The 288,358-nt window shown below is 42.8% G+C and overlaps 5 protein-coding genes across 8 annotated transcripts; 2 read left to right on the top strand and 3 right to left on the bottom strand.

The window, feature by feature from the left end:
• Positions 1-43,561: 43,561 nt before the first annotated feature.
• On the top strand, positions 43,562-50,593 carry SPP1 (secreted phosphoprotein 1). Its single transcript, XM_077814377.1, has 7 exons — positions 43,562-43,668; positions 45,024-45,090; positions 45,196-45,246; positions 47,810-47,914; positions 48,324-48,368; positions 49,067-49,336; positions 50,165-50,593. The coding sequence occupies exons 2-7, from the start codon at positions 45,037-45,039 to the stop codon at positions 50,591-50,593; spliced, it is 954 nt and encodes a 317-aa protein (XP_077670503.1). The 5' UTR covers positions 43,562-43,668; positions 45,024-45,036.
• Positions 50,594-55,395: 4,802 nt separating this feature from the next.
• On the top strand, positions 55,396-99,057 carry PKD2 (polycystin 2, transient receptor potential cation channel). Of its 2 annotated transcripts, XM_077815015.1 has the most exons (16): positions 55,783-55,846; positions 60,393-60,480; positions 64,542-64,652; positions 72,660-72,793; positions 74,811-75,061; positions 75,800-76,024; positions 77,293-77,521; positions 79,437-79,607; positions 82,886-83,067; positions 83,878-83,998; positions 87,295-87,393; positions 90,844-90,965; positions 92,333-92,450; positions 92,689-92,852; positions 94,894-95,041; positions 95,547-99,057. In XM_077815015.1, the coding sequence occupies exons 3-16, from the start codon at positions 64,562-64,564 to the stop codon at positions 95,784-95,786; spliced, it is 2,295 nt and encodes a 764-aa protein (XP_077671141.1). In that variant the 5' UTR covers positions 55,783-55,846; positions 60,393-60,480; positions 64,542-64,561; the 3' UTR covers positions 95,787-99,057. The 2 variants fall into 2 exon arrangements, with proteins under 2 accessions (XP_077671140.1, XP_077671141.1); XM_077815014.1 differs by lacking the exon at positions 60,393-60,480 and having other exon boundaries at positions 55,396-55,846.
• A 714-nt stretch (positions 99,058-99,771) lies between these two features.
• On the bottom strand, positions 99,772-151,154 carry ABCG2 (ATP binding cassette subfamily G member 2 (JR blood group)). 2 transcript variants are annotated; one of them, XM_077814378.1, is made up of 15 exons: positions 150,821-151,154; positions 149,682-149,741; positions 148,978-149,092; positions 144,012-144,164; positions 142,784-142,941; positions 136,994-137,145; positions 128,232-128,348; positions 126,735-126,967; positions 110,160-110,242; positions 109,501-109,590; positions 105,934-106,058; positions 104,593-104,747; positions 103,051-103,140; positions 100,827-100,924; positions 99,772-99,919 (listed from the first exon to the last, which is right to left on the bottom strand). In XM_077814378.1, exons 1-15 carry the CDS (start codon positions 151,027-151,029, stop codon positions 99,772-99,774), a joined length of 1,986 nt encoding a protein of 661 aa, XP_077670504.1. In that variant the 5' UTR covers positions 151,030-151,154. The 2 variants fall into 2 exon arrangements, with proteins under 2 accessions (XP_077670504.1, XP_077670505.1); XM_077814379.1 differs by lacking the exon at positions 150,821-151,154 and having other exon boundaries at positions 126,735-126,979.
• Positions 151,155-157,530: 6,376 nt separating this feature from the next.
• LOC144263914 (broad substrate specificity ATP-binding cassette transporter ABCG2-like) lies at positions 157,531-201,380 on the bottom strand. Of its 2 annotated transcripts, XM_077815016.1 has the most exons (16): positions 201,034-201,380; positions 182,564-182,781; positions 178,145-178,204; positions 177,442-177,556; positions 173,541-173,693; positions 172,886-173,043; positions 172,466-172,617; positions 171,545-171,649; positions 169,908-170,155; positions 167,508-167,590; positions 165,746-165,835; positions 164,882-165,006; positions 163,021-163,175; positions 161,871-161,960; positions 160,598-160,692; positions 157,531-159,211 (listed from the first exon to the last, which is right to left on the bottom strand). In XM_077815016.1, the coding sequence occupies exons 2-16, from the start codon at positions 182,761-182,763 to the stop codon at positions 159,061-159,063; spliced, it is 1,980 nt and encodes a 659-aa protein (XP_077671142.1). In that variant the 5' UTR covers positions 182,764-182,781; positions 201,034-201,380; the 3' UTR covers positions 157,531-159,060. The 2 variants fall into 2 exon arrangements, 1 of the variants encoding a protein (XP_077671142.1); XR_013345875.1 differs by lacking the exon at positions 163,021-163,175 and having other exon boundaries at positions 159,074-159,211.
• A 33,436-nt stretch (positions 201,381-234,816) lies between these two features.
• Positions 234,817-247,603, bottom strand: PPM1K (protein phosphatase, Mg2+/Mn2+ dependent 1K). The gene is made up of 6 exons (XM_077814380.1): positions 247,164-247,603; positions 246,076-246,176; positions 237,537-237,702; positions 236,853-236,997; positions 235,568-235,702; positions 234,817-234,948 (listed from the first exon to the last, which is right to left on the bottom strand). Exons 1-6 carry the CDS (start codon positions 247,601-247,603, stop codon positions 234,817-234,819), a joined length of 1,119 nt encoding a protein of 372 aa, XP_077670506.1.
• Positions 247,604-288,358: the final 40,755 nt, after the last annotated feature.

Raw genomic sequence — 288,358 nt, forward strand, 5'->3', positions numbered from 1 at the left:
ACAAGTGAGGCAAAGGAATGCTGTTTTCCTCGTTCGTTACAGGTGGAGAAAGCATCTTGCCCAAGGTCACACAGGAAGTCTGTGGCAAAGCCAGGAATTGGAACTAATCTCCTGAATTTCAGTCTGGTCCATTTGCCACAAGATCATCCCAAACTTTTTCTACCAGCCCAGTCACAATGCAGTGGAATATGACACCTTCATTTCTATGTTCTTTCTCCGAATTCATTTGGAATAGGTTATTACAATATAAATACAACTTAATCTCTACACTGTTTTTTCTACGAGTCTTTGAAACTCTTCATGAACATTAATTCTCACAACATTCTGATGAGGTAAGTATTACACCATTTTTCCCCTGGGCAAACTGAAGCACAGAAAGATTAAGTGACTTGTCTAAATTCACATAGCAATCCAGTGGTTGAGTCAGGAAGGGGACCCAGTTGTCCCGACACAAAAGTTCATACTCAAACCACTAGGTAGCATTACCAGCTAATACTTCCCCCCATTCAGTCAAAAATAACTCCCAGAGTGACCTTTTGGGCTCTGAGAACAGACTGTGCAAAGATCCCTGGCAGAACTACCAAATCATAGATGAATGTGAAGTAACAACGATTCAAAGCCAACACCTTAATTGATTAATTTTGTCTTTTTCCTTTCTGATTTCACGTTGTTGTCCAGCAGCTTGCAATTTTGTCAAACTATTGATAATTTCAAATAATTTCTTAAATATGAGTGTCACAAAAATGCCCATTGAATGTTTGTGAGCAGTTTGCTGCAAATATTCTATATTTGAGAGATGTTAGACAGTTTTCAATAGACACAGTCACACAGTGTTGTTTCTGTTCCCTGATTGGACAAGCATAACTCTTACAATCAAATTTATGGTGCAAATTCTCCTATTTTGAGTTCAAAGCCCTCTTTCCATGAATACTGGCTAACAGTCACTTAAAAGTCAAAATGTATTAAAAGGAGAGATGGAGCTGACTTAGCTTTGATTTTTCCAAGCTCAAGCAAAGATACAGTGCATGCCTTTTAATAGTAAGGCAATAAAACCAGCATCTTTCCAGCCAGTTATGGGTCTCTGTACCTGTTTTCAGGATGCTTAAGAATTGCTCAAGGAGAAGAGCCCATTTGGTTGGTTTGTTGCAGTCAGACAGAGGAGCTGCGCTCACACAGTTTCCACAGGAAGGGCCAAAGAAATTTGATTCTCCACAATTTATTTTAAAATAAAATTATGCCTTTTAAGATCCTTGGTTGGAATTTTAAGCTTATTTCTTTTTTCAGCAGGACAACCGAACAAATGCATTAATGGTGTGGGGGTGGAAACTAGTGGAAACCAACACTGCCTCTTTCCACTTTAACACCAGCACACTGAATGAAATATATGGGGAAATCTTTTTTGTCGCATGGAAATATCCCTAAATGGGCTGTTGCAGCCCTACTAATTCAGGCTGTCATCTCATCCCCAGTCATCAACTAAACAGGGTTGTGCCAGGTCAGTACTCTGAGGTGAGGTGACCTGGAAAGCAAATACAAAGTATCCACAGGAAGTGGTACTGGGGATTCATTAGGTGGCTCTCTGAGTCTACAGAAACAATGATCCAGCGTGGTGTTGGGAAGGCAACGTGTCACTGAAGGCGATGCAAAACAAGGTCATGACCGTATCTAGTGGTTAAAAACTCCTTTGCACTTTTCAGGAGAGTGGAGGTGTTATGCCACTGTCTGGCCAAATTCCATCAGGGTATTGGTAACTGCATTCTGCCCACTTAAACATTCAACTCCCTCTTCACTTTCAGCTGAACAAGTTTTTCTGTAAATGGTTCCTCTGTATTGTTAAACAGTCACCACCCTTTCCCCCAGCCAGGGGTTAGAGCACTAGGTAAAATGAATTCCTATGGCATATAGACTTTGTAAGTCAGTCAGTAAGGTGTGACGGCAAAGTATCCCTTATTATCCTTCTGGCTGAAAGTTGCTATGTTATTTGTAGTGCCCCCAGAACTCCAGTCTATGTCAAACCAGGGGAAAAAATATTAGTTAAAGAATGAGCAAACTTGAGAAAGATTTAACCATACAGTATATGCCAGTCACCCAGTATTTAATGTTACTATCTAGTAACCACTGCTTTCTGTCCAATTTTGAGATATCCTCCGAGAAGGACTTTACTGCAGTCTACTCTCTCTTTCTTAACTTGGGCCTCTGTCCTACAAACTTGAAATGAATACAACTACTCACCTGGCTAAAGTGAGGCACACTACCACTAGTCCACATATCCATCGCTATTGTGTTGACCCTTCCAAAGGCAGTATTTCCTCAAATGGACTGAATGGCTGATTCCAGGTTTGGAAGTGCCAGATTGGGACTTGATCCAACATGCGTGGGACACTCCAATTGACTAAGCTCAAATCCTCGCAGCACTATGACAACGATGGAGGCTCTCAGTACCAGTGGCAGTGAACTTCTGTAAAATTCCTAAACAAAACAGTGTTGCAAAAAGGTGCAGTTGCAACTGTGTTTAAGTGGAGTCCAGCTAACACCCGAACCCACAAGCTATACCTTTAAAAACCAAAACAAAAAAACACCCAAGTTTAGAATATTTGGAAGTGTCATAATAATAATGTCATTCTCCCCCCTCCTGATTTACATCATCCACCCACATTTAAGTTTGCCCCCTAAAATTTGCAGAAGTTTGTTCAAAAGATCAAAACAACAAATTACTAAGAGTCGGTTGGGAATGGATCCCTTGAATAGGAAATGAGATTTCATAATCTCCTAATAATTTGTAATTTTGACGTTTGCACATATTCTTGCAAGTTTCAGAGGGTTAACTTAAGGTTGGGTGGATGTTGTAATATTTTTGGGGGGTGGGATCAGAGGGACTCAGCTGAACACACTCTCAGCCTTATTATTAACTGAGTTTTTTGTTTACTAATTTCCATGTTTTTTGACAGAATGCAAAATGTTTGTCAGGTTGATATATAAGGTTTGCAGGAGAGGATCCCTGCTCCCACATATCTTCTTATGTCCACCAAGTCAAGGCTTCTCTTCTGCAGACTTCAGGAAGTTCATAGAAAGTATGTGTGGTGGAGAAAATTATACATGGGAAAGATGGGGGGGAGGAAAAAAAGGAGGGGGGAGCGCTTTTATCCATACAGAAAACTTTAAGGACTTGAAATGTTTTATTGTATCTAGAAAATCTATATCTAGAATGTTGTTAACATGGATTTCAAACTGCCTTTCCCAGTCCCCCTGTATGCCCCAGCTGGTGGTCCCCTCCATCTAATCTCAATCTAGAGAATATGGGTTTAGAGGTCTACATGTTACAAGGCATATCTGTCCAGCAGTTCACTAGAGAAGTAACTAAAATCAGTAATGGAATTAATTTTCCTGCATTCTCTCTTTTTTTTTTGGTCTCAGAGAGGGGTCTTCTGTGGACCATCTCAGGTGTTCCTCCTGAAGCTCTTTCCAGGTGGAGGAGGTAGCCACCTGGTGTCTTTCTGGAGATTTGAGGGAGATGATAGATGGAACCCAGCGCAGAAACAGATGGCAGGCCATTGGGCTTAAGACACTGAAATACATGGTAAGTGGGAGATCTGTGGGTCAAGGGGTGCTGAGGAGGAAGAGGAAGATTGAGCCAGGTGCTACGAACAGTATCAGCAGATGTTTGACAACATTTCTGAACTTGGGCTGGTGTCCAGGCATATTAGGGAACCTGAAACTCATCCCAATTGCATGTGGATTCTGGGTTTGATGCAAAGGATTTGCACAACCTTAGTGCCAACCTACGTAAACCAAAGCCATAAAACAGGTTTGTCCAGACCCCTGCCAACTGAAACCACTGAATTCTGTGGCTCTCTAGCTGATTGTTTCCAGGCTTCCCAGTGACAAAGGCTGAACTTTTATCCTGGTTTGTGTTTAGCTGCTGCCATTGTTCAGATGACTTAACTGCTCATAGTTTCACTCCCACCTACGTCCTTTCCTCACATACCTGTACAAAAATTAAAAGTGAACAGCCTGCTGCTATTTTTGTGTTGTGCTTAATCATTACATCAAACCCACGCTAGAAAGGATGGGGGGAAAAGAAAGGCTTAATTATGAGCAACGCAATCAGAAGATCACGGGAACCTGCCAGAAAAGAATTGATGAGGCAGTAACAGTCACTAGTCAGCGGTGCGTCAGCAAGCAGCAGTCGGGATGTCTGGACTGCACAGATCTTTTGAAAGGCTATTCAGGACTGGATTTAAGGATAAAAGTCTATTGGGCAGGAGGCTAATGCTTAGCAAGGGCCTGGGTATTGCGAGCTGGAGAACTGGAGTGAGGGGAACAGCAGAAGGAAAATGAGGTTGACAGATAGCGTTCAAAGGAACTGGATCCAGTAAAGGAGTGTCACCCCTCCATAGCCACAAGCTGGGAAAAGTTTTCGATTTTGTTTTCCTGGAAACAGCAAAACCACAATGAAATCAGATTCAAAACACAGACTAAAGTAAGCATTCTGTACAGGGAAACAGCAGTCATTTAAAGTCTCCCTGTGGTTACTCCTTTCCCCATCCAAGACCTTGATGAGTCTCTTCTTCATTCTTTTATGTTGTCTGAGTTTTCCCTCTGGCTAATTATCACTGATTTTCAATCCCCTTTTAAAACGTTTTTTCTCTTTCTTTCTCTCCCCTTCTCTGATTCAGCTTCTTCCCTACTTACTTTTACTTTCATTTTTTTCTCTCCCTCCCACCTTCCTACCAACCCTCATTCTAAGTTTTCCCTCGTCCCCCTTTCTGCAGTACTCCCTCTCCCTGCTTCTTTCTCCTCACCCTTGGTCCTCTCTGCTGTCCATTTCATCCATGATGGTGCTCTTCACTCCTGTTTCCCTAACTGCATATTTGTACTCCCTTCCATTTTTCTCCTTCATTTCTCTGCCCCATTTTGCTGGCTCTGTGGCTTTGCATCCTGTGTGGCTGCCCCGCTTGCCCTGTCCTAGTTACGATCCTGTTCACATCCATGCACCCTATTAGTCCTTTCCTCCCTTTTCCCCTCCCACTGGCCATCTCCCCCATGGTCTCTTTCTGCCCCACCCACCTTCACTCAGAGAAATGGGGGCTAATGTTTTGCTAATATATTACAGAAAAGAACAGCAGATTATTACTTAGAGTTTGTAGAAAGCTTGGGGATCATTTAATGAAAGATGTTTAATAAACATCAGTTGTCACTAGTAAGCAGCAATCTTCTCTTCTTTCTATATTTATTTATATCAGGCTCTCCCTACATTTATGGGATTGGGGATCCGCTTTTTAAAACAGAAACAAACCAAAAGAGAGGAAGGATGATGTTGTGACTCCGACCCTGGGCTGGGACTCAGGAGACGGGGGTTCAATACGTGGCTCTGCCACAGACTGTGATTTTGAGCAAGTTATTTAATCTCTATTTGCCTCATTTCCAACCATAAAATGCGGTGATAGAACTTTTCTCCCACCTTTTGTCTGTCTCGTCTATTTAGACTGTAAGATCTCCAGGGCAGGGCCCATCTCCTGCTCAGCAGACGTACAACATCTAGCACAGCGATAGGCAACCTATGGCACGCGAGCTGATTTTCAGCGGCACTCACACTGCCCGGGTCCTGGCCACCGGTCCGGGGGGCTCTGCATTTTAATTTAATTTTAAATGAAGTTTCTTAAACATGTTAAAAAGCTGATTTACTTTACATGCAACAATAGTTTAGTTATGTATTATAGACCTATAGAAAGAGACCTTCTAAAAATGTTAAAAAGTGGCACGTGAAACCTTAAATTAGAGTGAATAAATGAAGACTTGGCACATCACTTCTGAAAGGTTGCCGACCTCTGATCTAGCAAAATAGGGCTCTCCTCAGATGGGGCATCTAGGTGATACTGCAATACAAATAACAAATAATGACAAAATAAAGAGTGAGAGCAGAAACACGTCAGAGAGCTTACTGGGCTGGCAGTTCATTGCTCTCAGAGTTCTCCGAACTAGGAGGACTCATTCATACTGCAGGAACAAAGGCATTTTAAGGGATCAGTCTCATATGGATCATATTTGCATTTTCTATTTACAGTATTTAAGCAATCCAAAATTTCATGGACTAAGTGTCCCTTTTTTGGTGCTGCTCCTCTCCAGGCAGTGACTATAAGACAATATTGAATCACAGTCCTCTTCACTTGCACTTAAAATTGATTGCTAAGTAAATTACATTCTTGTTAGTTATAACTTCAAGAAAAAGCTATAACTTCCTTACACGTGAGTTAAAAGCTGCAGGATGCAGGTCAGTCCTAAGAGGAAAAGAAAGAAAAATTTGCTTGCTGTTTCAGCCTCCAAACATAAACAACTGGAGTGGCTATTTCTCAGCTGAATTCTGAATTAGCATTTCAGGGTCCTACATCTCCATGTAACGTTTGTTCAAATACTACACTGGTAGGGAACAGCTTGGATGTCTAAGCATCAGGTGAATGTAGGCTTTATAGAACCCACAGTTCTAATCCCAGCAGGATCCACCTAACCAGTCTCATTTCCATGGTAGATAAGTCAAGATCTATCTTTCTTACCCTACAGTCTTTCAAATTAGGTTTTAAAAACCAAGGGTCTATTCTTTTTTCTATTAACTTTAATGAGACCTTACTAATTTTTGTCAGACATGGTGTTGGCTCTAATGTCCAGGGAGTTCCTTCCCCACACGGTTATAGAAGGTTCTGTGCACTAGTGGTCCATCCGGGTACACTTTCCTCCCAGGAGGTGGTTGTATGATTCCAATCCATACACGCTTTGCTAAATGTTCCAGGCAGACAGGCACTGTAAAAGTACAGCATTAGTACTGGTCTGAATTCTGAGGGGCTTATTTAGCTAAACTCTTTCTATTGTCCTTAATAGAAGCTTGCCTGAATAAGAACGCAGTGAATACCCTGAGATTTGGTCCATTTTATTACAAGAGGTACTTAGAGCTGGCCCACTACACTCCAATACCACGCATAGTACTGTACATAGCAGTAAATCAACATCTTTTAAAAATGCCCTGTACAATATTTGCTATATGTTAGGAGCTGCCTGAGCAGCTGTCTTGATGTAATTTATTCCTGGTATAACTAATGAATTCAGTGCAGTTATATCAGGGATACATTTGGCCAGGGGCATCAAGTTCAAATAGTTAGGAATGAAAAACATTAACAGATCTGCTAAAAAACAAACTAAAGGAAAGAAGCTGAAACAATTAATCACCCCCACATGAAGGGAAACCATTGCAATGGAAGAGACATTCTGCAGCTATCACATGAGCAGCTGATTATGTAGTCATCTCTTTCTTTAGACTCACTGGATCAACTGATCATAGATCAGTCTGAGATAACGTAGGTTTAAATCTATCAGCAAAGAATGTTAAAATTGAAAGTGGGCAAATTTCAGATAAGAAAGAGAAACGGAAAGATAAATCAAAATCTCCGTGCAACAACCTAAGCTAATTCTCTCCCCTCTGCTCTTTCTGGAAATGATTAAATTGTACAGGAAAAGCAAGATAACAGGCAAAGCTTCCTGGAGGATAAAGAGACACCTGAGCTTTGCCAGCTATTCCTGGTGCCGATGAGGGTTTCAATAACCAATGACAGTGTGATAATCCTTGTGTGTCTAACTACTTTATGTTAGCAGCACCCACTTCAGTACAGGCTTCTATAACCTTCAGGACTGCTCCTCTCATAAATTTAATCCGTGAACAAAGGGTGCTCTGGTACTTCCTACTGGGTGAGTAGAAAGAGAATGAAGCCTTTGAAAGAAAATGGCAATGGAGAGATCATGATGGACAAGTCTGTGCACTGAGGTAGTGTCTGGGTTTTAAGTAAAGTGCTTACAACCAGCATTTGGATTCTTCTAGTATTGCACATCAGGAGGAGTGTAGGAAAACCCAAAGGCATTCCAAAGGAGCATCTCTAAGTGAGGCTGAAAATATCACACATTAGCCAGAATACTGAAAACCTCAGACCTGAAAAACTGGGCAACAGGCTCAACCATATACTATTAAACAGTGGAGTCACTGAATATTGTTGCAAGACTATTACACTTTGGAACTGTAACCCTGGTCATGGGATTGTGACCAGGAAACAAAGTTTCTTGCCAGCACTCCTATGTATCAGCCCTTTATTACAAACTATACAACTCCATTCTGACCCCTGTCTGAGCTAGCAGAGATCAGCTGTGTGGTGGGACCAGTGCACTTGATGGATGTAGAAGGCAAGATGGGAATGGGTGCTGTGACTTCTCTAATGGTGCCTGCCAGCCAGTCCTACACTAACTCCATGGGAGTGGCTCATTTTTAAACTTTTCTCCTGTTAAGAGACAGTAGATTTGATAGTTCCATAATGTCAGCCACAGAATGCTTAGGAGGTGGGGATCAGCCTGAGACACTAAAAGAGGAGCAACCATTCATTCTTGCTTGGAGTTGGGCTCCATTTATAGAAAATGGGTGGAGAGAACACAGCAGTGAATTGGGGACCGCCAGCTGGACTCAGTGAGTCCCCGTCTGTAGTTACATAATGACTGATACAAATGGGGCAGGAAACTAAAACGTCATCATTTGAGAACAGCCACCCTGGTGCTAAATGGAGATACTTGTGTAACTACAGTTTGACATGTTCTGATGTTTCCTATACAGGGGAACATTCTGAAGGGTGCACATGTCACCGCTCACTGCTGTAGCATTTTCAGACTTCTTTGGTTTTGAAACCAGACAACTTTTTTTCCTCCCCCAACTCTATGGGTCATTAGAAAAACATGTGAAAGGAAAGCCAAGGCAGTCACTATTTTACCACATACACAGAAGCCCCACCTCAATGGAATCTGATCTGTTTACTTGAATCCAGGCAGAGGGTTTTAAGCTAATTCACCTATCCCAGCAAACACGCCCACTTTGATTTGCCAACAAGTCTGTCTACTGGATACAGAGGCTGGAGTGTGGGGGGAGGAGGTGTGAAGGAAGCATAAGGACATAACACAAGAGCAGCCATCATGATTGCTTTAGGACTGCAAGCTCTCCAGCATTTCTTCTTCGGTGTTTGTGTAGTGCCTAGCATAACAGGGCCCCAATCCAGACTGGAGCCTTTGGTAACATATATGCCAGACTGTATACCCTTACTCACATTCAGTAGTGATTTCGTCCAAAAGTGAGTAATTACTTAGGGTGAAAGCCATTATTCAGGGTGAGTAATGGTATTGCTATCTGGCTGGAAATGATTAATAACAATGAATTACTGTGGTGGATGGATCCAGTGTGACAAATCCCACAGGCCAGTGTGCCAAAGCTAATATTTTCTGATCTGAAGTTTAATTAATTCTCACACATATTGTAATGGGGATCTACCAAACTGAAAGGATGAGATAGTCTTTACTTTCATATTTTAGCAAATAAATGGTTACAAATCTTCAGTACTGAATCCTCCATGTGGATAGAAATTCAGTACCTCATGAGCACTGAATGGTGTAGCTGCCCACCTTACGCGTGTATCGTATTTTCATTGTAATAGTTTATATCTGGTAATCACTCTCATGTGACAACAGTGAAGAATCACAGAAAAGGTCACTTTCTTCTAAAAGTGAGCTAGGAACTTTAATAGAGTAAGGAAAACAGTATTATCTGTGAGATTAAAAATAATAATTAATAATAATATATTTGAGTTCATTTTTATTTGCCATTTGCTTTTTGAGCCTATAGGACACATTGTGGTCATATTTGTGCACTTCTTTTTATAACCAAAAGGGAGGGCAGAGACTTACTTTTAGAAAAAAATGAAAACTGAGATTCTCAGTCAGATGGCTCCAGGAACAGGGGTATCAAGTAAAACACCAGATATTGAGAGTTGACAATACTGTACCCATAAACTATCCTTTTCCTTTGATACACTGTAGAACTCCTGCCTTAAACCTTTCTCAGCTCCCTCTTGTCTGGATTCCTACTACAGAAGTAAAGAAACACTATCCTCACTGATATCCCTACATCTAAGCTCTGGCAACTTTCCTTATTACAGCTCTGCCTTCTCTCACTCTTGACTGTGACTTTCCCATGCTTCCTCCTACATCTGTAAAGTTCCCCCATTTCCATTGTGCCAAGAAAACTCACTCTGTCTTCATAATTCCCTTCTTTCAGCTAGACATTCCACACATACCACCTACCCCTGCTCTCATGGCAAGTCCCCTGTCCGTACCCAAGCAGAACTGAAGTCAATGAAAGTTTGGTCCAAGTAAGAATGGAGTATGTTCTGCAGGATTTGGCCTCTTATTTAGCCCCTATACTCCTAAATTTTAACTCATATTAACAATGAAAATTATAAATACAAAAATACAACACACATTTGGAGCTAATAAGATGCCTGCTAAACAAACCACTTCACGCAATATTTCTGATCCATCCCATCCTCCTCTTATGATTGATTCAGACTAGAAGCTCCTCAAGGTTGTGCCTTTATCTGTAAGATGCTATGCACAACTATGGTTTGGAGAAATACATTTATTTGCCCTGCTCTTTCCTTTTCAGTGGCTGACAGCTATCTCCATTAGACATCTTCCCACACTCACCTGCCTAACTCCACTGTTCTGAAACACATACGGTACTCATTCAAAGGAGGCAGGAGACAGCACAACTGGAAAGTAGAAGTCAGCTGTTCATTGTCAGTTTCCTTATCCTCATTGGTGGTCTCGGGACTGGGAAGGGTACATAAATTGTAGAGCCATTCCCCAGAGGTCTCAACAGAGATCAGTATGGAAGGTTGCAGAGTATCTTCCTGTGCTGCCTCACACTCATATACAGACTTTCACCTGCTTTCACAAACAGCAAGTTCACCTATGACATTGTAGCAAAATCTGTCACTAGATAAGGTTAGATTGCAACAGATTTGGTATCAAATGCCACAGCCTCACTTGTCAACTTATCGTAAACGCCAGTGCATTTGGGGAATGTAAGTGAAAGCTTTCAAGTATGCATTTATGCCCCTCACCTCCCCATGCGAAAAAGAGATACAGGTCTTGTCTACGTGGCACCTTAGTCCTCATTGGCTGCTGAGTAAATTCTATTAAGCACCAGCGTGTTGCACACTAACTAGCCCATGCAGACCCTGCTGGGATGCACTAAAAGTTCCCTAGTGTGCATTAATATAGTCCTGTTTCAAACAGGACTGCATTAACACTCATTAGGAAACTTTTAGTACATGCCAGCAGGGTCCACGTGGGCCATTTAGTGTGCAACACACTGGTGCTCATTAACACTTTCTCCACAGCCGGTGCGGAGTAGGCACTGCGTAGAGTGAACCCTCAACAACAAAGCTGGTTAACAATTTCTCTCTGGTGCCCATAAAGGCCTTAATAAAAGGGTTTCATATAAAAGTGTCCCCAATATTTCTAGTGAGGGAACAGCTATAAAAGTCATCTATAGAAATGCCACAGAAAAAAGGTCAAGGTGAGTGAGGTGATATCTTTTATTGGACGAACTTCTGTTGGTGAGAGAGACAAGCTTCTAAGCTACACAGAGCTCTTCTTCAGGTTTGGGAAAGGTACTCAGAGTGTCACAGCTAAACACAAGCTGGATCAGATTGTTCAGTGTAAGTAGTTAGCACGTATTCTAAGGGAGAATTCAAGGTGAAATGGCCCGTTAACACCCCTGTTGTCATACAACAACAGGAAACGGGGCGGGGGGGGGCCTTAGGGGGTTACAGATTGTTGTAATAAGCCATAAATCCAGTGCCTTTATTAAGACCATGATTTTTAGTGTCTAGCTAAGTTATGAATTTAAGCTCCCAGGCTCATCTTTTGAAAGTGTTGTGTGGGTTTCCTTTGAGGATGAGGACTGACAGGTCAGATATAGAGTGATCACTCTGTGAAAAGTGTTCACCCACAAGTGATACGGTGTTTTTGTCTTGTATGATTTTCATGTGTGAGTTCATTCGAGAGCGCAGTGATTGCTTGGTTGCACCCACGTTGTCGTTACTGGGGATTTAGTGCACTGGGTGAGGCATGTGTAGGACCCCTGGATCTTGAAATGTGTGTTGTGGGGGGGTGTTGATCATTGTATCAGTGGAGATACGTCTGCAGGTTTTGCATCTGATGTTCTGGCAGAGTCTGGTGCAGCTTTGAGTTGGTGTGTCCTGGTCTGAGGGAAGCTTGCTTTGTCTCCCTCATCAGCAGAAGTTGATCCAAGAAACAGATATTACCCCACCCACGTTGTCTCTCTAATATCCTGGGACTGACACAACTACAACTATACTACATCAAAAAGAGGAACATTCTTCTGTTCAGGGTGCAGGCAATTCTCTCCATAGACATTCTGTTGCTACAGAGTGTAACTGAACAGTTGGGTAGAAATGCAAGTGTCATCTCCAGATCAAACTTGATAACCCTCTTCACTATTTTGAAGACAGTTGTGAGCTCTCAAAGTGTGTTCCAGGGAGAAACTTCCTTAACCTTTCTTAAAATCATGGATTCTTGTGGCACTGTCTTAGCCACACTAAAAGCTGCACATTCACTAGGCCAAAAATATCCTTTGTATGATAGGGACACTTGTATTTTACATAATATCACAACAAATATTCTATGGATAACAATGTCTAACCTTTTGATTTAAATTATTCCAGGCTTATCGGGTCACAGGAACATCAATAGTCCAGCATCCAGTCTCCCTATTGAGAATTTCAAGGAATTTCCGTGGCTCCCACGTCATTTTTCTGAACAGTTAACAAGTTAATGTTTGTAAAGCATTTGGAAGATGAAAAGAGCAATAAAGTGTCAAGTCACTGTCCTGCTTCAGACCCTGATCCTGACTGTCTGCTGTATACAGAAAGCTCTTCCAAGTCAATGGAATTCTGCACATGGAGGGTTTTCAAAATATGGCCTATAGTAATCAAAGTCAAATCCTGCTTTCCTTACTCATATAAGACTTCCATTGCTCAGAGCAGGAGTTTTGCCTAAGAAAGTGGAACTGGTCAGTGTGTATTGCATATCCCATTCTGTGTCTATCCACAGAGGATGAAATTCCATTACAGCTTTCTGCTTGGCAGCTTGGCTCTTTAGCTCAACTATAGTGTCTCATGCTTTTAGAAAGACCCCAGTTCAATCCATCATGTTGGCCAAACTGGCAGATGCAACACAAGAACTGCAAGATTTGTCACTTAGGGACAGATCCAATGCTCTTTGATATCAATGGCAGCCCTTCATTGGGCCCTATCCATATTTATCAGAGAGGAATATACCAAACACAGCAATAAAAGCATATCCTTCAAGGGGAAAAAAGTAGTTTCTATCTCAGGTATATATATTCTGTTTCTGTAATGTGTTTCCTATAGAAAATGTTTCTCATGTGATAGCTTTCTTTGGCTAGATAGAGTATCTCCATGGAGATTTTCTCCTATAAAGACTCTCTAGCATTTTAGAGATGCTTAGGCTGCATCTTGCTCCCACAACAGGAGCACTCTCAGGTCATTCATAAGGGACCACCACTATTGCATCCTAAATGAAAAAAGCAGAGCAATGCTGAATATTCATTAGTACTTCGGTCCCCTCTATCTTCTCAGACTAACTGCACTTTGAGCCTGAGCCTGAAAGCTGGTGACTGCTCTCAACTTTCAGTGATATCAACAGGAGCCGATGGCACTCAGCAGCCCGCAGGATGAGGTCCTTGTCACTTTCTGTTTCCCAGAGCACTGTACAAAATCCCAGATAGACACAGCTGTTTACAAGGCACACACTGTGCCAAGCCTGCCTGTAAACACAGACGCCACTATTTAGAGCCGATTGCTTCACTCAGCTGTATTTCCTGTGTAGTCAGACTGGCATCATCACGTGTCCACAAACAAAGCAATTTACTCTTTTCGATCTGTCTGCAAAGTAGATTTTGTAGAATTCTATTGAGGGTGTAGGAGGAAGGAGGCAGTTAATTTTTCACTTCCTCTTACTGCAATAAAGAGCTAACTGTTACCACTTAATGCACTAAGTAAGAGACTTTGTGCTATCACTTTTAATTAGCCATACATCACCCTACAGTATTTTTAATTCAAAGGGCAAATCCTGTTAATCAGCATAGTTCCACTAAAATCAATGGTAGAATATAATCTACACCAGACAAGGAGCAAGGTCAAAGTGCCCCAGAGCGAGTTTCCCAGGGGACCGGCCAGAGTTAAACTGTAAACAATTGCAGCAAAATATTTTTAAAAGATCAACCTAACAAAAAGATCTGAGCAATGACTCTGTTCTTTCAGTATACAAAGAATGAAATTCCACAGCTAAGGAGCAGAGAAATGTATTCCCTTCAGCCACTCGATCACCTTCTCCAGGGATATGGGTGGCAAACTCAGCTCCCACCCACTCACGAGATGGGCCCAACCTACAAAAGTCAGACCTGGATCTGGAATTTGAGAGCAGTTTGATTCAGAGTTTAACTTTGGTCCATTACAGAAATACAGGCCATTTGTGAAATTCAGAATCCAAACTGGATCTGAAGTTTCACCCAGAACATTTGGGAATGTTCCAATATGGAATTTTTGTTCAGACCCATCCCTAGGAAATGATACAATGGGCCACGACTATTGACATATGAAAGATCTTAACATGAACGTTTTGGGGAAAGGAGGAATATGGCTATGCCTGAAGCCTTCACTGAAGTGTATTAAGGATGATGGACCATTTGGTATATACATGGAGTGTATGGAGAGGTGAGCTGGAGAGGTGATCCATATTTAGATTAGATTTAGACTGATTCCAGGCTTTCACTTTGAATTAAGTCTGGCGCTGGGATTCAGGTTCACTGTACCTGAAGGTGCTGAAATCTCACGATACCACTGAAGTTGCTCTGCTGTGTCCGTTGCCAAAGAAAGGACTCAGCTCTCCATCGTACTAAGGCTTCACAGAATATGGTTTTCATTTTTTATAATTTTGATGGATTCTACCAATGTTTATTTGTAATCATTGTTTTAGATTTTTATCTATTTAAATTTTCACCGTTGCAGGAAATTATGGGAGGTGTCACACAATAATTAATATCAGTAGCCCAGAGATTCAAAAAGTTAACGCTTTTGTTAAAACACAAATTGTCAACATCACATGTAAAATATACAAAGCAAATATCCTTAAATCAAACTCTCATAAGTTCTCAAGCAGCATTTTTCTTACTTTGCCTACCTGTAAATTTCTACGGTTATCAATTGGAAAGATTTTTTTCTGTTTGTGTTTGGACAGTGAAATCAACGTTTACTTTCATTTAATCAATAAAAACGGAATTCTTCCAAGCCTAACTGCAGCAAAGGCAACCTCATTTAAGCATCCCTAAACTGAAAGTCTGGCGAGAGCAGCTGTTTTTGCAAGATTTTGGCCACATTTTTATAGGAACTGGGAAAAAGCCCCAATTCATCTTTACATCTGACCTAGAACCAAAACCAGTGTCAGATCCAGGGATTCAAATCCAAAAAAAAAGGCTCCCCTAAACTGGAATTCTAAGCATTCAGGTGTGAGATATTGGTTCTTGTCCATGCTGAGTTTCTGTACATAGGGGATGCCACTTGTGCATTGTCTAGCAGTGCAAGAGGGACAGAAGGCTGCCAAATCTGTCCAGCTAAGAACTTGCCTGACCTGGAGGTGTGGCACTGACATCCCCTGCTCTGGCCACCTCCATCACCACCCTAGGTATGGGGAGTGCCAAGGAAGTTGCTGCTGGACCGTCCCATGCTCCAGCTGATGTACACCCCTTGGGGACTATTGCCAGCAAAAGGAGGTTACAGCAGTCTGGAAGCTGCTCTGACTTACATTGGGGCCAGTGCAGATGTACCCTGAAAATCATGGAGCTGTAAACAGCATTCTGACAGCTCCCCCGAGCCCAACTTACACTCTGCCCAGCAGAAACTCAGTGGAAACGCCGCTGGGAATCTGGGCTATAGTTCTTAGAACAAGCAAAAGCCACCTAACTAGTATGTGAAGAGAGATGATGAACAAAGAATAAAATGATCTCACAAATCCAATAGAGCCAAATCATACAGTGACTTCCTAGGCCTTCATAGCTCCCTAATTGTTTACTAGAAGTTGATAAAACTTGTTTCAGGTAGAATTAGGGATTAATCACACCCTGTAGACGTCTAGCTGGAGAATGTGGTACCAGCTGCAATAGCTGGAGGGTAATGCCTGGAACGCTCTCAAACAAACAAAGAACTGCAGTGTGCAGAGAGTGGTATTGCGACAGGCTGAAAGAGAATGAGGCTCCCAAATTCAGTCTTTGAGGTCTTTAAGCTTAAGGCAGTTTATTTACAAAGCATGCAGAAGTGCAAGATGCAAACACCGGTGAGCAATATTTTATGGTGACACACACACAGCAGTAATATACAGACTATTTTATCGCTATTTATATGTGGTTAGTCTGGACCTTGCAGGACTGGAGACACTCTAGCAGGCCACCCAGGGATCTGACCAGTTCAGGGCTTCTGATACCCTGCTGGCTGCTTTCCCATTCCCTCCTGTCCAGCTAATTTCTTACCTCACTCAGTCTCAAGGACTAGCATGGTTTAATAGCCCACAGCACCATTCATAAACAGGTTTCTCTCTCTAACGTAGACTTCTGGCCTGCTTTCAGAAGTCATTATACATTTACAGTGGACGGTTTAAAAACACAGACAGCATCAGGTACCGTTCTGGCAGCAAGTAATTCAATAAAATTCAGGCAACCAATAGCTTATAAACAGCCACCACCCTAGGCCAGTCCTAGACTCTGGTTACATTCATAAAACAAAATTGTGTGTGTGTGTATACGTGCACTCACAAACACACACAAAGTTCTCTTAAATTTTACGTCAGCAAGATGCACCATTAATATGACTCAACAGCAATTACATCTGACAACAGGACAACTCAGCAATATATCCTTATGGGGCTAGACTCTATCAAACTGCTAATGACAGAGAAAAGAAAGTTCCCAGGGCCCAATTCTCCCCTCTCAGGATAGGAGCAATAACATACCAGATCCCAAGGACCTTATTCTGGGCCATATTCTGTTTGGCCTTTTAGTGGGCGTGCAATGAGGAAAAGTGCAAGAAGATCCCTCTCCCTTGAGCAGCTTATGTAGGGACCAGGCAGAATTGCCACTCTGGCACTTCACACCAGCCAATTGAACTGGCCATCTGTGCAACAGGGAATATGCTGAATCTCTGAATGGTGTGCAGTAGTAAATATACACCTTCTGTGTGCCTAGGAGCTCCAGTAGCTATTTTGCCTCCCCGTAGGGCAATGTGGCTCTGCCCCAGCCCTTGCTGTGGGCTATGCCTAAATGGGGCAATTCTAGCCCTCATGTTACCACAGCAACCTTCCCCTGATCTGCCTCAGTCAATGACAAACAGAGCAAGCCCTCCAGGATGCTGTATAGAACTCAGCCTCTAAGGTCCATGGTTTTAGGAAGGAAGTGACTTATGTGCTTGTGATTTGATTTTCCTTCTACGTTTCCTGTTAGGAAGACAGCAGGCAAGCATGGTGACAGTCATGAAATCTGCCTGCCACACCAGGCTCAGCCCAGCACTGCCTAGGGTTTGTTTTACAGTGGGATGATCAAGTTTTTCATAGGCAGAAGGCCAGTTCTGAGGGCATTTAGTGCTCACACAGCGACTGTGTTCAGAAATGCAAGTGTATATCTGTTCATAAAAGGAGCAGTCTTATTCCTTACTACCCATCACGGCAGAAGAAGGCTAGACACATATTCTAGTTCCTTCAAACTGTGTTACAGAGACTAATACTGCCCTAAATTTTACACATAATGATCAGATCTCCATGAAAACACATATCTTATCAAGCTGCACCTTGTAAAAGCACTGTATTCATCCTGATATCCGTTCACTAATATAATAAGGATCACCTAATTAGGGGACAAACACTTAAAAGTCATGGGGAGGAGAAAGATTTTTAGAAATGATTATGAGATTCAGGAGCATATTGACTTTCAGTGTTTGACTTTCAATGGAACTTGTGCTCCTAAATCCCTCAGACTTTTGAAAATCTCCGCCTTAAGCCAGTCCAACTTGCATAATGCATTATAAGCCAAAGTATTCTTGTTCATCTTCGTTCTTTTCTCTTTTCTGCAATAATCTTGCCTTTGTATTGTGTAGGTACCTGTGGATTTGCCATTTGATGAAGGCCACTGATGAGCTATCTGAGTAAGTCTTTTCTCCACAAAAAAGGGGAAAGATGATTACTGGGTTTTTTATTTTAACATTACTAGAGTGTATAATATCATTATGCTTACCAGTGGGGTATTGTCCTTTTCATTGTTTTAATCTGTACAGAGGTTTTTCTGTGATGGTATGAGCTCACCACACTAGCCCTGGAAGAGCTGAATTAGGCCTGCTGAATTAGGGCCTAATCAGCTAATTAGGCTACAAACTGGGAGCTTTAGGCTGGAGGCAGTTAATTACAGAGAAGCTCACCTGTGAGGGACAGGCAGGGCTTCTACAAAAGCCAGAAGGCTAGGAACAGAAGGAGTAGTAGGGAGAAGTATGCAGCTACTTCCTGGGAGGTGTGTCTGAGGGGCTGCAGAGATAAGCTGTCAAAAGTTTCCTCTTTTGGGAGGAGGGATTGAAGAGACTGGAAAACCCAGAGGAGTGGGGAAGGCCAGGAGGTATGGAAGTGGCTTAGGAAATAGACCTTGACTACTGTGTAGAGGGTCCCTGAGCTGGAAACTGGAGTAGAGCGTGGGCCTGGCTTCCCCTGCTAGCCCCTGTGGGAGTGGCACCTGAGGCAGTGAGTGGAAAGACTGCCTAGGACTGTTGAAGGAAAAGGGGGAAGGATCACTGAGTGACCTGGAGAGCTGAGTCATGAAGAGGCTGTTGTGGTTTCTGGAGTGAGAGAGGGGCTGCAGATTGGAGAGAGATGGAGTGATGGCACGCAACTGCAGAAATGAGTGTTGACCTGATGAGTTAATTTATTCTGGAGTGGCCAGGAGGAGGTGCTAGACTGGTGGTGAGTGAATTCCCCTGTCACATTTCCCCACATGCTACAATGTGCATTGTATTGCTGAAAGAAGTTGTTGTTTGCTAATGGTAGCATGCATGAGGCACTTTCCAGACCTTCAGGTAAGGGTGGCCAATGCATCAAGGGTATCAGTGTCTGTCCAGGGATGGATAGAGAGGCAGGTTAGTACACAGGTCATGGAGAGAAAACTCAAAGGGATTTTTTTTTAATGGAACTCAAGAATCTTGATAGGTAGCACTACAGAAATAGGCTTTAAGAGGGGCTTAAAAGATCGAGAGGGTAGGACCCTTTCAGATGAGTTCAGGGAGATTGAAACATGCATGAAAGAAGGCACCAAGTGCTGGTTTGAGGGATTGAAAAATGGGCATCTAAGGGTGAGATTGTTGGTTTTAAAAAGGGGAAAGAGGCTTACAGCCTTGCATTCCATGTTGAAGATATAGAAGCTAATACATAAAAAGAAACGTGAATCTCTGGAAATGGTATCTCTGAAGATCAGAGGTCTAGATCTATATACATGGCTTTGAATGGCAAAAGCTTCCCATTTCCCAATGACTGCACAGATCTCTTTGCATAACCCTCAAACAGAATTGGCTGACTGCCTCCATCGTGTCAGGTGCCCCAGTATTCTGGGTAGCCCAGTGGGAAGTTATTATTGCCATATTCCTTTTTCTTCCTTGTTTCTGTGCATTTCACTTGAGTAGTCATGAAAGGTGAAACATTCTAGCATTGTTTCATGCCCTCATAAAAGAGGGGACATCCTCCTGTTAAGCCAATATCATCACATAGACTGTAAGCTCTTTGGAGCAGAAACGGTCTATTTGTTTGTGTGTACAGTGCCTAGCACAACAAAGCTTCTAGGTGCTACCACAATATAAACAAAATGTATGAATTTCAACTATGCCTGTCCCTGGAAAGTGAATTTCTAGATATGGTCTGATCTTGGGGGCTAACCTTCACTCTCTCTGGGGTATTTACATATCACCAGTCACTGTGGGAGCCCAGCTTACGTGATTTTAAAGGTGTTAAACTATATCCCGCACAAGGGGCCAAGTGTTATGTGAAACCATTCTAGCTAACTTGCTTTGAAAAGGCTTCTTTTTACCTAACACTCTTCTTCACCACTTCTGGGGGTGGGGGGGGAACCCTTGATGAACTCCAGGTCTGACAACCCTCTCCCTGCGACCTCTAACATGCCTGTGACCTCTTGCGGTCTCTTACCCTTTCTCTCCACAGGCTCATGAATCTCCCTCCCTGCCCTCTGCATTTATTACTACTATTTTTACTATTTATTACTATTTGTATTGCTGTAGCACCTAGGACCTCTGTCATAGGTCGTGCCCCCATTGTGCCAGGCACTGTACAAATATAGAAAGACAGTCCCTGCTCCAAAGAGCTTATCCTACATACACACACCCCACTGTTGATGCATTATGATAAGAGGAGTTCTATTCAGTGTTCATGTTTTCTGGGGTTTCCGTGTCAGAGACCAGCCAGTGTGTTCTGCACACCTCTGATAAGAGAGCTAATGAGCAAGAAAGATCTGAATGGGTAAGCCAGCCCCAGAACACAACACAGATGATAGAAATTTGCAAGACCCTGGGAGGGGATTTTTTTTTAAATAGAGGGAGGTGACAGGTGGGGAAGACTACCTTCATGGAGAAGGAAGGGATATTCAAACATTTGTGGGGAGCTCTCGAGGTGGGCAGAAGGTGTAGAGAAAGGAGGGCTTTGGGGGAGAAACCAAGAAAAGGATGCTTAGCCAAACAACGCTTGAGGGGAAAGTGGAGATCAGTTTGAGGACGAGTCTGAGGTTCGGGCCTGTTGTTCCAAACTGTTTCACTCACCCACAGTATAGCACAATTGAAAAGAGTGATTATATATCTTCTTGCTGTTACTTAAAGAATGCTTTGTAGGTAGACGGGAAGGGAGAGGTTGGCTGACTGACAGGAAGTCATGTACATCTCCTGTCCCTACTGGTGCCTACACAGGTTTAAAAGATGTCTTGCTATCTTCCTGCTGCTACTGGCCTGCATTCAACACACTTCCTGCTAAAGTTTGAAAGGTTGCCCAGCCACACTTGGGTCTGACATAAAAACATATGACACAAACACAGGAAGAGTTGGGCAGGCTTCCATGGTGAGAGGAGAGAGTGCATAACAACAACAGAAAATGTCTTCCCATGGTGCTACAAATTCCCTGGGAAAACTAGGCTCCCAGCTGAGGAGTGTCTCAAAGGGACTCTCTGTGAATCCACCTGTCAGAGTCCCCAGGTGATGCTCTGGAACTGCTCCCTATGAAGCCAGTCAGGACTCCGGTGAAGTCTCCTCTCTGTGAGCAGACTGTCTTCAGGACAAGAAGCTCACACAGCTTCCTGGAACTGACCTTGGAGCGTTCAGCATCCTCTGCCCCTCCATGCGCTTCCCACAGTGAGTCCGCCCAGGGGGGGTCCTGGGGAGCCAGAGGGTCCTGCACTCCAACTTCGCAGTCAGATGTGACTCTTAACCAGCCAGTAAAACAGAGGTTTATTAGATGACAGGAACACAGTCTAAAACAGAGCTTGTAGGTACAGAGAACATGACCCCTCACCCGGGTCCCTTTTGGGGGGCAGTGAGCCAGACAACCACATTTGCACTTCACGCCACATCCCCAGCCAGCTCCCAACTGGCTTACCCTCCAGCCCCTCCTCCTCTGAGCTTTGTCCCTTTCCTGGGCCAGGAGTCACCTGATTCCTTTGTTCTCAACACCTTTAGCTATCACCTTGCAGGGGGGAAAGGCCCAGGCCATCAGTTGCCAGGAGACCGTGTTGGCCATTTATGTACACAGGCCCTTTGCTCTGCAACAATTACACCCCCTTCTCTCACCACCTAGAGTCCTAAGAAATGCATAGGGGAAACTAAGGCACCCCTACAGTATTCAGAGGAAACATTTAAGAACAGTCCCACTCCTTCACACCAACATGTATAGATTGAGTAGAAAAAAACCAAACATGGGGACTCCCATAAGCAAATTCCTCTCAGCTTTATGACAGGGCTACTTATGCAGCCACCCGGTGTATGTGATGTTAGGAACATACTGCCGTCTCTGCTGAATGAAAGCCAGAAGTGAAATAAAAGCCAGCTAACCTGACCTAAAGAAATAAACAATATCAGTAGTGTCCTTCCTTAAAACTGCAGCTGCTTAGAAAGATTTGTAACCAAAATGAGATTGGACATATGATTTGTTGGCATACTGAAGTCAGTGGAGCCATGAATACTAACTCTAGCTGAGTATCTGCCCTATAGTATCATTCTTGTCCCATTATTGGCATATTCGAAGAACGCTGAGAAATAATTCAGATATTAAAATAACCAGATAAACCATTTTCTATCTGCCTTGATTAGCTCTGGCTCCATTATATGCAAGACTACAATGGAACTACACCTCTCACTAAAATGACTCGTGCAGTAATTTGTTTTTGATTTTTTGTTTTTTTTCAGGATCAGATTCTTAGGTCCCAATCTTGCAAACACACATTTACTTCCATGTGAATAGCCCATTGGCTTTAATGGGAAAATGCAGTGGCTTAAGTTATGCATCTGCTTACACGCTTTGTTCGTGTGGGGGCTAAGTGTGAAAACTTCTTGGGAAAATAGGATCAATTTCAAATATGTAAGGGAATGGGAAAATGTTCCCATTTTGAGTCCTCCAAATTTCATTGCAAATATCTTGGCCACCTACCTTTTAGTTTTTGCAAACTCTTACTGTGATGATTTTTCCTAAAATCTGATTCATTTCTATGTTTGCCCAACACTAATACTTTGGGGGTTTGTCTACCTCTGCATGAGAAACCTCATATTTCTCAGTGGGTAATGTTTTTCTACAACTTTTTGCAATTACTCAAGATCAAAGTTTGGGTTACCCAGTTCATGTCAACTCAGGGATCACAGCACAATATGTGCCTGTGGTGGTGTCTGTTTAATCTTCCTGAAACAACGTTTATAGACGGAGGGGAAACAAGTTTCTTCCAATGAGCAAACTGTCATTATAGGTTACGGCGGCCCTTCCCAGACTGTTGACTAAAACAGGAAGTAAAAGAGACATTTACTTTTTTTCTTAACAAATCTAACTTTACAACTTATGTTGAAATGCATAAACCATAACCCAAAATAACTTCATTCTTATGCTTCAATTTACTTTCACAATTATACCTCATAACAGGAAGAAAACTGTTAATTACATTTTACTAAAGAAACACACGTCTTATTGTGCTTTCCTAAATGTTGTGTAAAGGAAAAAATAAAGATTCCTACTGCTGTTTATAAGATCATAGGATATTCATTTTCATCGGGGAGCCCAATCTTGCCATCTATACTCCAATGAAGAGTCCTTGCACGCTTGGGTAGACCCAATATTTAGTAGCAATCTAAATGCATGAGTAAAGGCTCAAAGGTTTGGGGTGTCAGGTACCACCCCTGTATAGAGTTACTCACATGAGCAACGTTAGGCCCAGGTATAAAAAGTGTTTCCAGGACTGATGCCTCAGATACCAATCCTGTGAGTTACTCCCTGAAAGCAGACTCCTATAATTGTGCAAAGCACACCTGACTTCAGCAGGGCTCTGCATGATGATGGGGTCCACCCATGTGGAGTTACTTTTGCAACTAGACTCTTAATTTGTGTGTATATATGGTGCTATGTGAATTACATTCATGGCTGACCAACACATAGAGGGTCTTTTCTTTTCATTCTAATTCTTTTTTTACTAGAGGGATTCTGGACATTTATCCTCTCGATTCATGGAAAGAAAGAAAAATCTGAAGAGAATAACACACTGCATTCAAATTTCTAATGTATAATCCTGTTGCGTCAGCACAGATACAGACTTGATGATTTAACAGGTCTTTTCCAGCTCTAATTTTTATTCTGGTTTTTAAAAAAGAGGCAAAGAAAAAAGTTCTTTGTGGAACTCAGAATTCAGCCAGGGCAGTGGGGGATGGAGGAGAAACACATTTCCTAGAAAGCCATTGGTGGCAGCAGCAATAAGCCAAATATTGCTAAAGATCTATGGCTCAAGTGTGCTGATAGCATGTAAGAAGGGGCAGAGCACAGCTGCACCACACTAGAGGGAATGCTAGAGGCATTGTGCTTCTGAATCCAGATGTTTCCTGCAACATCTCAGTAGAGCTGATTGGCCATCAGAAAATACTTACTTGATAGAATTGAAATAGCCCTTGGGAATGTGTTGATTCCATCAAAACTTTACCAAGTTTTCAGTCAGACCAGGCACCTCTGGCTCCCCAGACATATATCCTTGGGCTGCCTGCTCCCTGGAGAGCTGGGCTGCATGCGGGGGAGGCAGCTCCTTGAGAAGCCAGTTCCTCAGTGCCCTGGGTTGCTGGATTTTCCCTAAACAGACTGGTCTCTGGGGAATGAGGTAGCATGGAGAGACAGCTGCTAGTTCCCTGACACCCTGAGGGTCTCATGGCTTGGAACAAGCCACAAATTCCACTTTAGGAGATCTGAAATATTCCATTTTGGAACTTTTCCTCTCCCAAAAAAACCACCAAGATTTTTCATAATACTTGAAATTGCATTTTTCAGCCTGTTCTACTCCTCAGTGAGTGAGGCAATGGACAAAACCCTATACTCCTTTAAAGGGTGAAGCCAGTTTCCTGGAGGAATGACCTGTTAGCTCCACAGGCCAGAAGAAGGGAGGGAGTCACAGAGTGGCGTACTGTCTGACACACACCCCACCCTTTGTGAGCAGGAGTCAGAGTAAAAGAAGACCATGGAAGCAGGGGAACGTTTCTCCTTCCTTTCCCTCTCCTGGCTTCTGGGCGCTCGCCTCCTCCTGCCTCTTTCACTGCCTAGAGAATTGAGGACTTAAATTCTCCAGCCTGCTGAAGTGGGAGCGACAGGAAAAGCTGGTACCTGGCTGGGGAATTTATTGGGGGTCCTAGCCTTCCTATCTGCAAGTGGAGTAGCACTGGGACCTGATGGGAAAAGAATTGTCCAAGCTGGAAGTCCTCTATCTGTCCCCTTTGCCTTCCTGTGGAAGAATGTTGCACCTTTTGATAGCAGTTGTGAATTTTGTCCTGTGTGCCACATGGCGGGGGGTTTTTTTGTTTTGTTTTTAATCACCCTGGGAGGTAAGGAATATCTCACTCCTGGAATAGTGAAGGTCCAGAGGGAGAAACAAACACCATAATCTGCTACCTCTTACTCACTTTGAATAGGACATTTCTCCATGGCTTGTCCCCGTTAGGCCAGATTCTGAATTCAGTGGAGTTACTCCAGCTTTACGCCACTGAGATAACTGAGATCAAAATCTGACCAATTGATTTCAGTGAGCCAGAATATGCCACCCTTACTCATGCTGAATAGGAACTTACTCCATAATTGTCTCCGCTATTGGCAAAATAATGGAAAAGCTTATACAGAATTTGATTATTAAAGGATGGGAATATAATTAATGTGAATCAACATGGTTTTATTGAAAATAGCTCTTGTCAAACTCAGCTGATTTCATTTTTGATGAGATTGTGTGATTGATAAAGGTAACTGCATAGTTGTAATATGCTTATACTTTTGTAAGGAGTTTGACTTAGTACCAAACAACATAAAAAAAATTAACACCATATTGTATCAATAAAGCGTATCTTAAATTAAGAACTAGCTAAGTGACGGATCTCAAGAAGCAGTTATCAATGGGGAATCCTCAGCAAATGGCCGTGTGTGTTGCGGCACTCCACAGAGGCAGTATTACAGCCCAGGCTAGTCAATATTTTTATCAATAATGTGAACAAAGAATGCAGGCCACACCTGCTGAATGGGGCACGGTATCTGGAAAGAAGACCCCCCGAAAAAGATTTAGAGATCATAGTGGACAAACAACTTCACTTGAACTGCTAGTGTTGCTGTCGGCAGGGAGGGTAATAACGTGATCTTTGGACGTATAAACGGGAGTAGTGGGTAAGAAGAGGGAGGTGATCTTACCTCTGTGTGTGGCATTGGTGAGACCCATACTGGAGTACTGCATTTGATTCTGGTGTCGACATTTTAAAAAGAATGTTGAGAGGATGCAGAAGAGAGTCACCAAAATACTTGATGGGTTGGAAAATATCTTCTAGTAAAAGATTTAAGAAGCTGATTCAGCTCCTCAAAAAGATCAAGAGGTGATTTGATTGCAGTGTATAATTTACCTTCACAGGAAGAAAATACCAGGTATTATAGGTCACCTTTAAGTAATGGAGAAAGGCATAACAAGAACCAATGGCTGGAAGCCAGACCACTTCCAGTTAGAGATAAAGCACTCCTTTTTTAGAAAGGAGACTGATTAGCCATGGACACAGACTACCAAGGGAAGTGGTAGATTCTGTCTCTTTAAACCTTCAAATCAATACTCGGTGCCTTTGTGGAAGATGTGTTTTGGCCAAATACAAGTAATTGGGCTTAATATAGGGAGTAATGGCATGAAATTCTATGCCCTGTGATAGACAGCATGTCAGATTAGATGATCTCTTATGGCCTTTAAAATTGATGACTATATGAAAGCACTATTTAAAAAGCAGCATATAGTGTGTGTGTGTGTGAGTCCTGCTAGCTCAGCATGAGCTAATGCACTAAAAATAGCAGTGTGGACATTGTGGCAGAACAGACTACCCCCCCCTCTCCCCCCCCCCCCGTGCTCAGGCCCAGGAGTCAGGTGGGCTTGTACTTGGAAGGCTAGCCTGAGCTGCTGCCTGGGCCACGCTATCCCCATTGCTATTTTTAGTGAGCTAGCTTGAGCAGAATTAGTGTGTGTCTGTCCAGGCTGGGAGGCACCATTTCCCACCTGCAGTTTAGACAGACCCTGTGCTTCAGCATCTACAGACAGTACTACCAGTTTCTCTCTGACCCAAACTATCGCTCTTTGTGTTGTTTCCAAGACACTTGGCCTAATTTTCCTCCTCCTTGGATCAGTGTAAATTGGGAATAACTCCACTGAGGTCAATAGTTACTGTGATATAAAACTAGTGTTCCTGGGAGCCGGGGCACAACCAGAATTTTTATAAGGGGGAAGGGGCCCAAGTTATCTGCCAAGTAGCAGGTGTTTCCATTTGGTGGGAGCCTGCTTTATGCACGCATTGTGTTCCAAAGGTGCACACCTGCATGGGGTTCCCTACCTATTGCATTGCCATGCAGCACAAGTGTGTCCTCACTAGACAGCCTGGAATGGACCCGGAAGAGGTGGAGGAGGCAGCTTGAGAAGTTGCTGGCCCAGGGTTCTGCAAAGTATGGAGTTTGGGTGCAGTGTATGGCCAAAGGATGGGCCTGTCCCCCCCAGCCACCACTTTGCTATGCCCCTGCAGCAGAGGAGAATCAAACTGCTGTCTCTCAGCCCCACTGCAAACAAATTAAAAGTACTGGCCTTCATGGCAAAAAAAAATCCCTGCACGCTAATCACAGGGTCTGAGAAGTAACAATCAATTCGGGGGAATCCACTGAGTGAATCCACTGAGGCTTGTTAAATGACAAATATTGAGTGACTTCAATTGCTCTGTATAGCTGTGAACATACATGCCTAAGCATTGCTTTTACATCTAAGGACATCTCAGGTAGGCTGTAAGTATTTTATCTATTAAGTTAACTTCTAAATAGAATACATACACACACACACACACACACACACACACACATATATATATATATATATAAAAATTCAGACATATCTATCACTGTTTGTACTGAGATCCATTTGACCTCCATATTATAAAACCAACACTGCTTTGTTTTATATCTAATTTTATATTTATGATCAAGCAATAAATTTATTCTACCCCAAAAAAAAAATCCTTGCAGTTTAAGTTTGACTTGCAGCTGTTTTAAATGAAAAATATTGGCCTCCCAAAAATGACTCGGCTGCACAGAGTTAGAGCATGTGAAGAACAAAAGTCCCGACCCACCAGCGGCTTACCCTGATGGGCCAGGAGCCAAAGTTTGCCAACCCCTGAAATATAGCGTCAGCTTATGAAAGCGTCATACAGTTTTTACTATTTTTACCTATCCATCTTGGAGTTGGCTTATAAACAAACAGGCTAATAAATGAGTATATATGGTAATTCATTTGGAATAATTCATCCAACCCTTTCCGCTTATGACATGAGTATACTGCCACTAATGCACTCTTCTGTCTCATTCCTGTATCCACCTAGGAATAGGTAAGGTGACCAGATGTCCTGATTTTATAGGGACAATCCCAATTTTGTGGTGGTCTTCTTATATAGGCTCCTATTTCCTCCCCCCCCCCCCCGCGGGATTTTTCACATTTGCTGTCTGGTCACCCTAGGAACAGGCCATTGGTAAGGCACTGCAATAATATCTCCGCCTAAAAAGGTTTTGGACAACATGGATAAAATATGCAATCAGAAAATTTCAATCAACTTGTGACGTAAAAAAAAGAAGAGTGTGGATTATGAGACCGCTGGGTCGTGAGTGATCCCTCAAACTCTTATCCTCTGTGTAATTTTACAGTATCGTCTCACTGTTTCCAACACCTCTGTAATTTTTGCAGTAGGTTCTACATAGCTGGTTACGTTATATTATGTTCCAACCTTTCATGTACAGTAGGGCACACATGTATTGTCACTAGGGCTGAGTGAATCAGTTTGGGTGAAAGAAGAAACAGCCTGAAACTTCACCAAAAACTCTCTAGGAGGCTATATGTTCAGCTGCTATAAGTCAGCATAGCTTCATTTTCTTCAATGGAGCTAAACCAATGTATGCTAAGACCCTCTTCTGAAGTTTGGAAAAAGTATGGTGAACTTTAGACTGGATGCTGCTCCTATTAGAGTCAGTGGGACCTGTCATTTCCACAGGGCTCTGCACTCCCACTTCTGGTCCCAGTTGGAGCTGGAAGTGCTAAAATACTACAAGAAAGGTCTATTTGACTTGGCCAAAACCTGGGGGTGCTTGTAAGAAAGGCCCTTCTAAGGAGATTCCCAGCCCATGACACAGTCTGGGCCCCCAACTTTTTGACCAAGGAATTTCCAGCAGTCTTTGCGTATGTGAGCAAATGGCAGGGTGCTTCGTTTCACTTGCAGGTTCTACGCAAGCAACTGGGCTCTCTGCAGGTGAACAAACTACCCCACAACAAAGCTGCAATGCAGACACTCCCCCAGCCCACCATCAGTGCCCCCTGCCTATAGGAGGCCAGGGCCGAGACCATCATCCCCACAGTGTGAAAGGGGAGGACAGACCCTACCTGCAAAGCTAGTGGGGCCAGAGAGCAAATACAGGGTGTAGGGTTCGCACTTGGGAGCATGTCAGAGTTTGAATGCTGCCCTTCTTCAGCTCCATCATATAGGAGGAACAGTCTTCTGACCTGAAGAAGAGCGCTGTGAGGCTCAAAAGCTTGTCTCACCAATAGAAGTTGGTCCAATAAAAGATACAACTGGGCCTTATGCCTCTACTATTCAGCAAGGTATCGGGGGTGGGATGCTGAGTTGATGATCCATCTTTTTCCCTTTTATAACCTGTCTATTATGGTGGTATTTTAAGACTAGCTCCCCTCTCTCTGGATTCTTATTGTTCTGCTGGCTGAGATAGGACCAACACAGCTCTAACGACAAAAACTCTTACTGCTCTGCATTGTCTAACCAATTGTTTAGATGCCAATTAGGTCGTCTTTTTATTTTTGGTTCAACAGAACAAGTTTCTCCCTTTTAGGAAAGAGGTCACTTCCCAAAACTGCCTGTCACCATCCCTAGTCACATTTTTCCAGGGGTGAAGAGAAGTCATTTGACTTCAGTGTGCTAAATAAGATTCTATGAACAGCCAGCAGCACTGACTTCATGACTCCCAGTGATCTGTTCCCAGATACTGAATACTTCCCAATACATGGCTGCCTCTCTTAGTTTGCTTTAGAGCCTGGTGACTCGAGATGTTCCTTTCCTCTCCTTAATGTCTGTCTACTAATCGTTTTCCTTCTGTGTACATGTGCCAACCACAGTTTGCCATTTGCTCTGCCAAATTTATATTTACATGCTCAACCGATAATCTTTCTGTAGAGCTAGCATGAAATTACATGCAAAATGTTCTCCTTAAATCTGGATGCTATTATCTTAGAATTTTACATCCCAAAACAAACTCTCTTCTAAGATTTCCCCCTGTGAAGAGTAGTTGTGAGGAAGGTGGGGCCTCCATAGCAATGTAGTGCACGCATGTAGAGCTGGTTGAAATATTTCCAGCTGAATAGTTTTGTGGGGGAAGTGCTGATTTGATGGAATTAATGCATTTTTGTGGGAATGCATTTGATTGTCTAAACTTTCAACAGAAACTAAGCAAGCTGTGGGAGGCATGTTTCCTACCAGTCCACCCAGCTCCCCAAGAACCCAGGCTCCCTGCTTGGTGGGTTGCCCAGCTCCCTGAAGGACCCTAAAAACGGCCATACTGGGTCACACCAATGGTCCACCCAGCCCAGTATCCTGCCTGCTGATGGGGGCCAGTGTGGTGCCAGATGGTTCGGGGAAATGAACTGAACAGGGCAATGATTGATTGACAGGCTGTCTGGTTCCTACCCCTACTCCCCAGCTGCCTGCCTGGTAGACTGCTGGGCTCCTGGCTACCTGGGCTTCCCATCTTACCTGCTGCCTAGTTCCCAACACCTGGGTAACTGGACAGCCCAGGCAATGAGACCTTTTTCAATGCTTCCAAAATGAAATATTTCAGCATTCTAGTCCTGTGAAAAATTTTCACTCTTCATCCCAGTTTGAGGCACTTTTTTTAACTTCAGGATTTGTCATGGAACAAAAAATCCATTTCCTGGCCAGCTCTACTGCGAATCTCATTTTGGCTTAACGTACATTGGTTTCAGTTAACACCTAGTTCCTGGGACGTGTGTACTGGGCAAAATATTACCAATAAAATACCTTCAGGCCATGTCTGTATTTCTACTTCCAGCCCTGACCTAAAAAAAGAAATGCATGCAAATTTTAAAAAAATGTAAAAAGTTAACTAAAAACTTTCCCTAAATCTCAGTACAAAACATAGTCAGATATGAGTTTGGGACAGTTCTCACTGTATCTACTCTGGTTATCCTACCTGACTTAAAATCTACAGAGCCAAAATATGGTCATGCACACTTCCACCAATACATCAACTCTGTCTTGTTTTAATACTGGAGCTGAAGAAACAACAAGCTTCAGTACTGAAGCTTAATCCTGCAGTACCTCTCACCGGGTCTTTTTCAATCCAAAATAATCCCTTTACCACTAAGCTTTTTTTAAAAAAAATTAGAGAATCTGCTTGTGAGTCAGGGGGATGGGATGGGGTGAAATCAAGGACTCATTCAATGAGTTCTAGTTCCACCACAAAATCAGACCAAGATACTCCCTCCCAATTCTGGCCTAGCTCTTGAATCTTCCTCCCCCAACCCTACAAGTGGCTTTTTTCTTTATTCCCTCTCTGCCCCCTCACCATGAACCTCCTTCCCCCACACATGAACACACACATCCCGTAATGGATTATTGGTGTTTTTCTGACTCACTGCTACATCAGTTCACCTCAGACAACACTAGGCTGGGATCTGGAGCTAGGCAAAACCTGAAACCACACAACAGTCACTTGGTTACTGGGTTTGTAACCAGACTTGGAACTTAGACTGGGCTAATTGGAAAGACCACAAACCATTCAAACAAGCCTGAACCTATCACAATGCCCCTACCTTAATCCACCCCAGGAGCTTGTAGAGATAGTGGAAAGGTCAGAAAGGATGGCAGACAAAGGGTCTCCTGTACAGATAACCACACATATGTGGCCTAGGGTTCAAGGGATTAATTACATAACACTGGGCAATTTTCCAGATTCCCAGCTCCAACTGTTACCAGGGAAGTGGACATTTAAAAAGATTTGAAAAAGTCTGCCTCAGGGGATTTGTGGCCCCATCTTGCAGACTAACTCTTCCCCACACTCAGTGTGTGCTCATTCCCCAATCCAAGGGCCTAACTGCAGCACGTGTAGATGTGTCCGAGCTACTTTATCATAGCTAGTTTGGGTACTGATGAAGTGAAGCTGCACCACGGCGGACTTCGGTGTGGACTAGCTAGATTGGACAATCTTGAGTTTGTCACTGAGCTCTGAAGTTGCCATATAGCACAGGGGTATCAACGTAGGGTATGTCTACACTTGCAGTGGTGTGTAGAGTACAGATGTTGCATGTCCAGCTAACCTGGGTATAAAGAGCAGTGAAGCACAGCTCCCAAGGGTGTATAGCCTAAGTGAGCTCTCTACATGCCCGAGCAGCACCCGACTGCAGTGTCCTGGTGCCTCCCGCCCTTGCTGGAACCATTCCCGGCAGCAAGCAGCTACACGTGTAGTAGCTGTGCTCTACACCCTGCCCAAGTGTAGGCCTGCAGGTTAGATGAGATGACCCTTGTGGTCTGTGCTTCTACAGCCTTAGCGGAATGTCTGCGATGTGCTAAAGGAGGGTGGATACAAATGTCTCTCACCCTCTGCCTCGAAAAGGGTCAAATGCACAGGTGTACCTGGCACACTGTGTGGGCTTGCTCACCCTTGACTTCTTGTATCATAGCTCTGGAATTTAAAAATAAACACAGAGCAGCACCCTGCTTTCAGCTACTCTAGTTGTAGTTGATTGAAAAGGATCATTTCATTAATCAACAGCTTCAGAACATGGGCCATCCTCAATGTGCTCTCAGTGGCTTTACATCAGTGTAACCAAGAACAGAAGTTGGCCCCTAGTCCTTCGCTTACACCTGCTCTTTGCCATGCTCTCCTGTTACCTTTTCTCCCTCCTGTTTTCCTGGCTGTGTGAGGGCTGGAGGTTTCCTTCATGCTGTGGCAGCAGTGATGAGTACAGATGAGGTGGGCACACTGTAGCCCCAGATAGTCATTTCCATCGTGCTCTGCTAACAAGTTTCCCGCAGTCGGTGAAACAGACATCTTGTGACTTTCCAGTTTCACAAGACCAAGAAAAAACCCCTTTCCTCCCTTCCACTTCTGCAGCTGCAAAAAATTCCATTATTCCCCATTTTGTGCTTGGTGGAAAGAGAAAATGTCATTATAAGGACCGAAAAGAGAAAAATAAATGAATTCAAGAAAGTGTGTGTGGGGAGGGGGGGATACCATTTTTATGTATTTCTCCCCAGCCCGAAAAAAACAACTCAAAGTAAAGTCCCAGCACTTTCAACCAGCTTCAGTTTTCTTTGGAATTAGGGCCACTTCTGGCAAGATGCTAAGTGTCCTCAAATCCCATTGACTTCATTTAACAAGAGATTCTCCAAAGCACCTAAAGGATTGAGGAGCTCAGGTCCCATTGCCTTTCCTTAATTCTGGAGCATTAGATCTGCAGTGGTGCTGAGGCTTTGGGATTAATCAGAAGGGTAGTTTCGAAGCTCACCTCAGTGGGCGCTGGTGGCACTCAGCACCTTGCTGGAACTGCTCAGTATGCTGCAGGATTACACCCTTTATTTGGCTCTCAAACACTTGACCCGAATGGTATCCAATACCGAGAGAGTCCCTAACAGCATACTCAATTGCCCCACTGGGAACGTGGAATTTCCTGTAGGTAACAGGGACATGTTTTCTATTCTAGTTCATATATAATACTAGTGCAAACTAGAACCAGATTCCAAATTCATGTATAAAGTCAATACGTTTAAACTTGGCACCCAAATCCATAGCTGGATGCCTAAATGAAAACTGCCTGATTTTCAGACTAACTTCAGTCATCCAGGTTTGAACATTTGTGCCTATTTTTGTTTTTGATGGGAACAAAAAACTGCACCCAGGGCAAACAAATATATGTAGATGTTTTTCAGTTATTTTAAAGCTTATATTAGATACTGAAATATATGGTGACTTACTTTTCACACCAGTGATTGAAGTGACTTGAAAATAACCTGACATTTCTGAGTCAAATTCATCTCTGAGCTGTTACTCCATAGATGGCAGTATTAAATATGTCAACGGGGAATAAGAATTGGAGAAATATCTTGCATGGACTTTTGTAGCTGACATTAAATGTCAAAGGACAATAGTTTAGCAGGATTAAATTTCAGTAAACCACAGACATCTTGATTCTATATCTGCCAGTGACAGAGCCAGCCTTTGGGCCCTACAAAACCCAGGACCTACTTTTAGTTCACAGCACCTCCGGTTTGTGGAGCTAGAAATGTACAAGAGAAAATCTCAGCTCTCAAATTCTGAAAAGTTTCCAAACCTTTTCTCTTAAAAAGAAGTTTGAAAATGTAAACTGATCTTCAGGTTTGGAAGGAGCAAGCAGCTTGGCTCAGTTTCTGTAGTCGGGGCAGGGATGTGCAGACACTTCTAATGCAAAACAACTCAGTTAAATTTGGAAAAAGAAAAGGAGAACGTGTGGCACCTTAGAGACTAACAAATTTATTTGAGCATAAGATTTCGTGAGCTACAGCTCACTTCATCAGATGCATTCAGTAGAAAATACAGTGGGGAGACTTATATACACAGAGAACATGAAACAATGGGTGTTACCATGCATACTGTAATGAGAGTGATCAGGTAAGGTGAGCTATTACCAGCAAGGGGGGTGGGGTGGACCTTTTGTAGTGATAATTAAGCTGGGCCATTTCCAGTACTTGACAAGAACGTCTGAGGAACAGTGGGGGGTAGGGGAGGAGGGGGGAGAATAAACATGGAGAAATAGTTTTACTTTGTGTAATGACCCATCCACTCCCAGTCTCTATTCAAGCCTAAGTTAATTGTATCCATTTTGCAAATTAATTCCAATTCAGCAGTCTCTCGTTGGAGTCTGTTTTTGAAGTTTTTTTTGTTGAAGGATTGCTACTTTTAAGTCTGTAATCGAGTGACCAAAGAGATTGAAGTGTTCTCCGACTGGTTTTTGAATGTTATAATTCTTGACGTCTGATTTGTTTCCATTTATTCCTTTATGTAGAGACTGTCCGGTTTGGCCAGTGTACATGGCAGAGGGGCATTGCTGGCACATGATGGCATATATCACATTGGTAGATGTGCAGGTGAATGAGCCTTTTATAGTGTGGCTGATGTGATTAGGCTCTATGATGGTGTCCCCTGAATAGATATGTGGACACACTTGGCAACGGGTTTTGTCTCTGTCTGAGGGGTTGGAGCAAATGCGGTTGTATCGTAGAGCTTGGCTGTAGACAATGGATCATGTGGTGTGGTCTGGAGGCATGTAGGTAGGCATAGCGGTCAGTAGGTTTCCGGTATAGGGTGGTGTTTATGTGACAACAAACACCTAAAAGATCTCTATCAAGCGTTCTTACAACTACAATACCCACCTGCTGAAGTGAAGAAACAGATTGACAGAGCCAGAAGACACGCGGAAGTCACCTACTACAGGACAGGCCCAACAAAGAAAATAACAGAACGCCACTAGCCGTCACCTTCAGCCCCAACCTCTCCAACGCATCATCAAAGATCTACAACCTATCCTGAAGGACGACCTATCACTCTCACAGATCTTGGGAGATAGGCCAGTCCTTCTTTACAGACAGCCCCCCAACCTAAAGCACATACTCACCTGAACCACACAACAGAACCACTAACCCAGGAACCTATCCTTGCAACAAAGCCCGTTGCCAACTGCCCTCGCACTGTTCCTCACACATTCTTGTCAACTGCTGGAAATGGCCCACCTTGATTATCAGTACAAAAGGCTTTTTCGCCCCGCTTTCCTGCTGGTAATAGCTCACCTTACCTGGTCACTCTCATTACAGTGTGTATGGTAACACCCATTGTTTCATGATCTCTGTGTGTGTATAAGTCTCCCCACTGTATTTTCCACTGCATGCATCCAATGAACTGAGCTGTAGCTCACGAAAGCTTACGCTCAAATAAATTTGTTAGCCTCTAAGGTGCCACAAGTCCTCCTTTTTCTTTTTGCGGATACAGACTAACACAGCTGCTACTCTGAAACCAGTTAAATTTGGGTTGTCTCCCAAATAATCATCTCCTAAGATCTTTGGGCAGCGTCTGTGCATAGTGCTGTAACCAGCAGACCTTCCCAAAAATGCAAAGGCAGGCTCTGGAAAATGTATTGCAATCAGTCTCATTCACTGAATAAGTGTGAAACAAAACCTGCCGTGTGCACAGGTTGTTTAGCCTGACACACAGTCATGCTTCGAATGGTGGAGGGAGTGACTGGGAAACTAACAGACACCCATATTGTTATGGAACTGCCTCTAAATCCACACCATATTTTCCTTTTGAGGAAACCAGCTTCTTCCTGATCTTTTTTTTTTTTCTCTTTATTTAATGCTTTTAAGGTTACTCAGGAAACAAATATTTAGACTTTGTGCAAAGCATTTGCATGGAACCTTGAACACCCCTTTGATCTTAGCCTGAGTTAGGGATTCAGGAAGTACAGTGAATGGGGATGGAGGATGTTCACGCAGCTACAAAATTTGAGAACCCTTTCCCTTAATTTTTGGCTGCTTCTCTGAACTGAACCCTTGGAACCTTTTGATGATTGCTTCTTACTAGTAAGAATAGAGCAGCATGATGGATCATGCAAGTGAGAGAGTCCATGATCCTAGGTGGCTTGTAAATAAAAACAGGATATTAACACCACCACAAATGACTCCAAAGATAGTATAAAGTCCACTTGAATTGAACATTTAGGATTAGCCATAACTTGGTGGTGGTTATTTTGCATTAATAAAGGTCATTCTGATGCCTGAGAGTGAGACAGCCTTGTAACCAGGGCCAGCCCTAGATCAAACGGCACACCAGGAGAGGAGCATCTTCGGTGCCCTCCCTCTATTTGTTTAACTTTTGAATACCTTATTTTTTTATTGCATGTGTAGCCAATTTCATGACTTTGATGCATGGTTTGCAGGTGTGATTTATCCCTGTTATATAAGATGATAAATTTGCACGATAGGATCTGTAGTTATTCATGCTAACAACAAAAACACCCCCTCTCCCCCAAGCCCAGCACCCCAGATGCTTGCCTGGCTTGCTGGTCCCTAAATCTGGCCCTGCTTGTAGCATCATTATGAGCTCTTGAGACATTTGGGAGACCATTGTATTAATCCAGCCTGCAGGTAACCAGGTACATACAGAGCAAGTACCAAGCAGTCTGAAGGAAAAGATAGAAGAATGACCTAGGTATAAATTAGGTGAAATAATAATTTTCTTGTCCATAGTATCCCTTCGTCTATTTGTTCCTATGCTAGAAGGGGTAGCTTTGATTGAGCTAGTGCCTAGTGCCAGGGCAGCGGGAGGGGCTAGCTGCCCCAAGTGTGTACCTAGGGCCCTGCCACCACCTGTGCGGCTGCAGCTATGCTTCTATTCTTAGTGTATGAGCTCGATCAAAACCAGAATGGGTATGAGTACCCTAGCTGGAGAATACACCTCCAGCTCCAGTGCAGGCATGCCCATAGGCTACAAACGCTTTTGGACAAGGATTGGTTTTTGCTTTATGTTTGTGCAGCACCCAGCATTATAGGGCCCAATCCTGACGGAGGCCTTTGGGTGCTATCCAGGGTTGCCAACCCTCCAGTATTGTCCTGGAGTCTCCAGGAATTAAGACTAGTCTTGAATTGAAGATTGATGTCATGAAAGGAAACCTCCAGGAATACATCCAACCAAAATTGGCAACCCTGGTGCTACCATCATATAAATATTGATTTCTAATAGTCTATTGCACAGATAGTAAAGGGTCTTTGTAATGCTAGCAATATGGGCCTTAGTTCTCATTTACACTAAGGCCCCTTCTGCTCTGGCAGTATAGAAGGACCTTAAACAAGATGTAAATTATATGGTGTAAAGGGACTTTAGTGTAAATGTGCATCAGGTTCATGCTTCTACCATGACAGTCACCATGAGAGTCAAAATAACACCCAAATTCTGGATCATGAGACTTATTGACATGTTGCATATAAAGAAAGAAGAACTTCTGGGGCCAACATTAGGTACCTAAAGTTAAGCACCCTATTTAGGTGCCTGCATATGCGGTTGTGCGTTTAACTTTGTGCACCTACATTAGAAAATTCTGACCTTTGAATGTAATAAGCTTTTGTGTTTTCAGACACAAGGATCACTGGTGCAGTTTCTTTTCCAAAGTGTTCTGCAGACAATTTTTCCCTCTCCACCATGGATGTAATTAAACTAAGTGGAAAGAGTGCCCTTCAGGAAATGGAAGCAGTTGTTACAGTATAGCGAGACATATATTGTTGGTGCAAAGGTAAAAATGTGAACTGTAACTATGAACATGTCTCCTGCTCTGGGGCTTTTGTAAGCTAGGAAATTCAGGGGTATTTGGGCTAAATTAAATTAAATTAAGGCTAAAAAGTCCATTTTATGAGGCACTTTTCAGCAACATTTCGTGCCAAGAAGCAGTGCAAAAATGTTTTGGCTTTTGGTTGTTTTTCATATAAACCGCTATTTACTACTGAGCCTGCTTTTATTTGGGAAGTTCTGACTGCAAAGATGTTATTTACAGGAGCACTGCTAAGTGGTTTTTTTTTTTAATAGTTTTTCATTTGTGTTCTTAGAAACATGGAGATAACATGTCTGCCCTTCCCAGTTTTGTCCTTTTTCCACCTGGAAGACATTGATCCCTACCCCTCCCACCTCCTCTTTATTATGGGGCACAAGCCAACAGAGCTTCACATTGTTTTTATTCTGTTGTTATCTTGTCTACCATCAAGTGAAGATGTCACCAATGAAGTCAGTGCGGTGTCTGGCATGTGGCTTTGCTAGTTAAATTTAGCACCCTCTGGTAGCTGGGTGATTTCCCCCAGGCAGTAGCACAACTGGGATCATGAAGTAACAATGGCTGTAGTTTTACTTTTTGGTTAACAGAGCTTTAATTTTAAAATTATTAGATGGCATCGTAGAAATTAAAGGGTATGCCATATACAATCAGACTGCTGGTCCATCTGATGTGGTGTCTTGTCTCTTTCAGTTGCCAGTAGCTGATGCTTCAGAGGAAAACAAACCACATGGCACTTACAAACGAATGCAATACTTTACAAAGGACAGAAGAATCACTCCTGAGCCTCCTAGGGGATGAACTTGCACCTGGGAGCAAGAAGAACTGATTTCTATTATCTTTATCTCAGATGGCTAGTTTATAATAGTTTATAGTGTGGAAAATTTGGAGCTGTCCCCCTAAACTAACAACCGGAAACTTTCACTACAAGTGATACCTTTTACTGACATCGTAAGAACATTAGGGGTGTGATCTTGTAGTCCTGATACAAGCAAATTCCCCCTGAGTTAATGGGAGTTGGCCTGTGTGAGGACTATCGGATAGTAAAGGTGTCCAGAGTGAGTCTGGAGATGTGCTGTGTGTTTATGTGATGGAAGTACAGTGAAACCTACACCAAAAAATCATCATGAGGCAATCTCCTACCATCAGAGACCACTGCAAAGTGACCCCAAACCTAGTGAATAAGTTCTGCTCCAGCTTTATTAGGAGATGACTTCCACTAAACAACCACATGTGGTCGCTTCTAGGAATAGTCATTTCAGAGAGGCTTCAATGTACATATAAACCACCCCAAGGAGTGATGGGCTCAAGATGAAAAGTTCAGCTCAAGATCTAGATCTAAACCTACCCAGAGTCTGGGTGTATTTGGCTCTCAGGTTTTGGTTCAGGCTCACGTCTAGTTTAATGGTATATAAAAAAGAATGACATTGATACTAACACCGATTACTACTCCAATCCATGGTCAGAGCATCTGCACAATACAGTATCAGACAAGCCACCTACAACAGCTAAGACAAAGTTCTGATGGGAAATACTCCATCGAAAGAAGGAAGTCATGCTACGGCAGGAGAGAGGAAGATGCGGGGGTGGGGGAGGAGACGGATAATGGCCACATGTATAGGCAGATTGGAATTTTCTACAGAGGTCAGAGGAACTATTGTCAGCTCCTGTCGCTATACTGAAGACCTAGCCCATGATTTTAGAAAAAGATAGCAGGTTGCATTTTGAAGCATTAGTAGTGGATTTCTACAATGAAAAATAACCATGTTTTAATAGTCTAACACCACATTCCTGATGTTATCCAAAATGGAACTAAGTGTTGTTAAAAGATCATGTGTCAAGACAAGTGAATAGCAGATCTTGCCTGCATGCAATGAATTACATCCCTACACAATTGCATTTTGCATAGTCCCAGTTTCTTTGTGGAATGTCCACCCTATGCAGATTCCAGAGAGCTATTTATGTTGCCCCGTGTATACCCTCTCATGCTCTCCAGATTTAAGCATTTTAAAATGGTAAATAAAAATAGCACACTGATCCTTCCGTTCCATTCTATCAGCCAGTTTGCTTCGGCTTTCGGTAAGCACCCACTTACTACACAGCACCATCCGTAGGAGGGAGATCTTTACTATTACTGTACGATGTTTCTTGCTGGTGGGTAACCACAACTGACAGACATGAGACAAGTGCTAAATTTACATCAGCTGATGTTGCATGAAAATATATAGCAGTTTACTGACAGTCACTTTACGTCCTGTCCCTGAATTATAGCAAAACATCACTGTCGATCCTTAGCTCTTATGAAATCAATACTTCTATAACCCCGAGCACTGCATAAACAACAGAAACAGGCAGCCTGGTCAGCCGTCACAGCAGTGTTCAGAAGCACTGCCCTCTGGTGGTAGTTTGGATATATAACCTGCTTACTATGAATACCCTATGTGGGGGGGAGAAGGGGTCATAGGGTTAACCCTTGGAAGACAGGGTTCTAACAAATACCCCAGAAATCATTACCTATAAGTAACCAAATCGTCATTTATGCAAACGGGTGGTTACTTAATAAACTGTAGTGTGAATAAAGTTGTAAAGTGTCTGAGCTTCACCAAATAATTTATGCTGTTGTGCTTGTGAAATTCATAGGTTCCAAGGCCAGAAGGGACACTGTGATGATCTGTTCTGACCTCCCATATAGCACAGGCCAGAGAACTTCCCCAGAATCATTCCTAGAGCAGATATTTCAGAGAAATAAATAAAATCATTCATAATCACCCAAATAACAATGCGTTTAGCAGGTTTAAAAGTTAGTTCGTGTGCTTAGAGATATTGGAGCAATTTGCATAATAAGGTGGTACCCCTTAGGCCAAAGATTGGCTCTCACAAAGGGGAAAACGTATGTTTTGAAGGACAAAACATCATGATTTATTTTTTCTATGCAACGTAGTATTCATTTCTCCAGTGCTTGATTAATGGATGAGCTAGAAAATGTGGGTTTCACTGAGCTCAGTATGGAAGGCAGCATACTAGTGGTTAAAACAGGATTACACATTGATTTGCTCTGCATTATGTGCAAGTCACTTAATCTCTCTGTGCCTCAGTTTCTCGCTCTGTTCAAATAGAGGTAATACTTGCCTAGAGAGTTTTGATATTCTTGGACTAAAGGTGCTATGCTATTTAAGGGCTTGACCCACTAAAGGTCCAATGAAGTCAATGGGAGTATTTCTGTTGACCACAGTGGTCTTTGGATCAGTCCCTAAGTGCAAAGAAATATTAATTATTATGTATAAATACTTAGTTTTTCCAGCATCACTATAATTAATATTCAGGCCAAAACTTTCAAAAATTAGTATCTAAAGTTCGACTCCTAAATCCATATTTAAGTACCTAAATAACTGGGCTGGTTTTCAAAAGTCCTAAATCACCGGGAGACACAAAGTGATCAGCATATTTGAAAACCAGGCCCCTCAGAGCCTAACTTTAGGCTCCTATTTTTGAAAATCTCGGACTAAACAATATAGTTCCCTTTACTTCTTTTTTACGTGTAATCCTTCATTTATATTTTTAGGTACTTATACTAAAGAGTTCATGAATGTACAGAATTGAAAACATTAGTAATAAACTACAGCAACTTGACTTCAAAAGTGGAGATTCTTACAAAGCGTTTAAATGATTCATTCTAGACATATAGGTTCAGAGTTTGATTATACACTTTTAGAACTATTACTCAGGTAACACTTAGGTCACGCTTATAATGCATCTTTCCTCCATGGATATCAAAGCACTTTACAAACAAGAATTAATTTTCACAACATCCTTGTGAATTAGGAATCTACAGCAATATTTCAAAGGTCCATATATTGCTATCAGCAGCAGCCGTATGCATAAATTCGGTGTGGGATTTTCAAAAGCTCTTTGCATTGATCTAACGTTTTTCCTACTAAGATCAATGATTAGAGTTAGGCTAGTGCTGAGTATTTTTGAAAATCCCTCCCTGATGTTCAAACTGTGCTTTGCACAGTATTTCTAATCATCCGGCAGAAGAGTTCATTGTCCCCAGTCTACTGTACATGGGCTAACTAGATTAGAATAATGGGTGCCTGTGAAATTCCTATTAACTAGAAGTGCTGGGTAACAGACAAAAGATGATACCTTGTCACAATCGATGTTCTAGTATGCACCTATGTTTAATTAAGCAATCTGGCTTTGTCTGAGATCAGAGAGAAAGAGAAAGATGCCCTTTTCCCAACAGGTTAGAAATTAGAATGCTGTTTTGCTTTCTAAAATACTACTTGGACTTTTCTTTCTGTGTCAAATTAAAGTTAGTTATTGTGTTGAGGAAATCAAGGTGGGTGCTTAGTGATTCTTCAACACCCAACAAATTAAGCCTGGTCTGTCTAGGGCAATACATTTAAGGAAGGCTTTGCTGGAATAGTATTGAGACCATCAACTGGCTTGTACCACTTCACTCTTTTACAACTATGGAGTTTCAATCCACGCTGTCCCTCACTTCCAAAGGCCACCACTACTATAGTTCACTCTTGAGCAGTGGGTGCCTTTAGTCCTAAACACGTCCAAGAATCTGACTGCACCTGCTTTAAAACTTAACTACATCAAAGTACTCTGGGGTGTATTTGGCACCAAAGGTACCCAATGTAAATGATTGAATTGACATCAGGAAACATCCCTGAAGGCAGAAATGAAACTGGGAAGGAGCCAGAGGAGTGGCTAGAAGAGAACAGGGAGAAATATGGGAGATAAGGCAAAATCTTGTTTTTACCTAGGGCTCCAGTGACTCTATGGCCAACCCTGCTTTCTGGAAGCAGAACACCGACTGGGAGATTTGCATAAAAATCAACATCCTAATCATTTATATGCAAAAGCTAGTGAGCCTGTTCTGCTCCCAGTGCCCAATGTGCAATCCCATTGAAACCAACAGGGTAACACACACACATCACTGAGAGCAGAAGTTGACCCATTCTTTTTTAAGGGTAGTTTTTTATCCTCCGTGACACATTAACTAAGAGCTTTTCTCTCCCAAGCTTGGAAGGAGGAATGAAAGACTTCTGGACAGCTGTTGATTCTACCTTAAACAAAAGTAGAACACGTATGTGCCCTGAAGTCCTCCTACGTGATACTGAATGCTGTGTATTCTAACTGTACTGAACTAAATGATATTGAACATAAGTAACATTTTAACCATGGAGTAGCTTTGTTTGCTTTGAAAGCCACAAAACCAAAGAGGAAGTGTAGGAGAATGTGGGCAGGACAGTGGCAAGAAACCTCATGACCTCATCCTTTCCGCCTCCAGGGGATTGGCTGGCTGATGTCTGGAACAGCATTTAAATTCCAGAAGGCTGCAGATGTCAAGCAGTAGAAGAGGAGAGAAAGGGAAGTCTGAATCCTTTCAGAGCAAATTGGCTTGAGCTGCTGCACAGTGAAAGCTAACAACAACCCTGTTAGATTCTACCCTTCTGATCCAGAGACCACGAAAGGTAAATGCACATTTCATTACCTACCATTTGGTGCTGCATTAAGTTTTTATTCACATGAACCTCAGGCAGTAGAATTTTGAATAGTCTAGTTTTTAGTTCAACTTTAAAAACATTCTAGTTCCTCTGCTGAAGGGTGAACCGTCAGAGCCGTAAAGTTGTCTTAAAGAGGGCTGCAGCACACTTTGTTAAATTATGATTTTAGATCTGTTCGTACATTTAGGGATGGAGGAAAGAGGTGGTTTAAATTCCTGCCACTGAGTCAAGTGCTGGAAATTTGAAGCTGCCATTTGAAAACAAAAGAGTGTACTGACAAAATGTAATCATTGTCGTGTCACATGCCACTTCTTCTGGCAGACTTGCAGGGCTTTGAATGAGCGCCCTGGATGGGATATTTTACTTTTCTTTTGTAACAATTGAAATTTCATTACTTCTATACAGTATCTGTTTAATGCATTGTTTAGAACATAAGAACAGTCATAAGTGGTTCAGACCAATGGTCCATCTAGCTCAGTATACTGTCTTCTGACAGTGGCAGGTACCAGATGCTTCAGAGGGATGAACAAAACAGGACAATTTATTGAGCTATCCACCTGCCGTTGTCCAGTCCCACCTTCTCGCAGTGAGAGATTTAGGGACACCTAATGTATTCTTTACTTAAAACCAAATATCTCTGCCTCAAACTTCCGATTCTCATAGACTCTGCATGGGCTTTTTTGTTTTGGTTTCGTGTTCTGTTTTGTTTTTTTAATTTGTCCTTCAATACCTAATCAGATACATGGCCTCTTGGGTTCAAGTTTATGGAAAGACTTGATCTACCAAAAAGCAGCTTTTGTTCATATGAATTGATTTTTGTATTCATTTTATTGCAACTTTAATTCAAATTCTGTTCTGAAAACTAGATCTATACTAACTGTAAGGGGGACAAAAAATAATTTATCTTGCTTTCTCTGTTTGTATGAAACTAAATCTGTCCTTTATTAGCATTTTTCTTTTATTCCTAATGCTTTTCCCTCATTAGCTCAAATCACCAGATTGCAGGACTACATTTTGTGAGGAACTGAACGTCGTCAGCTCCTAGCTTAGCACTTTGAAGTGTCAGGTTTTAAATTCTTTACACCCCTTCTGGTGTGGGATTATTGAGATTCTGCTCCCCTCCTCTGATTCGCTGCAGAACGGGGCAGAGGGTGTAGAGACAGAGAGAGACACAGAGAGAGAGAGAGGTTGGCATGGAGAGTTTGAATCCTCAGTGGAAATTTCAGCTGAGCACAGTGAAACACAAGGAGAGAATCAAAAAGCCTATAGAATGTTTGCAATTTTTTCATATTATCAGCTCACAGTGACAATATCTTTTCCAGGTATAATATCACAATGAAGATTGCAGTGTTTTGTTTGTGCCTCATCAGCATTGCCTTTGCATTACCAGTAAGTATATCAGACATGTAACAACAAGAAAAAAGTTGTATATTTCCTTCAAATATTAATAGTGAATGTATACTGAAAATTTCTTTCCTCTCTTCTCCCCGCAAGGTGAGTAAATCAAAGCGTCATGCCATCTCAGAGAGCTCTGAAGAAAACCATGTAAGCTTCTTTTACAATTCATCTTCTCTATCATTCACTTACTACTTATTTAATCATCACCACGTCAGCTATGTTAAATTGTACTTTCTGATTCATTGTAACTATAGCTGTTCACAAAACTTTATCTAACTTGAATTTTATGGCCAGATTCTCATCTAGTGTAAATCAGTATAGCTTCATTGACTTCTGTGGAACTGTGCCAATTTACACCATCTGGGTATCTGGCCTAATACCTTTAAAAGACGTGCCCTTGCGTATCTTTATAGATCCATTTGTTTAATCACAAACTTTTAAACTCAAGCTTTTTTTTTTTTTAAAGGAGTTACAGTATGGCATAGTCTTGATGATTCACACCAATCACTGTGAGCCAGATTCTGATACTTTTATTCATCTTGAGTAGCACATTACTCCATGAATGGACCCACTAATTTCAATGGGACTGTTCTTCGGGTATGGTACTACTCAAGGTCAATAAGGGTATCAGAATCTGGTGCTGTAAGCTCACCCCCAAATCTCACAAGTTACCGTAGAAGTGGAACTAATGAGATTTAAAAATCAAGGACACCTCATTATAACACAAACATGTTTTGATACGTTTCACTTGTATATTTATATGCACTACTCCACAGGATGCTATTAAATGTATTGCAGAATATTTTGGAAAAGTCACAATATATTTAAGGATGAGTTTCATATTCAAAAATAGATAGATCTGCATTAAATGCATGGACAGAACACTCTGATAAATGTATAGAAGAGCCCACTATCCAAAGGCCTGATCCTGTGAAGTACTCCACCTCCTCAGCTCGAATGGATTCGAAGGTGCTCAGCACCTGACAGGAGGTGCTCTGCACAACGTAGGATAGTGTCAAAGGAAAGGTTAATTTATGGTGTATTTGGATGTGTGTGCCTGCATGTATTTGTCAAATAGTTCTAAATCACATACTGCTGATTTAATAAGCACACACCACACTTTGCCCTTATACTCTGTGCCGCCCCAGTGAAGTCACTGAGACGCGACCAGATATGTTAGTCAAGAGAGAGTTGGGCTCCGACAGGCCAGAAAATGACTAGCCACAGCAGAAGTGTTCAAAGAGGGGAGGAAGCCAGGGCAATCACAGTCCTTGCATAGTAAGGGCTCCCTCCTACTGCATCTGAAGCATTGGCCACCCCAAATGAGCACAGAGTGGTAATGAGGAAGTGGGGACATAATTTCTCTCCCTCCATGCAGCTCCGCAGGTGCCCAATGGGGAGTATGTGGCACCCCTTATGTGGTGTGGCAGAAAGCATGCTCACCCTGCACCCTGGATCCCTGAGCTCCAGCCTGAGCCCAAACGCAGTGAAACAGCCCTTCAGCTCATTCCCTGTGAGCCCTGGCACAGGCCAGCTGTAGGTTTTTCTTTGCTGTGTAGACATACCCTGAAGGAGATTGTGCCTCCTAATGATCACACTGGGACATTGCCACTCCACACAGCTCCTTTCTTAGAGCTATATCAGTCAATGACATTCTCGTTTCTTACCTTGAGAGAGAAACCCTGTTTGGGCAAGGGACTCTTCTGTTTTTTTCTTTAGAAAATAAATGACATAATTGGTCCAGGTGCCAGTTAATGCTTAACCCTTGTGCCTCACATACAATGATTGCCTAGTAACCACAGGTAATCAGGTCACACACCAATACAGGCTCAGACCAATGACTGCAATAGTGATAGCATGCCTGCAGGGTTGCAATGAGTAAGCTAATAAAGGCACTGGACCTGATTCTCCTCTCATTTACATTGGTTTTACACTGCTGTAATGACATTGACTTCAATGGAGTTACTTTGATTTATAAAAAGAAGAGGAGGACTTGTGGCACCTTAGAGACTAACCAATTTATTTGAGCACAAGCTTTCGTGAGCTACAGCTCACTTCATCGGATGCATAAAGTGGAAAGTATGCATCCGATGAAGTGAACTGTAGCTCACGAAAGCTTGTGCTCAAATAAATTGGTTAGTCTCTAAGGTGCCACAAGTACTCCTCTTCTTTTTGCGAATACAAACTAACACGGCTGCTACTCTGAAACTTTGATTTATGTCAGTGTAAATGAGAGGAGAATTAAGTCCCTTATTTGATTATATGTATTTTATGTAGAGAGTGGTGCAACCCACAACATTTGGATCCAAATCCAAACTTCCCCAAAACTAGGAGGTGTTTGGTTCTGCGGGTGGAGGAGGAGAGAGTGTTCTGACTATTACTGACACAGGAACCAGCTGCAAAATTCTGATCTGAACCTTCACAAGGCTCAGGAATGTTTACCTCCAGGAGTTTGGTACACACCTCTAATATTATGTCCTTTCACATCTAAATGTATATTTGGATTGTGGACTTCTTCTGCACTTTATTCCCATCTTAGTAAATGATTAAAAACAAATGAGCTCCAAAGGGAGCAGGAATTTCACATGCCATATCTGTGTGAAAATGAGTTCCTCTGATTAAAGCAGATTCACCATTTGCGTTCTCCTCAAGTCATATGCTCCTATATGCTTCATCTTGAATTGTGACCTTGGTTCTTATTATTTTCCAGGATTCCAGGAGCCATCATTCTCACAGACATCACCACCAGCAGGTGCACACACAATCACGTATGAGACCAGCACAAACACAAGAACTTCTGGTGCCACCTCAGCAGGTATCTAAAGCCACACTATACAGCTACCTGCAGAAATGGTTAGAAGAGAAATTTATAGAAACCCTGCTTTGGTAGGAAAATTTTGTACAGTAAGAAAGGTAGCATATAAGACCCTTACTGATAGCCACAATGGTAACTAATGCAAGCATGGAGCTTCTATCATCTCCCAGAATAACAGACCTAGAAGAAGGTTAAAATTAGAGCAGGTGGAATTTTTCTAATTTCCTACAAAAATGTGTCACAATTCTTGTTGTTGCCATTTTTAGACCAGCTGGTCAAAATTTCTCAAAGTCGAAAAAATCTGAATTGTTTCCACAATTTTTGTGGGAAACTTGTCATAATTTTTTTTTACCAGCTTTATTAGGTATGTTTCTCCACATTTACATGTACTTTTCATATTCTTTTTCAGAGCCATTTTTCTTCAGAAGAAAGTGTTGAGGACACAGAGCAGCAGGTAAGTTTTCATTGACACCTCAAGCCTTATTGTATACAGCACAGCAGCAACCCTATCACAATATCTATTTTTTCTAACAACAGCCTCCTCCAAACTAGTTCTTCAGACATCTGTTTCTAAGTTAAACAGAACTCCTGGCAGGATCGATGAAACATAAAGCAAGCAGGTTTCTAAAATTTGCACAGCAGCTTACAGAACCTGAGGCTCTAGTCTCCTGCTGCAAAATGTAATTAGCTTCCACTGAAGGGTTGGGAGAATGGGATCTGAATAACAAATTATATTGAAGAAATCAGCATAGTAGATCCCCAAACAATCTACATAGTGTTAAACCAGAGGGATCCACAAGTGCGTATTTGATGGACGTCAGCCTCTAAACAAATTCTGCATCTGTAGTGAAACCATTTATGACAAAACCTCAATTAATGAACAAACCTACTCAAACATACATAAACCTGAAGGACAAATCTTAGGACAAATCATAGTCTCTTTGCTCAAGGAATGTGTCTCACCATGGGAGTAGCCTGGAGCTGCTACCACATTTACCATGCCATGGTAGGATCTTATCTGCCTGCCTCAGCTTTAGAATGTACAACAGTGTCATATACTTTGAGGGAGCCGCAAAGAGACACTGTAATAACCTCACATCTATAACAACGCAATTGCATGCTGCACTATTAAATTGTTTCTATGCTTTTCAGAGCCTTCCCAAACGAGCAAGTGTAAGTAACGAAGATGATGGTGATCATGATGATAATGATTCCAATGACACTGATGAATCAGATGAGGATATTGTCACCTATTTTCCCACTGAAGCCCCAGTAACTACGCCTTTAACTCCTGCCGTCCCCACAAGAGGAGATAATTCAGGCAGAGGAGACAGTGTGGCCTATAGAATGAGGGCAAAAGCAAAGCTGGTAGACGTATACCATAAGGAGAAGTCTAGCAAGCTCTACAAAGCTTCAGGAAAGGTAAATACCATTTGGCAATGGTTCCTGGGTTACCATAAATGGAGGATGATGTTCAAAACGGAAATTTCTTTGTGGGCATTAGCTGTGGAGGGGATTGACAAGTCACAGGCAAAATTAGAGGGGTGTATTTCCACTTGTTATGGATACATAACTCATTAAAGTTAATAAGTATTATATTCCTATATGCACTGAGACAGAAAAATAGTCCCACTGTTCCAGGTGGCCAGCAGCCACATAGTATAATCATGTGTGAGACCTGAGGCCAGTACTGAACTGATGTTTCGTATAGTACTATAAAACATTTGTTATAGCTCTGTAAATGTACTCGGTGCTTTGAAGAGCATGGATAACCTCGGGGGCGGTGGAACCAGGAGGGTAAGTGCCCTCGCACTGGAAATATTGTGGGAGCTTGACCACTGCCTAAACTTGTGCACATCTTGTGAGTGGGTGTGTGGGAGGGTGCAGTGGTGAAAGCAGGAGGAAGAAGGGCTGGAATCAGGATGGGGAGCAGGAAATGGGAGGGGTGGAATGTGCCCAAGAGCAGGTAGGAACCCCCAGGACCCTCCTTCCCAGCCTGGAGCAGGCTGCCCTCAGCCAAGTCTCAGTACCTCCCCTTGCTCCCCCTCTGATCTCATGCCCTCCGTCCAATAACCTATAGGTTTTGAAGATCACCTGTTAGTCTCTAAGGTGCCACAGGTACTCCTTTTCCTTTTTTTAACTCAAAAGGCATGCCCTGTTTCAGTGAAGTATTGCAGTGTTCAGTGATTCATTGGCTCCTCATAATCTAGGATGCCTGTTCATTATGCTTTACCTTTATGTTTGGCACAGTTCATCGTACATGATGTCACAGAGGAGGATGACAGCACACCAGATGCAGAAAGCCAGCAGGTGGATTCCTCCAAAGCCCCGTGTGCTGCATGCCGCTTTCCAGGGAAATTTGACATGAGCGTGGAACTGGATGGCAGAAGTAACTTTCAGGACAGCAATGAAGTCAACAGGAGGTCACATGATAAGAGCATGGAAAATGACAGCCAACAGCAGCTTGACAGTGTGGAAGCAGACAGCGACAACAGCAAACCTGATGTCACAGAAGACAGTCACATGAGCAATGAAAGCACAGAACAGCAGCAGGCCCAAACTGAGGACCTGCAGCAGGTTGATGTTGTTGCTGAAGTCAATGACAGCCGTCAAACTGCTGAGAGCACTGAAGACACTCAAGACCATAGCAGCATTGAAGACAATGAAGTCATTCTTTAAAACAGAAAAAAAAATCTTTTTTTTTTTTTTAGTTAAGAGGAAACATTCATTTCAAGAATTGTTTGCAAATGTAAACACATTGTGATTTTGATCTCTAGCTGTAGCAGTGGTTAGTGGCAACTTTATTAACCAGGCAAACTCAAGTATGTTGTATTAGCTCTCCTTTCCATTACAGAAATGTAAGCCCTTCTACTGCGTATTTTACTGTGCTTCTGTTATGTGATTCTGTTATGTGTTTGTGATTCTGTTATGAAGAGAAATATAGAGAAGCAAGAGAAATATAGTTTTACACACAGAGCGAATGTTACCTGTTATGATACTGTACTTTAATGGTTTTAGAATTCCAGTGTATATTTTGTTGTATTTTGTGAGTTCAATAAAACTACAAAACCCTGTACTTAGTGTCAATGTAATTATTGGAGACTACACATCATACTGATCTCACCAATTCTTGCTCAGAAAAAATGAGCTATTTGTTTTGATGAACATTACCACTTTAATTTCCTAAAATATGAACGATATTTAGTCACAAAAGTTTTAGGAGTATACAAATGCATTCAAAATTAACAGGGACTTCTTCCATTATCACAAAGAGTTATCCTTACTTTAACAACAAATTGTTCTTTTAAAAAAATGGAATCTTATCATCACTATTTATTTACACTCACATTGGCTGCTAATGTCACGACTTCAGATTTATCCCGTCCCCACAATACACACACAAATTGACTGCAAAATAATTTAACTGTACCCTCAAAATATTATTTAACATATTGTTAAAATTAAATACCATGCTGCCCACTATGGGCCCAGTTCTGCTCCCAAAGAATGCACTATCAAAAACTTTCATCTGCTTCAGTGGGAGCACAATCAAGCTCTTTCCTTCTGTCTATCCCTTCTATACTTAAACTACCATTTCTGCTTTTTTGGTCTTGCATGCTAAACTGCGGCATTTCAGTTGCCAAAGTAGTGAGTTACTCCAGTTTTAATCCTACACAAGTCAGTGATTGGTGCTTTATGTGGCAGTCTCCACCTCCCGATAGAAATCCAAAAAGGAGTTTGTCATGTGTAACGTTACCTAGTAACACAAACAAACAAACGTGTTCCCCCAAAGATTTTCTCAAACTGTCCCTATTTATACAAGGACTTTGTAAAATTCACATTTTGGATCCACATACTAATATTCTCCTTTTGTATTCAGCAGCCACTAAACAACAATCCGACATATTTTTGCTTCGTAACAATGGATAAACCAGGACAGAATATGAAAGACAGTAGAGATTTTTGGATCTAAAAACTCTCCATGAAGCTGCAATAAATTTTCACTTTAGTGAGTCTGTAAATGATTTCAAAAGGGGCCTTGTTTTTGTTTTGCATTTCACATTTTAAACTTAAAAGTCTGACAAGTATTTGAATTTTTTAACTAAATCAGTAGCTTGCAAGTATTACTTCTAGTGGCATGATTCTAAAGCTAAAAAATGTTAATTTCTCTTATGTGCATGTCTTGCCAATAGCAATACAGTGAAAATTACTTCTGTGTTGAATCTCAGTTTTGAAAAAAGTACAGAATGAGTAAATTTAATCCAATTATGGAGTACATTTAATCAACTGCTAAAAGAATTTGTGTCCATACGGAATATTTACTCTGTGACAAGAAAATGACATTCTAAAACATTTAAATCATAGTCTAGGGCAGAGGTCACCAACTGGTTGATCACGATCAACTGGTCGATCCTGGTTGATCGACTGGTTGAGCCTCTGCCAGTTGATCGTGATCTCCGGCCGCTAAAAGTCCAGCGGTGCAATGGGGCTAAGGCAGGGTCCCTGCCTGCCCTGGCCACATGTTGCTCCCAGAAGCCCTTCTGCCCCAGCCCGGAGCTCCCTCCTGAACCCAAACTCCCTCCTAGAGCCAACACCCTATACCCCAACACTCTGCTCCAGCCCGGAGCCCCCACCTGCACTCAAACTCCCTCTCACAGCTTGACCCCCCTCCTGAACCCCTGCCCCAGACTCAGCCTGGAGCCCCCTCCCACACTCTGAACGCCTAGGCCCCAGCCCAGAGCCCTCATCCCCACCCCCCCGCCCCAGCCTGGTGAAAGTGAGTGAGAGTGGGGGACAGTGAGTGATGGAAGGAGGGGAGGAATGGAATGAGCAGGGCGGGGCCTTGGAGAAGGGGTGGGGCCTCAGGGAAGGGACAGAGTAGATCCTGGCTTGCACTTAAATTCAAAAAGTGATCCTGTGCGTAAAAAGGTTGGAGACCACTGGTCTAGAGAAACAAAGACTAAAATGAAAACAACAAATGAAGAATGGCGGAGAAGGGGGAAAAAACCTTATAATAAAAGGCAAAAGCATAGGAACTATGCTCACAAAAATGTTTGTTTTTACTATAAAGACCTGTAATTAAATAAACCTGCTGGCTCATTCCTAGATCTTTTTCCCCCCTTGCTCTCTGCTGAGCTGGGGGGAAAGCAGTGGAGACTGTAGAACACTGTATTGCCCTGTCCAGTCGCCAGTGTGCAGAAAAAAGGAAATAATATTCTCAGATCAAAGGGGATTATTATGCTTGGGACAAAGCCACAGGCTTCCTGAGAGCCAGAACAGCAACCTGACTGGGCTGCGGGAGAGACAGCTGGGCAACAAGTGGCAAAGAGGCAGGTAGAGCTCTTGCTCTTGGCAGGTAGCTAATATCAGCCAGCAGTAGGCAGTAGCACAGCAGTATTGCCACCCCCACAGGTCAGACCCAAAAATATCATGAGATTTTTTTTTCTAAGAAAATAGTAGGCTGTGTTTTTAGTCAGTCTTTTGATTTTTAACGCCCCCTCCCCAGCCGCAATCTGTGTGACAGTTAACGTAGCCCAATATAATTGAATAAGGTGATTTTGGCATTTGCTGCAGGAGGCCAAGGCAATACTGGGACGTTGCACAGGGTTTACAAGGACACTCTGCTATCTTCATGATCTTAGCCTGGATGGCCTTCATAACCCTAAGGGCTGGGTGGGTTAGGGAGTCGTTTACTAGTGTGGCCTAGGATATTTGTACCTTTTGACTCCAGCAGCCCAACTAAAAGAGTCCTCAGTTACACAAAGTGTGATAGTGTTTATGGGAACTTACTGAGAGGTAGATCCCGTAGAATTTAGGGCTCAGCGTGCTTACAGCGCTTGCCTCCACACAGGTGGTACACGTAGAATGCGGCGGCTGTGTAACACCACTCACAGCAACAATGGTGTCAGTTACAGATTAACTATTCCCTAACTTGGCTCATTTCTTGTAGGCATCACCATAGAAATTAGTTGTGAAGAGAGATTTGTTTAGCAAGGGTGTTCCATGCACAGGGCCTTGCCAAATTCCCGGTCCATTTTGGTCAATTTCACGGTCATAGGATTTTAAAAATTGTAAATTTCATAATTTCAGCTATTTAAATCTGAAATTTCACAGTACTGTAATTGTAGGGGTCCTGACCCAAAAAAGTAGGGGTGGCATGTTATGGTGCTGCCTTCAGAAGTGGTTGCCTGGCCCACAGCCGCTGCCCTCCAGCCACCCAACTCTGAAGTCAGCATAGAAGTATGGGTGGCAATACCATGACCCCCCTGCAACTCCCTTTTGAGTCAGAACCCGTAATTTGAGAAACGCTGGTCTCCCCTATGAAATCTATACAAGCACAGAAAAGACCAGATTTCATGGGTGGAGACCAGATTTCACAGTCCATGATGCATTTTTCACGGTTGTGAATTTGGTAGGGCCCTGTCCATGCCTAAGGGCAGCATGGAAAAAAAATGCAAAGACAGTTGTGGAAGAAGAGGGGACACGCACACACAGACTAAAGCTTTGGTGGGGTGGAGGAAGTGAGTGAAATAGCCAGTTCAATTTGGGGTATATGCCAATGAATAAGCACACTAACCTTTCCCCAAACCCTCAGGCTGGCCCTGTGTATGTGATCCTAATGACCAGGAGTCCGTCTGCACCTTTGAACTGTGGTAAAGAATTGTATTGTCGGCTCACCCCAAATGCTAAGAGTGGCTTTGGGTGGAGTGCTCACAGAAATACTGTCAGACAAAGCAAATCATCATCTTGATTTATTATTAGCGACTGACAGAAGATCTACAGTACAGGGTCACTGAAAGGCAGGGACCCTGCGCTGGCCAGGGATGATTTTTGGTGTGTGTAGGTTTCTTGTATGTGTGTGTTTGGGGTCGATGAATGTGTCTGTGTGCGCGTGCATTGCACGGGGGTGCACACAGGGGCTGGATGGATGCGGGTGCAGGAGAGGTTAGGAGGATGCGAGGGTAAAAAGATAGATGGGGGGCACGTGGCTGTGGAGGGAGGATGTCGGGGTGTAACGGGGTGTATGGGAATGGGTCAGGGCTGGCCGGGGGAAGGGAGGAGGCGGTGGATGGCCAGCGGTGGGTGTGTGGGGCTGCGCGCTGGCTCCGCAGCTGCGGTTCCGCCTGGGTTTGAGGCGGGAGGGATCTTTCTCTCTCCCCCCTGCGCCCACCCGGGGCCGCGAAGAATGGTGGGCGGGGGGCTCTGGGGGCCGGTCGGGGTGGGGTTCGCGGGTGGGGGCGGGGGGCTGTCCGGGTCCGGGGCGGGTGCGGGGGGCGGGGCTCGCGGGTGGGGGCGGGGGGCTGTCTGGGTCCGGGGCGGGGGCGGGGGGCGGGGCTCGCGGGCGGGGGCGGGGGGCTGTCCGGGCCCGGGGAGGGGGGGCGGGGCTCGCGGGTGGGGGCGGGTTCTGGGGGGGCCCAGGGCTGCAGGTCTGCGCGCGGTCTCGCCCCGCCCCGCGGCGTCTGGGCGGCTGCAGCGGGCTGATGGCGGGGACCGGAGGCGCCAGGGCCGCGCTCTCCTCCCCGGGCGGCGGGGGACCGCTGGGGCTGGAGCGGATTCAGGGACCCGCGGGCGGGCCCTACTCGCCGCCGCCCTCCTCCTGCTCGCGGCAGGCCTGGAGTCGGGACAACCCGGGCTTCGAGCCGGAGGAGGCGGCGGCGGCGGCGGGGCCGGTGCTGCGGATGGAGATGGACGTGGAGTGGGGCAGCCGCGGGGCCGCCTCCTCCCCCTCCCCCGGCGCCAGCAGCGCCCGGGGCCCGGCCGGGGAGCCTGACAGCGGCCGGCGGCGGCGCCGGCGGGGGGAACGCGGCGTGGGGGCGGCTCCGTGTCCCAGCCCCGCCGGGGGGGACCCGCTGGCCCCGCACCTGCCCCTGGATGGGGCCCCTCTGCCCCGTCGAACCGCCTGGGCCAAGCGGCTGGCGCGCCGCCTGCGAGGTAGGAGCCAGCCCCGCTCTACGACCGACCACCCCGCCCCGGGTCCTGCCCCCCCCCGTGTTCTGCCCCCCCCCGCCCCATGGGCTGAGACCCCCCCCCAGCTTCCCTCACATTCAGTCCCTGGAGTCCTCTCACCTAGTCACACCCTCCCCCGGCTTTCAGCCCTTACCCCTTGTGTTCGCCATTTGGACCTAGTACTCCATTCCCGCAAGCGCTCTGGCTCTTGCCTCTTTTAGATCCTTTCACCCCCACGTTGGCTACCCTCCCCCCCCCACACACACATCTGTTCACAACCTCGGCCCCTTGTTTTAAACTGCCCCAAGCTCTTTGCCTTTCTTGCTTGTGCTGCTTCTCCCAGGGTGTCAGTTGCAGGGGATGCTTTGTAGGGAAGAGAGCACACTGAGAAAAGGTAGGTCAGGCTGCATCCTGAATGTGCAACCCTGTGTGTGACCTTTTCTGGAGGCACAGGGCCCTCGAGCATGACACCAAATCTCTGAGTGACCTTGGGCCAAGTCTTTTCATCTTTCTGCCACAGGCTCCCTCTCTATGTAATCAGATTGATGGGTACTTCCCACACAGAGGTGATGTTGGGATTAATTACCTTTTTGTACAGTGCTTTGAAGTGCTGCCTAGCTTCCAAGTGTTGTCATTAGCTGCCAAAGTAAAAAGCTTACATACATCATCTATTTTGTTGCAGTAGTCTCGGTGGCCCACTGTAGTCCTATTGCTAAGCAAAATTAACATTGCAGATTTCAGAGTAGCAGCCGATGAAGTGAGCTGTAGCTCAGGAAAGCTTATGCTCAAATAAATTGGTTAGTCTCTAAGGTGCCACGTTTCAGAGTAACAGCCGTGTTAGTCTGTATTCACAAAAAGAAAAGGAGTACTTGTGGCACCTTAGAGACTAACCACTTTAAATAGTCTGTGTGGTATGTAGATTGTAATGGATTTTTTACGACGAGTACTCCCTTTTTTTTTTTGACATTGCAGAGTAGCTCACTGGGGGTAGGAAGTCAGCTGGGGTTCAGTTTTGTGGGGAGAAGTCATGGGCAAAAGCCCCACAGTGTTTTTCTGTTTTGTTTTTTATAGTTGCATAACATCAATATTCATAAAAATTAAAAGGCTTCTGTATTTTAGACTGAGGATTTTTCTTCATTTCAAAGAAAATCTTTGTAACTGTAAAAGTGAATGGTGAATGGAGTGAACCACTTTTTCCATAAAGTTTGCAACTAGATAGATAATCTGAACTGGTGCAAGCTGGCAAATATTAGGTGACACAAAGTGAACAGATCTATCAAACTACATTCAGTTTCAGGCCTGAGGTTTGCAAATCGGACAGTTGCTTGTCCTTTTATTAATGACATCCCCCAAAAATTTTTTATATAAAAATATTCTGTGAATTGAGCCATCTCATGTCAAAACAAAATGCCCTGTATTTATTTGGATGTGAAAGTCAAAAGTGCACTGTTTCAGGTATGCAGCATGCATGCTCTGCATCAATTTTTGTGAAAGATTGCACAATGAAATAAGTTCCTGTTTTGTGGTGTGAGATTGAAAAGTGGACAGTAGTGATTGATTATAGTATATAAAAATAATTATTGTTGTTTGATGGATTTATGGCCTTTAGCATTGTTCCTTGAATGTTATATGTGTGTATAGCTAGTGCTTGGAAAAGGAGCTGGCTTGACAGATGTAGAAAGTGAAGTCCTTTTTTTTTTTTTTTTTAGCCAAGAAACAGGTACAGTCTAGGCAACTGTAATAAGTTTCCCATATTCCCCTTCTGATATACTTTGCCATGTTTGTCTACATTTAAAAAATAGTCTGAACATGACTGCAAGTACTTGAATTAGATGGCACAATACTGACCATGACTTTGTGATGATCACAGTGTTGTTATCTAATTTAATACTATTGGATCAATTGTGGTTTGTGAAACAGTATTGAAAACAATCATGACTACGCTAATATGATCAGTGCTAGCATTAGAACAGTTTTCAATACTGGTTTGTGGAACCTGTTGATAAAGATGATTGACTGTACAAAACACCACTTTTAGCAGCAGTTAATCTTTTAGTGTAGATCCAGCTTTTGTCCCCAACTAGCTGAAAAAGACATTTTATTCCTCTGCTAGTCCTCTGAACTATCCAGTTACCTTAATATAATTTTTTAATGATTGGCCACTCCATGCTGGGGTAGGAAGACATTGCCTGCTGTACAGTTCAAACTTTGTCAGTGTATGCCCTCAGGAAATCTGTTTTTTAAAATATGCAATGATCCTACTGTACTACAGTTGAACTGGTTTTAGAACAAGTGGGAATATTTTTTTGGACAAGTCCTTCCACTGGCTTGTAGCACAGGGAGCTGGGCCTGAAGTGGAATTAGCATCTGAGAGGAAGACATTGCCAGGAGAATAAATTGCAAGGTATGGTTCTGTCAGTCAGGGAGATCAGTCTAACACAAATTTCTCAGGCAAAATAAGCAATTTGGAAGGTGGTGCACATCGGTCATTGAAAATTACCTTTTTTTGTGGTGCAGGCCCATGTTGAATCACCAGATCCTCTTGGTATGATGTTCTAGCATGCAGTCTATTGGTGACTGATTTAGTTCTCTTTATGCTATTGGGTGGGATGTCACTAGTAAAGTGCATGCTTTGTGGAAACTGGTGGGCCTACATTTTATGGTTTTGTAAGATAAGAAAATAAAATTTTAAATTACTAATGTCCTCTAGTTGCTTGGGGCATTCTGCATATTCAGATATATTTTACTTAAATGTATGGGTCCCTTTTGGAAGAAAAATAGCTTGGTTTTGTTTGACTAATATTCGGCTTGTATATGCTAGATGCTTAGCGCCCTCAACTCCCACTGACTTCAGCCCAGTATTTAAATGGTGTGAATCACATGTAAGTATAGCTAAAGTTACTACAGAAGCCTCTCTTCAGTTTCTGAGTGAAGAAAAGATGTTATTACTATACACTATAAATTCTCAGAGTTTAGAGATAGCACTTATTTTTGCAAGCAGTTACGGACAGATAGTGTCCTTTCCTAGCACATCTATAACAACAATCTTCTCTAAAGAGGATAGTGGATATAGGGTAAGTAATGAAAGAGAGAGGTTCCAAGTCTGAAATGTTAAGGTACAGATTGAAGGATGCTTACTACAGATAAACTGAACACCTTTATATCAAGGCCTAGTGAAATTCACTGTAGCATAACTTAAGGAACTATTCAATCTAGAATTGGAAACACTTTCACTTATTTTTGATGTTTCATGGAGAACAGGGATGTCACTGAAGAATGGAAAATATGGTACTTACAAAATCTTTTAACACACGATATGTTTAAATATGGAGTCAGTTATGCAGCAAAAGCCTGAACAGTATGTTTTAAGTGTTGGAACAGGCAAACCAGATAATTAGATTGAGAAGATTCTCTGCAGTAACTGGTGCATTGTTAGAGTAAATAAATTGGTAACTGGAAGCACAGAAGGTGATAAGTAGGGCCCTACCAAATTCACGGCCATGAAAAACGCATCATGGGCTGTAAAATCTGGTGGCCCACCCTCACCCTATGAAATCTGGTCTTTTGTGTTCTTTTATCCAATACTATACAAATATCATGGTGAAGACCAGCATTTCTCAAATTGGGGGTTCTGACCCAAAAGGAAGTTGCAGGAGGGTCACAAGGTTATTTTAGGGGGCCATGGAATTGCCACCCTTACTTCTGTGTTGACTTCAGAGCTGGGTGGTTGGAGAGCGAAGGCTGTTGGCTAGGCGCCCAGCTCTGAAGGCAGTGCCCTGCCAGCAGCAGTACAGAAGTAGGGGTGGCAATACCTTGTACCCCCATTCCCAACTCCTTTATGGGTCAGGACCCCTACAGTTACAACACCATGAAAATTCAGATTTAAAAAGCTGAAATCACGAAATTGACCAAAGTGGACCGTGAATTTGGTAGGGCCCTAATGATAAGTAGTAGTCATAATGGGTTAAGAACATAATGGCCATGCTGGCTCAAACCAATGATTTGTCTAGGCCAGGGGTTCTCAAACTTCATTGCACCCCGACCCCCTTCTGACCAAAAAAAAAATTACTACATGACCCTGGGTAGGGTGGCAGAAACCCGAGCCTGGGGCAGGGGAGGATGTAGGGGGGAAAAGCTGAAGCCCAAAGGCTTCAGTCCCAAGCGGGAAGCCTGAAGCCTGAGCCCCGCCACCCAGGGCTGAACCTGAGTCAAAACAAAGTATTTTGAATTTATCCTGATCTTTGTATTACAAACCACCACATGATCTTTGCATGATGGCAATTGTCTGTTACAGAGAGGGCCAATACTGAGTAAGGAGATATTTTGCTGGTTAGGACTGAGGTATATTTGTAGAGCCAGGTTGGGAAGATCACAATCTTCCTCTTCTGTGCTAGACCTGGCTTCAGTCATTGCTGTTTTTCTGTTGCTTTCATGAATACTAAATGCATCTACCTAGCATTTTCCTTTAATGTTTTTCTTATTTGAATTTCACATTCTTAATCTTTTTTTTTTTTTTTTTTTTTTAAACAAGGAGGCTGCTACATTTAACACTTATTGGGTCACAGTAGTCATGAAGTTGATGCTTCACTAAGCAATGTGAACTTCAGGACATGTATAAGGTTCTTCTTTTATGTTTGTTTTTGGGAGGAGGTGATGCTTGAGATGGGCAAATTTAGGGAGGGTGAGGTTTTATGTTTCTGATTTGCTGTATAGCTCAACTGTTTGCTGCTATATATTATAAGCTTGCTTTTGGCTTGTTTTTGTTTTTTTAATTGTTTTAAAACATCTTAAGGGCACTTACAGCTTTGGAGGTACCTTTTTGTTTATAAATCCAAATATATACAAGCTATTTAAAAATGAAAGGAAATGTAGCAAAACCTGTGTGGCTCAAACAAATTAAATGTATTCTGTGGACAGATTTTTACTATGAGATGAAGTTTACTTTGTTTTGTAGTTCCCTCTAATCACTACAGTGTGACACCTCATCTGAATTTGTGTAATCTAAGGATATGCCTTTCAGGCAATAAAAGAGAGAGGGAAAGAGAAATGTTAGTTTATGGATTTGATAAACATTTGATAAAGCGAATGGTAGGTCACTTCAGCATGGATCAAAAGTTCATGAATAACTTTATATGTCAGAAATGGGATGCTGAAAATGGTAAATTATAGCTAGAATTGAGATAATTTTGATGGTTCAGTGATGATTCCAATCAAATCTTTACATTAAAATGACTCCTTGAACCTGCAGTATTCTTGATTATCTAGACTAATGTTTCTCAACCTGGGGGTAGTTGAGGGACAAGTTTGGGGGGAGTCGCAAGCAGGGCCAGCGTTAGGGGGTAGGAAGCAGGCCAATTGCCTGCGGCCCTGCAAAATTAACTTACATGTTTCAGCCCTGCGCTTAAGGTAGGGACGGGAGTTGCAATTTTTTCTAGTGCGAGGGGGTCACAATTTTTTTTGTAAGTCCAAAGTGGGTCGCCAGCACAAAAAGTTTGAGAAACACTGATTTAAACTAATATACTAGTAAAATGGTAAAGTGGCTACATCAGTCCTAACATTTCAGGCCGAAAAAGAAATATAATGGCCAATAGAATCTGGATTTACTTTATTGGTAAGCCTACTCCGTGAACTTCTGAGCTGGATTTTTCAAAGCTGTAATTTTCCGCTCCATGCTGATTTACAATAATTCTCTAATATGACAGAATTTCAGTTAGCAAATATTTTGCTTGCTACATTTCTTATTGGTGACTAATGTACTGACAACTAGTACTTAGCATTCTTGGGCGTTTTATATGGTAAACTGCAACAGCACTTATCTGTAAATTTTTCAGCCTTGGCTTTGAAGAACAAAGTAAAAAACAAAACCAAAAACCTAGTTTCCTTATGGTAGAACTAATTCCACCCTTTTATTAATGTATATTAATGAAGGGTTGTTAAAGACTGAAAACTGAGAGGAAAGCTTATGCTAAAGTTATTACTCCCTGTGCTGGCTTTGTGGCTAAGTACTGTCTTGAATTGGTGTGCTTTAATGGTTTCTAAAAATATTTGCTCTGTTAATGCTTTTGGAATGAACCTTAGCATTGCGTGCAGTTGGAAGATTGTAGCTTTTATCGTCTTTCTCTTTGTTGGGTGAAGCTCCCATTCAACAGCTGGATCTTTCAGACTTTATTCTTTGCAACAGCTGGGATTACATTTTTGCTTCATAGTCCAGTTTACATTTGTTTTAATTTTCCATTGTTGCTGTTAAATTTGACTCCAAATTACTGTGATATCTTGAACATAAATTTTTTTTCCTCAGAGATTTTCAGATAATTTTATTTACATCCACTAGTGATCTAAAGGGAATTTTTAAGGCTGGTTACTTAAAATACCTGAAAACTGAGAGTGATGACAGTTTGGCTTTGCAGGAATAAATTGAGTTGTTTTTTTCCCCCATCTTTTTCTCTCTGTCCTCCTTTACACTTAGGTCATATTGGCTTGCTTTTAGGTTAAACAACAGTTGGCTGGAGGTAACAATTCTGAATTGAACATCAACAGCTGGTCCAAGCTTCTCTCTGTTCCTTATTGCATTCCTGTTGTTATTATGATTGCTAATGCATTCTGTCCTGATAACATTCAACAATTGACCTTTTGGTGACACTTTTTTTTAAAGTTTCCTTTATTTTCTGATCCCCTTTGGGACAGTATAGCAAGGCTGAGGGCTTGTCTACACTGGCAATTTACAGCGCTGCAACTTTCTCACTCAGAGGTGTGAAAAAACACCCCCCTGAGCGCAGCAAGTTTCAGCGCTGTAAAGCGCCAGTGTAGACAATGCACCAGCGCTGGGAGCCGCGCCCCTTGTGGAGGTGGGTTTTTTAGAATGCTGGGGGAGCTCTCTAAAAGAGCGACCACCCAAGCCATGTTAAAGCGCTGCCGAGTTGCCAGTGTAGACTAGCTCTCAGTTAGGGGCTCTTGCATGGAATGTTGAAGCTTCTCAAGCAAGCTATGTCATAAACCCAATATTGGACTTCGATTCTTCAGCTAGTAAAATGCCCAGATTCCCACGGAAACTATAGATATAGAGAAGATTTTTGGCTCTGGAAAAGTGGAACGACAGGGTGTAAAACATTAATGGATGTCCTGACTACAGTTCCTTCTTGCACTGAAAAATAAGAAATGTAGAAAGCCTTATTAAAGCCTCTACTGCAGTGTTCCCCAAACTTTTTTCTTCACACGCCCCCTTACACCGGCTTTCCAGTTTCTCTACATCCTTTCTATATAGCGGTGACCAAAATTGGACACAGTACAGTAACTCCCCACTTAACGTCCTCTCACTTAACATTGTTTTGATCTTGTGTCCCTGCTCCATTACAAAACATGCTCGTTTAAAGTTGTGCAATGCTTCACTAGAACGTCTTTTGGCCGCCTGCTTTGTCCAAGGCTGGCAGCCCCCCTATCAGCTCCCCTACGCCTCCCCTCCCCCAGTGTCTCCTGCCCGCTGGCAGACCCCGCAGATCAGCGCCTTCCCCCTGCTCCCCTGCCTCCAGTTGGTTTGCCACGTTCAGGAGGCTGGGAGAAGTGGGGAGGAGCAAGGACGCAGCACACAGGCTCCCCCTCCCTCCCCTGCCTCCTAAAGGCTGCAAACCAGCTGTTTGCCGCACGCAGGAGGCAGGGGAAGGAGGGGGGAGGCACTGATCCACAGGGTCCACTGGCGGGTGGGAGGTGGTGGTGGGGGGCAGGCAGGGGAGCTGATGGGGGGCTGCCAGCCTGTTTAATACCTGAATTAAATTGCTTGTTTAACATTGTTTAAAATGTATATGATGCCTTTTGTCTGGCAAAAAAAAAAAAATTCCCTGGAACCTAACCCCCCCATTTACATTAATTCTGATGGGGAAATTGGATTCGCTTCACATCGTTTCGCTTAAAGTCGCATTTTTCAGGAACATAACAACGTTAAGTGAGGAGTTACTGTACTCCAGCTGAGGCCTCATCAGTGCCGAGTAGAGCGGTATTATCGCCTCCCATGACTTGCATGCTATATTTCTGTTAATGCAGCCCAAAACTGCATTTGGGTTTTTTTGCAACATTGCATTGTTGACTCATGTTGAGTTTGTGATCCACCACAACTCCCAGATTCTTCTCAGCAGTGCTGCTGCCAAGCCAGTTATCCCCCATTTTCTATTTGTGCATTTGACTTTTCTTCCCTAAGTGTAGCACGTTACATTTGTCTTTGTTGAATTTTATTTTGTTGTCTATAGTCCAGTTCTCCAATTTGTCAAGATCCCTTTGAATTTTAGTTCTATCCTTCAAAAGTGTTTGCAACCCCCCTAGCTTTGTGTTATCTGCACATTTGATCAGTATGCTCTCTATTCCAATATCCAGGTCATTAATAAAGATGTTAAATTACACTGGTATCCAGAACAGATCCCAGTGGAACCCCACTTGACACCTCCTTCCAATCTGACATCATTCCATTAATAGTTACTCTTTGTTTGCCCTTGTTTAACCAATTATGTATCCACTTATGTACATACTGAACCCGCATTTCTCCAGTTTAAAATCTTATAGAAGAATATGCAGCAAAAATTGTGTCATGGTTTGTGTCACGACAAAACTGAGGCACACTCTGCCTCAGTTATATCAGTAATGTGGCTAATATGTGATGCCTTACATGCATTTATGTAAATATTTCTCTTTAAAGGTCTGTGGGGTACAAGATTGATGGAAGAAAACACTAGCAGAGAGAGATACCTGAAAAGTGTTTTACGAGAACTAATCACATATGTGATTTTCCTTGTGGTCTTGTGTGTCTGTAAGTACCATTTTCCATTAATTTTCAGATTTCTGTACTAATTGTCTGTGCTGTGTGACCCAAGAGTAAACAATGAGGGTTTTTACCCCAGGATGGTAGGACTGTCGTCTCGTGATTAGGCCATGAGGCTGGTATTTAGGATACTTGGGTTCTGTTTCTAATTCTGCCATTGGCTTCTTGTGTGAGCTTGGAAAAAATCATTTAAACTGTTTGCTTCAATTTTCCCACCTTCAAAGTAGAATAATACCTTCTGTTTAAAAAGTGGGGACTTTGGTAATAGTTATGATTCCTGTGTGTGCCTCAGTTTCCCCCTTTTTGTATTGCTACATGGAATGTAAAGGGTTAAAAAGCTGCTCTTGAGACAGAGCAGGAGACATGGGGTGTTGGGTCATGTAACTGGGCTGTCATGAATGCGTCCTTAAAGGACTGACTGAAACTGACCCATGTCAATGGAGGCTCCAGAAAGACAATGGGAACCCCAAGGACTGAATAGTTGCTACCTATCCACAGGAAACTCTGTTGGGCAGAACATGTGAACTCAGCCTGCATCTGCAGAAGGACAACTATGGACCAAAAGGTGACAGGAGGTTAGGGTAGGAGCAGGCTTTGGGAGAGAAACAGCAGCTCTCATCTGGGACTGAGACAGGGATAGAAGCAGACAGCAGCATGGTTCACAGGACCCCTGGTTTGGCCAGTATGGATTATGTCTTAACCATTGCTTCTCTGTGCTAACGAAGGACTTCTCACTGCTATATTTCAGTTGATTAATAAATCCTACCCTGTTTTGAAAAGGCTGGCTGATGTCACTGCAAATACTTGCTGAGGTGTATTGATCCCTGAAGAGGGCAAAAAGTCTCTGAACAGGAGTCCGTCTCATGGTGTGAAATAGGAGTTCTGGAGGCTCAGGGCAGGTCTACACTATACAATTACTTTGGTATAACTACATCGCTCAGGGATGTGAAACATCCACACCCTCGAGTGATGTCGTTATACTAACCTGAGCACCAGTGTCAGTTCCCACCGACATAACTACCGCATCTTGTGGAGATGGATTAACTGTGCTGATGGGTGACCGCTCTCCTCCTTCCCACAGTGTCTTCATTAAAGCGCTACAGTGGCGCAGCTGCATCAGTACAGCTGTGCCAATGTTCTGCCGATGCAGCATTTTAAATGTTGACCTTCCCTCAGTCCTAAAGGCGTTGAGGCCATGTGGCCTACCCTTCTGGACGAATTGTTACCCCTTTCAGGTTCTGGCATGCTGAAAGGGGTCCTCCAAGGGACTGTTTAAAAGCTGGTGCATGGCACAAATTCTGTGTATTTGATGCCATCGAATAGTGAAAGGCATGAGCTATTGATCACAGTCAAAAATTAAGGTTCAGAAAGTGTCTGAAAAGGTATGATTTTTATCAACTAAGTCAAAACCAGGTATCCTTAAGCAAAAAAGTTTCTGTAGTGGTTGAAAGACTAGCGGTGGTAGCCTCTTAAACATTTTTTGACTCTCTACATGTGCACATAACATTGAGGGTCCTAAACAGGCTTGCAGCCTCATGTATGCTAATACACAGAAGTAGATCTTGGGTAAAGTGTGTGGTACTAAACATTGGCATGAGATAGTGAGTAGATGCTTGAACCACAGAAATGGCTTTAATTTTGTTACTATTTATTATTTGTGGTCGCATCCAAAGAGCCCAGTCAGGATTGGCGGCCCCATTGTGCGTACAAATGCATAAAACAACGTTGTCCCTGAGGAGAAGAATTTACAGTCTTGCCTACCAACTCCCAACTACCGGGGAGTGAGGTTTGCAAACTCCAACCCCTTCTCCTTTAAGGGGGAATTATTAGGGGGCTGAGAGATCCCCTGTTGCTAGGACCAATTACTTTGAGTTGTAATGCTGTTGTAAAATAATTGAAGATGTGACTATAATTGCTTGGTAGGGTCCTACCTACCAAACATGTCTGGCACACTCAATAAAATTATTGGTTTCAGAGTAGCATCCGTGTTAGTCTGTATTCGCAAAAAGAAAAGGAGTACTTGTGGCACCTTAGAGACTATCAAATTTATTTGAGCATGAGCTTTTGTGAGCTACAGAATGCATCCGATGAAGTGAGCTGTAGCTCGCGAAAGCTTATGCTCAAATAAATTTGTTAGTCTCTAAGGTGCCACAAGTACTCCTTTCCTTTTTAATAAAATTATTGTGCATTTTACCTATAACCAAAGCAGCCAGAACCATGCAGACACAATTAAAAATATTGCTACTACAGTAGTCTTGAATTAAGCCTTTGGGTAACTTAGATGTAGTGTGAAGATGTTTGAAGATCCCCAGCTGACTGTGTGTCAGGTTGCTGAATGGTGTTGGAGCACTGACTCTATGGGAAGCTTGGCAAAGGTCCTACACAGCAGCGTACAAATTTCTGGCCTGCTTTTCTCAACCTGAGGTATAATGGACCTCGTTAACAGCCCCAGCCTCAATCTGATTTCCTTTCCTTTGGAGCTTGAGGCCCTTGGCCATTGTTATTTTAGCTTTTTTTTTTAAATTCAATAATTGTCAAAGCAACATGCTGTTATATACTGTATAAGAATGAATAAGCTTGTGTAGAATAAAATTTGACTTCACAATAGGTCATTGTAAAGTGATTTCAACACAAACATTAGGAATTACTATATCTTTGTGGCTGTCTTATCTTTACTTTTACATAAAAAGGTAAAGAAATCCAAAGAGGCAGATACTGGAATTTCTAATACATGATGGACAAAGTGGGTGAGATAATGTTTTTTATTGGGGCAGCTTCCATTGGTGAGAGAGGCAAGCTTTTGAACTTACAAAAAGCTGTTCTTCAGGTCCTCTTCAGTTCTGTGAAAACTTCTTTCTCACCAATAGAAGTTAGTGCAGTAAACGATATTACTCCACCCAGCTTGTCTCTCTTTTTTGGAACCAACATGGTGTCACAGTTACCACAGGTCCGGTGCTTTCGCACGGCTCTGTAACAGTCCCTGGGAGGAACCTTTTAGAGTGTTAACCCTCCTTTGATTTACACTCTCCAACTGGGGTAAGCCCCTTGGCTTCAGTGCCTCCTAGGACTGCCCTTCTGAGTGTTCAGTATGTCTGCCTCGCTCTTTAAGCTCCCCTCAGTGAATCCACTTGAACTGGACCCTGGGGCAGACTTGCACAACCAAAGGGAGACATGCAACCCCGACCTCTTTAGTCTAGAGTGACTCTCAGACAGCACTGTAAAATGGAAGGATTTGTTAAATTTCTGGAACACAGCGTAGGCAGTTCTTCAGTTAGCACAGAGAGTGGAAAAGTTGCAGCCAAGTCCAACTGGGTCTGACTAGAGCCCAGGGCCCTCTTCCAGCCCCCAGTCCACAAGTACCCCTACTTCCAGCAGATCACACCTAACTAATCCAACCTGCTCTTCCTCAGTCCTTTGTTCTTCTTCCCAGGCAGACATCATCACCTGACCATCCACCTTAGCTCTTTGTTCTCCAGCTGGTCCGAGCTGTCTGGCTTCCTGCAGAGGGAGTGGACAGCAGTCCATGTTCATTATTTGCTAGACACCCAGATGTCCATGTCAGTGTCTTCTGGGTTCTCTATGGGCATGGGGCCCAGGCAGCTAGGCGACAGTCACACCGGGATCGCTGCAAATAGTAATCACTCTTTCCCCACCACCTGGTTAAACATGCAGCATCCAAAGTACTATGAGAAATTCCCTCTTCATCACACATGGCTATAACAACACTGCACATAATATCACACACACACACACACACACACACTCTCTGTCTCTCTGTCTGTCTCTCTCTCTCTCTCTGCCTTGTAGTGGTTATCCCTTGAGGGAAGACTGAGTACCTTTTTTTGTGTGTGTGCAATGTAGGATATTTTAGAACCATATACATAATATATACTGGGAGGTCTTCTACATTAGTTTGTGCTGTTAACATATTGTGCTTTTACAATGGAAGCATCAGAAGTAAAGACATTCCTTTATCTAAACACTGAAAGAGTTAAAGATTTTTCTTTTTAACTTGTAACAAAAGTATTCTAGGTTTTTATTAATACACCATGATCTAGTTTGTAGAATAAACATAAGTACAGATTCCTCTTATTGAGGCAAAATAACTTTTTTAAGGATTTTCACACTTTCCTGCCACATACTTAGGCAGCTGACCAAGATTGTGGGAAATAAAATAAGTATGGTATTACATAGTGCTTGGAATTATTAGAGGTCTGAATATTTTTTTTTAAATAAAACCTCTCCAAAATAATCTTTTTAGAGTTTCATTTGTAATACTGTAACGCACAAAGTAACTCAATCAAATATAGGATGTGCAATGGCTAAAACAGATACTTAAGTTTTCATATGGTCTAGTGGTTCAAACATAATGTAGGGAAACGGGGGGTCCTTATTCTGCTCCAGACTTCAGCCTTGCAAAACAATCATGAAAATTTACCAACCTAAACATAAAATCTATTCATCAACTTTCCTCGTGGTGGTGGTAGTGATAAAACAAATCTTTTACTTGCCTCGTAAAACAATTACTTGCTGCTGGTTAATATAATTCTGGAAAGCTGTCTTATTTTTTTATGCTCTTTATTTTTAGCACTGGCAATAAATCCACAATTTAATATTTTCAGTGCCTCAAAATGCCAATGAATTTTAAACTAAAATATAAAGTTGTAGCTTTGAGAGCAAGTATGATTTCTTTATCTACTCTGATATTTTCCTTAAATTTTTTGTACCATTAGTACCATACCATTAGTATGTCAGGTGAAATAGTGTAACCGGGGTACCAGCATTTGTGTTATTGTGTCATCTAACCCTACTCAGAACTAGTCTAGATGGTACAGTGGTAAAAAGCCCAGTGGACTGTCAATACTAGCACACTAGCACCAGTGGAAATGCAACAGTAAGAGATTATTAAAGAGAAGAAAGGGGGGGGGGGGAAGCAGTAGCTAGGGTATACAAGAAGGCCTTGATGTAGATCTACAGTTTATTCCCCTGCAGAGTTTTAGCACTGCTAGAAGATACAAATGTTAACACCCGTCAGCTGAATAACTTGATGCAAATTCACATTAAATGGTCTGCAGGCAAAAATATTTTACTAGAAATGTTTCATGCACAATTTTCCTTTCAAATTATTTTTTTTTATGAGGGAGAAGGGAACTACGGTATTCTGAAAATTAGTATAGCCCTTTGTTTCAGTTAAAAAGGCATTTTAAACATATTTGTCTTTTATTTTTCAAGCAGTTTGCTCTTGAGTTTTCACAGTTCAGTATGTCCTGCGGTGGTTATTTGGCATAATTTGGATAGTCATTTTTCAGTACAAGAAAAGACAGAATTTCGTATGTACTAGTATTTTTAAATTAATAAATTGACTGAAGGTCAGTGTACTGCATTAGCAATTCATACACTCACCATACAACATAGAAGAAAAGCTTGAAGACATAGTTCTTGTTTCAGAGTAACAGCCGTGTTAGTCTGTATTCGCAAAAAGAAAAGGAGGACTTGTGGCACCTTAGAGACTAACCAATTTATTTGAGCATAAGTTTTCGTGAGCTACAGCTCACTTCATCGGATGCATACTGTGGAAACTGCAGAAGACATTATATACACAGAGACCATGAAACAATACCTCCTCCCACCCCACTCTCCTGCTGGTAATAGCCCATCCAAAGTGACCACTCTCTTTACAATGTGTATGATAATCAAGGTGGACCATTTCCAGCACAAATCCAGGTTTTCTCACCTCCACACCCCCCTCCCCTTCTTTTTCCAAAAGTTTGTGTGTGTGGTTTTTGGGAAAAAAAAAAAAAAGTGGGGGGGGGGGGTGAGAGAACCTGGATTTGTGCTGGAAATGGTCCACCTTGATTATCATACACATTGTAAAGAGAGTGGTCACTTTAGATAAGCTATTACCAGCAGGAGAGTAGGGTGGGAGGAGGTATTGTTTCATGGTCTCTGTGTATATAATGTCTTCTGCAGTTTCCACAGTATGCATCTGATGAAGTGAGCTGTAGCTCACGAAAGCTTATGCTCAAATAAATTGGATAGTTCTTTTTCTTTATCGAAAGAAAATAAATATCAGTCTTATTTACAGGGGAGTTTAACTTTCCTTAACTCTGTTTATACTATATAATAGTCAAAGGACTCTGTCACCACAACAAGATTAAAAATTGGTATATAGCTTGGACCTAATTCCATCCCTCAAAGTGGGCTGTGGTATTGGACTTTTCAGGGTTTTAACAGTGTCCCTGGAACCAGTTTAGGTACTGTCCACCCAGCGACTTTAACTGTGCTATAACTGGATCTCCCAATGTTATGCTTACAGCTGTAGTGTAGATGCAGTCTTTAAGTTGGGGGCCTAATTCTCTGTTGTGTCAGTCTTTTCTGGTGGCTGTGCCCTGTCCACTCCAACTAGAAAGATGCTATTATTCTATAAGAGAGGGGCCAAATCCTACCTTTCCTGATATGCCCTGCTATTAGATATTCTGTCCCTTTCCTCTGCCTTCTCCTCATTTGAGCTTTTCTGGGGTTTTTTGGCCTTCCTTGCCTCACCCTTCCACCTGCCTCATCCCTCCAGAATGGCATCTATGCTGCTGCTTGTGCACATGGCCCAGTTTTAAAGGAGTGAGGAGAAGCAACTTAGGCCCTGATACAGTCTTAGGCCCTGATGCAGCAGTGCATTTAAGTGTGCTTAATTTTGTGTATGAGTAATCGTGTCCCTATGCAGCTAAGCACATAATTGCATGAGTAAGCATGTGCTCAAGTGCTTTGCTGAATAGGGATGGGATTACTTAAATGCTTAAATACATGGTTGAATCAGGAATTTGGTCATTTTCAATGTCCGTTCCTAATGGTGCATAGGGGAAGCAGTATGTCTACGAGCAGCCAACGCTATCCTCTGTGAATAGTCTACAGTGTTAGAGAACGCTGCATCTCCTGCTATGTGTAGCATCTCCAGTATGCTTGTAGAAGTAGAGGATAAAACTGACTCAGGTCACATTGGTATCACTTGGCTAGTGGAGAAATGCGATGGGCAGGAGCCACAGCACAGGCACAGCCTTACTACTGGGAAACTTCAGATGTTCGAAGGTGGTGGAACACCGCTCCTGCCGTCGCTTAAGACGTTGGGTGGTCTTTTTCACCTGCTCTGTGCTAGACTAGTAGCAGAATCTGACTGAGCTACCATATCCAGCATTGGAAGGATTAGTCTGGTTCAAAGGGTATTATTCTGGGTCTGATTTAGAGAATCCTATGCCACTTCTATCCCTGTTGTGGGCTGCTCTAACTTCTGACTGGGGATTGGCACAGCACTCAGTGACCCCATGATCAAAGAAACCAAAGTCATCTTTCCATCCCTCTATAACTTGTGCTGTATGGTTCTCAGCCAAGGACTTGGCCCAATAGGAGCAAAACGTAAATCTGTATTCAGGGTTTTCTAATTAAAAGATCTTTTAAAGTTACTGCACATATCCTGTTTCTTACCAATTATTATTTTAAAAGTTTAAGTACCTGTAATTATAAATAATTAACTAAAGAAAGTGGAATTGGAACATTGAATATTTGAAAGCTGATTGACACTTCTATTCTGTATTCCTTTTACACTAAGGGTAGGTCTACACTGCAGTTAGCCACCAGCTGGCTTGGGTTGCAGACAGCTCTGGGACCCTCCCACCTCTCAGGGTCCTAAAGTCCAGGCTCCAACCTTAGCCCCAATGTCTACATCTCAGATAAACAGCCCCTTAGCCCAAGCCCCATGAGCCCAATTCAGCTGGCACAGCCAGCCACGTGTTTTTAATTGCTGCGTAAACATAGCATAAATGCTGCGTAAACATAGCATAATGGTGATTATTGGGGGCTTGGTGATAGGGAAAAGCTTGCCTTACATTTTATCCTATTAAAAAATGTTAACATTTCTGTGTAAAATACAATCAGATGTTTTTGAAATAAGCTTTTAAAACTTGGTTCCCTCTTTCTCTCCTCCCTACCAAAAAATGTCTCCTGCAGTGACTTATGGGATGGTGAGTTCCAGTATGTACTATTACACTAGGGTAATGTCACAGCTCTTCCTGGAAACACCTTTATCGAAAATGGAGAAAACCAATTTCAAAACCTTATCCACCATGGAGGACTTCTGGAAGGTGAAGGGAAAAAAATGTATCTTATTGTCACTGTAAATTTGTTATTTTTCCCCCTCTGGACTCTCAACCATCTGTAAATATCTTTTAAATTCTCCATCATAATCAACAAATGCTCTTAGGTCTGGTCTACACTTTTGCCGATACAGTAATGTTGCCTGGGAATGTAAATTTTTTTTTTTAACTACATTTTTATTCTGGCAAAAGCTCTAGTGTAGACACAGTTATACTGGCAATTAAGTTCTTGGCCACTGTAGTTTATTTTGTTCAGCAAACTGGAATAAGCTATATAAGCAAAAACATTCTTTTGTCACTATAAGCTGCATTTTGCACTAGGAGGGTTTGCCGGTATACTAAACCGGCAAATCTTTGTAGTGTAGACAAGGCCAGAGTTACTAAATGCAATTCATTACAAGTGCTGAATTTAGGAATCTAGATGTCACAATGGATTAACACTTGTTAGATACACTTTTAGAACCTGGATTTAAATCTTAGCTCACAGGAGAGAATATATTTGGTTCTGATATACTAATACAGTTACTTATCAGGCCTGGACATTACTGACCTAACTAGATGACACACCTGTCGAGTTGCTGAGGTGTGTTACATCAAGTGGTGTTGTTAGGAGTCCTGTTGATTTCATTGGTACTGTAGAACCTCAAGAGTTATGAACGGATGGGTCAACCACACACCTCATTTGGAACCAGAAGTACACAATCAGGCAGCAGCAGAGACAAAAAAGGAAAAAAAGCAAATACAGTACAGTACTGTTAGATGTAAGCGCTAAAAAGAGTTTTTAAAAAAAGATTTGACAAGATAAGGAAATTGTTTCTGTGCTTATTTCATTTAAATTAAGATGTTAAAAGCATTTTTCTTCTGCATAGTAAAGTTCCAAAGCTGTATTAAGTCAATTTTCAACTGTAAACTTTTGAAAGAACAACCAGAACGTTTTGTTCAGAATTACAAACAGCCTCCATTCCCACGATGTTTGTAACTCTGAGGTTCTCCTGTACTACTTGCGTTTCAAGCTAACTATATGCATCATTGTTTGCGGCATTTGGGCCTTTGTTTGCTGATCATTGACCTTTCACTCCTTATGAGCCATTATCAGTCCTGGTCCTGCGATGTGCCGGTTGCAGTATTCTTCCATTGTGCAGGGTGTTGCTGTAGCAGTCTGCCCAAGCACAACACAGTGCAAGAATGAGTACATGGTGTTGCTATGACTATTCAGGAGCAGTTAATGTACTAAAAATAATTAGAATGTTTTCAGTATACCAAAATTATTTTTTATTCCTCCCATCTCCCAGAAAACACACTCGTCTATAGACTGAGTAGAAAATTTTAAGATGACTTTTGCATTTCAGCTCCAAGTCCCATTGACTTTTAAAGACACTTAGGGTCCTAAGTGCCAAAGTCAATTTTGAAAAAAGACAAGCTCCTATGTCATTTCGGCACTTCTGAAATTTTTACCTATTTTAGCCTACTAATAATTTTTCATAAGTCAATTTGATATATTTTAAGGTTCATATTTCTTATTTTTGTAACTCAAGCAGCCACATAGATTTTTCTATCAATCATACAAAACAGGGCTTTAATAACTCTCAACTGCAAAGAGCATAAATGCGAGCAGAGAAGAGAGCTGCATGTAGCTGAATTCATGGTAGCTTTAGTGAGAATGTTTTCCCTAATGCTGACATGGCCACAGAGGATCTCTCCATTTCTAAAAACTCAGAATCCATCATTCTTTCTCTCTCTAATCCTTTGCCCAGTGGACGTAGCATAGTTATCATACTTCTGATCATGGTGGGTTGGGGAAATTCCCTTGGAACCCATCAACACTTAGTTGTCCAGAGGAGTTTTTGCTAAGTAACTTTATGTAGCAAGAACTTTTTTTGTTAATCGACAAAAACTAACAATTACAATATTGAACACATCCTTGGCAGGAGTGGAGGTGTATAAAAATACTCAGTGTTGGCTCTGAAAGAATTTTAGGGATGCTAAATTCATTCTTCTTCTGCAGTTCACAGAAGGCCCTTTGCTGGATGGGCTGTACTGGGAGATGTGGTACAACAATAAAACCATGGCAGAAAACAAAAGTTTCATTTATTATGAGAATCTGCTTTTGGGGGTGCCTCGTGTTCGGCAGCTGAAAGTGAGAAATGGGACATGCTCGATACCTGAGGACTTAAAAGATGAAATTAAAGAGTGCTATGACGTTTATTCTGTTGCTAATGAAGATACTGCTCCTTTTGGGCTCCGAAATGGAACAGCGTATGTATTTCTCTCTCATCCACATAGCCAAGTGTGCGTTCTGCAATTCTGTGGGTGTTTTAAGCTGATTCTCCATTGATATCTGGTACCTACCAAAAGCAACATCTTAATTATTGCGTGTTCTGCATGTAAACTCTTCCTTTACAGTTAAATCTAAAACAGTTGTCAACTCTAAATTAGTTTCTTCCACCTGTATGAAATCAGTCTATTAGTTCTGTTCTTGGCCTTGCTGGTTTAGATACATCCAAGTCTGCCACCAACGGGTATGTCCATTGCCTAGAAATGCAATGTGATCTAAGCATCACAGTTGAAGCCAGAAGTCTCAACTTCTAATTCTGGATTTTACTGCTTGCTCACTGAGTGTCTTTGGTTAAATTGTCTTCCCCATGCACAAAGTGGAAATACTACTTATCTCCCTCACAGTGGTGTTGTAAAGTATTATATGCTGCTTTTTGTTTCACTAAGAGAATACAACTCCCTGTGCCAATTGAGAGTATTCTGTTGTCAAGACATAGTTAATTTACTGTGACTTGTCATTATCTATCTTTACTATTAATTTTGTCTCTTAATATCAAGAGACCCTCTAGTACATCTTTCCAGGTTACAGATACCACATCTTATTAATATCTCTTGTAAATTATTGCAATTGGGTTTTTTTTGTGTGATCAAACTAGTGTATATGCTGTTACACATGAAAAGAGTGAGTAATGTATTCTTTCTCTTGCTGTCTTAAACCAGTTGGACTTACACCAATGAACAAGATTTGAATGGGAGCAGCCACTGGGGGTTGATTGCCTCATACAGTGGGGCTGGTTATTATCAAGATCTGTCACGAAGCAGAGAGGAGACAGCCACACAGATTGCTAACCTTAAGAAATACTTGTGGCTGGATAGAGGGACAAGAGCAGCCTTTATTGATTTCTCTGTGTACAATGCGAACATCAATCTATTCTGTATTGTCAGGTATTTATAAAACTTTGGATAGCATTTATGTTCTCTCAAATGACATTGCACAAACAGTAGATATGGGATTTGCTTTATTTTGTATCATGGGAATTGATCAATGTGCACTGAATCTTACTATGTAGTGAAGTGAGAGCCTCTTGGAACTTTTCAGCAAGAGGAAGAGTTATTTGTATTGCTAATGATTTCCACCCCAAATTTGGATAGCCCTTGGAGTTAGTTGGTTAGCATCTACGGCCCTCAAGGAGTCACTAGAGAAGACACCTGAGTATCCTGTCCAGCATGTCCACAGAGCCTAGCCACCTTTCTCTTGTGTATTACTTCCTTCTAATTGACAATTTTGAAATGAGTCCAGTTTTTTTAAGGTGTTTTTTCCCCCAGGTAATTCCTGTTTGAGAAGAAAGTATGAATTTCTTATTGTGTTCAGAATTTGTCCGCTATCACTACCAAATATAGGAAGACTTGGTACATTTGAAAAAGATTAGCTGAAGGCAGTTGAGCCTGGGTCAGATTATGAGAACATCTTTTTGATGTTGAGGATTTATCCTAAATGAGTTAAGGAACCATGTAGCTACGTGGAATGGGAAGTTTATATTCTGAAAGATGCACTACATAACTATGTTTTGTAAAAATCAGGATTCTTCTGTGACTTTAAAAAATTCCAATATTTGTTTTAAATTATATTTCTAAATGCAGTTACCGAAACGATCTGAAATCAGTGACACTGTTCCAAAGGACAGTGCTGCGTCTTAAAATCACACACACAAAAAATCCTTACATATATTATTAACAGCACCTACAATTATGAAACGGCCAACATTTTTTTAAATTGCTGGTTGACGACTTTTTAGTCTGAAAAGTGAAACTAGACAGACAAACTTCAAATCCTGGTACTCAGGTTGCAGACAGTAGGGACCAAAGTTTAAAGTGTAAGTGCAACAGAAGATGTCTGTGTGCAGATTAGGGATTTGTATACATACAGTCTTGCTTTATATGATGGCTTGTGTGTGTCACCTGAGTGCAAAATTGTGCACATACTTTAAAATTTTGTCCATACAGGAATTTCTAAGTCAAACAACTCCCATCCTTGTTAAAAATTTTAGAGCTAAAATTTTTAATAATTAAAACTCATGAAAATGTTTTTCTACTACTCTTAGATTTTTGTAAAATTTCCTGCTGACAAATTTTAAAAGTCTAAGCTTATGTTGAAGTAATTTTCAGAGTCTGTGTCTAAAACATAGTATTTTTGTTTTCTTTTTAAAATGCAGGTTATTAGTGGAGTTTCCAGCAACAGGCGGCCTCATTACATCTTGGCAGTTTCAGCCAGTGAAGCTTATCCATTACATTTCTAGTTTTGATTTCTTCCTGGCAGCCTGTGAAATGGCCTTTTGTCTCTTCACCCTTTATTATATTGTAGAAGAAATCTTGGAAATTCGCATCCATAAACTGCATTACTTCAGGAGTCTCTGGAATTGTCTTGATATCCTTATCATTGTGGTGGGTAATGGCTTATGGATATGAATCTTTGATATTCTAGTATTGCTTTCTTTGAAGAGTTTTCCTGGAAGTGTTCAGTGCATTCAGCACTAGTGGCATGGGTATAGGGCACAAATGTGTGCTGAAGGGGACAGTAACCACATTCTAATTACATGACTTCAGTGAGATTACTCATGGCAGAAGGTACTATTCAGTGGGAGAAAGGGTATCACGATTTAGATTATGTATATTTTGCTGAATTTCCTTGATTCTCCTATTCAGTGGCATCTTTAGGAGAGGATCTGAAAGGATTCTACTGTGTACACAGGGATTTTTAGCATTTCTCAGGTTTTTAATCTCCTTCCCTCTGTACAAAGCTATTTTGAAATAATTTTCTTCCAATGATTCTTGAAGCTGCGGGGACAGCCATGAGGAGAGGAAACTATAACAATTTCTGCTTTATCGTGGCTCTCCCATACTTCCACATCTCAAATACCAGCAAATGCAATGATTTTGAGTGGCATTCCGGTGACGACGTTCTCTGCTTTAAAGCCAACACTTTTGGGAATTTTGAGAGCGTGGGTGGGTATTTGCAAAGTAATACTAACAAATCTTAGTATTTTTATTCAGATATTTAGCCAGCTAATAACAAGTTTTGAATGACATTGCTTATGACTCGCCAACCAGACCCAAGTGCCAGAGAGTGTAGTTGATTGCACTGCACAGCCTGCACCAGCATGTTTTCCATATAGTACAAGTCAAGTTTGGCTTCCTGATAAAGTAGACCGAATGTTCTCTTTGTACGGAGTGAAAAATTTACCTTTGAACTTCAGGCTCCTGTGTAATCCATGATGTAGACCCCTGTGGTGGGGTTTTGCCAACTTTGCTTTATACAAATACATTTACTAATAATGTAACGATTGAAATATACATGGTACCAGGAGCCAGCAGCTTCTACATTTTTATTCTAGACTCTGATTAGTGTTCTCTAGCCTTGGGCAAGTCACTTTAACATCTCTGCCTTAATATTCCTATCTGTAACATGGGGAATACCACCTCCCTATTGGGAATTTGTGACTGAAGAGTTTGAATTATCACTTGAACTATATGCCTCTACGGCATTAAGTGGGGAAAAATGAGAAATTTCATTGCTATAGTCAGAATGTACCACATATTTAAATCGGGTTGTCAAACTAATTCAGAGGAGAGGGCTGAGTTCTGTGTGTAATTATGGTCCATGAGCCAGGGTACAAATTCAGGACGATATACTCCCCACAATGCACAGTGCCGTGTTCACTGATGTCATTAAAAGATTTTGGTGATGATCAAGGGTGGAAGTTGACCATTGTGGTAGTAGCTAAACATGTAGTTACTGTTTGTTCTGTGCATTATTGGCCCTTCATCACTCAGTGAGAAAAGTTGCTCGCTCTTTAGGCCATCATTATTCCTGCCCTTAATTTCTCTTCCTCTTCTTTCTCTCCCTGGTCTTTGTGAATCTCCTCTCTTTTCTTCTCTTTTCTCTTCTCTGCATTTCCTTCCCTTCAGCAACTCCCATTTTCCAGACCCCGTGGGGTTCACTCCTGAAACCGTTGTCCAGTCCATCCGCTAAAATGATCAATACAGGGAGAGTGTAGTTGATCTGAGTCATTGTTTCAGGCTGTCTGCAGCTTCAGGCAGACATTAGTGCATTGATTTAAATTATGCTCGTGTTTAGAAAGTATTCAGCACACATGAGGGCTAGAAACTTTATTGTGGTCTGCATGACATTCAGAATCAAAGCTTTCATTTAAGATAAACATCTTGTGGGCTAGATCTAGTCTGTAGGCACTGATTGCCACACCAGCCTTTTCCTTTTTTGGTTTAAATCTATTTATGTAGTGGCGTTTAAAACCTATTCAGTCAAGTGTTTCTTATTGTGTATTTCTTTTCTACTCAGCTATCCGTAGCAGCTATAGGAATTAACATATATAGAAGGTCAACAGTGGACATGTTACTGAAGAAGCAGCTGGAAGATCAAAACGCTTTCCCCAATTTTGAACCTTTGGCATATTGGCAAATACAATTCAACAACATTGCTGCCGTCACTGTGTTTTTTGTCTGGATTAAGGTAAATCATAATACTTCAGATTGGAATGAAGCTTTTTAACACATATGCTAATGTAACTGCAAGAAATATCTTTGATTTGTTTCTGCACCTTGGAAACAACCAACTACATTCCAAGCTTGCTCACATTTCTGCTGAGGCTAACCATGGAAAATTTCAGACCAAAAACGTGTAAGTGAAACTATGTGCGAGTGAAAACAGGGTTATCTTGAAACCTAATTTTAGAAAAAAAGAATCAGTAATAGTGCTAATGCTAATAGTGCTCATAGTAAATTGTGTGAAAAAATCAGTCTAGTCTTGTCGTTCCTTGACCCAGTGACAAGTCACTAGCCCTAATTAGTTCCTGTTCTCTCCCAGCCTGATGCAGCTGTTGACATGTCATCAATTGACTCGTATACAAAAGTCCTATAATGTTAAGACGTGGATAGTTTCTAAAACACATGGATTCCGTGACTGCTGTGTTGAAACTACTTACTCATTAGTGTTTAATATGATAATACTTTTGCTTTCCTGGAGTCTTCCTTGCTGTCTTTCACTTTTTTTGTGTTCTTCCCTTTATATGGCTTTTTATGGTTTAGTCAAAACTGACATTATACCAGCAGCAAAGACTTTAAACTAGGGCAGCTGGTTTAAAACTGTGTTTTCTGTCAGACCATTTCTATGGCCTGTCCATTCAGATGAAGGGAATATTAGGATAAGAAGACTAGCTTCATTGAACCAGTAGTTATTATGGATGTGCTTAAAGGTGTAGCCATTTAATAACTAAGCTTTAAAATGGAGCAAGTTCATACCTCTGCTTGTCCTGTTTTAATTTCTCTAGATAAAGGCTAGATAATATTGGCAGTTTTTAATGCTGAAACTATTTTCACAACTGACAGGCCTAGAAACTTTTTAAAAATGGGGATAGACTGTAATAATGACACCATGGGGTTCCGTGTTCAATGTGTTTCAGTGATTTCCACATCATGTGTGCTTGGTTTACAAGAAAAAAGATAAGGAGTACTTGTGGCACCTTAAAGACTAACCAATTTATTTGAGCATAAGCTTTCGTGAGCTACAGCTCACTTCATTGGATGCATACTGTGGAAAGTACAGAAGATCTTTTTATACACACAAACCATGAAAAAATGGGTGTTTACCACTACAAAAGGTTTTCTCTCCCCCCACCCCACTCTCCTGCTGGTAATAGCTTATCTAAAGTGATCACTCTCCTTACAATGTGTATAATTATCAAGTTGGGCCATTTCCAGCACAAGGTAACTTATTATTATTATTATTTATTATGATGCAAGGTAACCTATTTCACCTTGCTTTTTCCTACCCCCTTCCTCCCCCAGACGTTCTTGTTAAACCCTGGATTTGTGCTGGAAATGGCCCACCTTGATTATCGTACACATTGTAAGGAGAGTGATCACTTTAGATAAGCTATTACCAGCAGGAGAGTGGGGTGGGGGGAGAGAAAACCTTTTGTAGTGGTAAACACCCATTTTTTTCATGGTTTGTGTGTACAAAAAGATCTTCTGTACTTTCCACAGTATGCATCCGATGAAGTGAGCTGTAGCTCACTCAAATAAATTGGTTAGTCTCTAAGGTGCCACAAGTACTCTTTTTTTCTTTTTGCGAATACAGACTAACACGGCTGTTACTCTGAAAGAAAAAAGATGTCTTTCCTAACTCCTAACCCTGATAGTTTATCCTAGGATCTGAGAGTCATGCTGGGTTATTCCGTCTACACATAATTGCTAGTAATAAAGTTTATTTGGGCCGAATCAGGCCCTCGGGGTTGCACAGGTGTCACAATCAGCCCTCAGTGGATTTGCTCAAGTACAACTCACCAGAACTAAAGTTAACAATTCTGCTGATGAATGAAAGAATAGAATCCAGCTGAGTTTTATCAGGGCTGAGAGGAGTAAAAACTAGTTAACAATTAACTTGTATTACTTAAAATTAATCGATATAACTCTGACTATGCCAAGAGAGCTGATTTCTTGAGTAAGAAGGTGCTATATTTGTAGCCACTTTTCAGAATAGAACTGCACTTCAGATAACTAGGTTTTTAGAGCAGCAGTTTCCAACCTGGAGACCACAGGGATTTCTGAAGGGTCGTGTGGGGCTGCCACTCTATATGTTCCTAGCTTTCCTTTTCCACAAGCGGCACCTTGTAGTGCTGCCACTGAAACATTGCTGTCTGTGCCTCTGGTAACAAACTGCACTTCTAAAGGGGGCTGTAACAGAATCAAAGGGTTGGGAATCACTGTTTGAGGAAGTCTAGCAAATGTGAAGGAAGACCCTATTTCGACTGATTTCCATTGCCCCTCGCTGTAGGATACTTCTTGTACAGCTTCTCCACCTTGCAAGAAGTAGGTTCTAATGTATATTTAAAATTTCCTCTGGCTCTCCTATGATCTCATTTTATGCATCCAAAATTTTTTAGTAATCTATTAATTTCTGGAAATGAAGTTGATAGTAACTCAGTGTATCTTGATGTGGAGAAGGGAACCTTGAGATATGAATGCATATATTACATGGGACTATTTAAAGTGCTCTGGCAAATCTAAATCTTGGCATTCGAATAGCTCCCCCATGATAGTTTTTTGTCCATGTCTGTCTTTGTTTTCCGTCCTCTAGATGTAATGAGTTCTAGAAGGAAACTTTTTTGTTAATGAACTGGTGAAGCTATCTATTGCATGGGCATCTTAGCATTACGTCAGTGGAGAGAGAATTCCCTCTGTACGCTTTAGGAAGTAACACAAATTCATTCTTAATCTACCAAGTGACTTGTGTATTCTACCACTATGATATAAAGTATAAAACAAAGCATAACTATGTGCCATTTTTACACTTAGAGATGGTGAATGTTAACAAATATAAATTGAAAATTCCTGACTGTCTTCTGCTTCGTGTTTAAATAAAAAACAAAAAACCCAACAAGCCTGTAGGGAGGTTTCTTAAAGAGGCATGCTTCAATATTTTCCCCCCTTCAAAATAGTTCTAATATTGGTAGTCCAACACTGGAATAACTCTGCAATAAAACCAGTGTGCGCAAATAATGGAGCAGGATTGGAAATTTGGTTCTCCCTCAATGAATTTTCCTCTCATTTCTAGTATGAGTGTTTTGATAGAAGGGATATTTCTAAAAATAAAAGTAGATTGATTTTCTGTATCTTCAATATTAAGTGCTATGAGATTTGAATACACTTTGAGTGTGAGGGGTTGGAACGTTGCTCATTCATTAGTAGTTGTCTGTCTTGTTTTTACATCTATTTCTCTTTTTTTAACAGCTCTTCAAATTTGTCAGCTTCAACAGAACAATGAGCCAGTTATCCACCACCATGTCTCGCTGTGCCAAAGATGTCATTGGCTTTGCTATTATGTTTTTCATTATTTTCTTAGCATATGCTCAGCTGGCTTACCTTGTGTTTGGCACTCAAGTTGATGACTTCAGTACTTTCCAGGAGTGTGTGTGAGTATAGTAATAATAAACAGTTCTTCAGTACATCAGCAAATGACCTCCGCTACCTCATTGAAGACAGAAGGTTTTATTATAGCTCCCAGTTATATATAAAAGTTCTAGAGAGCTGACTGTTTTTGTAGGTATATGGGATTTCTGTTATACTTTTTAGAAACTGTTTCAGTATACTTTGTTGAAAAAAAAGTCACTCTACAATACTAAATATGACAGTTGCACATAATAAACCATTTTTCTAAAAACTTCAAGTATGTCCTGACAAAAATTATATTAAACATAAAGACTTCTACTTCTTTCTTAAAATTTGAAGAGATGGGCAACTCTTTCAAATAGATGGAAGTCATAGGGTTTTGAGAATGTATCGCTGACTGTTACATTACTTTACATTGCAGTAGTGATCTACATTTAGTTACTGAGTGATTGCACAGTACCCTATAAAAACTGCAGAACATCCCGTTAACCACGTGTGACTAATTGCTTACTAGATGGTGACTATTCCAAATTGTACAGCATAATGGTGATTTTAAAAAGTCTTATAATGTGTAAAGAGAGGTTGGATTTAGTTCAGTTAGGTTCTACTCCACTGTGACTGTGAGGACATTAGTGATGGGCATGAAAATTTAATTAGCACAGCAACTGACTAACATTCAAAAAAATATAGTTCTCCCTACCACACTTCCTCTCCCCTCCATCCCACTCCATAATGAAAATGCTTAGCTCAAAATAGAATGAAATGTCACAAATTTGCTGCCAGAATTCAAAAATGTTTTAACAGCTGGACATGTTTTTGTTTTGTTTTTAAAGCTTTACTCAGTTCCGCATCATTTTGGGAGACTTTAACTTTACAGAGGTTGAAGAAGCTAACAGAGTTTTGGGACCAATTTATTTCACTACATTTGTGTTCTTTATGTTCTTCATTCTTTTGGTATGTAAGCCTTTGTTTATGGAGGGGGACAGGTGTTTTCAGTTACTTTCATCTTTACATCTCTGACTCCTATTTTTGGGTGACAGCTTATAACACAACTGGAAAGTTACCCTTTAACAGATGCCCGTCTCTACACTCTTATTTGTCTTTTTCAAAATAAAGTTGCATTGCATTTCCCCGCCACAGCCCTTCAAATGTTTTCCTGATACAAGAATATTTTTTTCTTCTGAAATCTAACCAGTGACTTGCTATATAAGCTCTTCACAAGTAGATCAACAGCATTATGGTGAGGAACTGTAGTACTCCACTGTACATGCTGCATCTTTATTTATAAACAGTGCTCATGTTTGGGGCTGGATGTTGCTGTAATCTGACGAAGGAATTGAAATGTTAGACTACCATTAAGCGAGTCTGTTCACTACCAGTTATCACTGGTACTGAATACGTATCATGTTATTTTAATGAATTAAGGGGTTGGGAGTGGAAGAAAGACCCTCTTACCCCCACAAAACATTTTTCATTGTTAGATGCAATATTCTTGAGATCAGAACCGTTCACAACCTCTTGAAAGTTGCTTTGACTCTGTGGTGCAATTGCTGGTGGTCTGACAGGCAAATTTTTGCAAGATTGGAGCAATTTGCAGAGTCATTGAAGGCATTCATTTTGATGGTGGTATGTCCACCTTGAAAATAAGCTTGTCCAAAAGTCAGTGTCTTTCTAATCTCCTCCTCCAACTGCTGGATGTGTTCAACAACACTATATTTGTTAAAATATTTTAAAACATTTATGCAGCAGTGGTACACTTTCTTGAATAAGATGTAGAGAAAAGATGGTACCTAACTTGTTTTGACCGGGGTGTTAATGATTTTAGAGCGAATTGGGGCTCTTGTGTAGCAACCTAGCCCCGAGAAGGAAAATCTACAAGGCTAGTGTGGAGAGAGAGCAGAGGTAAAAATTTTCAAAGGGACTTAGGAGCCAAAGTCACCTTGATTTTTTGTCTTTCAGTGAAAATTAAGCTGCTAAATGCCAAAGTCACTTTTGAAAATGGGACTTAAGTGATTTAGGGACTTCAGTGCTTTTGAAAATTCTATTCCAGCTTTTTTAAAAAAAACCTATCTTTTAATAGGAGTAGTAACTTTCCCTTGGCATGCTTCATCCACAGACCAATCACATTGGGTGATGAGAGCAATTTCCAAGACCACTCCCACTACCTTTATATACTTTTCCATTAATTACTACTGCTTTCAAATACCATCACTAAGGCTGCGATTTAGTCACGGATTCCATGACTCCAAAGACCTCTGTGACTTCAGCCAGCCTTTGCTGGGAGCTGCAGGGTCCCCTGCCACCCGTGACTTTTACTAAAACTATCCGTGACAAAATCTTAGCCTTAACCATCACCCTAATGATACCACCAATATGGAGTGGAAATCTCAAAGTTATTCCCAAATCTGGAGCTCCCACATGGTGATTTGGTATACTGCTGATAACCTATTAGGACACCATTTTTCTGACATTGATTCTGTGGTTAATTAAAGTACTATTGTCTGAAACAACTTTCTACATTATTTCATGCTGTCTCTTATCTAATATAGTTTTTGGATGTTACGTTGTTTGTGTGTGATAAGTGTTGAGTGCATCTATTCTGTTATAATTATGAGACTAAGAAGTTTGTTAAAAATTTAACTGGTCCGAGGAAGAGTGAGCTAGCAAATGCAACATGGCACACTTGAACTTAGGAGGGACGTTAAGCAGGTTTGAAATCCGTTGTGAAACATCTCAGAAAGTTAAACAAATGGAGGATGGTATTTTACAGGAGGAAAAAACCCTTTTAATTAGAGTAAGTCACAGCATCACTGATGGATGTGGCCTACTTCTTTTGTTATGTTAAGCAGTAGAGTGAGCCTCTTACTTCGTGGCTGCTATCTTGTTATAATGTTACAGCCTGTCAGGGAACTTGCAGTACTACACCATATTTTGTGTGTTCATTCCCATTTTCGGGTATTGTCATAAGGATTGAATGGAATTGTGTTGAGAGCTCCTGTAGAGCATTGTGATACAAAGCTAGGAAAGATGCATCAAAAACAGCAGCATTCTTAAATCTTGCTGTTGTGAATTGAAGGCAAAATGAGCATAAGTCAAGGATGGGGCTCCAGCCTTTCTTTTTAATTGTCCTGGCCTTTGGCTGTGGTGCACAGTGATATATGGATATACATTTTTAAAATTTCCTTCCAGAGAAAATGTACTGAAAACATAGATGCTTTTTGCATGGGAATGCAACGCTTATTTCAGAGTAGTCCTAGGAATGCCTATCATGTAGACTTGTGCAAAGACACTTATTGGGCATAAATGTGCCTTATTGGTATTTTGATACATATATTTACTCTTTGGTATGGCTTCTTTCAAGTAGTTAGTGTAAGTCTGGCATATTAAATATTTGACACATGTAGCAGTTTGAAATGGTTGACTTTTAATTCCTGATATCATTTATATAGCAATTAAATTCTTATCAAATTTCATAATCAGGAAATATATATGTGCACAGTAGTGGATAGTTTTTTAGACCTGCTCTATACTAAAAATAAAACTGTGTTTGTAATCAGGTAGTTACACTGTCATCTGACCTGGTTAAAACAGAACAGTTGTGTCCACACACAAGCTTTTAGCATAATATAGCTATGTTTGTAGTGCATATGTCATGCAGTCTAAATTCATTATAATGGCCTGCTGGGAAAATCTGGGCAGCTGTTTGAAACCATCTCAGCAGGGGATAGTTGGGACAGGAGGGCATGTAACGCAGACGAGAACTAGCTTCTCGTGGGACATGACCCTCTGAGATGTCGTACCACAGCAAAGAATGGTCAAGTAAGTGACATGGGCAGGATTGGGGTCCCATTAACAGTACAACAAAAGTGTGACAAACTGTAACAGGAAGATATGAGTGCCTAGATAGTGTTCTACCTTGCCAGCAGCCTATTAACTGCCGCAACTATTGGAATAATAATTAGTAATCAATTAACCATGTTGTTCATTGGTTACATTCAGTTAAATATTGTTGTGGGTGCAGAACCTTACCTTTCAATATCTTGGCTGTTTAATATTACTTTCTAACTGAGGTCACCCCTCCCTTTTTTAAAAAAAAAAAAAAAAAAAAGTCAATCCATAGGCTGGACTTCGTAGGGTATTTGTGAGATTGCTACAACAATGGTGTTGTAGTAGTAGTAATGGTCAGGTATACTGTCAGACTCTAGAATTGTATTTTTTAAGCTGAATTTTTAATTTGACTTTTTAAACAGAACATGTTTTTGGCCATTATCAATGATACTTATTCAGAGGTCAAATCCGATATGGCCCAGCAGAAGGCGGAAATGGAACTGTCCGATCTTATCAAAAAGGTAAAACAGTTTTGTTACAAATACTGACTTTGTATTGGCCAGATTCCAGACTCATTTCTGCCTGGTTTACTGTATAAAATACTAAACTGCTGTATGGGCAACACTGAGTCAAACCAATCTACTGCTGAATAAAGCAAAAAACCCAATGGGCAGTAAAGGCAAGTCAGTCAGAATTAAGTACAAATTTTAAAATGAATTATGTAACTTCATATTGGTTTCTAGTAACCTGAGACTTGGAACACTGAATCCAATCTCCTTGTATGTGATGTACTGGAGTAGCTGAATCGGCATTGATAAAGATTTCTGATGTGGAATTGGATTAGACTAAACCTCTAAATCTGCCAGGGTTTAGTTTGCTTACTTTATTCTATTTCTAATTATTTTGAACTCTGATTTGCAGTACCTTTTACTGCACAACCATACATGCAGGGTATCACACATTCATATGTACAGTAAAAGCTGTTTTATCCTGCACTTCACCAACCGGAAAGCTCTATAAACCAGCATTTCTGATCTTCATTGAAATTCCAGTTTATAGTCCGGTTGGCGTGGGGCTGGCAGGGGGTTAGGGCGTGGCGGGGGTTGAGCTGCTCCTAGACCACGGCACGGTAGGCGGCTCAGCCAATGGGAGCTGTGGAGCTAGCCCTCAGAGCCAGGCAGGGGCAGCGTGCTCGGAGCCACCTGCCGCGCCACCGCCTAAGAGCACCCAGGACAGGTCACTGCTTGCGGGGAGCTGCCTTAGGTGACCCCTTCCCCACCCCCACCCCCGGATCCAGCACCCCACACACTCTCCTGTGCCCCAACCTGCTGCCGTGAGCCCCCTCCTACACCCAAGCTCCCTCCCAGAGCCTGCGCCCCAACCTCCAGCCCCGCTCCCACACCCAAACTCCCTCCCTCTTAGTTAACCGGAATTTTTCACTTACTGGCACCCCTCATTTCCCCAACATGCCGGATAAAACAGCTTTTACTCTATATTGGGAGTTGCTGATTGCAGCCACTGTTTAGGCTCCTAAAGTTAGGTGCCTACTTGTGTGTGTGTGTGTGTGTGTGTGTGAGCGCGCATGAATATGTAGAGAGATTTATATCTAGACCAAGGTTTGTTTATTTGTGTCCTATATAGAAAATGGCTAAATTTGTAGCCAACATACTTCAAAGTTTTGAATGTGGTTATTAAAGTAGAGGAGAAAACTAAAAGTGTTGTGTTGTTGTTGGAATGAAGTGGTACAAAATTTTCATCCCCAGAATTTATTTCAAAATTAGATAGCGATTTACAAAATGAATAAACTAAATATGTTGTTTTGCACCCAGAACTACTGGCAGGAATTTTCAAAGGTGCCTAACATAGTTAAAAGCTCAACTCCCATTGACTTCAGTGGGAGTTGGGCATCTGAATCCCTTAGGTCCTTTGGAATCCTAGCCACTGGTGCAAGTATGCCTACCATAATTCATAGAAACAGGGAAATGAGATGAAAAAGATGTACTGGGTTATCTTGTCCATTCAGGGCCATGAGGGCCTGATGAAATACATCCTGAAATACTCAAGGAGTTGACTGAGCTGATACCTGAGCCATTAGCTATTTATCTGTCTTCATGGAAGACAGGAGAGATTCCGCAGGTGCCCATCTATAAAAAGTGAAATAAAGACAATCCGGGGAATTACAGACCAGTCAGCTTAACTTCAGTACCCGGAAAGATAATGGAACAAATAATTAAGCAATCAATTTGCAAACACCTAGAGGATAATAAGTAAACAGTCAGCATGGATTTGTCAAGAACAAATCATGTCAAACCAACCTAATAGCTTTCTTTGACAGGGTAACAAGCTGTGAATGGGGAGAAGCGGTAGATGTGATATATTTTTCCTCTAGTAAGCCTTTTGATACTGTCTTGTGTGACAAACTAGGGAAATGCAACCTAAATGGAGCTACTATAAGGTGGGTGCATAACTGGTTGGGAAACCGTTCCTAGAGAATAGTTATCAGTGATTCACAGTCAAGTTGGAAGGGCACATCGAGTGAGGCCCTCCAGGGGTCAGTTCTGGGTCCGGTTCTGTTCAATATCTTCATCAATGATTTTAGATAATGGCAGAGAGAGAACACTTATAAAGTTTGTGGATGATACAAGCTGGGAGGGGTTGCAAGTGCTTTGAAGGATAGGATTAAAATTCAAAATGATCTGGACAAACTGGAGAAATGGTCTGATGTAAATAGGATGAAATTCAATAATGGCAAATGCAAAGTACTCCATTTAGGAAGGAACAATCAGTTGCACACATACAAAATGAGAAATGACTGCCTAGGAAGGAGTACTGCAGAAAGGGACCTGGAGATCATAGTGGATCACAAGCTACATATGAGTTAACAGTGTAACACTATTGTGCAAAAAAAAAAAAAAGCAAACATTCTGGGATGTATTAGCAGGAGCGCTGTAAGCAAGACACAAGTAATTCTGCTCTACTGCACACTGATTAGGCCTCAGCTGGAGTATTGTGTCCCATTCGGGGCACCACATTTCAGGAAAGATGTGGACAAATTGGAGAAAGTCCAGAGAAGAGGAACAAAAATGATTAAAGGTCTAGAAAATATGACCTATGAGGGAAGATTGAAAAAATTGGGTTTGTTTAGTCTAGAGAAGAGAAGGCTGAGAGGGACATGATCATTTTCAAGTACATCAAAGGTTGTTAGAAGGAGGGAGGGAGGATGATTGTTCTCGTTAACCTCTGATGATAGGACAAGAAGCAATGGGCTTAAATTGCAGCAAGGGAGGTTTAGGTTGAAAAACTTCCTGTCAGGGAAGTTAAGCACTGAGCTAAATAGCCTAGGGAGGTTGTGGAATCTCTGTCATTGGAGATTTTTAAGAGTGGGTTAGACAAACACCTGTCAGGGATAGTCTAGAACAGCAGTTCTCAAACTGTGGGTCACAACCCCAAAGAGGGTTGCCACCCCATTTTAATGGGGTTGCCTGCGCTGGCTTAGACTTGCCCAAGTCCCACCACCTGGGGCTGAAACTGAAGCCCAAGGGCTTCAGCCCTGGGCATCAGGGCTCAAGTTACAGGCCCCCTTCTTGGGGCTGAAGCCCTTGGGCTTCGGCTTTGCCCTCCGCCCAGGGCGGTAAGACTTGGGCAGATTCAGGCTTCGGTTCCCCTTCCTGGGGTCGTATAATTTTGTTATCGGGATTGCGGTGCAATGAAGTTTGAGAACCCCTGGTCTAGAAGATTATACTTAATCATGCCATGAGTACAGGGGACTGGACTAGATGATGTCTCGAGGTCCCTTCAACTCCTATGATTATATGATTCCTCCAGTGCTTGTCAGAAAATATTTAATGAGGTTTCGCTTCATTCAGGAATGCAGGCAATGTTCTTTACATGAAACAACAAGCAAAACAAAATTAAGTATGCCATTAGAAGTAAAGTTTTTTTATTTTCTCTCATTTTATTTTCTCTGATAGGGATACAATAAAGCCATGATTAAACTTAAATTGAAAAAAACTACTGTTGATGACATTTCAGAGAACTTGCAACAAGGTGGGGGCAAGTTAAACTTCGATGAACTACGACAGGATCTCAAGGGGTAAGAAACCAGTATTTTGTATCTTAAACAATATTCCCAAGGGACTTGTGATGCAAAGAATCTGTCTGATTTCCTCAAGGCCTGTAGGGTGTGAGGCGGAGGGAAGTCCTTTTTAAGGTACATTAATGCAAATAAAAACAATATGCAGGAATGCTTCCATGTCTGGTGAGTTGCTAATAAAGCTTATACTTCCTTTTGTAGCGAACAGAAGGGTTTTTATGTAAATAATAGGGTGCTGGAAAATCTGCAGAGTTTCAGGAAAGTCCAAGGGCATTGCAGAAACAAACCTCCCAAAAAATGAGGTGTGCAGGAAGAGAGAAATAATGGCTAATGGTGTGAGCTGGAGTGAGGTAACTAACTTTTCTTGGCTAGTTGCATCGTACTATCTATAAGTTGGACCCTTCTGCTTCATGGTGTGTGAGGATCAGCGGAGAAGTTTTGGCACCATTACTGAAGAGGATTGGTAACAATTCATGGAGAGAAAGATGGTGGTTGCATTTAAGTAGGACCCTGCTCAAAAGGCTTACCAACTATTGCCCTCTTTCTAGCCTCCTCTTATTTTTGGAAGGATTAGAAGTTGGCATTTGAGCAACTCAGTTGCATTTTTGATTCAATATGTGTTCTCCATTCTGACAAGGGGTTTTAGGCATATGTGTGTATGAAGGTGGTATTAAAATCCATAGAGAACAATCTTTCCAGGGATGGATGCAAGCTGACTTTTTTTTTTCAGATGTCTCAATAACCTTTGAGTGTGACTTGCCTGCAGGATTTCATGAGGATGGAAGGGGGTTGTCTTATAGTAGATGTGTTCCTCTCTCATTGACACCAAAGACAGGCAAATGAAGAACCTTTCCTCCATCAAGTGCTCTTCTAAATGGGGTCCTGTAAAGTTTCATTATGTCACCTGTCCTGTTAAGCAGAATCTGGGGAAGTTCATGAAATGTTTTGGTCTGCAGAGTCACCTTTATACAGATGGTAGTTAGGACTAGAGCTCCTGTTGATCATACAGAGATACTGCATTCTCTTTGTTTTCTCAGTGCTAGTCACAATTGGGATGTGGGTAAGAGGAAACTGTCTTAAATGCAATCCAGTGAAGAGAGAGTGATGCTGTTAGGCAGGGAAAAAGCCTCTAAAGCAATGGGCTGGGGCCAAAACTGTTGGTGATATGTACCCAAGCTCTGTCAGCATGATTAGTGGACTTGGATTTGTAATGGGCAAGCTTGTAGGCAACACTGAATTAAGCATGTTCTTTGGCTTTTAGAAAATTTGCTGTAGTTAAGACTTTTTTGTTGTTTCTTCTCCGCAACATTTTTGGCAAAACATCAAAAAAAAAAAAAGGCAGGGGGTCCATTTTATCTTCTTTTCAGGAAGGGTCACACAGATGCAGAGATTGAAGCAATATTTACGAAGTATGACCAGGATGGGGACCAGGAATTGACAGAACATGAACATCAGCAAATGAGAGATGATCTAGAGAAAGAGAGGGTAAGTCGTGCTTTAGGGCAATTGGAAGACCTGGAACACCATCAGTTAGGTCCTTGGAGTTCCTAAGCACCAATTCTCATTTGCATTAGATTTAGACTTACTAATCTGTTACGTTGTCTAACGTTCACTCCCAACAAAACTATAAAAGGGTGAGGTAGCTCAGTGAATGAGGTCATGCAGCCTTGACCTTCAGCACACAGGTGAGAGTCTATGGATAACATGTTTGTTTTTCATGAAGGAGGATCTGGATCTGGACAGGAGCTCTCTACCACGTCCAATGAGTGGTCGAAGCTTCCCTCGCAGTCTGGATGACTCTGAAGAAGACGATGATGAGGACAGTGGACACAGCTCTAGAAGAAGAGGTAGCAGCTCTAGTGGGGTTTCATATGAAGAGTTCCAAGTGTAAGTGCAAGCAGTCCTGCAGTGTGTGGGGTTGTGGGTTTTTTTTAAATATATATTTCTGGATATAAACCAAATGAAATCTAAGAAATGTGTTACAAAGCTAACTGTAAATAGCTGTTTATCACTTGAAATCTGTTCTCTGCATTTTAAGTTGTTGTTAGAGGATCCTGGATGAAAATGGAAACAAAAGAAATAGTAGCTCCCAGATTTAAATAAATAAGCAACTAAAAAAAAAAAAGGTTCACAATGAAGGTCACTTACCTGTAACTGAGGATCTTCAGGATGGACTCTGCGTAGTCAGCGCAGCACCGATTGGCACAGCCCAAAAGTAGGAATATGCAAAGGACACTCAAAGAAATATGGATTTTTCCTACTTTAATTTGGTTGATGTCTAATGAGGGCATGTCTGTATGGCAATTTAGTGTGCAGCAAGCCCTGCCATGATTCTACAGTGCATTAACTGGCATCCAGTTAATGTACAGGACGCTGTGCATTGTAGATTCACATTCTGGCTTGCCACGCACTAAATCGTTGTGTAGATAAGCCCTGAGTCCCTTTGGTGTAATTACAGTAAGAATGAGCCATATCACACCAGAGTCCAAGTTAACACCTCTGCTCTCAGGTGTTTGTGGAAGAATTTCATCCATGCCCATACAATGGCTGACAACCTGAAAGAAACATTGTCAATGTTAGAGTAATTCTAAAAGTCTACTCTGCTGTTCTTTCATCAGACAAAAATCGAGATTATTGTACATTCAAATAGAATTAAAGGATTGGCAGGAATTGGTATTACTTATGTTTGTATATTTGGCTGAAATGGTCTCTCTCTGTAGGCCCCAGTCACAGCAAGGATGAATGAAGTGGATATGACTTAGGGTAGCTAGAACCTGATTGACCATCTTCCTTGTTCAGTAGTAACTGTGTGTAATGATCCCAAACTGTACTACCAGTTAAAATGTCTGCAATCAAATGCCTGTGTGTTATATGTATTTTCTTTATCCCCATATAGGATGTAGAACGTATCAGTTATTTTGCTTGGGATGTGATTAACTCCACTAGATATATGACAGCAAAATTAACACTTCCTTTCTAAATCCCCTTCACTTGAAAACATTCTTGCATCCGATGAAGTGAGCTGTAGCTCACGAAAGCTTATGCTCAAATAAATTTGTGGGTCTCGAAGGTGCCACAAGTCCTCCTTTTTTAAAACATTCTGTTAACTTTAAGGTTGTCTGCTATGTTCACTAGTTTTTATATGAAACTTGTTTGACAGGAAGGGAGGGTGGGTAGTTAGGTAACTAGGTCTAGGGATAATAAATAAACCTAGATGCTGTATTTCTGCAGACCACATGGGCTTCATAATCAGTAGCTCTCAAACCATCATCAAAGATGAAAATTATTATCTTAGAAAATGGTTGTATTTCTTTTTTACACATATATATAATAAAACGTTATGCAAGCCTGTAAACACCTAGCTCAGTTAGAATACATACAGACCAGAATATGGAACCCTTCATTCACCATGGGAATGCATGTCTCTCTTAAGAAGTAGCAACGGTTCTACTTATTTTTTTCTTCTCATAGTATTGCAGAACTGAGTGTGTTCTAGTGACAGTTTGCTGGGATTCATTTCTGGGCCAAAAATCTTCCACCCAGGATGCTATGGAAGTAGCACTCTCTTCTCTGTGGAAAGCAGAGTGCCTCTTGTACGATCTGTAGCAAACCCCACAAGTGGTACTGACCAGCTCTTGAGTGAGCCCCACCCGGCCTGCCATTCTTGTACAGTTTATATGACAGGATATCCACCAAAGAGAAGGAAATCAGAGGAAATAATTTAGGAGTTTTAGACTTGCTATTGCCCTTCTCCCTTGCTGAGAAAATTACAAATTATTCCATTGTCATTTTGGTTTGCAGGGTTAATAAAAACAGTACAAATGTCATCTGATGACCTTTCCACTTCCTACACGTCGATTAGCTAAAATCAAATTAATAACTTGAAAATGTCATAACATAAAAATTAGCAAATATCTGTTGCCTTCAGGTTGGTGAGACGAGTGGATCGCATGGAACATTCCATAGGCAGTATTGTTTCCAAAATTGATGCTGTTATTGTAAAGCTTGAGGCAATGGAGCGGGCCAAACTAAAAAGGAGAGACGTTTTGGGAAGACTGCTGGATGGAGTTACAGAGGTAGGAAACCCCCAGTCTGACTTGAGCAGTCAGTTGACTGATCATCAACTAAAGAGCTGTTTTCCATGTAAGATGATGAGCTCATTTGTTTCTACTTTGCTTTTCTACTACTTCACACATAGGATTCTGATAACCGAGGTAGACTCCTTAGCAATGTTAAGCTGGTGACTATCAGACTCCATTTGGGGTTTATTTACAAGCACTTGATCAAAGTCCAGCCAGTGACTAGTTATCATAGTGAATTAACACATCCCTGTGTGAAAGCTCTGTCATACCATGGTAATGGGCACAGTATAAAAACTTCTTGTTGCTATTCTGCAGCTGCTACACAACAGTACCTTTACCTCTTGTTCAGAAGATACAGTGCTGGGTTTAGTCCAAAGCCATACTATGGAATGAATTCATCTGAGATGTCTTTTAGAATATTTTATACCTTCTTCCAGATTTTGTTCACAATCAAATTTGGAAGATTATACTGTGAGTTTGTGTCTTTCTTTATATTTAGGATGAAAGATTGGGACGTGACAATGAAATCCACAGGGAACAAATGGAGAGGTTAGTACGAGAGGAACTGGAGCGTTGGGAATCGGATGACACAGCTTCCCAAATGAGCCACCGCTTGGGAACACCACTTGGACTGAATAGCCAGCCTCGTTCTAGGAATTCCCGTCCATCCTCCTCTCAATCAATAGAAGGCATTGATGGAAGTGGAGGAGGGAATGGCGGGAGCAACATCCATGTGTAATATTATTTGTCAATGGGTTGTTTTAAAATTTCAGTCCTGTATTATAACAGCAAATACGCTATTTACTATTTGTTTTCCAAAAACAGTGATGAATGTTAAAGCTACCAGTGTCCCCACCTGGGGATTGATCAGTAGGCCATAGGGACATCTAATCTACAACCACTGTGTCAGCAGCTGACAGATGTAGAGTTGGCATTACCTACTTACCCCACTAAATAGGGTGATATTCCCATTGCCACCTACACTGGCTTTAGGACCATAATCCACCAGTAGCATTGCTTAAAGTGGCTGCACTTATAGGATCTGTGCCCAGAGGGTTTTACAGTTTCCCTGTCTTCATTCAGTAAATGCAGCTGTTTTTTTTCTAAGTACTCCCACCTTAAAGCTTAATGCTTGCTATGCAGCAGGAGCTCATTTTGGTTATGTAAAATAGGACTGTAAGAATCTACTTTCCCATTATGTAATGTTGGAAATTAGTTTCAAAGTTGTTGAAGTAAGTCTCTTCTAAAAGTTTGGATTAATCGTTAGCCAAAAATGCATTTAACTTCTCAACTCAAATGCTTAGATTTCCAGTGCTTTATAATGGAAAATATTATTCTTAAATTCCTATTCTAAAATATATTAATAAGGTGACTTCCTATATAGTTATTCCCGTTAATTATATTTGACACCACTTACAAACAAGTAACACAATCTTTCTTCTTCTGGAGTTTTCCTTTAGTGTGCTAAGATTTTTTTAAATTAATTTAAAAGTAACATTCCCTATGTATCAGTGCACTATTGCCTTTTTTCTCTGACAGAAGGTCGTGTTTAGTTCATTTTTATTACGAAGTAGAAGCATATGCAAGTGACATTGTACTTTTAGTGTTTTAAAAGTAGTTCTTTGGGAACTTCTTTACACATGAGAGACAAGGTGGGTATGGTAATATCTTTTATTGGATCAGTTTCTGTTTACACTTAACTAATGTGATCATTGTTGTCTTTATGTCTGTCCATAGCTGGCTTTTAGGGTCAAATTTCCAAATAGGAAGTTCTCTGAGCTCCGTGTCCAAAACTGAACCTACCCTTTCTACAATTACATGCAGAAATTAGGTAAACATTAGATAAGTTGTGAAAAACATCAATGAATCTTGGGGGAAGCAGGGGTAGAGAGAAACTGACATTTTGAACATTTCTGACTAGCTCTAGCAAGTATTCATTCCAATTCAAAGGCAGGGGCCTAATTAGCTTCTTATGTATGCACTTACCTGACCTGCATGAGCAATTGGAGGTATATTTCTGCATGTACACTTTTTTCTGTAGGGAACTTCACTGCAACTTGAAATTGTAGTCTTTAGGATAACCAGCACTTTTTAGTACAAGACTTGTTGGATTTGAGACTGCGGTAGAGCTTTGAAGCAGCAACAGCACTGACACTGATTTGAGTTTGCTATACAGAAAATTAGAGGCAAATATGTACAATTTTTGATAGCATATATTTAGATATAGTGAAATATGGGAGTCTTCACTTAAGCTGACAGTTGCCTTAAGACTTATTGTAGGTTTAAAGGGGAACGGAAAACTTAATACTCAGATGAAGTACACAGTTTTCTAAGTGCATAGATTTGTAGGATGTAAGAAGGAAAATGTCCATGCCAAAGGATAAGAAGCCTTTTTATTGATGCTGGTGGTTTTCATGTTGTGCTTATTATAGGAATTGCTTCCTGTAATTAACCTTAAGAACCTTATATTCTTGTGTTAGTATTTTTGGTTTGGTATTGGATCAAATACACCTCCCAAATATTGCAGAGTTTCCCCATATCTATATATACCAGCACTTATTGTCCTGTTACGGTGTCATCCAAGACACATTCCATATGATCAAAGCACTTGTCCTTGATAAAAACAAAACTTTTCATATGTTAAAGTTACGAGAAAGTGCATGTTGAGTCTTAGATGAAGGGACTTCTCCCCTACTGAGAGCTGAAATTTCCCAATAGACTATGGGTCAAGCTCCACCACTGCCAAGTGGACAAGAAATTAATCCAAATGAATTTACATCATAATAGTTAAGACTAAGATTTTATCACAGTTATTTTTAGCAAAAGGCAGGGACAGGTCACTGGCAATAAACAAAAATTCACTGAAGCCCGTGACTTGTCCCTGATGTTTACTAAAAATAACTGACAAAGTGGGGCTGATGGGGGGATGAAAGCCTGAGTCCTGCTGTAGCAGGGGTCTAGCACCTGCTGCCACTGTGGCTCACAGCTCTGGGGTCCCCCTGCTGCCTGCGGAAGCTGGAAGCTGGGGGGGGGGACCTATGTCCACAGCGGCTCAGAGCACCAGGTTCCCTGACAGCTTCAGCCCTGCCCCCATGGGGCTGAAACAGAAAGTGTCATGGAGGTCTCTGAAAGTCATGGACTCCTGGACTTCTGTGACATAATCTAAGCCTTAATAGTATACAAAACCTTCCATTACATTACTGCGTAGGAGGTATTTCAAGGGGTCAGTTGGCTAATGGTTTGACATATGGTAAGATTGTTTTTGCAAGCTCTAAAAAATTAGCATTTGGTCTGTTGGGGCGTGGGAATACCAAAATGCCAGATACAGTATTATATGTTATGTAGTTAAAGTTTAAACCCAATCATCTGACCAAACGATTTGGCTTCACAGGAAAGAGGTTGCTAGTGCTCAGTTAAAGTGATCTTTTGTTGTAAAGACAAGACATGTTGGATGTTGCTGCAATATCATGCTGCAGAACTAAGGAAATTTGCATTTGTGAAGCTGTGCCTTTTCAAGACACTACAGCTATCACTGTGGCTTTAAATGTGTCCTAAAATTGTACCTTTTCTAAACTAATATCGAACAAAGCTTTTCTTTTATTAGTATGTTAATTATGAAAACCAAAATGTTTGCATTCATAGCTATATTTGTTCATCTGTATATTTGTAACGTGTCGTTACTGAATAACAAACTTCATTTTGAAGTGCAGTAAGCTTTCATGGGCTACCCATGTGTGTTGACAATGTGCCATGCAATAAGTACATGGCAACTAGACAAATGTGTTATACATTTTTTATTATGGTTTCATTTTAAGTTTAGATTCTCCTGCAACTGTTACATAGAAGAAACCTTTTACCCTCGATACAAAGTAAATGTAAAGTCTTTGCATTAACATTTGGTCTTATTAGGAAGCTGTTAATTATGCAAGTCTTCCACAGTTATCAAAGATTTATTGGTCTATAATACTGAGCACTTTACTTCTTAATAAAGATTTTACATATGAAAACCACCACTGTGTATGAGAATTATGGACAAAAATGGGCTGCATTTAAATCTGTCTCCGTATGGTGAGTGCCCTGTATTTGACATGTTGCTTCTCCCTTCCCGCTTCTTCCCATCCCCTGTACTGTTTTAAAAATTAAAAAAAAAAAAAAAATACAGCTACAGGACCACACTGATGCTCCTGTTTGGTGGAACCAAAAGGAAACTGAAGGCCTAGTCAGTTTCACTTACTGCCCTGCTGCATGAAGGAGAAGCCTCTGCTAATTAGATAAGAAAACTAAATTCTCATCCAACTTCACTTTATATAGTTTTTTAAACTATATATTTACATTTCTAGGTAGACATGTTCAGATATTTTTTCAAGTGCTTTCTTCAGCTAGCTGTCTGCCACGATCAATAATGCACACTAAGCCTTTGTCACCTTAGGATGTCAAAGTTGCTTCTCTGTTTACATCTCCCTTACTGCTGATCTGGGGCTTCTACAGCATTCTGTGGTCCCTGGAAATCCCAGGCCTAAATTATAAGCTGTCAACAATCCTCTGCTGTCTTCATGCACATGAGACCTTTGTAAAAGATATAGCTCAGTAGCAAGCAGTATCAGTAAAAACTGAACACAGTTATCAAAATCTTTAATCTTTGAAAATGTTAAACATTTTTAGTCCATTCGCTATCAAAACTACCTTGCATTGTGTTATACTAGATGCTTGTTAACTCATCTGAATTAAGAGAACTTCTTCAGGAAGCGCAGTTTCAAATATGCAATTGTAAGGAAGATGAGTGTCATGCATAGAAGAGCCACATAATTCCTCCACATGCCCCAAGCAGACACTTCAATGCCTTGCATTTTCAAATATTCTTCTCCAGTGCAGCTAGTCAATACAAATTAAAGTTTAAAAAGTTAACCCTTTGTAAAGATCTGTAACTGAATATTTAATTTCCCTCTCTTCATAATTTTGCTGAAAAATGCTTTGGTCCAATGCAAACAAACAGAATGGTGACTGAGGATAGATTAACCTGTGTTACGGGAAAAAAAAAGATTCAAACCTCAACTCTATACTAAATTTGAACCTTTGCTATTCAGTGCGCATCAGCCTGTGTAAATACTTAACTCTACTCTGAAGAGGCCTTGGACCTGTAATACTTTTTAGGGCCTCAAGCTAGCAAATTTTGCAAGTTACCATGTTGCATACTGTGGAGAAGAAAAATCTGAATTTATAAGTCTTTGTAAAAAATTTGAAGAGAATAGCTGAGCAGAACCTAGCAGAGAGTACCAGGGCCAAGGAAATTTCTCTTCCCTTCAATATTCTTTGGTAATAAAATATGAGAACTTCTTCAAAGTGCAATTTTAGATATGCAATAAGAAATTAATATTACAAATAGACAGCACACATTAAAAATAGTCTGTTGGGTCCTTTTCTACACAGGAAAACTTGTCATGTCCTGAAGTGGTTTTCAAAACCATATCTTAAACTGCTCCAGGATCACTACCTGTTCTCTCAAACGCTTTCTTTAAAAATTGTCCCCTCTACCTTCTCTAGCACTTTCAGTCGTTTAAAATGTCTAAAATGACTTTTCTGAAATGAACAGCAAATATTTGAAAACCAGAGACTGCTCCAGAGGCTAAGTATTCAGTTATAAAGCATAGACCCTCTAGCAGCTGAGGCACCAGGAAAACAACAAAAAAAACAAAACAAAACAAAAAAATCTCATTCAGATTTGTAGTTTAGTGAACTTGGGCTCCTTGCAAGAACTTGTTTATAACAACTGCATACTTACATTGTAAAAGGACTAGAAGTGATGCAACTTACATTGACCCCAGTCACACTGGCATTCTGGCAAAAGTTTAGACCTGTAAATTCATTAATTTGCAAAGCCTTTAAAGATAAAAACAAAAATAGGTAGTCAAAGGGGAGCCACTAAGCAGGTTTAATGAATTACTACTTACTAAACAAACCAACAAAAGTTTCCTTTAAAATGTATATCAAAATTGTAAGCCAAGATCTGAAAAACTGTCTGGAATCAAAGCTTTTTTTCCTAGAGTGTTGAAGAAATCCTTCCACTGAAAACAGTTTTGTCTAATTTTCAGATAATCACATTTAAAGTATTGGTAAAATACTGTGAAAATATCCCCCTTTGTGACGTAAGTGCACACGTTGTCTTTGCCATAGGCACAGGGCGTGCTGCTGCACAGACTGCTATTGGGAGACCTGCATGATGGAAACTCATTGAAACAGAGCAAAAATGTCTCTCTGAACTAAAATAATACTACTGGCTCATTTCTCTTATGCTATAAGCCACAATATCTATTCCTTTCAGCTTTTTCTATTTTATTTTATATGACAGGCCTCTGAGGCATGCCACTTTTTTTTCTCCCTACCAGCCCCAAAACACTGATCAGATTGACTGTGTATTCTCTACTAAATTTCATAATTATAATGCCAGAAGGAACTATTGCGATCATCTAGTCTGACCACTTATAATACTCCGGTCACAGAAGTTCCCTAAATTAATTCTTCTTTGAACTAGAGAATATCTTTTAGATACTGTGTTCAGGATTGCAAATCACTTTAAGACACGTGACTGGTCACAAAAATCAGAAAATAAGGTCTGAATTATGGTTATAGATGACATAAGTGTATATAGTTCAAAAGATCAGCAACGGGGATACAGCTTTCAGATTAGCACTACTGGGCTCACTGTAGCAATCTTGTATAAACATTTGAAAGGATTGCACTTATTTATGTTAGTTGTGGCTGATGCCCTTATTGAAATTGGGACTCACTCTGTGTTTGTATATACCTAGCACAGTAAAGACAGTCACTCATCTGAAAAGTTTACAATCTAAATAGGAAAGGTGGAAGAGGTGAGGAAAAACAGGATTTTTTTTTTTTTTTTTTTGGTTTGGTTGTGGAGCCAACTCTTTTCCCTTCTTGGCAGCTATTGCTAAAATTGACATAATCCAGTTTTTAAATACCCCACCTCAGCCTTACCTATATCTCACTGGTATCCAGGCCTGCTGTTATTAAAATGTTATGGCAATACAGTAAGGGAATTATCCAGTTTCACATGAAATAAGCAATGGCCAAAACGTAAGAAATGAAAAATGCAGAGGAGTTAGGAAGTTGTTCATAAACTTGGAGAGTGGTCAGTTTGGACGAGCTATTACCAGCAGGAGAGTGAGTTTGTGTGTGTATGGGGGTGGGTTTTTGGAGGGGGGTGAGGGAGTGAGAGAACCTGGATTTGTGCAGGAAATGGCCTAACTTGATTATCATGCACATTGTGTAAAGAGTTGTCACTTTGGATGGGCTATCACCAGCAGGAGAGTGAATTTGTGTGGGGGGGTGGAGGGTGAGAGAACCTGGATTTGTGCTGGAAATGGCCTAACCTGAAGATTACTTTAGATAAGCTATTACCAGCAGGACAGTGGGGTGGGAGGAGGTATTGTTTCATATTCTCTGTGTATATATAAAGTCTGCTGCAGTTTCCACGGTATGCATCTGATGAAGTGAGCTGTAGCTCACGAAAGCTCATGCTCAAATAAATTGGTTAGTCTCTAAGGTGCCACAAGTACTCCTTTTCTTTTTGCGAATACAGACTAACACGGCTGTTACTCTGAAACCTGATACTTCTAAGAGGAATTGAGAACCACCATTATAGCAGATACTTAAGTTACATTAGTATTAATTATGTATTGTGGAGAGCAGTTCTGCAACCTGCAAAGAATCAGGATGACTCAATCTTTTTCTGGCCTTACTGCTATTTATGATTATCTATTGACCGCATTTTCTTGTGCTATGCTAATTTGTTACAATACGTATCTGAAACGGTGAGACCTATTGCACTGTACTGAGAATGTAGAGACAGGGAGAACTTATCTGTGTAAGTTGTAATTTACCAATTATAACTGGAATAATATTGTTTGACATTATTTCTTACAAGATAATGGTGATCTCTTTCAAAAGGTGTTTCCAGCATAATGCACAGAAAATGTAGCACTCACTGTCAGGCCGTAGCGAGGGATGCTGAAATAGTTCAGCCAGACAAGCCAGGATTCGATGCTTGTGAGATTTACCAGCAAGCCAGAGAAAATCTACAAACAGTAAAGAAACAGTCAAAAGTATGTCATGGGAATTTTGCAGTCCTGAGTCACTTTAGATTTTGACACACTTAAGGGCTTGTGTGCACTTGAAACGTCCTTCCCTCCCTTGCACCCCCCCCCCCCCAAGGCAGCAGCTAGGTCAACGGAAGAATTCTTCTGTTGGTACTGTCTACGAAGGGACTTAAATCATCTTAACTACATGGTTCTGGGGTTTGGATTTTTCATAGCCCGCATGCAACAACCTAATTTTCTAGTGTAGACCAGGTCTTATTCAGTGTACAGAAATAATTCCCATTAATGTTAAATGTATACATGCACGATGAGTATAAAATCCTAAATCTGAGCCTGATTCCGTAGGCCTTACCTGCTCTCTGTCAATAGGAACAGGATTAGGCCCTTTGTTACCCGAGATGTTTAGTTGTTCCATGGTCTCAGACAGCAAGGGATGAAATGCAATGGAGTTGTATTTGAGGCAGAAGTTTACTTAGAATCTTTACAGGACAGTTTCTTTCTACCTGGAGCAATAGTGGCCTGTTGGGCCATCACTAGTTTCTTGGCAGGATTTTCACTCAAAAGCACAGGTCTTAAGCCTCCTCCTAAAGCATATGAGTCCTAAGGAACATGAGCCTTTCTCTGGTCTCCAGCAGTAGGAAAGCCTGGAATCTCCCTCAAATCATAGTTGGCGCGTCCCTTTTCTAACCTTTGGCATCCTCAGATAGGAAGAACTCAAAAGAGGGGAAATACAGCAGTTCCTCAGCAACAATCCTCTGACATGACTTAATTATAGAACTAAAAGGCCTAAATCCTGGTCAAGAGAGGCAAGGGGTAAAAAATATAAACAAAGCTGTCAGAAATCACCACCACTCTGGAAAAGAAAAGCTCTGGAAGAGGAGTTCAATAGATTATTCTCTTTATAGGTAAGAATAATCCATATCGGAGGGGGACAAAAACAATCACTGAGTTCAAGGACTTTGACTTGGCTCTGGTGTATTCCACAGAATCTTCCAAAAGCTTTCCTCCCTCCTGCAACACTACCGGCAGTTACACCCATACTTGCCAAGGCTATGCAAAATAGTCCCATTTAAGTCATGTAATTCTGCAGAGGTAATAACACCTAAGGAGTCCGAGACCAATCTTACCCAGATTATCAAACGCTAGTCACTTGCAAAGCAATGGGGAACCCGCTGCTCTGGGCTGCTTAGCTTTTTTTACATCTGTTTACTTGAGCTGTCTCACTTTACAGGAGATGTGTTCATAATGTGATCTGATATCAAGAGGAAGGATTAGAAAGTATTCTTAAAATTCCAAAGGGCTCTGCTGATGTGCTTCAAAGCACATATAAATAGATTTTTAAAAACAAATTAATTACACATGGCATTTCATTGTCATCTTTTGTACAACAAAAATTTAAGGGGGAAAAAAACAGAAAAATGTATCACTCACAATCATAAAAACAAAGCAAATATTTATGAGGAGATTAGCGACAGCCACAATATCTTGTCCCGTTGCTACAGCCAGAGCCATAGAACTGGCTGTGTGGGCGACTAGTATAAGGGTAACCATCATGATAAAGAACGCCCCAATTGTTGGCTTGAAACCTAAGAAATGGGGGGAAAAAAGTCTCAGTCTATCTTTTCCTAGATTAGGGTTTTTGTGTATACTATACACATACCTCTTTTTAGTACCACAGTACATAGTTTGCTTTTATTTGCAGAAAGGGAGTATCATCAACCATAAAGTGTTCTGTCCTACTGCATGAACACCACTTTAAAGAAAATGAACATCTTGGATTATAAAAGGAATTCAGAATGGAAACCTATATACATTGCACCTACAGCTGAGTCAATTAAAAGGCCAAATAAAGAAGTAGTCCAGCTGCAGGGAAGGAGTAGTAGGGTCATCTCCCTTCCTGCGCGCTCAACAACCTCTGTCAAATGCCTCCTCAAAAACCATTTCCTTTGTCTTGTTTTCCACCCTTTATTTTTTACTCTCATGCTATCTGCTCCTCTATATACTCTACTGGTCTATACTTTAAAATATCAGAATCTATAAACAACTGTATAATATTTTCATTTGTATGTGGTTTACTCTCTAATACCCTTCTGATCTACGCTTGCCTAATTTAGAGCAAGATTTTTAATTTTTTTTTTTAGTTTCACTCATGGTGAGCAGTCCTACTGATTTGATCATAGTAGACTGTAATCTCGTCAAGACAGGGATGATGTCTTTTTAATCTCTGTTAGGCTCCGTACAATGGTACTATATTGTTTATCAACATGAATAGTAATAACTGGACAGATCCTCAGCTGGTGTAAATTGGTGTAGCTCCATTAATGTCAGTGAAGCTATGCCAATTTACCTCAGCAGCAGATCTGGTCCAATAAATTTGTTAGCATAGTTAACTTGTAGAAAAGTCAAGTTCATTAATACCCTTGGGTCTCTTGCTCCATGAGCAGTAGATTAGACAAATCATAAAAAGGCACACAGAATTTGGGAGGAACGCATAAATCAGTGTACAAGCTTACCAAAGCTAACTTCAGATTTGTATTAACAGTAAGTAGCTTCAACACATTCTATTTACCAACCTACTCCCAGAATAAAGGTTTTCTGTGAGCTTATGCTAAAGGGAGGGAGGGGGGGGGGGATAAAAAATGGGACAAGGACTGTAGCCCTATAAGGAAGACGTGCAGACAGACCACCCACGGATACCTGAATTATTTGCCAAAGGAAAGAGTGAATGACCACAGTTCATTTTGATGCAGCTTTCTTTTATAGGATACTTGCCTATTAAGAAATAATTTATAGAGGTGAAGATGATGCTTGGTAAAGTCCTCATGGGTATTAGATCAGCCATTATCTTTGAGAAAAAATATGCAGATACTCTGTAGTAACCACTGATATATTCATGTCTAGAACACAGAAATATATATGTATATTATAGATTATATTTCAGTAATGAAGCCATATAGACTGGGATTTTCAAAGCAGTCTAAGGGAGTTAGACACCCAACCGCCATTAATTTTAATGAGATCTGGGCACCTAAATCCCTGCCATCATCTATAGTGACCAACTTTAAAGAGCTCCAGAAAGCTTATAATACAGGGTACATTGGAGTACTGATTAAGCTTCTCTTGTTGTTCATTATTTTGTATAGTTTAATTAAGCACTATATTATTCATCTCATCTCTAATCTAAACAATCCCAGTTTCTTCAATCTATTTTCATATGAAACTCTGTCCGTGCCTCAAATCGTTATCACCTTCTCTGAATCCACTCAATTTCTGCTGTACCCTTTTTGAGATTGGATGACCTGGACTGAATACCATATTCCATCCTTTGTGGTGAAGACATGCAAAGAAATCATTTAACTTCTCTGCAGTGTTTATATTCCTTAATTGTTCCCTTTACTTCCCCGACAGTCTAGTTGATTTATTGATTCTGAGGATATACTTACATATTTCCTTTTTTGATTTTGTGTCTTTAGCTATTTGCTCATCATAACCCTTCTTAGTCTTCCTTATTTATATCTTACATTTTTATCTTCCATAGTGTATGCTCCTCTTTACTCGCTTCACTTTTCATTTTTTTGATTCATACTTTACTTAGCCTGAAAAACCTCTTGAACTTTGCCATTTGACCATACTGCTTTTTTCTTGCCCTCCCGGTACTACTTTTGGTTAAAAGGAGATGCATCACTTCTGTGAATTATATAAACTGCTTAAGCAGGCTCCATGCTGATTCTAGTGTTTTCTATCCCTTAATTTTGACTTTAGAGTCTTTTTGATTATCTTCTTCATTTTTCAAAAAACCCCCACCTCCTTGCTCAAGTTTAGTGCCACAGTGCTAGTTTTTGGTATGATTTCTCTCCTACAAATGTTCAGTTTAATTATTTTGGTGGTCACTATGACTTAGTAGTGGTTTGGTTATAGTTACTTCTTGGACCAGCTCTTGTGAGTTTCATTTAGGACTAAATGGAGAAAAGCCTGTTTAGGCTTATCTTTGCTGCAGAGTTAATTTGGTCTGTTACTCGGGTGTTGCTCCTGTCCACAAACAGAAACATCTTAAGCGAGTTGGTAACTTTACACCGGAGCTCGTTGGCCCATCCTTGGCTATAGGCTAAAGCCCAGAAATGTTAATATTGAGGGTGGTAGCCCACCGACTGTACTGTGGACACAGACTTTCTTACATGTGCCCTAGAACAGTGGTTCTTAACCAGGGGTACACAGAGTGTATCTTGCAGTGATACATCCACTCAACTAGATATTTGCCTAGTTTTACAACAGGCTACGTAAAAAGCACAAGCAAAGTCAGTACACACTAACATTTCATACAGTGACTTGTTTATATAGGCTATATACTATACACTGAAATGTAAGTATAATATTTATATTCTAATTTATTTATCTTATAATTATATGGTAAAAATGAGAAAATAAGCAATTTTTCAGTAATAGTGCGCAGGGCCGGATTAACACAGGGGCTTTAGGGGCTGCAGCCCAGGGCCTCAGGCTAAGGGGGCCCCGGCGCAGCAGGGCTCAGGCAGGCTGCCTGCTTGCTGTGGCTCCACACCGCTCCTGGAAGTGGCCAGCTGCTGGCACATCTCTACAACCCCTGGCGGGGGGGAGGCGGCTACATGTACTACCCCCACCCCCAGCACTATCCCTGCAGCTCCCAATGGCCAGGAACTGGCCAATGGGAGTTGAGGGGGTGGCACTTGCAAACGCGGGCAGCGCACGGAGACACGTTGTCCCCCTCCCCCCAGGGGCACGCAGAGACGTGCCCAGCAGCCGGCCGCTTTCAGGAACGGCGTGGGGCTATGGCAGGCAGGCAGGCAGCCTGCCTGAGCCCTGCTGCATCGCTGGCCAGGAGCCACCTGTAGTAAGTGCCTCCTGGCCAGAGCCTGCACCCCAATCCCCTGCCCCAGGTCAGAATCCCCACCTGCACCAAACTTGCTCCCAGAGCCCGTGCCCTTCACCCTCTCCGGCACCCCAGCCCAGAGCCCCCTCCTTCACCCAAACTCCCTCCCAGAAATAAAGTAATATAACAGCTGCTCTAAGGTAAGAAGGAGGCTATTTTGAATTAACTTAACTATATTCTACGTGTTTTAACACTGAAATGTAACCACAGAACAGCTTTATGTTTATTAAAAGGCAAGTTTAGTATAGCGTTAATAGCCTCGATGCCATAATTGTGATAATTTTGTTTTAAATTAGGAACAAGACTTGTATACAGGGGCCCCACAAAATCACAAGAGAGTTAATCCGGCCCTGAGAGTACGCTGTAACACTTTTGTATTTTTATGTCTCATTTTATAAGCAAGTAGTTTTTAAATGAGGTGAAACTTGTGGGGGTACTCAAGACAAACCAGACTCTTGAAAGGGGTACAGTAGTCTGGAAAGACTGAGAATCACTGCCCCAGAATAAGCATTTCTAAGAAACACCTATTTAAAATATCAAGCAATTGTTTCTCTAAACTTTGTAACATTTGCTTATTTTACATGTGAGCTGCTGATTGTGGCGAGAGAAAGTTATATTTAAATTCTGCATCCAGCCAATAAATCTTATAGTAGCCTCACTCTTCTCAAATGGTATCTGTGACAGGGCCTGAATGGCCAAGTGAAAAAAATTAATATTTCCTAAAACTCCCTTAATCCCGTTTATATTCTGCTTCTCCTTAAACTGCTACTTCTCCAGGAAAGATTTATAGCCCCAGTGACTTTCTTCAATCCCTCTTCCTGAAGATAGGTGTTTTGCCTATTCAATCAAGAAACAGGAACACCACCCACAGCTTTAAAAGTTGTTCTATGTTTCTCACACTTTAACAATGCCATATTCCGCAACTGTGAAAATCAATTACCTGACATCACAGATGTGAAAACTGACTTTTTATGATAGCTGGCAGGAGAGTTTTTGACCGTATCTATTAAACGTATAACAATGACAACCAGTTTCTGGTTTGGGGGCTATACTTCTATTGAGAGAGACTAATAATCAGGGGTAAGATTGCGTAGGACAAAGTGGTAGTAATCTATTCAAGCTCTGCCTCCAGCTCCAGAATAGTTGGGTTTTTCTATTAAAATGATCAGCAGTCAGTTATCAGTGCTCATATTCTCATTATCATTAAACTTTTGAGTTAATACCACAGAGAAAGAGCTGGGATAGTTCACATCTATCTTAGGACCAAATGCAAAGCTGTGCCTTCAGTAACAAATTCATCACTAGACCCTAATGATGACGGATAGATAAGGGGTTATCTACATGGGGAAGTTAGTGTATAAGTTAAAGGTAAACTGATACAGCAACAAATAAAACAACATGCAAAGCTTTCTATTACACAGGGATTTACCTACATAAATATCTTTTTTTCTGTGACAAAGAGTTCAATAGTTGTAACACTGCTCAAACACTGATTGGTGGTCAAAAAGAATAAAGCACCAACTCTGTGGAAAGAACAAACAAAAGCAAGACAATTAGCTACGCAAATAGCTTTTTTAGCTAATGAGGAAGGAAGAAAATTTATCAGAGGGAGATGGGTATGCTGTTACTACATGAAAATGGAATACAGATGCAGGAAGCAAATAAATTGTTTAGTGGAAATAGTTCCCTTTTGATCGTACATTAGAAAATAGTCAAACTTCTGGCTGAGGACAGATGGAAGCTGCTTCCCATGTAGTCCATCAACTACCTTTACTGTATGTACCCTAGGTACTGCTCCATGTAACATAATCTTATGGAGCCTATAAACTCCTCAGGGTAGGGACTGTCTTTTTGTTTGTGTCTGTGCAGTGCCAAGCACAGTGGGGTCCTCAACTGTCTCTTGATGCTACCATGACACGAACAAGCACTGTTTTTCCTCTCTCACAGATACTTCTTAAAAACGTAATTTATATTCTACAGTACGTAGCTGTCTCCTTACTTCAGCACAAGAACAGAGGCTAAGTAAAAATCTAAACAAAATGAACTACAGTGTATGCCCTGCTAAAATTGTTCAGTTCCCATGTTTACTAACCTGTTCTGAATGCCACTGGAATCATTTTTTATTCCAGAGAAAATGGCTCCTACAACTACTCCCAGACCGGTTGTAATACACAGCTGAAAGAAAAATCAAGTAAGCTTTTGCATTTTATTACAGATAATTATAATTGAAAATTATAATAACTACAGTAATAACCTCATTAAACAGCAACAGCAGTTACTCATTAGTGAAGTGACAAAAATGTTTTTACAAAATACTCTACAGTATTTTATTGTATTCTATTTTCATTCTAAGTTCTGACAAGAGTAATGTGATTTTATAACCAACAAGAATTATACATTAACACAGAATTTGTGTCACTGTTCAAACAAATTTCAATAAACTCTTAGACTTTATTTGTTCAACTTCTATAAACAATTTAATGGTAGAAGATGTATGGCTGACTACTGTACAGCTCAAAGGTGGTAGGATTGCTTCAAACAGATATTAAAACTGATTTAATGAGAGAGATCCAGAGATATGCTCCCTACTGGAAAATAAACACCTGGTTCATTCACTGTTGCCTCAGAAATCAGTTACAAGATCAATACAGAAAATCTGTAGAGTAGCCAAAGCAGGTCTGCAATGAAAACTATGACAGCAATGAGAGAAAATAGTTGGCATTCCGGAATCTTGCAGATGAAGCAACATGAATAGCATCTACAAAAAACTGACGTGCATCTGTGGACCAGGAAAAAAAAAGTGTGATATTCAGCACAGAAGATGACGTAGGAAGATAATTTCAAATTTGTCAATTTATGTCTTCCTGGAGAGCTCTCTTGGATGACATCAGAAGCTTGCCATCAACCATTTTAAGAGGTCAACTGATCATATAAGCAAGATAGAACAAAACCAGCTTTAACATTTTTTGAGAAAAATCAGTAAGTCTATATATCAGCTCAAAAGTCACTCCTCACTAGGGTTTCTGGATGTCTTCATCAAGAACATAAAGAATTTAACATAGTCTTTGATGGTTATTTGTATCTATTTGAGAATTTGCAGTCAGGACAAGTGTCTACGTTGTGATTCTTTCCTCTGTATCAGAAAGAGAGCAGAATATTGTACGGAAATTACAAGGAGACTTGCTTTCTATGTATCTATGGTTAACGGTTTCATAGTTTTATAAATTTAAGACCAAAAGGGACCATCATGATCTTTTAGTTTGACCCCTTGCATAGCTATATAATATCACCCAGCAAATCCTGCATCAAACTCAGTAACTTTTTTAAAGGCATCCAATCTTGATTTAAAGATTACAAGTAATGAATAATTCATTGTGACATATGATTAAAATATGATCACGTATATCATTCTTGGTGTTATACAAATGTAACAAATCTTATACCAGGTATGCCATGTAAAGTAACAATGGAAAAGTTACAATCTATCAAATATGATTATCCTGTTTGTATGCATGTATCTCTTTACCTCAAGTTATGAATATTGACTGTATACCTGTATTACAAATAGAAAAGGAGTACTTGTGGCACCTTAGAGACTAACCAATTTATTTGAGCATGAGCTTTTGTGAGCTACAGCTCACTTCATCGGATGCATCCGATGAAGTGAGCTGTAGCTCACGAAAGCTCATGCTCAAATAAATTGGTTAGTCTCTAAGGTGCCACAAGTACTCCTTTTCTTTTTGCGAATACAGACTAACACGGCTGTTACTCTGAAACCTGTATTACAAATGTGTTTGCTCCTGGAGTAACACCTGCAAGGTAGTTGGCATTCAGTCTAGCCAACACATTGTGAATGAACCATTCAAGTTGATGGCCCATTAATTAATATAATGAGCCACAGAAAAAAATCTTATCCCCACTCGATGTGCCTTCCTGATGACATTTTAACCAGAATATGGGGTAATGACTGCACCTATGACTCATCAAAGTGTAAGCAGCGTCAGGATGAGCTCCACCCTGACATCTGGTGGTGAGGTGTGGCAAGTTGTGGAAAAGAACTTCAGAGGCTGATCTCATTTGCATAGGCACACCCACCACGCCTAGAATGAGACCACAGCTGCCCAAATGGTCACTTTGGCTGCTGTGGGATCCCCAGTGTCTCTGTTATTGGGGCAGGAAGAATAAATTGTTATTACCCTGATTATGGGAACTGTGCTTGGAATTGTACGTGGCCTTTTGTTATGATGGAGGGATTCACCATCAACTAAGTAGCACTCACTAGGCAAGGGTCATGGGTTCCAAAACTGTGTGAATGGAGAGAGGCTGGGGACAAGTGTTAATACTTGGTGGCATGGGCCCCTTGGTGAGGGCCTTACATGCTAATTGCACTTCCTCCTCTCTCCACTGTGGAATATCAGAGCTAATTTTGATTTCATTAGAAGTCTAGTTATAGGCTGCTGAGCTCATTTTGGGCTGACAGTGCACCAGCACTGGGGCTCCCATACTACAAGCTGAATTCACCTAAGAGCTGAAATCACTGAGTGTTGTGTTAAGTAGTGGGGGAGCCTGAAGATATATTGTAGAGTAGTTTGCGGGACGGCTGGTGAAGCAGTTCGACGCAGAGCAGTTTGTGGATGGCGGGAGCTGCTTGTGGGCCGTGGAGCTGAGCGAAGGAGTTCGTGGGGTGGCTCGCAGAGTGGAGCGCAGCTGAGCAAAGGAGTTTGTGGGGCGGCTGGTGGAGCGGAGCGCTGCTATGGAGCTATGGGGCGGTCAGCTTCAGATCATGTAAGGTGCCTCTTACCCCCGTCCCATTTCCACCCAGGTTGGGAGGTAAAGCTCCGCAGATAAACTTTCGAACTCTGGGGCTGCCCTGACCAGGGACAGAGACTTTTGGGGCATTGGACTTTTGGGACTTTGGGTGATTTGGGGTTGCTGGACTCAAGAACCAAAGGGAAGAGGGCATGCCCCAATTTGCTTGGGGTGGGTTTTTTGCTCATGGGTTGTGTTATGAATCCTGTTGGTGGTGTTTCCCCAACATAATGCCACATTGTTTCTCTCTGTTATTAAAAGGCTTTTGCTACACTCAGACTATGTGCTTGCGAGAGGGGAAGTATTGCCTCTTGGAGGCGCCCAGCGGGGGTGGTATATATTTGTCCCAGGTCACTGGGTGGGGGCTCGAGCCGGTTTGCATTGTGTTATTGGAATGGATCCCCTAGATATTGAACCCGGCCCTTGTTGCTGCCAACTCTGATGGGCAGAAGGGTTACATTTTTGGGGGCTCGTCCGGGATTGCCTGGGTCAGTACCCCTCGCAAGCACCTGTTGAGTGATCCACTACATTGGGAAACAATTTATATTTTTTTTTGTTTGTGCTTATATTTTGAGGAAATTACTGTTTGTATAATGGCTAATATGTCAGGTTTGTTGGGCTCTGGCTCAGCAGCTTCTAGCTCAGAGGCTGCAGCCTCGGCTGATGATTGGACAAAAGCTCTGGGGCAAACATTGGAAAAGGTTGTGCTGCCCCATGCTGAGTCAGACTCTTGTTGTAAGTTAAGATTATTTGCTGGGGAGGAGGAGTTTGAACCCTGGTTAGAGCATACCACTGAAATGCTGCAAGAGTGGGCCGTACCAGATGCAGAAAAGCGAAGATGCCTTATAGAGAGCCTTGGTGGCCCAGCATTAGATGTGATTCGCACCCTGAAGCTCATTGACCCTGGGGTCAGTGTTAAGGACTGCCTAGAGGCCCTTGAACACAACTTTGGGAGCGTAGAGGGCCCTGAAGACAGCTACTGTAAGTTCCTTAATTCCTGACAACAAAAGGGCGAGAAGGCTTCAGCTTACATACAGAGACTGGAGAGACTGCTTCAGAGAGCTGTCATGAGGGGAGCAGTGACTGCTGAGCAGATGGATCAGACCAGACTGGCTCAAATTGTAAGAGGAACTCAGTATCAGAACCCGATTCTACTTCATCTCCAGCTAAGAGAACGACTGGAACATCCCCCAAGTTACTCCCAGCTGATAAAAGAGGTCAGAGAGGAGGAAGAAAGGCAGGCTGCCAGTGAATTTTGGGAAGCCCAAACATCGGAGCCAGCCAGCACAACACCACTGCAAATGGCCAGTGTACTGATGGTGAGCACCAGAGAGGAACTTGCCCAACAAATGCAGGTCCTGACGTAATGGATAGCTGAGCTGCAAAGTACCGTTGACCGAGTTAAGACTTCCAGGAATAAGAAGCCTCAAACTGTGGCGATTGAGAAGCCCGCACTTAGAGCCACCATCCCCCCCAGGCGAAGGGGGAAAGGTCAATTCTTCTGCTACCGATGTGGTCAGGATGGACACAGTGCTGCCAAGTGCCATAATGAAGAAAACCCCTCCTTAGTGTATGGAAAGCTGAGGATCAGTTGGGAGAGATCCGGTAGCTGCCAGAGGGTCTGGGGACGGGGACCCCACAGGTCTGCAGGATTTGAAGATTCCCCCAGAAAAGACTGTCCAGCTGGGATCCCCGCAGGACTGATAGGGCCTCGAGCAGAGGTCACGGTGAGGATTGAAGGGGTGGAGTGTAAAGCAGTGCTTGACACTGGATCTCAAGTGACTATTATATTTCAGTCATTCTACCAACAGATGCTTAGGCACCTGCCTATACAGCCACTGACTGGCCTTGGCCTGTGTGGCCTCAGCATGGATGAATACCCCTATCAAGGGTATGTCATAGTGCACCTGGAATTCCCAGAGGAGGTTGCTGGGGTAAGAGAAGAGGTAGACACAGCTGCCTTAATATGCCCTGACCCTAAAGGGACTTCTGATGTTTCTGTGCTAATAGGGACCAACTCCAGTCTCTTCAAGGTACTCGCGGATTACTGCAGAAGGCGGGCTGGGGACCAATACCTGAATACCCTGATGATCCATACGCTTTGTGCTGAAGCCTATAGGAAAATTGAGAGCGCTAAAAGGGACACATCTGAGCTACCGCTTGGGGCACTGAAGTACGCAGGCACAACCCCCTTAGTAGTGCCTGCAAGGACGGAGCAAGAAGTGCTTGTCATGAGTACCTGTCTGAAAGGCAGTAAAGGGACGTTAGCAATGATAGAGCAGCCGATAGGAGGAGAGCTCCCTGAAGGAGTGTTGGTCCCCAGTGGAGTCATAACCCTACCTGCTGAAGCCCAGGAAAGGGTGACTATACTGACTGCTAATGAAATGAGTCGTGATGTTGTTGTGAAGCAAGGACAAAAGATAGCAGACCTCTTTGAGCCTGAGTCGATTGTAAAACCCCAGTATGAAACTCAAGTTCCGACAACAGACCCAGCAAAGTTTGACTTTGGAGATTCACCAGTGTCCGAGGACTGGAAAGATCGCCTGAGGAAGAAACTTTGTGAAAGATCCAAGGTGTTCTCACTGCATGAGTGGGATGTGGGATGTGCAAAAGGAGTAGAGCACAATATCAGACTACATGACTCTCGACCTTTCAGGGAGAGATCTAGGAAGATTGCTCTCTCTGAGATGGAAGATGTGCGACATCATCTTCAGGACCTGGCTGCAAATGACATCATTACAGAGTCCCGCAGCCCATATGCCTCACCCATTGTGGTAGTCCGCAAAAAGAATGGGAAAATCCGGATGTGTATTGACTACCGCACCCTAAACAGCCGTACAGTGGTCGACCAGTACACTATGCCTCGAGTGCAAGATGCCTTAGACTGTTTGCTGGGAAGCCAGTGGTTCTCTGTGTTGGATCTTCAAAGTGGATACTACCAGATCCCTCTGGGAGAAGAAGATAAGGAGAAGACAGCCTTCATCTGCCCATTAGGGTTTTATCAGTTCGAACGCATGCCCCAAGGGATTTCTGGAGCACCTGCCACCTTTCAACGTCTCATGGAGAAAGTTGTGGGAGACATGAATTTACTGCAAGTGTTAGTTTATTTGGATGACCTGATTGTGTTTGGAAGAACCTTAGAGGAGCATGAAGAAAGACTTCTTAAAGTGCTTGATAGGTTGGAGGATTATGGTCTGAAGCTTTCAATTGACAAATGCCAGGTCTGCAGAACCTCAGTGAAGTATGTGGGTCACATTGTGTCCCAAGAAGGTGTGAGTACTGATCCTGATAAAATAGAAGCACTCACTACATGGCCACGTCCAAGTAACTACAGAGAACTCAAGACCTTTCTTGGATTTAGTGGCTACTACCGCAGATTTGTGAAAAACTATGCTACGATTGTAAAGCCTCTGAATGATCTTACCAGGGGACATCAGTCCAGCAAGAACAAATCTAAGTCCAAGAATAAGGGGAGGTCCCCAAAGCCTCCTGTGCAGAGACACAATGGCCCCTTTGCACCATTTGGGCCACGGTGGGATGAGAGATGTGAAAGGGCTTTTCGAGAAATCATTACTTGCGTAACGCATGCTCCAGTCCTAGTTTTTGCTGACCCAAGCAAACCATTTATCTTGCATACTGATGCCAGTTTGGAGGGTCTGGGAGCAATCCTGTACCAGGAAGTGGAAGGCAAATGTAAACCTGTAGCCTTTGCCAGCCGAGGATTGTCTGATAGTGAAACTCGCTATCCCACCCACAAGCTGGAATTTTTGGCCTTGAAATGGGCCATCACTGAGAAATTTCGAGACTACTTGTATGGTGCTCAGTTCCAGGTGTGGACAGACAACAATCCACTGACTTATGTGTTAACAAGTGCTAAGCTGGATGCTACAGGGCAGAGATGGGTGGCCGCCTTGGCTAGCTATGAGTTCAGCATTCAGTACCGATCAGGGAGAAGCAATGTAGATGCAGATGCATTGTCCAGGCGTCCGCAGGCTCCAGAAGTTGCTGTGATACCCACAGATGGAGTGAGAGCTATTTGCAGTGTGAGTCGCCGAGAGCCAGAGGCCCGTGAGGGCCTTCAGGGATGTGTTGCAGAAGCTTTGGGCCTGGCCCCTGAATGCATGCCTTCTGCTTCAGTGAACTATATTGCATTAGACCAATCTCCTTTGCCCATGCTCAATGCAGCTGACTGGCAAGAAGCCCAGCGGCAAGATATTGACATTCGTGATACACTACTTGCCAAAAGGGAGGGGCGAAGCCCAGCTGCGGTTGTCCCACCTAACCCGGAGGGTAAACTACTATTGAGAGAATGGACCAAACTAAAACTGATTCAGGGAGTGCTACACCGAATGACCACTGACCCTTTACAAAAACAACGAGCACAACTAGTACTGCCAAAAAAGTACAGAGCCCTGGCCATGAGGACCCTCCATGATGACTTTGAGCATTTAGGGATGGAGAGGACCCTGGAACTTATTCGTAGTAGGTTCTATTGGCCCCGAATGGCTGAAGATGTTTGCAGGAAATGTGAGACTTGCGCTCGATGTGTTCAAAGGAAAAAACTGCCCACGAGGGCTGCATATCTCAAGAACATCACCAGCAACAAACCTTTGGAGTTGGTATGCATTGATTTCTTGTCTGTAGAGGTAGACAAGAGGAATGTTGGAAACATTCTAGTAGTGACTGACCATTTTACACAGTATGCACAAGCATATCCCACACGTGATCAGAGGACCACCACCGTTGCTCAAATATTTCTCAGTCTATGGATTCCCGGCTCGGATACACTCTGATCAGGGGCGGGATTTTGAGAGTCATCTTCTGAAGGAGGTGCTGAAGATAGCAGGAATTAAAAAGTCTAGGACAACGCCTTATCACCCCCAAGGTGATCCTCAGCCAGAGAGGTTCAATCGAACCCTATTAGATATGTTGGGAACTTTGCGACCAGAGCAGAAGGCAACCTGGAGCCAGCATGTCGCATTTCTGGTGCATGCCTACAATGCCACAAAGAACGATGCTACGGGAGTCACCCCATATCTCTTGATGTTTGGGCGAGAACCAAGATTACCCATAGACTTGTGCTTTGGTGTATCAGAGGATGGAGATAGCTATGAAACTCATCAGCAATATGTATCCCGACTAAGAGAAAAGCTGCGGGATGCTTATCGCTTAGCTACCGCTGCGGCTCGGAAGAACGCAGACCGCAACAAACATCGATATGATGCTAGAGTGCGTTCGCAGGAGCTCCAGCCGGGGGACAGAGTCCTGCTGCGAAATTTGGGTATTGCTGGCAAACACAAGATAGCTGACAGATGGAAGGCAATACCTTACCTGGTGATGGAAAAGCTGGGAGATCTGCCGGTCTACAAGATCAAACCTGAAGACGGTCCAGGGCAAATAAAGACGGTGCATAGAAACCTTTTGCTCCCTGTGGGGGAATTGGTAAGCACCCCTTATGAGATGGGCCACGGCAGGGCCGCCGGGCAGAACAGAGGTGCTAGACCAAAGCCGCCATCCAACACAGACAGTGGGCCCCCTGCAGCTAACTTACCCCTATTCTGCACATCTGAGAGTGAGTCTGAGGAGGAAGACACAATCCTGGTGTATCCTGGGATGGAGACAAGATTTCAGTCTCGATCAGCTGAACCAAACGAGAGTTTTCCCTCTTCCGCCCTAAACCCAATGGCGGAACTATTTAGGCCCCTTTCTGATACCCCGGTGCTGCTGATGAGACCCCCCTGTGATGACACACACAGGTTATTGGACAATGGGGACAGACAGGTAGAGGATGTCCTGAGCACCTTGGACCCTCCAGCGTTAGAACTAGGAGTGCAGGGGCCTACGCCAGTAGCCGAGGGACCCTCCAGGGAAGCCTCTCCATCCGTCACTCAAGAGGATGTTCCCCCTACCTCGGCAACAGAGATTCTCAATAGACGAGACAGGGTGATAAAACCAGCGAAACGGTTAACTTATGATGCACCTGGGGTGACTAGTGAGGAGCCAATACATTTAGCACACAGGCTTGTGGAAGCTAAAGTGGGCTTCCTGAGGCCCTTTGGAGGAAACCAATGAGTTGGTATAAAGGGAGTGTGATTTGTCAGGATGACAAAGTCTCAGCTGGGGGGAGGATGTAAGCAGTGTCAGGATGAGCTCCACCCTGACATCTGGTGGTGAAGTGTGGCAAGTTGTGGAAAAGAACTTCAGGGGCTGATCTCATTTGCATAGGCACACCCACCACGCCTAGAATGAGACCATAGCTGCCCAAATGGTCACTTTGGCTGCTGTGGGATCCCCAGTGTCTCTGTTATTGGGGCAGGAAGAATAAATTGTTATTACCCTGATTATGGGAACTGTGCTTGGAACTGTACGTGGCCTTTTGTTATGATGGAGGGATTCACCATCAACTAAGTAGCACTCGCTAGGCAAGGGTCATGGGTTCCAAAACTGTGTGAATGGAGAGAGGCTGGGGACAAGTATTAATACTTGGTGGCATGGGCCCCTTGGTGAGGGCCTTAAATGCTAATTGCACTTCCTCCTCTCTCCACTGTGGAATATCAGAGCTAATTTTGATTTCATTAGAAGTCTAGTTATAGACTGCTGAGCTCATTTTGGGCTGACAGTGCACCAGTACTGGGGCTCCCCTACTACAAGCTGAATTCACCTAAGAGCTGAAATCACTGAGTGTTGTGTTAAGTAGTGGGGGAGCCTGAAGATATATTGTGGAGCAGTTTGCGGGACGGCTGGAGTGCCTTGTGGACCGGCTGGTGAAGCAGTTCGACGCAGAGCAGTTTGTGGATGGCAGGAGCTGCTTGTGGGCCGTGGAGCTGAGCGAAGGAGTTCGTGGGGTGGCTCGCAGAGTGGAGCGCAGCTGAGCAAAGGAGTTCGTGGGGCGGCTGGCGGAGCGGAGTGCTGCTATGGAGCGGTCAGCTTCAGATCATGTAAGGTGCCTCTTACCCCCGTCCCATTTCCACCCAGGTTGGGAGGTAAAGCTCCGCAGATAAACTTTCGAACTCTGGGACTGCCCTGACCAGGGACAGAGACTTTTGGGGCATTGGACTTTTGGGACTTTGGGTGATTTGGGGTTGCTGGACTCAAGAACCAAAGGGAAGAGGGCATGCCCCAATTTGCTTGGGGTGGGTTTTTTTGCTCATGGGTTGTGTTATGAATCCTGTTGGTGGTGTTTCCCCAACATAATGCCACATTGTTTCTCTCTGTTATTAAAAGGCTTTTGCTACACTCAGACTATGTGCTTGCGAGAGGGGAAGTATTGCCTCTTGGAGGCGCCCAGCGGGGGTGGTATATATTTGTCCCAGGTCACTGGGTGAGGGCTTGAGCCGGTTTGCATTGTGTTATTGGAATGAATCCCCTAGATATTGAACCCGGCCCTTGTTGCTGCCAACTCTGACGGGCAGAAGGGTTACAAAAGCATGAAAGGGCACATGAGTAACTCATGTGACCCTGGACTCCATCTTGTGCCTGTACTTTTCCTCAAATTAAGACTGAGAGCTTTCCCTCCACATGGGAGAAGGCATAAAAGGCCCTGGAAGCATCTCCATTTTGACTCCTTCCTGCTCTGATCTCTGGACTTACACTAAAAGGAGCATTCCAAACAATGGGCTGAGGACCTTCCAATCTTTTGGGAAGTTACCAGAGATTTTACAAGCCAGCAGTTTATTCCATCACTGCTACAAACCTGCTCCAAGAACTTTGCAATGAGCGTATGTATTTGTTTTCCTTGTGTATTTTAACTCTCCCCTCTTTCTTTTCTCTTAGAAATAAACCTTTAGATATTAGATACTAAAGTATTGGCAACAGCATGATTATTTTATAAGATCTGAGTTATATATTGACCTGGCTATACGGGATTAGAAGAACCCTGTGATGAAAATGGTTTTAAATAACCACTCATCATATAGTCTGGTGTCTGGGTGGTGACAGAAGGGCTTGAATGCCTAAAGAGACTGCATTTATGACTTCTTGTTAACCAGTGTGGTGACACAGAAGTTTACTTTTGTTACTGGCTTGGTATATTTTATGGAAGAATAACCACCAGTCTGGGGGTGATTCTGCCCTATTTCTCAGCCGTTTGTCCTGAATCTGGTATTCTCAGCAGTGAACCATTGAGGCACGGTGACATCTACCACTCTCCTTGGATATCTGTTCAAATCACAAGTAGTAGATACCTTCTCCCTGAGTAGGTACTTACAGTCTGTGCTCAAGTCACCTCTTAACCTTCTTTTCAATAATTAAGCATGTTGAACACTTTAAACTCTTAGCTATAAGGTATCTTCACACTTTGAATCATTCTTGTGGCTCTTCCCTAAACATTCTGCATGTTTAACACCAGAAGTGGAGATAGCATTCCAGTGATGGACTCACCAATGCCATTTCCAGAGGTAATATCTCCTCCTTTCTTCTACTCCATATTGCCCTGTTTATAAATTTAAGGTTCTTGTTAACTCTTTTAACTATAAAAGAAAAGGAGTATTTGTGGCACCTTAGAGACTAACAAATTTATTTGAGCATAAGCTTTCGTGAGCTACAGCTCACTTCATCGGATGCATTCAGTGGAAAATACAGTGGGGAGATTTATATACATACAGAACATGAAACAATGGGTGTTACCATATACACTGTAACGAGAGTGATCACTTAAGGTGAGATATTACCAGCAGGAGAGAGGAGGGGCGGGGGGAGGACAACCTTTTGTAGTGATAATCAAGGTGGGCTGTTTCCAGCAGTTGACAAGAACATGTGAGGAACAGTGGCGGGGGGTGGGGGGGAATAGTTTTACTTTGTGTAATGACACATCCACTCCCAGTCTTTATTCAAGCCTAAGTTAATTGTATCCAGTTTGCAAATTAATTCCAATTCAGCAGTCTCTTGTTGCAGTCTGTTTCTGAAGTTTTTTTGTTGAAGAATTGCAACTTTTAGGTCTGTAATCGAGTGACCAAAGAGATTGAAATGTTCTCCGACTGGTTTTTGAATGTTATAATTCTTGACGTCTGGTTTGTGTCCATTTATTCTTTTACGTAGAGACTGTCCAGTCTGACCAATGTACATGGCAGAGGGGCATTGCTGGCACATGATGGCATATATCACATTGGTAGATGTGCAGGTGAACGAGCCTCTGATAGCGTGGCTGATGTGATTAGGCCCTATGATGGTGTCCCCTGAATAGATATGTGGACACAGTTGGCAACGGGCTTTGTTTCAAGGATAGGTTCCTGGGTTAGTGTTTTTCTAGTGTGATGTGTGGTTGCTGGTGAGTATTTGCTTCAGGTTGGGGGGCTGTCTGTAAGCAAGGACTGGCCTGTTTCCCAAGATCTGTGAGAGTGATGGGTCGTCCTTCAGGATAGATTGTAGATCCTTGATGATGTGTTGGAGAGGTTTTAGTTGGGGGCTGAAGGTGATGGCTAGTGGTGTTCTGTTATTTTCTTTGTTGGGCCTGTCCTGTAGTAGGTGACTTCTGCGTGTCTTCTGGCTCTGTCAATCTGTTTCTTCACTTCAGCAGGTGAGTATTGTAGTTGTAAGAACGCTTGATAGAGGTCTTGTCGGTGTTTGTCTCTGTCTGAGGGGTTGGAGCAAATGCGGTTGTATCGTAGAGCTTGGCTGTAGACAATGGATCGTGTGGTGTGGTCTGGGTGAAAGCTGGAGGCATGTAGGTAGGAATAGCAGTCAGTAGGTTTCCAGTATAGGGTGGTGTTTATGTGACCATCGCTTATTAGCACCGTAGTGTCCAGGAAGTAAATCTCTTGTGTGTACTGGTCCAGGCTGAGGTTGATGGTAGGATAGAAATTGTTGAAATCATGGTGGAATTCCTCAAGGGCTTCTTTTCCGTGGGTCCAGATAATGAAGATGTCATCAATGTAACGCAAGTAGAGTAGGGGCGTTTGGGGATGAGAGCTGAGGAAGCGTTGTTCTAAGTCAGCCATAAAAAAGTTGGCATACTGTGGGGCCATGCGGGTACCCATAGCAGTGCTGCTGATTTGAAGGTATACATTGTCCCCAAATGTGAAATAGTTATGGTTGAGGACTATAGCACTGCACTGTGAAGTCCCATTCATGACCCGTATGTCCTTTTAAGGGCCTTTCCTGGACACAGCTCTCCATCCTATACATATAGACTACATTCTTTGTTCCTAGATCCTGCAGTTGTCTCTGTTAAAATGCATGTTGCTTGACTGTGCCCAGCTTACCAAGTGATTCACATTGTTCTGTATAAGTGACCTGTTCTCATTATTATTTAGCACTCGACCAATCTTTTTGTCATCTGCAAACTTCATGATGAATAATTAAGGCCATTAATAACATTTTTGCACAGTGTTGAACCAAGAATTGATGTCAGGAGAATCCCAGTAAAAACACCCCACAAAATAACTGGGGAGGATGTGGTCAAGTTGAGGGAAGAGATTAAAAGAAAGAGTACAGGGCAGTCAGAGGAAAAAGGCCCAGAAGAGAGCATAGGTAGAAGTCCTCTCCCAGAAGGGATGGGACTTTAAAAGAATCTGGCCAGAGGGTCGGGTCCTGAACATAGGAAACTGTTGGAAAAAGCCACAAAAAAGCTGATCCATAATGGTTGTGCAGCAGCCTAACCAAACTCAAAAGTGTCTAAAAGCGTGATATCACATTTCTCTACAAGACCTACTTTCGATAAAAGCATATTGATTGGCATTATTTATATTTCCATCTTTTAATCCTTTATTGCTCTGGCAATAGGACTTTTCAGTCAGTTCCCCCAAAGCATGTCAAATGTATTTCTTCACAAAAGTCATTAGCTTCCAAAGAAGCACAAGGGCAGCTCCTCTAGAAATATACCTATAAAAACAAGTTGTCCCTTGCCTGTTCAATGTCTTATTTATTGATATTATTTTAAAAGAGCCTCAAATGTTTGTTTAAATACACAGTTGGCACTTGGGAAATTCTAGGAGGTACCAGACTGATTGAAGGGTGATAATTCAGCCACTAAACCATGAGAATTTTCATATTCGAGGAGCCCAGAACTGAGAACTCAAGATTGACAAAGGCTTTCTTGTACTAGATAAAAACTAGCATCCCTGCTCTGCTGATGAGGAACAATGGTAACAAAAGCAAAAACTCCTAACATAATACAAACCAAAGTGAGAATAAATCTCATCTTTTATACAACAAATATATCCTCAGAGTTTGCTTTACAAAATGTGTATTTCTAATATTTCCAGCTCAAACAAATATATTCAAAAATAGAACTAGTTTAATAACTATAGCAAAAGGATCTTTAGTAAACTAAGTGCGGAGGAGGGTACAGAGACATTGCCGAAGTAAAGAGAAATCTCCTTCCCTTTTATACTGAAATAATAAAGCAGAAAAGAAATCACTTCTAAACTATTATTTCTTTCAAATGCTAGGTTCAAACTTAATATTTTTTTAAAGTAGCAACTTTTTGCTTGTAACAAGGGTTGTATTTTTAAGTCTATTCAATAATGGATCTAGGGGGCGTGGAGGAATTGAACCATATTAATAATTTATTTCACAGTAAAGCCCAATAGAAAGGTTTTTAAAGCCTAGTTGATTCCAGAACAATCCAATTATTGTTAGTTTTAAGCCAACAGAAACATGAATTTTTCCAACAGATAAAAAAGTATGAATGACTTTAATGACATAATCAGAATGATGAAAATTTGTACATGATTATTTCTTAATATGTAGAAGCAAAAAAAAATCTCAGCAAAAATGATGGTGTCAGGCAGTTCAGACATGGTTAAGCATGAGGGATGCATGAGTCTTAACACTATAAAGCATTTCATACGTGGTACTGTATCACTAAGAACCTGCTGAAAGGACCAAATGTCAGGGATAATTCAGCCACTAAGCTAATTGTAGTGGAAAACAAGGATCATATCAAGACCAATTTGGAGAGGATTAGCAAAGACGGCTTAGTGAACTGTGTACCATTTATAGAATGTATTTGAAATCCATTCCTAATGAGGTTTGGGAGATAGAAAAGATTGTGAGAAAGAAAGTCAGGACCATTAACCCTGGAGTATTATAAAGCTTGAGAGTATAATTCTTGTCACAAGGTCAAGCTTTTACAAACCAATTATTAGGGATATCCATAATATCAACATACAGATACACACCCAGAAACCTTTTAACTTGAGAGATACTGAACAGCTCTCCTGTATGCTGGTGACCATAGTTTTTTGGAAAAGTTTTGCGTCATTGTTGGAAAAACGCTCACAAAGGTTTGATTGTGTCATTTAAGTATAGTTCAGTGCAGAGCAATGCAGACAGGCATTTAAGTACAGTTCAGAGACGCACTGAGCCAATGAGAGCACAAAAAGGCATTCAGATAGAATGTGTGCTGGAGCTCCTGGGCATGAGGACTCTGCATATGCAGTACTTCAGTGCTTTGTAGGGCGAAGCCTACTCCCCTGCATGGCTGTCCAACATTGGTCAGTGCATAAAAAAGGCAGAGTCATGATCTCACTTCCTATCTGCCCCTCCTCACCCTTTTGGGAATGGGAGTAATATGGGAGCAGTCCCTGCAATCCCCACTTTACGGGGCAGCAATTCTGCCTGATCCTTACATGGATTATCCAAGTGAGGGAGGGAAGGTTCTTGTGCTCCCGTCTTTTCACTGGCCACCATTGTAGGGGTGGGGCATATCCGTGCGTACCATTTATATTATTTGTTGCTATTAATCTATCAATTCTAAATAGTTTATCAATCCTTCCATTTGCTGCTCCAGAAGTGTACATGTGAAGCAAAGGTAAGAAAAGGGAACAATATGATCTATCCTAGTTCGAACCCACAATATGATAGTCAATACATCAAGAAAATGTAAAATAATATTGCTTTATCATCATTGCAATTCAAAGACAATTATACTATAAATCTACAGAGGCTCTACAAAGAGTGACAATTTAGTGGCCAGACTGTGCCACCTTTACTCATACTGAGTAGTACATTGCACTGTGAGTTGTTCCATTTAAATCAATGGGACCAAATGCAGAATATAAGATATTCCATGTAAATAATGGTGGCATGATCTGGCACAAAGGGTCTGATCCTATTTTCACGAAAGTCAAAAGGAATTTTGTCTGTGTTAGGATTACAAAATCTCATTTATTTCTGAAAACACAATCCTCTGTTTTGGATATGAATGTTATCAAACAGACAGCGTTCTGACATTATTGAATGATGAAATATAAAGAAATGTTGGACTGTGTAGCAGAAAACCTTTGTTTACCACATACAGTAGACCTCCATGGTTACTAACACCTTGGGAATGGAGGTTGCTCATAACTCTGAAACGTTCATAACTCTGAACAAAACGTTCTGGTTGTTCTTTTAAAAGTTTACAACTGAACATTGACTTAATACAGCTTTGAAAAGTAAAAGAAAAATATTCCTTTCCCTTTATTATTTTTAGTAGTTTACATTTAACACAGTAGTGTACTGAACTTGGTTGTTGTTGTTTTTTCTTTTTAGTTTCTGCTGCTCACGATTCGTGTACTTCTGGTTCCAAATGAGTTCTGTGGTTGACTGGTCAGTTCATAACTCTGGTGTTCGTAACTTTGAGGTTCTACTGTATTTGATAATTAGCAAAAATGCCAAGGGCAGCACGGACAAGAATGAAGGTCTATGGATTTCTCTGTTAATATGATCTATGACTATGTAAAGATTTCCACTTGAAATCTCCACAGTGATTTCCACAGTGAAAGACTGTTTAAAGTCATATTGTTGGCTAATCAATTGGAAGTTTTTTCACTCATTTCTTAATTATCAGAAGCCAACATTTTATATTTCAACCCAATTCATCTTCAGAAAGAAACAGACTATAATTGTTCATGTTTTAAAGATTCACTACAATTACCTGGGCCATGGAGCTTTGTGGGTTATAGATCAAGTTTTTAAATGTGCGTCTGGACACCCACTTTAGCTGGTGAAAGAAGGAAGTGCTGTATGTGATTTGTTGGAAATCTGCACTCATCTTCCTTTTATTTTCCAAAGACAGCTTCTCTAATTCTGCTTTTGTTTCTTTGTAATAAGGGGAACTGGAAAACAGCTCCGCTAATTTCTCAGCAATAGTCTTATCACCACCGACCTCTTCAATGGTTTCTTCAGATTAAAAAGAAAAATATTGTTGTAGGAGCAATAGCAGTAGAAAGCTAAAGACGCAAATTAGTTCATGGCAGTTTAGGTATACTGAAGTCATCCCCATCCCCCCCCCCCCCCCGAAAGGGCTACATTTTATCCTCAAAATCTCTTACCATAAATAAATAGAGATCAGACTGAACCAGAATCGCACATCCAAACCTACAGAATGTTACAGCAATTCAGATCAGGATTCAAGCTTCAAAGCTCAAGTTTATTTCCATATCGGGCACAAAGGAGAATCCCAGCAATGGGATAGCTAGGACCAGTTTGTGGACCATGTGGAAATGTTTGTGGAAATGATAACATGCACTGTACAATTTATTGCTGGGTACAATTTATTGCTGGGTATTTTAAATGAATACAGTTGTGGCCTAGTTCAACCACATCTATTGCCTCCTACCTTTTTTTCCAGGGTGGCCAGAATATCTAATGGCAAACCAAACATGTCCCAGAATAAACTGTGTGGTTCAGATGCCAAGACTGTAACACAATTTTCTCTCCATGTTCTCAGGGAGCTTGTATTTTCTGAATGCAACTCCCCAAGAAGTTCCCTGAGAATGTAAAGCAGAAAACTACGTTAAAATCTTGGAGACTGAATCACACAATCTAGCCATAATCTTACCCACAAGTAACTGCGGGCACAAAATTAGAAACAAAAGAGTTTTCCGCTTTTAGACAAGAAGCGGCATATGGAGCAATGCTCCAGTATGTACTCCTCTCCCAGGCAGATGAGACATCTGGAGTGCCTGTTGTTAATAGGCATGGTACAACTGCACAACTGGCAGGTCTTGAAGCCCAGAGACTTGGAATCTGGCATGAGGTGGGAATACTCTTGTGTACAGGAGGGGTGTTGGAAAGCTCTTAGTTAAGTCCCCCTCCCAACAGGCAAAGCAAAGAAAGTAAAGTTAAAAATTAATAAATTAAATCTTAAAAAGCTAAACGAGCTCACATAGTGAGTTAGGAGAAGCTATGTTGCATGAGGCACATGCTGCAGGTGCTCCGGCTCGCACCACAGTTAGTAAGAAGGAACAGAGTAATGGTTGCAGCCACTCCACCTCTTATCCTTCACCTATAATAGCCAAGAGGTCATTAGGGGTTCAGGTGTGGCCATAACAGATACTATTCAAAAAGAATCCAATCTCACACACATGGGGTGCATGTGCATCATGAGCAGGATCAGCGTGGACAATCACTTGACCTCTAGCTCCCATACCTGATGAATTGCATTGACTGACAGATTCTGATTTGCTGAGTGTCACAGCAGTTGAGTCTCCATTAATGATATCCAGAAAAAAATCAGCAGGATTGTTGTATGGCTCGCATTCATAACCTGCAAAGAAATAATATCAGATCTCTAAAATAAGTCATTCAACAGATGGGAGAAATATGTTACAATATTAAGGGTAATATTCTTAAATCTGTCTTAAAGGGAAAGCAATTAGATAGCCCACCATCAAAAGGTACCATCTAATGTAACAAGTCAGCTTCACCAAAGACAAAAATAGAATGGGCCAAAACTACAAAGTTCACATGTGTTTGGTTCTAGAATTTTATTGGTTCATTCCATTATGGAAATTGGATCAATGGCACAGTTCAGATTTGGATGATCATCGTGCTTTCAAATGCCTAGTCAAAATAGGGGCTTGAATGAGACACTGAGCTGTCTGAAGTCTATCCAGACAAAACAGTGATAAATTTAGGGTGGCATAAAGCATCTAAAGGATTTGGAGGGGATGGTCCCTATTTTCACAACATCGGTGTACTGCTGGATCCCTGACTCCTTCTGGATTCCCAGGAAGCATTAGTAGCCTCAAGTGTCTTTTTTCCATTTGATTGTGAACATTTCTCTCTTTCACGAATCTCATAACAATTATCCATGCCTTGTGATTTCCCTATGGAATTATTAAAATATGCTTCCCATGGGGCTACCCATAAAGACCATTCAGAAATTATACTCTGTTCAGAATGCAGCTGCTCACTTATTTAGCAGGGTAGGCTGTACAGAGAACATTAGATCAGTTCTCCAAAGTCTGCAGAGGCTTCCTCCTCTTCATTTCTGGATGCAATTAAGGTATTGATAGTAATTGTTAGGATATAGATATTGAGGCCTGTCGGTAAAGGCCTGTACTCTAAGAATTTAGGTGTATTCTTATCACTTGGCTAGTTACAGAGGTATAAAAGAAAGAATCAAAATCACTGTCTGCCAGTGTAAGATCCTTCTCTTACTGTGACAGTCTGAGGCCCTGTTCTCAGGCTAAGGCCTTTGGCTAAGCAACAGAGGCAGCCATAAGCTGGGAAGCGACTGGTCACATCCTCACATTCCAAACTAGTCACATTGAAAGAAGGTGCTATTGGGCTGTTAGGAATACAATCCTGTCCTGATAGTGCCTATCAGCTCCAGAGAAAGGGAAGTGCCTAGAAAATGTTAAAGGAAACTTAGTTTGATAGCATCCTGTCTGGCAAGAACTCACTTACCAATAGCTGGGATGTGAAATCCTCACTTCTGTATTGTTTTGTCATTATAGTTCCCACTTTGCTATTGTTTGTCTGTATAATCTCTAAAAAAGAAAAGGAGTACTTGTGGCACCTTAGAGACTAACCAATTTATTTGAGCATGAGCTCATGCTCAAATAAATTGGTTAGTCTCTAAGGTGCCACAAGTACTCCTTTTCTTTTTGCGAATACAGACTAACACGGCTGTTACTCTGAAACCTGTATAATCTCTGTTTGGTTCTGTGATTGTTTCTGTCTGCTGTATAATTAATTTTGCTGGGTGTAAACTAATTAAGGTGGTGGGATATAATTGGTTACATAATCATGTTACAATATGTTAGGATTGGTTAGTTAAATTTCAGGAAAATGATTGGTTAAGGTATAGCTGAGCAGAACTCAAGTTTTACTATATAGTCTGCAGTCAATCAGGAAGTGAGAGGGTGTGTGGGGGGGAATGGGAACAGGGAATGGGGGTGGGGAAATTGGAATCATGTTTGGCTAAGGGCAGGAATGGGAACAGGGACACAGGTGTAAGGCTCTGTGGTGTCAGAGCTGGGAAGGGGGACACTGTTAAGGAAAAGTTAGCACATGTGACTCCATGTTGGTTTGGGGCCCACCATTGTTTAAATGCCAGCACATCATACACCAGGAGGAGTAATCCTTAGATATTGAATCCCTGTGAAAATCCTCCTCCTTGTCTCCAGCCTGCCTTGACTCCCAGTATCTGGTTTTTGTCAGTCTCTAACTCCCTGTCTCTTGGCCTTGATGTGAGGCCTCCCATCCTGATAATAAAAGTTACTGATGCATGGCTTTAGGACCATGCTGTGTAATTGACATACTGGTATAGCACGAGGAATTCACCAAGCAGGGATAGGTGGTAGATAAGACAAGGGTTTGTTTATTGGCTAAGGTTTCCGATGCACGAGGGCAACATGCTTTGCTAAAAGGTATATAACCTTTGTATAATCTGCATTCAGGGTCCCCTCCTGGCTAGCAGGGGGGCACCACGCTCGAGCGTAATAAACTTAGTGTCTTTTGGGAACTCTGCAGTTGTGGACTTTGTTTCTGTGCCTCAGCCTAGATTCGAACTGTGCGTGACCTATCAGGTATAATTCGCAGCACTGGTGTGCGTGTCCTATCAGGTATAATTCGCAGCACTGGTGTGCGTGTCCTATCAGGTATAATTCGCAGCATTTGTGTGCGTGTCCTACCAGGTGTAATTCGTAGCACTTGTGTGCGTGTCCTACCAGGTGTAATTCGTAGCACTTGTGTGCGTGTCCTACCAGGTATAATTCGCAGCACTTGTGTGCGTGTCCTACAAGGTGTAATTCGTAACAGTTTTGGCAACCCTGAAGGGACTCTAGGCTCGCCCCAACAAGCGAGACTACACTCCTCCTCTCGGACAGCTCCAGCCGGCACAGGGTGAGTTCACCTTTGAGAACTCCGAGGAGGGGGGGGTGTGAGCCGTCGCTTAGGCGATAAGGTGGCACATTTTGTGTTCTTTTGGTAGCCCGTTATAGGTTCTGGGCAGAGTGTAAGTAAGGGGACCCCTTTGGCTGAAATTCTCAAGAATTGGGGGAATATTTCTGGCACCCATGGGTTAGGCAAAAATAAAAGCTGTTATTTTATGTAAGGTTGAGTGGCCAGCACTAACAACTCAAACATCTGTTGAATGGCCACCGGATGGGTCCTTTGCTGGGGATACATTAACAGTGCTTAAAAGGAGGCTGGAGGACAAAGCTCCAGCCCAGATGGATTATTGGTATGTATGGGACAACTGGGCTTATGCGCATGCAAAAGGACATCCTCTTTCCTCCTCCTTTTCTTATTCATCTCAGGGGTCTCCAGCCCCGCTCTGTGCTATGCCTGCTTCTGCCCCTCCTCCGGCTTACCCTCGGCTTTCTGACTTATGCCCGTCACCTCCTTGCTTGCCAATTAGCCGTGCTTTCTGTCCAGGTGACAAGCCTCATGTGGGGAGGACTCGGGTAGCCCTTGTAAGTAAAAATATTTTAAAGAAGACACCAGGAGGGCTGGGGGCTAGTTAAGAAGCCCACCCTCCTTGTTAATTTGGTAGTGAAACAAAGCTGGTGCTCATGGAAGGGACAGTTCAGAGAAAAAAAACAGGATCGGGCCCAAGCGGGCAGGCAACAGATAGAGATTGGAAAACAGGTTGAAAACTTAAAGGTCATAGTGAAAAAGAAGAGTAAATAATTACAGGAATGAAAAACGTAAATCCCGGAATAATACTTAAAATGGTAAAATCTAAGTAATTGGGTGTCGTTTTGAAAAATAAGCAAGTAATTTAAAAAAAAAAAAAAAAAAAGTAAAAAGTTAACTCTTTAGTTGCTGGAAAGAATTAAACAGTTAAACTTTGTAAAATACTGAAAAGAAAAAAAAAAAAGCTTGGTTTCTTTGCAGCCATTTTGGAAAAAAAAATGGGCCCTTTTCCAAAGAAATGCAATTATACAGTGCTACTTAATTAATATCGTATTAGGTTCCAAGAGGCTACAATAGGTGGTGTCTTCCTTTTCAGGTCGCTGTGTGTTTGACAGCAGGAGTTAAAAGTAAAAGGCAATCAAAAGTCTGGTAAAGTTTATTGTGCCCTTTTTAAAGTAAGAATCTTTAATCTGTGGATCCAAAAGCAAGCCGGAAAGCATTTATTTTAATGTAAATTACCTAACTAATAAGGTAGAGGCCACTGAAACCTGGGCTGCCTATAAAACAAATACAAGAAAATATGGGTAATTCCTCTGTTTTGCCTGCAATTAACAAGGGTATTTGTATAAAAAGGAAATATTTTAAGCAATGACTGACTGCCCAAAAGGGGTAGATCTGTGTTTTATTTTTGTCTTTCAGAAAATCAGAGAAAACTGATGCCAGCTGAAAAGCAATTCAACATCTCATGAATTTACTGGCACAATAGGAATTCTGTTCTGTGTTCTATGTCCTGTCTTGTGGTGTTTGTCTTGTGGCCAGAATTGCTGTGTTTAATTTTTCATAGGACAGTTTAGTTTAAAACTAAATAGAAGGGTTAAATCAAAATGCAGATACTTGTTTTATTCAACTTGCAGTACAAAGTGTTTGGATAATATCAAAAAAATGTGATATACTAAAGTTTAATACATTTGCTTAAGTAAAAAAAAAAAAAAAAAAAAAAATTCATTGGCCAGATCTTTTAATTAAAAAAATTGTTAAAATTTGCACACCAACAGTCTTTGGAAGCAAGGACATCAAAGGTTAACCCACTCCCCATATTAGACATGAGATCCTTCTGGCTACCTCACATTTCTAGCCAGAGGGCTGGGGAGGGAAAAAAAGCTATTGGGCACCAGAAGTTGTACCAAGTGAACTCCTCAAAAGTGGGTGTGCTTGTCCTGGCTTGTTGCTCCAAAGCTCTGTAATAAAGTCATTTTCCTAGAAGGGTATATGTGGCATACATTATACAATAAGACTAAAGTGCTGTATAATGGGCAATGTACATGTGTTCCTTTTTAAGCAAAAATGTATAAGTAAAAAGTGAAAGTTTCCTTTGCAGGTTAATAAAAGCCAAGAAGGGGGGAAAAAAAATTAAACAGAGGACGAGCTAATTCAACGCTGTAGCTGGCAGGTTTGGCAGGCTCGGTCCAAAGATAAAACACTGGCCTGCCCAAGGACACTACTCACAGCTAGGATTTGGCTAACAGCCAAGAAAGATGGGGGCTTAAATGTGCCCAAACAGCTGTGAGATCTGCAACACGCTGCCAGACATTAATGAAATGTGTTAGGTCTCTGTATTTACAGGTAAAAGAAGTCCTGCTTCAAGAATCCTGAGCAAACCTGCCATTTGTTAAAACCAGGTGACTGGGTCTACATAAAGGTCCCTCGACAAAATACTACTCTGGCCCCATGCTGAAAAGGCCCTTATTAAGTCCTGCTAACTACCAACACCGCTGTGAAGTGCCAAGGACTGACTGCCTAGACCCATGCTTCTTACTGCAAAAAGACCCCTCCACCTCAAGGTGACTTCACTTCGACTACTGATCAGCCTGTCCCTCCTTCTGGGTTTTTTTTTTTCTTTCCTCCTTTTGAACAGCAAAAAAAAAAAAAAAAAAAAACCAACAAGGTGAAGTGCTAGTAACCTCTCCCTTGTCCACTGACAAAGCTAACCTGCATTCAGTATTTGCTAAAGAAACCAAAGCACTACAGGGTGACGTGCTAGTAACCTCTCCCCTGTATAATGCAAAACCATGACTGTTCCAAGAGAGAAGGAACGCCTGCTCTGCTAAAACCACCAAAATCCAAAAATTCCTGACTGCAAAAGACACTGAAAATTGGCCTTGATGGCAAAGACGGAGCATTGTACATTGGCAGGGAGAAAGTTGCGGAATGTATTCTTGGGAATGTGAAGTAAAGTGGTGGGGTGGGTTTATTCCAGAGGCTGGAACTGTGCTTGTAGGCAAGTATAAATACCAAAAACGCCTTACAGCCACGAACATTACTCCCACCATCTGCCACCACTCCTTTGCAGGTAAAGGTTCCTGAATCCATCATAGCTACGTTAAGTTGGCGCTGGGACCCCCACCTGACCCTGACAAGCCATTGGATGAGCCACTTCACAAATGAACAACACGACCAACCCATGGACTAAGCTTTCCAGCTACTGGGACCTTCACAGCCCACCAGGACTTTTTGTGTTCCTGTTTATTGGACTTACATTGGGGGTAGTGTTTTTTGTATAGTACAGGGGAGGATGTCGACATTGGTATGGTTTGCCTGGAAGGGGTTCTCTCCCTATTCCCAAGTCCAGTACAAGGATGGGAGGGCAATAGCTTCTTGAATTTAACCCGTGCTATCAAACAGGGTGTAAATCGAATGCAGTGTTGGATTTGTATTCGTACCCCCACATATTTAGGTCAGGGCGTCCCATTGGTAGGGGTACCTATCCCCCTTAATCGAACACTCCAAGCTAAGCTATGGGCAAACACTACATTTAACTGGAATGTTACAATCCAAATATGGTCTATTGATATGGTGGCCCAGAGTAATTATGCTTTATGTGTGTCACGACGTAAGGGCATAGAAAATAGTTTTTGTAGGGAATTTTGTAGGGTGCAAGGACACCACCCAAATCAGCTCTGGTGCGGGAGGCCCCTCTACCTACTCCAGAACCCTGTGGCCAGTCCCCGAGGGGTCTGGCTGGTATTGGTTATGCAATCACACAGCCTATAAGGTTCTCCCAAGCAGGATGGTGTGGTATATGTACCTTAGGGGCTATAGTACCCGCCGTGACAGTACACCAGAACCTGACCCGGGGAGAGATCCGCAATCTAGTATGGAGGGACCGACGAAGTATTCCTTTAAACCCCCTTTCTTATCAGCCCAAAGGCTTTCACTCCTTTGTGCGTTGGTTTCTGCCATGGTTAGGAGTAAGCAAGCTGGAAAAAGCTATAGTTAACATTTCAGCTGCTTTGGAACTAATGGCAAATGCTACTGCAGATGCTCTCTCTGCCCTTCAAATTGAAGTCACCCAGCTATCCCAAACTACATTGCAAAACCGCCTAGCCCTGGATTATCTCCTTGCAAATCAGGGCGGGGTTTGTGCTCTGGTCAATTCAAGCTGTTGTGTATTTGTAAATCAGCACCATAGGATGGAAACTGACATCCACATCCTCAAGCAACAGGCAGCCCTATCCCACCACATCAGCCTCGACACTACCAAAGCCGGATTCCAGGAGGTCTGGGACTGGCTCACCTCATGGCTACCGGATGTGGGGACTTGGGGACGGCGTATTTTGTATTTACTTTTTTTGACTGTTATTGTTTTTGCGTTATTTTTTGTATGCCTACAATGCTGCAGTATGTGCTGTCGGCAGTTGCTAACCCTGCAGCGCGGTTACTCAGCCCTGATATAGCTTACTGACGTACAAAAAAAAAAAAGGGAGGACTGTTAAGGAAAAGTTAGCACATGTGACTCCATGTTGGTTTGGGGCCCACCATTGTTTAAATGCCAGCACATCATACACCAGGAGGAGTAATCCTTAGATATTGAATCCCTGTGAAAATCCTCCTCCTTGTCTCCAGCCTGCCTTGACTCCCAGTATCTGGTTTTTGTCAGTCTCTAACTCCCTGTCTCTTGGCCTTGATGTGAGGCCTCCCATCCTGATAATAAAAGTTACTGATGCATGGCTTTAGGACCATGCTGTGTAATTGACATACTGGTATAGCACGAGGAATTCACCAAGCAGGGATAGGTGGTAGATAAGACAAGGGTTTGTTTATTGGCTAAGGTTTCCGATGCACGAGGGCAACATGCTTTGCTAAAAGGTATATAACCTTTGTATAATCTGCATTCAGGGTCCCCTCCTGGCTAGCAGGGGGGCACCACGCTTGAGCGTAATAAACTTAGTGTCTTTTGGGAACTCTGCAGTTGTGGACTTTGTTTCTGTGCCTCAGCCTAGATTCGAACTGTGCGTGACCTATCAGGTATAATTCGCAGCACTGGTGTGCGTGTCCTATCAGGTATAATTCGCAGCATTTGTGTGCGTGTCCTACCAGGTGTAATTCGCAGCACTTGTGTGCGTGTCCTACAAGGTGTAATTCGTAACAACACTAAGGAAGGAAACTGGAATCATGCTTGCTGGAAGTTCACCCCAATAACCATTGAATTGTTTGCACCTTTGGACTTCGGGTATTGTTGCTCTCTGTTCATGCGAGAAGGACCAGGGAAGTAAGTGGGTGAAGGAATAAGCCCCCTAACAGTAATGTATCAAATTCTCAAAGATTTGGGACTTGGCTACCTAATGAACAACGTCTCTCTCTATGTGCATTCTTAACAGCTGCAATTGGCTGAGATGCTCTTGCTCAAAAATCTTTATATACAAACATCCAGGATTTGCAGGCAGGATGTTATTAGTGGCTTGCCACTGACTCTGGAACATGCTTGCCCCATTGCTCTGACAGAGTCCATTAGACTATTCAGATAAACATTTTAAGCACATTATTTCACAACACTGCTAAGACTTTTGAATTAGGATATGTGGTTAGAAAACATTTGGTGGTTTAAAATATTAAAAATTGCTGTATCTTAATAGTGTTTATATCTCACAGTCCACTTTTGATGTAAGCGCTACAGGAAGATAATGAGCCTTGATGATTACATATGCCCACTTTGGTCCTGGGATATAAAGCTTTTATCATAGTCCATCATCTCAGAGGCCACAGTGACAGGGACTCATGTCTTAAATAAAGGATATTTGCTACTTTTTTTAATACTGAATGCATTTTTAAACAAGATTTCATTCCTTACTTATACAGTAGGGCCCAGATCCTCAAAAGTATTTAGGTGCCCAACTTCCACTGAGATCAATGGGAGTTAGGTGCCTAATTACCTTTGAGAATCTGGGTCAAAATCAGTATAATATGCTGGGAGGCTAGAAGCCAACATCAATACAATGTGCTGGAAGACCACCACTGTGACTTTGAAAGCTCCCTTTGAAAGCTCACCAATAGATTTGAAGTACTGCAGAGCATTCCGAGCAGGGCCGTGGTACAACAGGCTTCCTGCAGCCAGTAACGTCAGGCTATCAAACAATCTGAATATGGAGTACCGGGGCTGATGGAGTGAAAAGATAATCGTTTTCCCCTGACTTGACATCCTGAATGCAAAAAAAAAACAAAAAAACCACACCACAAAACAGGAGAGGAATTAAACATCTGCAACTATTCCTTTTCTCTTATATTTTCTTTCTGCTATGAATGGCTAATGCCACTCAATCTGAAGTAATGACAAGCATATCCGGTCAAATCCTGGAGTCCTCTCTCAATTTTTACTCAAGCCTTACTGATGCAAGTGCCCATTAACTTCAGTAGTAGCTTAAGTAAAAACTGAGTAAAAGAAGAATACGGACCTCAGAATTTGGCCCACTATCCATAAATTATTCCCTTATAATGAATTATTCTCATGATGTGTACCTAAGCATTCATTATTCTCTTGATGATTTGATATGTGAAACGAGGTGAAAGGCCACATATTTTCCAACGAACAATGTATAGAAAATAAATTCTTGTGCAAATATTTGTAACTTCTTGGGATAAGTGTCATATTGTTTTACAAGATATAATGGAGCAAACAAAGCAGAAGAAAGTTTTAAAGGGCCAAATCCTAAGGCCCTTAGGAGGTGGGACAAAGAGAAAGTAGGGAACATCAAGTCTTGGCCAGATTCTAAACTCCCATACCTACAGGACAAAGTAATGTAAGTTAATGCAGAAGCTTTTAAGTGTAAAGTAACTAGCAATGCTCTTCCTTCCATGAGGTGTGGCATTCCCTCACCCACTCCAAACACATGACACACTATTCAGAGAGCTGTCCCAGGGATATTGAGACCTGGCAGGGTAGGTAACTGTGGATGCATGAGATTTCTATATCAAAGTTTCTTTCCCTGGGCAGATCCTCCAAAAGGATTTGTTTGTTGGTCCAAATTCCCTGCCCCTTTTGGCACAATGAGGGTTGTGGGACAGGAGACAAGAGTCTGACCCATTGTAGTGTGGCAGACTGGCCTCCCACTGAGTCAGAAGGAGAGGATTCAGAGTAACAGCCGTGTTAGTCTGTATTCGCAAAAAGAAAAGGAGTACTTGTGGCACCTTAGAGACTAACCAATTTATTTGAGCATAAGCTTTCGTGAACTACAGCTCATTTCATTGGATGCATACTGTGGAAAGTGTAGAAGATCTTTTTATATACACACAAAGCATGAAAAATACCTCCTCCCACCCCACTCTCCTGCTGGTAATAGCTTATCTAAAGTGATCACTCTCCTTACAATGTGTATGATAATCAAGCTGGGCCATTTCCAGCACAAATCCAGGTTTTCTCACACACCCCTCCCCCCATAAACCCACTCTCCTGCTGGTAATAGCAAACCTGGATAGAATAGAAATAGAAAACCTGGATTTGTGCTGGAAATGGCCCAACTTGATTATCATACACATTGTAAGGAGAGTGATCACTTTAGATAAGCTATTACCAGCAGGAGAGTGGGATGGGAGGAGGTATTTTTTCATGCTTTGTGTGTATATAAAAAGATCTTCTACACTTTCCACAGTATGCATCCGATGAAGTGAGCTGTAGCTCACGAAAGCTTAAGCTCAAATAAATTGGTTAGTCTCTAAGGTGCCACAAGTACTCCTTTTCTTTTTGCGAATACAGACTAACACGGCTGTTACTCTGAAATCTGTCATTATGCAAGGCACTGCATTTAGCCATATGGAGTGGAAATCTATCAACTGCATGAAAAAACTTGTACAGATACAGACAGACATCATCTTCCTTTCCAAATGCAAACAGATGGACATCGTACCAAAAGGACTGAAGGTAAAAAATCCATTACAATCTACACACCACACAGACTATGCTGACAGCTTGTGCCACACGCTCTCAAAGAAACTGTGAAATCACCTGATCAACATCCTCTACAGCAAACAGGGAAAGATTAAGAATGAGCTCTCAAAAATGGATACTCTCATAAAAAACCAACCTTCCACACAAACTTCCTCGTGGCTGGACTTTACTAAAACTAGACAAGCCATTTACAACACACACCTTGCTTATCTACAAAAGAAAAAGGACACTAAATTTTCTAAACTACTACATGCCACAAGGGGCCACAGCAATGGTTCCCTCAACCCACCCAGCAATATTGTTAACCTATCCAACTATACTCTCAGCCCAGCAGAAGCAGCTGTCCTATCTCGGGGCCTCTCCTTCTGCCCCTCCACCCCCACAAACATGATACAGTTCTGTGGTGACCTAGAATCCTATTTTCGACGTCTCCGACTCAAGGAATATTTCCAACATACCTCTGAACAACATAGTAATCCACAGAGACCTCCCTACCAACACTACAAAAAGAAGGATTCTAGGTGGACTCCTCCTGAAGGTTGAAACAGCAGACTGGACTTCTACATAGACTGCTTCTGCCGACGTGCATGGGCTGAAATTGTGGAAAAGCAGCATCACTTGCCCCATAACCTCAGCCGTGCGGAACACAATGCCATCCACAGCCTCAGAAACAACTCTGACATCATAATCAAAAAGGCTGACAAAGGAGGTGCTGTTGTCATCATGAATAGGTCGGAATATGAACAAGAGGCTGCTCGGCAGCTCTCCAACACCACTTTCTACAAGCCATTACCCTATGATCCCACTGAGAGTTACCAAAAGAAACTACAGCATTTGCTCAAGAAAATCCCTGAAAAAGCACAAGAACAAATCCGCACAGACACACCCCTGGAACCCCGACCTGAGATATTCTATCTACTACCCAAGATCCATAAACCTGGAAATCCTGGGCGCCCCATCATCTCAGGCATTGGCACCCTGACAGCAGGATTGTCTGGCTATGTAGACTCCCTCCTCAGGCCCTACGCTACCGACACTCCCAGCTACCTTCGAGACACCACTGACTTCCTGAGGAAACTACAATCCATCGGTGATCTTCCTGAAAACACCATCCTGGCCACTATGGATGTAGAAGCCCTCTACACCAACATTCCACACAAAGATGGACTACAAGTTGTCAAGAACACTAGCCCCGATAATGTCACGGCTAACCTGGTGGCTGAACTTTGTGACTTTGTCCTTACCCATAACTGTTTTACATTTGGGGACAATGTATATCTTCAGTTCAGCGGCACTGCTATGGGTACCCGCATTGCCTCACAATATGCCAACATTTTTATGGCTGACTTAGAACAATGCTTCCTCAGCTCTCGTCCCCTAATGCCCTTACTCTACTTGTGCTATATTGATGACATCTTCATCATCTGGACCCATGGAAAAGAAGCCCTTGAGGAATTCCACCATGATTTCAACAATTTCCATCCCACCATCAACCTCAGCCTGGTCCAGTCCACACAAGAGATCCACTTCCTGGACACTACAGTGCTAATAAACGATGGTCACATAAACACCACCCTATACTGAAAACCTACTGACTGCTATTCCTACCTACATGCCTCCAGCTTTCACCCTGACCACACCACACGATCCATCGTCTACAGCCAAGCTCTGCGATACAACCGCATTTGCTCCAACCCCAGACAGAGACAAACACCTACAAGATCTCTATCAAGCATTCTTACAGCTATAATACCCATCTGCGGAAGTGAAGAAACAGATTGATAGAGCCAGAAGAGTTCCCAGAAGTCACCTACTACAGGACAGGCCTAACAAAGAAAATAACAGAACGCCACTAGCCGTCACCTTCAGCCCCCAACTAAAACCCCTCCAACGCATTATTAAGGATCTAGAACCTATCCTGAAGGATGATCCAACACTCTCACAAATCTTGGGAGACAGGCCAGTCCTTGCCTACAGACAGCCCCCCAACCTGAAGCAAATACTCACCAACAACCACATACCACACAACAGAACCACTAACCCAGGAACCTATCCTTGCAACAAAGCCTGTTGCCAACTGTGCCCACATATCTAGTCAGGGGACACCATCACAGGGCCTAATAACATCAGCCACACTATCAGAGGCTCGTTCACCTGCACATCCACCAGTGTGATATATGCCATCATGTGCCAGCAATGCCCCTCTGCCATGTACATTGGTCAAACTGGACAGTCTCTACGTAAAAGAATAAATGGACACAAATCAGATGTCAAGAATTATAACATTCATAAACCAGTCGGAGAACACGTCAATCTCTCTGGTCACGCGATTACAGACATGAAAGTTGCTATATTACAACAAAAAAACTTCAAATCCAGACTCCAGCGAGAAACTGTTGAATTGGAATTCATTTGCAAATTGGATACAATTAACTTAGGCTTGAATAGAGACTGGGAGTGACTAAGTCATTATGCAGGGTAACCTATTTCCCCTTGTTTTTTCCTACCCCCCCCCACCCCTCAGACGTTCTTGTTAAACCCTGGATTTGTGCTGGAAATGGCCCACCTTGATTATCATACACATTGTAAGGAGAGTGGTCACTTTAGATAAGCTATTACCAGCAGGAGAGTGGTGGGGGGAGTGTGTGGGGGGAGGGGGGCGTGAGAAAACCTGGATTTGTGCTGGAAATGGCCCAGCTTGATTATCATACACATTGTAATGAGAGTGATCACTTTAGATAAGCTATTACCAGCAGGCGAGTGGGGTGGGAGGAGGTATTTTTTCATGCTTTGTGTGTATATAAAAAGATCTTCTACACTTTCCACAGTATGCATCCGATGAAGTGAGCTGTAGCTCACGAAAGCTTATGCTCAAATAAATTGGTTAGTCTCTAAGGTGCCACAAGTACTCCTTTTCTTTTTTAGAGGGAGAAGAGCCACTCTGTGATCCCTAGCGGGCGGAGCCAGACTAGGCTCGCCCCCTCCTGCAGAAAGCTAAGGGGTGGGGCAGGAAGTATAAAAGGGAGAGCCTGTAATCCAGTTGAGTCTGAGCCAGAGAAGGGAGCAAATATCTCCTGGCTGCTGCAGCTTCCTGGAGCAAAACCTGCACTGTGCCTTGCCATGCCCTGCCACTGGAGGAGACTGACCCAGGCAAAGAACTGCCAGGACTGCCACTCACCACATACGCCGAAGAGGCCACGGACAATCCTGAGCTGCAGGTACATGATAATGGGCAAGCAGAAAGTAGCCCAGGGATGGCCAGCTATGGTCCGGTTGTATTGCTGCCTGAATCCAGGTCAGTGTGTTGTGACTGGATTCCCCCCTGACTCAGTGGAACCGTTTGCCACTGTTAGGGCCGTGGGCTAGGACCTGGTGCAGTAGGGTGGACAGCTTCCCCACCTTGGGCCAAGGGGCCTGCATTTGTCTGCTGTCTGCCTGCATGAGGATGACAGACTGTTTGGTGTTCCACGCTGCCTGAAGGCCTGAACTCTCTAAGACTATTTGATTCCTCTGTCCTGGCTGAGGGCTGGAGCCCCGAGACTGTTTGTTTGCCCTATTCTCTCCTGCCAGAAGGGCCTAGACCCCACCGCTTGAATCACAACTTCCCTGAAATGGGGCAGTGCCCCTGTGATGTGGTGAGGCGGAGTGGCCTCTCACTGAGCCAGAGAGGGAGGGATGACTGCTAACGCACTACAGTAGCTGAATGCAGAATTAGAAGGAAATTCCATTTGTGGAAGCCTGCAGTTTCCCTTTCCTTACATGGGAATAACCCAATCATAAACCAATACATCAGGCTGTGACTATTTATATACTGTATCTGCAATTAAGATATGTTTAGAGAGTACACTTCTATCAAAGACCAGATAATTCTTTCCCAGTGATTCCCTTGCAGTCACCTTTTCAGGAGCAGCAAGACAGCATTGGCAGTGCTGGCATCTAGTCCAGTAGTTGGTTCATCTAAGAACAAGACTGCAGGGTCAGTAATGAGTTCCATTCCAATATTGGTCCTTTTTCTCTCTCCCCCAGATACACCACGAATAAACAGGGTGCCAACCTAGTGCAAAAGAAGCATCAGACCTTTAAAAGGAGATTTCTTTATTAATTAATTAATTTTTTATTAACGTTCTCAAAATCCAGGAAAATATTAGGGCTAACTTCAGGTGTTAGATCAGAAATATTTACATGAAACAAAAACATTCACATGATTAAGAGATGAAATTATAGCAATGCTTCAAAAATGAACCAGTTTTCTAACAAAAAAATCCATTAAGATCAAGTTAAGATTGTAAATTTAGGTAGCTTTTTAAAAAGCGCCTTATTAGAAGGCTGTAAATATAAAACAAGAAAAATCTGTCTCTATGCTGTTAATCCCCAGGACTTCTAAGCACCTCAGGATTAAAAAAAATACATATAGACCCACATTTACAGTGTGTGAATGGTGCCACAAATGGTGGGATGTCGGGGAGCAAAGTGCAGTTCTATTCTGAAAAGTGAATATGTAAAAATGCACTTTCTAAGTCAAAAGATCTGCTCCCTGCATGTATGCAAAGTCATATCTGGTTACTTTCAGGACAAAAATAATTTGTACTGCTTTTTACTCCGATGAGAGAGACTGAGATGTCATCTGTTCTTTTAACAGAATTATTTACTAACTTCCATTTGCTCAACCAATCCGTGACATCTGTACATCCCCCATTCACTGAATGAGATTACAGAAGTATCAAAAGGCATCATTTGATATGCAGTATCTTTATTATTGGTGATAATGTGCTCGAAAGAAAGAACTCAGCTTCATCTACAGAACCCAGGGTTTAACTACAGAGATGGAAGTTAGAAAAAACACTTTTTAAATTAAACACATTTGATATAGAAATCACTGAGATACTATGTATAGAACATCACAATGCCATTTTTCAAGCTTCTTTTCAGAGTAGATGTATACATTAAGGTAGTCTTAACTCTGAATTTCCTGCTTTTCAAATGTTTGTTGATTGTAACTACAACATTCTAATGAGGTTTGTTTGTTAGTTAAATGTTATGTAATTACAGTGCTAACTTTCTCATACCTTAGCTTTTTGTTTGGTAATATTAAATACCATGTCATGCTATGCCATGTGTAGTTACCTTGGAATCTGCCACTTTGGCCAAATCCAGTTCCCTGATGATTTGGTTCACTCGTTCCTTCTTTTCCTGTTCAGCCACAGTACTTGGCAAACGGAGTGCAGCTGAGAACTCAAAATTTTCTCTCACTGTCAGGGTCCCCATAACCACATCATTCTTACAAGACACAAAAATATTAGCAAGTTTTAGAATCATAGAATATGAATTTGGAAGGGACCTCAGGAGGTCATAAATCCAACCCCCTGCTCAAAGCAGGACCAATCCCCAACTAAATCATCCCAGCCAGGGCTTTGTCAAGCCTTACCTTAAAAACTTCTAAGGAAGGAGATTCCACCACCTCCCTAGGTAACGCATTCCGGTGTTTCACCACTCTCCTAGTGCTAAGGGGATTTACACTAACTACTTATGTGAGTAAAATTACTTTTGTTTGAAAGTTAGGGCCCTAATTATCTATGGATCAAATGTGCAGTCCTTATCTCATCAAAACTTAAATAGGAATTTGCCTGAGTGAGGACTGCAGGATTCAACCCTCTATCTATTAAATTACTGGCATAACTGTACTGGTCAAACATAGGTGCTGGAACTAGGGGTGCGGTAGCACCCCCTGGCTTGAAGCAGTTTCCATCATAAACAGGCTTTACAGTTTGGTTCAATGGCTCTCAGCCCCCGGCTATACAAACTGTTCCAGTACCCCGTAGTCACGATGTCCCTCTGCATGTTTTCCTATGTACTTTCTTGCATGCCAACCACTGACTCTACAGCAGGGGTTCTCAAACTAGGGGTCAGGACCCCTCAGAGCGTCATGAGGTTATTACATGGGGGGCCTCAAGCTGCTAGCCTCCACCCCGAACCCCGCTTTGCCTCCAGCATTTATAATGGTGTTAAATATATAAAAAAGTGTTTTTAATTTATAAGGGGGGTCACACTCAGAGACTTGCTATGTGAAAGAGTTTTTCCTAATATCCAACCTAAACCTCCCCCACTGCAACTTGAGACCATTACTCCTTATTCTGTCATCTGCTACCACTGAGAACAGTCTAGATCCATCCTCTTTGGAACCCCCTTTCAGATAGTTGAAAGCAGCTATCAAATCCCCCCTCATTCTTCTCTTCCGCAGACTAAACAATCAGCCTCTCCTCATAAGTCATGTGTTCCAGTCCCCTAATCATTTTTGTTGCCCTCCCCTGGACTCTTTCCAATTTTTCCACATCTTTCTTGTAGTGTGAGGCCCAAAACTGGACTCAGTACTCCAGACGAGGCCTCACCAATGTCGAATAGAGGGGAACGATCACGTCCCTCGATCTGCTGGCAATACCCCTACTTATACATCCCAAAATGCCATTGGCCTTCTTGGCAACAAGGGCACACTGTTGACTCATATCCAGCTTCTCGTCCACTGTAACCCCTAGGTCCTTTTCTGCAGAACTGCTGCCTAGCCATTCGATCCCTAGTCTGTAACGGTGCATGGGATTCTTCAGTCTTAAGTGCAGGACTCTGCACTTGTCCTTGTTGAACCTCATCAGATTTCTTTTGGCCCAATCCTCTAATTTGTCTAGGTCCCTCTGTATTCTATCCCAACCATCCAGCGTATCTACCTCTCCTCCAAGTTTAGTGTCATCTGCAAACTTGCTGAGGGTGCAATCCACACCATCCTCCAGATAATTTATGAAGATATTGAACAAAACCGGCCCGAGGACCGACCCTTGGGGCACTCCACTTAATACCGGCTGCCAACTAGACATGGAGCCATTGATCGCTACCTGTTGAGCCCGACAATCTAGCCAACTTTCTGCCCACCTTATTGTCCATTCATCCAGCCCATACTTCTTTAACTTGCTGGCAAGAATAGTGTGGGAGACCATGTCAAAAGCTTTGCTAAAGTCAAGGAACAACACATCCACCACTTTCCCCGCATCCACAGAGCCAGTTATCTCATCATAGAAGGCAATTAGATTAGTCAGGCATGACTTGCCCTTGGTGAATCCATGCTGACTGTTCCTGATCACTTTCCTCTCCGCTAAGTGTTTCAGAATTGATTCCTTGAGGACCTGCTCCATGATTTTTCCAGAGACTGAGGTGAGGGTTAAATTTTCCTTTATTTATACCATGTTACAGTATTGTAACGAATAAGGATTAACTTCTGCAGGAAAGGAAAACTACACAAGACCAAAGTTCACAAATATGATACCTGTGATGCAAGAGTCCAGCAGAGCTTTTCCATCAACAAGCAACGTCTTTTCAGATTTATGCCTCATCCTTTATAATTAAATGCTCTCTTTACTTTTGAAATCTTATTAACATTGTTTAACTTCTCACGGTGTTATCTGTGCTGAGGGATTTCATGCCCATGAACTCGGGAGATTCCCCAGCACAGAGAAGTCCCAACATCTAGTGGTCTGTTTCCTTGTGCTGGAGAATGCCTGTCTGTGGGAACCTCTCAGGAAATAAAAGCCCAAACCCTTAGTGGATTGGATTCCCAGTGCTAGATAATCTAAAACCACGTTTGGGGTGGGGGGGGATATGATAGCGGTCTGTAAAATCATGACTGGTGTGGAGAATGTAAATAAGGAAGTGTTATTTACTCCTTCTCATAACACAAGAACTAGGGCCAGCAAATGAAACTAATAGGCAGCAGGTTTAAAACAAACAAAAGGAAGTATTTTTTCACACAACGCACCGTCAACCTGTGGAACTCCTTGCCGGAGGATGCTGTGAAGGCCAAGACTATAAGAGGGTTCAAAAAAGAACTAGATAAAGTAATGGAGGATAGGTCTATCATTGGCTATTAGCCAAGATGGGCAGGGATGGTGTCCCTAGCTTGTTTTCCAGAAGCTGGGAATGGGCAACAGGGGATGGATCACTTGATGATTACTTGTTCTGTTCATTCCCTTTGAAGCACCTAGCATTGGCCACTGTCAGAAGACCGGATACTGGGCTAGACGGACCTTTGGTCTGATCCAGTATGGCCGTTCTTATGTGGGAAACCCCAGGACAGGGAAAGTCCATCCTCTGAATGGATGAAGTTTCACCACGTTAGGGAATCCAAGACCATGTCTGGCAGGTATTCTCCAGGATAGGAAGTGCCGCCCCCAAGAGTGGGAATGCATTGTGCTGATGAATCAAAGGCTATACATAGTATGGATTCACCAGGGAAGGGAAATGATGTCCACTGGATATGGAGTTTTCCTGCGCTCTGCCTATAAAGTCAGAGCCCAGCTGACTCCGTTTGCCAGCTGGACCTAATCTCTGCAAAATGAGGGGAGGGCAGCAGTCTTTCCCTAAAAGATTATGGTACCTAGTTTGGAATTGCGGGAGAGAGTGGTCCTCTGTGGCAGCTCCCCAAAGATGGAAAAGGCCAGCTGGCTAGTGCCAAATCATATCAGCTGAAAAGATGGAGGAATGTCCATGGAACAAGCCCCACGTGGAGAAGCATAGGAAAGATGGGGTACAAAACATTGGTTTTGTGCTGATCCCACATTAATGTTGACTCTGGGAGGAGTAATTTCTCAGAAAAGGTAAAGTATGTAGAACCACTTTCTGATCGCTGTAGCATTGGTCAAAATAACTTCATGGATTTTAATGGAGTTACTCTGGTTTACACCTTTATATCTGGGCCCACAATCTGGCACGTAGTATCCAGATGGTATTTTAGCTAGATAGGATAATGTTCAGATTTAAGATAGCGAACAGTTGGAGCCTGAACTATATGACAAAGTCTTTTTAAATGGTGGTCTCTCAAATAAGACTCCAGGAGTTTGCTGAATTTTAAGTCTCTTTAAGATCAATAATTTTTTTAAATAAGAAAATTCGGATAACTTACAAGCTTTCAAAGCTAGTTTTTGGTCATAAATGGCTGATCCATAATCTGCTGCTACTCTTCCACAAGCCAGCCCGTCAGCCCTCCACACACCCCCCCCAAATTTACTGGGAATAATTAGTCAACTATAACTCCAATATGGTCCCTACTCTGGACAGTCCCTACAACAAGTCACACTCCCTCTCCTCATAACTAGACCTGAAAAGCTATGTCTACACTGCAGCTGGAAGTGAGCTTCCCAGTCAGGGTAGATAGACAGACAGCTAACTCTGCTCAAACTACTGTGCTAAAAATAGTAGTGTGGACATTGCAGCTCAGGCTTTCAAGATCACCTGACCCCCTCAGTCTGAACTGAAGTGACTAGTCTGAATCTCGTCCAGAGCTGCAACATCCACACTGCTATTTTAGCACACTAACTTGAGTGAAGCTAGCTAGGAGGCTTGTTCCCAGTAGCAGTGTGGACATACCCTAAGCTCTTTCTAGGATATTGCACTTGGAGGCAAAAAGAGCAAAGCAGAAATCTGAATACAAAAGTAATAACAGGACAAATGAAAAAACTGTATAATGTAGATAATTTTGTACACAGTTAACACAGTTGGACCCTTACCCTGACTGACACCTCAAGACAATACTGTAATAAAAATAATATTGAAATAAATGTAAAGGAGACACATCTGAAACAATCAGCAACTGCAGGTCATTTTCCTGCAAATTTTCAGCAACAATTAAAAACATAACAATTGGGTTGAAAATAAGAGAAGGATTTCATTGTTTTTAACATCTTCTTGTAGTCTTTGAGGCCAATGAAAATAAATTCAAATTCAGGTGAAATTCAGTCAGGGTGATCCAATATAATAACCAAAGTGTAGTAGAAAATGGAAAAACTACCGAACATCACATGAGGTGTTCGTTTACAATAGGAAAAAAATCATCAAAAATTGGGACACTAGAAAAGGAGTAAGAAACACTACACTGGTTTCTACATTTTTGTATCAGGTTCTTTTGTCAGTAAATTTTATATCATAATTCTCATCACGGGTCTGTATGAATCAATTAATGGTTATTTTTAATCCAGATTGTGTCTGTCTGTCTCTCTGTCTCTGGAGGGAGGTTAAAACAGTAAAGGCAGGTAGTAACTGCAGGTTCATTTACCTGTACCACATATCCAGAGATGCATTTAAAATTGGCAGGCCGAGGAGCTCCATTTATCAAAATCTCTCCAGAGAGTCCGTGAGGATCTTTCCTTGCAGCTAAGATATCCAATAGCCTAGAAAAAGAAAAATCAGGCTCCCAAAAGGGTTCTGAAGAATAAATCTTTGAACCGTGGAGTAGGTGGAAGATAAATTTGGCATACAAATCCAGTTAACAAAATGTGTTGCACATGCAATTTTGATGCTGAAATGCAAGCTCAGTTTGTCTCCTGTGACAAGATCTGCTCACCCAATAAGCAGAGGTGGAACTGTCAGGGTTAGGGCTCCCTGATTTTTAGGGAGCCTTTTTGCTGGCCCTGGCAAAGGTTTGAGCAGCCTATGAGCTGCTGTAATTTATGCCAGCTGGAAAAGTTTCCAAAACTTAGATTTATATGACAGATTCTGTTTGTACACCTAAATCAAGTAGCTGAACTCCAGATACCTTATTTTTGAGCATGGAAATCTGAGTTATCTTTTGGGTGATAAAGATACAGTTTGAGACATACTAATTAAGAGTTTGGGTTGAAGCCATTTTGAACACTTGGCTCTTGTGTTCCTAATCATCCATACTATAAGTATGCAGGCACATTTTCTGTTTGGCATGGTTTCTCAACATGAGGAATACAGGTAATGTAAAATAAGTCCTTTCATTGCTTCAACACTTACGAAGATTTGCCACTGCCAGTGGGTCCCAAAATTGCATTAAGGCCAGGTCTCATAATCCCACTGCAAACAAAAGCAACATTTCCTGAAGTCACTGTTTTATTTGTAGACTAATTCATTTAATTTGAAAGCCTTGTTTGTCTGTTGTTGTAAAACAAAATCCTTTGGGAACTGGTGAAGTTCCTCAGCTATGTGAAATAAAATTACTTGCTAGAAAATTTTTTTTTTTATAATTTTTTAGTTTTCAAATATACAAAATTATATTTCAATTTTAGAGGCTGTTTTTTTAAGCCACATTAAGCTCCTCTTTTTCTCCCGAAGTTCAGGTCCAATTGCATACCTACTTTAGTATGGACATTTACACATTTTTCCTACGGACTTACAGTTGTGCCTACAAACTGGTGACTTGCACACAAACCTGACTAGGCAGCTATTTGCCATCAGAACTAAGATGGGCCTTGAGTTAAGCACCTGCAAACTGGTTTTCAAACTCTCAAATACATCAGGTTTCAGAGTGCAGCCGTGTTAGTCTGTATCTGTAAAAAGAAAAGGAGTACTTGTGGCACCTTAGAGACTAACAAATTTATTAGAGCATAAGGTTTTCCACTGTATGCATCCGATGAAGTGAGCTGTAGCTCACGAAAGTTTATGCTCTAATAAATTTGTCAGTCTCTAAGGTGCCACAAGTACTACTTTTTTTTTAAAAAAAATACATCAGAGTTTCAATATGAATCACAAATTCCAACTGAACTGAGATTTCTTTGCTGTGCTGCAAACAATGCTTCTGTATAAGGGTTCTAAACTACCAGCTCAGATAATTAACTTTTTTTTTCAAATTATCATACAACATTTATAAAAGTAATAATGCATCCAACTAGTAATATATTTGTACAGAATTAAGTTTAAATTAAATAACACACAACTGATGTTGTAACCCTCTTATGTATTAATGTATCAATATTACATTATGTTTTATAAAATACAAAAGTTAACATCCAAAGTGTGAATTCAAAAACTGTATTTCTTACAGTAATTTCTTCAGTCATTCCTGAATCTATCTGATGGATGTTGACATGAGGTTGTTGACTAAGTTGTATGAAAAAGAAAATTAACGTACACTAAATATTTTTTTAAATACGTACTTGATATCTTTCAAAATTTCTTTAGTAACAGCTTTTTGACAACATAAAAAGCCACTCTTCACTTTCACTCTGTAGCAGATGTTGTGAAAGGTCACAGTGGCTTCTGCAGGAAACTTTTGCTTTTCTATAGAGGACAGTTTTTTCCAAGGGAAGCCATTGGTACTTGGTTCTGATATCTGAATACTGCTGTGTGGCTGGTTCTCTGTCATTCTGGAAGGATGCTTCTGTCGTTTATAACAAAAATACTTATAGTAAAAGTTACCATAAGCGCATTCACAATATAAAATCAATAGAAACAAGTACCTGAAACATAATGTTAATGTTTTGTTGTTGGATAAACCTACATGTATGGTAACATTCACGACACTCTCATATCCTACTGATTCCTCTTTTTTTAAAAAAAATCAACTATACAATAACAGCAAGATTTCAGTCAATCACAGCATACTAAGACTGAAGCAGGGACTAGCAGCTATAAGCCCTCAGCGTTGGGGCTCCCAAGAGCACAGGGCAGACAGGACTCACCTCCACCTGCAGGAACCTCCTCCAGCTGAAGGAAGCGCTTGCACGTGGAGGCTATAGATTTATATAAATCAATGTAATGGTAATGAGACTAAAAATAAATCAACCAAACCAAGAGTTATAAAGACTCAATTGTTTTACAGTGATTTATTTAATTTGAGTATATATTTATATTTGTAATGTTGTATTGACTGAAGTGCTTTTCATACAGACCATTTTTTGCACAGTATTTACTACTGCTTAACTTTACTTTAAATAAGAACTAAAAACATTTCTATAAAGGGACTGAGAGTTATCTACTTTCTCTATAGCTTCTCTGAAAGGATATTTGTATGTGGTTAGGGTGTAGATGGGGGGGTTGTATGGGTGGGGTGCCGTTGTGTATGGGTCGTGTGATGTATGTATTTGTGGGTTTGTATTATAGATTTGGTTAGATGTGTATGGGGTAGATATAGGTGTATGGGTGGGATGTAGGTGTAGATGGTGAGTTTAGGTGTGTATGGGTGGGGTGAGGTATGTGGTTTGGGTGAGGTGTAGATGGGGGGTTGTATATGGTTTGGGTATAGGTGTATATATGGTTGTGGTGCGGACGGGGTGTAGGTGTGTCTGAGTGGGTCGTGGGGGGGTTGTATATGGTTGGTGTGTATGAGTGGGGTGTAGATTGGGGGGTTGTATATGGTTGGGGTGTAGGTGTATAGATGGTTGTGGTGCGGACGGGGTGTAGGCGGACGGGGTGTAGGGTGTATTTCAACCATTCAGAAACCAGCTTATTCATAGATGCACAATATGTTTTTAAAAGACTGTACTTTCCAGAGATGACTTGCTGTGACTGAACGAAGTAAACAGGTGTGATCTCTATGCTAGTCAGAATGTCAGTATATTGGATAGTGCAACAGTGAGCAACCATCATTGTACCAGCATCTGAGTGGGGTATAGGTGGGGGGGTTGTATATGGTTGGGGTGTAGGTATGTCTGAGTGGGGTGTAGATCGCGGGGTTGCATATGGTTGGGGTGTAGGTGTGAGGTTGAACCCCTCTCTCCGCAGCACAGTTACCGTCACCCTTAGGTTGCACGGCTCAAGGGGTAGGTGCTCCTTGGATTTTCAGCTGCTGCTGGACCCGGCCCCGCTCCACTCCCGGACTCAAGTCCGCCCCTCCCTGCGGTAGCAGAGCGCCTCTTACACCCCCCCCCCCCCCCCGGCACTGGCCTGCGCGGCAAATGGGCAGGCGAGGAGGATGCGCGGGCCGGCACGTGGCGAAGTAGGCTGGCGGGTGCTCGGTTCGCGCTGATGGGGTCGGACGCGACTCCTGGCTTGGGAGGGTCGCGCCTGCCCATTCCCCCCGTTCTTACTTCTCAGGCAGCCCCGCTCGCCCGCGCGCAGCTGTGTAATGCCCCCCCCCTCCGCCCCCAGCCCGCGCAGCGAGTAACGGCTTTAACGGAAGCCACTGGCGGCTGCCACTGGGAGCGCGCGCATGTTTCAACGGCCCGGCCAGGGACGCAGGCACCTCGCTGTTTGTTCTCTGCCTGTGCACCGGGGGGGCGGGGGGGAGCTTGCTCTACGCGCCAAGCCGCGCTTCTGCGCGCTTTGACCCCCCCCCCCCCCGCCCGCTCCATAAAAGCGTCTGAGAAAGAGAGCACGAGTGTGGCTAGTGCGGGGACTTCTGTGCAACTGACCAAATGGAAATAGAAAATCCCCTCCAATGTTTAAAAATAAACATCGGTCTCATGCACTGAAATGGTATTTTTATCTAGAGAAATACATTCTGCCAAGGGTAGCTATGTGGTTATCCTGGAAAGCTGTGCAATAAAATCCAATATTCTCCTTTTAATATTACCCATTTGTAGATGTGTGAGGCCAATTTCAAGAACCGCGTGTAAGTGGTTGGCTCTAACAACAAAAGAGGGACTAGGAAAATAATTCACTGCAATCAAGAGCACAGTCAGAGAAAAGCTTTATTTATGAGCATGGTACAAACCCATCGTCATTTGCTAAGGAACCTGCTGATTTTAAGGCCACAGCATTGGTGAGCTATCGGCTACTTTGATGGTAATTTACCTTGACTGTGATAGATGATTTTTAGAAGCTTTGCATAATAAATATCAATGTTACATACAAGTTTGCTTCTGTTATAAAGGAATATATCATTTGCATAAACTGTACAGTTCAGATATCTGAATGGAGATTCTGACAAAACAGCTTATTTTGTGAAAGGTCTGAAGGAAACATATAATTAAATAGTACACAGTATTATTGAAATCAGTTCAATGAACGTTAAAAGGTACATTTAATATTTTAATTAATGGAACAAACACACATAATATGAATAAGTAACAATCAGCTATACCACCCGAAAATTGTGTCAGCCACTTACATTGCTGTGTGACTGACCATTAAGTCCCAAAAAGGTTAAAAATAAAATTTCAACCATTCAGAAACCAGCTTATTCATAGATGCACAATATGTTTTTAAAAGACTGTACTTTCCAGAGATGACTTGCTGTGACTGAACGAAGTAAACAGGTGTGATCTCTATGCTCGTCAGAATGTCAGTATATTGGATAGTGCAACAGTGAGCAACCATCATTGTACCAGCATCCATCAGACACCGTTATGAAACAGTGTTATGAAACATATGAAACTGTTATGTTATAAAATCAGGTTTCAGAGTAGCAGCCACTTTAGTCTGTATCCGCAAAAAGAAAGAGTACTTGTGGCACCTTAGAGACTAACAAATTTATTTGAGCATAAGCTTTCGTGAGCTACAGCTCACTTCATTGAATGGATGCAGTAGAAAATACAGTGTGGAGATTTTATATACACGGAGAACATGAAACAATGGGTGTTACTATGCACACGGTAACGAGAGTGATCACTTAAGGTGAGCTATTACCAGCAGGAGAGCGGGGGTGGGGGGGGAAAGCTTTTTGTAGTGATAATCAAGGTGGGCCATTTCCAGCAGTTGACAAGAATGTCTGAGGAACAGTGGGGGGGGGGGGAATAGTTTTACTTTGTGTAATGACCCATCCACTCCCAGTCTTTATTCAAGCCTAAGTTAATTGTATCCAGTTTGCAAATTAATTCCAATTCAGCAGTCTCTCATTGCAGTCTGTTTCTGAAGTTTTTTTTGTTGAAGAATTGCCATTTTTAGGTCTGTAATCGAGTGACCAAAGAGATTGAAGTGTTCTCCGACTGGTTTTTGAATGTTATAATTCTTGACGTCTGATTTGTGTCCATTTATTCTTTTACGTAGAGACTGTCCAGTTTGGCCAATGTACATGGCAGAGGGGCATTGCTAGCACATGATGGCATATATCACATTGGTAGATGTGCAGGTGATCGAGCCTCTGATAGAGTGGCTGATGTGATTAGGCCCTATGATGATGTCCCCTGAATAGATATGTGGACACAGTTGGCAATGGGCTTTGTTGCAAGGATAGGTTCCTGGGTTAGTGTTTTTGTAGTGTGATGTGTGGTTGCTGGGGGGCTGTCTGTAAGCAAGGACTGGCCTATCTCCCAAGATCTGTGAGAGTGATGGATCGTCCTTCAGGATAGGTTGTAGATCCTTGATGATGTGTTGGAGAGGTTTTAGTTGGGGGCTGAAGCTGATGGCTAGTGGTGTTCTGTTATTTTCTTTGTTGGACCTGTCCTGTAGTAGGTGACTTCTGGGTACTCTTCTGGCTCTGTCAATCTGTTTCTTCACTTCAGCAGGTGGGTATTGTAGTTGTAAGAGTGCTTGATAGAGGTCTTGTAGATGTTTGTCTCTGTCTGAGGGGTTGGAGCAAAGGCGGTTGTATCTCATAGCTTGGCTGTAGACAATGGATCATGTGGTGTGGTCTGGTCTGGATGAAAGCTGGAGGCATGTAGGTAAGCATAGCGGTCAGTAGATTTCCGGCATAGAGTGGTGTTTATGTGACCATCGCTTATTAGCACCATAGTGTCCAGGAAGTGGATCTCTTGCATGGACTGGTCCAGGCTGAGGTTGATGGTGGGATGGAAATTGTTGAAATCATGGTGGAATTCCTCAAGGGCTTCTTTTCCATGGGTCTAGATGATGATGTCATCAATGTAGCGCAAGTAGAGTAGGGGCATTAGGGGACAAGAGCTGAGGAAGCGTTGTTCTAAGTCAGCCATAAAAATGTTGGCATACTGTGGGGCCATGCGGGAACCCATAGCAGTGCTGCTGATTTGAAGGTATACATTGTCCCCAAATGTGAAATATTTATGGGTGAGGACAAAGTCACACAGGTCAGCCACCAGGTTTGCCGTGACATTATCGGGGATACTGTTCCTGATGGCTTGTAGTCCATCTTTGTGTGGAATGTTGGTGAAGAGGGCTTCTACATCCATGGTGGCCAGGATGGTGTTTTCAGGAAGATCACCGATGGATTGTAGTTTCCTCAGGAAGTCAGTGGTGTCTCGAAGATAGCTGAGAGTGCTGGTAGCGGAGGGCCTGAGGAGGGAGTCTCCATAGCCAGACAATCCTGCTGTCAGGGTGCCAATGCCTAAGATGATGGGGCGTCCAGGATTTCCAGATTTATGGATCTTGGGTAGCAGATAGAATACCCCTGGTCGGGATTCCAGGGGTGTGTCTGTGCGGATTTGTTCTTGTGCTTTTTCAGGGAGTTTCTTGAGCAGATGGTGTAGTTTCTTTTGGTAACCCTCAGTGGGGTCAGAGGGTAATGGCTTGTAGAAAGTGGTGTTGGAGAGCTGCCTAGCAGCCTCTTGTTCATATTCTGACCTATTCATGATGACAACAGCACCTCCTTTGTCAGCCTTTTTGATTATGATGTCAGAGTTGTTTGTGAGGCTGTGGATGGCATTGTGTTCTGCACGGCTGAGGTTGTGGGGCAAGTGATGCTGCTTTTCCACAATTTCAGCCCGTGCACGTCGGCGGAAGCACTCTACGTAGAAGTCCAGTCTGTTGTTTCGACCTTCAGGAGGAGTCCACCCAGAATCCTTCTTTTTGTAGTGTTGGTAGGAAGATCTCTGTGGGTTAGTATGTTGTTCAGAGATGTGTTGGAAATATTCCTTGAAGTCAGAGACATCACAAATAGGATTCTAGGTCACCACAAAACTGTGTCCTGTTCGTGGGGGTGAAGGGGCAGAAAAAGAGGCCCCGAGATAGGACAGATTCTTCAGCTGGGCTAAGAAAATCAGTTATGAAACATGGCTTCATACTTTTGATAAATGCCTTTGTAGAAAATACACTGTAATTATATGTTATCTGTTATATCAGTATGGTTTGAACTCACACATGGTAGCTGGGTTTCTCCCCATGACTTTAGGAAACAGCAGTAGCTAAAATATAAATAGAATTAATGTCAACAACAAAGGTCTGAGACATTTGGAAATTTTAAAACTGCAGCTGACCTGATTTATTTTGCTAGTAACCTAAAATCAAGAGGAGGGAGGATTTCCGTAAAGAAAATTAAAAATGGTGGGATACCAGCTTTTAGGACTTCAGGGGAAACCATGCTGCAGTGTATTACAACCCATGGGCATATAAAAGGGGTCTTCAGTTTTTTCAAAAAGTGTTTTACTGATGCTTCACTAATGACAATGTGTATGTTCTCAAGCCCCAGACACAACCTTTTCTGTCCACCATTGAGAAAGACATGAACACATCAGTGATAATGAAAACCAAACTAACACTATTCCCAGGTACATTTGGGCACAATCCTGCAGCCCTACTGACCTCAATTGAACACTAAGGGCTGCAGAATTGGGTTCTTTTTACATGCTTTTATAACTTATTAACACATTTTATTTCATATTACAAATTTCACAGAGATAAAATGAGTCAGTAGCAGGACTGGTGGTGACCAGTTTATTTATGGATGATCTAGAAGAGCGTAAATGTTGAGACAGTAAAATTTGTGGCTGACAGAAAATTATTTAAGCTAGTCAAGACTAGAGAGGATTATGTGCAATTTCAAAAGGACCTAACACACTTAAATAATTGGGCCACACAATGTTAAATAGAATTCAGCATGGACAAGGGCAGTAATGCATACTGGAGGGAACTTCACATACATAGTGACGGAGTTTAAATTGTTACCATGTGAAAAATATGAAGGCAGCTCACTGAAGAGGTACAACAATGGAAAAAATGTTAAGATGTTAAGCTCTGCTAAGATGGATAGTGGATTACAGAAAGCATTGTAATACCATCGTAACCAGATAGTACGTCCTTTGAATAACACATTTATTTTTGGTCACCACATTAAAAAGACACACTATAGCTGCAACAGAAAAAATTGCAACAGAAAAAATCCTAAGGACAACAAAGATAATTTCTTGCACAGGAACTGAGAAGCCTTCCATTCAAGGAGAATAAATACAACAGAGTTATATAAATTAATTAAACAGAATGTAGAATATCTTTAGGGTACACCATCTACCGCTTCAGATAACACAAAAACAGGAGGTACTTGACATAAGGAAATTTAAAATGCAACATAAAGTGAGAATTAATTTACCTGTAGAAACTACATATTAATGTATTACAGCTATAGTATGTTATTAAGACAGTGTTGCCAGCTCTCACAATTTGATCATGAGTCTGGTGATGCTTGGTGTTTTTCTTAAACCCTCAACAGCCGGAATCAAGAGATTACATGAGAATTTCACCTCTCACTTCAAGGAAGTTTCTAGCCCATATGGTTACAGAATAAAGCTTGAAAACATGAAGCAAATTCACCCAAAGAGCTCGGAAACCAGAAGACAAATAAAAATAACCAAAAAATATTACTTTAAAAAAAATCTCACAATGGAAATAGGATACCAAAGTAGATTATTGGTCTGTTGCTGTATGGTAATTTCTGTGTTCCTAGCTGAAATACTGTGCAAAGAAAAAATGCATTATATTTGGCATGTATATTTTAATGCACATTTTCCCATGCATGATAGTTAAGGTTTGTATTCAGCAATACATATTTCCACATTACTGAAGCCATGCAAACCGATTTTACATCTGACCAGTAAACAGATGCGAGGCGCGGGTCAGAGCCATAACCTCACCCTCTGCCTGCTCCTCCAAGTCCTTTTGTGGCACTATGCACCCCAAGGAATAAGACCGCCCCAGCATGCCACAACTAACCTCAGGGGCTACAGTTCTTCCTAGTTCTTATACAGAGTACACAAAGGTTAGGCAGCTTCTTAGCCTTCCCCTCACCACCACCAGCTATGCATCCATGTAAGGGCCAGGCAAAATCTGGCGCATGGCAAACGCGACTACGATGTGGTGGAATGTATGTGGAGGAGGGAAATAGGAGAGATAAAATTAGTGATCCAAGACCTTAAAAATAGATTTTCTTTTTTGTCATAGTATCACTCTGGATGTGCAAAATTAAGAAAATTTGTCCAACCATGGAACCTTTTCGTTGTGGATAGAGCCATTAATTATTACCATTTCATAATTGTTCTGTATTTTAACAAATAGCATATAGTAAAGAATTGACTTTACAATTGGTCTGATGAAGAGATGAATACTCTTATGTATATTTCATTACAATAAAAAAAATTCAGGCATACTGTAAATTTCAAGAAAGTGCATTTCAATGAATATTTAGTATTGCTGAAGATTTTTGTTAACTTTGTTACATTTTGAGGCAAGAGGTAAAAGATACAAAAGCATACTGTTAACAAAAATCAAGTCAGTTTTCTAACTTATAAAACTATTCAAACAATGTGAATTACAGTATATTTACACTTTTGTTTTAAGATAACTTTTTCATGAAGTGCAGTTTCAGATAAGAAATTGTAAGGAAAATTATTGTCATGCATGCAAGAGCCACATGATTCTGCCACAGGTCCCAGGAAGTTGCCTCAATTCCTTGGGTTTTCAAATATTCTTCTCCAGTACAATACCTAAAAATATATGTAGAGATTTTTAAAAGTGAATCCTTTGTTAGGTATCTGTTATGTTATGTTCATTTAAACTGGAATTCCACATGACGACAAAGGCATTTTGGCAGCAGCCAAGTCTTAAGAAAAATGCATGGAGACATTTCACGTCAGGAGCTCCTGACCCCAGAACCCAAGGATTTAAATTCCATTTTTTCCTCTTGATTGACTTGAGATAAGATTACAACACTTTACACACATTTAAACTACACAGAAAGGGTGGTCCAATGGTTAAGGTGCTAGCCTGGGACTGATGAGCCCAAATTCAATTTCCAGTTCTGCCACAGACTTTTTTGTGTGTGACTTTGGGTAAGTCACTTAGGGTGCATCTATACTTAAAATGCTGCAGTGACGCAGCTGCACCACAAAGCACTTCAGTTAAGACACTAACTACCCCAACAGGAGAGGTTCTCATTGGCATAGGTACTCCACTTCCCCAAGGGGGCAGTAGCTAGATTGACGGGAGATTTCGCCCATCAACCTAGCACTGTCTACACCGGGGGTTAAGTTGGTTTAACTGCTTCACTCAAGGTGGTTTTTTCACATCCCTGAGCAACATAGTTATACCGATCTAATTTCCCAGTGTACACCAGGCCTTAGTCTCACTGGATATGTCTACACTCCATCTGGGAATGAGCCTTCCAGTCCGGGTCCACAGATTTGCACAAGCCCGGCTAACGCTAATCCGCTAAAACTAGCTGTGTGGATGTTGGTTTGACACTCTTGTTCAGGCTCTCAAGCCTCCCATCCCATGCTTGGGAGACCCAGGTACAATGTGTACACAGCTAATTTTAGCATGCTAGCTTGAGTCCCACTAGCACAAGTCGATAGATGCAGGCTGGGAGGCTTGTTCCCAGATGCAGTGTAGACATACCCACTGTGCCTCCCCAGTCTGTAAAAGGGGGGATAATAGTATTTCCTTTCCCCACAGTGGTGTTGTGAGGATAACTACATTAAAGCCTGTGAGGTGGTCAGATACTATGGTCGGGGATCATATAAGTCCCAAGATAAGAGATCATTTTCTTTTCAATTAATAATTTTATTTTTCATGTCGTATGATGATGTTTTGTGGGGTTTTTGTTTTAATAGACATAATGAATGCAAAATGACAAAGGCATATCGATATTGCTATGAATATCTTTACTGATTCTTTTGTTCATGGCCTCTGTAGCATGTTATCTTAGCACATACAATGCAAAAAAAAAATGCTTTTTTCTTAATACTAAAGAAATATTACTTTAAAGAATCCTACTGTAGATGGTGAATGCACATCAAATTCTCTAGCACTCAAAAAAACCTTGTAATCTTGTGTTGTAGTGGAATTCATTTTAATGCAAAACATATACTTACGGTTGGCTAACCTCTGTGCAGTTCATATCAGTCTGACTTGTATTAGTGATACCAGTGCATAATTTCAGATCAGTAAATTCATTAATTTGCAAAGCCTTTTAAGATAAAAGAAAAAAACAACAACTGAATTACTATTAAAGCGATGACAAACCAACTGGATCAGATACTTACTAAAAATCAAATTTATCTTCAAAAATTTTATGGCATCATAGCTTCTGATCTCAGACAAATCCATCTTTTCTAACATAGTGTCATAGCTGATTTTGTTGTAAGAGTATAGTTGTATACATGATGTAAGAATATAGTTTATTCAGCACCCCATATGACAGTGGTCATCTATACAGCAGCTATCTAACCCAGCACTTTCAAAAGACTCCATATTTTCCACCATAACTGCATTACTGACTCAGCTTCCTAAAAATAAGATCATAGTAGTTAGAGATGGAAAAGATCCAACTCTTATGAAGTCCACCTCCTGCAATTGCTTATATGATTCCACCTATTCACTTCCAGGTTTTTTTAAAAAGCTAAATATTCTGTGTGATTGAAGCAAATATTTAAAAGACGAAAAAATTCTTTTGTTTTTAAGTAATACAATACTGTTTCATTTTATATAGTGTTTTTATGCAAACTGTATCCTAATATAGTTGTAACTGAGATATATATATATATAGTTATTTAAATACCTGCACATCTCTTAACACTTGCAGATAGGAGACACTTATCTCTTACAGGTTTCAGACTGGTAGCCGTGTTATTATGTATCAGCAAAAACAACGAGGAGTCCTTGTGGCACCTTAGAGACTAACACATTTATTTGGGCGTAAGCTTAGGGTTCATCTGATGAAGTAGGTTCTAGCCCACAAAAACTTATGCCCAAATAAATGTGTTAGTCTCTAAGGTGCCACAGGACTACTTGTTGTTTTTACCTCTTACAACCACCTTCAGCTGCTGTATCCATAAACTCCTCATGCCACCTGACTATGGTGACCAGATGTCCTGATTTTATAGGGACAGTCCTGATATTCAAGGCTTTTTCTTATACAGGTGCCTATTACCCACCATTCCCTGTCCCGATTTTTTCACATTTGCTATCTGGTCACCCTATACCTGACTAAAGTATGCCATGTCAAGTTTTAATTTCAGTATGTTTCAAAAACTTGCCCATTGGTCACTAATCTATGAAACCTGGATTCATTTCTCCCATCAGATTCAGATGGTCCCTTTTGACAGATGTTTCTAAACACAATGCACCGGAAAACATAGCACTTACTGTCATGCCATATCGAGGGATGCTCAAATACTGCAGCCAGGAAAGCCAAGACAAGATGCTTGTGAGATTTACCAACAACCCGGAGAAAATCTGTAGACAGTAAAGACACAATAAAAAATCTAAGTCCCATTTCACAGGAAAGTGTTTCAGTCCAGAGTCACCATTACTAATCAAATATGCACAAGTAACTCCCATTAAATCTATATGCTATACAGAAGTCTGAGTTGTATTACACTGGGGGATAATAAGGGGTTTATATCCTCCAGTCAGAGCACACAAGTAAATTTCAATAGAGGTTGGTTGCTGGTGTACTACGCTTTTAGTTGTTAGGGGAGAATCCCAAATCAGGTTTTTGCTAAGTTATGGTTTTTAAAATATGAAATTGTATTTTCTATTCTCCAACCTCTGCCTTTGCTTCTTTATGGCAACTGGACCAAAAACAAGGCAGACAGGCACTTTTGAAGAGCCACACCAAGCGTGTTCAGGGAAAACTTTCCCAAAGTAGCCCTGAGATCACTGTTCAATGTGGTGTTTCCCCAGGTGGAAAACTGGACATGCTTCTATCCACGCTGCTTGCAGCCAACTCACATCTCTTTCGTATGTGGCCTATTAATAGATAGTTGGGTTCCTTGTTGATGGTTAGTAAGTTAGTGGTCTCATAATTTAAGGGACTGTGGGCTTTACCTGTGGCTGAGTTGAGGAGAGCAGGGGAAATGTGACTGTAAGCCACTTCTCTGCTCCCCCAGCCCTGGATCAGCTAAGGTCCTCTCTAAATCATGCTGGCTGCAACAGTCCTACAGGGAACTATGCACTAGTTGCAGAGCAGATGGAGCATCATGTACCACACCACATCCACTCTTACCACTGGCATGATCCCTCCCCTCTTCTTCCCCATTATTTTTAATCACTAAAACTTGGCCCTAACTAGAACATCAGATCCAAAACCCACCTTAACCCCAAATTTCTGGAGAAGTTCAGAAACAAGCCTGAACTTTGATTTCTTGTTAATGTATTGGGACAAAGTGGAACATGAAAGCCCCAGATTCTTGATCTTTTTGCAGAATTCAAATTGAGATCTCCATCTGGCTCTGAACTTCACAGCTGCTTGGGTTTACATCTAAACAAATAAAAGCATAATAATGCTACTCACAATCATAAAAACAAACGTGATGGTCATGAGTAGATTAGCTACAGCTACCACATCCTGTCCTGTTGCAATTGCTAGCGCCATAGCAGTGGCCGTGTAGGATACCATCGTAATAGTAAACATCATTATAAAGAAGGCATCTGCTCTTGGCTTCAAACCTTAGGGAGCAGAACAAGAAGGCTGTCAGTATAATTTTGTCAGCGCTTGTACCATAGTCAATGTGTACTATCTTAATATATGTAGTTGGCCCCACTTATGAGAACAAATTTTGTGGGAGGACTGATTCAAGGAAATCTGCCCTCCTTTCACCACCACACCATACATTTTGGATCACTGGCTGCAAGGACCAAGGATCAGTGTCCCAAATTCCTATGCCTTGCTGATTGTGGGAAGGAGTTCAGACTCCCATGGGCACAAAGACTAGGGATTTTGTCTAGAATAGAACTGATGTGTGTATTTGTGGAAGGAGTTTGGGGATTGTAATTGACTTTTTCAATGAAATGGAAGGAGAAAAAGCTGTAATGTGTCTCAGCCAAAACAAGATAAAGGAGGAGATTTCCTGATTCACTAAGGGCTCAAGTTATCACCACAGAAAAACTGAACAAGAAGCAGCTCATGCCTCACCCCATACAGCAGTAGCTCACATGCGATAAACATCCAATAGTATTTCACTTGTTTCCAGTGGGGTCAGGTCTTCCATGAGTCAGGGGTTGTTGGCGGCTGTAGATTAGGCATTAGTTTCTGAACCACCCCTGTTTCACAGCCATGTAAATGTTCTCTCTGTATATCCTAATAGCGTCATAATGTCTCGTTTGTTTAAGGGAAAAAGTCAGACTAGAGCAAGTGATGATTTTTGTTCTGTACTTGCATTCTGCTAACAATGGTGCTGGAACAATTTGTATAGTGGGGGGTGCTGAGAGCCATTGAACTAAGCTGTAAACCTGTATATAATGGAAACCACTTGAAGCCAGGGGGTGTGGCAGTACCCCCAGCACCCCTAGTTCCAGCACCTCGGTCTGCTAACATCTTATTATTATTAAGTTTTGAAACATCCTGACAGTTTGTCTGAATTTCTTGCTCCATGAAATATTTCAGTCTGACCTTCCTGAAATGTGTAGTGAGCATGGTGTTTGAAACTGCATTAATGGTCTAAAATGGATGTCTGCAATTTTAAAATTGTCCTTACTACCCGGGGAAACGACTGAAAAGAGCAGGCTAATATCAGTTTCCAGGAGCTTGAGGTTTTTATAATCACATTTTTCTTTGATGGGGGGTTTTATCAGCATGGCCAACTGTAATGAAAAGTATTTCGTGATAGAATGATTAAAAGTCTCTAAAAGAAAAGATAACAGCATGGAAACCAGTGAGACAGAGCCATCTATAAATGATGCTTAAACCTAGGGTGACCAGATAGCAAGTGTGAAAAATCAGAACGGGGGTGAGGGGTAATAGGTGCCTATATAAGAAAAAGACCCAAATATCAGGACTGTCCCTATAAAATCAGAACATCTAGTCACCCTACTTAAACCCCTGTTTCCAAGGAAAGTGCAGATGGGATATATCACAGACTGTGACAAGTGTGCTTGAAATTTTGCAAATGTGCCCAGTCCAGCAAATTGCATAACAGCACCAATGGCAATCTCATGACATTGCACTCACCAAGCAAGAGAAATAATGCCATATTGGTACATGGAGTTTAAACAGAGAAAATGATTTTTTTTTTAAAAGTGGAAGAAGGAAGATTTGATCCAACCTACTCCTGGATACCTGAAATGATTGACAGAGGCATAAAATGAGTGTGCATTGTTGGTACTGAAGCAATTTTCTTTTTAGTTTTAATGCAGCTTGTGAATAGGGCACTTGCCTAACATGAAATAAACTATACAGGTGAAGATGATGCTTGGTAAAGTCCTCATGGGTATTAAATCAGCCATTAGCTTTGAGATGAAGTATGCAGACACTCTGTAGTACCCACTGATATATTCATGTCTAGAACACAGAAATATATACAGCATATTACAGATTACATCAATTATAAAGCAATCAAATCATTTTCACATATGGACAGGTTTTGATAAGTCATGCATACAATTCCAAATGGAAAAATAAGAATGCATTTGTGCACATACTGTAATTACACATGCCAATGACCAATAAGATGTCATTATAATTTTGATAATTACATATGCAAATATACATGCCTATTGCTGAACACAATTGTGTCCACAGACCTCTCCGAGTATGGCCCATAGTCTTTAGTGTACATCTTACATCATCAAAACACACTTAACGTATAGAAATATGTAATTCTCTCATTTTGTGACTCATAAAGCCTGTAAAGTTCCAAGTTCTCTCATTTTGTGACTCATAAAGCCTGTAAAGTTCCAAGTACCCAATTAATATCAACTCCATATGATTCTGGTAACAGAAGTGAACAGTTCACAAACAACTCACAATGTAAATAGTATTTATCCAAACTATCAGCATTTATGGACAAAACCATACACAGAAATGATGATTGGTTTGCAAACAACTCATAAACAGGATTTAAAAAATACGTTTGCAATGAATATTACTTGCCGTGAATAATCTGACCGGTATGAATAAGTATGAATAACTAAATTGTCATATTTAGATGACAATTTAGTAGGGCAACAAAAAAGATTAGCAGTTCAATAAGCTTTGCTAACAATAGGCAATGTTACCCGTTACATCAAGCTTTACTTACATAAATATCTTTTTTTCCACAATGAAAAGTTCAATAGATGAAATACTGCTGAAACACTGGTTGGTGGTCACGAAGAACATTGCTCCAATTCTAGGGTAAAACAAATATTTACACTTATAAAATCAGCTACATTAGTGCTTTATTCAATTATTTTGAATATATTTTCAGTAGTTTTTACAATAGACCATGTCTAAACTCTTCCAAAGAACTACTGGCATTCACTAATATGTGCTTTGCTACTTCACATACTCCATAATTCATGCACAAATTGTCTGTCTTTTCTTATTTCTCAATAGAGATTTAAAGGTGTAATCTGTCGGAGGGATTTATATAACTAAGATTTCTTTACAAAATAGAAATGGACAAAGTATATTTTATTATTTTTTTTTGTCTTGTTGACTTACTCAACTAATTTACAACATTTAATAACCTATCGCCAGAGAAGCAAGGTGTCATTAAGTGGGATGTCATGAGCACATGAATCCTGAATAAATGTGTCCTTAAAATAAGCTTGGGAAAACAGGTAGAAAAGTTTTAAACCATCTTCATTCAAACTGCTAAATCAATTTTCTTCATAGTTGTATTATTTTTTAAGTTTCCATGAGATCTACTAAACAAGTTAAGGGACTCATCCCACTCCTGGTTAAGTTAATGGTAAAACTTCCATTAACTTCAACAGAAACAGGTTTGGCCCTAAGACTGGAGCTTTAGCAAATCTTGAGCTAGCTGAGTTCAGTGTTTATTACTGGAATATGTGGGTAACATCTGTTGCTTGTCAGAATCAAATAATGAAAAATGATTTGACTGACTTTACTCAATATTTTGTTTAAATTACCTTCAGACTGAGCACAAATATGAGACCAAAAATTTCAGTCTACATGGAATATGAGAAAATGATGAGCAACTGGAGATGGGTTTACCTGCTAAAATGAAAGGCCAAAATTGTCAAATGTGGATGCCAAATTTAAGCCCTTGGCATACACCAATTCTGAGGCACTTTAATAAAAATGGCCAGATTTTAAGAGGTGCTGACTACAACAGCTCCCACAGTTGCAGATGTTCAGTCCCTCTGGTAATCAGGCCACTTTTATTTAGGTACCAAATATAAATTTAGGCCCCAGTCATACACACACTCAGGTAACTTCATTCACATGAGCAGACCCCTTAGGTTCACCTCTGTAAAGTTAAGCATGTGTATAAGTGCTTGCAGAATCAGGGCTTTAGTTGCCAAACTTCAGGCAACTAAAGTCTGAAAAATTTGGCCATTGAATTTTATCTCAGGGAAGTCTTTCCAGATGCTGTTTGTTTAATTGTTGAAGTGGTTAATGAAGAGTTGTGCATTTTTAATATTTTGTATAATTTTCTGGAATCTTTCACTGCAAACTTAGGATCCAGTGCTGCTACCCTTACTTGCAATGACGAGTACCTTACTATGCAAGTAGCCCCAATGATTTCACCAGGACTACTTGCACAAGGTAGTAGACAACATGAGTAAGGGTTGCAGAAATGGGACCTTAGGCCTCGAGTCTGCAGTGAGCTCCATGCAGGTGGAGGGATCTAGCCACAGAGAGCTCATGGCAGGACCAGCGCTTATTTTGTAATTTATGATTTACAGGTATGCATTTGCTCTAAAGTGGTCGCTATGGTATCTCACAAAAGACAAGAAAAGTTCATTTTCAGCCACAACAATTTTCATTATCTTATGATGGTAACAGCATGGTTTTGTCAGCCCCATTGATATTCAATCCCTGAGTTGACTCGCCTGTTTTGCACACCGGTAAAATCATCTTGTATCCCAAAGAAAATGGCACCTACAACTAGTCCCAGGAAAAGTGTAACACACAGCTGAAATAAAATAAAATAAATAATTAAAAAAGAGAGAACAACTACAATCTAAATTTGTATTGTAATGAACCTTTTTTTAAAAAAAAGTTCAAAATTGCAAAAAACTACATAAAATATTTAGGTGGTGAATACAGATGGAAAAGAAATGTACTCATGGTACCTAGATAGAGAGTGATAAGAGATGGGAAGACGGAGAAGGTCTAGAGCATACAAAAACTCTGCGTGGGATCCACAAATGCACTTAGATGCCTAAATCCCAGACTACGACTATTTAAGTATTTATGCACAGTGGAGCAATCATTAGGCCAGAAAAGGGGTGCGGCAAATGACTCAGTAGCCCAGTGATTAGGGAACCTACCTGGGTCCAGTTCCCCTGCCCTAATCGCACTTTCATTTTTTAATCCACAATGGAACAGCTTCAGCAGGACAGACTGAGGGATTCCAGCTCAGAATATTCCATAGTTCAGCGGTTAGAGCACTCTTCTGAGAAGTAGGATACTGCTGTTCAAATCCTTTCTCGCTCTCTGGCAGAGAAGGGGGATTTGAACGTGGGTCTCCCACATCCCAAGTGAGTGCTCTAATCAGTGGACTGAAAATTATAAAGTGGAAAGTAGCACCATCTCCACTTCCTCCAGTGGCTGTTTTTGGGTGGTGTGAAGCAGGTACCTAATTTATTCTCACGACAAATGCCTTAGGTAGCTAAGATGACTGACTCCAGGTAGTGGGTGCCTATTTGTGGATTGCTAAATGGAGCTAGGCACCTCCCTGCCTCCTGGATTTAGGTGCCTATCTCCCAGAGAGGGGAGGACTTCCCCCTCTGGTCAGTATCTCCCATTGGCTAGCTTAGGCAGCTCCTCACCTAGCATGCTGGCTTTTGTGGATTGTCCTTTTTGCTGTAAAGAAGGGCAGGATTCAACCCTAAGGGACAGAGTCTTACAGCTTTGCATTAAATAGCACTCTACTCGTGGAGTAAATGCTATTCAAATGTAAGTAAGGGTATCAGAATCTGGCTCTGTGTAGATAGAAACGTGCAACTTGGATTTTTGTTAAATAGCAAAATTATCAGTGGATTCAGTGATATAATCTGAATGATTAAATCTGTGTGTCACAATTTCTTAAGACTAAGAAGAAGCGAAGAAAATCTCAGCAAAAATGATGGTATCAGGCAGTTCAGTCATGGTTAAGCATGAGGGATGCATGAGTCTTAACACTATAAAGCATTTGATACGTGGTACCGTATCACTAAGAACCTGCCCAAAGGACCAAATGTCAGGGATAATTCAGCCACTAAGCCAATTGTAGTGGGGGGAAAAAGGATCATATCAAGACCAATTTGGAGAGGATTAGCAAACACGGCTTAATGAACTGTGTACAATTTATAGACTGTGTTTGAAATCCATTCCTAATGAGGTTTGGGAGATACAAAAGATTGTGAGAAAAAAGTCACAACCATTCACCCTGGAGTATTAGAAAGCTCTTGAGATCATAATTCTTGTCACAAGGTCAAGCTTTTGCAATGCAATTATTTGAGATATCCATACTATCAACATACAGATATACACACACACAAAGCCTTTTAACTTGAGGGATTCTGAACAGATTTCCCCTTTGCTATTGATTTTATTTTACTCAAGATGGTTTTTTTTAATCCAGATAATTTATAACAGTGATAAGGTACAACTTTTATTATGGGTTGGAGCCCCTCTCGTATTACTCAGATAAAATTCAAATGGGAGTGTTGCTGGAATAAGGACCTCAGGATCAGACCGAGATCATCTCTGTCTTTGACTCAGCTACTAGGACATAATTATGTGTTGAGAGCTAATTAACTGTATAAGACTGGCTAATTTACTTTCCCTTGGGGAAAAAAACAGAACGCAGTGGGCCAGATCCTGGCGTACAGATGACTTGCAAGGTGCACAGATCAGAGGTGAAGACGAGATTCTGAGAATCAGCTTCTCAGAGTAGCATGGGAGGATTGCAGGGGACTACTTGCAGGGTAAGGTACTACTTATTGTGAGTCAGTTTGGGAGAATTGTGTCGTTAATGACATAAGTGTGAGGAGAATCAAACCCCACACACCTAAAATAATGGTAAATGTAAGTTAATAAATTGTTGCATATCCCTGTCATGCTCATTATTTGGGATCATGTAGCCCAGCATTTTATGGCACAGATTTTCAGATACTGACCTCTATTTTAGGTGCAAATTTTAGGCCCAATAATTTGCAGGTGCAAAATTGTGCCTAACCCATCTTCAGATAGAAATGGTCTCAAAATCAAATCAGACTTACAACTGTTATATTAACTATGATTACCTGAGCTATGGAGGCTTGAGGGTTGCCTATCAAGTTTTTAAATGTACGTTTCGACACCCACTTGAGCTGATGAAAGAAGGAAGTGGTATATGTAACTTGTCTGAAAATTGTCTTCACTTTCTTTTTATTCTCCGAAGAAATGTTCTGTAATGTTGTTTTCGTTTCTCTGTAGTAGGTGGAACTGGAATAGTGCTCTGCTATCTTCTCTGCCAAAGTCTTATCACGGTTGATGTGTTCTTCAATGTTATCTTCAGGTTAAAGAGAAAAAATATTTAGTTACCTTTTATTGAATTAATAGAAAAAAATAATTCTCCTTTCCCTGAGGAACTTTTCCAATACTGTGTAGGGATCATTCTGCAACCTTGATTGAGTCCCTTCATTCTTAAGGGGTATGTTTTACTCCTACAGCATGTGTGCATATAGGGCCTGATCCAAAACCTATTGAACTCCATGGGAGTCTTTCTCTTGATGTCACTTTTGGATCAGGCTGTCAAAGGGGAAAATAGACTCCCTGCAAATGAGAAATTTTCCTTTCAGTAGCAAAGATTTACCACATGGAAGGAAGGATCTCCCAGCCAATCAGTCCTTAAATAACCTTTTTCCTCACAAAAGTTAGGGGTTGTCTGCACACAAAAGCTGTACTGCTATAACCACAGTGGAATAGTTAAAAGTGGTACAGTGCCCCAGAGGGTGGATGCAGTTATATCGGTATAAAAGTGCTTATACCTGTGTCTAGATTCATCCCATATGTGAAGATGAACAAACTATACTAATATAAGTAATCTTTATACTTACTTAGTGTAACTGCATCCACACGAGGAGTTGTACCAATAAAGCTATTTCATTTTTAAAAATCACATCCCTAACTAAAATAGTCATAGCTGTACATAGTCTGTGTGTAGAGCAGGCCTTGCACTGTATAATTTTGTTGAGATTAAAAAGAATCAATCCCTACATGGGGTTATAGTAGAACAATCCATAGCAGTGTTAATGTGATTACAATAACCAGGTATGGTCCACTTACTGAAGAAAGTGACACTAATGATTGATTACCTCAGGTGAATTTATGAGCAACAAGCTACCATTGCAGAGATGGAAAAACAAAATCAGTCCAATAACATGATAAATATTGTATGCATTAAGTACACATGCAAAGCTAATATCAAGATTTACTGCATATAGTCACAAAGAGTTTTACTATTTTGTTTTTTGACACTACTGTATCACAACAGGGCACTGGATCTGGTTTCCATGAAAAAGACAATAGGAGTTTTGCTATTGAATTCATTGGCAAAACAGTCCTTACTGTTTGAGGAAAAAGAACCACATGTAATAACTGCCATTCACGGAACACCAATGGATATTAAATGTTACACACAAGTCATTTCATACTGTACATGGCGAGATGGCTTTATAAAAGGAAATTTCATGGTGGAGAGATAGACACAAGAGGAACAGTATCATCTACAGTATGTGGGTGTCCAAGTAACTCTTGAGTTTACGTATGGAAGAAGCTATTACTGTTAACTTGATGCACCTGAAAATGATTTTTTTCATGCCAGAGTTGATAAATCCAAAATATATTTTGTCACTCTGCAAATCAGCTTCTTACTGTATGAAGAACTTCAGTTTTATACCTAGATCAACATCATCAGCCTTGCTTGCTGCCACAGCAGTTGAGTCCCCATTAATGACATCCAGAAAAAAATCAGCAGGATTGTTGTATGGCTCGCATTCATAACCTGCAGAGAAACAGTATTCAGTCTCTCAGGCAAGTCATTCTACAGATGGTAACGTGTTGAAAAGCACTTGAGGTAATATGCCATCGGCCAGACTATGATACCCTTACTTATGTTGAGTAGTAATTTACACCACAATGTGGTCCAACTGGCCCAAACTGCTAATCAACATGAGGAAGGAGATTGCCAACTGACCCTATCAAAGCTGCCATAAAAGGAAAGCTGTAAGAATTCAAAATATCCAAAGGTGACAACTAACAAATGAGCCCTTCCAAATTCTAACTGCATGTCTGTTGTTGCTAATTCTATTCTGACCTATCAGCTGGTACTAATAGACTTAATGATAAGTCATTTTTCTGCTTCTCCTTATGGCAGGTTTAATCGTTTGGATTTATTGAACCCACAAATCTATGGGTAAAGTGCTTAAGTGTTTTACTGAATCAGGGCCTAGTATACAATTCATATAAAAAAAACAAAACTAAATACTGTGATATAACATGCATTACTTTTTACTTTTAAAGTAATTACTAATAAGCACAAAGGGTAACAGTTAAGGTTCAGCCTTCATCCTCAACTCTGCATTTCTCAATTTCTGAGTGCTTGGTTTTTCAACTTTAACTTTGCATTAATGTTACTGTTATATTAAAAAAAACAATTCTTTAGTATGTTTTGGTATGGGAAACAATGAGGCACATTAACCATTGAATCCCATGATTCAAGAGCCATTTTTACTGAGTCACTTTTCAAAACAGAGCTGCATTTTAAGTATGTTCCTTTTAGTGTCCACTGTTGTGACTGAAGCTCCAGAAGAAAACTCACCAATAGATTTGAAGTATTCAATGGCATTCTGAGCAGGGCCATGATACAGCATTCTTCCTGCAGCCAATAATGTCAGGTTGTCAAACAATCTGAATATGGAGTACCGGGGCTGATGGATGGAAAAAATTATTGTTTTCCCCTGCTTTGACATCCTGAATGTAAAGTGGAAAATAATAGAGGTATCAAATATCTGCACTCTTTGAGGAGTTTTCTTCTTTCAAATTCCTTGCAATACAAATCAGTAAATTAACACAGTTCAACCTGTTGTTGGAGAATCCAATGCAAGGTACAAAAAGGAATAAAACAAGCCCAGCAATATAATAACTACACATTAACCATTCTAACCACATTTTAACTGCAGATTTATGGAGTACATCTCTGTCAAAGCTAGTTCTTTCCCAGTGATTCCATTGCAGTCACCTTTTCAGGAGCAGTAAGACTGCATTGGCAGTGCTGGCATCTAATCCAGTAGTTGGTTCATCTAAGAACAAGACTGCAGGGTCAGTAATGAGTTCCATTCCAATATTGGTCCGTTTTCTCTCTCCCCCGGACACCCCACGAATGAACTGGGTGCCAACCTAGTGCAAAACAAGCAGCTTGTGTCATTTTGTCTGACTTCAAAGTATTCAAGCAAAAAACATCCAACACATTTAACAGCACATTAACTTCTGGGAGAGTTCTGGGTGATTACATTGTGATTATGGATTCAAATATGGATTCAAGGATTGACATTGTTTAAGGGAATAGTGCAACTCTGAACGTTGCAGAAAAAAGGGCCCCCCTTTAAAAGTTTTCACCCTGAAATCTAAGTTTCTTCATGACACTCAGGTCACCTGCTTTCCTCCTACTTGTAATTACTGTCCTGTGTCTGATAGTTTAAGAATAGGTGCACAAGTAACGAGCCTTTATCTTCATTGATACTATGGGAACAGGCAGCTGTGCTGGGGTTTATCAGCCTTTCTGCTATTAGAATAAACCACTAAATCAAAAACACCGCTGCTAAAGTGGAGCCATTTTATCATCTAAAATTATTTAATATTTGCTATTAATTGGGCATCATAATATGACAGCTTACCTTGGAATCTGCCACTTTGGTCAAACCCAGTTCCTTGATGATCTGGTCAATTCGTTCCTCCTTTTCCCGTTCCTTCACAGATGTGGGGAGCCGGAGTGCTGCTGAGAACTGGAAATTTTCTCTCACTGTCAGAGTTCCCATCACCACATCATCCTAAGTAACAAAGTTACATATTTAATGTTCATTGCAGGCTTAATTTTTCCTCTTCTGGGACTAGCACGTGCATCTTACGTGTGTACTGTACATGCAGAGTGCATTTGTGTGGCAGTGAAAACTGCTAGAATCAAATAGGCTGGATCTTCAAAACCTGAACATCCCATCAGATATTTGCTTTCAATACTAGTCTCTGCATGTTTGTGCAATTTATGGCAACAAGGGACTATCGTACATGTATCAAATAGCAGAAATATCAATACATGTGCATATACACTGTCCAGATATTTCCCTGCCCAGCGTGTTTTTCAGAGCAGCTAAACATTGGCAACGCAGCGAAAAATTCAAACATAATTTTCAACTGTATGAAGGAAAACCTATCAACAAAATGTTTCTGGATTTGGTCCTGCCCAGGTGCTGAGCACCACCTGTGGGAAACAGAGTGCCCTCAACTCCTCTTGTCTTTAATGGAGGTTGAGAGTGCTCAGCACCCTGCAGAATCTGTATCTGGAAAGAGTTCTTTCTACAGATGTGAATAAAATCTTTCTTCAAATATCTGAGGTTGTGGTTTGGAAATGTGGTAACTGCAGATCACAGCTAAGCAAAAACTAATAAGTGCAGAAAGGTGAGAAGCTTGGAGTGCTGTGAAACTGCTGATTTAAACTGAATCCTCTCTTGAGGTTACCAGAGCAGTGGGTAGGCAGCATGGTCAAGAGGAATGAGCCCAGTGTGGAGAGTGAGGAACCACTGAGTTTGAATGCACCAGGGGCTAGATTATGCCCCATGCTGAGCACTGTGGCCCCATTGCAATTAGCCCATGTTTACTTTAAGTACATGAGAAGTTTCATCAGAATGAACACTCACATGCTTAAAAAATAAAGTGTATGTTTAAGTGTTTTGCTGGATCAGGGTCACAGTGCTCAGCACTTTGTGGGATTTAGCAACTCTTGTTGACTAGATGGTCTCAGGCAAGCTCCCTGACCTTCCTGTCTTAGTTTACCTCTCTGTGAAATGGGTATAATAATATTTATTATTAGGTATTGTATGGGCAGCACTTTGAACATGCAGGGGCTAAGAGTTATTGACAAAACAACTGCAAACTGGAGCTCTGTGTGAGTACATTCAGTCCTACTACCTCCCTTGGATCAGTACTTGTTTAACTAAATACATGCATTGTGGGACCCCATTACATGATGCATCATTGTTCCTTGATACTCTATTCTGGCTTCAGGTGGCCCTGACAACTGCGTTCTTAGGTGGCCCTACCTGCATTCTCTCTCTTAGATCTGAATCAGCAGCTTAAAGGAAAACACCATGCAGGCAGCCGGAAACCAAGAAAGTGCCAAGTCAGTACTGATGGAATAGAGAAACCTGGTGCCAAATACATTTTGAATTTGAAAGAGAAAAGGAGATGGTGGGAAGGAAAAAAGATGTTGTGTGTGTGTGTGTGTGTGAGAGAGAGAGAGAGAGAGAGAGAGACATGGTGGATAGAGAAAGCAATAGACAGAATGTAGAGCTTCTCACTTTATAAGATCAGAACACTTAAAACTGATAGTTCAAGTGAAGAATCATGTCAGTCAATTATGTGACATCTTTGAAAACCAAAATGTCATCCTAAGGACAGGATACAGAAAATTAAAAAGGATAAAAGGGACTGATTCACTGTGATCCACAATCAAGCCTTCAGTTCCACACCTGTCAGGAGACCACTGCTTTTTAGGAAGCATTATCCGCTGTGATGAGGTACATTGTCCAGCAAGGTCTCTGGACATTTTGAGCTGGTGTTGCCCGGGTATACCGAAGACCCAAGCCACTGTCTTCCCTGTCAGAGTTGTGAAGATTTGGAATAAGACTGTGAAGTGGTAAAGGGAACTGAGGAGCATATGCAGCTGAGCTCGTTAGTCTATCAGCCTCAGCTGCTGTGTATAAAAGGAGGAAGAAGAAGGTGATATGGGAAATTAGATTGGGAGAGTGGGTTGTCTTGATGTGTTCTGAGAAAAGTAAGGGGGAAAATTTTATCTGGGCTTTGTTTATAGCTTATAAAGGGAATGACTTTTTATCTGATGATTGATCATACAATAGTTTAGACATCTCTCTATTAACTTTGTTTTGAGAGAGTACTGGTCAGTGATGGGCTGACCATATTTTAATTTCTCTCCCTTTGCTTCTAATAAACCATATGTATTGCACTGAAGATAGGCAAGAGATAGTGGGAAATCTATTCATTTGTTTTTCCCACTGAAGCAATAACACTTTCCCATATCTAAGGAAGGAGGCATCCTCTCTGGCCAAACAAGCTTATGAGCTGAACATCTGTGGAAAATTTTATACTTTGAAAAATGTATTGACTATATTGGTAGTGTAGAGCTGTGTCCAAGCTTTTGAGCATGAAGTGGAGGTATGGAGTGATTGTAGAGGAGGCTGAGGGACCAATTTTTGAAAATACCAATCCATCTGGAGCAATCTGGTCTGTTGTAAAGGGGGGGAAATGGCCCTGCTGACATTTTTTTATGAACCCCAATGGTAAAATCAGCTCTGGCCAGGATCCAGAAAGGGATTGATTCCCAAACTTCCTTTCCATTTGGTGGCAGAATTTTAATATAAGGCTCCCAGGAGTGGCCTCAAAGAATCTCTCCAACATACTGGTGGGCTGTCATGCCCTCTTTTTTTTCTTGTGGAAAAGCAGCCAGATAGCAGAGGACTACAGTGATAACAATTGCTAAATTGAATATTCCTTTACAAGGCCTGTGGTGCTTCTCAAGAACCATCCTCCCCCAATTGATAGGGAAGGGACATGCCTGTAATTTCGGATGTGTTTTTCTGATACCTTCTCAGATCTCTACATGAGTTAGAATTCTTACCTGTTTCAAGGAGCAGTGCTAAAGAAAGGTCAATTCAGAATATAGACATACCTTCAAACCTTCAAAATGTGAGGTGTAGTTGCATGTTATGATAGGAAATAAATTATAACATAGGGCCAGATCACCCACTCTCACAGCTACACCCACAGGACAAGATGGGGTGGGGGTGGGGGGGAACTCAGTGAGGTTCACATTGCAGAGTTTTCCTGGAGACAGGTTCCTACAGTAGTAGGGGGTTAAGGAGGGCTGTGGATTTGACAGGTTGTGCCCCCTTCCACCTCTGTAGATCCAAGGGATCCATAGGGAATGGAGCCTCTTTCCATATGGAAACAGATGATATTCTACAGGGATGATAGCTGTTCCAATGGATTTGCTCACCCTTGCAAACTGTACACCAATAGGAACCGTGCTACTATTGGCTGGGTTTCCTTGCAGATGCCCAGTAGCAGTCAGCGGGACATACTACAGTTCCAAGCTGTTTAAACTTCTCCCTGGATTTCTAGGTACTCTGCAGAGAAAGGTGCTGTGGAGGGGTCAGCTCCACTGCTCCAGCCCCTCTTGATCTCTAAACTCAGTGGAGCTCTATGGGCAGAGCAATGGTGCTGTGGAAGCAACATTCTGTATGGGTTTCTTCTATATGGGCAGGGGAAGAGCCACATGTGGAAGGTCCCCACAGCATGCAGAAGCTCAGGGAATAATCCTGGAAATGGAAATCCACTTATCCCATTTACATTTTAAATTATAATGTGTGATTTCTGAATTATATCCTGTGTCAGTTTTGACAAGTCAGCTGCTGCAGTTACCTCATATTGGACAATTCTGGTGCATTTTGGCTCAGAGGATGTCAAAACGACACAGGCAGATGCAGTCACTGCAGACTGACTTACCTGTACCACATATCCAGAGATACATTTAAAGTTGGCAGGCTGAGGAGTTCCATTTATCAAAACATCTCCAGACAGACCATAAGGATCTTTCCTTGCAGCTAAGATATCCAATAGCCTAGAAGAAGAAAAGTCCATCACCTTAAAGAGCTCCGAAGTGTATATTTTCACCAAGCTGTAGGAGTCAGGGCCAGTGAAAGGCAAATCTGGCAAACAAATACAGTTAACAGTATATAGCCAGCTGTGCACAAGCTTTCCCATATTGAAAATTTGCCACTTACTATAGTTCATATATTTTTAAAATCCCCTCAAAGAACAGAATTGTCTTTTTTTCAGTAAAATAAGCCTCCTGCTGTACTGTAGATTGATGCATAAGGGGAGAATGTCAGGAAACTATTTACTAAAAAGAAATAAATTAGTAAATAAATATAAATAAATTAGCAAAATTGGCTCTTTTTCTTTTTTTTCCCCCTTTTTTGTTGCTTTTAAATAAAATTTCCACTTGAGGTCAAATTCTGCTCTGAAATCCATATAATTATTCTCCATTTATCCATTTACTCTGGTGGAATTAAGATTGAAATCTTTCCCTGGGAGTGTTGTTCACAAATATTTTATATATATAGGTGCATTTTCTTGTTGGCATGATTCCTCTTGGTGAGGAACATGGATAAAGTGAAACAGGTCCTTTCACTGCTTCAACACTTACGAAGATTTCCCACTGCCAGTGGGTCCCAGAATTGCATTCAGTCCTGGTCTCATAACCCCACTGTAAGACAAAACCAACAGGTTTCTCATTCATTGTTTCATTTACAGGTTAGTTCTGTTAATCTGCAGAAATGTATTTTGCATCAAATCCTTTTGCGGCTAGTGAAGTTAGTTGGTTACATCAAATAATGACTTGACTCCTGCTTAGTTTACATTGCTAACTTAAAATGAAAAGATATGGCCCATATTGTTAACTAAAAAGTAACACAGAAACTATAATTATCAAACAATAGCAAGACATATGTTGATGTAGCCATATTAAGCACAAACTCACTCTAGAATACATGCAGTCTTAGCAAGCATGGTTCTCTGGCCATCCCTCTGTAAGAGAGGCATTTATCATGTAGGAAGGGCATCTATATTTAAAAAAATACTTGGAAACCTGACTTAATGACTCTACATCAGATGCAAAGAACTATCTCAAGCTCAGCAGCCAGAAGAAAATGGTATTAAGTATGTATTTGGTTACCAGTCATTTTGTCTGGAAACAACTCTTTCAATAAAACACAATAGGCAGCTATTTACACTGTGTAGTTTCCTAGATAACAATCAACACTTCCCTTCTTTTGGTCATTGTTACAGATGAAAGATTTAGTGGTAAGGGCCAAATTCTCATAGCTGGCCCCCATATTGCACATGCAGACAAGCATTTGTGCACTTCAGTACAGTTTGCATGTGCAAATACGTGTCTGTGTGTGTAAATGCAGGCTTTGTTCACTGAAGTGGGAGTTTGACCATGGAAATGGACAATGAGCTACACAAACAACCATTTATATATACAATATAAGTACCTACTTTTGAATGGCAGCACTGAACTCACAGATACAAGTACAAAGAAAGCAAAACTAGCTGATTGAGTGATAAGTAATGGAAACTTGGTAACTCACTTGTAGTCAGAGAAGCAGCACCAATCTGCATTAGAGCAGAGGACTGGCAGAGAAGATCTAAAAGTATCTATCTGAGGATCTCTCTGATTTGGGATTTGGAATGGGCAAAAAATATCCTTGTAACTAAGAACTCATGTCTGAATGACTACTACTCAGTAACTTTAACTATATTGTAGTCAATTCCTTTCCCACACTACTTCATCTATGTTTTGTCTAATTTAGATTGTCATATCTTCAGACAGAGAACTGGTTTTTTACATGTCTGCAAAGTGCCTAGCATATGAAGGTTGCTACAATAACAAATAAAAGCTAATAATAAACAATTTATCAGAGATTTAGTTTCAAATCAGAGGGACTGGAATCTTATGAGCTCTTCACATAAAATTTTGGGTGCATAGAAACTGAAGAGAGAAAATAGGCCCCTTCCAGTGTTGGATATGACCTGAAAGCAGAACTGCAGGGATGGCTTTGGATAAAGGAAATTTGAGAAGATTTAGCCTCTCTCAGTCTCAGCACAAGGATTTAAAAATAAGTAAATAAATAAATAAATAACCAGAGCGTAGGAGTAGAGTGTTCTTATTGATGAGGATGAATCTTTTGATGTCTGCAAGTCACCTGGAATAAAACTTCCCTTGGATAGGCTTCTCACACATAGCTCTGTGTGATTACATAACTAAATAGATTTTTGACCAGGCAAAAAAGTCCACTCTAGAATGTATACGACTGACATATATGAACATTATTAGTTAATAATGTCTGAAGTAGCACCAGGCAGGAGGAGGGCTCCCTCACAATCGGTATTTCCATTTGCAATGATTAATTAATGGTGAGTCAACATTTTCCACACATGGCAATGCCCGATTGCTATTTCTTGCCTGGTGTCATTGGATTCTAGTTACTTCCTTCTTTCTGAGATCCATTATCCTTGTTATTTTTCATAAGGCAGCACTTTCCCCTTTCCCCTATCAAAAATGTCTGGGTGTTCTGCTTTAACAGTTAAAACACAGTAATTAGATAATGAAGTTACATTATAACACTCAACAAAAATAGTTAAAGACCAAATAAAGTGTGCGGCTGGGAGTTCTACACAGAGACCAGCGGGAATTAAAATAGAAAACAATGTTTTCAATAATGCTTATAATTGGGCAGAGGTGGGCTGAGGGGATTGTCCAATGGAAGCATGTTCCCCACTTTAAAAGCCACCCAGGAAACAGATCATGTCCAATCAAATTTCTTCTGTAACAACAGAGAACTTAAATGGAAAAGCAAGCTGTTACCTTCATCCCAGGGACAGTAATAACTGTTAATAATTAATAAAGATTTCTATAAACTTTTTACCTGTGCCTCATTTACTCATCGCTTTTATTATTTTATTATTCAATTTTATGATTAAAAAAACCTGCACACTTCCAAAACACAACACGCAATCTCACAATGTAAGAAATCATCATCACCTGATTCTTCTTAAATACCCATGTTTGGCAAACCTTCCAAGGTCTTTAGACTGCACCCTGGGAATCACATTAAAGTAATTGTGTCTAACTGTGAATAATTAATACAAAGACCCACCAATCATGTGAGGAAATCTGTGTGAGCTGACTCTATCTGCCCTGGGAAATGTCAAAGATATTTAATATTGTCTTTCCAGCTAACTGTTGGATAAAATGTTAATTCCAAGAACCACAGAGCAATGTTAGGTTATAATTAAAATGGGTATAAAGTTAAAAGATAAGAAAATTTTTGAGTCATTACTAAAGGTGTCCATTATAAATAAGAGCCTGTTGACTATGTTTGCTACTGAACATGAGAAGGATCTTGTGGTCTTTATTCAGGCAAGTCTGTCATTGATGTCAATAGGAGTTTTGACTGAGAAAGGACAACAGGGGCTGGACTAATTGTGTTAAGTGTAAGGGTCCCTGCACCTACTAAATTTATCATTAATAGGAACGATATTAAAATTGATATTTTAGAGAAACTAACACATATGAGGGTGGCTACTCTTTCAGCAATCTGATTATAAACTGTGACCATCTCACTCTTTAGCATTGCTCCCAAAGATGTCCAAATCTGGGGGTTTGGTGCAGCCCATTAGAGACACAGAAACCAGTTACCATGTTTGGCTATGGATCTAAACTTCCCCAAAGCTCAGGGGTGTTTGAATCTAAAGTTTTCCTGTAGGCCCAACTCTAATTTACAGCACTCTATATTATAAATAATAAAGGGTAGTTTATACTTTGTGTGAAACGTCTTTTATTTCTTTTATCAATCTTTTCTCTGTGCATGGTTGTTACAATAATGAGATATCACATCTACATAGTAAAGACATGAGTACATCATGATAGTTCTGGGTAGTTGTGAGGGATTTGTTTATTTGATTTTCTATCTCATTTCTTGTAGGCAACAAGACAGAAGTTGTTCTTTAGGAGAGGGGGATTTTTGTGTGTGTTTCAATTTAGATATAAAATATCAGATTGAATCTCTCTGTGCTATCCCTCACCCCTTTCCCAGACTCATTATATTTGCTTTTTTTTTCTTTGCTGTTTTAGTCAATCAGAAGTGTGATTTATTTATTTATTCATTCATTCATTTGCATTTTGTTTATGGGGAAACAACATACACCAGGTCTAGAGTCTAAAGAACATATGCTCTTCTCACACCACTGCAAATATGGAGTAACTCTGTTTAAATCTAATGAATTACACTGGAGTAAGACTCTTGTCAGAGAATAAAGATTTAAAATTTCACATTTGGTGGATATAGTCACTCTGCAGCATGGAAGGCTTGGTGTATTAAGAAATGCTGTGTGGGCAAAGAGCGGTACATATAAAGCTCCAACCTTTCATGCATTCTGAGAGCTGAAATTAGAGAACTGACCTACAATTACATCATGGAATGACAGGTTATACAACTAACTTTCGCGACACACAATTCAGACTTATCTAACTGGAAACTGGCCAACATTGTACAAAGGATCCTTGACAACAAGAGCAATATCATGCAATTACTAAGCAATAACTAATAGAAAGCAGTGCAATAAAATTGTGGGCACCCAAACTCTCACATGCATTGTTCTAGTTACAGAATAATACTCTTCGTTACTTTTAAAGACTTGAGTCTTAACTCAAAGCTAGAGCCAGGGTTATTAAAAATACCTTAAGTTCTGGTCCTACATTCACATCTAGGCAGCTGAGTAAATGACCTGATTTTCAAAAGAGCTGAACACACTGCAGCTTCTATTGACATCAATGGAATTGAAAGATGCAAGCATTTTTGGAAATCAGGTTAACTTTTTATGTGCCTAAATATGGACTTGGGGAGCCTACTCTGAGTGCCTGTTTTTTTGAAATCTTGACCAATTTCTGTACACTATTATTACACAGGTATTCATGGCTCAGTGACTTATCTGAACCTAACTGTCAAGAAAGGAAATCAAATGAACATGTACTCTATGACAGAGAAGTTTAAGTACATACTTGATATCTTTCAAAATTTCTTTATCTGCCGTTTTTCGACAACATATGAAGCCACTCTTCACCTCCACTCTGTAGCAGATGTTGTGAAAGGTCACAATGGTTCCTCTGCTGACTGATGGGTCTTGAGAGGACTGTTTTCTGCTCGGGAGGCCGTTTGTACTTGACATTTGAATACTGATGTCTGACTGGTTGTCTGTCATTTTGGAAGGATTCCACTTCTGTAAACATAAACATTAACAAAGGTATCCTAGATAGAGAAGAGACGAAAGACCACCCTAGATGCAATGCAGCCAACTTAGTTTATACTGTATGTATCCTCCAATAAATGTGGATGTTATACTCAGAGTGAACCCCACTCAACACTTTTCCTTCTTCCATAATCCTTCCTAATTTTTTTTCCGTGTGCTGGACTATACCAGGGGAAAACCCATATACAGATAACATCTAAAACACTACCTTAAAAGAACATTAGCACTGCCAAGCCATACATTCAGCAGTAAGGAAATGTAAGGATTAAGGTTGCTGTGTAACTTTAATTCTGTCCCTTTTAATTACATGATGGCATACTATTCTTTCCCACTGAGCCCTTGCCTTATTCCATGCACGCGATGAATGAGGTTCACTGAACGAGTAGCTATTCTATTTTACTTTTTATACTCCTTGTTAAAGGCATTACTTTCAACCCCTCCTCTGAATATAGGACTAATAATTATCATTTCCTCATGAGCTGTTCTATGGTACTCTCATCATCGCATCCTAGTGCTTACCACTCATCAATGATTTTTTTCTTCACCACACCCTTGTGAGAAGTGGTGGTATTAGCTCCCTTTTACACATTGGGAACTAAGCCCTGGTCTACACTAGGACTTTAGGTCGAATTTAGCAGCGTTAAATCGATGTAAACCTGCACCGGTCCACACAATGAAGCCCTTTATTTCGACTTAAAGGGCTCTTAAAATCGATTTCCTTACTCCACCCCTGACAAGTGGATTAGCGCTTAAATCGACGTTGCCGGCTCGAATTTGGGGTACTGTGGACACAATTCGATGGTATTGGCCTCCGGGAGCTATCCCAGAGTGCTCCATTATGACCGCTCTGGACAGCACTCTCAACTCAGATGCACTGGCCAGGTAGACAGGAAAAGAACCGCGAACTTTTGAATCTCATTTCCTGTTTGGCCAGCGTGGCAAGCTGCAGGTGACCATGCAGAGCTCATCAGCACAGGTGACCATGATGGAGTCCCAGAATCGCAAAAGAGCTCCAGCATGGACCGAACGGGAGGTACGGGATCTGATCGCTGTTTGGGGAGAGGAATCCGTGCTATCAGAACTCCGTTCCAGTTTTTGAAATGCCAAAACCTTTGTCAACATCTCCCAGGGCATGAAGGACAGAGGCCATAACAGGGACCCGAAGCAGTGCCGTGTGAAACTGAAGGAGCTGAGGCAAGCCTACCAGAAAACCAGAGAGGCAAACGGCCGCTCCGGGTCAGAGCCCCAAACATGCCGCTTCTATGATGAGCTGCATGCCATTTTAGGGGGTTCAGCCACCACTACCCCAGCCGTGTTGTTTGACTCCTTCAATGGAGATGGAGGCAATACGGAAGCAGGTTTTGGGGACGAAGAAGATGAGGAGGAGGAGGAGGTTGTAGATAGCTCACAGCAAGCAAGCGGAGAAACCGGTTTTCCCGACAGCCAGGAACTGTTTCTCACCCTAGACCTGGAGCCACTACCCCCCGAACCCACCCAAGGCTGCCTCCTGGACCCAGCAGGCGGAGAAGGGACCTCCGGTGAGTGTACCTTTTAAAATACTATACATGGTTTAAAAGCAAGCATGTGAAAGGATTACTTTGCCCTGGCATTTGCGGTTCTCCTAGATGTAGTCCTAAAGCCTTTGCAAAAGGTTTCTGAGGAGGGCAGCCTTATTGTGTCCTTCATGGTAGGACACTTTACCACTCCAGGCCAGTAACACGTACTCGGGAATCATTGTAGAACAAAGCATTGCAGTGTATGTTTGCTGGCATTCAAACAACATCCGTTCTTTATCTCTCTGTGTTATCCTCAGGAGAGTGAGATATCATTCATGGTCACCTGGTTGAAATAGAGTGCTTTTCTTCAGGGGACACTCAGAAGAGCCCATTCCTGCTGGGCTGTTTGCCTGTGGCTAAACAGAAATGTTCCCCGCTGTTAGCCATAGGGAGGGGGGAAGGTTGAGGGGGTAGTCACGCGGTGGGAGGAGGCAAAATGCGACCTTGTAACGAAAGCACATATGCTATGTATGTAATGTTAACAGCAAGGTTTACCCTGAAAGAGTGTAGCCACTGTTTTATAAAATGTGTCTTTTTAAATACCGCTGTCCCTTTTTTTTTCTCCACCAGCTGCATGTGTTTCAATGATCACAGGATCTTCTCCTTCCCAGAGGCTAGTGAAGCTTAGAAAGAAAAAAAAACGCACTCGCGATGAAATGTCCTCCGAGCTCGTGCTGTCCTCCCACACTGACAGAGCACAGACGAATGCGTGGAGGCAAATAATGTCAGAGTGCAGGAAAGCACAAAATGACCGGGAGGAGAGGTGGCGGGCTGAAGAGAGTAAGTGGCGGGCTGAAGACAGGGCTGAAGCTCAAATGTGGCGGCAGCGTGATGAGAGGAGGCAGGATTCAATGCTGAGGCTGCTGCAGGACCAAACCAGTATGCTCCAGTGTATGGTTGAGCTGCAGCAAAGGCAGCTGGAGCACAGACTGCCACTGCAGCCCCTCTGTAACCAACTGCCCTCCTCCCCAAGTTCCATAGCCTCCACACCCAGATGCCCAAGAACGCGGTGGGGGGGCCTCCGGCCAACCAGCCACTCCACCAGAGAGGATTGCCCAAAAAAAAGAAGGCTGTCATTCAATAAATTTTAAAGTTGTAAACTTTTAAAGTGCTGTGCTTAAAGTGCTGTGTGGCATTTTCCTTCCCTCCTCCACCACCCCTCCTGGGCTACCTTGGTAGTCATCCCCCTATTTGTGTGATGAATGAATAAAGAATGCATGAATGTGAAGCAACAATGACTTTATTGCCTCTGCAAGCGGTGATTGAAGGGAGGAGGGGCGGGTGGTTAGCTTACAGGGAAGTAGAGTGAACCAAGGGGCGGGGGGCTTCATCAAGGAGAAACAAACAGAACTTTCACACCGTAGCCTGGCCAGTCATGAAACTGGTTTTCAAAGCTTCTCTGATGCGTACCGCGCCCTCCTGTGCTCTTCCAGCTGCCCTGGTGTCTGGCTGCGCGTAACCAGCAGCCAGGCGATTTGCCTCAACCTCCCACCCCGCCATAAACGTCTCCCCCTTACTCTCACAGATATTGTGGAGCACACGGCAAGCAGTAATAACAGTGGGAATATTGGTTTCGCTGAGGTCTAAGCGAGTCAGTAAACTGCGCCAGCGCGCCTTTAAACGTCCAAATGCACATTCTACCTCCATTCTGCACTTGCTCAGCCTGTAGTTGAACAGCTCCTGACTACTGTCCAGGCTGCCTGTGTACGGCTTCATGAGCCATGGCATTAAGGGGTAGGCTGGGTCCCCAAGGATACATATAGGCATTTCAACATCCCCAACAGTTATTTTCTGGTCTGGGAATAAAGTCCCTTCCTGCAGCTTTTGAAACAGACCAGAGTTCCTGAAGATGCGAGCATCATGCACCTTTCCCGGCCATCCCACGTTGATGTTGGTGAAACGTCCCTTGTGATCCACCAGAGCTTGCAGCACTATCGAAAAGTACCCCTTGCGGTTTATGTACTCGGCGGCTTGGTGCTCCGGTGCCAAGATAGGGATATGGGTTCCGTCTATAGCCCCACCACAGTTAGGGAATCCCATTGCAGCAAAGCCATCCACTATGACCTGCACATTTCCCAGGGTCACTACCCTTGATATCAGCAGATCTTTGATTGCGTGGGCTACTTGCATCACAGCAGCCCCCACAGTAGATTTGCCCACTCCAAATTGATTCCCAACTGACCGGTAGCTGTCTGGCGTTGCAAGCTTCCACAGGGCTATCGCCACTCGCTTCTCAACTGTGAGGGCTGCTCTCATCTTGATATTCATGCGCCTCAGGGCAGGGGAAAGCAAGTCACAAAGTTCCATGAAAGTGCCCTTACGCATGCGAAAGTTTCGCAGCCACTGGGAATCGTCCCAGACCTGCAACACTATGCGGTCCCACCAGTCTGTGCTTGTTTCCCGAGCCCAGAATCGGCGTTCCACAGCATGAACCTGCCCCATTAGCACCATGATGCATGCATTGGCAGGGCCCATGCTTTCAGAGAAATCTGTGTCCATGTCCTGATCACTCATGTGACCGCGCTGACGTCGCCTCCTCGCCCGGTATCACTTTGCCAGGTTCTGGTGCTGCATATACTGCTGGATAATGCGTGTGGTGTTTAATGTGCTCCTAATTGCCAAAGTGAGCTGAGCGGCCTCCATGCTTGCCTTGGTATGGCGTCCGCACAGAAAAAAGGCGCGGAACGATTGTCTGCCGTTGCTCTGACGGAGGGAGGGGCGACTGACGACACGGCTTACAGGGTTGGCTTCAGGGAGCTAAAATCAACAAAGGGGGTGTCTTTACATCAAGGAGTATTTCAGGCAGGACTTCACGGAGGGTTCCAATAAGAAATGGTGCACCTAAGTTATCGTTCTTATTGGAACAAGGAGGTTAGCCTGGCCTCTGATTGATACATGGCTAGATTTACCTCGCTGCACCTTCTCTGTGAGTGACTGCAGTGTGACCTAGAGGAATGAGTCCCCTAGACAGGGGAGGAGGCAAATGAGTACAAAACAAATCTGGTCTATTTCTTGTTTTGACCCACTCCATCTATCTTTTACATCTTTGGCTAGCAGCAGACGGTGCAGAAGGACTGCATGCCATCCACATCTCATGGCTGCTCGGCAGAAGATGGTACAGTACGACTGCTAGCCATCCTCATCTCTTGCCTGCCTGGCAGAAGATGGTACAATACGACTACTAGCAATCCTCATCTCTTGCCTGCCTGGCAGAAGATGGTACAGTACAACTGCTAGCAGTCCGTATCGCCTGCCTGCTCACCATAAGACGGTTCAATAGGACTGACTGCAGGACTAAAGAGAATGACCTGGTCAAGTCACTCCAAATTTAGTCCCTGCGCCCATGTCTGCCCAGGCGCTCCCAGCCGATGTGGCCAGGAGCACCTCGGACACGACGAGGACGACTACCAGTCATATTGCACCGTCTGCTGCCAGAAGGCAATGGGTTGCTGCTACTGTGTAGCAAAGCCGTACCGCATCTGCCAGCACCCAGGAGACATAGGGTGACGGTTACCTGAGCGGGCTCCATGCTTGCCGTAGTATGGCGTCTGCACAGGTAACTCAGGAAAAAAGGCGCGAAATGATTGTCTACCCTTGCTTTCACGGAGGGAGGGAGGGAACGGGGGCCTGACGATACGTACCCAGAACCACCCGCGACAATGTTTTAGCCCCATCAGAGTGCTCCATTGTGACTGCTCTGGACAGCACTCTCAGATGCCCGATTGTTTGCCGTTGCTCTGACGCCGGGAGGGGCGACTGAGGACACGGCTTACAGGGTTGGCTTCAGGGAGCTAAAATCAACAAAGGGGGTGTCTTTACATCAAGGAGTATTTCAGGCAGGACTTCACGGAGGGTTCCAATAAGAAATGGTGCACCTAAGTTATCGTTCTTATTGGAACAAGGAGGTTAGCCTGGCCTCTGATTGATACATGGCTAGATTTACCTCGCTGCACCTTCTCTGTGAGTGACTGCAGTGTGACCTAGAAGAATGAGTCCCCTAGACAGGGGAGGGGGGAAGCAAATGAGTACAAAACAAATCTGGTCTATTTCTTGTTTTGATCCACTCCATCTATCTTTTACATCTTTGGCTGGCAGCAGACGGTGCAGAAGGACTGCATGCCATCCACATCTCATGGCTGCTCGGCAGAAGATGGTACAGTACGACTACTAGCAGTCCGTATCGCCTGCCCGCTCACCATAAGACGGTTCAATAGGACTGACTGCAGGACTAAAGAGAATGACCTGGTCAAGTCACTCCAAATTTAGTCCCTGCGCCCATGTCTGCCCAGGCGCTCCCAGCCGACGTGGCCAGGAGCACCTCGGACATGACGATGACGGCTACCAGTCGTACTGTACCGTCTGCTACCACAAGGCAAGGGGTTGCTGCTACTGTGTAGCAATGCCGTACCGCGTCTGCCAGCACCCAGGAGACATAGGGTGACGGTTACCTGAGCGGGCTCCATGCTTGCCGTGGTATGGCGTCTGCACAGGTAACTCAGGAAAAAAGGCGCGAAACGATTGTCTGCCCTTGCTATCACGGAGGGAGGGAGGGAACGGGGACAATATGTACCCAGAACTACCCGCGACAATGTTTTAGCCCCATCAGGCATTGGGATCTCAACCCAGAATTCCAATGGGCAGCGGAGACTGCGGGAACTGTGGGATAGCTACCCACAGTGCAACGCTCCGGAAGTCGACTCTAGCCTCGGTACTGTGGAAGCGCTCCGCCGAGTTAATGCACTTAATGCACTTAGAGCATTTTCTGTGGGGACACACACACTCGAATATATAAAACCGATTTCTAAAAAACCGACTTCTATAAATTCCACCTTATTCCGTAGTGTAGACATACCCTAAGCCCTGGTCTACACTAGGACTTTAGGTCGAATTTAGCAGCGTTAAATCAATGTAAACCTGCACCGGTCCACACAATGAAGCCCTTTATTTCGACTTAAAGGGCTCTTAAAATCGATTTCCTTACTCCACCCCTGACAAGTGGATTAGCGCTTGAATCGACGTTGCCGGCTCGAATTTGGGGTACTGTGGACACAATTCGATGGTATTGGCCTCCGGGAGCTATCCCAGAGTGCTCCATTATGACCGCTCTGGACAGCACTCTCAACTCAGATGCACTGGCCAGGTAGACAGGAAAAGAACCGCAAACTTTTGAATCTCATTTCCTGTTTGGCCAGCGTGGCAAGCTGCAGGTGACCATGCAGAGCTCATCAGCACAGGTGACCATGATGGAGTCCCAGAATCGCAAAAGAGCTCCAGCATGGACCGAACGGGAGGTACGGGATCTGATCGCTGTTTGGGGACAGGAATCCGTGCTATCAGAACTCCGTTCCAGTTTTTGAAATGCCAAAACCTTTGTCAACATCTCCCAGGGCATGAAGGACAGAGGCCATAACAGGGACCCGAAGCAGTGCCGTGTGAAACTGAAGGAGCTGAGGCAAGCCTACCAGAAAACCAGAGAGGCAAACGGCCGCTCCGGGTCAGAGCCCCAAACATGCCGCTTCTATGATGAGCTGCATGCCATTTTAGGGGGTTCAGCCACCACTACCCCAGCCGTGTTGTTTGACTCCTTCAATGGAGATGGAGGCAATACGGAAGCAGGTTTTGGGGACGAAGAAGATGAGGAGGAGGAGGTTGTAGATAGCTCACAGCAAGCAAGCGGAGAAACCGGTTTTCCCGACAGCCAGGAACTGTTTCTCACCCTAGACCTGGAGCCAGTACCCCCCGAACCCACCCAAGGCTGCCTCCTGGACCCAGCAGGCGGAGAAGGGACCTCTGGTGAGTGTACCTTTTAAAATACTATACATGGTTTAAAAGCAAGCATGTGAAAGGATTACTTTGCCCTGGCATTTGCGGTTCTCCTAGATGTAGTCCTAAAGCCTTTGCAAAAGGTTTCTGGGGAGGGCAGCCTTATTGCGTCCTTCATGGTAGGACACTTTACCACTCCAGGCCAGTAACACGTACTCGGGAATCATTGTAGAACAAAGCATTGCAGTGTATGTTTGCTGGCATTCAAACAACATCCGTTCTTTATCTCTCTGTGTTATCCTCAGGAGAGTGAGATATCATTCATGGTCACCTGGTTGAAATAGAGTGCTTTTCTTCAGGGGACACTCAGAAGAGCCCATTCCTGCTGGGCTGTTTGCCTGTGGCTAAACAGAAATGTTCCCCGCTGTTAGCCACAGGGAGGGGGGAAGGTTGAGGGGGTAGTCACGCCGTGGGAGGAGGCAAAATGCGACCTTGTAACGAAAGCACATGTGCTATGTATGTAATGTTAACAGCAAGGTTTACCCTGAAAGAGTGTAGCCACTGTTTTATAAAATGTGTCTTTTTAAATACCGCTGTCCCTTTTTTTTTCTCCACCAGCTGCATGTGTTTCAATGATCACAGGATCTTCTCCTTCCCAGAGGCTAGTGAAGCTTAGAAAGAAAAAAAAACGCACTCGCGATGAAATGTTCTCCGAGCTCATGCTGTCCTCCCACACTGACAGAGCACAGACGAATGCGTGGAGGCAAATAATGTCAGAGTGCAGGAAAGCACAAAATGACCGGGAGGAGAGGTGGCGGGCTGAAGAGAGTAAGTGGCGGGCTGAAGAGAGTAAGTGGCGGGCTGAAGACAGGGCTGAAGCTCAAATGTGGCGGCAGCATGATGAGAGGAGGCAGGATTCAATGCTGAGGCTGCTGCAGGACCAAACCAGTATGCTCCAGTGTATGGTTGAGCTGCAGCAAAGGCAGCTGGAGCACAGACTGCCACTGCAGCCCCTCTGTAACCAACCGCCCTCCTCCCCAAGTTCCATAGCCTCCACACCCAGACGCCCAAGAACGCGGTGGGGGGGCCTCCGGCCAACCAGCCACTCCACCAGAGAGGATTGCCCAAAAAAAAGAAGGCTGTCATTCAATAAATTTTAAAGTTGTAAACTTTTAAAGTGCTGTGCTTAAAGTGCTGTGTGGCATTTTCCTTCCCTCCTCCACCACCCCTCCTGGGCTACCTTGGTAGTCATCCCCCTATTTGTGTGATGAATGAATAAAGAATGCATGAATGTGAAGCAACAATGACTTTATTGCCTCTGCAAGCGGTGATTGAAGGGAGGAGGGGCGGGTGGTTAGCTTACAGGGAAGTAGAGTGAACCAAGGGGCGGGGGGCTTCATCAAGGAGAAACAAACAGAACTTTCACACCGTAGCCTGGCCAGTCATGAAACTGGTTTTCAAAGCTTCTCTGATGCGTACCGTGCCCTCCTGTGCTCTTCTAACTGCCCTGGTGTCTGGCTGCACGTAACCAGCAGCCAGGCGATTTGCCTCAACCTCCCACCCCGCCATAAACGTCTCCCCCTTACTCTCACAGATATTGTGGAGCACACAGCAAGCAGTAATAACAGTGGGAATATTGGTTTCGCTGAGGTCTAAGCGAGTCAGTAAACTGCGCCAGCGCGCCTTTAAACATCCAAATGCACATTCTACCTCCATTCTGCACTTGCTCAGCCTGTAGTTGAACAGCTCCTGACTACTGTCCAGGCTGCCTGTGTACGGCTTCATGAGCCATGGCATTAAGGGGTAGGCTGGGTCCCCAAGGATACATATAGGCATTTCAACATCCCCAACAGTTATTTTCTGGTCTGGGAATAAAGTCCCTTCCTGCAGCTTTTGAAACAGACCAGAGTTCCTGAAGATGCGAGCATCATGCACCTTTCCCGGCCATCCCACGTTGATGTTGGTGAAACGTCCCTTGTGATCCACCAGAGCTTGCAGCACTATCGAAAAGTACCCCTTGCGGTTTATGTACTCGGCGGCTTGGTGCTCCGGTGCCAAGATAGGGATATGGGTTCCGTCTATAGCCCCACCACAGTTAGGGAATCCCATTGCAGCAAAGCCATCCACTATGACCTGCACATTTCCCAGGGTCACTACCCTTGATATCAGCAGATCTTTGATTGCGTGGGCTACTTGCATCACAGCAGCCCCCACAGTAGATTTGCCCACTCCAAATTGATTCCCAACTGACCGGTAGCTGTCTGGCGTTGCAAGCTTCCACAGGGCTATCGCCACTCGCTTCTCAACTGTGAGGGCTGCTCTCATCTTGGTATTCATGCACCTCAGGGCAGGGGAAAGCAAGTCACAAAGTTCCATGAAAGTGCCCTTACGCATGCGAAAGTTTCGCAGCCACTGGGAATCGTCCCAGACCTGCAACACTATGCGGTCCCACCAGTCTGTCCTTGTTTCCCGAGCCCAGAATCGGCGTTCCACAGCATGAACCTGCCCCATTAGCACCATGATGCATGCATTGGCAGGGCCCATGCTTTCAGAGGAATCTGTGTCCATGTCCTGATCACTCATGTGACCGCGCTGACGTCGCCTCCTCGCCCGGTATCGCTTTGCCAGGTTCTGGTGCTGCATATACTGCTGGATAATGCGTGTGGTGTTTAATGTGCTCCTAATTGCCAAAGTGAGCTGAGCGGCCTCCATGCTTGCCTTGGTATGGCGTCCGCACAGAAAAAAGGCGCGGAACGATTGTCTGCCGTTGCTCTGACGGAGGGAGGGGCGACTGACGACACGGCTTACAGGGTTGGCTTCAGGGAGCTAAAATCAACAAAGGGGGTGTCTTTACATCAAGGAGTATTTCAGGCAGGACTTCACGGAGGGTTCCAATAAGAAATGGTGCACCTAAGTTATCGTTCTTATTGGAACAAGGAGGTTAGCCTGGCCTCTGATTGATACATGGCTAGATTTACCTCGCTGCACCTTCTCTGTGAGTGACTGCAGTGTGACCTAGAGGAATGAGTCCCCTAGACAGGGGAGGAGGCAAATGAGTACAAAACAAATCTGGTCTATTTCTTGTTTTGACCCACTCCATCTATCTTTTACATCTTTGGCTGGCAGCAGACGGTGCAGAAGGACTGCATGCCATCCACATCTCATGGCTGCTCGGCAGAAGACGGTACAGTACGACTGCTAGCAGTCCATATCACCTGCCCGCTCACCATAAGATGGTTCAATAGGACTGACTGCAGGACTAAAGAGAATGACCTGGTCAAGTCACTCCAAATTTAGTCCCTGCGCCCATGTCTGCCCAGGCGCTCCCAGCCGACGTGGCCAGGAGCACCTCGGACATGACGATGACGGCTACCAGTCGTACTGTACCGTCTGCTACCACAAGGCAAGGGGTTGCTGCTACTGTGTAGCAATGCCGTACCGCGTCTGCCAGCACCCAGGAGACATAGGGTGACGGTTACCTGAGCGGGCTCCATGCTTGCCGTGGTATGGCGTCTGCACAGGTAACTCAGGAAAAAAGGCGCGAAACGATTGTCTGCCCTTGCTTTCACGGAGGGAGGGAGGGAACGGGGACAATATGTACCCAGAACTACCCGCGACAATGTTTTAGCCCCATCAGGCATTGGGATCTCAACCCAGAATTCCAATGGGCAGCGGAGACTGCGGGAACTGTGGGATAGCTACCCACAGTGCAACGCTCCGGAAGTCGACTCTAGCCTCGGTACTGTGGAAGCACTCCGCCGAGTTAATGCACTTAATGCACTTAGAGCATTTTCTGTGGGGACACACACACTCGAATATATAAAACCGATTTCTAAAAAACCGACTTCTATAAATTCCACCTTATTCCGTAGTGTAGACATACCCTAAGGCACAGAGATTAAAGGCAACATCGTCAAAAGTGTTAGCTAAAGTGTGGGTGCCCACGTTGAGAAGCCGAGGACCTGAGTTTTCAGCGTAGTGACCATTTTACAGCACTTTATATGTTCAGAGCACTGCTCCCATTGACTTCAGTTGCAGCTGTGAGTACTCAGCAGTTCTGCAAATCAGACCCCAAGAACTTCAGATCGGGTATGCAGAAAATGAGGGATACACAGTGGCCTCCTGTGAAAAATCCGGTTTATAAGACTTGTCCAGCTTTACATAAGGAACATTATGGCAGAGGCAGGGATAAAATCCAGTTCTCCATGCCAGGGTGCTGGAACAATTTTTATAGTGGGGGTGCTGATCATGGAAACAAGGGAAATCATGTATTTGGTGTTTGTTATTACTACTTCAAGCCAGAGGGTGCGGTAGCACCCCTAGTTCCAGCACCACTGTCTCCACACTCAGTTGCCTTAAGCATGAGACCACCCTTTCTCTTCCTGCAATCCCCTGCCCCATTCAGCAGACACCTTCCAGCTTCTGCAACAAAAGAGACAGGGGTCATGCAGAGAGCAGTCTCCTTCACTGCACAGCCCTGATTCATTATTTTTATGAGTTGCTAACCATTTGAACATGTTAACTGGCAACTAACACGGGGGGAGGGATAGCTCCATGGTTTGAGCATTGGCCTGCTAAACCCAGGGTTGTGAGTTCAATCCTTGAGGGGGCCATTTAGGGATCAGGGCAAAAATTGGGGATTGGTCCTGCTTTGAGCAGGGGGTTGGACTAGATGATCTCCAGAGGTCCCTTCCAACCCTGATATTCTATGATCTAAATATAGCCTAGACACTAAAATTTGATGTTTCTTTTTTGCTAACCAGGAGGATGCACTGATTCTATACACATTTATTTAAGCAATTATATAGCTTAATTTACATTTATTCAGATTCTTAATTTTTACATTTTTTTTTATTTTGTTAGAAAATGGTGAATGATGCATTCCCATTTATTAAATAATGATTGATGTTTTCTTGTGATTTGTGTCAAGGACGGATGGAAATTCAAATTCAATTAAAAATGCACACAACCAGCTGTTAAATTTTTTTTATTAAATAAATCTACCTTAAGAGTGAATGTTACATAAGAAAAAAATGTTTATCAAAAGTTTATGAAAGCATGTTTTGCAGTTCAAACTAACCAATTTATAAAACAAAGAAAATATTATAGAATGTGCAGTTAATGAACTCAAACAATTGTTCCCCATTATCATGTCCTTCAAGATTTTAGAAACAGTAGAACTCACCCTGTCACATCTAGTTTTTACTTGTAGATTGGAAGAAGAAAACAAGCTTTCCTGCTTTTTCAGCTCCCAGTCAGTCTCTTAACTTTGAATGAACTAGTTATTGTAGTGAAATTGAATAAACAGAACTAAAGAAAATATTTTCTCTGCACCTGCAGAAGAGGCCACAGCTATCAAAAGCTGGTTTAGTACTTCAACAAACTCTGGTTCCCGGTGCTTTGTCAGTGACTTCCACCAATTCAGTAGTTTGACTTCCTTTAAACCTTGGCAGCAAACAGTACTACTTAATATTATTTTTGTATTTAATTTAAATGATTTTAATAGATCGTAATAAGTTCAGGCCTTAACATAAGTTGTCGATTTCAAATTTAATTTTAAAAAGTTTTTTTTAAATAAACCCATATTTAATTTCCATTCAAAATCCAATTTAAATTAAAATAATCTAATTTTAAATTTAAAAATGCAATTTTTTAATTTAAAAAATCATCTATTTTTATCTGCCCTGCAATCTGTTATATTCACAAAGAGTAGGTCTGTGATCCAGACTTCTGCACTGAGAAATAGGACACCTGGAAGGGAATGATCATCCCCGTCAGGAGCCAGATTCTCCATTCCTCTCCAGCTGTACGCGTAGCAGGAATTGGGGTAGGGAGAAGGTACAAAGTGCTTTGCCTGGCATCTGGTGCAAGCTGGAACTACTACAGCCCCTAGGAGACCATTCCACAACCATGACTAGCTGGAGTCCAGCATGCTCCAGCCATGCCTCCTTCCTACTCCCACATGCTCTGATATGCCCCAGTGCACCCCCACACCAAGGGTGGCAAAGGGGTAGCATAGAGTCTTTCTGACATCTCTCTGTCTGCAGGATCTGTTCTGCCCAGTGTCTAGCTGCTTTATGCCACCAAAACAGCATAAAGAGGCCACAGTGCAACACAGAAACTGACCCTAGATTTATTCTGTTCTGGTTTTACTACAGAGTGATGTGGGATCCTACAGAATTGAAATTACGTAACACCTGCTTCCTATAATCTTTCCACTATTAAAGAGACATTTTCAAGGCAGTAGATCTAAAATAAGACCCACCATGCTTTGTTTTGATTCACGTTTGCTCTCAGGGTTATAGGACTCTTTCTCCACCCTATCTATCAGCTCTTTTCTTGTAAGCAGGTAGGCTGGTGCCTTTTGGGATAGGTTAATATGATGTCTGATTAAATTGTCTTGATCTTGAATTCCTCAAAGCAGCTTAACTTTTGGGCCTTAACCAATGCATGGTGGGCACAGAACCTTCCGATATTCTACAAGAATAGATGGGGAGGACTCTGAGTTACTAGTGAGAATTCTTTCCCAGGTGTCTGGCTGAGGGTTTTGCCCACATGATCAGGATCTAACTAATTGCCATATTTGGGGCTGGGAAAGAATTTTCCCCCGGGTCAGATTGGCAGAGACTCTGAGGGGTTTTTTCCTTCCTCTGCAGCATGGGGCATGGGTCTCTTGTAGGTTTAAACTAGTGTAATATGGTGGATTCTCTGTAACTTGAAGTTTTTAAACCATGATCTGAGGACTTCAGTAACTCAGCCAGAGGTTAGGGGTCTATTATAGGAGTGAGTGGGTGAGGTTCTGTGGCCTGCAATGTGCAGGATGTTAGACTAGATTGTCACGATGGTTCCTTCTAACCTTAAAGTCTATGAGTCTAAGAAAGTATTTGATATTGTTGCTGTTTGTCAAGAAACCAGTGGAGCCATTAACACAGGGAACAGTGACCTCCCGTCAGTGATAATATACCCAAGGGGCTGCTTTTGAGAGATAAGCCACATAGTTGTGTTCCTGAAGCTTTGACAGCACATGGGCTGCCTTGTAATCTTTACTGAAACCAGAGACATAAAGTGCAGCTTGCTTGTTAAAGTTGCTGCTGCCAGTGGCTGAAACAGATGTCTTTCTGAATGACACCCAAAGAGGCCTGGCACGATTGAGGTCTAGGGTTCTTCATAGTTGGGAATACATTTATACTCTGTCTCTTGGGTGACCTTTTTAAAAGTGATGTTATGAAGATGAGGACACTCTCCCCATCTCTCCAGTGCACTAGGACAACAAGAAGATCTTAAAAGTATTTTGTGATATGAAAGTTCCTGTTGTTACAAAGCAATGGAAATAAAAATACCACAAAAAAATTAGAAAATCGTTTTAGGAGCAGAAGTTCAGTTCACTAAGGAGACTCCTCCTCCTGGCCTCAGCCATGCCAACTGAGAGCAACCCCTTAGCCACCAGGTGCGATATAGCAAGTTAAACCAACTTCCTGAGTTTCAGGAATTCCCCTACATCAAATGAATTCCCAGATGCCCTGGTTAGGATAGATCTCGGCCTCCTTAGCATGGCCAGAATGGCACAAGCACAAGTTAGAATTTAGCCTGCCCTTAAATTTAAAATTGTCTTTCCTGAGCTTGTATTGCTTTATCATGCAACATTACACCACTCTCAAAATTATAGGAAAACAAAATATGGAACATTTGGTGACATGTTGAATAAACCCCCTGTAAACCAGGGACACAACAAATGATCCTCTCCGATAAGGTAAGCAGAGAAAAGCACTCTTTAAGCTAACTGAAGGCCACCTTTTTGAAAACAAAACGTGACCTTGCACAGCTACATTTGTGCATACTTTTACTGCAGTTGACACACAATTGTTAAGTCTTAATTAATTCTAAAAAATAATTATTTTGCTGTTCTAGGTAATGTATCAGTCACAAATTAAAATCTGCACTACCCGCCTCTCTCCTCATCTGAGTCTTGTTATAACAAATCTTCCATTGTAGCAATTCCCTAGGGGAGAAATTGGTGTGTCTCTAATCTTGTTCCAAAAGGCAATGAGCCACTAGCAGCAGTAATATAATATCTGTGCATGGTGGGTGGACTTTTCATTTGCTTTTGTTTTTTAGTATTTTTTCTATTAATAATGCAAACATTCACTGAGAGATTATATAGTTAATACTTTACTCAGCAATAGGAAGATTTTTATAAATCAGTAAGCCTCACCATGGAAAGATATGGGCAAGTTCCTTTTGATGTTTGCTTTGAGATAAGAGCAAAGGTTATTAACATGCTTTACTATTACTTGTTTTCTCAGAGGGAAGGTTTGTGTCATGTTATTTTGTGTCTGATTTGGCAGTCCTTTTGCAAGTAAAACTCCCAGAGAACAAAGAAATAGCAAAGAAAATATAAATCAAATTAATGCATATATGTGTAATGAAATTTCATTTCCAGTTCACAAAAAACTCTACAAACATATGCTCATCTACTTTAGGTTTTAATGGACAGATAAATATCCAATAAAACAATGTGTCACATCATCATGTATAGGCATCAACATACTATAAGTAAATAATCAGAATAAATTAGTTTGTGTTCAGAAGTATTTTTCCAGTATGATGAACAAAGGGGACCATATCATCATTATATCAACTTTGGTCAAAGTAAGTTATTTTCTCTGTAACTGAAATGTTACCCACATTGGTGAGCTATTCATGAATGGTACATGCTGTACTTGTTCTCTTTCAAAAAAATCTTTCTCGAACACTCATCCTTGCCATCAAGAAGTGAGTCATCAACAGCATTAATTCTTACCCCAGCACCTAATTTAGAAAAACCCAGTAGAAAACTCTTTGGCTCAAGCAGCAGCGTAGTCTCAGCAATATCTTCTATGGATTACTAATATTTCATACTTGATGGATGATCCCAGAATAAATCTAAAAAATCCTAGCTGAACACATTTACACTAGCAAGCTGATGACTTGTATTCATATGATGTAGTGCTATAAATGGACTAATATAAGGGCAGCCCTTACAGATGTTTAAATCCCATTAGAATCAATGGGAGTTTTGTGTGAGTAATTGCTGAAGTACTGACCACACAATAGATAAATCACCCTATTTTCTATCACAACACATTATTGGACCTTTAGTGCTCCACTTATTTCATTACTCCATTTTTCTGTGTAACCAGGTTGTCCCCATTAAACCATCCTCAAGAAAGATTCTCGCTTTTCATACCTTCCACTGCATCCTTTCAAGGCAGAAGTTCAGTATCCATAATCTCTCTCAAACTATTAATCATATTACCAAGTCAGGAGACAAAATAATTTATCTGGAAACATTTAAAATATTGGATCTTGATATTTAATCTTTCTTCTAACTGAACAGTAAAAATGCCCTCTTTAAAGAAATCAGCATATCTCTCTGTCCATAGACGCCATAACTTAAGGTGTTTTCCTCTTTGGGGTTTGAAAATGTTATTTAAGTGTGTAAATTCGGGTGCATACAGGCAGTTTTCCCATGCATTGTACGTTGACTTGTATAGTCCAAAGGCCTGATTCCCCTCTCACATACGCCAGGGTAAATCAGGAGTCATTGACCTGAAATCAATGAAGTTATATGGCTATCAAACCCACATGAGCCATGGCAGAACCAGGCCTGAGATTTTTAAAGCAACTTTACTAAAAATATTTGCCACCCTACGATATTTTATATTAACAAAGAGATTATGTGAACTCTTGTCTTAGCAATTTCCTACAGTAACCGACCGGCACTGGACAAGTTTTCTAAATCATAAAGGAAGAGCGCTTGTAGCTCAGAAATGCAATTGCAAATCGCAAAACCCAACAACACATATTTTAACTGGTTTTCGAAAGACCAACCAGTTTATTCTAGGTATTTTACCTCTTCAAACAAACACATCAAGAGCTAAAATTAACTAAGAATATATCGTTTTAGAGCCAAAATCAACTCTCGTTAGTGTTAATGGGTTTTCCAAAGGAAGCATGATCAAGCCCTTTTAAAAAGATCCTAATTTTCAACATCCCATAAACCTGCCAGCCATTCATTAGTTAAGCTGTTACTTCTCTTATTTATAATGGGTGCAAAGTTTAACTAGTGCAAACTGTCAGGTGAAATCCTCCATAAAAGCATATTGTAGCTGTACATTTTAGTTCTCTATATAAATACAAATACATGAAACGTATATATAAATCCTGTACTTTGTGCAATACATATGTACACAGAGCACAGACAGGTATATGTATGTACATATGCATATATTTATATAGGAAACCGGTGTGGTATATGTGGATTTATACACAGCACAATCCCCATTTTCATTAATGTTTTGGGGAAATTAAAATCATTTGTGTAAAAGGGGATTCAAGGATTCAGAAAATCAGATATGTTAACAGGTAACTGATATACCTGGGGATGTGTAACCTAGATTTAGAGAAAAATGGTATTGTGTACTAAACAGGTTTGGATAAATGAGCTCTTGTGTATGTATGTGTATTATATATGGTACATACACATACATCCAAACTTCTAAGCAAAATGAACTTGTTTCCCTCTCCATATTCTAGCTCTTGAGCTCTTTAACTATTCAGCCATCAGTCTTACATGAGTTTTCTCCCTAACTTAATAAAATACATTATTATTTTGGACATCTAATTTTGTTGGTAACTTAAATGCAGTGGGGAACTCCAGGCAAATCACAAAACATTTTCTTTCTCACTGTTGGTCAAACCAGCTTCAGAATCTAATTCATTAGTTGGTGGCAGAATAGCACTTCCACTATTGTTTTTCTCACCTCTCCTCTCCCTGGCACAGGGAAGGAAACCGGTCACTAAATTAGACAGTTTAAAAAAATACAATTCCATCAATAAGGTTGAAATGTCCCAGTTGACTTACCCAGTGGATCTCAGTCCGTGCAAAAGGCAGCGGCAGTGAAAAAGTTTACGGGTGATACAGACAGGTACTGGGAGTGCAGCTGGAATCAGGGGAAGAGCAGTGAGTGGCAAGTGTAGCAGTGATCCCAGCCTTTTATGCAGCTCAAAGGAAGGTGAAGTCTCACCAGTGGCTCATCAGGCTTTCTGTAATATCAAGGGCTAATCCACAGGAAACCCCTCCTTTCTCTCCCCCACAGAGCCTTGCAAAGGACAGTCACCTCCCCTCCTCTTTGCTGCTGAAATGAGAGAGGCTCTCAGTCCAGGGGCAGGGACAGAGGCACATGCAGCTCCTAATCTTAGCTGTTCTAGCTCAGGGTGCCACAAATGAACTAAAGTGCATCGGAGCAGGAATTCTGCAACATCTCATCCCCCCACAGTTTTGAGCCCAAGTTCAGTCGCTGCCAGTGGCAGTGTGCCTGAGGACACACCACCAAACAAAAGACACGCTAGTGTTGACTTTCTGACGTACTACAGCAGTGTCACCAACTGTGGACTCACAAAGATTCCACCAAACGGGCTAATTATTAGTATGTATTATGTGCCCGCAATGCACATGGTACTGACTGCAACTCGTTGTGGGGTGTTTTCTCTACTCTGTCTACCAGCCCTTCTTCCCCAGTGCTGAACATATTGTACCTGTAAGTGTAGACAAGGCCAAACCATGTTCAATAGCATTTCAGTAACCATGGTTAAAACTAGATTGGAGCAAGCCTGGTCACTCTTCCTGGTTAACCATCTCCAGGACCGGTGCAGTAGTACCTGTAAATGACACCTGTTGTCAATTCCTTGGTCTGGTGAAATGTGTGGGTCAAATGGTGCAAACTTCTTTCAGACGCTGTATGCAGTCCTCCAGATCTAGGACTGGATCCTCAGGTGTACTGGAACGCCATGTTATTTCATCTCTGTGTCCTCAGAACCTGGGGGCTACAGGGCTGCTCTAACATAAGCTGGCAGGAACAGTCCTCCAAGGGCCATTACACTGAAAGGGATAACCGGAAGACAGCATGCTCAGGCCATACCTCCTCAAGCTGCCACATCTGTCTCACTCTAGAAGACCCCGTTCGTTGGCTTTGCACCACCAGGGGATTCTCTTGTGACAGAGAAATACCCAACTGCCCCTTCAGTCGAGTCCCCTTTATGCCACCTCAGCAGTACAGAGGGGACTTAGCCTGTTGGGTATAAAATGTTATATTGTTCATGGTTTATTAAGTTACATGTGTGTATTAGACCCAATAATCAGTTTCTAAGGATATTGCAGCAATCCAAGATGGACTCTTGTGACACCATTTTGTGACCCCACTATGCACTGTCAGCTTGGCCTGGAAGTAACTGAATTAAACTGTTTTTTCCTGCCTCTCGGCGATCTCAAGGCCAAACCGCCTCAGACTGTTTCCCGTCTTTCCCAGGAGCATACCATGTTTTCCTGCCACAAACTGTATAAAAGGACTGTAATCACAGACTGGTGGTGCAGTCCATCTTGGGTCTTCCTGGCACCAGCACACTATCGAAGAATACCATTCATTCCTGAGGTGAGAAGAAAGAGGAAGCCGCATTCCACCTTACTTGCTCCTGTTTCTGGGAACGTCAGCAACCAAAGGGTTCTCGGTCTATTTCTTCCATCCCAACGGTCATCGAGGGACTCTCCAGTGCTCCTCCTCTACGGGTTCCAGTTACCCACGGAGTGGAGGTCCTGGACTTCGCCACCACGGAAGTGCTGGGAATATAGTGAGACATAATAATTAGGTTTTTCTTAGTTGGGACGTTTTCAATTGCCAGGGTGGGTTCTGTATTTTTGGGCCTGAGCTTTATGCTCATAGGAAGAGCTGCTGTGTCACTGGCTTTGTGTTTGTTTATATAGTTATTGCTCATTTACATTTATCCCTTCCCTTATCTGTAATTTATCCCTTAATACACTGGTCAGTCTTTATTATTTGTGCACATAGGGAAGAGGGAAGGAGATCTACACCAGTCCACCGGTGACAGATACGGCAGAGGGCGGGTCTGCTCTTCTGAGAAAAAGGAGCTTGTTTATACTCTGTTACCTACACCCATTTACTCAATAAGAGTTATCTTGGCTCCCCTTTGAGATAACAAGCCTGGGCTAAAGAGCTGGACCCTGGTGATCAGATTTGCCCTATAGATGACTGCAAAACTAAGCTTGAGTGTCCAAAGCTGGCTCTTCAGAGTATTAAAACACCATCTCCTTTTTACCATTGTAGGTATGTCATCCAAGAAATACAGCCATGTTCTTAAGTTAGTTCTTCAATATTCTGCTTCAAAGTCAAGTCCCTAAGAGAAGGAGTCTCATAAGTGATTAGGCTGGGCCTACAGATACAGGGGGTATCTTTTCCCTGTGAAGTGTGTCTTGGTGCATGAAATCAGTCATACCTGTCCTCCGAAGTTAGCAGCATCCAACATGTTTGAAAGTTGCTTGGACAAAATAGCTGGTTTACTTGCCCATATTTTCAAAGCATTCAAGGAGATCCACTACTCTGAGATTATTCATCTGAATTTTATTATCAAGCTCTTTGACAAGATTAACAGCCCCTTAATTAGTTTATTGATCAAAATCATTCCTGTTGAAAGTATGACACACACAAATATAAACTAGGGACTTTTTCAGTAAGAATGCTTTTTTTGCTTTCTAAAATAGAAACAAAACCAGGGACTTTTGTCAGCCCTTGAGATGTTAGATAAGATTTATACATTTTCTAAAGAGACATTTTCACTTTTAAGTAAATATAAAGTATTTCTAGAAGAACAACCCAGTCGAGAAAATGCAGATTGGTGATATGTCTAGCTTTCTTGGATATATATATACACCTTGGGCACATGCGTATATCATCATGTATGCAATACCTTTCTCACCTGTTCCACTCTTTATTTTATTAATTAATTTTGATGTAAATAGTTTTGTATAAAGATAGCTATACAAGGCTCTGGGCCCTCCAACACTCAATTAATATTAGGTATAGACCCAGCAGCATTAAACAATCAGACAAGGACTCAGCCAGCCAGCCACCTATGAAAAAGTTCCTATTCACCCCTTCATCATTCTGGGAACATACCTGCAGCAGCCCTCTCCAAACCCCAATCAACCTGATGTCTTTTTCAGCATGCCAGGAAGGTCCCAAATCTGGGCTTTCTCAGACTAAGAGGGGGAACAATCTCCAGAGTCCTGACTCCCCCAACTCCCCCAGACAGTTACTGCTCTTATTATCATTTAGTGAAGACTATTCTGCGAAGACATTTGATTTTAAGTCATTTAATCATAGACAGCCAGAATAGAGTATACACATTTTTCAAGATGCTCTGTCACAAAGCCCTACTGAAATCCATGTCAAAACTCCCATTGACTTGAATTTTGCAGGATCAGGCCCATAGTGCTGTTCTGCTCAAAACAGCGACTGCAAAAATGGCATTGTCAGGTTAAATTACTCAGCGTCTCTCTATAATGTCCCTTTATATATGCTCAGTTTACAAATGAAAGGATGTTTTTTCTAACTGCCGGTCCTGCAAACAGAGCCTGGGCTCATCCTTGAGCATCAGCATCCTTAACAAAGGTTCTGCCAGCCATGTATTATCCTCAGATACACTTGTTGTGACTCCAATATCTTCAAATTATGCCCTCAGTGAAAACTATCTGTATATCGCTAGAAAGCCGAACTGCTCTGCTGTTCTCCCAGCTAAGAATGCATGACAGACACTCATAAAACAATAAAAATATACTTCTAAGAGTATAAGCATATCATAAAAACAGATGGCGAACTTGAGTAACAAGTTAGATGAAGGGTTTGACCTTTCAGACCAGCACTTTATGATCATCTGCCAACTCCATTACACACAAACTCATTTCCTCCTGCAGCACAACACAGTCATGTAACAGACCCTGGGCCCACTCATGTTCTCTTCACATAAAACTCCTGCAGAAGTCTTTTGTGAGTCGGATGAGTAGGGCATGGCCCCTTGCAATGGCATTCATAGACCTTATGCTGCAATGGTCACTAAGGAGTTAATGGCCAGAACTGCTACTCCCCGACCTGTGGCTCATTATTTGACTATCAAAAGCTGTGATAAAAAACTGCAGCTCAGGCAGAAGTGGGCTGCTGCCAGAAAGGCAAGGGAGCACCCCAGCAGAGAGCTGGCAAGGAGCTGCTTTAGGAACAGACCCAGAAACCACTGGGGAGAGGTTGCTGGGAAACAGTTAAAAGGGACTGGATTTTCTGCACCTTGTCAGGCCCCTGGGAGGATTACAAATCAGGGATTGAAGAGTAGCTGACATAGGCAGGCATGCTGGAACAATTTTTATAGTGGGGGTGCTGATGATGGAAATCATGTATTTGGTGTTTGTTATTACTGCTTCAAGCCAGGGAGTGTGACAGCATCCCCAACATCCCTAGTTCTAGCACCACTGGGTAAAGGCCAGATGACCCACAGAATGGGGTCTTAAAGGACCAATGAACCTTAAATAGTCCCTTAGGGGGAGGGGACAAGCCCTCTCTCATCTCTGTATCAGATGCTGTCATGCTAGACAATGTTTCGTAACAGTTTTTCAGCAGCCTCCATGTCTCATTTAACACTAACTATTATAAAAGGGCTTTGTCTTAAGTATCGACAATATTGTTTGGCAAGAGTCCATACACACATGCCCTGACACTCTACTATGAACCTTCTCAGGTCATCCTAGATGTTGTATGCACTGTTACTGCATTCACTATTCCTGAATCTTTGTCTGATTAAAGATACAAAGAGCTCCAGTTTGTCTTTACTTATGCCTTGCATTTTGGAGGTTAGGAAAAAAGACAAAATCAAAAATTGGCAGAGGGAGGCGAGTCGCTCACTCGGGTGGTGGGACTGGTAATAAGCAGGACTGGAAGTATGTTGTTGTGAACCGTGGAAGAAGCCAGGGGGCTTGGTTCACTTACACTGATATGAATCAGGAGTAACTCCACTGAAGTCCAGGGAGTCAGTGATCAAACTGGGAAGGGGAGACTGGCCAATCAGTTCTGACCTGTGCACTTACATTGGATACACTTGTAAGGACAAAAATAAGTGGTGCTGAGTTCCCTCAACTCCCACTGATTTCAGTGGGAATGGAGGCCACTGAGTGGCTTGCAGGATTGTGCCCATAATCAGACTCTTCATCACCCACTCAGAAGCCAGATTTCCTACTGTTCATTTGGGGTGCACATTTTCCTCACCCCTCAAAATCACTCCCCCAAATAGTTGCTTAGTGCAATCAGTATTAAAGTGGAAACATGCAGTCACAGTGGTGTTTCTAAGCCCCATTTCATACATAGCATGAAAATAACGATACAGATAAAAACCGCAGCAGGAAAAGTGACCCTGAAAGTCCCATCCCTCAGTTGTGTTGTTAAAGATATTGCTTACCAAACACTGAGGCCTCCTGTCACATGTCATTTGCAACACCCCTCTCCATGCTGCCTATCTTATCTTTACTCCCAGCTGGCTGGCTTCCCTAGAAAGAAAGCCACAGAAAGGTAGTTACACCCCACTGTCCAACTAACACCGTATTCACTGGGAGACTTCACTAACGGAAAAGGTGAAAGTGACAGTGCAAATTTTATTTTTAATCATTTCTATTCTGGTCATTTTCTAACATATCTGCCCTTTAGGACTATGACTCATGCATTTTTTTCCTTTGCATCTTTAAGTTGTTTTAAAGACTCTTCTCTCCCCTGCTGTTGTTTGTGTGGGTCACACATCAGGGAGTGCCTGGGAGTGGGGGGCCTAACACCAGCAGCAGCAGATTTCCATCAAATTTCTGGATGTTCATCTGTTAGAAGAGAAACAGCTGCAGCTTCTTCCTCGTCCTCCTTCCCTGCAGCCCTTAGCTGCTTGCAGCCTGCTTCCCAGACTCGGTGATTCTGAATCTGAGCTTGCCTGAAATTTGGGATTGTTCAGATTGGGATTCCAGTCCATTCTCCTCGTAGATATATGATCAAGTCATAGGGTTCAGATCCAGTTCCAAATATCCCCAATATTCAGGGGGTTGGATCCAGGGGTTTGGATCCAGAGGATTCTAGGTTAGGTCCATATATCAATGGATGTATTATAACCTCAGGCAGGATTCCTTCAAATACAGAGCCACTGATTTACATATCTTTAAAGACAGGTCTGAGTATTACACCTAAAAAAGTGTTAGGAGATATAAGAGGACAGGACATTGGGGGAGAGCTGGGGTACAATTTTGGAAACGAATATATGCCAGATTTCTGTGCATATTTATATTAGCTGCATTTTTACAATCATCACACATTTTAATTAGCACAGCACTGTGCTCTTTAATAAAGAAGTTTAGAGCAGGTCTGAGAGCTGCTGATAAATTAATGCTGACACCTTGGTGCTGCTAAGGGTACTTACTCTCCTGTTTCTTTCCATTTTGGAGCCAGGATTCTCTTTTAATTGAATCGTGTGTCCTCTTGTGGTCAAATATAAGTATTAAGTTAACACATCTGACCATGTCTTTGTGGGGAAAATACAGACAAGCACAAACACTTCATCATGCATTTTATTTCAGAGATGAAAAAGGTTTAAATTCAGAATTCATGTTTTCAGCATTACTGGTGCAATTAACAGTCATGCTTTTTCCTGTATCTATATTTATTTATAGAGATGTTAAAGAAACACAGTTAATCTGCATATGCCACAACATTGACCTGACATTAGAAAGGTAAATAGCATGCAACAGTCCTGAATAATGGATGTACCTGGGCTCTATAGATAGTAATCCCTGAGTCTGATCAGATAAAGCTTCAGCACTCTTAAATTGGAAGCCAGCTCAAAGTTTGACATTGATACTGCAGTGACTTGGGATCAGGGAAATGAAAAGACGGATGGAGACCTTGACAGACAATGCATGGTTGCTAAGACTGAAATCAAAGAACTGTTTCCTTCACTCTCTATGTTCCCTCCAGAGAGAGAAAAACTTCCCCTTCATTCTCTGAAACTGTACTCTGTGGTGAGCCAAGTTTTGAGCGGGTGTTAGGAGAAATTACTAACGCCAGAGCTTTGTTAGCACAGAGGTAGGTTCATTATGGAGCTGACTCCAGCACTGACACTAAGAGCAAAAGATATCTTTATATTTTTTAGCCAGAGCCTAACCTGTTAAAGCCTTTTTAAAATCTACATGGCCAGCCCTTCACCTTATAGGCATGGACAGATCTATTCTAGAAAAATGGCTATTGTAGAATAAAATGGCTCCATTCCATTTAAATGGCAAAAGTCTTTAAGAGGGAAAGTGTTGTACAGATCTCTGAGCTCTTAGTGTCTCCTAATTATGGATATAGATGTTCTATATCACTCTGGCAATTCTCTCGGGTCTGTTTCTTTAGTCCTCTGCTGGCTTTTTCTCTGCATTTTAAATACTTGTGATTTTCTCTTTTTCCAAACTTCTTTTACTCAATTTGTTCATGAATAGTCATTTACCATGTCAGAACATTGCATTATTAATTATTTATATTATCTGAATTATTGTAGTCCCTAGGAACCCCAGTCATGGACCAGGACCCCATTGTGCTGGGTGCTGTACAAACACGGAACAAATAGACAATCCCTGCCCCAAAGAGCTTACAACCTAAGTATGAGACAAGAGACAACAAATGGAGACAGACAGATGGGGAGTACAAGGAAACAATGAGAAAATATTGGTCCATATGTTAGGCAGTGGTCTCAGCACATCACCAGCCTAGCTGTTATGAAGTTTTTTGTAGGCATTATAGCAAAGGAGAGTTGTAAGGAGGGTTTTGTAGGAGGATAATGAGTTAGTTTTGCAGATGGTTATGGGGAGCTTCTCCCAGGCATGAGGGGTAGCATGGGAGAAAGCACAAAAGTGCTACTTATCATAGAATCGTTGAAGTGTAGGACTGGAAGGGATCTCGAGACGTCATCTAGTCCAGTCCCCTGCACTCGAGGCAGGACTAAGTATTGTCTAGATCATTCCAGACAGGTATTTGTCTAACCTGCTCTTAAAAAATCTCCAATGACAGAGATTCCACAACCTCCCTAGGCAATTTATTCCAATGCTTAACTACCCTGGCAGTTGTGAAGTTTTTCCTAATATCCAATCTAAACCTCCCTTGCTGTAATTTTAGCCCATTGCTTCTTGTCCTATCCTCAGAGGTTAAGGAGAACAATTTTTCTTCCTCCTCCTTATAAGAACCTTTGATGTACTTAAAAACTGTTGTCATGTCCTCCTCTCAATCTTCTCTTGTCCAGACTAAACAAACCCAATTCTTTCAATCTTCCCTCATAGGTCATGTTTTCTAGACCTTTAATCATTTGTGTTGCTCTCCTCTAGACTTTCTCCAATTTGTCCACATCTTTCCTGAAATGTGGACACAATGCTCCAATTCAGGCCTAATCAGCGCGGAGTAGAGTGGAAGAATTACTTCTTCTGCTAATACATCCCAGAATGATGTTTGCTTTTTTTGCAACAGTGTTACACTGTTAACTCATATGTAGCTTGTGATCCACTATGATCTCCAGGTCCCTTTCTGCAGTACTCCTTCCTAGGCAATCATTTCCCATTTTGTATCTGTGGAACTGATTGTTCCTTCCTAAATGGAGTACTTTGCATTTGCCATTATTGAATTTCATTCTATTTACTTCAGTTACTTCATTTCTCCAATTTGTCCAGATCATTTTGAATTTTAATCCTATCCTCCAAAACACTTGCAACCTCTCTCAGCTTGGTATCATCCACAAACTTTATAAGTGCACTCTCTGTGCCATTATCTAAATCATTGATGAAGATATTGAACAGAACCAATCCCAGGAACAATCCCTGTGGGACCCCACTTGTTTTGCCCTTCCAGCTGGACTGTGAACCACTGATAACTACTCTCTGGGAATGGTTTTCCAACCATGTATTTCCCTAGTTTGTTTATGAGAAGGTCATGTGAGACAGCATCAAAAGCCTTACTAGAGTCAAAATATACCACATCTACTGCTTCCCCCCTATCAACACGGCTTGTTACCCTGTCAAAGAAAGCAATTAGGTTGGTCTGACACAATTCGTTATTGACAAATCCATGCTGACTGTTATTTATCACCTTATTATCTTCTAGGTGTTTGCAAATTGATTGCTTAATTACATGGTAGCCCAGAGACTGGGAAGTATAGTGTAGCATGAAAAGCGGGTCTGTGCTTCTGTAGAAATTGGCAGTTTGCCTGATGAGCAAGCGATTGGAACTAGGCTGTTTCCAATTCTGTTTCCAGCTGTGAGCTCCACAAAGCAAAACTCTAGTTTCTCATGACAACCAGCAGATGGGGCTATTTCTTTCTTTTCATAGGTTTCAGAGTAGCAGCCATGTTAGTCTGTATTCGCAAAAAGAAAAGGAGTACTTGTGGCACCTTAGAGACTAACCAATTTATTTGAGCATGAGCTTTCGTGAGCTACAGAAGTGAGCAGTAGCTCACGAAAGCTTATGCTCAAATAAATTGGTTAGTCTCTAAGGTGCCACAAGTCCTCCTTTTCTTTCTTTTCATAGGTTTCAGAGTAGCAGCCTTGTTAGTTTGTATCCGCAAAAAGAACAGGAGTAAAACTTACACAAAGTAAAACTATTTTCCCATGTTTATTTTTCCCCCTTACTGTTCCTCACATGTTCTTGTCAACTGCTGAAAATGGCCCATCTTGATTATCACTACAAAAGGTTTTTTTTTTTCTCTCCTGCTGGTAATAGCTTACCTTAACTGATCACTCTTGTTCTAGTGTGTATGATAACACGCATTGTTTCATGTTCTCTGTGTGTATATATATATATATATATATCTTCCCACTGTATTTTCCACTGCATGCATCCGATGAAGTGGGTTTTAGCCCACAATGAAGTGAGCTGTAGCTCACAAAAGCTTATGCTCAAATAAATTTGTTAGTCTCTAAGGTGCCACAAGTCCTCCTTTTCTTTTTTCAAATAAATTTGTTAGTCTTTAAGGCGCCACAAGTCCTCCTGTTCTTTTCATAGTTTCTTTTCAGGGACACGCTGCCACACTATGTTTTATCTACCATGTGTGCACTACACTCTACCATGTGTGCACTGAGCTCCTGCATTTTTGATTTCTTTGCCAAATGAAATGAGACACAGAAACTGCTTCTGTAACATAGGTTTTTTTTTATTTGATTTTGTAAACAGATTCTCAATTCCCCAGTTGCAGAAGATCCGGCTCCTTTCCCCACTCTCCATGTAACCAAGACTCCTGATTTTCAGAGGTGCTGATCTCCTCTAACTCCAATTGAAGCACTCTGGGGTCTTTGTGCCTTGACAGTGGCATCAACCAGCCCTAAAACTCACAGATTCAGTCACTAGAGGATGTCCCTCATTTAGGGGAATCCATGAGTGATAGAGCACCATTATGGTAGCCCTGCCTAGTCCCCAGTACTGAAGGTATTGCCAGAGAAAAGTGATGTTACTGGTCACCCTGTGTTTAGCTGATCCAGGTTGCCAGTTCATTACCATCCAGCACATGATTGAGCAGCCTTCAGCTGCCCCTGGCCATGCCAGTGTCTGATTTTACCATGATGGGGACACACAAAGATGTCTTAAAGGCCCCGCCCCCAGATGTGCGGCAAACATTCCCTGGCAGAGACAGAGTACCCAGCTCTATGTCCTCATTTCTTTTCCCAGAATAATTTGTTTTCTCACTGGAAATGTCTTTCTTACTTTGCAACTTCTCCCTTACTTTTAAACCCTGTGAATTCACAGCAAATATTTCCCCTCGAGTCACGTAGCAGGCAGAAGGCTGATGCTCTGACACAGGAAGGCATCAAAATGTCTTAAGTTCATTGACTGTTATACAAAGCACAAAGTATTGGACAACTCGGCTTGAAAAAGTAATACAAAATTTGAATGAAAATCTGACTGAATCAAAGGAAATAATGTTACTCGGCTGCATCTTATGTCTTCTGTTTGTCCATTTACGCTTGTGGTGCAGATCGCTGTAAGTGTATTCATACTACTGCTTTTGTCTCTGACTCTCAACTCATTATTACAGTGTAACAAAATATCACCATAATTTAAAAAAAGAAATCTGGACACTATTCTTAAAATATTGTTTCCTGTGTTTTAAGAGAGAATACTCTATATATCCTCTTCTCATTCAGACCTTAGTTCAGCCAGGTACTTAAGCAAGTTCCTGGTCTTAAGCATGTGAGCAGTCCCATTGACGTCAGCTGGATTACTTGTATGCTTAAACTCAGGCATGTGCATAAGAGCTAGATATTATTAAGTACCCCCACTGAATTGGGATCCCTGGGCATAATTCAACTCCCACTCAAGTCAATTGCAGACTTTCCATTGACTTGAGTGGGAGTTGGATTGGATCCTCAAATTCCTTCTAACATTACACTCTCTCCGAGAATGTCCATCAAAAGGGAGTTGATAACATTTATCTAATACAAATATTATGAGCTAATTATTATTTATCTCCTCTTCTGGATTTCCAAGGGTTTCCTGTCTTCTCTGTCCTCCAGACAGTCAGCTCTTTGAGGCAATCACTATCTCTATTTTTGTGTATGCCTCAGAGCAAAGCACACTGATGATGCTAAAGAAATGTATCTTTGTGCCTCAGTTCCTCACCTTTAAAGGGGAATATTAGTACTTCCTACCTCTCAGGGGTGTTGTGAGGTTAAATGCATTAAAGATGGCAAGGTGCTCAGATAGTACATTAATGAGCATCATATAAGTACCTTTGATAGATAATCCCTTCTCCTAGCTCTTAGACATTTGATGGCCCAAAGATACGGTATCTTCAGGACCTAATTCACAACTCTAATATACCAGATCTGTACAGGTGCATCTCCAGTTGTAATGCACTGTTGAATCTGGCCTTCTGTCTCTTCATGTGACGGCAGTGTGCTTTGCTCTTTGGGGAAGGCTAGGGGAGCAGGGAAGGCATTCACTGAGACCTAACAGGAGTTTACTTTCATAGATGGAGGATTGTCTTGCTGATACCTACACCACACAAAAATGGTAGTCAGATAAAAGGGCAGGAATAAGACCAGCCCCATGCTCCCAACTGCCTAGCACCCAGATTTCTGGCCTGACCATTTTACCCAGGTGTGAAATATGAGAGTAGGAACTCATATTCTGTACAGGACTTCTATTTATTTAGTTAGTATCTTTCTGGTCCAGTGAAGGCTGGTAATGCTGGAAAATGGGGAGGTGAAACTGACACAGAAATGTACCTTCAGCTCATGTACACCAGCCAGCTAATCTAAAACAGAGTAAGCAGTATCTGCTGTGTCCACCTTGAGGAGCCTGCTCATCTCTAAGAAGAGTCTTATTGTGAAGAATCACTTTATACCATGTGCTGTGTAGGGTTTATCCATTTGCATGCACCTCTGTACATCAACTACCATGGCAAGGAGCACAGCGTAAGACCCAGAACAGGATAGAGTAGAACTGATCACCCACCTTTATAAAGTGCTTTGGGGCATCCAGCTGACAAACGCTATGTAAGACTTAGGTATTATTGTTAATGCAATATAGATTTTAATGGACCCTGGCAGGGCTGATCATTCCAAGTTTGATTCTTTCCCATAAATAAAAAAACTGAGAAGAGACTCTAGCGAAGCAATTTGTAATGTTAGGAAGGGCTATCTGAAGTGACAATCTGCTCCCTGCTCCTGGTGAGTTACAATATTGTTAACATCCCAGGCAATAAGCCAGCTGCCTTCATGGGCATACATTTGTCAAGAGTGCAGAGGTCTAAAGCTGTTCCCCCTCGCTGTGCTCCCTCCAGTGTGTGAGCCACCCCAAATAAATAAGGACTCCACTTTACTCTTCCATGGTACCACAGCCGTCACTTATCTCCTACTGCCCCACACACACACAAACACCCGTGGGCCTAGAATGCCATTTTGGAAGTCACTGCCATATTGGGGCAGCGGAAAAAGGGAACTGGCTCATAGTGAGCTCACCCCACCAGGGTACCGTTTTTGCCACACCCCAATGAAGACAATTCCCTATGTAAGCAGAGTCAGGATGAGCTCCACCCTGACATCTGGTGGTGAGGTGTGGCAAGTTGTGGAAAAGAACTTTAGGGGCTGACGTCATTTGCATAGGCACACCCACCCCGCCTAGAATGAGGCCATAACTGCCCAAATGGTCACTTTGGCTGTTGTGGGATCCCCAGTGTCTCTGTTATTGGGGTGGGAAGAATAAATTGTTATTACCCTGATTATGGGAACTGTGCTTGGAACTGTACTTGGCCTTTTGTTATGATGGAGGGACTCACCATCACCTAAGTAGCATTCGCTAGGCAAGGGACATGGGTTCAAAAACTCTGTGAATTGAGAGAAACTTGAGACAGGTATTAGTATTTGGTGGTGTGGGCCCTGTTGTGAGGGTCTGAAACACTAATTACACCTCTGTGTCTCTCCACCGTGGAATGTCAGAGCTAATTTTGGATCTGTTAGGAGTCTTGCTACGGGTACTGTGCTGAATTCAGTTTGGCCTTATGGTGCACCAGCACTAAGGCTCCCACTACTGTGAGCTGAAATCACTGAGCACTGTGTCAAGTAGTGGGGAGCTGGAAGATCTAGAGTGCAGTGGTGCTGTTTGTGGATAGGCTGGCGGAGTGTTTCTGAGACGGCGAGGTAAGCTGTGCAGAGCGGAGCCGTTTGTGAGATGGTGAGGTGAGCTGTGCAGAGCAGAGCTGTTCGTGAGACAGCGAGCTGTGCAGAGTGGAGCTGGTCGTGAGACGGCGGAGCAGAGCCCTGTGGGGCAGTCAGCTTCAGGACAGGTAAGGTGCCCCTTATCTCTTTCCCCCACACACAGGCACATTTTAGCTAGACTGGGGAGTAACACTATGCAGATGAACTTTTGAACTCTGGGGTTGGACTTTTTGGACTTTGGGTGATTTGTGGATTGCTGGACTCAAGAGACGTTTGGGTTCTGTGTCTCAAGAACCTGAGGGAAAGGATGTGGCCCAATTTGCTGGGGTGGGTCTTTGCTCATGGTTTGGTTAATGAACACTAGTTGTGGTGTTTCCCCAATTTAATGCTGATGTCGTTTACCTCATGTTATTAAAGATTCTCTGCTACGCCGAGATTCTGTGCTTGCGAGAGGGGAAGTATTGCCTCTTGAGTAAGATTTTCCCAGGTCACTGGGTGGGGGCTCGAGCCAGTTTTGCATTTGCTTTGATGAGAGGGAACCCCTGTGTACTGAACCAGGCCCTTGCTGCTATCAACTTGGCCTGGCAGAAGGGTTACACCTAGATTGTAGGCCATGAGAGAAAAGAAAACCATTTGACCATCTTACAAATAGAGCTTCAGGCTGCAGCCCCTACTGAGGTAGGAGTTCATAAAAGGCTTGCATCTATAATAGCTCCTTAGCTCCTGGAGTACTGCCACCCAGACCCTGCAGTGCTTGTATTTAGACCCAAGCTCCAGATCTGCAGCCTCCCGGCCATCCTCCATCACTGTGACCATCTGTGATTGGGTCTATCAGGCATCCTCTGCCCCTTGCTGGAGGTATTGGCACCCTGGTGCCACTTGCTCAAAGAAAATCCACTCAAACTGGGTTACCAACAAGACAGTCCTCCAGAGGCCTAGATGGGCCAGGAAAAATACTGACCAATCAAGAGTGAGCAGGCCAGTTAAGAAGGCTTGCCTGCTGCTTCTCAGAGCAATGCAGAGTGAGACTGGGACTGAGGAGGAGTTGCATTGTGATAACCCAGAACCAGGTCAGGGCCTTGCCTTCAGATGTTACAGGTAGGTGTTTGCCTTGGAGTTATGTGTTTTTATTTAAGTTTCAGATTGCCGAAGACTGAGTTTGCTACTGAGCTGGGTGTAGACCAGGGGTAGGCAAACTTTTTGGCCTGAGGGCCACATCGGGGTGCAAAACTGTAGGAAAGGCTGGGTAAGGAAGGCTGTGTCTCCCTAAACAGCCTGGCCCCTGCCCCCTATCAGCCCCCTCCCATTTCCTGCCTGCCCCCCCTCAGAACCCCCCCCATCCAACCCTTCCTGCTCCTTATCCCCTGACTGCCCCCCCCCAGAACCTCTGCCCTGTACAATTGTTTACTGACTGCCCCCCCAGACTCCCTGCCCCTTATCCAACCCCTTGGCCCCCTTACCATGCCGCTCAGAGCAGCCTGTCTGGCTGCCCGGCCAGAGCCAGACACGCTGCCCTACTTGAGCACACAGCCCTGCCGTCCAGAACGCTGCCTGTGTGGCTGCGGGGGAGGGGGAACAGCAGGGATGGGGCTGGGGGCTAGCCTCCCAGGCCAGGAGCTGGGCAGGATGGTCCTGTGGGCCGGATGTGGCCCCCAGGCCATAGTTTGCCCACCTCTGGTATAGACTCATGCCAAGCTTATGGACACAACCTGTGGTTGAGGCAGGGGGCTCCTGCAGTACCACATTTGGCCCTGCATGAGGTGCTAAGGAGCAGCCCCATCTGCCACACTATCGGATACCATGGGAGGGCGTAGCCCCTTTGAATGCCTGCCTGGCATGCACAGAACGAGTCACTAGGATAAACCACGGGGACTAATGCAGCACCTACTGCCAGTTATAAAGGCATGAGCCCCCACAGCAGATTCCCACGTGCTGTTGCAATACACAGCCTCATAATGAGCAATTGCTAAACACAGCGCCCTACTTGGGCTGCGTGTTCACTGACATGCCCCCAAAACATTCTGTGTTGATGCAGCTGACTCTAGTAGTGTTTCTAATGCTCCTCCTTTTTACTTCCTCTCTCCAGTTCAGAGACGCAACCAGATACAGCACTACTGCTTATTCCTGGCTCCCTGCCCACCTAATCACCAATTCTAAATCCCTGTCTGTGCTTTCCTGACGGAACAAGCCTCCAAATCCTGCCTAATTCCACTCTTTCCTCTCAGTGGCTGCCTCTGAGCTGCTTTGACAGACCCTGTGACCATTCAAAGACTGCTTGGAGATCTTCTAACCTCCACCTGCACCACCAAGGCTTATGCCTCATGTCGCCCATTCCCACTGACTCCTCCCTATGCATCCTCCATCTATGCAGCTCTGAACATAAGAGTTTATCGATTTCACAGGCACATGCCTTTCCTTCAGCCTTTGCAGGCTCTGTGGATGCATGGTCACAGCCATCCCCTTTGAAAAAACTGTAGCCCTACTTGAGACTGAGTTGAGCACAACAGCTGAAAGTTGAGCTCAGTTGAAACCCAGATGGAGGGAGGACAAAGATGACTGTGCACCATCTGGATTCTGGAGTCACAGGGGGACCAGAGGCCAGGGGCTGCTCTAACTTACACTGTGCCACAAAGGCTCCCCAGGAGCTATCCAGCAGCACAGCATAGCTGGAATCTGGTGTGCTCCAGCCACACCTCTTCCCTTCCCTAAACTGCCCAAGCCACTCTGGGGGATGTGTGTGTGTGTGAAGGACCAGTCTAGAAGGAAGACCAGGGTAAGATAGTATACTGGCTTTGCAGCTCTTGTATGCCCACAGGGCCGCAGTGCACACCAGAATGCGTCCCTGTATGTGTACACCTCCTGCCGGCACCCCTGGCTCTTCTTAGAGTGCTTGCTCCTATCTATTCCAATTAGGTGTGTGCACGCCGTGTGCACGATCGTCGGAAGACTTTTACCCCAGCAACACTTGGTGGTTCTGCTGAGGCGCCCCCTGGAGTGGTGCCTTCATGGCATCGGATATATGCCCCAGCTGACCCAGCGCCCCCTCAGTTCCTTCTTACTGCCCATGACGGTCGTTGGAACTGTGGAGCGCAGCGTAGCTGATCTCCACTCTCCCTAGCTTTCTCTCTTAGTAGTTGTTTATAGTTAGTGTAGTTAGATTAGTGTACTTAGTAGGGTGGAGCAGGGTCTTCTCCCCTCTTCCCCCGTCCCAGTACCGGGGCCCATGCCGGGGTGTCCGGGCTTCAAACCCTGCTCGGCTTGCCTGAAGCCGATGCCAACGGGAGACCCCCACGACTCTTGCCTAAGGTGTCTGGGGGAATCCCACCAAGCAGACAAGTGCCACATTTGCAAAGCCGTCAAGCCGAGGACCAAAAAGGAGAGGAACTTTAGACTCAAGCAGCTCCTTATGGAGGCGGCACTTAGCCTGGTCCCTTCCTCTGTGCACCGGGACTCGGCACCATCTTCGGTGCAGAGTGCCCCTGCCGCACCAACTGGTCCAGCACCACGTTCAGACTCCGCTAAAGACTCGCGGCATCAGCCCCTCCCACACCTCCACCACTGTGGCGTCGGTCCCTGTCTCCGGGCCAGAAGAAGAAGCAGCCCAAGCAGGTGCCAACTGCTTCTTCTTTGTCGGTTCGACAGAGACCGACACTTCCCCCACCGCAGCCGGAGCCGCATCCATTGCTGGAGTGCACAGGACAAGTAACAGCTCCTCCACCGTCGACTCTGGTGCCGCAAGGGCTGTCGAGTCCGGTGCATGTTCGCTCCCCAGTGCACACCGTGGTCGAGCTAAGGCTGCCCTCCACGCCGGAGACCTTCTCTACAACTCCCCTGCAGCCAGCAGCACCTCCAGTGCAGGTGGTGCCGTTGAAGGGAAAACCATCCCTGATACGACCGCCGTCACCAAGTGAAGCAGGGCAGCACTGTTCCCGGTCCTGATCTTGGTCACGGCACCTTTCATGGTGTCGCTCGCAGTCCCGGCACCAATCCTGTTCTCGGCGCCGGTCATACTCGCGACGCTGCTCCGGCTCGCGAAGATCCAAATGGCAGTGTGGCCGGTACCGATCGGACTCTCAGAACCGCTCCCGGTACTGATCAGAGTGGCACTCGACCGGGAGCCAGTCCCGGCGCCGGTCTTGTCGAAGGTCACCGTTGAGATCCAGATCAGGCTCCCGGTACCGATACGACCGCAGGCACCAATCGACATCTCGGTACCAGTCTATATCTCGCCACTGGTCCATGGCACCGTACAGCACCGGGGGACTCTGCACTGACACGTTTGGCACCACCTTGGCCGTCTTGCTCCGGCTCCACGTCGACACGCTCACAAGGTGGCCACCATGCCCAGGACCAGGGTGAGGACAGTGGCTGGACAAAGGCCAGGACCCTGGCCAAGGACTTCCACAGTGGTCTTTTTGGACCTCCTGGGCATACCATCGGGCCCAAGGGGTTCCTTCGGGGGGCTTCCTGTTCTGCCCCTTCGGAGCCCCAAGTACCAGAGGCCACTGTGTCTAGTGCCCCCCCCACCAGGAGGTTCTGAGGGGACTGCCGAAGTGCCAACACAGGTCCACGCCCCTAGCGTGGTGGACCTTGGGCAACAAGTTCCTCCACATGAGACCCCCTCGCAGGATCCCTTAGTCCAGGGGAATCTTCCTCGTCCTCGCCTGATGAAGCAGTGGCAGGGACTACGGTTTCGGGCCCTCCTCCTATGGACCTCCACGCCCACCAGGAGCTGCTCAGCAGGGTGGCACGCGATATGAACCTCCAGGTAAAGGAGGTGGTGGAAGTAGTGGACCCCGTGGCCGACATTCTGTCTGCAGAGGCACTGTCCAGGGTGGCCCTCCCAGTCATATGGACTATACAGGACAATGCCAAGACAATCTGGCAATCGCCAGCCTCTATTCCACCTACGGCCAAGGGGGTGGAAAGGAAGTTCTTTGTCCCCTCAAAGGAGTACGGGTACCTCTACACGAACCCCCAACCACGTTCCTTGTCGTGGCTTTGGTCAACAAGAAGGAACAGCATGGTCAGCGGGCCCCGGCGCCCAAATCAAAGGACGCTAGACGCCTAGACTTGTTTGGGTGAAAGGTGTACTCGGCCAGAGGCTTGCAGCTCAGGGTGGCCAACCAGCAGGCACTCCTGAGCAGATATGATTATAATTCGTGGCATTCTATGGAGAAGTTCAAAGAGTTGTTATCACAGGAGTCCAGAAAGGAATTTGGGGCTCAAGTGGAGGAGGGCAAGAAAGTGGCCAGAACCTCGCTGCAAGCCTCTCTGGTCATAGTGGACTTGGCGGCTAGGACCCTGGCCTCAGGCATAGCCGTGCACCGCATCTCATGGCTGCAGGTCTCTGGCTTACCACCAGAGTTGCAGCAGACCCTCCAGGACCTAGCCTTTGATGGCCAGGGCCTATTCTCCGACAAAACAGACTCAAGGCTGCAGAGTCTGAAGGACTCGAACTATTATGTGCTCTCTGGGTATGCATTCCCAGAGAACACAGAGAAGGCCCTTCAGACTGCAGCCTCAGAGGTCCTACCCTCCCCCTTGGCCAAGACAGGACTTCTTTAGAAGACGCGGCCAAGGTAGTAGAAGAAGACAAACTGGCCACCAAGCAAGCCAAGGCCAGGACCCAAGCAAGCCAAGGCCAGGACCCTCCCAAGCCATCAGCTGGGCCTAAGCAAAACTTTTGAAGGTGTGCCCGAGGACGGAGCACCAGTCTCCATTCAGGATCCTTCCCCGCCTTTCCAAGATCATCTCTCCCATTTCCTCCATGCCTGGTCTCACATAACAACATCAGACCATTTGGGTCCTTCGCACAGTAGAAAGGGGTTACTCCCTTCAATTTGCTTTCTCTCCCCTGTCCCCATCCCCCCCGGTCCCTCTTCAGGGACCTTTCTCACTAGCACCTCCTTCTACAGGAGGCCCAATCACTCCTAGCTGTGGGGGCAATAGAGGAGGTGTCAAGGGGCAGGGGTTTTTACTCCCGCTACTTCCTCATCCCCAAGGCCAAGGGTGGGCTTCGGCCCATCATGGACCTATGCGGACACAACAAATTCATGGTAAAGTTAAAGTTCCGCATGGTCTCTCCAGGGACCATTATTCCTTCCTTAAATCCTGGAGACTGGTACGCCATCCTTGACATGAAGGATGCATACTTCCACATTGCGATCTACCCAGTGCACAGATGATTCCTTCGCTTTGTGGTCAATCAACAGCACTTTCAATTCACTGTCCTTCCTTTTGGCTTATCTACGGTCCCCAGGGTGTTTACCAAGTGCTTGGCTGTTGTGGCTGCCTCCCTCCAACAACGGATTCAGGTGTTCCCATACCTCGACGACTGGCTTATTCGGGGCTGCTCCAGGGATCACGTGCAGTCTCATGTCCAGCTCACCATGAACATGTTCAATCGACTGGGCTTCCTGCTCAACGTTGCAAAATCTACTCTGGTACTGACCCAGAGGATAGAATTCATAGGAGCAGCCTTAGACTCAGGCCTAGCCTGAGCATTTCTGCCAGAAGCACACTTCCAATCCCTGGTGAACGTTGTCCACAGCCTGCAAAACTTCCCAACCTCGACTGTGAAAACATGCCTATGCCTCCTGGGACATATGACCTCTTGCACATATGTGACCATGCACGTCAGGTTGCAGCTACATCCACTCCAAGCCTGACTATCAATAGTATACCGCCCAGGTCCGGACAGCCTGAACACAGTGGTTACCCTCCTGCCAGGGATATTCGCCTTTCTAGACTGGTGGCTGGACCCCAAATCAGTGTGCGAAGGGGTGCCATTTCACGCCCCACAGCCCTCCATGTCCTTAGTCATAGATGCGTCATCCCTGGGATGGGGAGCCCACCTCAGGGTCCTCCATACACAGGGGCTATGGTCAGCAGGAGAGTTATCCCTGCACATCAACGTACGGGAACTCAGAGCTGTGCGCCTGGCGTCAAGCATTCCGAGAGCACATTCAAGGCCATTGTGCTGCAGTCCTCACAGACAACACAACGGCCATGTTTTACATCAACAAGAAAGAGGGAGCCCGGTTGTTGTTTCCCCTCCTTCCCCGTCAGGAGGCCACTCGTCTGTGGGAATTATGTATAGCCCACTCAATCCATGTGGTGGCGTTGTTTCTCCCAGGAGTCCAGAACACCTTAGCGGACCACCTCAGCAGTTCATTTCAGACTCACAAGTGGTCGGTTCACCTGGATGTCATCCACCCATTTTCCTGAAGTGGGGCTTTCCCCTGATAGACCTATTCACCTCTTGCAAGAATCGGAAATGCCAAGTGTTCTGCTCTCTACAAGGATGCTCTCCGGGTTCCCTGTCAGACGCCTTCCTCATACAGTGGAAGGATCACCTGTGCTACACCTTCCCTCCATTCCCACTAGTCCACAGGGTCCTGCTTAAGCTGCGCAGGGACAGAGTCCATCTGATTTTGGTCTCCCCTGCATGGCCCAGGCAGCACTGGTATACCACTCTCCTAGAGCTGTTGGTGGACACTCCAGTTCCACCCCGCTGTGGCCAGACCTGATCACTCAAGACCACGGATGACTCTGTCATCCTGACCTGCAATCTTTCTACCTCACAGCATGGATGCTGCATGGCTAACTCAATCTGAGCTGTGCTGCTCTCTCTTGGTATAGCAGGTCCTTTTGGGTAGCAGGCAGCCCTCTACCAGGTCCATGTACTTAGCCAAGTGGAAGTGTTTTTCCTGCTGGTGCGCTCAGTCATACAGCCCCGCTACAGGCGTCAGTGCCTATCGTCTTGGACTACCTCCTGTCCTTAAAACAGCAGGGCTTGGCAATATCATCCATCAGAGTGCACCTGGCAGCTACTTCGGCTTTCCACCCTGACAAAAATGGGCATTCAGTCTTCTCCAATCCCATGATCAGCAGATTTCTCAAGGGGTTGGAGCGCCTGTTCTCACGAATTCAACAACCAGTCCTTACGTGGGATCGTAACCTGGTCCTCCCCAAACTCATGGCTGCCCCGGTTGAGCTGATAGCCACCTGCTCTCTCCTGTACCTTTCCTGGAAGACAGCCTGCCTCGTAGCTATCATTTCGGCGAGGCATGTGTCTGAGCTCAGGGCACTCACATCGGAACCTCCGTATACGGTGTTCCATAAGGACAAGGTACAGCTGCAACCCCCACCCGGCCTTCCTCCCTAAGGTGGTGTCTGCCTTCCATCTCAAGCAGGACATCTTATTCCCCATCTTCTACCCGAAGCCACACACCTCTAGACAGGAACAACAGTTGCACTCCCTGGACATACGCAGGGCCCTCGCCTTCTACATGGAGCGAACTAAACCTTTCAGGAAAACGTTGCAGCTGTTTGTTGCTGTGGCAGACCGGATGAAGGGCCTTCCAGTCTCCTCCCAGCGCATCTCGTCCTGGATCACATCATGCATCTGTGCGTGCTATGACTTGGCTGGTGTCCCAACTACGCCCCTTACCACCCACTCCATCTTCTGTTTTCCTGGCACACATACCCATACAGGAGATATGTAGGGCAGCAACTTGGTCATCGGTGCATACCTTCGCCGCCCACAATGCGATAATTTAGCAGTCCAGGGGTGATGCCGCATTTGGTTCAGCGGTCCTTCCCACTCGCAACATCTCTCTCCGACCCCACCGCCTAGGTAAGGCTTGGGAGTCACCTAATTGGAATTAATATGAGCAAGCACTCGAAGAACAAAAGACGGTTACTCACCTTTGTCACTGTTGTTCATCGAGATGTGTTGCTCATATCCATTCCAAACCGCCCTCCTTCCCCTCTGTCGGAGTAGCTGGCAAGAAGGAACTGAGGGGGCGCTGGGTTGGCTGGGTATATATCCGGCGCCATGATGGCACCACTCCAGGGGGCGCCTCAGCTGACCCACCGAGTGTTGCTGGGGTAAAAATCTTCCGACGATCATGCACGTGGCACACCCCTAACTGGAATGGATATGAGCAACACATCTCGAAGAACAACAGTGACAAAGGTGAGTAACCGTCTTTTACCTCTGGCCATTCTGAAAATCCAGCTCATAATATTTTTCAAAATCCTTGTTTCATTAAAATGTAAAATAACCCTGGGGTTTTTAAAACTCACTTTAGAGTCAAGGGTCAAATGGCTTAGCTGCAGACTAGTAAACAAATCAGTAGCAAACTCCTCCTCAAAATAAAAACACACACTTCCTTGTGGATGTGCTGCTTTATGCACAGGTTCCAGAGAAGACTCAGAGTAGCTGCCAGAAACACCTTGCAGAAGGCAAGGGGGTAGGGCTTGCAGCAAGTCTTTTGGTTGGAAAGGAGCAGCCTCACCCCAAGTGGTGTTGACATTCAGATAATTATAGTTAAAGTCCCTGTGCCAAATCAGCTGTTGGCCTGTGTTAGTCTGACACCCTTCTGGCTGTGCTGTGGAGGTGTCCAATAAAGAGGCAATTATGAAAAACAAACGCTTTGGCTGATTTCCCCATAACATTTTTGGATGGGGAAAGAAATAAGAACAGTGAGTTCCAAAATTCAACACAGCTCCTATGTCAACATCTGAGCCCACACAAGCAAACCAGCTGCTTCGCTAGAGGTCCGGGACCAGGCCTGGAATGTAACAATGCATTATTGTAAGTGCACCAGTTTTACCTCTGGTTTTTCCATAGCCTGCTTCATCCCAGAAGGAGACTCCTGCAGTTTTTTCTCCTGGATCAATGGCTAGATTTTTAGAAAGAGCTCAGCTTCCATTTAGGGAGCAGAATAAGTGGCCAACTCTTCAGCAAACATCACCCTTGCATGTTGGGTGCACACTGGGGACTAATCACTCTTGAAAATTTTGTCCCTACCTAAAACAGAACAAGCTGCATGTTAACAGACTTCAAGTAAGTCTATACGAGCTGCAGTACAGACAGACCCTTAGTCTTTATCTCAGGAGCAGACAAATAATCTCTTTGGGGCTTTTTAATTTCATTTTTCCATTTAGTATTATGATTATTTTTACTCATTCAGTTCAATATTCAAGCTAAACAGATTTTCTGAATTTCCCAAGACTGTCTTGGTAGCTGCTTTATGAGAGTGCCGGAAAACATTGTCCCTTACAAAGGTGGTCAATGTTTGGCTTTGAGTCTTCACAAGGGTGGAAAATTGCAGAGTTTTTATCGGATTAAAATATTTTGCATAATATGCAAAGTATTACTAACAAAGGGATGATGCATTATCCAATGTCCTTGCAGACTGCCAAGTCATTCTGGGTGCTAGTGAGTCACCGGAGCAAAAACCAGCTAGTCCCCACTTAGACCTTACACTGTGTGTAGGAAGCATGTCTGTGCTGCCACCACAGGGTGTGACTGCAGCTCGTATAGACATACCTGAGCTAGTCTGTTAGCTTGGGTCCCAGACCAGTGAAGCTGCAGCAGTACAGACAGCAGCGTGGCTCTATAAGCCCACCCAGAACCCTGGGTAATTACTTGGGTGACTAGCCTGCATTGAAGCCCTTTTTTGTGGCTTCACTACTCTGGTACCCAAGCTAACTTAAAGCTAGCTGGCATGTAGCTACATAGCTGTAGTCACCCCTTGTGGTTACAGTATAGACAAACCCTTGGGATTTTCCTCAGGAGCAGACAAATGACTGAACTATTCTGTTTTTTTTTATTTCATTTTTCTGTTTAGCCTTATGATGAGTTGTATTACTGTAGCACCTAGAGACCCCAACTGAGATTTGGGACCTATTGTGCCAGGCACTGTACAAACAGAGTGTGAGACAGTTCCTGCCCTGTAGAGCTTCCAATCTAAATAGACAAGACAAAGGCTGGGAAGAAGGAAGTATTATTTACAGATGTGAATCTAAAGAACTGAGGCCCAGATCCTCAAGGGTATTTAGGCTTCTAACTTCCATTGAGATCGTTTGAGGAGCTGGGCCAGAGAGATCAAGTGATTCGCCTAGGGTCACACCGAGTCTGTGGCAGAGCGAGGAACTGAAGCCAAATCTTCTGAGTCCCTGTCCAGTGCCTTAGTTTTTACAGAGTGTCCCAGGTTTTCCTTTGAGTCTGCCTTGAGTTTGAGCTGCCGGGCTAAAGATAGCTGTTCGGGCTCTGATTCCATCCTACCAGGCCAGATTTCAGAGCCCAGGCTCTCGCCTGAGCCTGAACTTGTACAGTGCTATTTGTAGCCCAGCAGCCTGAGCCCCACAAACCCAAGTCAATTGTTCTGGGCTCTGAGACTCGGTGTCACAGGTTTTTCTTTGCAATATAGACCTACCCTGGGCCACAAAAATGTCCTTCACCCCAACCTGTCTTTCACCAACAGCTAATTCGGGGAATTAAAAATACCAAGCGAACAGGAAAGTAGCAAAGATTTGGCTAACTGGCGTTTTTGGATACAATTGGAGAATGTCTGTCTGGTTTTTATATATACTCCTCTTCCTTGCCATCTACCCAAACCGCATCACAGGGCCTAATCCTGCTCTCCATGAAGTCAAGAGAGATGGGGGTTGGCCTTTATTTTGCACACCTGGTGACATGGGCAGGCAGCCCCATCAGACAACATGGGGATTTGTTTGGTTTTCAACCAGTAAATACAGGGCTCTAGAGTTGTTAACTGCTCATGTTGAAAACTACATGGAATGTTAAAGCAAAATGTCTGCTTTGGTAAAGTTTTGAGCCAGGCTAATGCTCTTGGCATGAGAACTAATTTACAGACTGAGGAGCTTTGGAATAATGCTCCTTATCTGATAAGCCCTTTGCCTTTTAATTTAGCAGAAAGAATCTCTGGCCCCTGTTGAAAAGATTAGAAGACTTGAAGCTTAACTACATTGTGTAACAAAGGCGGGGGGGAGAACATCCTCCCTTTTGCAAAGCTTCAGCGAATTAGGCAAACAACCCCAAACAAAACCCGCAGCGTGCAGAGAATCCCCCTCCCCAGTGGTGGAGGCAAGTGGAAACACAAAGTGCTGCTGGCCCCCTAGACCAAGTTTTCAAGACCAAGAGCCAGTCTGGTCCTGCATTCCATGTGGCAGCACTGCAGAATCATGAAGGCTGCTGGTCAGATGAAGGGCCATGCTCAGGTAGAAGCCATGTCCAGCTTCCTCAGCCAACAATAGTTACTTTGAAGCAGGGCCTCTGAAAGAAGGTGGGAGAAAAGGGATCCCTGAGAGCCCCTTTCCCTTCAGTAGTAAAGAGAGAATGAAACAGATGGGAGAAATAGCTTGACAAAATTAAATCGTATAAAGAGGGAGGGACCTAGAAATCCACTCCAAGTAAAACTGAGGGAATGAGGGAGCTCCCACAATCAGAAAGGCAGATAGCGGCCACTCTGCAAGAAATAAAGGCCTCACAAGCCATTCTGAGTGCAGAAACATGATTGCTACATTAAAAGCCAAATGACTTACCCAGTGCAAGCCCCATGGCATTACAGTGCAGATGCATGGAGTGTAAGTCTGGCGGAATTTTGGTCCAAAGCATATAGTAGTCGGAAGGAAGGAGGACTAATAACCGAGTTTTAAAGCAAACCCTGTTCAAGGTGTGCATTCTGGGCTGGCCACAGCCTCGTGGGAGAGTGCTGGTGGTGAGGCTCACAGACTTAGGAGTGAAGCAGCCCAGAGAAGAGTAAGGACATGACTCAGCACTGGCTGGTCTGACAGAACATAACACAAAAGTCATGTAATCATTGCCCTCATGGGGAGGGACCCAAGTTACTAGGAAGAGCCAGGTAATAGTAATGGGGGATTTGATTATTAGAAATATAGAACTTCATGGTAAATTGACTGCCAGATGCAAAGGTTGCAGATCTCCCAAGACTGTGTGCTGGATGGACCATTGGTCTGACCCAGTGTGGCCAATCTTATGAGCACCTGAGCCTAATAAAGGCTTATGAGGGCTCAGTCAGGAAGCCCCATACCAGAGGAAGGTCCTGAGGACAGAGACGCCTCAGGGGAACTGGTTAGGAAGCTACTCCCATTGGTGTTTACCTGGAGAGTAGAGGCTCATGGAGACAGAGGTGAAGACAGACTGACAATGTCCTGGGCAAACCTTATGGAATTAAGATAAACTTTACTGAAAAAAGTTAAACCTTATTGAATTAGGGTTAATACCTTTTGGGGATACACTGTATTAAAAATGCAATTATGTATGTGTGATTGTGGCATTGTATGTACTTTGGGGGATGCTAACATAATTCCTCTGGTTATCGGCCTTTTTGAAGCCACCTCAAGAGATGCGCTTATACTCATTCAAACTGGATTCTCCAGGGACCACCACACAGAGAAAGGATTTGTGGATAAATAGCCTGAGTTTAAACTGGCTCTGGGCCACCTTTCTGATCCAGCAAACAGACAGGACTTCTGGTCCAAGGTGGACCCAATCCTTGCCTTCCACTCAAGAGCACAACCTCAAATATAACAATGAGATGGCAAGTCAGACTGTTTCACACTGTACATACTATCAGGTATGACAAAATTAAACCCGAGCTTTCTTGTTGTCACCAACACAGCTGATGGAGAGAGGTCCAGGAAAGACAAGGGAGAATAGTAAAAATGTGAATAATACCCCCATGATCACAAACTGTTGGGAGAAGAAAAAATAGAAGAGCTCTTGACGCAAAAACTTTATTAAAAGATCCTTCAAGCATTCATATTTAGCCTGTTCACATTGTACAGCTGCTTCGTTAAAAACATGTTAAAAAACAGAACATTCATTTCAAATTAAGTAGTAGATGAATTATAGATTTTGATTACACCAACTATGTACATTGAACCATGGTGAATCTAAGTAGTCCTAAGGCAAACTAGGTAACAAGTTAACACAATTGCACTTTTGCATTTATAGAGTTATGACACGAAAAGTTGCCAAGCACTCAAAACAAAAGGTAAAGAGGAAACCTTGTAGCTGCCTCTGTGTGGAGGCATAGCAGCAAGGAACACACCTGTACAGTGGATATACAGTACATGGATAAATGACCTACATATTTATCTAACGAATGGTAACAAACAGTTTGTCAAAGATGAAGAATGAAGCTTATTCCGTTTTATTAATATAAATTGTTTGCTAGTTCTGTCTTAACTGGAAAAGTCAAAAGCCTTTAATTATAGCATTTCCATCTACAGAAGGTGGAATCCTGACCCTACTGAAGTGAGTGGGAGTTTTCCCCTTGACTTCACTCGGGCTAGGATTTCACCCAGACTTCATTTTCCCCAAACACATAATAAGCAGCAACTTCAGTGCTGTTTTCCCCACCACCATTACTTTGACCACAAATTTTACTCCATGATTAGTCACAGATTCATACATTTTAAAGGTCAGACAGGATAGTTATGATCAACTAGTCTGACCTGTATTTAACAGACCATGGAACTTCACCCAATTTCTGCATCAAGGTCTTAACTTCTGTGTGAGCCAGAGCATTATCTTTTATAAAGATCTCCAGACATGACTTAAACACTGAAAGTGAGGGAGAATTCACCACATCTCTATCTAAGAATCAGCATTTCATTCTCCACTTAGTTGGAGGAGAAAGAACTGTAGCTAGGATTACTCTTGTGACTTCAGTACTCAGCTGCTCCAAAGATCTTGCCAAGGTCCTCCAGCAAAGAGAGAAGAGTGAGGCAAATGGAACCCTCCTAATCTTCATAGTAAAAATAAATTGCTATGTGTATAATTTTTAAAATATTGAAACAGTCTTTCTGCATCCTAACAGCTACATTGTGATACACTTAGGCACAATGAGTAGCACCTTACTCCACTGAAGTTGCTTTCAGCCCTGTTGAACATGCATACGTGCATCAAAATTGGGCCCAGAAAACCAGTGAAGAGCAAAACAATCCTTTGCTTTGCAGTTCACCTCTAAGATACAGTTTAGTTTGTAATACAAAAGCAACCTCCTGTCCATTGATATAATAGATGCATATCGGGTAAAAAAGCAGAGATTCCATTTAATTCAGTTCACAAAACGTTCAGGTATATAGAGTTAGTGCAGCACTAAAAGCCTCTTACAATAGGCAACTGCTGTCATAAAAGGCCACTGTAACTAGAGCAGCACAGATTTTCAGATCAATTTTGTTGCTACATTTTAAAAGATCCTTTCTATTAGGCCACAGATTTTTGCTGTTCCCTTGGGGCTTAAGACCGGTTTCTCTTGTACGTGTTAGGAGCTGCCAGAGACAGCAGGAGGCTGACAGACTAGAATGTATTGTTTTAAAATGATTCTTTGACGTAGAGAAACACCTGAGTCTGACTTGGACACCTTGATATTCCACATAAGCAGAGAGCTGGCTAAAAGCTAGAAGGAGACTGTTAATTTGATCCCTGTACACAATCAAAATGCACCTCTTCCTTCCCTCTGACAGGGTCTAAGCCACCAAATTCACCTTCAATGCCCGAACAATGACATTCAACTCATTAACTAGTTCTCAAAGTCCAAATTCTGAACGGTACATAAATAGCCACAACACTGAAAGGCAAAGGAGTGGTTTTATTCTACTCTTTCCTCACTCAGTGTCTAACGCCAAAACGCAAACTCAAGACCCCAGCAACATCTGTAGTGCCTGACTCATTGGAGAAAAACAGGCCCTGTCACAAATGCCTTTAAAATTCCACTGACTGGACTGTGGTGGGAGAAAAGTGTGATTGTGGTTCTGAAGAGGGGCAAGTAGCTATGATTGTGTAAGGAAGAAGAGCCCTGAGAAGCAGGATGTCTTCTACAAACAATGCAACATAATGTATTTTTCCTAGCATGTGATCAATGTGGTACTGAGTACACTACTCACATTAGAACCACATGAAAGGCTACAATCTTTCATGGAAATGCCACAGCTCTGGTCTTTACTAGGGAGCTAGGCATTGCCATACCGGATCAGATCAATGGGATAGTCAGCCAGTATCTTGACTCCTATAGTAGCTGTACACTTCAGGGGAAGAAGCAAAAAACTCCACAGTGGACAGTTATGGAATAAGAAAAGCTTTTCCTAACCCCCTCCGCTGCTCACTCATAGGAGGTGGTATATGCCGTAAATCCCGTAACCCCCAAGGGCTCAATGATATCTAGTGGCAAGGTGTTCCACAGGCTGTACATGGTGTTAAAAAGTATTTCCTTCTATCAGTTTTAAATGGGGTGCCTCTGAATGTCCCTTTGAGACATGGTGAGAAAGGTTAATGGGAGCCCCTCTACACCACACATTTTGTAGACCTTTATCATGTCCCTTTCTTGGCTATCTCCGTCCTAACATGATAGGAAATTATTAATGAATTTTCTCAATGAGGACAGCCAGCCAATAGACTGAAAAATCTCCAATTCACTATAAAACTAGGTGACAGGCTATAGGACAGTGATGCAGCAAAACCCTAAGGAACCTAAACTCACATTCCAGTTCAAATATTGTTATGGGTCATACTTAAACCCCATCTTTAAGCCACTCTTTGAGTTACTCAGCCTATTAACTGGCGCAAAGACACTCTACGTACAGTATTATTCATTACCCACCAGCCACTCGATAGAGGGGTGCAGCTCAGAAGGTGGCAAACACTACCCCAATTTGAGCACATTGAAAAACTAACAAAAACCAGAACGAAATAAATTGGAACATGTGCTACTAAAAGCCTATGTCTCTGAGGTGCCTTCAGACCGGACACGTGGCTAATGGACTACAGGAAAGGGAGGGATTAAGCACCAGTTGGAGCGAGGCAAAATGTTGATGGACCTTCTGCAAAACTGTTCCTATACAGTTCTGTTAATGCACATCTATCATTTGTTGCCTATGCCACCACCCCAGCTGCTCCACTCCCAGGCCTCACCTGAAAACAAACTGCTACTTGTACCAAGGCAAGGATGGTTTTGTCTTGTGGTCAAACATTCACTAGGGTTTAAGTGGAAATCATTGGATTTGTATCGTTACCAAGGCTACAGTTGTCACAGGAGAAAGTCTCATAGTACTGCACACTGCAGCACTTTGTTCTCTTCTCACCACTTTATTATTAGTGGCATGCATTCACAAAGCGGCCCTCAGACCATACACTATGAGTTGAGGCTATTGTAGTACCCATAGACTGATGGGGCCTATCTGTGTTTTATGGATCTATGATACGCATCAAATGACTTCAGCAGGAGTCCTGTGGTTAGTTTCTCTATACATGCAATAGCCACTTTGAAAGTCTTGCTCTCAGGCCTACACGTTTAAAGTTAGGAAATAAACCGCTGAGTCCCAGAAGTGCACAAAGACGCAGAGTGGAAAAATGGCCCCACTGAAGGCAATGACAAAACTCCCACTCACTTCAGCGGGGCCAGTTCACCCAAAATGCTCAAGGGAAGAAGTGTTTTGTCAACACCAAATACAGACCCAAACCAAGTTTATTGGGGAACCAATTTGTTCCAGACTGAGAACCTGTTCTGACTCCCACTAATGGCAACTCAGGGGAAGCAGGGCTGGGCCCAGGACTTCGGACACAAACCCTTAATCCAAAGCAAATATCTTACTCCAAACCCTCAGAAATGGGAGCTGGGGGGAAGGGAAGGATTATAATTGTGAAACACGAACATACACCCATTCCAGTGAGCTATGCAATAGCATTGGATATATATAATATATATTTACAAATATTGTTTCATAAACTCTACTTATAAAAGCAATATAAATATCGTTTACACCATATAATACACTGAGTAATGAGACAAGCAGGACACTTTCTGTATGCAAAGCACTTCAGGACAATATTAAGCATAGTTGCCTAAAGGGTGCCCATGCATCTTTAAATATATGCAAAGAGAAACATCTGGAATGGCTGTACAAGGTGTGAGCCTGGGCACAGGAAGGGTTAAAGTAACAGAGGTTAAGATTCACAGTGTAATAAGTGTTTGACAAGGCAGCTCAGCAGAATTTTCCCTCTGGTGATTTATTTCATTTTAAAATCTTTCTTGCCAGGAGCAGGTCCAATGTGAAAAATATGATGGCAAAACTAATGAGAACTCGATTCCAATTTCTCTCTTCCTGACTTTACCTACACTGGTGTCTAGCGAGTGTAACTCTGTTGAGGTCAGGAGAGTTGTGCAGCTGATTTACAACGGAGTAAGTGAGCACAGAATTGGGTGCTCTCGGATGGATCTTTAGCTGGCCAGAACAGGGGCCGTTCACAGAAATCAACAGAATCTGGCCCTTTGTGCCTAATTTGACACCGACTCCCATATTCCCCCTTCCACATTAAAAAAAAATGGAAGAGGAAAAAAGAAAGAGATGCTGTCAACTTGAAAAAAATAAATCATATTTCTGTCTGAAAATCTGGCAGCTACTGTTGTTACAAGCAATGCCCAAAGCTAAAAAAATTAGTTAAAAACAAAAAAAGGATATTTCTTCCTGTGGTGGGGTATCTAACCCACACTGGCATGAAAGGTGTTAACCCCAGGAGGGAGCAGTGGAGGGGAGTCCTCCGAGCAACCTAAAGTGGCTGCGCGGACTGCAGCCAATCTGAGAGGGGTTGCAGGGAGCAACCAATCCGGGCTCAGCAGGCTCATGTAAAAGAAGCTGCGGGGCCCAGATTTGGGCAGTCATGGCCTGGAGCTCCAGGGGTAAGGACTGAGTTCCTAGCAGCTAAAAGAGGCGTTAGCACCACTGACAGGGCAGCTGCTGGCAGGGACCGGAGCGAGGGAGCTCCTAGCTGGCTGTTGGGACTGAGTAGCAGGGGCCCTGAAGTAAAGGTGAAGAAGGTGCTGGGGCTGCAGGGCAGTGGCTCAGGGAAATGTACTGAACAGTCAGAGGGGACGCAGCATGTGGCTGCCAACTACAGAGTCCCTGGGTTGGGACCTGGAGTAGATGGGCCTGGGTCAGCCACATTTGCCACTGATGGAAATGGGGGGATGAATGGACTGTGAGGTACTAGCTCCCGGAAGGGGGAAACACAGGCAGTGACATGGCCGGAGGACCAAGTCATGAAGAGGACATGGCAGTTCCTGGAGAGACCGCCAGCAGAAACGGGACAGAGTGACGGGGTGCAAACCGCAGACAGGGATGTCATCCTCGAGCTAATCCCCAGAGTGACCAGGAAAGGCGCCAATTCAGCGGTGAGTGTTGCGCCCCATGACACTCCCCTTTTTCCAGTTTACTTTGTGCACTTGGTGGCATCCTGTGCACAGTCAACTAGCAACCGGCTTTTCTGGAGAGTACAAAAGCCCTGACTCATTTTTTTTAACGAATTAAAACATTCCTGTTGCATTGTTTCCAGGGAGCTCTACTAGAAAATAAATAGTTAGAAATTAAATAATTAAAAAATGGAATTCAAGTTCACAGTGCCTCTTAATTTGAAAAAATGCAGCTTTTTGAACCCCTGTAGACCAGCTTCATGTTTTTCTCAGGGAAATTGTGCCAGGGGTCTGCACAGAGGACTGCAACGTGGCCTCCAAATAACAAATTGGTCAGAGATGTAGGACAGCAGAGACCTCACAGGCTCCAGGCCATTGTAGGGAATCCCCTCTGCCCCCAGTGGCAGGGTATCTGCCTTGGCTGCCACGCATCTTTGGCTCCTGGCCAGCACACATACTTCAACTTGCAGAGTGTGGAGGTCAAGGTATTGTTCTGCTTAGCAGCATTAATTTACACAGGACTTTTGGGCTAAACTTACACTATTGTGTCACAGGGACTTGCTGTATAGACTAGCCTATTCCTGAATCCTCTCTAGCCATGCCACTATTTTTCACATGATTCTCCTGAAGCACCGAGGGACTTCTTGGTGGCTGTGACACAGTGGCAGACAGAACAGGCACCTTTCGTCTCCTCATGATTACGTGTTTGCTCCCCTCCCCTGTGTGTTGTGCACAGAGGGGAGCACAGAACTCAGTCTATCCAGCGTATCAATCTTTCACAGAGGACTAGATAAATCGGTCAGAACAAAACATGTATTGAATACTGCCCTGCAACTAGTCCATCTGCACAGGACTACCCATCATCTTCTGGGATTCAAAACAAAAAAAAATCAGCAAAATGAACACCTATCTGAAACCAATTAAAATGGGACACGTACGTGATGAGGGTTTGTTACCCAGAAAGCAGGAAGCTTACTATTTTGTACAATATTAGGAGAAAAATAAATGGGCAAGATGTGTTCTCCTGTAGCATGCGGCATACAGGTTATTGCACAGAAAATCTGATTCCAGCAGGTCCTCACGCCCACCTTCCACTCGAGGCAAAGCTGCGGCTGAATGAGAAGCTGACCTCAGAGTTTTTGTATTTTCCCCATGCGCCAAATGGTACTATGACAGCAGTGCTGTTATCTTCAGTACCATACTGTATAGCCTGAGAAGAGAAATAAATCATTAGAAGAGATAAGTATTATTATGATAAAGTACTATTTATCTGTGAGACTGAAATGCTTTACAAAGGAAGGAGAGTATCCAGCCCCACAGATCCAAGAGACCCTCGGTCTCCAGCACCTGTCTCCTCCCAGCTCCTGGTGGATTCATTGAAGCAATTCTGCCAGGGGCTCTCATCCCTCAGGTGTGGTGATGCCCGGAACCCCAAGTGTTGCCTCCAACCTATGTTCCCTCTAATTTTTGACAGGCTGTGTGCGCAAAAAATTTCTTCTGTGCAAATTGTTGTGCTTCTGTGCACGTTTTTGTGCACGTGGTGTTTTGCCGTGTGCGCGGGGTTTAGGATCTGTGTGTGCACGCACACAGTTTAGAGGGAACAGTGCCCTCAACTTTAGCCCGTGTTTGGAAAAAACAAAACAAACCTCATTTCTTGAATACTGAATCCCACTTCAATTGGTGCCAATTTGCTGCCATAATATCATTTATGCACTGCAATAGATCTGTCAGTCTGAGCATATTCGGCATTACACAGTCTATTCCCTGCTAACCTGCATTATCCCTGCATCATCAACAGAGCACTAGTTCAGCACAAAGCCAAACATTACCTGCTCAGTCACAACATGGGCTGCTTCAGGGGGATCATGGCACTGGTTAATAAAGTCACATATCTCTTGACTGTTCACCATGAAGTTAATGCCATCTGTAGTAAGGACCAGGAAGCTATCACTTGCATGATGCAACTGTAATCAGACAGCACAATATAAATTGTCTTATAAATAAATCATTGCAGGGCAGAACAGCTCTACTTTTTTTCTTTGTTACAACAGACTTTTCCTGTTGTTGCTGCGTGTTCCTCCATTTTCTACATTGGTGATACCAACAGCACCAAAGCTCTTAACTATTTCACCACATTGCTTTAAAGCACTGGCATACGAGAGAATCAAGATAGCCGAATTCCAAACATCACGAGTAAATCACTTGAGGGTGCTTCCAATTCTTGGTAAGAACCCTGTCTTGGGCTCAATAAATTGAGGCCAAAAGCCTGGCAGATCGGTGTATTACCCAGTTACCAATGAACAATCTCAAGTTATTACAGATTTTAAGGCAAGAAAGGACCATTATGATCATCTAGTCTGGCCTCCTGCCTAATAGGGAAGTGTGCTCTGTCCTCCCTCTGGCAACTGCCCTGAGAACACTATCTATATTGGTCCACCTCAAATAGGACCCCCTCAGCTGCTGACTCTTTTCCCACCTGGAGGTGAGGGAGGAGATACTGAGAAGATTAAGTTTAGGTGAGGGTGGGAAGTGGTGCCTGGGGGGGAGGGGGCAGAAACTGAGAGCCATGTTTAATTGATTTTGAGATGCTAATTCATTTTTCCTCATTTGTTGAACTGTGGAGCCCCAATAAAATGTCACTTATACATCTCCTGTATTTCCCCCTCACAGGTGTGCAAAATACATACGTTTGCTATTCTTAAAAATTATTTAAATTCTGGACCAAGCTGTGCAAATCAACATGTCAACCCCACTGCTGAGGTGACATTTTCCTTTCAGCAAATAACTAGTTTCAACAAAACACAACAAACACTCATTACAGTTAACAGATGGCTATCATGTTTTATTCCCTCTCCTCCCACCCCACCCCCCGACACACACTAAACCATGCTATTTAAGATCGACATTTATCCATGTCAACATTTATTACTGGGGCCAGATGCTGTTCAGTGTCAATCTGGAATGACCCCCCTGACTACAGCATAAATGAGATCAGAACTCGGCCCACAGTCAGACTCAAGGTCCCAAAGGCATTCTGATTGCTAGACACGCACGCTGTGCACACCACAGGATCCAAACGCTCAGGTTCAATGTCCCCTATTAATCCCCTCTTACCTGAACCCTTTTAGTTTCTGGCTCTGCTGTCACTCCACTGTTTTTAAGATCCAAATCGCCTATACTCCGCGTCATTGCAAGTCTACCATTCACATGGGGCTGCCCCAGACTGTTCCAGGCTATAAAGCCACCACATTTCTTTATCCTGTCCAAAACACAAAATAGAAGAAGGAAAATATGAAATAAAGGGTCAGACCAACAATAAAAGGTGTAAAATTCCTGCCAGTGCCTTTATCTTGGATTATACCATGCAGAGAGATGGGGAGGGTATGGAGTCCCAACCCAGAGACATTCAGAGTCAGATTTCTGTTCTGAGGGACTTCCAGGAGGGGATATGGTTTAGGAGGCTGAGTACTGGATGGGGAACATAAGCACATGAGTTCTAATCTTGGCTCTACCTCTGTGACCTTGGACAAGTCACTTAACCTTCCAGCCTCAGTTTTGTACCCATCTCTAGATAGAGAGGAATGTCGTGAGGATGAGCTTCAAGATGTAAAGCGCTATGGGCCAGATCACCAGACCCAGTAAATCTACTTAGTGCCACTAACCTCAAAGGAGCTCCACTGATTTACACCAGCTGGCCTTATTTATTTAGTTTGGTTCCCTTTTACTCAGAACAAAATTAACCAAGAGAGTTTGAACAAGGCTGTCCCAAGTGATGTTATTAGCATAACTGAGCTGTACCTTTCCTTCTCGTCCTTCCTTTCTGGAGTATGATCAATGGTGAGTTTTATGGCCTTTCCCTTTCGACACAACAGTGCACGACTGTCCCCAACACTGGCCACAACCAATTCAATACCATCTCGCAGCAGGGCCACTGTTGCAGTGGTCCCAGCGTTCAGCAGGGTCGCTACAAACATCACGTAAAGAGAGAGAAGATTTAAGACTGTCCAGCAGTGTTGCTGCATTTATAACAGAACAATGGTTTTAACTATCAAACATGTGTGCTCTAAATTACTCAGTAACTAGATTTAAGTTTCAACTAAAGCTATGAAAATAATGGACAGTGGGGGGAAAAAAACATGCATGGGAGGGGGGAGATAAAGGTGTTCTGTGCAACAACATGGCTTCATGCAAAGAGTGCAAATGTGATAAACAGGTGTCGGGGTGTGGGGGAATGGCTGCTCTTTGGATCTGTGGCAAATATATTTTCTATTCCAGTACCTCAGCTTTAGCTATGGGACGTTATCACCTAGCTACAATGTAAATGGGCAACAGTGAGGATAAATCCCATGGCAGAGCTTTCCTCCTGTAGATGCACGTGAGTAATTCAGTAATGCTAATGAGAGTTGGGTGTATGCTTTGAAAGAAGAGACATTTTATATCTCCTTCCTAGTCCCAGGTCCTTGTCAGAGTCCTTATGATCCGACCATTTCCCTCCTCCTGCCAATAGGCCAATGTTGCATCCAGTATTTTTCTAGCTGTGTAGGACAAGACTCCCTTCTGAGCTCTTCAGTGCCACTCTATTTGTTGAAAGGGCCTCTGACAAGAGAGCAGATATGCTCCAGACCTGATTCTGCCCTGCCTGGCGCTCTGTGTAGTAATCCATACTGGTGCAGCTGGGAACGCTAGTAAATCACAATCCACCAATTGCCTTGGTGGTGCCATTTTACACAGATATAAATTAACTACACAAAGTGCAGTGGAGTGCAAGACAGGTCCTCCTCTGCCTTCCCCCCTTCCTCTATCCCTTGTGGGGTTGAACAGCATGCTCGGAGCTGGGTTTTTTGGTTTTTATTAGAATGGATTAACTAATGCAATTATAGTTAGCGATTCTGGTTTCTAATACTCATTTGCTTTAAAATCCTTGGGAAAAGTCATTTTGGTAGATTAATACGAATTGTGACTGCACCAATTTGAGCACAGACCAGTTGTTTCATTAGCAATGAAATAAATCCCCAAAGCCAAAGCTACTTTCTTTTTTTAAAAAGAACAGCTCCCCCTTTATTGCTAGCGCACACACTGTATGCAACTATGACAAAGAGAGCTGCTTAACATGCTTCTGCAATGAGCTACTGCAGAGGAAAGCCTGGACAGGAAGAGGTACATCCAAGAATTTACAGCAGACGTGAAATCAGTTGAAAGCCCTGCTTGGGACCGAGCCATATTCTGGGTTTTTCTTTTCAATAGTTAATTTTTAAAAATAGATTTTTAAAATTACAGCCGGTATTTTTTTGGTTTAAGCAAAAAAATCAGAATCCCCATTTATATTCCTCTACTTCCAAATGAGAAAGTAGTAATTAAAGATCTTCTGCAACCACTCCTTTTCTTTGAAGAATATGGACTTCAGTCTTGCCCACACCTATTCACACTCTAAGTGTGCATCTGAGGATTGACTGGGGGGGGCGTCACAAGGAGCTGGCATAGATCTGGCTAATCCAGCTTTGTGAGACTCAGGGATTCCACCCTGCCAGGGCGATCCCCAGTGGCCCCATTAGGGCACAAGATCTGAACAAGGGGCCTAAACCGGTTTCTTTAATTAATGCATTATGGGTCTGGTTCTGAGGGATGCTAAGCACCTACTAACTCTGACTGTGGCCAATGAGAGTTGCAGATATCAGCACATCCCATAGTCAGCCCCTGTCATATTTACAGAGCATGATTTTCAGACACGTTGACCACTGGCAGCTCCAATCAACATCCACTTGAACTGTGGGCGCTCAGCACCTCTGAAATAGTTAGGCTTGTAACATGCTTGGGAGGAATTTTTCATGTGGGCAAGGTGTTTAAAGATGCATTGAGCCATGTTGTAGAGCGAAAACAGTGTGAACTGACAAATAAAAAAATAAAGCAAATCCATAAAACAAACAGTCTAAATTAGACCTTCAGTACTATTAAAACAGGTATTATCACTGCACTGAAGTCTTCTGGTTCAATAAATCCATCAGCTCTGTCCTCAAACAAAGTATCAATCATTATATGTCTCAACAACTCCACTGTAATTTGTATCAGATCTTTGATTATTTTGGAACTCAGATACAGTAGGCAAAACCAGATTTTTCCAGGCACTAAGTTGGCTGTAGCTTTTAAGTATTTTAGTGAAGTGTTTGCATTTTATTTCCCATTTTAGAAGACCACACAAGAATTAGTGTGCTGTAGGCCCACTTTGAAACATGATTAAAAATATGCCACTAAAATTTAGCAGTGAAATCAGATATTTTAGCAAAGCCAGTAAAATACCTGTTTTAACCAGACAGTTAAACCAAAGTGAAATGAAAAGCCTAAATAAAACTACCTTTAATTCATGCTAAATATATTTTGTTTAGAAATTAAGAACTAATAAGGAGTTGCCCCTAGCCTCTGATATCATTCCTTGCTTTTGGAACTGTAATGCCAAGTATCAAATGTATTCTAGAAGGCATAAAAGAGAATTATTGCATAGTTATCAAATTCTCTTGCAACGCTTTAAATATTTTGGGATGTGCCTCAACTCTAAGGCACAGCAAACATACACATCCCAAATACTCTTTTGAGTACTTTAAAAAAAAAAAATCAAATCAACCTTCAGTACCAATTCTAGGGAGATTACTGAAAAGCCGGACATATGTATGGTAAAGCTGCAGTACGTACCATAGTGATAGGCACCTTACAAATACCTGTAGACCAAATAAAAGCTTATCATAGTTTGGAAATATAAGTGCCACTCATGCTCCCTTCACTGGGCCTAATTCTGCTCTCAGCAAGACCGCTCATGAAGGTAATACTCAATGTGAGTAAGGGAGGAAGAATCAGGCCCTTATTAAAGTAAAGGAGGCTTCAGACTCATTTGGGTCACTAACACAGTTCCAAAATCTAGGAATTATGAATGTATCAAATTTCTAGTGCTTTACTATTGCTTCAAACTTATTTCTTAGCACTTTAAAGATATGCTGCATCAGCACATAACATTGGTTTTAATGTTTAAAAAAGGTAAAAACAAGTTTTTACTTTTTCCTAATAACATCACTATAAAACTAAGATCTTTCAATAGGTTCTTAACACTCACTGGACAATTTTTACTGCATGTCATCTCAACTAATGTGACAAAGAGGATGTGGGAACCTTCCAGTAGTCCAGGCTAGGAACCGCCGGATTCCTTCACCTGAGACAAAATTAAGCAGATCTCTTTTTCCACTGAAGCCCAGCATATAGTGTCCAGGGCCTCCAGTTCTAGAGCTGCTGACCAGGTACAGTCTCTGCCACAAATAACACGTACACAGAGGCAAATAGGAAATTCACCCAGGGATTTTGTTCAGACAAAACAAACCTGCAACACTGGGGATGACAGAATAAGAGCTGCAAAGCAAGGGGAAATGTTCACTTTGGGTTTGCCTGCTCTTCTTTTCACGAGTGGTGTGACAGAATTGATAAGTCTTATGACAATGCATGAAGTCCAATTTGACCATGGCTCAATCTTGTCTAAAGACATACACGGTCTCAAATATGTTCACTTTTCTCAATGATTTTCCTCCTTACACTTTCACCACAGCTGTGTGTCACCTCTGTTGTAGCTTCAGCCTAAACAAAAGCCACAAACTATTTCGGTAACAGTATTGGGGTGACCAAGCAAATCAATGGAAAATGCCCAGCCATCTCATAGTTGGCAAAGATAGACATTCTAAAGAGCATTTCAAGTACAGTATATGGATCAACCTGTTTACAATCTTCATTTCTAAACAAAAAGGTTCCAAGAAACTGACTGTTAAAAATAAACAGCTTTATAGCCATTGGAGATAGATTCATGGCTCGTCATGACCCACTGAACACTGAATGTGGATAAAAACTTAAGGAAATATTTAGAGTAAGCGTCTTCTAACTTGATTAGATAATAACCAAGTACCATTACCAAGACTGAACCTTTTTAGGCTGATGGCTATATTAGATATATATTTCAGCAGCTCTCCCTTTTCCTCAGTGTTGCAGGTTAACATATTAAAAGAATAGTCATGTTTTTGAATGGTAACTTTAAAAAAAAATTAGTATTCTCTTTATAGAAAAAGACCTTCAGTATTTGCACAGCATAAGATTTCAAGAGTGCCCCAAACATACACAAATACATCAACTAGTAACCAACCTTGTTCAATAAAATGGCTATTCCAGATATGAACGGCCAGTGTGATTAGGGTCTGATACAATGAGCACTGAAGTCAATGGAAAAATTCCTATGGTCTTCAATATGTATTGGATTAGGCTTTCAATAAACTGAAGCCGTAGCGGCACCTTACATGGCTGTCCTAGGCCAGGTCAGGAGAGCTGGTGGCAGTGTTTTCATCAAGAAACTTGGGATGTATAGCACTAGTCCTCTATAAGGTTGAGAATGTGCAAAAATGATCGATCTTCCCTCACATTCTAAATCAGGGTCTCTCAGCTGGGGGCTGGGAGAGCGTCCCTTCAGGGCCAGCAGAGTAGTCCAGGTGGGAGGATGTAAGGCAGAGAGAGGAGCTGTGGGGATAGGGAAAGCTGCAGGACCCTGGATTTATCCTCAAAGCAACAAGGCCAAAAGGAAAAAAAGAAAAAGAAAAACTCCATCATTAGGAAGGTAACTACTACTGCTTCAGTTCTTCAAAAAGTTTATATTTATTCAGCTCTGGGCCACTGATATGGGGAGAAAAATGCAGCTTTTTAACATTTTAAGAAATATACTGTCGAGATATCAGAAATGTAACAAACTTTGAAGTTGTACATGCTTGTAGGAACATGGTCCTTGATCCAAATTAATGGGAGAAGGAGCTTGTTGCATTAATTGCACCTTGCTCTGAACTGAAATTTAAAAAGGACAAGCTCTTTGCAAGATTCAAAAAGGGATTGGATGTGTATATGGACAGTAAGAACCTCCAGTTATAACAGTTAATGCTGGTATACATTTTTGGAAGAGATATTAAACCTTCAGGGTTTAAATCAAACTCTGTTAGGGATTAGAAGGAGACCTAAGGTGGAGGGCAGATTATCCTACATGTGCTGACTGAGGTTTCTGGAACTCTGAAAAATCTGGTACTGCCCCAGTCAGAGACAGGATACTGTACTAGATGGACCACAGTCCAGTGTGGCAAATCCTATGTTTCCTAAAGAGCCCATAAAACCCATCTGTTTAGGTACTGCACAGAAGACACAGCACTGTAGTGTTGAATGTGTAGCTTTTTTTACACTGGAAACTTGATGTAAGCGTTACTTTATATATTTTTTAAGTATTTTAGCACCGGAAGGAGTGATTCAAAATAAGGACCACAGTTCCCAGAAGAATGCACAAATTGTAAGACCTGTTCAATTTCTGCCATAATTAAGTTGATCGTCTTTAAACAGCAACTTAAAAAACTCCATTTTTCCCATATTATCTACTGTTTTAGTGACAGATTTGGCCAGTGAGGCCACGATCCTGCAAACTTTCATACATATATTTTAAGTATGTGGAATTCCATTGACCAGTTTGCAGGTTTTAGCAGTATCAAGGCCTCAGTCATCCTAAAAATCCACTGTACTTTAAAAAAAAAAAAATTAGAAGTACAGACCACCAGCCCAAGGAATCAACAGATGGAGTCACCTATCAGAAACATTTAACTGAACCCTTGTTTTCCAATACGCAGGATGAGGCAGGATTTAAACAGGAAGACCTGGCTTGGGTGCCATCACGTATGTCTTGAGCAGCCAGTATTCCAGGTCTATCATTTCCAAGAAGCTTTGGTGACACTCTTGCCTCTATCACATCTAGAATAGCCAAAAATAATCTGTAGCTTTGCTAACCAACTGTCCCGACAGTGCAAAGTTAAGTTTCTGATGAGGATACATGCAAAACAGTTCAATTGTATTTAACGTTGCAAACACAAACAGTCTCAAAAATATTTACAGTTTCTAACACCACACATGCAAAGAGTTAATTATATTAATAAACTGGTATCGGTCTACGTCTTTACATCCCATTACTCCACTCCTTTATGGCCTGATTTCAGGGACTGCTCAGCACCTGGCAAAGAGTGCTGAGGGCCTTCAGCTCCTACTAGCTTCTACAACAACTTGAGGGCAGTCAATATCTCAAAGGAGGAACTCAGCACCCTGCAGAATGAGGCCCTTTCACATCTGGATACCACTTCCTGATGACTGTCTTTACAGAGGGGTTCCATGTCCACTGAGAGTAGGACAAGAAGCAATAGACTTAATCTGCAGCAAAGGAGATTTAGGTTAGATATTAGGAAAAACCTTCTAACTATAAGGGTAGTTAAAGCTCTGGAATCAGTTTCCAAGAGAGGTTGTGGAATCGCCGTCATTGGAGGTTTTTAAGAACAGGTTGGACAAACAACCTGTCAGAGATGGTCTAGATTAACTTGGTTCTGCCTCAGCACAGGGGGCTGGACTTGATAACCTGCTCAACCTCCAGCCCTGCATTTTAATGATTCTATGAAATTACTCATGAAAACTAACATACCTCTGCTTAATTTTCATATTTTCTTGAGCTGTATTAGTGAAAAGGTTTTACCCAGTGTCTCGGAACTGCATTTGTTTAGCTGTTCTCAAAGCATTAGCATCAGGTTCCTAATAAGTTAATGGGGGCATTTTCAGAGAAGTGCATAGTGGTCTAGCCATGTTGCTCCTGTTAAAGATGGTGAAAATTGCAAGGTAAAATCCCAGACAGCATTTTGAAAGCTCACCCTTACTGCACAGCTTGTCAATTAGAGAGTCTCTTTAGCTAATTCAATAAGACCCAAGTACTAAATGTTGTAACTATCTTCAGCATAACAAAATGATATTTTAAGTACCAAGATTTTCTCTCATTACACTTTCTCCTCATGGAGCTGCTGTGAACACAATAAACTTGCACTGAAATGGGTCACTCTAAACAAGCTCTTTTATGAGCAGAGTTTGACAAATAAAACAAGGGGCCTTCAAGATAAGCCATTCCTATGGAAGCACTTTAGATCATTCAGGTGGGTGTGAGGCAGACTCATTCTTACTGCTGCATTTCAGACCCCCTCAGTAAAAACTAACTTCACAATTCAAATATGCAACTTAATTCTTCATCTCACTCCCCAAAGTCAGTTTCTAATAAATCAGAGGTTACTAAAAAGGTAATGCCAATTATTTTGTATTGCTTCTTCAGTCAGGTTAAAAATCACTTTTAAATAAGTAAATACCACCTTAGCTTATTAACATTGTTTTTTAAATGGGTCTCTATTTATCCATTTATGCTGTTTACTTTTTATACTTCAGTTTGAACAAAAACTGGGTCAGTCAGTTTCACTTTCTAGTTTAAGACAACACAGCAATGTTTGGCTTGCAAACAGCAAAGGGGAATATTTAAATCCAAACCAAAAGCGTGTGCTGGCATTTTTTTAATGCCAGAAAACATTTCTGTCAATGCTATCAGCAGTACAACATCGCTGTAAAATGGGCTTAGCCAGCCACAGGAGTAACACCCCACTATCAGAGCCCTTTGGTGATACCCACTTCTCAGGGCCAATTTCCCTGTGCTCCTGCAAGCTCCAGAAGTTCTAACAGCCCCTTGGGCCAGTGGCAATCAGCATAAACATATGCTAGTGGAATAACTCACCACACAGCCAGCCCAGGATTAAGGGAATACCAAAATTGCTTAATGCCACCTTTATACATAAGTCGTCCTGAGGCATGCAGCAGGCTCCTCAACCATAGCGGAGGATCTGGGGCATACTTTTTCCTACTGACTATGTTCCTTTCTCTTTGCAAGCATAGCTATATTATTTATTTATTTGTATAGCAGTAGTATCTATCATATTAATCTCTCTGAGCCTAGTTTGTTACTTAACTGCAGCAGCAGAGCCAAGAGGGAACATTTAGACACTGTTTCTTCTAAAACCCACAGAATTAACAGCATTTTTTTAAAAAAATTGGTGACTGAGTGAATTTCTCTTCATAGCATGTTTAAATATATACCAAATTTGAACCATTGTAGCATCTATTACATTTGGTAAATAATCTACCTGACAGTATCCCTTTAGGATAAAAACTCAGTGGAATGTGTGGCAAAAGTTCAGCCTCATATCAGCTCCCCAGATAAATTTCAGAGAGGATTTTCATATTTCATTTTGAAGTGCTCAAGCGTGACTGATGCCGGTTGTTTCATTTGCAAGTAATGCTCAAAGCAAATCCTTGTGTTAAATAAAATTGCTTTCAATATCAAACATATTTCATTAATACAAAACACTTGTATTCTAAGAGCAGCTATTTCTAAAACCATTTCCCCCACCGCTGCAAAGTCGAATACAGTCGTTCTACCTACCATCAACAGATAAGTGAGCATGCCTCGCAAATGCTTTGTCTATTTCTAGAAAAGCTTTGCTCAACACAGTTTCCAAATTCTTCTCCTGAGAAAGGAATTCTCTGAAAACAAAATAAAGACAGGTTCAACTTCTTCCACAAAGATACCACTCCATTGACAGCAGTTTCCACAGGCTTGTCTTCCCACTACTAAAGTTGAATCACACTGTATCATCCTTTTGGGGTAACAGGAAGCCATTAGCATTCTCCCCTGTCCTTCTGATAGAAGGGATCGAAGGACTGGTGATTTTTAATCGTTGCATAATTCTGGTTTATATAGAAAGCATGCAGCCTTCGTTTAAGCCACCTTAATTATGCAAAAACGGAGTGGTGCAAGTGGTATGCCTTGCACCCGTATTGCAGGCATTGCAACCTGTAACTCCCACATGCTCTTGGCAGGCTCAATCCTGGAGGATGCTGAGCACCTTCAATTCCCAGTGAATTCAATGGGTTTGAATAGACTGGGGCTGGTGGGTAAAATCCCACCCTCCCCAGTGCAGAGGATCCATGTAAGGACTACGACCACTTAAGCCGTGTGCTGTTCCATTGTACAGGGGAAGTTTCATCTTAGGCGAATAGAGGAGGGAAGCACTACCTACCCTCTGCTAATTGCTAGGAGTGCCCACAGGACCTGATTTTTCTATACTTCAGAAAGGTAAAAAAACAAATTGCTCATCACGGCAGCATCCAGTCTCTGACACTGTTCCGGCACCAGGGAATCCTGCCCGACTCCAGAAACAAGAGGCCAACAGTGAGACAGAAGTGCCAGCAAGTTTTATATTTCAATGATCAAAATTACCCTGTGTGATGGTGGACAACTCACTTAATCTCTCTGTGCTGCAGTCCCTTAGCTCTAAACTAGGGATAATCATATTTACCTTCTCCTGCTCTCTGTCTTGTCCATTTGAACTGTAAGCTCTTCAGGGCAGGGAACTGTGTCTTACTATGTGTTCATACAGCACCTTGGACAAGGGGGCCCCAACCTACCAGGCACTAGTGGTAATGCAAATAATAAAACAAATGCCAGGCATCAAACCCTAGCTTACGTACTGAATGTACTCTTCCATGTACTTAGCACAGAAATCAGCTGCAGCAGCCCCACCATGCCCATCGTACACTGCAAAATACAGGACATCATCTGTCAGCTGAGCATAATCAAACCGGTCCTCATTTTCCTTCCGCTTTCCAATCTGGCTTGCACAGCCCACCTTGGCCAGACTGATTTGGGGAATCAGTTTCCCATACTTTATGCTGGGTGGGAGGAGTATGGGCTCATCAATGCGATTGTCCCAGATCCCAAAGGTGTCCCATGTGGCTGGACGCCCACTGCCGTCTGGATCAAAGCGGGAAGCCCTGCGTTCTGTGGTGGAGCTCTGGCACACGGCAGTCAAGCGTTTGTCGTCTTGCAAGAGGCGGGATGTCAGCAGCGCTCTCCTTCTCACTTGATACCCTCCATTTCTAACCAAATTAATTAAAGCAGCTGTTGACATAACTTGATTCCACAGAGCTTTGCAGTGAATGAAAGATCAATATGCAGCTTCCAGAATGTCTTCAAGGACAATGAGAGAACTGGTCAGGAAACAAGAAATACAGAAAGGGAAAATTCAAGTTGTACCACCCAAGAAACATTTTCACCATCAGAGATCATTAATTGTGGGCTGCATTGTCTAGAAGCACCTGGAAAGATCCATCTGCAGGATTCACTGAGAAATAACCTTTTACTCAGACTAGCCCATAGATGGGGTTTAAATATATAGTGTTGAAATAGACCAAAACAAGGCATTGGATGATACATTTTAGCTGATCATTTGGCTGCTGACCACCAACTGTAATAAAATGAACATTAGTGGCAATGACTTTATTGCTTGGTTGCTCAGAGAAAACCACCATAACTCACAAGGTAATGTAATGAGAGTGAGCGTATTATAAATTACCTTAATCATGCAATTGCTGAAAAGCTTGCATTGTTGCTCTATAGGAAAGTAAAGAATATCAGACTAAAATGACAAAGTAAAAATATACAGAATTCCACTTTATCTAGTTGTCAGCACATAAAAGTACAGGATGTCCAGTTCCGGCAAATATCTGATCAATATTTTCCAGAACAGATCAGTAAACTGAATCATAACTCTCCCTCTTCTTCTGGAAGCTACAGTTGTTTTGTATTAATTCATTTAACAATCCTCTTTAAAGTGTTTCCATGAACTCACACACACTCTTTTCACAGATAACTTTGCCCAAGTGCACTCTTTATAATTTGTCCCCTCTGGAGTTCTGTGCTACTTGATGTTTACATTAGATTTCTCGAATAACACCAAGTTCCCACCTGTTTTCATGTATCTCTTGGTGCCCAGACCACTTCCCAAATCAAACAGGACAGTCATTATCTCAGAATTAAAAAAAGCCCCAATGGATGATTCTGAGAGATAATAAAAGGAAAAACTGGACAGCTAAAGTATATCTCAGTTACCCATAACATTTTATTTAACGTACATGTCAGGGGTTGGCAACCTATGGCACGTGTGCCAAAGACGACACGTGAGCTGATTTTTAATAGCATGCTGCTGCCTGCCGAGTCCCAGCTGCCGGCCCCGCTCAGCCCACTGCTGAACCCAGGCCGACAGCAGGCTGAGCGGGGCCAGGGCCGGGAACCCAGCAGGCAGCAGCGTGCCACTAAAAATCCTGCCCACCCTGACCCACTCTTCTCCGCCCCCTCCTCTTCCACCCCCCCCCCCCCCCCGTCCCAGGGGGCAGTGTGAAGAAGCTTGGTCCTGCTGGCTGCTGCTGCAGGGCAGGAAAATTCCCCCTCCCCTGCCTCTTCCCCCAGCGTGCTGGGTTCCTGCCCCTCTTCCTCTCCCTCCCTGCCACCATCAGCTGATGGCCCTTGCCAGGGAGAGGGAGAAGCAGAGCCGTAGCGCGCTTGCTGCTCCGGGGAGGAGGCAGAGACAAGGTGGGGACAGGGCCTTGGGGAAGTGGGGTGGAATCAGGGCATATCCCCTCCAGCCCCCTGCCGTGAGCCACTCTGGGAGCACCCCCACAACCCTAGCCCACACCCCCAGCCCTCTGCCCTGACCCCTGCACCCCCCACAACCCCAGCCCTGACTCCAGCCCCCTCACATACCCAGCCCCCCAACCCCATGCCCTGACTCCTGCACCCTCCTCACATACACCCTGCCCTGACTCCTGCACCCCCACACATACCCAGCCCCCCCATCCCATGCCCTGACTCTTGCACCCCCCACATTCCCACCCCCACCCTGAGCACCAAACAGGAGCTCCTGCACCCCTCGCACCAAATGGGAGCTGCCCAGGTAAGCACTCCACATCCAACCTGAGCCACCTCCCTCATTCTAGCTCCTGGCCAGAGCTTGCGCCCCAACCCCCAGCCCTGTGCTCAGTGCACCCCCACCCTCAGCTCAGTGCAGAGAGAGAGAGAGAGAGAGAGAGAGAGGAAGAGAATGGGCTAGAACCAGGGAGAAGGTAGGTACCCACTCTATGTGGACAGGGCCGGGATCCCAGACCAGCAATGGGCTGAGCGGGGCCGGCAGCCAGAACCCTGGCTGGCAGGAGTCGGCAGACAGAACCCCAGAGCTGCTCAGTCCACTGCCGGTCTGGGGTCCCAGTCGCCGGCCCCACTCAGCCCGCTGCTGGTCTGGGGTTCTGGCTGCCGGCCCCTTCCCAGCTGGGGTCCCGGCTGCAGGCCCTGCTCAGCCTGCTGCCGGCCTTGGTGAATGGAACCCCAGGCTGGCAGCGGGCTGAGCGGGCCGGTGGCATAAGATCAGTATTTTAATTTAATTTTAAATGAAGCTTCTTAAACATTTTGAAAACCTTGTTTATTTTACATACAACAACAGTTTAGTTTTATAATAGAGAGACTTATAGAGAGAGACCTTCTAAAAAATGTTAAAATGTATTACTGGCACGCGAAACCTTAAATTAAAAAGTGAATAAATGAAAACTCGGCACACCACTCCTGAAAGGTTGCTGACTTCTGGTATATGTTAACGTGGAGGGATTAAAAACAGACAGGCTCAAGGCAGATTCTATTGAATAATACAAGAAACTGCCTTAACATAATCAAGGAACGAAGGACAACAGTTACATTAGAGATACTGTATATTTGGCCTGTTGCCAACAGTGTGCTGTAATGTCACTAATTATAGGTATATTCTGATCACACTTTTATCTTCAGCATTTGAAATACTTCTGTATAAGGAGATGTGCAAGGTTATTTAACAAAACACCCTAGACAAAACTCTGTGCTTGCCAAACCGACAATCATAGGAAATTCTGTAAGCAGTCATTTTGCTGGAAATAGCTGTACGGTGTGCTTTCTGGTGGTGCTCGTTACACTTGTTCACAGCTCAGAGAAATGAAGGCTGGACAGGAAACCTCCCTTGCTGTCCTTAGCTTATCTTGAATACAATTCTTGGCTGGTGAAAGGAATGTTTACTCTTACCATTTGTATAGGTAAGTGATGAAAGTCAAACATGCTGTGAAGTAATTTGTAATAAGCCAATTTAGAGTTACATCGTGAATGATTTTGGCCTAAAGTGTAAAAATGGCTAAAATGGTCATTTCAACAGGTAGCTAGATTACAGATTGTAAAGAAGACAGATGTCCAAATAGCTGAAGTTTATTATTCCTCTCCATATCACCCTATACCATCCCATCCTTTCAGTAATATCCTGGGTCACAGAGATGGACTATTATTTTCCATTTGTCACCTTCACTTACCTTTTCAGTACATTAACATCCTTTTGTACAGCATGACAAAACTGAAATACAGGGAGTTACTTTGGGATTCACTTCCAAGTGTGGATTTGATGGAAGAGGAACACAAGCGTTCGCTATGCTTAGCTCTCATAATACTGCAGCATGAATAAGAGCACTATTCTAAAGCTCAAGTAACAATTTAAGATTCATTTTCCATCAAATTCATCTCTCGAAAGCTAATCCGTCTCCAGACTTGTATACAAAACTGACAATTGGGGGGATAAACAAAAGATACTGGAACTCAACCTTTATTCTGCCACAGCATATGACTGCAGTGTCACTGTTTACAAGACATATTTGTTTGTATTTAAAAATACAGCAAGGTGGTTTGGCAACACATCACTGCTAGGGAAAAGAAGGTGGTGGGACAATAAGGTATTCTTCATGTATCTAAAGTGAAAGCCCACCTCAGATTTCTGTAGATGATAGCCACTCTTTTTAAGTGGAACTCTACATTAATCAGGTAAATTATACACATTTGCATTTATGAAAGTAGCTACTGAACGTAATCTTATGAACATACAATCAAACAAAAATTCCACAGTAGGTCAAGCTGTCACATGATGACTTTTATTCTTGGAATAGTGGAATTTTCCAGGCTGCTACCCAAAAAAATATGCTAGAGAGAGAGAGAGAGAGAGAGAGTATATATATATATATATGTGTGTGTGTGTGTGTATATGTCTGCAAAGGGTTAAGACACTGCACAAATATATATGCGCAAAGAAGATAAGTGACCTTGCTTTGAGCGTTTGCCAACAGCCACAAAAGTGATTAAAAACTAACTAGCAACCGAAAGGAAATTGTATATTTAATAGTGATAAGGGGGGAATAACATCTTGTGTGGAAAAAATCTGCGTTTTCCTAGACCAAGAAAAAGAGCATAAACTATTACCTTCCTATCCTCTTGCGTACGCAATAAATAACAGGCGCAGATTAATTTAAAGAGGCTTTACATTTTTACAAAGAAAGAAAGAAAGAAAAAAAGAATTGACCAACTTCAATATACGTTTCTAGCCTATATGTACAAATAATCTGCAATTATTTTAGGTTTTGAGCGTTTCAACGAAGCTATTGATTACACCTGAACAACTATTTTTAAGCACTCCATACGACCTTGATCTTCCAAGTAAGAAAGCACGTGCTTAACGTTAACCACACGAATAGTCCAATTAAAGTCAATGGAACTACTCACATACATAAAGTTAAGCAGATGCACAGCTTTTTGCAGGATCAGAGCCTTAGTTTTGAGCGGTATCTTCCCCATGGAACAACCACACTGAGAACTAGGTCATGCCCTAAGGACCCTTCACATGCAACTCTCTGTTATCCTATGGAGAAAGGGGAAGGGTAGCTGTCAGTGCAGCAGTCTTCCCCCGCTATGTCCCCACAAGTCCCCGTGGAGCGCTCTCTGCACTGGTAAATGGAGAGAAGATGGGGAATGAGCAGCAGCGGGAGCAGACACAACTGTGCTCCCACCATCTCTGTGGACTTCCAGAGGTAGTTAGTAGAGCCAGTGGGGTTGCCTTACCTTTTCCACTGAGCCCCCAGAGCAGTGAGGGAACCATCCTTCCCCGCTTTAAGGAGAGCCCTGGGGGCAGCTGACGTGTTCCTGACAGGAGAGCGCCATTGGAGACTCAATGTGAGTGAGGAGTGGTGGTTAGGAGGCCAGAGCTGGTGTGGAAGAATGCAAATGGCTCCAACTCCTCTGGATCATGGTCTGTTCATAGAGAGGACTGCCCACATGTCCCCAGTGAAACAAGGTAGGGGAAACTCTGCCAGGTTCTCTTCCTCCCCCTTACTCTCTCCCTCAGGTTTTACAGTGGGATGGGGTTATTTGGACCTGATTTATTCTGGCAGGGAAGGATGGCACAGCCCAACACTGGCAGTAGAGAGAGGAGCTCTTGCCTCTCTGGTAAGGTCTAGGACAAAGGTTCCTCAAAGAGCTTCTTGCTTGAGCTCCCAACATAGACTCACAGATTCCAAGGCCAATCTGCCCTCCTGAACAGCACAGGCCATAGAACTTCCCCAAAATAATTCCTAGAACAAATTGTGTAGAAAAACCTCTGATCTTGATTTAAACATTGCCATGATGAAGAATCCACCATGACCTCCAATAAATTTGGGGGAAGGAGGTTCTCAATGCAATACCTCTTTGGGGAACTGCAGCATGCTCCCCTTACACAGCCCTGCCTTTCTTGTCTTTTGGGTGTGTGGGCTCTCCTCATTCCATAGAACAGCAGGGTGTCAGCTGGGCCCACGGAAAGAGGAAGGGAGAAAACTAAGGTCTGGTCTACACTACAGGGGAAATTTGATTTAAGCTATGCAATTTGAGTTGCATGAATAGCATAACACAAATCAACATAGCTTAGATCTACTTTCCACAGGGTCCATACTATGCGATGTCGACAGGACATGCCCTCCCATTGACTCCTCTTACTCTTCTCGTGGAGTACAGGAATCGATGGGAGAGCAATCTGCAGTCAATTTAGTGGGTCTTCACTAGACCCACTAAATCGACCACCAATGCATCGATCGCCGGTAAGTGTAGACAAGCCCTAAGAGACAGCAAAGAGGTGGGAAGAGAAGCAAGACGGAAGGATGGAGAAGGGGAGAGGGAACGGATAGGAAGGAACAAAGAGATAATGCAAAACAAGAATGCTGCTATGGCCTGTAACACTAATAAGAGCCAGTCCGTGTGGTGACAATAAAAGTGAGGCTTAATAAAGAGAGAACAAAACAGAATAGACTAGGATAGAAAATAGAAGGGAGAGAATTAAAAGGAAACAAAAATGGGCAAGAAAACAATAGAGAAGAGGTCCACTATAGCATATAGGTTAGTAAGAGTGTTCTCTTCAGCTGTATTTCTGGGGAATTAATCTAGAGGATAAAAGGTTACTGGCAGACTGCTGCCACTGCTGAGACTGGAATCAAGTAGCTGCTTTTCCTGAAGGCATTTAAACAAGTTAACAGGGCACATAGCAAGCAGGTATTTTTAGAAGTTGCTTGCTACAATGCCAGGCAGACTGTGTTCCAGAATTTCAAGCGCTGATTTATGTTATCGGAACCCAAATTCCTAACTTTGATTCTCAGATGCTTGTGCTTCTAAACCTGATGTTTCTCAGGGCAGCTTAAACGAAACATCTTCTTTAAACAATGCCTTTTATTAACTCAAATCTATATTTTTCTACCCTTTGGACTGAACAGTTGTGGGGTTTTTTTTTAATTTAAATGTGACAGTGGAAATTCAAGTCCTGAGTCTAAATCCTTTTACAGTTCTGAGAAATGGATCCTGGATTACCAACTGAGCTGCTCCTGAAAAAAAGAGATGCTCTGTCGCATAAGTCAACAGTGAAGCTATGCCACACTCCAAGAGAACAGTGATTACCCAGGGAGGCAGCATAAATCATTATATAAAGTTGGAGAGCTATGAGAATTACAGCAATAAAAATAACTGTTCTTCCTACAATGCAGCATGCTTATTTGCAAGGAAGGAGACAAATGAGAGAAAAGCAGGTTTCATTTCCCTTTCCCTGACTAATACAAACCCAGAAAAGCCCAAAACTAACTTTTTTTAAAAAAATGTTCAAATTTCTCCCCTTTTTTGGTGCCCTGACTGAGTCCTTTTTGCACGATGTGGTATCTGGCTCTTTTCTACAGTAGTACTGCCAGTAAACACCTTTTGCCAAGGGTCTAATCTGGGGGCAGATACCCAGAGCAGCAGCCAGGTTCTGCTGGCACACAAACTATGCAGGTTAGGAACCAGCATTTACAATCTACTTTCACTGACTCAATCGGGCAACCTCCTTAAACCACAATTACCTCTTTGCTGGGGGCTAAACCGAGTATTATTCTTAGATTTCAGCATCCACGCCAAGTGCCGGTGAGCTGATTTTATGCTAGGGCTGGTCCGTTATCAAGACCGTTTTCCAAATCTTCAATTGCATTGACTGGAGGATGGGACTGCCAGGGGGGACACCCAGACAGTTGTGAGTGATCGTGCAAACCATAAATAAACAGGGAGGGTGGGAATCCGATCCTGGGGGCTGGACAATGGACTGACTTTTTTTTAGAGCCGGGGGCTGTGAGTAGAGGAGGCTACTTTGGTTACCCGCTGCACACTGGAAGACGGCAAAAGCGCAAGCCCCAAGGACAAGACTCTAAAGGGAAGGGCTGGCAACTGCACGGCCTGTGCTCGCTGCACGGAACGGACCCACCCCCGGTCCAGCCGCCTTGCTGTAAGGAGGCAGGAACGCGCCCCCATCCTGCTATTTCTCTCCCCTCCCCATCGACAGGGGTCAGCACAGGAGCGGCCAGATGTCAGGAACCCCCCCCCCTCCGAATTTGGAACTCCCCGGGCCGAGTTCTAGAACCCACCGGGCTCTGGAACTCCCCGGGCCGAGTTCTAGAACCCACCGGGCTCTACCCTGCGCCGCCGCCTCTCTGCTTGTGCTGCAGGGGAAGCGCCATTTGTCTCCGCAGCCAGCGAGATAATGACTGGACCCGGCCTCCGCCCCCCCCCCCGAACAGCACCCCTCCGCGGCAAGGTGCCGCAAGGCCCCGCTCGGGGCAGGCCCAGCCGGGCGAGCGTCGCCCGAGAAAACCAGGCAAGGCCGCCCATTCCGCACGGAGGCGTCAGCCAGGAGCGCGGCGTGCGCGATGCCGACTCCGTGCCGCCGCCACACGATGCTCTGGAGTATTTCCCCACTTAACAGCGCATGGCGCGGGGGGGGGTCCCCGATTTATCTTTAAGCAAACCAAAAAGCAGCTGAAGAGCCACAGCGACCGGCCTGCCTCACAGTGGTCTCAGCCTATGGCGCTCACTGAACTGGGTGCGGGGGAGGGGTGGGGTGCAGATACGTGCATTTAGTGCCCGCAATCCACGCAGTGTGAACAGGCAGGGATCGTGTTACCGCCCGCATTTCGCGCTGCAAATCTCATGCAATCACCGGGCAATGGCAATGGGAGGCGGCTTTCCTTTCGCCGAAGCAAACGGAAACGTAGCTTGAACACGCAGAGCGAGACCACCCCAAACCACTGCAGATTTGGCTGGCTAGGTGGGGCAGGGCGAAGAAGAAGAGACCGAGAGAAACGGGGAGGTTCGGGGCCAGGATTGAGGGATAATTTCAGCACTTCTCTTACCTGGCTGAGACCGCGTCAAAGGGAAAGCGTGCAAAGGCTGTGTCGCCCTCTCTTTTCAGTGCTCCGAACGAAGCTGGGGTTTTCCCAGCGAGCCACCCGGACCGAGCGACCCTCCTTCCGCAGCCGTCTCGGAGAAATTCCCGAAAGGTTTTGCTGTAATTGCCTATGTAAAGGAGGAAATCTGACTCCCCGTCACGCTGGCAGCTGCCTTACCCAATAGATCCACAGATGGGGCCGGGCATGCAACCGCCCTTCTCTCTGCAAGGGCCAATGACACCTGCGAAATCGAACGAGCCTCCTTCTGTCCCCTTCCCTCTCTCTGTCCCGGGGCCCCATTCTGCTCTCAACGCAATGAGATTCCTTCCTGCTCCTGCCGTATTTCAATAGAGTTACTCCTGATTTACACCGGCGTGAAGGAAGGGGGTGGGGGAAATCAGGCATGGTCCCTAACCTGCATGGCAATGAAGTGAGTGACAGCAATCCTACAGGGAGAGCAGATTTCTTCCCCACCCCCTGTTGGCCCCAAAGGGAGTGGGAAGGGTTAGGTGTAAGGCTGTGGGGAGTGCCTGGATCTGTACGAGACTGGAGAAGAGACTAGTGGAAGATTAAATTCTCCTTTGCTTCGTGGCTAAAAGTCAGCAATCTGACTAGGCAAACTGCATCCAGCATACTCTGAGCTGCAGAGACCCCAAGAAGAGTGCAAAGAGCAGTTCAGGATGTTTTGGACTATTTTGCATCTTGGATATTTATTGTTGTGGAGAATAAATAATTCACTCTGTTTGCAAAATCAAATTATTTGTTTGTCTCTGGGCTCCCTTGGAAAAAAGATTTGTTTTCAGAGTCATCTCTGACCTTGGATCACATCACCCAAATGATTGGTTTGAATCTCATCTGTAGTCTGACAGAATCAGGTACACAAAGTTTCCCTGCCAAAAGATGGCAACAAAACCAGGTCCCCAAGTGTGACTTGTGCCAGGGAAAAAAACAAATGTTTCCCTGCCAAAAGTTGCGTAATGGGATACTGGAAGGCTGCATTTTTCGCTGATCCTTTCAGGACCTGCTATTAGCCAGGATGGGCAGGGATGGTATCATTATTTCATTTCCTCCTCCGTGTGACCCCAGCATGCCCCGGTTCTCCCCTAACCCCCAGGTTCCCACCTAAGTTCCACTGCTTTGATTCTGGACTCTGCTGCAGGAACCTTGTCTTTCTATGTGTTCATGTCATGTCACCCTGATCATTTACTTACAGGCAGGGTATACAAAGCTTATGTCTTCTGTGGGGGGCTTAGCTTGTCACTGGGGCTCCATCATACCACAATGGGAATCTCTTCTGGGAGGAGCCTATCAGCAGGTTCCTCCTTTCCACCAGGAAATTTGGGAATCCAACACCACATCCTTTTTCTCCTCCAATGGGGAAACAGACAGCTGCTCTTCTTCACCCCTTCCGGGGAATCAGTCGTGGCAATCCTAGCGGATAGCTCTCTGTCCTCTCACCAAGCAACGTCCCTCACTATTTTCCCCCACAGAACGGCAGCAACATCCACACATCTTAATTATTATAACACATGGACAACACTCTTCCCAGCAGCCATTTACTCTTCCCACGTGTCTCTGTGCTCCTGGTGTGTGCAACGTGAACCTGAGTAGGAGAAGAGGAGCACCTGAAGGGAGCAAGCACTTCAGGATGGGCTGGCAGAAGGATTCATTGTCATCATCAAAAGCAGGGCCACCTCATGTGCCCCCCTAGAACGTAACAGCTGCCAAGTCAGACTGTGCCGAAAGCTGTCCCTGGCTAGATGTGTTGTCCCATGAGGTACATATTCTGCAATGAACTGAAACAAGAAGTCAGTGGGCCAGACCATATTTTTTATTGGGTGCAGCTCCATTGCCTTCAACAGAGTTTTGTGCATTTTACACCAGCAGAGAATTTGGCCCAAAGCCTGCTTATTAAACCAGTTAATAGTATACATATTTAACTGTACCTAAGGGTAGAATCACATTAATCACTGGTGTAACTCCACCAAAGAGAATATAGTTGCACTAGTTGAATGTGGCCCATTTTGTGTTCATTTTCTAGAGAAGAGTAATAAAAAAAATCATAAGTCATATGTGGCGATAGATTAATAAATCCCTCAAGAAAGAGGGCCTCATCTAGTAAAAAAAGACCAGTTATTGTTTTCTCAGATGTTCCCCTTCAGGGTTATTTGAAGGAAAGAGGGGTGGATTTTCTGCAGTGCACACTTCTCTTCCAAAGTAGTTAGTTGTAGGGAAAGAGCTGACTCATCTTCAGGTAATGCATCCCACAAGGTCACTCTCGTGTTGTGTCATATGGTGCCACCAAAACGCAATCTTTGACTAGGCACAGAACACAAGATTAATTGCAAAAGCTTTTGAAATAAATCCTCCCATTAACCTTACCCTGTCTACTCAGAGCAGAGAGCCTTCACAGTAGGAATTGAGGAAAAGGAAATCTGGCATCATTTATGAAGATGAAGAAAGGGCAGCATCAGCTTTATTCAGTGTTCATAACATATGGGATTTTTCTTTATTTGGTTAAGATTCCTACAGTATTAGTACTTCATAAAGTGTAACCCCTGCCATTGTTTTCCTTGTGTCTTGCTTTGACATCCAAATCCCATCACTCTGGCAGACTCATTACAGCAGCTGGTGTTACATCTATAGGAACTAGATTTTCAGAAGAGACTAATCATTTGGGGTACCCAATTTGAGCGTCCGATGAAGTGAGCTGTAGCTCACAAAAGCTTATGCTCAAATAAATCGGTTAGTCTCTAAGGTGCCACAAGTACTCTTTTTCTTTTTCCTTAAAGACACCTAATTTTCAGAGGACTTAGCATTTAAGCCCATTTAAGGTGTCTCAGATTGAGCACCCAAAAACTGAAGCAGCCAAAATCACTAGTAAGATTCTTGGCCATGTATGTGTATATGCAAAGTCATCACAAGGCAACTGTTTTACTCTTTTAGAGCTACCCACAGGTATCATCATCTTCTGCAGTGCCAGCTTTACTCTCTGCTCTGAATCAGACTTGAATGTCGGTTGTCCCTGCTCCAAATCCTCTAAATGTCTAGCTAAATAGGCCTAGCGTCAGCCACAGAATCAGCACTTCCATCATAACAATATGTCTTTGCTACTAAATGTATTCACTTCTGGTTTCCAAGTGGTAGAAATGCAGCCAAAGAGCCTTCTAAAAGAATCCATCCCTGTGGTCTGCATGTAAAATGAGAGTTAGCTAGCCATAGCAGCAGCCAAGACCCATCAGAACGTTATATGGTTTCCAGAAGACATACATCCTTGTCAGCCTTCAGAATTAAATCCACCCTGGTAAATCTTATTACTGTGGCATGAGTGTTCACTGAGTCTCTGTTTAAGCAACACAAAGAAAATAAACCCTCTCTGGAAACTACTAATTATGGAGTCCGAAAAAGAGTTGGAATTCTTTCTGAAGGGAGGGGTTCCTTTCTGAACTGGATCCAAGTGGTGCAGGGCCCTGTCAGTGATGAAAAACAAGGGGTTAACATTTAAGAGCAAAGGCTATTATTGGTATTACAGTAGCCGCTAGGGCCCCAATGACGCTGGTGCATTTTTGTACGAGGCACTGTACAAACAAATACTGAGTGAGAGACAATCCCTGCCCTTACCTGTTCACAGTCTAAGTCTCTGATCCAGCAAAGCTCTTGATAATATGCTTAATCCTAAGCTTGTCAGTAGTCCCACTGACTTAAACAGGGGCCTAAGACAAAAGGTGTGAGGGAAAATGCTGGCACACTAACTTACAACAATCACACAGACACAGCAGGTCACTGGCAGAGCTGGAAAGAAAACTCTGCTGCCGTGACTCCCAGGGCCTTATCCTCCAGACCACACTTACTGTCAGCAATGCTGAGCTGATTTGGACCTTCCTCTCACTGCTGTTTCTTCATGACATGGGAATTTGCTTTTCTGGAAGCAGCCCCTCTTCACTATGATTCCCTGTTCCTGCAAGATTTCCTCTCGTTTTTTCTACCTTACTTTCTGTTTTCTGCTTCCTCTTCTGTGTTTCGCTCCCTGCATTATTGTCTCTGCCCTCTTCTCCCCAGCTGGGTTTTTTCCCCCCTTTCTTCCCATCCTTCATTAGTACACTCTACTCAAGTTCTTCTGGAAAAATCATGGAGCAGGTCCTCAAAGAATCAATCTTGAAGTACTTGCATGAGAGGAAAGTGATCAGGAACAGCCAGCATGGATTCACCAAGGGAAGGTCATGCCTGACTAATCTAATCGCCTTTTATGATGAGATTACTGGTTCTGTGGATGTAGGGAAAGCAGTGGATGTATTGTTTCTTGACTTTAGCAAAGCTTTTGACACTCTCTCCCACAGTATTCTTGTCAGCAAGTTAAGGAAGTATGGGCTGGATGAATGCACTATAAGGTGGGTAGAAAGCTGGCCAGATTGTCGGGCTCAACGGGTAGTGATCAATGGCTCCATGTCTAGTTGGCAGCCGGTATCAAGTGGAGTGCCCCAAGGGTCGGTCCTGGGCCGGTTTTGTTCAATATCTTCATAAATGATCTGGAGGATGGTGTGGATTGCACTCTCAGCAAATTTGCGGATGATACTAAACTGGGAGGAGTGGTAGATACGCTGGAGGGGAGGGATAGGATACAGAAGGACCTAGACAAATTGGAGGATTGGGCCAAAAGAAATCTGATGAGGTTCAATAAGGATAAGTGCAGGGTCCTGCACTTAGGATGGAAGAATCCAATGCACCGCTACAGACTAGGGACCGAATGGCTAGGCAGCAGTTCTGCGGAAAAGGACCTAGGGGTGACAGTGGATGAGAAGCTGGATATGAGTCAGCAGTGTGCCCTTGTTGCCAAGAAGGCCAATGGCATTTTGGGATGTATAAGTAGGGGCATAGCGAGCAGATCGAGGGACGTGATTGTTCCCCTCTATTCGACATTGGTGAGGCCTCATCTGGAGTACTGTGTCCAGTTTTGGGCCCCACACTACAAGAAGGATGTGGATAAATTGGAGAGAGTCCAGCGAAGGGCAACAAAAATGATTAGGGGTCTAGAACACATGACTTATGAGGAGAGGCTGAGGGAGCTGGGATTGTTTAGTCTGCAGAAGAGAAGAATGAGGGGGGATTTGATAGCTGCTTTCAACTACCTGAAAGGGGGTTCCAAAGAGGATGGCTCTAGACTGTTCTCAATGGTAGCAGATGACAGAACGAGGAGTAATGGTCTCAAGTTGCAGTGGGGGAGGTTTAGATTGGATATTAGGAAAAACTTTTTCACTAAGAGGGTGGTGAAACACTGGAATGCGTTACCTAGGGAGGTGGTAGAATCTCCTTCCTTAGAGGTTTTTAAGGTCAGGCTTGACAAAGCCCTGGCTGGGATGATTTAACTGGGAATTGGTCCTGCTTCGAGCAGGGGGTTGGACTAGATGACCTTCAGGGGTCCCTTCCAACCCTGATATTCTATGATTCTATGATTCTGCAATTGTCTCTCTCATTCTTTTTATTTCCCTCCTCATTCGCATTTCCTTCTGCTCTAAGTGCTTCTAGCTTTGGAGTCCAGAAGCATAATAGTGTTGTCTCATTCAGTTGGGGAATAAGCCAAACTGCCCAGGTGGGGTTTGAATGGTGTCATGTCAATTCAGTAGTAAGTGTCCAGAGCCATGGCTCACATCCACAGGCTGCACTGAAACTTGGAGAAATGTATTTTAATCTCCATGGACAGCTTGTATTAGGTCTGCAATCAGAGCAGAGACTCAGAGGCAATGTAATCTGAATGTAATCATAGGGATTACACTGTTAGGCCATCTCATCTATACCCCTGCCAGTGAAAGATTGTTTGCCCTCTCTAGGATTGGTAATAGAGCGTGGAGCCAGGTAACATCTCCATGTCGTCACTTCAGAACCAGCCCAGGTCAACAGTGACCAAAAATCATCTGAAGGCCTACGTGAACTGAGATGGTCACTGTGATGGGACTGTCACCTGATGTGCTGAGACTACCTCTAACTTGTTTTCTCTGCCAGCTTGGGCCTCCAGAACCCTGCCTTGTTGAGCCAGACACTCCAGTCTGCTCCAGCATAGACCCAGGGTCTGAACCACACACCTGAAAGCTGCAGACTTAAATGAAAACAGCTTAAGAAGTGCTCCTGTCTCTAGTACCAAGACACCCAGCTCCCAATAGGATCCAAACCCCAAATAAATAAGTTTTACTCTGTATAAATCTTATACAGGGTAAGCTCATAAATTGTCTGCCCTCTATAACACTGATAGAGGGATATGCACAGCTGTTTGCTCCCCCAGGTATTAATTATTTACTCTAGGTTAATTTATAAACAATGTATAATTTAAGTGGTTATTATACCAATAAAATAAAAACCAGCAGGATCTTATTAAAGGGGAAAAGGCAAAATGCCACATTTATTGTGAATACAGAAAGAATCCTAGTAAGCAGTTAGTTATAGCTATAACATCCCATTCAATTTCATATTTCTTCACACATTCATTCATAAACACACACACAGGTTCTGCAAGGTTGTTATCATAATTACCAGCCTTAGAGTTGCTCATGCCAAGCCACTGGCCAGGTGGCCTGGGCACGAGGAGGGAGCAGGGCCTCATCAGACGCACATCTGACGCTCCTGGAAGTTGGTTTGCAGAATCAGACCCCAAAGTTCTCACTTTCTAGAGTCCATTTTTATAGGAATTTCTTCCTATGCCAGTCTATGGGAATTGCTTCATCATGCTGTTGCTGAATCAATCAGCAGGTGGCACATTCCTGATGGCTCCATGCTGCCAGATGTTATCTTGTTCTTCGGTTCTCCCATCCTTGAGGCTGTTGGGTGGAGTCCAGTCTGCCCTCCGGGGGTCCTCTGGTTATTTCCACTTGACGCCTTCTTCGGCCGATGGACACTGGATTCTTAAGCTGGCACCTCCCTGATCATTCATTTATTATACACACCAAACATCCATCCACATACATCCTCTATCTCTATTTTAATCACGGTTGTTAACAAAGAGAGTTGAATACAACAAAAGGGCGGGGGGGGGGTGTCTCTGTGTGCTGTTTCTGTTGTTACGAAGTATCGCTTTGAGACTCTCTGTGTGAGTAGTTGTTGTTACAAAGTATTGCTTTGAGAGCAGACTCTGTCCTAGGATGTTCTAACACAATTAACAGCCAAAAACCAAGAGACCTCCCTCTTCATTAGTAATACCCTGGAATTTAAACTATGGGGAATCAAACTCATTTGTTATTTTAATACAGAACTTCTTTAATATGATCCAACATGGTTCCAAGTAACAACAGACAGAACAAAGTAAGTTACCAGGCAAAATAAAACAAAATACACAAGTCTAAAACATTAAGAAACTGATTACAGACGAAATCTCACCCCCAGTGATGTTCCAATAAGCTTCTTTCATAGACTGGACTCCTTCCGAGTCTGGGTCCAGCAGTCACTCACATCCCCATAATTACTGTCCTTTGTTCCAGTTTCTTTCAAGCATCTCTTGGGGCTGGAGAGGCCATCTCTTGAGCCAGCTGACAACAAAATAGAGGGGTTTCCACAGCCTTTTATATTCTTTCTCTTGTGGGCGGAAACCCCTTTGTTCTCCTGTGCAAAATCACAGCAACAAGATGGAGTTTGTAGCCACCTGGACAAGTCACATGTCTATGAATGATTCAGCTTTTTGCAGGCGGATGCTGTTGTTTACATGTTAGTTTGAATGTTCCCAGGAAAGCTCAGATGTGGATTGGCAAAGTCCCATAGTCCATTGTCAGATAAGTGTTTCTTGATTGGGCACTTACTGAGAATAGTCCTTTCTCAAGAAGCTGACCAAATGCTTCACTGAGGCTACTTAGAATCAAACACATTGAGATATAAGTACATAGCCAATATTCATAACTTCAAATACAAAAATGATACACTCATACAGACTGCATAATCAAAATCAGCAAACTACAACCTTTCCATAGACACCCCGCTTGACCTCCTCTGTACAAGACCTGGTGCAACCATAGGACCCTGGCGGCAACAATGATCTATACGGTCACAGATCATGTCAATAAGATCACAGTCACACTCCAGCACTCATCATCAAACAACCGTTTCTCTTCTTGGTAGTCCCAAGAGCATTCAACAAAGTGAAACTAATGAAATGGAGACTGATTTGCCCTCTTGACCCTAGAGTAGGCCTCTCCACCTCTGGTATAAGTCACAGTGGCAGGTTAGTGTGGGCAAAGCATGTATAGCTGCCACCCATACTGTATCTGGTTTGGTGGATACAGAAGATCTCTTTCTTCAGGGCTGTCACTCTGATATATTTCACAAGCATTGCATGTGCTCAAAAATAAAATTAAAATTATCCTAAGGCTGTCATATGATACCAATGAGACAATCTAAGCCATGTGTTCTGATAGACACTGGCACTTCTCAGGTGAGTTACAGCATTTAGCCTTTGACCTGATACTTAGCAAAAATACCCTTATGGTGAGATCATGTATTTGTCATAAGACTTTATTGTGTTGCAAGCCCCTATCCCTAACATACCTTATGTGCTTGCTCTGCCTCTGACTTTGGGCTCACTAGGTAGATAAGGGATCATGTTTTGAAATATTAATTATGTAACCCAGCTGAACCGTGTAAAACAAACACATTCACAGAGTTGGGTCTTAGATCCAAACACTCCTGATTGGGAAGATCAGAACTGGTTACACACCTGTGAGCTATATAATCATCTGGATCCAAACTTCATGGCTGGCTTCTGTCTCTACAAAGGTTCAAACCAGATCCAAAGTTCAGATCAAGAGTGTTAATTAGGGCCCATCTCTAATCACTAAAAATAAAATCTATTGTCTTTAATCAGAGAGTCCACGCTTTCTGAAAAGTGCGCTCAGAAAAGGTTATTTTGATTACACTCCAACTTGAAAAGATTGTAGAATTTGTATGTTGTTTTACTATTTAAAAAAATTGACACGTAGATGTTTGTTAAGATATTAGTGCCACAGTGTCATGAAAAATCCACTATTTAAAATATATTTTTTAAAAAAATCCATGGTAGAATTGCCCTTGGCACTCTCCCTGAATAGCGTTTCAACTGTCTGAGTTGAAATTGTCCCAGAAAGTTGGTCATTGCTGTAAAGCAGCACAAATTAGGGTTGTGCTGAATCAAAGCATCAGTTAAGCATTATGTACTTAAAATACAGTAGCCCAGATTCTGATCTCAGTGATGCCTTTGTAAATCTGGAGTAAGCTACCTGACTTCAATGGAGTTACTCCAGATTTACACAGGCAAAACTGAGTTCAAAATCTGGCCCTAAGTCTGCTGAGAGAAATCATAAACACTGTTACAGTAAAATGGTAAATGAACTTTTTTTTTTAAGAGTTGTATTTTATTTGTGCCTCTAAAACCTTCAGACAGTTGTAATTCAATGACAGGGAACTATTCTTTCAGTACTAAGTGGTGAATATTTTAAAACAGACTCTTAAAAAGTATTTATAGTAGCTATTCTTCATCAGTTTTGTTAGAGAGTGTTGTTTGATACTAAGCAAGAAGCAATGTTTGGGACAGTCTGTGTTATAGATCAGATATATGGGATCATACACTCCTTTAATATAGTCCCATTTCTCCACAGATCGTGCCTTTATTGCCATCTGCGAAAGCTGCTCCCTCCGCTTCCAGCTCCAGACTTGATGCTAAAGTACTGAGAGTAGGGATGACTGTCTGTAATGCACTTGATTATGGAATGAAAGATCACTGCCTGCCTGATTTCTTTCCATACAACAAGCACACACCTCCCGGCTGTGAAACGGTATGCAGATGGGCGTAGGGGCTGATTTGGATTGCTATTGGTCAACTTCTCATCCAATGACTGCAAAGAAAATAACATTTTTTCCCCCTTCTCATTCGTATTCCCTAAGAAAGAGCACGCTTGTGACTTGCAATTCTTCTTCAAAGATGTATCATTTACAGGTACAAACTCAGCGTAATTCACAATCTTTGCTGAATAGTTATTTTATTGTTGTCCTTTGCGTGCTCTGCTCTTTATGTTTATTGTATTTCCTCATCTATTCGCCTCTTGTTTAACATGTAGTTGAGGCTGTGAGGAGGTTTAATGAGGAAGCACGGGTTGTGGTGTCTTCGGTATGTGTATGCCACATACACCTGTCTCATCCAGCTCGGATGTTTCAGCTGAGTGCTGCCTTAGGGTCTGGGGTATGGATGAAAGCAGGCTGTCTGAGGCTCAGCTCAAACAGAGGGGATGTTGGTGGCTTGGGGAAAGGAACTGAAAAACATGGGAGGATTGTATCTGTTTTTGTGATTTGCCTGCTGTTTGTTACTCACTTGGGGAGTCTGGTTCAATCCCCAACTGTTGTTGGGTGATTGTGGGGCAGGCTTTTCATCTACATCTAGCTAGAAGGTTGTGGCTTTTTTTTTCTGATGTGAAATTTGCCACTGTGCTTCATGCCTTTGTCACCTCAAGATTAGACTTGCAATGTGCTCTATTTGGGGTATATGATACATGTTTGTGGAAAACAAAAAGCACATGGCATCAGTGTTACATGGTTTGCCAAATGAAGTTTTACAGCCTAAAGTAAATGCACGCAGAGTAGTAAAAGCAGAACACTTGAGTTCTTCATGCTACACAGAACATGTGATATTCAGTGTTTTCAAGACAAAAGAATATGTATAGAATATGAGAAGGAGTGAGGTATTGCAGCAGTTGTTCTCTCTATAGAGATATCCCCTGCTCTCATCCTTAGTGTTGATTTGTGACTAGTTATTGCATTTTCCCAGTGTTCCAGAAATGGTTTCCATACAAAGTCAATGTCTTGAGCTTTCCCATCAGAGTTATTCAAAAACTTGTGTTTAGAATTGTCAAAGCGTACTGCTTTTAGCATAAGGAAGTACACAGAGATAAGGCATGGCAATATACAGAGATTTAAACTAACTCTTCAGTCTTCAAAATATAACTTTTCTGGCTATCACAGGCCTGACCCAGAGCCCACTTAAGTTAACAAGAGGCTTTCCATTGACTTAAATGAGGTTTGTATCAGGTCCAGTGAGCCTGATCCTGCAGCCCATAGGATGACAAAATTTTCCATTGACTTAAATTGGAGTTAGCCTAAATCCCTAATTGTTGAAATCTTAGATCATCAGATTTGAGTGGTTATGTTTCTCTCACCCATTAAACCACTGGATATTGGGAACAGCACAGAGCTAGCATTTGCTGGAAGTCTCTTGGCTGATATCAAGTCCTTGAAAGAAGTAACACAGAGATGTGGAATTTTTTTCCAGCAGCCATCACCCTGTGACAGCTCATGCTCAAATAAATTGGTTAGTCTCTAAGGTGCCACAAGTCCTCCTTTTCTTTTTGCGAATACAGACTAACACGGCTGTTACTCTGAAACCAGACTAGCTTGTTACATTTCAGTTAGGGGGAAAGTCTTAACCCTTTAAGGTGTGTTTTTTGCTGCATTAGATAAAGTGAAAAGCCTCTGTCTGAATGTCCTGTTTGAACTGCCATGATGAAAACATGCAGCTGTAGCGTCATTTGTGATTTTGAGAGGAAGAATGATCCAATGGTTAGGGATCTAGCCAGGGAGAGGCCTTGGTTCAATTCCCTCCTTTGCCACAGACTTCTGGGAAAGTCACTTAGCCTCTCTCTGCCTCAGTTCCCCATCTGTGACCTGGGGATAATAACAACTGCCCTGTCACACACAGGGGTGTTATGAGGATAAATACATTAAAGATTCTGAAGTGCTCAAACCATATAAGTACCAGGGTTCTTAGGAGCTGCAGGTTGCTTGGCAGTGTGAGGTCAAACAGCCATGTATCTAGGACTAGCACGGTACACAGAAGCTGGAATGCTCCAGCCAGTTGCTTGCATTGCTTGCACATAATGTGGCTGATGTGAGGCCCCGATGAAACATTAAGGAAGAACTTGCATCATCTGTCAACTATCCTTAGGACCTGCCCGCTTGCTGGTCAGATTCACTGCCCACTTTGCTCCTCTGGTCCTGGGGGTGTGTAAAATTCAATAGACAGTCATATCAGTGTGGTTCTTCTTTCTTCTACAAAAGGGAACATGATGTCAGGAGCCCATACAGTGCCTGGGCACCAAAGGGATCTGTTTATCTAAGTGTTGAGATGGACCTTGGGGTTATCTGCCGTTGGAAAACTAAGATATTCAGCCTGTCAGTTAATTGAAACTGCAGATGCACATTCTAGCCCATGACTCACTGCTCCTTTGGAAGCTTAAAAGGAAACTGCAGTGTTAAGTTATAATACATTTGACAGCTCAGTGTGCGTGTGTGTATGTTTATAACATGGAATGGATCGTATTGATTTGATATGACAGTCAATGAAAAAATGGCAGTTTCAAGAAATATCTAATATATTATTTTGATGCTACTAAGGTTTTTAGATTTGTGTTGTTAATACGTGAAGTCAGCAGTCTCTCTTGTCATATTCACAAATTAGTTACTGCATCTCTATCAGATTCATGAATTAAAAGAAAACATTCCAGAAAGATTTGAACCAGGACAGTGGATAACTGGAAAAGAAATAGAGGAATAGAATCTAAACTAACATTTTCTGTTCTATAGTTGTATTTAGTATTGTAACTGACTTACACTTTAATATTGGTTTCAGTAGCCTGACACAATGACAAATGGTTTGAAGTAGTATATTGTTATGATTGGATTGACTGGGATGTTGTTGCAATTTCAGGTAAGAAATAATATTAAATATGGGAGATAAGGGCCTTGATTCTCTGGTGCATTATAGCAGCCCTAAAGCCAGCAGGTCTGACCAGGGAAGGATTTCCCAGCAGTTCTTATATTGTATTCCCTTCCGGCTGCTGGGGAGGCATGGCCAGCGAAAGGGGTTATGGCTGGGTTGTGGCTGCATCCTACTGATCCCCAGGTGCCTACAGGTTGCTCTGACTTATACCAGAAAACCAGATGTACTCGGGAGACACAAAGCCACCTTTTCATGCCATCCACCTCCATACTTTTACTTTGTTCTCCTGGGCCTGTCTGGAGAATTTGCGCCACACCGTAGACTCTTTGTCCAAGTGACATTGCTACAATTATCTATAAGATCAGAGCAAACCAGCCTTAAAGTCAGAGCCACTTCCAGCTGTTAAATGGACTGAGCTGTGCTGCTATCAAAACAGGTTGAGCAGGTGTTTACGGGAAAATTTTCCTTTTGGTTAACTCAGAGGGAAGTGTGTGACTGACTCACAATTTCCTGCAGCACCTGGCATTCTTGTGACCAGAGGGCTGTCAACCCTGGACAAATTCCAATGTGAATAATTGCATTCTTCCCTCCTGAAACGCCTCCTGCACTTTGATACGCAGGAGTTACTTTTCCGCTTCGCTCCTTTTTAAAAAAAAAAAGAAAAAAAGAGCTGGTTATGTAGTCAAATGTTTCTAGGACCAAATGAGGAAGCTACATTTCACTGCTCCTTTGTCATAACACACCACTCAGCATGGTGGACAACCAAATGGATAACTGCATAGGGTTTAATACTGTAAGCAAGGCCAGGAGTCCTATTCTGCCCTGAACCCATTTAGAAAGGGGATGGGGTTGCCCAGGCATAAATTGAGTTGCTGATGGCAGAATAGTTCCAGAAGGAACTTTTGATATCTGGAGATCACCTGCAACTCAGCTTCACACGTCACTCAGCAGGTAGCATTCCACATAGATACTCCTTCTCCTGCTCTTGGCCATCACACATCGCAGATGACGTTTTAGCTGACATGGCAGATCATAGCTAACCTAATGATCTCTGATCTTGGAGCGGCTAAAGAAAAAATCCAGGGCTTTTTACAGGTATCTAGTGTATGTACAGATATGTGAGACTGAAGGTATGTATTATCATTTGTATCCTATACACAGGTCTATCTGATAGAACCAGCAGTTAGCCAGGAGATAAACACACTTAGTGACTGTTTTGCAGTTTGCCAGGGTAACAGAAACCCTAGAATGAATATTGGTGTATGTGTTGTTATTACTGTATGAATGTAAGCATGTTTGAGTCATTCTGTGTGTAAGTGGATGTTTGCATGGATAAATGGGTGCATATACCTGGACCAAACCAGAGCTGATATTTGTAGCTGTGTGCTTGTGTAATTGGGTAATATGGTGGCGCTTTGCATGAAGGTTAAATTGTCTTCATTTCAGATACTTGGACAAACATCCGGAATCTGAATATTAGCCTTCTGCAAATTTTTCTCTTCCTTATATAGGGTTTAAACCCCCACAATTTAAAAAACAACCTTATGGGGGCCCTTACCCTCGTCTCCTCCCCCCAGCCTAGAAGAATCCTGAACTGCTGGTAGAAATCTGCCTGGATGGTTCATAGTTCTTTTAATTTAGAAAGGCCAATATGAATGGGATGTCTGGGTTCCAAAAGTTCAGAGGGGAAACCCCATTTTGGGTATGCCTGTATTCACTCCAACACACAACATGATCCTAATAAGTAGGGTAGGCACATGCATGTTTGCTTTGAACAAGTAGGCATGGAGATGTCTGTAGAGATAGGTGGGCTTGCAGCAAATCACCAGGGGGAAGATTGTTTTGATATAGTATCTGTACAGTGCTCAGCACAGCTGCATCCAGACCCTGACTGGGGCCTCTGAATGCTACTGTAATACAAACAAAAGTAAACTAATAATGGACATACTAGAGCAGGAGACTGGAAGTCAAGGGCTCTGGGTTCAGTTCCTGGCTCTGCCATTGGCTCTCCTGGACAAGTAATTTTTAAAAAGAAAACTCTTTGACCCATCTGTAAAATAGGGATAATAGTACTTAGCCACATCAACACAACTAAAGTGCTTTGAGATAATCAGTGAACTGCATTTATTTTGTTTAAAGCTTCATTTCCCCAAGGTCTCATTTTCTAAATCCAGTATTACTGTAGTTATACTGCACCTTATCTCCGTTTAACCACAAGAAATTTGTGGTGGTGTTGATGTCGTCATTGGAAAAATGAAAATTAAAACAGCGGAGGCATTGGTAGAAATACTCAAGTTGTTTAAGTGATTTGTCACTTTACAATATTTACATTAAAAAGCTGGGAGGAAATACAGCATTGCTGAACAAACACAGTAATCTAAAATGTGCTAACGATTGGCCTGTGTGATTTCTTATCATACTGGTAATATGGATTGCTGCAGTTTCTTTCTCTCTGTTATTTTGATAATACCAAGCAAATCTTCTCGAAAATGAAATGAAAATATCTTCTTGAAAAGTCCTATTCAAATTAATAGAAAAGGATAACCTTTCTGTAGGTTGTTTGAACCATCCTATAGACTTTAAGAGAAAATTCTCTCTCTACACCAGAATTCTATTTAAATGGTTAAACAGACATAATTTTCTATTAAAGTCAATACATTTTAGAGTAATTTCTACAGAACCTATTGTATTTCTATACAGTCCTTCTGTTTTCTCTCCCACTAAATTCCACAAGGGAATGGCTGATGCTGTATACCAAATGATGCCAAAAGATGGCATATTGGACACATGCTTTTCAGTGCAAAGAGAGAACCAACACTGAAATATTGTGGGTGAAATCCTGGCCCCCTAAATTCCAACTACTTCGTCCTTGGATGCCAATCCTAGGGGTTAGGATTTCATCCTATGAGTGGAAAGTCATAGAAACCGATTTTTATTTTCATATTTGAAGCTGGTTTCTGAAAGTTGGCAGGTCTTTTCCAAAGGCAAGTAATGAGCTCTGATGATCTAGCAGAAAATAACTATATCTTTTTCAGTTGTACAGTCCCAGAAATCTAGGAACCCTAGCAAAAGATCATGCCAACCCTTGAGAGCTGCTCTGTAACAGGAAGAGCTAAAGTATGTAAGGAATTTAAAAAGTGAGAAAGAAAAATTGAGAATAACCCTGAGAGAAGTTAAAGCAATAGCCTCACTCTGTGGCATACTGGCAGTGAATTAGAAGGGAACTGTTATGCTAGCCCTGTGAAATGTCTCCTAGCTAGATGATGATAGTGCATTTAATTTCTGTAATACTTGGCAATATCCTGTCATGCCAATAAAGTTTATTGAGCTGCAGCAAAATGTTAGGGTCTGATTCTGCAAATGCTAACTGACTTGAGTAATCCTTACTCATGCAAATAGCCCAGTAAGGGTTCATGGGAAATGTTAGTTAAGGTTTCATGACACATTCCCTTTCCATTCCAAAAACACATGGATACATTATTCCTGGCTATCTATGCCCTGGCCCCACAATACATATATTGCCATCCTTTTGGGGTTGCCTATAGTTCTAGTTTCCCTCTCATCACATGATAGATGAGACAGGACAGACAGACTGACAGAGAAGGTAGAACGGATTCGGCTTTGCCGTGTTTGGGGTAATGTTGATAAGCCAAACTCTGAGCCTTTTTAGGTTTGCCTGTCACAACTCTTAATGCATTGTAAATTCAAAGTCATCCCAATGTGCATTTGTGCACCTGTGATACATTCACTGCTTCTGTTTTATTAGCCACTTCAGAGAGAGAGATAATTACACCTTAATTTGAGGTGTAGCTATAGCCTATGTTCTAGCACCTCACAGCCTCTGGCTAACTGTTTGAGCTGTAGCTCACGAAAGCTCATGCTCAAATAAATTGGTTAGTCTCTAAGGTGCCACAAGTCCTCCTGTTCTTTTTGTTTCCCTTTCTGTAATCTTTTAAATACAGATCCTCACATGCTCAAGCATCTCCAAAGCTTCGAATAAAACGGAATAGCTGAATATATCCAACGTGCACATTGGCATGACTTGGTATTTGCAATGGATTAAGAGTTGTGACTAACTGGGCTGTAACTACCCCTTTAATTTGCAGGAGATGTACCACAGCGTGAAAATAAACGGCATTGTGATCCTGAGAGCTGCTGGGCCACGCTGAGACTCTGCTTGAGGTACAGTAGATTAATGATTGTGAAGATTATTTGAAAGGCCTTTTCTCTGAATCACCACATTGGTAGCATTCCTCCCCCATCCACCGTACCAGGACTGACCACTGCAGCTTGCCTTATTCTACCCTGATCAAAGAGGGGCCTTTTGTAAATGGCTCCCTTTACTTATTAACGTTCATTTTTTGCATTGCCTGGCCAGTATCTGGATTAGCTCAGGAGCCTGTAATTCCTCCTTGACCATTTTCTACATTCTTCTCCCTCTTTCATTAATGTCTTGGTGAGAATCCAGAAAGCATTTGATGTTACATTAAATAGGGTGTGTAAAAAGCAACCACGGACTCTTATGCAGATAAGAAAAGGAGTACTTGTGGCACCTTAGAGACTAACCAATTTATTTGAGCATAAGCTTTTGTGAGCTACAGCTCACTTCACATGCATCCGATGAAGTGAGCTGTAGCTCACGAAAGCTTATGCTCAAATAAATTGATTAGTCTCTAAGGTGCCACAAGTACTCCTTTTCTTTTTGCAAATACAGACTAACACGGCTGTTACTCTGAAACCTGTCATTATGCAGATAAGTAACCTGTTTAGATGTGCAGTTTGCATTACAATTGACAAAGGCTCATTTTAAATTTGAAATGGACTTTTCATTAATGCTATGGACTATTTTAAAAATATGGGGTGACTTTCAGTCCTGTACAGAAAGCCAGTGCGCAGCCTATGCACCACTCAAGTCCCATCGAGGGCTTAAGTGGGATTTAAAACCTTAAGCCTTGTGCTGAAATGAATTTCACCCTCTGGTTTTGAGTACACCAGATTGTGGTTTTGTGATTGCCTACAAGGTGCTGCATGGTCTGGTGGTTAGGGCAATAATTTGGGAGAGCCAGGTTCAATTCCCTGCTCCATCACAGGATTCCTGTATGACCTTGGGCAAGTCATGTTGGCTCTCTGTGTCTCAGTTCCGCAGCTGTAAAATGGAGATTTTAGCACTTCCCTACCTCAGAGGCATGTTGAGGATAAATAGGTTAGTGTGGAAGGCACTGAGGTACTGCAGTGACGAGGTACCTAAAGTAGATAGGGAGACATGCAGCTACACACTCTGAACCATCTAGGACCAGCTCTGCCAGGGCTTCATGTGAACAGTCACGCAGGTAAGCAACCCAACGGGTAACTTACCATTCATTGAATGGTGCTGGATCAACTGAATTGGAATGGGAGTCATGACAACAGGTCACTGGGGGAGGGGGCAGGAATGACGTGCAATAGCCTTCCTGTGCAAGGCTTCAGTTTCAGATAATAGGAAACATTTTGCTCCATAAAGTTGGTCAAACGTTTCTTCTACCCTCTTGGAGAGCAGACAGTTCTCTTATAGATGGAAGGGATGCAGCCTTCAGGGCTCTGCCTATAGCCAATGGCACCATCTGACTTCTTTACTAGGACCGGGTGAGACCCATCCACTTCCATGTCTTTGAATATCAGCGTCACAAGTTCCTGGAGAGTTAGTACTCTGCACTGAACTGCTTGTCTCCACTGGGACCCCTGGACATTAATGCTTTACTCATCAGACCGCCCTTACATGCATTGCCTTCTACAAAGAAGCCTGGAAACTGAGAACAGACACTGACGCTGGCTGTAATATAACCTGACACAGAGCCACAATAGACACCATCCCGGGCTTGGCATGACTCTGCTCCATCTGTTATACCAATAAAATAAAAACCAGCAGGATCTTATTAAAGGGGAAAAGGCAAAATGCCACATTTATTGTGAATACAGAAAGAATCCTAGTAAGCAGTTAGTTATAGCTATAACATTCCATTCAATTTCATATTTCTTCACACATTCATTCATACATACACACACACACACAGGTTCTGCAAGGTTGTTATCTTAATTACCAGCCTTAGAGTTGCTCATGCCAAGCCACTGGCCAGGTGGCCTGGACATGAGGAGGGAGCAGGGCCTTGTCAGATGCACATCTGATGCTCCTGGAAGTTGGTTTGCAGAATCAGACCCCAAAGTTCTCACTTTCTAGAGTCCATTTTTATAGGAATTTCTTCCTATGCCAGTCTATGGGAATTGCTTCATCATGCTGTTGCTGAATCAATCAGCAGGTGGCACATTCCTGACGGCTCCGTGCTGCCAGATGTTATCTTGTTCTTTGGTTCTCCCATTCTTGAGGCTGTTGGGTGGATTCCAGTCTGCCCTCCGGGGGTCCTCTGGTTATTTCCACTTGACGCCTTCTTCGGCCGATGGACACTGGATTCTTAAGCTGGCACCTCCCTGATCATTCATTTATTATCCACACCAAGCATCCATCCACATACATCCTCTATCTCTATTTTAATCACAATTGTTAACAAAGCGAGATGAATACAACAAAAGGGCGGGGAGTCTCTGGGTGCTGTTTCTGTTGTTACAGAGTATTGCTTTGAGTCATTCTCTCTGTGTGAGTAGTTGTTGTTACAAAGAATTGCTTTGAGAACAGACTCAGTCTTAGAATGTACTCACACAATTAGCAGCTTGCAAGTTTCACACATAGAGGGAGAGAAACAGTACAAAAACCAAGAGACCTCTTAATTAGTAATACCCTGGAATTTAAACTATGGGGAATCAAACTCATTTGTGATTTTAATACGGAACTACTTTAACATGATCCAACACATCTCTTGCAGTGGAAGCTACAGTGCTCATAAAAGGGCATGACCCAGGCCAAGTGACCTGTCACATGGCCTGCATTTTTCTCTCATTCCAACAACCAAGGGTACTCTCACACCACGTAGGACCAAGTGGTTGTCCTTGACGACTCACATTTTTATGTGGTGTGCATGCAGAAAACCTTTTCCTGACACAATCTCTGCTGAAATGCCTAGGCTAAAACTCCCACTGTAGGGCAAAACTCTCATTGACTTCAGTTGGGCCAGGTTTTTACCCTCAGAATGTTGCCCTCTTAAGGTATGTCTACGCTGATAGGATCTATACTGCTACTTTTAGGAGTGTAATGGCCCACTGCCTCCCTGCTGCACGAGCCTTTCCCTGCTGTGTGTAGCTACACGCCAGTAACAAGTGTGGACACAGCCTGCCTTTCACTGTGGCATGTAGCTCCGCATGGAGTGCCTGTATTCTACCTGCCGCTGCAATAATAGGCATTGTCTGTGTTTCTCCCAGATCTCAGCACTTCCACAGCTCCCTGGTTGATTGATTATTGTTAACAGTTTAGCCATTTCTAATCTATTGTTCTGCAAAACAAGATCATTGCCTTGGATCCCTGACACTGAATCATGAAGCACTTGCAATCTGATAATTTACAGACCCCAGGCTACGTAACTGGCCTTGATTCTTCTGTTGAACCTGTCTAATTCCTCCACGTGAGGTGCGGTTTCTTCCTCCTCCAAAGCAAAGAAAAGCACCCACAACAGGGAATTGCACGGGGCCAGACTTCAGCAGCCCTACAAGTGCTGTTGATAAGCGCTCTCTCTCAGCCTCCCAGCCAGCCCAAGGTTTAACTTGGCAGCACTCACAGTTCTCAGGGAAATCAGTTCTGCTGTTTACCAGCACATCCCTCCATCCTCCCACAAAAATCCCTTAGTATCAAAAGATACATTTTATAAACCACAAAAAGCCACAGAACCCCTAACCAAAATGAAGTACTAATAATACAGTAAAAAAAATTTTTTGGGGGGGAATCTGGCTCTATAGCAATAAAATCATCCATTTGAGTGCATTCTTAGCAGCATATTCTGCTCATGTGATCAGATGTTGTTTGTTGACTTAGGGCCAGATTTTCAAGAAGCAGATAGGTACCTAGGGTGGAATTCACAAGGGAGATCTAAGCACCACTGGCATTCACCAACCCCCGCACTCAGCTGCTGTCCAACCCTGTAGGCACCTAAGGGCATGGCTACGCTCGCAGATGTAGAGCGCTGGGAGTTAAACCAGCCTTCGGAGACCGCAGTAGGGAAAATGTTGCCATGTGTTTACACTGTCAGATTCAAGCACACTGGCGTTGCCACATTAGCAGCTCGTGCAATGCCACAGAGAGCAGTGCATCCCAGCAGTCAAGTGGCTACAAAGTGCTTTTCAAATCAGGGGCGGGTGGGGTGGAGTGTGACAGGGAGTGTGTTGTGTGTATGTGGGGGGAGTGAGAGTTGGTTTTTGGGGTGCTGAGAGCGTGTCAGCATTCTGTCCTGTATGTTCAGACAGCAGCAGACCTTCCCCCCTCCCCCGCCTTTCTCTCTCTCGCACGCACCCAGCATTCCACACTAATGGCTGCTTTGTCCCGGAGCAGAGAAGCAGCCGGCTGTCAGAAACGGCGCTTTGAAAGGGGATATCTGCAGTCCTCCAGTGAGTTCAAAACAATGACAAGAGTGGCCAATTGACTTCAAGGGATTATGGGACGTTTCTGGAGGCCGATCGCAGCGCAGTAATGCAACACCTCGTTCACGCTGATGCCTGGGCATTTCAGCCAGAGCACAGCAAGCGTTAATCTTCTTGCCGAGGTGGAGTACCAGGAGCGCTCCAGCTGCAGAGTTCAGGTGCTCTACGTGCCTTGCCAGTATGGATGGGTCGGGAGTTAGGGCTGCTTTAATGAGCTCTAACTTGCAAGTGTAGCCAAGCCCTAAGTTTCCACAATTAAAGGCCCCAAGGTGGCTACATTTGAGCAGCTGGACACACGTATAGCTGCCTAAGCCCTGTCCCGAGCCAGTGCCTAACTCACAGCAGGGCTTACAAATGAGGGGCTTCTCCTGCCTATCTTGCTTTTGGGACCAGAGCCTGTGGAGGGGCGAGTGGCGAGGCCACCCCCGTGCAGGAGGGGAGGCAGGGCTCAAGGGGGTGGGGGCGGACAGGCAGAGCAGCATTGCCAGCCCTGGGGGTGGCTTCAGGTGAGCAGGCCAACCATGGAGGCAGGGCCTCAGCCTAGCCCCACGTGGTGTCCTGTTTTCCCTTTGGGAAATATGGTCACCCTATGGAAACACCACTAACCTCACTCCAGAAGAGGCATTCATGGCTGTGAATCCCTAGAAGGAGGCACTTTCCTTCAGCCTAACTCCCTTTGAGGAGCAGGACTTAGGCTACACCGCGCTCCTTGGCATTTCCTATTGGCTAGCCTCGGTGGTGGGTCCTCACTCAGCTTTCTGGCTTTTGTGACTTCCTTTTTTTAGTGACTTCCTTTCCAACTCTCCCCAGGCTTTGTACCTGGGCACTTAACTCAAGAGAGTGAATTCTATTCAGGGGAGGGCAGCCCTATAAGTCCCCCTTATCAATCTGGCCCCGAGTGAGATTCCCAAAAGCACTTAAGTGAGTTAGGTGCCTAGTTCCCATTGACTTAATGGGACTTAAGTGCCTTGCCCACATTTCTAGTGGCTGTAAGAGGGTGGTTGACCCACTAAATGAAACTGGGCTCAGCTCTCCTGTTCCAGTCCACAGGCTCCCAGTGGGGCCACTTAAGAGGACAAGATGGCACCTGGGGAGCTATAGAAGCTCATTCAGCCATCAGAGCAGACTGAGTTAGTCAGGAGTCAGACAGGAGAAGGGCAACAGATGAGAGCTGCCAGAGACAAGGTTGTTCCTGGGAGAGGGCTGACGGCAGGAGAGCAACAAGAGGGGTTTGCTGGCTGACCTTCCCCAACCCAGAGGGCCAGGGCTGCAGAGGGCCGGAGGCAGGAGCAGCAGCAGCAGCGAGATGGCCAGAGAGGGCTGAATGAAGGGGGAGCAGTGGACAGACCTTGCTGGAGTATTAGACCCTAAGGAGCAGTGAGACGGCTGGGGGAGTGGGAGGCACGTTCCCAGCAGAGTGGGAGTTCCTGCTGAGAGGAGCAGGGTTCCACCCCAGAAGGAATGTCTGGGTGGCTGTCCTGACGTAGGGAGAAAAGCCGCTGGATAAGGGCCTACCTGTGATGGAAGACACTGTGGGGTACAGTGAGAACAAGGACTATGTGCCCTGGGGTAATATGAACTATGCTTTGGGACTTTAGTTATAGCCTATCTGCACAATGTCCTTGTAATAAACTGGCCCCCAGGAGAAGAATTGTTTAAGTAAGATCCTGAAGTGGAATCCTTTGGGTTGTCCAAAAGGGAAACTGAGGCAAGGAGCTATTAGTAGCCTGCCAGGAGGAGGTGCCCAGGAGGAGGCCACTCTTTTACAGTGGCTAAATACCTTCAAAAATCTGGTCCTTGGGTGCCCAATCCTGCAGCAACATCTGCTTCAGTGGGAGTCTATATAGCCTCAATCCTGCATCCGGATATGCCATCTACAGTAAACAAAACACAAACAGTAATACTAAGATGTTTTTCAACTTTCACTCTGTTTCATCTCTTTTTCCCACTGTTTGTCTTTTTTTTATTTAGTTAGAAAGTTCTGCAGGACAGCATCTGTTTCTTACTGTGTGTTTATACAATACTCACCCAATTATCACCAAAATGCGGCAGTCATAACAGCAACACTGAACAATCCCCTTGGGAAAGCAAGTGAAAAGCAATTCTATCACCAGTTAAAAGTGACAGGGGAATTTGGGTAAATAGCATGTTCCCTTAACTGGCTTCTTCCTTTAGGTCCACCAATGACTATTAGCCAATATGGCAAATCCTCCGACTGCCAGATGTGGGGACTGGATGACAGGGGATGGATCAGTTGAGGATTGCTATGTTCTGTTCATTCCCTCTGAAGCACCTGGCATTGGCCACTATCAGAAGACAGGATACTGGGCTAGATGGACCACTAGTCTGATCCAGTGTGGCTGTTCTTATGTATCTTACATTTCCATTCCTAATAGCCAAATCCTTTTCATAAAGCTCTTGAAATCAAGTTGGTGTACTGTTAACCTTGTCAGTCACTATGATGCTAAGGAGGTGAAGCAGGACCCTTCCTTTCCTGTGCATAACTAACATTATCATTATACCCCAGTTAGCTACAAAGCAGACTTTTTTTTTTTCCAACTGTATTTGTTTTCAAAGTGCGGCTGAGGCCTTGTTGTTCCCCTTGGCTTGCTGTCACTTTAAACACAGGCCTCGCTCCTCGTTCGGAAGGATGATGCAAGCAGCTTCTCACTTTGCAATGATGTCTGGCTTTCTCACTGTGAAAACTGACCAGTATGCTACTTAACAAAGTCACATTAGAAAGCTGTCGCTGTCATGAATAAAAATACCTCCCTACCTCATCAACAGCCCTTTCCTCTGAAATGTACGGCTCTTCTGGCTGCCCTATTTTGAGGACTTAAGAAGGACTTGACTCCAGTGGTGAGTAGGCCTTTTGCAGGTCTTCTACATAAGAGTGAATTTCAGCCTGAGAGAGCAATTGCAGAGCCAGTAATTAATTAAACCATAGTCTCCTGCTAAGCCGTTTGTAGTTCTAACCGTTAGGCCTTCCCATTGGGGTAATGTTTCTTCAGGAGAATCTCTGATTTATTTTTATGGATGCTGTGCTATGATCAGCACACAAAGGGTTACCAGATAGCAACTGTGAAAAAACGGGATGGGGGTGGGGGGTAATAGGCGCCTATATAAGAAAAGGTGCTAAAAAATGGGACTGTCCCTTTAAAAACGGGACATCCGGTCAACCTAAGCACACACAGCCAGGAATACTAAGAGCAGCTGTCCATAAACTGGATGTCAGTGAAGGATGCAGGATCAGGCTCAATGTGATGATGGAACAAAAGAAATATGGGTCAGAATTTATTATTAGACACCTAAAGAAAAGAAAGGAAAAAGAATTGGTTACAATTTGTAATACAGAGGCTGAAATTACATCGTGGTATCACTGCCATTAGAGTGCGGGTCTGGGGTTTAATACCTGTAATAACACTAATTGAAATCAATGGGAGTCTTCCATTGACATGAATAGGAGTATGAGTAAGCCCACATGACTGAGAGAAACTATAACATAAAGCCAGTGTAGATAATGCACCAGGATTATAAAAAATGTGTATTTAGTAATTGAGTCATGTCACTAACCCTCCATTAATATGAATTTGGGGCAATTAGTTACCGAAAGAGCATAACCCCTGCAATTACACTGTAATTCCATGTAACTACCATATAATTAGACACAGTATGATAAAGTGTAACCAAAATATGTGAGAATTATCCCTCCGCTACTTATTATAGTCAATGCATCTATTTTATTTGTTTTCTTTTTCTAAAAGAAACTCCACACTAAAACTCCATCCAAAGCTCTGGGTACGTGCCACATGCATTAAAAACACAAGCATAGGAAGTATAAAATATAAATAGTCCAAAACGGTAGCATGCCTCTGACCACCTTAGCACACATCAACTAATTACCAGCCATGAGACTAACACAACTTAACCACCCTATCCCCCACCCCCAGACAAACTTTTAATATGTGTTAACTGAAAATGATTATGAAAGCCAGGAGTTCTGACATCCTTAGGACCAAAAAGCCCCAATGTCTGCTCTCATTTACACTTTCAGCTGCAGCTTTATAGGAATGTAGAAGTGGCCACATTGAGACTCAGTCTATACCTAAAACTTAGGTTGACCTAGCTATGTCTCTTGGGATGCGGAAAATTCACATCCCTGAGAGATACAGTCAAGCCAACCTAAGTCCCACTGTAGACAGTGGTAGGTCAAAGAAGAATTCTTCCCAGGGCCGGTGCAACCACTAGGCAAAACTAGGCAGTTGCCTAGTGTGCCAAGTGGTTGGGGGCAGCCAAAAGCGCGCTCTGGGGAGGTGGTGGAGCGGAGGTGAGCTGGGGCGGGGAGTTGCCACACACGGCTCCCCGGGCTGAGGGGGGGCGGCGGGGAGTTGCCGCACAGCTCCCCAGGCCGAGGGGAGGGAGAGAGAGAGGGGGTGGCAGGGAGTTGCCGCACGGCTCCCCGGACCAAGGGAGGGGGCGGCGGGGAGCTGCCACGGGGGGGCGCCTCAGGGCGGGGGGAGGCACGGAGCTGCCATGGGGGCGGCGCCTCAGGGCAGGGGGGGGGGCAGGGAGCTGCTGCAGGACTTGGGGGCCTAGGGCATGAAACATCCTTGCATCGGCCCTGATTCTTTCCTCAACCTAGCTACCACCTCTAGAGGGGATGGATTAATTACAGTGAGGGGAAAAACCCTTCCCTCACTGTAGCAAGTGTCTACACTACAGCCACAGCACCGCAGGTGAGCTGGTGTATTGTCTGTAGTGTAAATGTACTCTAAAATAGACAACTGCTCTGCCCAATCTGGTATCTTGCCTCTGGCAGTGGCTTATACATCTTCCCTTAAGGGAAACCAAACACCCTGTTACTGTATCTAGCCAATTTTGCAATGCTACTGCATGAAGAAACTTTCCTTGACACCTCTCTGCGAGAGATCAACTTGTATCCTGAAGTCTGATAGCCAGTTTTCCTTGTGATACATTTTCACCCAGCATCTGAGCTTAGTGTAACTGCCCTGGTTACATTTACTGTAGCTGCCTAGATCAGACTAGATCAGAGTTTCTCAATGTTTTTTCAGGCAGATGACCCTTTATCTGAAGTCAGGAATATTCACAACTCTCCCATTATGTGCACTATAAGAATACAAAAAGATGTAGCAGTGTTAACATTGATAGGCCTGTGTATGAGAGAGAGTGAGTGTGTGGAGAGGCTGAGAGAGAATACTTGATCTTGAAGGGTAAGAGTGTGTGACTAATCGGGAAACGAGATTTTCTTTGCTTTGGATTGTAATAAAATGTTAACATCTTTGTGACCCCCCAGTTGTCACAAGCACCAGTTAAGAAACACTAGACTAGCTGATCATAATGGTCTCTTATGGACCTAAAATCTATTAATAATATACTTATTAATATTCCAGACCCCTTAACTACAGCACTCAACTGTTTGCCTCAGTGATTTTTTACGGTAGTAAATTCCACAAACTGATTAAAAAATACATCCAGAAGTATCTCTCCTCAGCCTACACTCTGGTGTCCAATGTCTCTGTATAGCTGCCACCACCAACTCAAAGAAAACAGGATAACTTAACAACAATAACCCCAAAATATATTCAAATAGCTGTAAAGGATCATAAAGCGGTGTGCAGGTGTGTGCATGCCTTTTAAACTACCTTTTTGTCTGTTGAGTTGCTGAAAGCAGCTGGACCTTGAGTATCAGTTAACCTTGAGTATCAGTTATCTCAAAGACAGCAACTGCCACAGAAAAGGAGAAAGCTGAAATGGAAAGCGTCAGTTTCAACAGATAACACACATCAGACGCTAAGGAATGAGTTTGAATGTATAACACAAAGATGGGCCTGAGTCACAAGGTTGAGGTCTGAAGAACCCCAAAGTTCTGGGATGTTTGAACATAGAGGTTTGGGTCAGACTCCACCATGAGATAAAAATAGCTTTAAAAAATTCAAACATTTACAGTTTTAAAAATGGAGTATTTTAAACTTTATTAAATAGTACTTTGGGACTGTCTAAAAGACAACTAACGTTTTACTAATCAATTGAATATGAACTAAAAATTCTTCATAATCTAAGTAGAACAACATACTCCTGGAATTATGAGTATCTAGTCTATCTATATTTCCAGGCCAGCCATAGAGTAAGGACATGGGAGGACTTGTGTTTAAAAATATTCCAGTTCAAGGAATCATCACAGCTCTACTCAAAATGAAGTCCATTTCTTCCTTAGGGAAGATAAAACTTATGTCAACTATCAATTGCATGTCTCAGTGCTTCAGTGTTGCAAAAGCTGATGCAATATTACAGTGATCCAGTCTGTGGATGCGTAGATTCTGATGTGCAATGCCATCTAGCGAAACCATATGAAACTACAACTAGCATACAGACCTGCTGAAGTCTAGTCTTGCAGCAGTGCAGAAGCTAGGCATATATATCAATCGACTTGGATAATAACAGAAGTTAAGTAAAGTAACCTTGAGATTCAAGCCTTGCAGCACTGGTTTTGTGCACAGGTGACTTTTCAAGACACTGAAGGCCTTGAAATCATCTTATCCTCTTCAACATGGGAACGCAACAACAATCAGGGTTTTCTGTTATAAACTCCTTGGTTATTTCAGAGTAGCAGCCATGTTAGTCTGTATCCGCAAAAAGAAAAGGAGTACTAGTGGCACCTTAGAGACTAACAAATTTATTTGAGCATAAGCTTTTGTGAGCTACAGCTCACTGCATCGGATGCATTCAGTGGAAAATACAGTGGGGAGATTTATATACATAGAGAACATGAAACAATGGGTGTGGTAACTATGGGTATCTATGTATATAAATCTCCCCACTGTATTTTCCACTGAATGCATCTGATGATGTGAGCTGTAGCTCACGAAAGCTTATGCTCAAATAAATTTGTTAGTCTCTAAGGTGCCACAAGTTCTCCTTTTCTCCTTGGTTATTGTATTTCTGATTCAAATGGTCACACAGATATACACTTAAGGCACTGTAGAGTTACAGACAGTTGATTTGATTACTCAACTCTTTAAGCCCTTTCAAAATTGTTTGGAAAGTTAATTTCCCTCACTTTTGAAAGCCAACTCCCTCTTTCAGGAAAATAACTGTTTGTTCTGCCCTCTACCTCAGAATGCTGCCATGTACTAGTAAAGACCAACCCATCTACATGTATTCATCTCCAGCTAGGCCCCTGTGCAACCTGCACCCGGGGAAACACTGGTGTAGCTCCTCATAAAATGACACTTCCTTTCCTGAGAGAGACAAGGTGAGCAAGATATCTTTTAGTGGACCAACTTCTGTTCATGAAAGGGACAGGCTTTCGAGCTTTACAGAGCTCTTCCTCAGGTCTCTTCCTTGCTGTCTTACATGCTTTGACAAGCTCCACAAACATTTACAATGTTGACATTTAAAGTATCAGCACTGGCATCTGAGTTAGCAGGCAGCATTGAAATGAATGGGACAGGTCACACCTCAGAGTTATTGTTTCAGCCTCTCTGCAAATTCAGGCAGACATCACCACATCACTTACACCCAGGTCATATTTTTCATGCTCTTTTTCACAACTAGAATAACTAGAGACCTACTTTTTAAAACAACTGAAAGCTGAGGTTCTGGAAAACAGTTGAAAGCTCTATCCCAACTCTTCCCCTCCTCCCCAGCTAGTCTGCCATGCCCCTCCAGGAGGGTGCATCCCACACTCTTGGGAAACAATGCTGTAAGGGCAGTAACCTTACTACATAAAATAGGTTATTTGGCTCCAGTCATATAGCAGGGGTAATATTTATTCACTAAAATGAATGTTGTGTGTGTGAAATATGGTGAAAAAGAAAACAATAATCAAGTTATCTGTCTGAGTAGCCCCTGATTTTGTTAAATACAATTAGTTATTAAAGAGCTGTCCTATTGTAAAGGAGAGGGAACAATGTCAGTTTTGATGTAATCTCTGTTAGCTTGCTCACATAAATCCTAAGGGCTTGAAAGAAGAAAGCTAATTGTTTACCAAAGAGTGTTATTGAAATAGCTGGCCAAGATGTGGTCTCCAGCTGCCGTCAAAGGCACACAACCCACTTTCATCACAGTGGTGCAAAGCCTACAGGCCCTGTTTGACTCCTCACTATACTTGGCTAGTCCAGTAGCATCAATTTCCAAAAATGCTTCTTTCACCTCCAGCTTGCCAGGAAACTCCATCCCTTCACCCTAGATGGGGCCCTACCCACAGTACTCCATGCATTTGTTATCACCAGGGTGGACGACTGTGCGTATGTTCACACTGCCGCTGGAGGTGTGACTATACCACTTGCAGCCATAACTGAGCTAGCTTTAATCTAGCTAGCTGTGAGTACAGTAGCAGTGAAGGGGTACTTACTCAGGTAGCTGTCCTATACTGACGTCCGTGCTGCCACGGCTTCACTGCTATTGGTATTTGTGCTAGCTAGAAAAAACTAAACTTGGGAATGTCTACACAGGCTGCTGTCACCTACCCAGATTGCTGCATCAACATACCTCATAACTCGTTGGGTCAGAGCTGAATGTGAAGATGATGCATGTTCTCCAGCTGGTACAGAAAGCAACTGTCCAATTTCTCTATGGCTCAAGCTGCTGCGAGCACATCAAGCCCAAGCATAAGTCCCGTCACTGGCTCTCAGTAAGTTTCCCGTACCAGTTTAAGGCCTTGGTTCGAATCTCCAACGCAATTAGTACCTCAAGCCTCAGCTATATCAAAGTCCAAATTTCCATCTATGAATCATCGTGATATCAGCGCTCCTCTGGGACAATGCAGATCACAACACCCAGGACAAAGCATGTGAGAGTTGAGGACAAAGTCTCCTCCATCAAGAGGATCTAGCTACGGAACAATCCTCCAGAGGAAATCAGGCAAATCCAGCAGCTGACCATCTTTAGGAAATGCTGCAAAACCTTCCTCTTTAAGACCAAAAGTGATGCTTACAATACAAACATCCCTTTCATTCCCAAACCCAACCAATTCTCCCACCACCCCGCAAAAAAATCCCCAAACCTGTCGCAAGCAGAGTTTTGACCTTGAAAAGGAAGAAGTGTGACAGATTTATGTTACCAGTCTGCCTGGGGCATCAGGTGATCAGGCTGAGGTTGTGACAGAAGTGCCAGAGACTCCAAGAAGTCCACGAAGGACTTTGCAACTACTATTGATTTTACAGGGAAGGCACTCAGGTACTATGGTGGTGGGTGGCCGAACAAAACCCAACAACAGATAGTAGTTATGATTAAAAATAACTCTGGGCTCAAGGGACAATTAACTTAAAAATCTCACTTCTGTCCAAAAATATTTTACTACTATTGTTGCAAGTAACATCCAGAATGACTGGAATAATGACAAATATATAGATTCCTCCATTTTTTTCCAGCTTGTGTATTCAGTAGCTCTTTGTGCCTAGTCAGTTTCACTCTCTCCTCTGTATACACTGTAAGGCCCTGATCCTGCAAATACTAGCGCACAAGAATAGATGTACACATATGAGTGTGACAGTAGGGAGTGGGGAGGATTGACCTGGGAGTGTTGCGGGGGAGTTTTACTGGTACTGTCTGCATTGGTGATGGGATATCAGGGTGTGGCTTCACTTGAGGGACGATACCTGAGCACATAACCTGAGCCAGGAGGGGGCTGGGACCAGGTGACACCTTCTGCCCAGAAACTGGACAAAGGCTGGAAGAGGAGCTGGGCTGTGTGACTGGGTGAGATGGCTGGAGGGGGTTTCAATTTGGAGCTGGCTGGGGAAATGGAGGGAGATCCTGCGCCGGGGTCTAGGCTCTCTGCCCCCCAAGATGGACCTGACTGAGGGGGTCCTGTTGTCTGGACCTATAAGCTCTGTTTTGGACTGTGTTCCTGTCGTCTAATAAACCTTCTGTTTTGCTGGCTGGCTGGGAGTCACGGTGAATCGCAGGAAGTAGCAGGTGCAGGACCCTGACTACCCCATACTCCGTGACAATGAGTTGTCCCGCTGAAGCCAAAATTCTTAATGTGCCTGCAGGAGTGCAGCCTTGATTAGTCAGTTTGTTGTTTTGGCTGTCTGGGGTTTTCACACAGTGACAGGTGAGTGACAACCCATCTATCAAATAGGAAAATGAAGTTATAAAACTGCAAAATTGGCAGATGAAGCCAGGGACAGGAGTAGCATCTGAAACTATTTGACATATTTTTTAAAATGGGCTAGATTTCAAGTTGACAGAGTTTCCTTAATAATATCACCAGTGATGCTGATCAGCTGCTAGGCTCAATCTGTTCCTTTCAACATTGAATAATTTTTATATATGTTTTTCTGTTTGGTGTTATGATGTTTTTCTAAAAGATACATGCTAGTTTAACCACAGCTACTAGACTTGAAGGAGGAATTAACTCAGGGAAGTTCTATGGCCTGTGTTACACAGGAGGTCAGACTAGATGACCACAATAGTCTCTTCTGCCCTTGGAATCTATGAATGTCAGGCAGTTCCCACCGTTCAGCTTGGCTAATTCATAAAGTGGACTCAGCAGCTGACAAGAGCTTCAGTGTTCATGGTCAAGATGTTGATGATTTCTGTGATGTGTTCTCATCGGATTGCAATGTATTATAATGCACAGACAAACTTCTGTTTGAAAGATAATTGGAGCCAGAGTCTAAGGCATGTTTCAGTAGCTCATTATGAAGTGATTTTAAACATCCCTTAGTTGTGATCCAGCTACGTACTTATACAGTCAGATAATCCCTTTCAGGGCCTGGCTCTGGGCCTGCATGACAGGGAATGCTCTCAACTAGTGGATAAAGTGGATCAAAAAGGGAGTGTGGGAGCTCACCAATTCTGGTGATTATGTGTCATCATAACTCTTGATGTTGTGGGCTACAGTGACATGATGCATCATCTTGTGTGATTGTAATGGGAAACGGCTTGGGGAAGAGGAAAGAGAGAAGAGATGGAATATATCAGAAAGGAGTCTACGTGACCAAATGGATCAATAAACAGCTAAACAAACTCACTTCGTAATGGGACATTAAAA

Source organism: Eretmochelys imbricata, chromosome 4 (assembly GCF_965152235.1).
Source record: "Eretmochelys imbricata isolate rEreImb1 chromosome 4, rEreImb1.hap1, whole genome shotgun sequence".
NCBI classification, from domain to species: Eukaryota; Metazoa; Chordata; order Testudines; family Cheloniidae; genus Eretmochelys; species Eretmochelys imbricata.

Bases quoted from the DNA above. Each gene is read 5' to 3' on its own strand.
- LOC144263914 (XM_077815016.1), bottom strand. From the start codon at position 182,763: ATGACAGACAACCAGTCAGACATCAGTATTCAAATGTCAAGTACAAAC. The intron at 170,156-171,544 runs GTATAAAACTGA...TTTAACCTGAAG, and splicing joins GGCTGATGATGTTGATCTAG to ATAACATTGAAGAACACATC. The intron at 161,961-163,020 runs GTGAGTAGCATT...TACTGTCTACAG, and splicing joins TCACGTTTGTTTTTATGATT to ATTTTCTCCGGGTTGTTGGT.
- ABCG2 (XM_077814378.1), bottom strand. From the start codon at position 151,029: ATGACAGAGAACCAGCCACACAGCAGTATTCAGATATCAGAACCAAGT. The intron at 144,165-148,977 runs GTAAATGAACCT...GTGTCTTGTAAG, and splicing joins TCTCTGGATATGTGGTACAG to AATGATGTGGTTATGGGGAC. The intron at 103,141-104,592 runs GTGAGTGATACA...TACTGTTTGTAG, and splicing joins TTTGCTTTGTTTTTATGATT to ATTTTCTCTGGCTTGCTGGT.
- SPP1 (XM_077814377.1), top strand. From the start codon at position 45,037: ATGAAGATTGCAGTGTTTTGTTTGTGCCTCATCAGCATTGCCTTTGCA. The intron at 45,247-47,809 runs GTAAGCTTCTTT...ATTATTTTCCAG, and splicing joins AGAGCTCTGAAGAAAACCAT to GATTCCAGGAGCCATCATTC. The intron at 48,369-49,066 runs GTAAGTTTTCAT...TATGCTTTTCAG, and splicing joins TTGAGGACACAGAGCAGCAG to AGCCTTCCCAAACGAGCAAG.
- PKD2 (XM_077815014.1), top strand. From the start codon at position 55,396: ATGGCGGGGACCGGAGGCGCCAGGGCCGCGCTCTCCTCCCCGGGCGGC. The intron at 77,522-79,436 runs GTGGGTAATGGC...TTTTCTACTCAG, and splicing joins TTGATATCCTTATCATTGTG to CTATCCGTAGCAGCTATAGG. The intron at 83,068-83,877 runs GTGAGTATAGTA...TTGTTTTTAAAG, and splicing joins AGTACTTTCCAGGAGTGTGT to CTTTACTCAGTTCCGCATCA.
- PPM1K (XM_077814380.1), bottom strand. From the start codon at position 247,603: ATGTCAACAGCTGCTTTAATTAATTTGGTTAGAAATGGAGGGTATCAA. The intron at 235,703-236,852 runs GTAAGAGGGGAT...GTCTGATTACAG, and splicing joins CAGAAACTAAAAGGGTTCAG to TTGCATCATGCAAGTGATAG. The intron at 234,949-235,567 runs GTAATGTTTGGC...TTCTCTTCTCAG, and splicing joins CCCATGTTGTGACTGAGCAG to GCTATACAGTATGGTACTGA.